At 41.1% G+C, this 288,358-nt stretch overlaps 1 long non-coding RNA gene and 1 pseudogene across 1 annotated transcript; one reads left to right on the top strand and one right to left on the bottom strand.

The window, feature by feature from the left end:
* Window positions 1–62,150: 62,150 nt before the first annotated feature.
* Window positions 62,151–193,874, bottom strand: LOC128095111 (uncharacterized). Its single transcript, XR_008213159.1, has 5 exons — window positions 193,685–193,874; window positions 183,222–183,329; window positions 182,146–182,324; window positions 78,540–78,779; window positions 62,151–64,537 (listed from the first exon to the last, which is right to left on the bottom strand). It is a non-coding gene; the product is annotated as an uncharacterized LOC128095111 (long non-coding RNA).
* Window positions 193,875–249,659: 55,785 nt separating this feature from the next.
* Window positions 249,660–250,643, top strand: LOC128123748 (prohibitin 1-like; annotated as a pseudogene).
* The last annotated feature ends 37,715 nt before the right edge of the window (window positions 250,644–288,358 follow it).

The following is a 288,358-nucleotide window of genomic DNA, read 5'->3' as shown; positions in this document are numbered from 1 at the left end:
GTAAAGGGGATCCTTCAAGTCTTGGGCCCACCTAGAAATCTCCCTTGGGGGTGACCTTTGCCCCCATAGTCAGAGCCACTCTGCATGTGTGGAGGGGAAAGGTTCCCAGTTGGAAGAGACTACCACTCCCTCTGCCTTCCCTGAATGGTGGCTAGGGAAACTATTTCCCATTCCCCAAGTACACCTAGAGGACTCACTGGGGCATACAGAGGGGGAACATTAACTTCTTCCAGTGGAGCTGAGAGATCAGGCAGAGGTTTGGGTTTCTCTGGGTAACCTGGCCAAACCAAAAGGCAAACGTCTCAGGGTGCACACCCTTTAGCAACTGTTCATCTTCCCATGTCATCGCCCAAGACAGGATCCATGACTTCCAGTGTCCTAGTGTCTTAGTCTCTGGGGATCTCTCTGGTTGCTTGGTACACCTACCAGAGACCACCACAAAAGACATTCTTAAAGCCAAAAAGAAAGTCTTTATTTCTGGCTGGTGGATACATGGGGAACTTGCCAATATCATGCAGTACCAAGCCTTCCAGTCCTTTGTCTTTTAAGCATTAAATAAATAAATAAATAAATAAATAAATAAATAAATAAATAAATCCCACATCCTAATTGTCATACTTCGGTTAGCAAGAATCAAAACTACAAAGCTAAGAAAGCAAGGTTAGTAGATACAGGGACTTTCCTGGAACTCTGGACTAGGTCTATGATGGATTAGGTCTTTGTACCCATTTTGGCAGGTGTTTGGTGCCTATATGCTGGGTTTTAAGGTAGAATGCAGCCTCTTACATGGCATTAGCTGTACTAAGGTCTGGGGACCTGTTACACTTTCTTTTTCTAGGCACTTGAATTTTCCCTAGTTGAAAAGTAAAGAAACAGTTTTTGTAAATCCTTACTTAAAGCAATTTAACCATGAGTATAAGTACTTAATAGGCAGGTCTTTATCTGCAGTGACAGAACCTAATGTAAAATAACTAAGGAAATTGGGAAGCAATTTATTCTTTCTTGTAAGTAAAATACATGTGATCTCATCTGTTTCCAGATAGATACACCAAGGGTTTTCTGCCTCGTCCCTTGGCTTCTACTCCTAAGGTAAGACTAAATAGCACACATGAACTATTCAAAGTCTCTTTTGCACAACTCTCCTGCTCAAAAACTCTGGCAAAAAGGAAGTGCCTCTTCCCAATAGTCCGAGCGGAAGTCTTCAGGTAAGCTTCAATCTTTGACCTAATCTCTGCATAAACCATAAGTGGGTCAGTTCTAAGACATGTGTCTATCCTTGGAATCATGGTGGGAACAAACTATACTGATCAGAATGATGAAAGGTTGTTAACTAAAGGTCACTAGAAAGAAAATCTGCTATTGTCACCAAAAACAGGGGGAGAAGTAGGAGGTATATAGTAAAAGGAAGCATGTAAAATAACCAATCATAGACTTCTTTCTTCACTGGGGGTATGTAGTACAGAGACCTGGTCTCCACAGGATTTGGAAGTAGATATTAACATCACTTATGAGAAAGGAACAGGGAAAGGAAGCCTGCAATTAGATATTATTTTATCAAATAGGAAAATGTTAACCATAAAACATTAATTTCTGAGGGGAAAGGATATGTGACTGAAGGAGTTAATATAGCAGGAGTGTCTCAGGCATCCACATGTGAAATGTTCTGTCCTTTACTCTACCACTGCTCCATCCAGAATCATCTGATTGTCAAGGATACATACACTCCACACACTTATTTCTGGTACACAACTGACAGCACTTTTGGGAACACCCCTCATGTGGTCCATGCAGAACATTCACACATCACTGGTACCTGAAGGTGCCATGTAAAGCCAGGAAGCAACAATCTCTGTTCAGTTACACATGCAGCTTGCTAACCAAAGTCCTTAGCATTTACATTTTTCATTCAGGGGTCACATGTCAGTTCCTTATGTCCTTTCAACCTCAGGATTAACAATTCAAAAATTCTCTTATTTGATGTAAAGGGAAATGCCATAGCAGTGAGAAATAAAATGTTTTCTACAGAGAACTCTCCTTTCTTTTTACTTTAAAACCTTATTTTAAATTTCCACTTATTTTAATAGCCGAAATTAGTAAAATCAATAGGATATTCCTTTTTACTATTTCCATGGTACAATTCATAGTAACCAATTATGAGAGTGGACTTTCTAAGAAACACTGAAGGAAATGGTAGATGACATTTCAAACATATATTTGGTCTTTATTTAATCATTTAAAAGACAAACATAGATGACTATTGATTCCTATTAAAATATTTTATTTTTTTACAGTTCTACTTGTTTCCTTACAATACAACTTTCACATCATAGTCATTTCATGTAAATTCAGTTTAGACATATTAATTTAATTAGACTATGTCTGTTTAGCCTTCTGTGTTATTTCATGTTCCACAATTTGCACAGACACCACAGCTGGGGAAACGGATTCATTAGGCACAGGTTGCTCCCACAGCTTTCCCCTCCAAGCATTGATTCCTTAACTAAGTCATGTGGAAGTGCAGGCTGAGTATTCCATAACACAGATCTCCTGGCTGGAGACACCACTCAGAGAAAGAAAGCAGAAGGTTCTTAAAGGGAACCTAGCTTGGAATGGCACATGAGCTAGTCCTCTATCCTGTGAAGGTTCTGGCCTCTTGTGAGAAGAAGAAGTACTGATTTGAACACAGAGATTCTCCAGCTCTTATCCTAGTTTGCCAAAGACAATTCTGAGGTGGATCTTGGCAGGGTGCACATAAAGCCTGCTCTTCTTTGGAATATTTTAATTTCCCATTTGGAAATCATTTTTATTAAAGAGAGGGTGTTTAGACTGACCAGTTCCCAAGTTTCCCCTCTGGTTTTCTTTGAAAAGGGACAAATGTTAGGGTGTTTAGGAAATTCTGGAAATCTGGTTGGAAAATGATGACAGTTTCTTTCCTTGTGCCTGAGTGTTCAATCCAAAGACTAGAAAAATGCATAGTTGGCATGTCAAAATATGAGTTTACATTTTTGTGAGCACAACCTTGCAACAGAGGCTGAGGTGGACCAGCACAAGTGTCTTGGAGGCAATGCAGGGCTTATTCAAAGAGCAAACATTAAGCCCTCTTGCTTTCCATTGCCAATGAGAACATTATTCCAGCCAAAGTGCTTGGGTACACACCTTGGGGTCCACCAGTAAATCCACCTCCTATCCTTTAGGTGTTCCATGAACCAACATGTAGCTTAGTCTATGCCTTGAGAGGATGCTATTTCAAATGAGTGGATGTCACCACAGGTTTCTCAGATAGGAGGGAGACAGTGACAGATACAGAAGGACACCAACCTTCTCCTAATGTTGTTTCCTTTGCAGGTTCCTAAGAAACTTTTAGAGAAGAACATTCATTAGATTATCTTCTTGCTGAGAGGCAAATGCCTTTGGGGATTCTTCTATTCATGACTCTATTCCTTCCTCTGAAATTAAGACCACCTCAGGTTTGGTAACAGAGTACTCTACTGATAATGCTCTGTCCATACAGGCCAGCCAGCTTGGTATCCTAGGAGACAACAGGCACCTGAGCTGAGGATCACCTGGCAAGCCTGGCCCAGGTATAGTCCCTGAACACACTGAAGCTGCATTTCCTAATAAAATCCTGCTGGTCTATCCCCTGGCATAATGGAGAAAACCTCTGAAGCTCTGAGCATGGATGCACCTCTGCAATGAAGCCCCATTGCAACTCCTTCTCTATGCAAAAAGGAATGTGGGGTGACAGTTTATATAACTGGATGCCTTTATAACACCTTCACAATCAAACATAGGTGATCTAGCGTCCACTACCTTTCTTTGGAATGACAGATTATTATCCACCTCTTGCTTTTTCTTGTGTCTCCCATCAATATTGTGAATATTGTGATACACAGGAATATCATGTTAACATCCTATTGAACTGACTGGGTCCTACTAAATCTTATCCTCCAAAATTTTATTATGGGGAATTGATAATCTTTCCAATAAAACATGGAGGTTTGAAGAGATGTTACTTGCTCTTGCAGAGAATGGAATTCAGTTCCCAGCATCCGAATGCGGCAGCTCGTTGATCATCAGCTGTCACTCCATCTCCAGGTGATCAAAGACCCTCTTCTGGACTCCATGGAGTACTTGCATATACATACACAGACACACACTCATATATAAAGATAAAAGTTCTTAGATAAATATTTGTATGAAGTTATGATTTTAAAGATGAAAGACTTTTGAGAAGCAAATTGTTGTGTATCATAAAGCAGAATTTGTATTTTCAGCCAGGATAGCAACTGACTTCAAATTGTTGGGGATAATAACAAGAAGGCATTATTGTCTCAGATCTAGAAATTTTTAAATGTGACTTTAAAAAAAATACCAAGCCATTAAATTCTAAGCTTCTAACCTTCCCTTTGCTCTTTCTAACCACCATATCTCCAGTGTCTGGCATGTAGCCCAAGGTCTATAAATACTTATTGATTGGCTTCACTACAGACCAGTTACTTCATTATAAAAGAGTTTGCTCTCCAAGGATTCATTAATGCCAGTATCCTTGCATATGTGACTGCACAGTTAAACATGGACAATGCATTCTATATCTTTTTACTCCTGTTCTTGGAATGCTACTACTGTGCAGTGTATTTTTCAAGAGTTAAAATTTAAGAGAATTTTTGCATAAATGTCATTTAAATCCACAATCCAATTAGTGCATTAAAAGCTGACAGAGTTTTGCTAAAAATCACCATTTGTCATGTATTCTGTGCCCTAGTATTATCCCTACAGATATATAAGGCTAAAAAAGGCCACCTATTACTGTAGAGATGTATCTAGAAAATCTCTCAGGCTGCCTGTAATCATCTCCATTATGTATAATGACCATTTTGATAATAGTCTTTAGAAGAGGTAATGGCCCAGCTGAACGGTTATTACCTGTCTGTTCATGCTGGAAGCAAGATGCAGAAGCCAGAGGGGACAGTCAAATGGTCCTTGTGGTGTATTCTGAGGAAATAAGAAATATTTAACAGAACGCAAGACACAGACAAGCGAGTGTCTTTTGCGGCAGAACCGGCCAGCTCTGCCACAAGGCTCTGTGAATTTCATAATTTAAAGCAAATGCTCCAATAACAGATCTGCTCTCAGCCTCAGACCAATTTCATCCAGAGCATCACCACCTTGTCTATTAAGAGGAAAGGGAAAAGACAACTGAACGTTATCATATTCCTTCCCATGCTATTGTTAAGGGATAAGCTGATGGCAACGGGGTCTCCAAGGTTGCATAGTTGACTGCTACTAACCAGCCTTCAAAAGGGAGTACGGCCAGTTTCTCAGGCCATAGTGAGGAGAGGTCATGGCTCCAGCATCCCAGTCATACCTGTACTCAGAAAACGTGTACTACCTCCAGAACAGATAATTTCTTCACAGATGCTGTAAGTGTCGTGCTCATGAGGAAAATGTCATGATCTATCTCTTTGGAGCAAATCACATTTTACAGAGCTTAGAGAAGGCTCCCTTTATCCCTACTTAAGTCATCTTGATGCTTCCTCTGAAATGCAGGAGGAAATAAGTCTTACTGAAGCTATAACATAATCTTTTAACATGAAGAATTATTGAAGCAGACTTTCAAAGTTGAGAATTTGGTCACAAGTTGTCCACAGATACTGGGAAGCTGAGTCCATGAGCAAATACGATCAGAAAATTCTGAGTAAACTCATTATAAGCAAATGTGATGTGCTTGCTCATTATAAGCAAATGTGATGTGCTTGTTTGATGGTAGGGTCTTTTAGTGCCTTAAACATGTCTTTGCACACTGTGAATCTCCAACATGGGGTGGGTAACACACTGCAGGATACCACACTTTTTCCCTGAAGCATTTATCCAAGGATATTTGACCTATTTACAAAACATATCTGAGGAAGTTCTGTCAGTGAAAATATCTACATTAAGCATAATATCCACAAGCTACTCATGCCAAAGGCCATTTAAATTATCTTAAATTGAATTAAAAGTCCAGGTCCTCAAGTGAATTAAGCACCTGAGAGTGTGCATTTGGGTACAGTGGCTAGTGACTACTCTCTAGAGTGCTACAGATTTAGAAATTTATATCATTGCAGGAACTTTATTGGGCAGAACCACTCTCAAAAATAGCATGCTGTATTTAATTTTAAAGTATAAACTTTTATCTAACAATTAGCAGTTGTTTAAAAATGCACACTCATTCTCACAATGAGTTTTCTTGCACAGAAAAGAAACTAGGAAATGTAGCAGAGCCCTAATGCCCACATCCCCCCAAAATCACACAGTGATACACAGGAACAAAATCTAAGTGATTCGGAATATTGAGGTACCTTGGGAGAGTCTGAGATTGAAGAGACACCAAGAACAACGGCAGAGAATGGATCAATGGTAAGAACAAAGCAAAATTGATAATCAAAAAATGTTAAGAAGTGTCTGGGTCACAAATATTAAAATCCACATAGATCTGTTCCAACCAATAGGTGACCCACAGCTGAAATGTTCTTTGTGTGAATATTGCTTTTTTTGTATAGTTTAGGAAATATTCATATTGATCTTTGCTGGTCCAAGGAGAGAGAATTGATTTTAATTGCAAAATACTCAGCATAGTGTTTGGCACACAGCAAAATAGTTAAGTAAGATGAGAAGGAAAAATTCAATGCAAAAAAAAAAAAACATTTTTAATCATGTCAAAAGCTATATGCTCTTCAAGAAACTAATACAAAGAATCATGAGATTTAGCCTCTATGCTAAAAAGTTCAGTTATTCAAACATAAAAATTATTTGTCAATAATACAAGACCATACATCATAAAGTATGTAGATATTCAAATGAGATTAAAATCCCTTCAGAGAAGATGGGGAACAGATTCACTTTTAAAATGAATCTTCAGTGATTACTGGGGATGAAGGAGCAAAGGTATGTATGTTTCAGGAAGACTCTTCAACAGTTGCTCTAGTAAAACTTAAGCTTCAACCCTGTGGCGCCTGTACTAACTACCCTTGTTTTCACAGATCTAACGATAATTAAGACTCAGGTTAGTTACCCACTGGTCAGAAACTAACTGTGTCTGTGGTTTCTAAGATGAGACCAGAATCTGGACACATAAAATCTATATTTTTCTTTTGAGAAATAGGCACAGGATCTACCAAATAACAGTGGCTATAAATCGCTAGCTATGCGAGATGGAATTTTGATCTACAGACATTTTCTCTTTACCGAGACTGACACTTTACTGCATAAAATCTAGAGTTTGTAAGATTCTACACTCATCTGTTCACTGTAGTATAAAGAATACATCACTGCTAGTTAAACCACAGGAAAAAATGATGATTTGGGTATTAACTTATATACTGTTCACAAACCTAAATGAAGAATCTAGAAATGCCACAGAATAAGTGAACTTTAACCAAATAAGATATGTTATAAATTTCCTATCTATAGACTTTTTTTTGAGGTAAATCTGCCATGAGAGACTTCCACTAGAACCTGAATTTAGACCAAGTCAAGATTTCTAGAAACCAAACCTCACACAAAACAATTCTTTTTCAGGATCAAATACAGATCAAACAAGAAAATCCATTCTTATGATGTAAAATGTGTTCAGATATAATAAAAGACAAAGGATAGAGGAACTAAGACATAGTTTGACTTTATCATGGAACTGGTCAATGTTAGACTGAAAATATTAGCATAGAAAAAAATTAATATTTAGACAGTAAGTATCATGTGCAAACCAGTATCTTTATACAGATTCTCTAAACAAATGAGCATGATGTAACAACTAAATTATACTTTTTTTGAGAGGTATAATTCTATAGTTAAGAAAAAGTAAGAGAAAGTTAACAGACAGCTGAGAAGAGGTACAAGATGATACATTCTTATGTTGGTCATGTGTCACCATAGGCCATAAGGCACATAGCCTGCTATGCAAATGAATTTAGCCCAGGCTGGCAGCATTTCTTCAGACATGACATGCAGAGAAACTTTACTGAGGAATAGCCTGTTCACGAGAGGGAGAAATGGAGGAGTAAAATTTATCTTCCATGTTTTTCTCATCTTCCATAGCCCATTGGTCAATACATGATGCCATGAGTCCTCTTGCACACTTCCGGTTGACAGCCGACACTCTGCTCCCTCTTCTGTAATATGGAAATGCAGGCTATTCCATCTGGCTGCTTAGGGATAACCAAGGAGAATTGCACTTGTTCAAATGAGTTATTGGCCCACCCTAGCAGGCTGAAGGAGTAAAGAGTCCTTGGCCACCATAACTGGAGCTGAATCCACTGCTGAGGGCTAAGATCCAATAGCACCTGGAGACTTGGGGAAAACCTATAACATATGCATGATATCAGCCTCCATACTAGGTAACTTATGCAGTGTCATAAGATAGGTTTTATTATTGCTGCTTTATACACAGTGCATTCAGGTTCAATTCAATGGAGAGTTCCCAACCTAAAGTCATAGCATCAAAGAAACAGAAGTTATTCTTAGCCCAAAGTCCATCAGAACACTGAAGTATCACTTCTCTTTCCTCTTTCATTTCTGTTGGACCTCAGATACTGAACCTGGGTTTACTTACATGCAAGCATGATTTCTAATTTATGCATCCTGTTATGTTAGCAATTTATATATGTCTAAAATACCATACTAAGAGAAAACAAACTTTTTGTTTCAAGTTTCACACTAAATTAATTATATGCATATGATGCATAATATATGTTATATAATATTTATTATATGATTTTTTAATGTAATATATATATATAATTCAAATATGATTCAGTGTGAAACTTGGACCCAAAAGTTTATTTTTATTTTATAAATATATTTAAGCAATATATACATATTTGTTCAAAAGTATTCTCTGTGTATTCGTTTTCTATTGCTGTAACAAATTAGCAAAGAACTTCATAAAGAAGAGAGGTTTATTTAACTCACAGTGTGGGAGGCTGACAGTCCACTGTTGGGTGACTCCATCTCTTTGCCAATGTTACAGACATGCTGGCTGCATCACAACATCATAGAAGAGACATGGGGAAAACACATGCAGAAACAAAGAACTGCATCATGCTCACTGTGCTAGTTGCTCTTCAGTTGCCATCATGAAACACTATAACCAAGGCAACTTACAAAAGAAAGATTATTTTTTGGCTTATGGTTTCAGAGAATATGAATTCATCATTGTGGCAAAGCGTGGCAGCAGATAGCAGGTGTGGTAACATGAACTGGGTGATGAGAGCTCACAATCTCAACAGAGCTTAAAAGTCTAAGGTCTCTTCTGAGATTCAAGGCAATCTCTTAATTGTAACCGCTATAAACAAAAAGAAAAAGAGAATTACATATCTCCAACATACAGTGGCACAGAATGCATATTGTAATTCTAAAATGGAGGAACGGGGCAACAGTGACAAAAGCAAGTGACCAAAGCAAGGCAAGACTGAAGCCCTACAGGACAAACACCAAATCTTGTGATTGCACGCCCAGTGTCTAGCGCTTATATGACTTTGTCTTTCCAGCTTTGCTTCTTACAACATGCCCCCCATCTTTCTCTTTCTCTCCCCACCCTTGGCTGAGACTGGTTGCATTTCCTATACTCTACTGGCTTCTCCAACATCTTACACTCTCCAATTCAATCCAAGCTTCACATTCATAAACCTGCACACTGGTCCTCAGGGCCTTCATGCCAGGACTCCCTCACCATACACCCTCTAGCTTCAGCAGCTCTCTGACACTGTGGAGGAAGAAGCAATGCCCCTTCCTTTTGCATGCTTCATGCTTCTAAACCCAGCACCATGGGGACACCACCACAAAATCCGGCCTGAATGGGCTCTAAGCCCCTATAACCACTTTAGCAGCAGCTTTTATCTCAGCTACTGTCTCAGAGCAGAAAGTTCCCTTTAAACTTTTACTTTGACAAGATGGGAGCTAGATGGGGTCTTCCTCTGAGGGGCACCCATCCCTTTACTCTAGTACAGACCAGGAGGCTTCCCCTTGATGGTGCTAATCTTACCTCCTTCAGAGGTAGCCTCAGCTGCAAGAGTAAATTTAATGGTGCTCTTTTGTGCTTTAGGTTGTACATTTTGTATTTCTTTCTGTTCCACCTACTCTTTTCATCGTAGACCTATATACAAAATATTAATAATAGCTATGACACAGATGCAGTATTATGCTGTATTGAAATTTTCCTCACCAAAGAAATCAGTTCATTACTTTTTAACTTAGCTTCAGTCAAGTTATTAGGACCAGAGCAGACCATAGGCACATTATTTGCCAAAATGTCACAGGAATAGCTCCTAGCCTGGTCCTAATATTGTTCTCCTCTGAAGCCTCTTGATCTGGACAAGTCCTCATTGCTCCTAGAACTGCTGCCTTCCAAGCTCATATTAGGACCTAGGACAGCCTGCTAAGCTCTGCTTACAGCCTTCAGACACCTTTCTAGCCCAGGGTTCTAAAGTCTTCCACATTCAAAAACAACAACAACAAAAAAAAAACAACCTAAGATTTTTTACAGCAACAGTGTAGTGGGTAGCTGTTCCAGCTTTGACCTTGAAGCACTGCCCCTAGTGAGGCAGCAGGTAACTGCCACACCTACCTATGACCTGTCCCTGGGGTGTGGGTGAGAGGACACCCCTGAAGACCTGAGATGCGTACGTGCCAGCTCTCTTGGCTCCTTATGATCCTGGATGCTGGATTGCAGACCAAGTCAGAGTTTTCCAGAGAACCACACTAGACTGCACCTTACCTCTCCTGGATCCTGTAACTGACCCTTTATTGGTTGTAAGTTACCCTGAAATAAACCTCTTTTAATTACCAGATAAACTATGTGGAATTGCCTCATTAATTGCTGCTACACAACAGTCCATTGCTAGAGGAAGTATAACATTGACCAAGGGGTAGGGCAGATCTTTGAAAGTAAAATTCCTCTCCTTCTTCCACTTCCCTCTGTTGACTTCATGCTTATGGTAAAGGATGTGAGCTCTGAGCTTCCTGTTCCTGTTGCCATGCCTACCATTTGCTGCCACCCCTCTGCTCCACGATCATACACCTGTATCCCTCAGAAACTGTTAAGCCAAAATAAACTCTTCTTTAATTGCCTTTAGTCAAGGTGTTTTATCACAGCAACAGAAAAATAACAAATGAACTCACTCACACTGAGCATCAGTTAGTCCTTCAAGGACAACAGAAACCTCTGAAAGCTCCACCTCTTAAAGGGGTCCACTATACCCCCAACAGACCCCATGAGAGATCAAGTTCTAGCACATGAACCTTTGGGGAACAAACAAATTTAAGTAACTATCAAGTCAGAAATAGCATTAGACCTAGAATAAGGTCTCCAATCCTGATGTAAGACATAAGGGTAATTCAAGTTGAAATAACACCTATGTATAAAAGGTAGACTTTTCTTCAGCTTTTCCCTCTCAAGATCAAGATCTAGAGAAAATTGAATACAAGAAATTAATTAGGAACTGAAAGGGAGAACAAGGAAAGAGATACCATGATAAATGAAGACCCCATGGGAATAGGAAGACGCAGAGTGCTAGAGAGGTCCCAAGGAATCCACAAAGATGACTCCACTATAGACTACTGGCAATGGTCAAGAGGGTGCCTGAGCTGACCCACTCTGGTGATCAAATGGCTGAACACCCTAACTGTCATGATATAACCCTCATCCAGTGACTGATGGAAGCAGATGCAGAGATCCATGGCTAAGCCCCAGGCAGAGCTCCTGGAGCCCAATCTATGAGAGAGAGGAGGGGATGATATGAGCAAGAGATATCCAGACCATGATTGAAAAAAGTACAGAGACAACTAGCCAAACTAGTGGAAACACATGAACTGTGATCCAATAGCTGAGGAGCCCCCATGGAGCTGGACTAGGCCCTCCGGATAAGTGAGACAGTTGTTTAGCTTGACCTGTTTAGGGGGCCCCCAGGCAGTGAGACTGGGACCTGTCCTCAGTGCATGAGCTGGCTTTTTGGAACCTAGTGCCTAGGCTGAGACACTTTGCTCAGCCTTGGTGCAGGGAGGAGGGGATTGGACCTGCCTCAACTGAATGTACCAAGCTCTGCTGACTACCCAGGGGAGACCTTGCCTTGGAGGAGTTGGAAATAGGGGTTGAGTTTGGGGGGAAAGTTGGGGGGTTGGAGGAGGGAGGACAGGGGAATCCATGGTTGATATGTAAAACATATAGAAAATCTCTTAATAAAAAGAAAAGAAAAAAAGATAACAGTGCAAAATAAATAAGAAATTAATTAAATTTGAAACATGCAAGTGTTTATCACAATCACAACATCATTAAAATTTGAAGCTCACGTATACTTCTTATACCATATCCAGAAGTGAAATTATTGTTGAAATGTTTGAAGTGAAAAAATAACAAATATAATAACTACTTACCAAATTATTTATGGTTCTATTGCTTTGTTTTTGATGTAGCATATTTTCAAAGGCATAAAGAATTCTTCTTTTAAAAAGTTCTCATGGGCTCATTAATTTAAAATATTGCAGTTTGGGCATTTCAATTCTTTAGTTCAAGATTTCAATTTCTGACTGCTATACCAAGGCTGTGGTAACCTGCAGAAGATCGTGGCCTGGGGTCAAAGGAAGGAAATAAGCAGAGCTGCCTGACTGACAGCCAGATCTCTATCAATGGTAATGAAACTGTTAGGTTTCCTCATGAGGATGTAGGATTTCATGAAATTCTCCTTTCTGCCCCAAATGTGTAGTCCTGCCCAAGCTGTGCATGGTCGTAAGGATGCTAGACAAAGAGATAAAGGCTAACTTTGAGGCTACGACCTTTAGGTGGCACAGTTTTTCTGAAGTTGCCCATCCAGGGAAGTAGAACATTTCGTTGATGCAACTGTTCAAAAGTCAGCCATATCCTGACACCAGTAAACTCTTAGAGGGAACTTTTTCTTTGGTCTGGCAGTGCCCCTCTATCTGAGTTAGATAGGCATTTCTTTACATCTTTGGAAGAAAAATTACACCACCAGTAAAACACAAATATCTCAAAAAAGCTAAAAGTTTGATACGGTTTCCAGGTTTTACATATTAAGATATTATAAGGATAAAATCCAATTGTCAGGAACAGATTTGGCAAGAGGACTTGAGGCAGAGGACTTAATGGACACCTAGATTCTCCACAACAAACATCATTTGCTTTACACCTTTCCCTAGAGCCAGTGTGACATCTGTCACCATTAGAAAGAGATGTGTCTGCTAAGATCTCATGATAAGGAGAAGCCATTTATAGGATGCATTCCTTCTTAGCATCCAATCACATCTGTAATTGACAGCTGAGATACACCTGTTCTCTCTAGGCAATCTAGGCTGCACTGTCATTTCCCACATCAGAAATCCTCAGTCTTGCTTTCTGAAATTTCAGAGTCTTCAACAGCTCCATTCTATCATCATAGCTGATCTTGCTATAATGGCCGGTCCAGCTCTACGTATGTCATAAATTTACATGTACACAGAAAAACACACCGACAGACCCACTGCTAAATTGTACTGCATGCCTGCTGCCCACTCTCTGAGTTACACTTTGTGACTCTCGAACCACTTTTGGTTTTTTGAAGATAGTAGTAAAAACCAGAATGATGGAAACAAACAAAAATAAAAAATGCTCCCTGAATCTAAGAAATCACAAAATCTATCATAATCTGAGTAATATAGAAATCATGTTTCTTTCCATTGTCTTCCCTGTACTCTATATTTAAAAAAAAAAATCCTACCTACCCCTCGTTGCTAAACCCACAGTTCCATAGCTGACTAGAAAAGCACAGGAAGTGTGTAGAGCAGAGACTTGCATGCACCGTGGACACACACAGCGTGTGACGGTTGAGATCAGGCTCTGTCCTACTCTTCCTCCTCATTGCATAAAATTTTGAGTTTTTTTCAGGCAGCACCTTTTTCTCCATTATGAAAGCAACTTTCTATTCCACCTTGAGGGAAAGGCACAATTGCAAACCCTGGGTGGACCCAGGAATTGCATGGTCTGGCAGGCCTCAACCATTTAACACAGACTGATAAGTGACTTGCTCCTGGGAATTAAATGGGAGTCATCCTATAATTTTACTGGAGAAAATCAAAACTGTAGGTGTTCATGGGCATATTAAAATAAAATCAGGGAAACCAGGCCCAAGAACTTATTGGAAACATCAAATCAAAGAAAGGGTGTAATTCCCTCACCTGGACCCCATAAAGTGATGGAAACCTAACACTAAGAGGGCATGACCCACACCAAACTATCATCTGATACCTGGTATGTACATCAAGGACCAAGGACTCCCTGACTCAGCTCAGTCCCCCACTGCTGTTACAGTCTACTTGATTGTCTGCCCATCCACCTGTCCATTCATCTGGATCAGGACCTGACCCCCATTTCCTGCTCCTGATCTGCTTTCAGCTTCTGACCCTGTTTGCCCTTCCATCTTGCATCTTGCAGATGAATTGTGCAGCTTAGCTCTCAAACTTGACTCCAGCAGCCCCCTCCTGGCACTGCTCTATAGCCTCATGTTCATCTATATAGACTCTTTTCTGAATCCATTCTGAAACTATGCTGCACTCTTTAACCTGTATTCATCTGTCACACACACACACACACACACACACACACACACACACACACACACACGCACACACACACACACACTCACACAGCTGGGTGATTACTGAAAGCTATGTCATATGAGAGTTAATATTAACAATTCAGATTGGAATAAGAACCTGCCTTTGTGTTGGCCAAACTACCAAGGTAGGCAGATTTTATGGCACACTGCTGCCATTGAAACCACTAAACCTTTGAAACCTTGTTTATTTATTGCTATTCAATAAATAAATTCTGATTGTGGAATAGCATACTCAGGACATGTACACGCGCGCGCGCGCACACACACACACACACACACACACACACACACACACACACCATTAGCTAAGAAGGCAGCAGCTTCTATTTTTTATCACAAATTTCAGTTGCACCAATCCTCAGCTTTGCACTCACTGGGTCATGTCCCTGTCAGTGATCTGTGGCTCATTTTTAAATCTATTTTCGGCTGAATGCTCATTTTGTGGGAATTTGGGGTTGAATATATGCCTGTTACTTCTGAGACACCTGTGTTGAAATGTTGCTGCTGCGTTAGAACAGAAGTGAAACTATCTGAATACAGACAAGTTCTCTCTCTTCAGCTTGCATTTTCCCTCCAGTGAAAGAAACTTTCAAGCTTTTCCATTTTTCCTGCACAATAGTCCCTCCTTACATCCAGTTATCATTTCACAATCCCCACATCAAGCCTGCCTGAAATTACAGGCATCTGGTCTCTCTCACGTTTTTCTGTAATATTGACAATAATGTTAATTGGTAAAGTGGGCACAATAAATAGGACAAAATAATTTTAACAAGATATAAAGTATTTAAGACCCCTCGGTTGCTTATTTCTTAATATTAATTACCTTAATATTAAAAAACTTAATATTTTTAGACTACAGTTGATCAACAGTAACAGAATGTGTAGAAAGTTAAACTGTGGATAAGCGAGAACTATTGTCTAATTACTATAAATAGGGACTAAGAAAATATTTTATCTACACACCAAACACTACTAAAACTACTGTGGGATGGTCTGTATGTCAAATGTGTTGCTGATTGGTCAATAAATAAATCACTGATTGGCCATTGGCTAGGCAGGAAGTATAGGCGGGACAAGGAGGAGAATAGAGCTGGGAAGTGGAAGGCTGAGGGGGAGACACTGCCAGCCGCCATCAGGACAAGGAAGATGTGAAGTACCGGTAAGCCACAAGCCACGTGGCAAGGTATAGATTAATAGAAATGGATTAATTTAAGCTGTAAGAACAGTTAGCAAGAAGCCTGCCACGGCCATACAGTTTGTAACCAATATAAGTCTCTGTGTTTACTTGATCGGGTTTGAGCGGCTTGGGACTGGCGGGTGAGAGAGATTTGTCCTGACTGTGGGCCAGGCAGGAAAACTCCAGCTACAAATGGCGTCCAACGTGGTGGCAAGAGTTTCCACCTAAAACCTGAGAAAAAAGATTCTAAAACGGAGCTAAAAACAGTTCCTAATTGTCTCTCTCAAATGAGCGGCAGCTGCCGGTTTGAGCTACTGGCGGGTTGCTGGCGTGCGCGCTCGACCTGCAGTATGGCGGGAATGAAGTCTCTGCAAATGGCACATTAAGCTGCATTGTGGATTTAGCCTTTGCTAGTACAAAACAAAAAAAGAGGTTTCTGAGCTACATGCTGCTTGGATAAAAGCATAGACCCACGATAGCTCCCAGAGCTGGCGGTAAGCATACGGCCGCCATGTTGGGAAGCTGAGGTGGGCGGAGCCAGCAGCCACAGCTGCTACAGCTTAAAGCAACAGATTCATAATAAGACAGATTCAGATGTAATAGTTTAAAATGTGTGTAAAATATACATAGGCTTAAAAGAGACAAAAAAAAGGTGATATATACAGTATAGAAACAAATACATGGTTTTAAAAAAAATAAAGTCTTTAAAGAGACAGTAAAATTAATATAAAAAATAAGCCACGTAGAGATGACTATTACACAGAGAGTCTGGATTGTGTTGTCTTTGGGATTCTTAACTACAGAGAGATATTTGATTGTAAAGGAAGCTGAGTTAAACCAGTATGTATATTTTAAAGATACTTTGACTTCAAAATTTGGATGTAAGGATATGTTGCTTTGGAAAAGAGTCTCTTTTGTTTCCACAGAAAGCAAGAGGCTATGGATTTGTTCCAGAGTAAGATACATCAGGTTTGACCAGCCAAGACCCCCTGAAAGGTCTCCGATGACACCATGGCCCAGATGATCCAACATCCAGAACCGTTTCAAGACAACTGGCTCAGATGATACAGCCTCACGGACTACTCCATGATCCTAAAATTTTCTTTGTTTCCCCAGAAGATACAGCGCCCCCCTCCAGCAGGAAGTAGTAAGAGAAGCTACGCCCAAATTCCCAAATATACCAAGCTGACTTTGGAAATGTGTAAAGGTTAAAACCTTCCTTTTTAAGAAAAGAAAAGGGGAAGTACTGTGGGATGGTCTGTATGTCAAATGTGTTGCTGATTGGTCAATAAATAAATCACTGATTGGCCATTGGCTAGGCAGGAAGTATAGGCGGGACAAGGAGGAGAATAGAGCTGGGAAGTGGAAGGCTGAGGGGGAGACACTGCCAGCCGCCATCAGGACAAGGAAGATGTGAAGTACCGGTAAGCCACAAGCCACGTGGCAAGGTATAGATTAATAGAAATGGATTAATTTAAGCTGTAAGAACAGTTAGCAAGAAGCCTGCCACGGCCATACAGTTTGTAACCAATATAAGTCTCTGTGTTTACTTGATCGGGTTTGAGCGGCTTGGGACTGGCGGGTGAGAGAGATTTGTCCTGACTGTGGGCCAGGCAGGAAAACTCCAGCTACAAAAACACTAATAAAATGTAGTGGAAAATGCGATAATACAAGAGTCAAAAAGCAAGATTTAATGTTGAAATAGTGTTTAAATAATACATTCAAGTGGAATTAAAATTTTAACATCTGGGGCTATATTTGAAAGCCATAAATCTGCTTTAAATATCAGCAGGAATAATGGATTCATCTTTTCACAAAGCTTTTTATAGCATAAATAATGAAATCCGTAGATATAGCATATTCCCAACACACTGAACAAATGATTAAATCATTAAGTGTGATGTGAAGGTACATAGAAGAACAAAAACAATGTGCTTTTACACGTAAACAGTTGAACTAGACATTGCTGTCTAACCCCTGTGTGTCTGTGATACTAGTTCAAACTGAAAGCAAGTTGCAGTTGGAATTTTGTCTCATAGCTATACAAAAAAGGACCCATAACAGAAAGTCAAGAGTGATAGGTTCCTCTTTCCTCAGGACAAGGCATATAGAAAAGACAAGACTCTTGCCCCTTCAAAATCCTGAGAGGTTATTCCACTACTTGGTTTTCAAAAACTCCCATGAATGAGGAACACAGACTTGAAAATAAAAAGGGGAAAGAGAATTCAGACATGTATGATTCTTTTTACAGACAACACCAATGTAATGAGAATCACTAAAAGCTGAAAGCCAGAGTCTTTCTTTAAACTACAGATAATTCAAATTAGGGGAGAGAGGGAGAGAGGGAGAGAGAGAGAGAGAGAGAGAGAGAGAGAGAGAGAGAGAGAGAGAGAGAAGAAGGAGGAGGAGGAGAAGGAGGAGGAGGGAGAGGGAGAGAGAGAGAGAGAGAGAGAGAGAGAGAGAGAGAGAGAGAGAGAGAGAGAGAGAGAGAGGTGTACAGAAACTTTCCTATAGACTAAACTGTGTTTGGTTTTATTTTCAGAATTGCAAACTAAAGTATGGTAGTGTCTTGGTTACTTGTCTGTTGCTGTGATAAAACATTATGACTGAGGTAATTTATAGAAGGAAGAGTTTCTTTTAAGCTTACAGTTCCCAAGGGTTAGAATCCATCATGAAGAAGCAGAGGCAGCAGGTAGTGCAGCCAACAGGAAGTGGGAACAGCAGTTGAAAGCTTGTTAGAGCTGGGGGAGGGGGGCAGCTCCATTACTGTCTGATTAAAGCAAGCTATGTTTAGAACTGGCCAACTGGCTGCTTCTCCCAACTTTGGGATTTCAGAGAGCAGCCCCTCACTGGATTTTGGGGTCCCTTTTATGAGGAAAAGTTAGGGCTGGCAGAAAACAGCTCTTGAGATATTTGACTGTTAGCACCTGGACAGAATAGTGGAGGACTCTGGACTCAAGGCTGCCTGTGGGGTAGATAAGTGCAAGAATCTATCATGTGGAAGGGAAATCATCGAGGTATCTAGGAAGACACATTTTCATAAGGCAAAAGGGGCAATCATATATCACAGGTGCAGGAATTTAGCATGGCAAAGGGGTGGGCATACATTATGGGGTCACAAGTTCAGTGTAGGTAGAAAAACATGGTTTGCAGGATACATTATGTTGGTAAACCAGGGACCACTCACATTCTAGAACCAGGCCCACCTTTAGCCACTCTACATCAGCCGCCATATGCAATACATTTCCGCTGTTGCCACAAGTTATAGATTCTTCCTATGCACATGCGCTGCACGCCTTTATAAAGCCCGTTCCTTCACATCCTGCTGTCTCTCTCCTCCATCCTCTCTCAGAGGCAGCCTTTGCATACCCACCCCCAATAAGTCTCTCGGGTGAGGTCTGTTGCATGGTGTGACTTTGTGGCATTCCTTGGCCCTCTCATTGCGGGGCGGGGGGAAACCCTAACATTGGTGCTGAGACTCCGACTCTGTAGGACATCCTGGTGCCTGTGCACTCCTCCTCACAGGTCTAAGCTGCACTAGGATCCTATCCCTTATCTCTAGTCCACCTGCAACAGACTCACCTTCTGACTCACTGACTGCTGGCCACCCCATCCAACAGTAGCAATTGGTAAGTTTTCCCTTTGGTTAGTATAAACTCTTCCCTGGATCTGAGGGAGTGATTATTGAGTGACCGGCACCCCTCTAGTATCCTTGGAGGCAGAGGTACTCCCAGCCACAGTCTTTAAGGCTACAGTTTGTAAATACTTTACATTGGATTGGATCGTTTTATATTGTATATAAATTGATATTATTAGAAAATGCTATATGTATATTTCTAATTGTACTTATACCATTCATTTAACAATGTAATGCAATTTTCTGATCCTTGAAATAGTTATTACCAACTATTAGGATATAAAGAAATGAAGGTTAGTAGTTAGACATTATAATAGAACTTGTAGTCATATTAGGTATGTTTTCAAGATTGAATAGATATATTTTAGATAGACAGGTTATCTTCAAACCCTTCAGAGATCTACAGAATATGGCATTTAAAATGTTTTAATAACTTAGAAAATTTTTCTTTTTTGTTATAACTATGAGACATGTTGGCTCCTGGCAGTACCAATCTACTTCAGAGAAAATATGGGCAATGAAAAAACTGCGATTGGAGTTAACTTTCATTGTGGCAAAAGTTAGCCACTGGACAACAAAGTACCCTTGAATCAACTTCTGACAAACAGGACAGACAGGACATGAAACAAAGGACTACTGATTCTTGTCAAAACAAGTGTGGTTATGACTTTATCAAAAGGCATCTTCTAAGGCCAGGACAATATGGCACCATCCCTGAAGTGGCCTTCACAATCCGGAAAAGGTACAGTGCCCTTTTCTTGGAAGGCTGCTGAACAGGCAGTGGGCCGATGGCTTCTGATGTGCAATGGAACAGCAGCTGAAACAGTTATTCTTGAAGAGTAACTAAGCTCATGCCTCTCAATAGTAGAATGGCATTTAATAGAGAGATGTGGAGAAGAACGGGATGCTGAGATGAAGCCACATATACCCATAGCCAAGAAGAATGGACAGCTGAATTCAAAAAACATCAACAATTTCCACAATTTAAAATCCTGAATCATGACATGACACTAGTGGAATTCAGGTGTTTCTGGTATATAGACTGCTCTCACCCAATGTGAGGTTGAACTGTTGACCTTGTGTACATCCTACTTCACAAATGAGTCTGTCAGTTATGCTAAGTCTATAGGCTGAAGATGATGCCCCAACACTGCGGAGAAACCTCAGATGACTGTCCAAGCAGCTGGCTGTTTCTGTCAACTCATAATTTTTTGGAAGTTGCTTGCATGTACTTCCTGTTTTTATTTTTGTTAGCTAATATTATTTCCTTCTTGGGTCTCTGAGGGAGTTGAAGATTAGTTAGTTATAGTTGAAGATTAATTAGGATAGAAAGTGAATTAGATACAATAGGATAGATAATGGAATTATTTTCTCTGAATTTGTCAAATACAAATGAACTAGGCATTGTTTAGGTATTTATTACTTGTATATATTGTATATAGTTATTGTACTTTTGTATATAGTTTTTCTTATGTTAGTTAGTTATAAACTTTTTCCTTTTTTCTTTTTATTAAAATAGAAAAGGGGAAATATGGTGATATTTTATTTGTATTAAAATGTTATTTGTATGTTAATAAATAAAGTTGCCCAGGGTCAGAGCTATTAGCAAGCCATAGGAAAGCAGGGCAGTGGTGGTGTACACTTGTAATCCCAGCACTTGGTAGGCAGAGCTAGGTAAATCTCTGTGTGTTCAGGGATATAGCCAGTATTGGATACACATGCCTTTAATCTCAATACCAATCATAGAAAACCTGGAGGCCTATACAGACAGGCCGTGATGAGGAGGTCATGTGGTTGGGTTTACAACCAATGAGAAGGCAGAACAGAAACTCTATATAAAGACTTTAACACAGAAAGTAGCTCTGGTTCGGAGAGGTAGGACCACCGCAGGAGGAAGGGTAAGGTTTTAGCTCTTAGCTCTGACCTCTTGGTTTTCTTCTTTGCATTGGTTCTGTGTTTCTCATTTAAAAAGATGCTTACATCTACAACAGTTGACCTATTCACCAGCTCCACCTCTGACCCTTTTCCTTCAGTGAAGCTTCATTTTCGAGTTCAGTCTTTACCTTTTGGTTCCGAAAACCTTGGTACTAGATGTCAAGTCTCCTTGGGCTTTTAGGCCTTGATCCCTGTTCAGGTGGTGACATCCACTGAATGGCTGTGTCTTCCAGTTTGGTCCTCCTGGGTCTGGGGAACACCTTGAACTTCAGGCCTAGGACCTTCCCCTCTTCCTTACCCATGGGAACAGCATCATCCATACCTTCTGGTTCCCCTTTTGGATGCCTCTTGGAAAAACTCCAACCCCTCCACTACAGCGAAACTTATGGGTCTCTAAACTTATCTGCCTTTGCAGTCAAATATGGCCTCAATGCCCCTTAGATAATCAACCAAAATGTCTACCCAGCAGCACCCTAGATCCCAATATTATCTGAGACCTTTACAACTACTAACAGCAATTGGGGAAATGGAGAGAGGTTCCCTATGTCCAAGCTTTCTCATACCTTCTCTCCAAGCCTTTCTTCTCTCTGTTCTTCCTGTTCCCTCACTCAGCTCCTTCAAGCTATAAAGTCTGAACAAGATGATTCCTTCGCTACTCTTGATCCTGCTAATGAGCCAACCCACAGCTCTTTCTCTCCTCCAACCCCTTTGCTCTCCTTTTCTCCCTCTTCATCAACAGGCTGCACTAAGCTCCCTGGCACCCACTTTCACCCCACTAGTAGCCCTCAGGACCCCTGCTACTGGTTCCCACTCTACCATGGGACCCCCTCTACCACTCTCTAACCTGGCTCTGGTTCTCCCTCTGCTGGTGGTTGCTAGGGTGGACAGCCTGGTCAAGGTACATGTCCCTTTTTCATTAAGAGAATTCTCTCAAACAGAAAAAAAAAAATGTTTTATACCTCTAACTCCTCTACATTCATTAAAGAATTCCAATGTATTATCCAATCCTATAGTCTCACCTTCCACAACATGTATATGATTCTAACAACCTCCTTCTCGAAGAGCACAGGTGAGTTTGGTAGCAGGCTGTAGCACACGCCAATGAAATCCACCAAATGTTATGGCTAAGGTAGTCAATGACTTGGATCCCCAATGGAACTACAACACCCCAGGTGGAATTCTAGCTAGAGATCAGTTGACAACTTGCCTCCTGGAAGGTCTCCATAAGGCTGCCCTTAAGCCAGTGAACTGTGAGAAAATCCAATAGGTCATCCAGGACAAACATGAAAACCCATCTCAATTCCTAGAACACCTCACAAAGGCCCTCTTACAGTATACCAATCTAGACCCCAAAAAGGCAGAGGGGAAACAACTCCTCATGATCTATTTCTTTCCCCAGAGTTTCCCCGACATAAGTGCCAAGCTTAAGCACTTAGAGAGAGGACCCCTAACTCCACCTTGGCACTGGCCTTTAAGGTGTACCATGGGAGAGATGAAAAGCGTGTAAACAGAAATATCAAATGATGGCCAAGGCCATTCAATCAGCTCCAGTAACTGCTCAGGCTCCCTTGTCTCCAAGACTTGAGGACCACCAGGTCTCTGCTTCAAATGTGGTCAGGAGGGTCACTGGGCCCAGGCCTGCTCTAAGCCCCTGAAGGCCACCTCAGCCATGTTCAAAGTGCCATCAAGAGGGACTTTGGACTTTTGAATGCCCCCCCCCCCCATGTACTTTACAGCATGGGGACATCAGACCTAGATCACCCTCCAGCTGACCTCATAGGTCTGGCCATAGATAACTAAAAGGGCTCAGGCTACCTTGACCCGACCACTGTCATCTCCTACAGAGAACTTGGGGTAGTAGTCATTATGTTATCAGGGTAACCCATCTCCTTCCTCCTGGACACTGAGGTCATTTACTTGGTCCTGACAGAGTTTGAAGACCCATCTCTCCTTCCCATTTGCCTATTGTCCTATTGCCTGGATAAGGAGACAATCTTTCCAACTTTGCCAAACCCCACCACTCAATTGCATTTTCAAGGATATTCCTCTCACTCATTCTTTCCTGGGATTTCTATTTCCTTTGCTCCTCCCATTTGTCTGACCTCAAGCTTTCCAGTAGCCCCTTTCCTTCTTCTAGCCACTCAACCTACTGGTCCCAACATGCCATTTCCTTTGCCAGTCTCCCAGGTTGACCCCCAAGTCTGGGATTCCAAAACCCCTCTGTTGCCAAACACCATTCCCCCAGTCAACATCCAATTACAAGATACTACCCAGTTATCACCCAAGCCTAGTACCCACTCTCACTCTAGAACCTCGGGGGACTTAAGCCTATCATCTCTGACTTCCTAAGAAAAAAACTACTTCACCCCACATCTACCCCCTTTAACACCCCTATACTTGCAGTTTAAAAAGCCCAATGGGACCTACTGACTGGCTCAAGATCTTCAGCTCATCAATCTGCAGTGGTCCCCCTCCATCCTGTCTACAGCTAACCTTTACACACTCCTTTCCATTATTCCCTCAGGGACCTCCCATGTCTCAGTTCTGACCTCAAGAATACCTTTTTCTATGTCCCCCTCAACACTCAGTCACAAAACATCTTTGCCTTCACCTGGACTGACCCTGCCACCCACCCCTCTCCTCAATTCACCTGGACTGTCCTACCCCAGGGGTTCCAAGACAGCCCACACCTATTTAGCCATGCCCTGGCCTCTGATCTACTCTCTTTGTCTCTCCCCAAGTCTAAACTTATACAAAATGTAGATGACCTTCTCTTCTGAAGTCCAGCCCTACAAATTGGCCAAACTAACACTTCTGTTCTTCTAAATTTCTTATCCAGCTGGGGCTATAAAGTATCACTTTCCAAGACACACCTGTCTACTCCTCAAGTCACCTATGTGGGACTAACCATTACTCCAACCCACAAAGCTATTACTTTGGATAGAAAACACCTAATCCAGTCCCTTGTGATCCCCTCTATGAGATTTTATCATTCCTAGGAATAGCTGGCCTCTTATGCTCTTAGATCCCCCTCCTTTTCCCTCCTTGCCCAACCTCTATACAAGGCAGCCATGGCCCCTCACAAAAACCCCTTCTCACATCCATTACCAAGCCCTTTCAGAAGCTCCAAAGGGCCATTCTTCAGGCCTGGCCCTATACCTTCCAGACCTAACTCATCCTTTCTCCCTCTATGTAACAGGAAAAGAGGGATAGGCCCCCAGGGTCCTAGGTCACCAACTGTGATCTTCCTTTACACCCATGGTATACATGTCCAAAAAAAATTAGACCTCACCAGGGATGGGTACCCTGCATTCATGCTTTAGCAGCTGCCAAGTTTCTCATTCATTAATCTAAAAAACCAACTTTTTGGTCACCTACCACTATCTTCCCCTCCCACAACCTGTCCAACCTCCTAATATATAAAGGCTTACAAACTCTCCCTCTCTCCCAGGTTCCCTTTCTCCAGGTGGCACAAGTAGATGCCACACTTACTTCCTATTTATGCCCACCCCTCAAAGTAGTAAGATTTTTTTTATACTGTGTAAAGATATGTCACTGTGATTGCTTTAATATAAGCTAAATGGCCAATAGCAAGGCAGGAAGAGGTATAGCAGGAACTTCTGAACAGAGAGAGCTCAGGGAAGAGGAAAGGCAGAGTCACCAGATGTGGAGAAAGTAGGATGGATAAAATGGAGATGAGGTAATGAGTGTATGGAAGAACTTAGATTAAAAATATGGGTTAATTTAAGTTATAAGAGCTAGTTAGAAACAAGCCTAAGCTAAGGCCAAGCTTTCATAATTAATAATTCTCCATGTTGTTTTTGTGAGCTGATGGCCCAAAGAAAACTCTGTCTACATATGGCAACCAGTGTCTGGCCACATATATCCACATAAGGCCTGAGAAAGCTTTAAGAAAGTTCAGGTCATGGAGTCAAATGCAGCTTCCTGGTGACCTCAGTCTCTCAGGTAGACTGGGTGGCATAGAGACGTGGCTGCCTGAGAGCTGGAGCCAGTCACCAGTGCCATGCACCGTGCACTAAGCTGAGCTATACAACAGGTGACATTGCAGTTTAAGATTTGCCTCACTCAGTCAGAGAACACTGTAGGTGCTCAATAAAGATAGATCCAGACAGAAAAAAAATCTAAACTGATTACAGTGTGTTTAAAAAATGTGCATAGGCTTAAAAAAGAAAAGAAAGTGAATATAGACAGTCATAGAAAAAATAGTTTATAAATAATAAGATAGAGAATAATAAATAATAAAAAGAGAGAATGAAATAATATAAAAAGGATAAGCCTCATAAAGATGGAAAATACACCGAGAGTCTGGATCCTACATGGGGTTTTGTTGACTTTGAATTTTTTGATTGCTGATGAGCAAACAATAACTACTGAGAGACATTGGATTATGGCAATGGCTAAATTAAACCAAACTATATATTTTTAAATGTCATAACTTACTGTGGGATGGTCTTTATGTCAAATGTGTTGCTGATTGGTCAATAAATAAATCACTGATTGGTCCGTGGCCAGGCAGGAAGTATAGGCGGGACAAGGAGGAGAATAGAGCTGGGAAGTGGAAGGCTGAGGGAAGAGACACTGCCAGCCGCCATCAGGATAAGGAAGATGTAAAGTACCGGTAAGCCACAAGCCACGTGGCAAGGTATAGATTAATAGAAATGGATTAATTTAAGCTGTAAGAACAGTTAACAAGAAGCCTGCCATGGCCATACAGTTTGTAACCAATATAAGTCTCTGTGTTTACTTGATCGGGTTTGAGCGGCTTGGGACTGGCGGGTGAGAGATTTGTCCAGACTGTGGGCCAGGCAGGAAAACTCTAGCAACAATAACTTCAAAATGGAAGTAAAAAAATACGTTGCATTGGGAAAAAGGTTATTCTTTTGTTTCCACAGAAAATGAAAGGCTGTGGATTCATTCAAGGTTGACAGAAATCAGATTTGATCAGGTAGACCCCCTGAAAATCCTTTCTACAGACATAAAGAAATAAACCTAGAAAAACTACAGGACAGGTAATGTATATTTTACCTGCTCATACATAAAACAAAAAAATCATCTTCGGCTGCCTTGTGTACAATGCATAGTTCATATTTGTGTTAATGCAGATATGTGTGTTACCCTTGAAAGTTAGTGTGTTTTCAGAACAAGCGAACCAGATACCAATGAAAACAAGTGTCCCAAGTGATTTAGCCTCTCAGAGTGCCTCTGTTGCAGTTACCCCAGGGTTCTGCATCCAGAGCAGCTTCAAGGCTAATGACTGAGATGGTCCAGCCTCACAGACTATTCTAGCCAGGACTTCAGATAAGTCTTGCACTTCCCCCCATTACACAGAGACTGAGCAACAAATGTTATGGCTAGTTTCTCCAGGACTTGACCATTATCTCAATTTTCTAGAGTTCCATAAAGATACCATCACCCACAGACAACAGGAAGCAGTCTAAGAGAACATGACACCCGCTATCCCAAGAGGTGGGGTGGGTGGGGTTTGGTCACTCAGTGGGTTATGGGTTTTGTCATCATTTAGAGGAGTTTGTTACAAGTTGTTATTGGCAATGGTCGGGGAAAAAAGCTGAACAAAGGAGATTAGACTCAGGGATCCCATTCTGAAGAGAAAAAGGGGGTATATAAAAATGATAGGATAAAAGGGCAGATTAATCTTTCAAACTTAAAAAGCAACTAGTAGTCTTAAATATCTTACATTGGTATGGATTTTGTATATTAATAAAAATTTAAGGTTATTTTTGTTATACTGTACATATGTTTCTACCCATGTTTAAGGTATTTTTGTATATTGAGACAAATTCAAAGTTATTTTTTTTAGAATGCACTGTACATGTGTTTTTACTCTTGTTTAAGAAACTGTACCTATGTAGCTCACTTAAAAAAGTAATGTAAATTTCTAGTCTTTGAAAGTAATTATTACAAATTATTTAGAATAATAAAGAAATGCAGGTTAGTAGCTAGTCACCTATTACAATCAAACTTTATTCATGTTAGGTATGTTTTCAAGGTCAAACAGAAATATATTTTAGATAGACAAGTAGTCTTCAAACACTTCAGAGATCTACAGAATATGGCATTTCAGATATTTTAATAAAATAAGTCATTTCATGACAATGAGACACATCTGCTTTGGCAGCACCAATATACTTCAGAGAAGATGATGGGCATTGAAGAACCTCCATATGGAGTTTGCTTTCTTTGTGGCAAAAGTTAGTCACTGGGCAAGAAATTGCCCTTGCCTCAACTGCTGACAGTATGCTGTCCAAACTGGACAAGCAGAACACAAAAGAAAGTGACTGCCAAACTTTGCAAAGACAAGGCAGGTGAGTTCTTTAAATATCCTGCTTCACAGGAAAGCCTGTCAGATATTCTAGGCCTATAGGCCAGAGATAGATGTCCCAACACTGCAGAGGAACCTTGGGGTAACTGTTCAGGCAGCCAGATGTCTCTGTCATTTCTTAGTTTCAGAAGTTGCTTGTTCTGCACTTGCTATTTACTCAGGTAATATTATATCCTTTTAGGGTCTTTGATGGAGTTGAAGACTATATAGTTATAGTTTTCCTTAGTTATGATAGAAGGTAAAGTATGTACAAAACTTTGGGCTCACCATGATAGGATAGATATTAGAATATTTTCTCTGAATTTGCCAAATGCAAATGGACTGAACATTGTGAATGTAATTCTTACCTGATAATTGTTCTTATTATTTATAATTTTACTATGTTAGAGTTAAAACCTTCCTTTTTATTTAGACAAAAAGAGGGAAATGATGTGAGATATTTGATTATACTGTGTAAAGATATGTCACTGTGATTGGTTTAATAAAATGCTAAATGGCCAATAGCTAGGCAGGAGGTATAGCAGGGGCTTCTGGACAGAGAGAACTCTAGGAAGAGGAAAGATAGAATAGCCAGCCAGATGCAGAGGAAGCAGGATGGGCAAAATGGAGACAAGGTAATAGGTACATGGAAAAATATAAATTAAAAATATGGGTTAATTTGTTATAAGAGCTAGTTAAAAACAAGCCTAAATGTGGTGATATTTTATTTGTGCATTCATAAATAAAGCTTGCCTGGAGATCAGGTGGGAAAGGCCAGCCATTTTAAGTAAACAAAGAAGTCAGGCAGCACATGCCTTTAATCCATTAGCAGGCAGGATCTCTGTGTGTTCAAGGCCACATTTGGGAACAGAGCCAAGTGTGGAGACACACACTTTTAATCCCAGCACCAACCATAGAGACCTGAAGGTCTGTACAGACAGACAGACAGTGACAGAGCTGTGTAGGAAGACGAAATGAGATAGTTGGGCTAAGAGCCAATGAGAGGGCAAAAAAGCAAGCAATATAAGCCTGGGTAAACAGGAAGTCATTCTCCTTGGAAGCTGTGGAGTTGGTGAGGTAAGGTTAGCTTGTGGCTCCATGTTTTTTATTTAATAAGACCTTTTAAGACTTGTGTTACATTTGGTGCCCAACATGGAGCAGGAATTCACCAAAAAGCCACTTGCAGGCCCCAGCTCCACCAGGGCTGCACTCTGCATGCAGCCCGAGCTGCATACTGATGGAGTTACATTTGGCACTGTGATTGGTTTAATAAAAAGCTAATGGTCAATAGCTAGGCAGGAGGTACTTCTGGACAGAGAGAGCTCTAGGAAGAGAAAAGGCAGAGTAGCCAGCCAGGTGCAGAGGAAGCATGATGGGCAAAATGGAGATGAGATAATGGGTGCACGAAAGAACATAGATTAAAAATATGGGTTAATTTGTTATAAGAGCTAGTTAAAAACAAGCCATCTCCTCATGGCTTTACTGGTCCCAGCAGATCAACAATTCCAATATTTCCAGTTCCAAAGGGAAATAATCAAGCCACCTGGGCAGCTAGAGCTACTGGCTCTTGGAGGCCTGGATCCATCTCACCCACCACAGGACATCCTTACATTACATTCCACATCCCATTATCACCTTCTGACACTCGACAAATTCTGTCCTATCTACACCAGCTCTTTCATCCTAATATCCAAGCCTTGTCTCACTTTATTAAGGCCCACCTGCAGTCCAAACTCGAGGATTTGCCTTTCTTAAGGGCTGTTACTGCCTTTTATAAAATCTGTCAAATATCAGACCCCAACTCAGCAGGCCAGAGGCTCTCTCCCTGGAACTGACTGACAACTTGACTTTCTCCACATGCCCACAGTCAAATGCATTAGGTACCTACTAGTCTTAATGGGCACCTTGTCAAGATGAGTGGAGGCATTCCTACCACCAACAAAATGGCTCAGACAGTCTCCAACCACCTTCTCTGGGAGATCATTCTCTAATTTGGAGTCCCTGCCTCCCTCCAGTTATACAGTGGTCCTGAATTCACCTCCCAGATTTCCCAAACCCTATCCAAAGCCCTCAACATGCCTTGGCATTTCCATGTCCCATACTATCTCCAGTTCTCAGGAAAGATAGAACAAACTAAGCGCTTAAAAAAAAAACACACACACACAACCACTCTTGTCAAACTCACAAAACTTCACCTTGACTGGTCAAGCTCCTACCACTGGCTCTCCTCAGGCTAACAGCTCTCCCCAAGACATCTCTTTCCATCTTGCTATTTGAGCTCATTTATGGATGACCACCAGTCTTTTACCCAAACCCCCACCTATCCTGATCACCTACTCGCCCCCATACTCTGTCATCTCCACTCCCTCCTATGGAACTTTACTGACCACTATCTACCTGAGTCATATGCCAATTCCTGTCCATCGCCAATCAGCACTAGGGATCAGGTGCTGTGAGATGTTCTGTATGGCAAATGTGTTGCTCTGATTGGTCAATAAATAAAACACTGATTGGCCATTGGCTAGGCAGGAAGTATAGGCAGGACAAGGAGGAGAATATAGCTGGGAAGTGGAAGGCTGAGTCAGAGACACTGCCAGCAGCCATGATGAAAAACAGCATGTGAAGATGCCGGTAAGCCATGAGCCACGTGGCAAGGTATAGATTAATGGAGATGGATTAATTTAAGCTGTAAGAACAGTTAGCAAAAAGTCTGCCACGGCCACAGTTTGTAACCAATATAAGTGTCTGTGTTTACTTGGTCGGGTCTGAGCGGCTGTGGGACTGGCAAGTGAGAGAGTTTGTCCTGACTGTGGGCCAGGCAGGAAAACTTAAGCTACAAATGACGTCCAACGTGGTGGCAAGAGTTTCCACCTAAAACCTGAGAAAAAAGATTCTAAAATGGAGCTAAAAACAGTTCCTAATTGTCTCTCTCAAATGAGCGGCAGCTGCCAGTTTGAGCTACTGGTGGGTTCCTAGTGTGCGCGCTCAACCTGCTGTATGGCGGGAATGAGGCCTCTGCAAGTGGCACATTAAGCTGTGTGGTGGATTTAGACTTTGCTAGTACAAAACAAAAAAAAGGTTTCTGGACTACACACTGCTTGGCTAAAAGCATAGACCCACGATAGCTCCCAGAGCTGGTGGAAAAGGTAACACCGCCATGTTGGGAAGCTGAGGTGGGTGGAGCCAGCAGCCACAGCTGCTGCAGTTTAAGGCAATAGATTCACAATAAGACAGATTCAGATGTAATAGTTTACAATGTGTGTAAAAGATACGTAGGCTTGAAAGAGACAAAAAAGATGATATATAGAGTTATAGAAACAAATACATAGTTTTAAAAAATAGAGTCTTTAAAGAGACAGTAAAGGTAGTATAAAAAATAAGCCACGTAAAAATGGATATTACACAGAGAATCTGCACTGTGTTGTCTTTGGGACTTTTAACTGCAGAAAAACATTTGATTGTAAAAGCTGTTGAGTTATGCCAAAATGTATATTTTAAAGGTACCTTGACTTCAAAATTTGAATATAAGGATATGTTGCTTTGGAAAGGAGACTCTGCTTTTGTTCCCACAGAAAGCCAGAGGCTATGGATTGGTTCCAGATTAAGATACATCAGGTTTGACCAGCCAAGACCCCCTGAAAGGTCTCCGATGACACCATGGCCCAGATGATCCAACATCCAGAATGGTTTGAAAGCATCTGGCTCAGACGATACAGACTCATGGACTATTCCATAATTCTAAAATTTTTTTTGTTTCCCCATAAGATACAGCGCCCCCTCCAGCAGGAAGTAGTAAGAGAAGCTACGCCCAAATTCCCAAATTATATGTAATTTTACTTTGTTAAGGTTAAAACCTTCCTTTTTGAAAAAAAAAAGGGGGGGAAGTGCTGTGGGATGTTCTGTGTGGCAAATGTGTTGCTCTGATTGGTCAATAAATAAAACACTGATTGGCCATTGGCTAGGCAGGAAGTATAGGCAGGACAAGGAGGAGAATATAGCTGGGAAGTGGAAGGCTGAGTCAGAGAGACACTGCCAGCCACCACGATGAAAAACAGCATGTGAAGATACCGGTAAGCCACGAGCCATGTGGCAAGGTATAGATTAATGGAGATGGATTAATTTAAGCTGTAAGAACAGTTAGCAAAAAGCCTGCCACGGCCATACAGTTTGTAACCAATATAAGTGTCTGTGTTTACTTGGTCGGGTCTGAGCGGCTGTGGGACTGGCAGGTGAGAGAGTTTGTCCTGACTGTGGGCCAGGCAGGAAAACTTAAACTACAATCAGGTCCTTCTCTCTCCTCCAGACCAATGTCCCTCAACACTTTCCCCTAAATGCCAGGGCCCCTTCAAGGTAATACTTGTAACCCCCATAGCTAAGCTTGAGGGTATCCCTCTTTGGGCTCACCTATCACACCTCAAGCCCTTTACTCGTCTGCCTTAAGATAGCTTCCCTTCCTGCATATCAACCCCAATAGGACGCTGATCCCTTCAGTTTCAGAGAACACTGAGATCAACCACCTTGTCCCCAGTTCCGGAAGAATGAGGCTTTACCCTGGCAGCTGTACTCAACTCTACTGGATTAGACTTTCCCTCCTTTCACTCCTGTCCACTTCTGTCCAGGGCAACTCTCACATATGGAGATTTGAGGTTCAAGAAACCCTACTTCTAACAAACACTCCTTCCAAACAGGGTTGGGAAATTGTTCCATAGTAGGCTGTTGGTAGTCAATTACAGCTCCCATCACTCCTGTATCTCCCCCTCCTCCTTCAATCCATGACCTTTTCACCTGCATCTTGTATGACCAGACAGAAGCTATTATAAAGAATGGCCATACATATAAAGGCTACACATACAAGCCTTGCCAATACCATGTATCCTTTGCACATCCTCACCCCAAGTCCCTCCTCTGTGGATAAAATGGGGCCCTTCATCTCTATATAAGGGACCCATGGGCTCCCAGGTGGGAAAGAGGTGTTACTGGTAATCTCTACCATTTCTTCAGCCCCTGGCACCAGGTGAGCATGATCCAGAGAAAATATATCCTGATTACTCAACCCCTGGAGATAGGAGAAATAGAGGAGATGACTCATCATTCCTCCAAGGTTGTAACCTCTTTAATGTCCTCTCCCTTGAATAATACAAACCTGTCATTTCATCTCCTGCTTCAGACTCTTACCTCAGCCTTCCAGTTCCTAATGTCACCTAACCTGGCCACTTTGGGGATTGCTGGCCATGTGTTCCTCCTGGGGCAAACTCAAAACTGCTGCTTATAGCTTCTTCTATAGCCTGTCAAATAACCTTACCTCACCACTTACCAACTCCCCCAAGTCCCTACCTTTTTCATATCACCCTCTTTGGCATGGCAAACTGCTTTAAGGCATTTGGGACACATTTTACATGGGAATTAAATTTCTTAGACTATAACAAAACCCTTACCCTCAATACCCTACCTTAGACCCAGTGCCCTACCATCCACAACACCTTCATTTTTTGTGGTACTCAAGTCTACCATACTCATCTTCCATTGCCTATCTGCCAGTTGGTCAGGAGTTTACACACTAGTATTTTTCTTCCCCAAGTTGAGGGTGATGCATGGAGAAGAGCCCCTACTGACTCCACTTGTGGACTTAATATCTGCCCGACATAAAAAAAGGACAGTTCAAATCCTGCCCCTGCTGGATGTCACAGGAATAACTGTGGGTGTCACCACCAGGACAGAAGGACTGACAACCTCTCTGACCTTGTATCACCAGTTTTCTTCCCAATTCGTTCAGGACCTCCAACAGGTGGCTCAAACCATATTCACCCTTCAAAGACAAATTAACTCTTGGCAGTGGTGGTACTCCAAAATCGACAGGGACTAGATCTTCTTACAGCTAAAAAAGATGGCCTTTGCCTCTTCCTCCAAGAGGAATGCTGCTTATATGTCAATAGGGTATAGTAAAAAACAAAGTCCAAAAACTTCAAACAGACCTCCAAAAAACATAATGAACACCTTGATGCCTCCAGCCCCTGGGCCTTTGAAAATCCCATATGGAAGAGGATACTGCCCTTCCTGACTCCTTCCTTCTCATTTTCCTGCTTTTACTAATTGCATCCTGCTTTATCAATTTCTTCTCTATACTTCTCCAATGATAAATTCAAAAAATTTCTAACCAAACAATCAATCAGGTATTGTCACAGGAGGACTACTAACGGCTAGCCACAGACCCAAAGATGCATGAATATGGAATATGTCCTGAAGGTGAGAATCAACATTGCCCCAAAGGTATCAATGGCCCCAGACAACAGGAAGCAGTCTAAAGAGCATGGCACCCCCATTCCTGCCTCACCAATCATGCCTAAATATTTCCTTATAATAAATAAGAGGGAGAAATATTGGTAAACTGAGGACAAACCACATTCTAGAACCATATGTGCCCCAGAATGCCTTCAGCAACTCTGCACCAGCAGTTATATCATCACTAGCCATCAAATACAACACATTTCTACTGTTGCCACCAGTTGTATATTCTGGAGGCTGGAGGCAAGTTGTTTCTTATGTTTTTGGAGATTTGTTTGAAGTTTTGAATTTTTTTTCTTTTACTATACCTGATTGATTGACATAGAAGCAGCATTCCTCTTGGAGGAAGAGGCAAAAGTCACCTTTGTCAGTTTTAAGAATATCTAGTCCCCATCAGTTTTTGAGTACCACCACTGCCAAGGAGTCAATATACACATAGCAAGCACTATACCCCTTTATAAAACCCATGCCTTCACAGCCTGCTCTCTTTCTCCCCCATCCTTGCTCAGAGGCAGCCTTTGTATACGCCCCCTCCCCCACAATAAATGTCTGGGGTGAGATTTGTTGAATGGTGTTTCTTTGTGGCATTCCTTGGCCTTCCAATTGCCATTGCAGCAAAAATCACTAGTACATTAGGCTTAGGAAACAGAATGGTTCAGGGACTCAATAACAATGTGTAACAGTGTGACTCCTGTTTTGGTTTCATAAGCTCAAATCTCAAATCACAAACAGGAGGCAGAAAGAGCTAACTGGATAGGTCACATGGCTTTTGAGACTTTAAAGCCCAATCCCAGGTGATGGACTTTCTCCAGCAAGAACACAGCTTCCAAGCCTCCCTAAGAAGCAGTAACAATGGGGACCAAGTATCCAAATTAGACTTATGGAAGACATCTCATTCAAACTACCGCATTCTACTCCCTAGCCCTCACAGTCCCATGGCCACATCATAATGTAAAATCTATTTAGTCCAACTACAAAAGTCCCTACAGTCTAAACACTGTTTAAAAAGTACAAAGTCCTCTGAGACTCTAAGCAATCTCTTAATTATAACCACATGTAAAACCAAGATGCAAATTATGTATTTCAAACATACAATAGCACAAAATATAAATTATCAGTTGAAGGAAAGAATGGGGCATATGAGGAAATACTGGACCAAAGCAAGACCAAAACCTAGTAGAGCAAACATCAAATCCTGTAACTCCATGTCTGATGTCAAATAGGTAAGATGGCTCTGTTCTTCCAGGTATGCTGCTTGTAAGATCTCTCTCTCTCTCTCTCTCTCTCTCTCTCTCTCTCTCTCTCTCTCTCTCTCTCTCTCTCTCTCTCTCTCTCTCTCTCACACACACACACACACACACACACACTGTTTCCATTCCTTGTGTTTTCTCTCCTTGGCAGATACACCATGGCTCTGTAATGTCCAACATTTTGGGGACCTACAGTGTAATTCAGGCTTCACTTTCACAGTTTCACACAGCAACCTCTCAGAGACTTTTGCCCTCTAGGGTCTTTCATTCAGGTACTGCCCCAACCCACCCATTGCCTGGTCTCAGCAGCTCCCCTTAACTGTAGGGGAAGATTCCACAATCTCTTTACTTGTTTCTCTTTCATGACTCTAAAGAGAGAACCACATGGACGACACTGCCAAGTTGGGCTAACTGCTTTGGATAAAACTTCACCCTCTTCCCACCTCACTTAAATTATATTTGCAGCAACTTTTGATAATTTTTTAGGGCTTTTCCTTTAACAAGTTGGAATCCTAGTGAGATGGGGCATCCTTCCTTTTATTCCAGTGCAGACTTGGCCCCTCCTTAATGGTGCTACTCTCCCTAAGAATTGCAGCCTGTCTTCCAGTGAAAGCCATAGCTGTAACATTAACTTTAGGGGTGTCCTTTTACTCCCTAAACTATGTATTTGTATTTCTTTATCCTCCACTTTCTCTTTTTCATTGTAGAACTGTATAATAATGATTACTAATAACCATGCAACAGAGTCTATACTAGGCTGTCTTAAATCTCTTCTGCCAAAGAAATTAGTTCATTACTTTTTAATTTAGCCTCAGACAAGCTCTTAGGACAAGGACAGAACACAACCACATTCTTTAACAAGCGCTCAGCAGGCAGAAGGACAAGGATTACAACTTGAGGCCAGCCTGGTCTATCTATTGACACTCTGTTCCAAACAAACAAAAGATTGCAAAGCAAAAGCAAAATCTGGGCTCTGGAACCAACACTAGATGGTATTTTTCTCTACAGTTACACATGGTGGTGACACATAAGGAGCGCATTATTAGGTGATTCCCTCTGCATGAGAGCTTCGGTGAGTTCATGCATGATCTCATCAGTCACTGGACCTGACCTCAGCATGAACCATAGGCACAGGAAACACAGATTTGTGAGGCCTCATCATACAGCACATTGTTTTAAACTAAATTTTAGAAGCAATGTTTTATAGAATAATGATAAGGAATACAGTGAATATGTGAACTAGTAACATAATTGTGCATTATTAAGTCTTACATACTGAATGTAAGTGTGTTATTCTTTTATGTGGCTGTTAGCTTATAGGTTTATTCACACTAGTACCACCTCAAACACAAAGAATTACAAGGCAAAACTGCTAGAACAGTTTTCTTTACTTGCATTATAACCTTCTGTGTTCATCCAATATGAAGTCCATCACTGACAAAAACATCATTACACAGCACATGACCACACATTATAAGGTGCATAAACCAACTTTTCTATAACCACATGGTTTATTCCAGCACAGAAACAGCATTAATATCAAGACACAATTTCAGATTAGCACTCTTCTGTGATGTGAGTTTTCCCCATGATGCAGGTTCAGGTGTGCAAATCCAGAACGTTTTGTTACTGAAAAAGAAGTAATCTTAATATGACTCACAGTTTCAGAGTTCAGTACTTTTAAAAGCATCTAGTAGGACTCAGGTCTAATCATTTAATTCCCTTTAAGAGCCAGTGGTTTCTCCACATAAAAGGAAGAAGAAAACAGAAGCATCCTTCTAAACTGTCTATATAACAAAGAATACATATTGACTAAACAAAAAAGTGAGATGATTCTCCATCACCTTGTCTGTACGTGCACTTTGCGAGCTTTACAAGGAGAAGAGAAAATACACATTAGGTTGGGAGCAACCAAAGCATGCAGAACTGACACACTGTTCTGAATGCACAGTGACATTCTAGCGTGGGTCAAGTAAATAAGCAAGTACCTCATATATTCTAAATGTCAAACAGCATGCTGCTGAGGGAGTTAATGGAGACTCTCACCACTTGACCAAAGGGATTCCTTGTGAGCAGCTACTCAAGTCAGTGTAGCATCAGTAACTCTTAGGTTCCTGTCTCCAGCCTTGGTCTCACCATTGAGCTCCACACTCATGAATACAACTCCATACTTTACACCTTCACTTGAAGACCAGCAAGCACTTCAGGCTGATGTGGAAAAAACAGAATTCTTCATTCTCTATCCAATTAATTTCCCATATCCTCAAAATGTCACATTTGGCTAAGCACAAAAGCAAATCCTCATTATTGATTCATTTTTCTCACCTCTACACCCAATTCATCAGCAAGTCCTATAGGTCCCACCTCTAGAATTCATCAAATTCTGTCACTGCTGCCATTGCTAATGTAAAGTTTACATAAAAAATAAATAAATAAATTTGGACATATACAAGCCCCTCTAATTTCACTCCATTTTATTTCCCTCTATGATTAGTCATGATGATTTCTTTACAATATATCCTCATAGCAATGCCTTGGAGGCTGGTGGTTCCATTCTTCTACCTTTGTGACCTCCTCTGGTATAGTCCTCCTTCTTACTGATTGCATTCATGCCACACACATCCACTTCCCTATAAAATAATTCATGGCTCCTCCCTCTTGTATAAAGACATTTGCCTCTGTCATCTCAATTCAGAGCTCATCCCCACAGAGACTCCTTCTGCAATCACCTTACCTAACATTCTCACCCAGATTCAAGTCATAGCCAGTCACATTCCCCTGTCTTGTTCAGTTCACTGCACTTAAGCACATCAAATTACTTTGTTTAATGTTTTCTGTAGACTTTGGAGAACCCTTTTACTCATGACTTTCTCTCCACCATCCAGAACAGGACTAACACAGCAAGTATTTAATAAATATTTAATGAATTAGTATATAATACTAGCATATATTAGATTCATCAAGGCAAAACCGTCTGCTCTGTACTGTATGTAGCAATGGCCAGGATATAGAGATGCCAGATGCTCAGAGTAAGTAAACCAAGGATAATATGTATACACACACACACACACACACACACACACACACACACTATATATATATATATATATATATATATATATATATATATATATATATATATATATGATTTCACACTCCTTAAAAGAAACTCTGCTACAAAATAGTCTTAGTGTCAGTCAAGGTCAGAAACTCCTTCTTCCTTCCAGGCAGGAAACTTGCCCTTGACCAAATCTACTCCCCACATCACCAGTAGTATGATGTTTCTGAAACATAAATCAGAGAAGGTTGCTCTGCTGCCTATGAGACTTTGATATCCACTCACACCCCTAGTGACTTCAAGTAGAATCTAAATTCCCTGCTATATGAGCGTCTATAATCAAGACTTCCTTTTTAAATGCATTTTCTGGTATTCCTCCTCACTCTCCCTACGACTTTTATTCTTTTTAGTACATTGTTTTTCCTTTCTGCTACTAAGAAGACCCTTCTGCTGTGTGCCTCTGACCATGTATGTGCAGCTTCCTCAACATGAAGAAGTAGCATTTCTTTTTTTCTCTCTTAAATTCACAAGAATAAAAATTTCTCTCTTTAATTCATAAGACACAATGATGCTGAATCATTTTTACACTGGCCTCTATTTTTAGAAAAATCTTGCTTCGATAATTTAAAATTATAGCAAATATCAATGATAAAAATTCTCAGTTAGGCATGGTGGCTCACATCTGTAAAACCCAGTACTTCAAGGGCTGAGATAGGAGGATTACCAGCAGTTTAAGGCCATCATGGGCTATGCAGTGAATTCCAGGATAGCTTGGGATATATAGAGAGAACCTGTATCAAAAACACAAACTAAGGAGGCTGGAGAGAAGGCTCAGAAGCTACCAACTATCTGTAACTCTAGTTCCAGGGTATCCAACACCCTCTCCTGACTTCCTTGGTCACCAGGCACTCACATGATGTATAGGCATCCATGCAGATAAAACACCTATACACATAAAATAAATAATAAATTTAATAATAAATAAATAAAAATTAAAATACAAAAAGTAAAATAGTCTTTAGTGCAAAGTGACTTTCCCTCTAGCCCCTATCCAGTTCCCAGCTTCAATGTCAAGACATCCATATGTTTGTGTCCTTTCAGAAACAGTCAATGCATCAAACAGAAATTCAGACATTTTCCTTTTCATGGACTCTCCTAGTGTTCTGCTAGTATCTTCTAGTTCTGTACTTTTATTTTGACATTACTCTGTGACTCATATTCTTTTTCTTGGATGGCACTGACTGGATGGAATCACTCCTATCACCTGGGTCATTCTCACTTCCCTTTTGCAAAGTTCCAGGTGGTATGTATAGTTTCTGAGTGCTTTGAAACAGTCTATTTAATCCAAATGAACAAGATACTTGAATGCTTAAATACCAGGCTCTTACAAAAATGGAATAAGGGTGAGGCAGAGAGTGTAACATTAATTACTATCCTATTTCCCCATTGCAGGTCAATAAAAGAAGGACTTCTCATAGAATGTGCCCCTTTTCCCTCTAGAGAGTTACTACCTTGAAGTAGGGGCAAGTTAGAAAAAGCATGTTGGATGTCAGTGAATTTTTCAAGCATGATGGATAAGAAACCTGAGGATAGACCTGCTGATGACTGTGTCTCATACTTCTTCTGGAAATGCCTTTTCCAGTCCTGATCCTGTACATTAGAGAAGGTCATATCCCACCAGAACTCTGTGACCAAGATTGTTATACTGCATGTGGAAGTTAACTTTCTGCAGCTCCTTCACTCCTCCGATGAACTCAGTGGCATTCAGCAACTGCTGATGCATCTGCTTTCTACAGTAGTAATCAAATCCTAGGAATCACGTGAACATATGGGAGTGCTTAGTACTAAGTTATCATGAAAATCTATATACTTAAAATATACATTTGACATTTAAAAAATTACTGATTTTACTTCTCACTCAAAGTTGAATTGGAGCATGTAATGTGTTGTAGAACTTACTATATCTTGCAGCAAAGTATGTGCATGCAGTACTTGTGATAAAATTCTCCACTATGGCAAGAATCCAATTTTAAGATATCTACAGTGCAACTCCTGCACTTAAGACTCAGGATCATAGCTGAGGAGGGGACAGAAAGATTGTAAAAGCCAGTGGGACAGTAAGTTTCTATGAGATTTCACCTCCTACAAATGTCAGAGAAGCTACACCCATGAAGTCTTTTCACCATGGCTGCCTAAACAAGACATGAGCAACACCAAAAGACATGCTCGCATAGAAAAGGGAATTGTCATGAGGCCCCAGTTCTGGACAAAGAAGTCCAAGAACCTAAATAATGTTGGAAATGGGAGAAATCTGCTTCCTCAGGGGAAAAAACCTACAAACTGGTTATCTAGCATCAATTAACCTGGATTCTTGTACTTACAGGTAAGTACAAGACAGAAAATGTTGTATTTATTATTTAGTACTATATATACATATCCGTGTATGTGTGCACGTGTATGCATGAACATATACATACAACAACAGTTTAAAAAATAAAGATCATGAGTTTGAAAGAGGGCAATGGGGTGCATGGGAAGGGTTGGAGGGAGGAAGGGGAAGGGGAAAATCAACGTATTTATACTTTAATTTCAAAATATAAAAATAATTTTTAAAAAATGCTTCATCTTACTAATAATTTATCTCTAAATTCTAAAATCCCCTCCTTCTGCATTTAGAATTCTTTAGTCCATTCACACTTCTAGAAAGAAGTTTCCATGTTTCTAATATTTCCAATCACACATAATTTCTGATGTATATCAGGCTATAGGCTAATAAGTACTCACATTGTTCCTCCCACTTGATCAGAATTAGGTCCAGAGTAGCAATTCCATTGTTAGTTTTGTAGTGAGATCATTTTAATGAGTGAAATAAATAAAAAACAACCCAATGGTTTTGGCTGAGTGAGACTTCCAAGTATTTTCTTCCCATCATTGTCCCTATCACCATTATAACTAGGCTCTGTAGTAGTTTTGTGATTAAATCTTAAATATTAACAGAAGAACCTATAGTATGCCAATAGAAATATCATTTCCATTCCTTCCTCATTTTATCATCACTCAGGACTCTACAATGAGGCTCAATCCTTAAATTTATGGGCTACCACCCAAATGTAAATTTGCCTTCTGTTAGCTACCTTCCCACACATTAGGATAGCATCCACTATCTACTTCATCAGACTCTTAGAACATACACAGTTGAACTTCCTGATATTTAGAAGCTCAAAATCATTTCTCTATTAAGAGGCAGATGAGTTATAATTACTCCATTTAATTAATTCTCCATCTTTTTCCCCTGTACCTAACAGAAATACTCCTTATAATACTTTTATTTTTACACATTAAATCAACCTCCCTGTTGTTTGTCTGGATGACTCCATCATGATATTTGTCTGGATGATGCCATCATGATATTTGTCTGGATGATGCCATCATGATATTTTGGTTTTGGTTTATTTTTAATTTGGTTTTGTTATTGTTGTTTTGTTTTGTCTTATTGATTTTTTGTCTTATTTTGTTTTACTTTTAGTTTTTGTTGTTTTTTTGTTTTGGGGTTCTTTTTGTTGTTTTTGTTGTTGTTTTGAGAGAGGGATAGCATGAAGTTGGGTAATTACAGAGGTAGATGGGATCTGGGAGGAGTTTGGTGGGGGGGGGAAACATGGTCAAAATATATTGCATAAAATTTTATTAAAATAAAATAAATTAAAAATAGAAATGTTTAAATGTCATACTTAAAAATAGAAGAAAAAAACAAAACTGCTTCCCAAACAAAAATTTTTTGGAATATACAATGTATATCACTTCCTTTTCAACCTGAAACAACTGGGTTTCCTCAGTCAGCTAGTACTATAAGGGCTTTGAATAAGTGCTTATTGGTGGGAACAGAAGAGGGAAGTTCCGCTCATGCAATAACTTCTAGAGAAATAAAAGTGTTAGGGGCCCAAAGGCAGTAGAAAGTTTGGGAGGAGAAGAGTATCAGGGTTGAAAACACACTGAAAGAGATCACCAAAGGCACACAGTGGCTCTTTGCACTTTGGCTTTGGAGAAATCGTGGACACATTGTTCAGGAAGTACCTGTCTCAGGGCTGTCGAGCAGGCTCAGTGGTTAAGTGCTTGCCACCTAAGCCCAAGACCTGAGTTCAGTCCCCCCAAGCCATGGAGAGATGGAAGGAGAGAATCGACAACACAAGTTGTCCTCTGACCTCAACAGTTATGCACAATACACACACACACACACACACACACACACACACACACACACACACACACACGTACACACCCATACACTAAAGATTATCAATTAATAATTGAAGTTAAAAATTAATTAATTAAAATAATTAAGGATAATACCTACATAAGAGTTCTGTGGGATATTGCACTCAGTCCCTTCACCAACACTATAAGAATTTCTAATGAGTTTATTTTTCTGTATCCTAGATATAATTTTTCATTTGCTCAGATTTTTGACAATGTAAATTTCTACATTACAAAATTTCCACATTATGAAGAATCTGGTCTCTATGTATTCTGTAAGACAACACCTTCAGAATAATAACCCAAAGAGGCTTGTCTTCTGGTAGAAAGGGAGCAAATTCATTCAACATCTTGCAGCATGCTGTTCACATTTTAATTAAAAATAGAAAAATAATCTATTGCACTCAGGAGAGCACTGTCCACCAGCTTCAGTGTTTGGTGACTTGGGATACAGCAGTATCATGACTGTGAAGTTATCTTGCTCATCTGGAGCTCATGACAAATTTGGTTTATGAAATCAAATCAGAGGACTTTTAGAGATGCTCTTCCTGGGTTATATTTTACATTTTTAAAGGAGAAAATAATTTTAAGTCTTACACCAAAAGCTTGGCAAAGGATTGCTATGTTATTGAGATATCTGTCAAGAGTTCACTTAGCAGAAGCCAAGGTATGGAATGTATCCTCAGGGAACTGTCAAGCCAATGGCACTAATGCAGTAATATTACAAACCAGGGAACAAAATGGGCAACAGTAATATAAAAGCTACAGAAAACAACCCATTATCAGCAACAGAGTAAGACCTGAAAGCTCCAGACCTCATGGGTCTTCCAGGGATGACTCGTGATTCCTGGCACAAGCCCATGAGCCATGAGCTAGGAAAAAATAGAAATGAAGAGGCAGGAAGACAAAGACAGTTGCTTTTCAGCCACTGAAGAGAATGTTCCATTCATTTGAAAGGCAATCGATGGCTATGTGAGCATGGCTGCTTTCATGTCAACCTCATTCCAGCTCTCAGCAGGGCCGGAAGAGCCATGCCCTAACCTTGCTACTTCCAGCCTGTTGTTTCTCACTGTGGCACAAGCCTTTCATGGCAACAGAAACAGAGACACAATCCCAAAAATGTATCAAGAGAAGTACTATGACATTTGAGAGGGCCAAAGCATTCCAACCCCTAACAGTCCTTCCATTTGCCCTCCATCTATCTAATGGCATACATTTGGCTTTCCCGGTCCGGGCCACGCCTGGTAGCAGAGGCCATGCATCTGAAAAAGACTTTGGCCCAGTGCTTCCTCATATTTTCACGTCCACTTCCACCACTGCTCCTTAGCTTGAAATGAGTACAAATTGACAAAATGGAATCGTTTCTGCTTGGCATAGACTTTGGCAACCAGAGAACACTGGCAAAGCCAGGTCCACATTTACTCTTCCCCATGTTCATCGGCATGCAAAGTTCCAAGATGGAAATTTGTTTCCCCTGCAGTTTTATGACACTTCTACTGCCTGATTATCCCACTTTATGGCAATTTGCATCATTATGGGCCTGCGGCAAATGAAACAAATTGCCATAAAATGTTGGGAATATCCTAAACCACGGCTCTATCTGGCCTGCTGAATGATGCCACTGGGGTTGAATTCAGATGGCTTGGTTCAGTTTGCCACAAAGAGTCACCCTGGCTTTAATGGATGCCACTGGCTCGTGTGTCAGGCTGCTTGGTGACTACTAAATGAGGCAAACTAATAGAATTTTTTTTCCAATGCACTAAGCAAGTCTTCAGCAAAGAAAAACACATTGATTCCAAAGTTGTTTGCTACCAACCAAATAGAACCCCTATAGCTTTTCCCATGCAGTCCACATTAGAGCTAAATTAACAGTCCTCATATGTATCCATTCTACTAGGAACAGACATAAGTGCTTACACCATTGGAGATGGAAGTTGCCTCCATCTAAATCATGATACAGAAGGGTATCTTCCTGGGTTAACCAGCTATCAAATGCTGCAATATCATGCATAGACAATGCCTTGAGGAAAAAATAATGTACTGGGAGCTCATAAATTATTCGTGTGTTTTAACTCAGTGGTGAAGCGCTAGCTTTAAAATAAAGGGTCATCATGGTTAGGCTTGCAAAAATGAGATTCTGGAAGGATGACGACATTGATAAGTCCTGAGATCCTGTTATCACATCTGTGGCTCTGCTTTTACCAACCTCTGTCATGAATCCATTTATGAAAGTAGATTCTTTATAGTGAGGAACCCTGTTAGTTCATAATACATAAGATTTTTTTAGACAATGAAACTAAAATAAAAGTAGCTGAACTTTATTGGTAATAACCTGGTTTTTACATACTAACTTCCAGATCATTGTCTACGCCCTTACTCAAGACACTCTCAGTGGGTATTTAGATTCTGATATATGGAGACAACATTAGGACAGTATCTTTCCCATCTTCATTACAGAGCTTTTTAGTGACACGTGAAAGAAATGTATGCAGGAGTCCCAGATACAAAGTGATCTGATGGAGACTCAGCTAGAGTCCTGGACATAAGACTCAAATCATGATGCACAAACCACATCTGAACTTATTCTCCAGGCAACAGAAAATATTCCAGAAGAGAGGGAGCCTTTGTAAAGACTGGCTTTATATTATCTTAACAAACATATTTTTAGCTAACACTTGTTTAAAAGAAAGAGCAATTAAAAATTGTCATTGATGGAGCATTCATTTATTGTGTGCCAAGGAAGACCAAACCATTGGTTGAATTGGTCCATCCCCTTCCTTTAGCCACTTGCAGATGAGCAAATTAATTAACAGGGGATGAACCATTTGGATAGGAACTAATATGCATAGCTAGAATGTGAACAAAGACCCGATCTTCCCATAAATTGCATGTCTTCCTCTATGCCACACAGTCACACTATAAAAATCAACTCCTCTGCTAAATTAACATTATTATTGGTTCTATAATGAACCACAAATATAAAAGGCTCTAGAATAATTTCAACAATGTCACATGTATGGATTCTCCTGGGTGATTCTCATGACTCATTTGTATATTACAGAGTTTTCTTCTAACTGCACAGCCTTTCTTATTCCACTGACATTTTCTAAACAAAGTGTCATATTCACGGCTTTAGTTTTCTTTTCTGTTGCTGTGATAAATACACTGGCAACAGCGACCTCGGGAAGAGAGGCGATTTTTCAGTTCACAGTTTTAGGTTACAGTCCATCATGGCAACAGGAGCTTGAAGCCACTGGCCACATCTGCTTTACATCCCCAGTTAGGGGAAGAGAGCAATGAGTGAACTTGTTCCAGAGCTCGGCTCACTTCCTCCACTCTCTCACAGTCCAGGATGCCTTGCCTCAGGAACGGTGTCATCACAGTGGGCAGGAGCTGTCACCTTCTCCAGTTAGCAATCATGATAATGCCCTACAGGCATACCCAGAGACCCATCTCCTATATGACTATAGATTCTGTTAAGATGAAAATTAACATTTTATTCTTTATTATTTTTTGCAGAACTTCATACATGAGTATTGTTTTTATATAATTTCCCCCCAACTCCTCCACCTTCCAATTCCTTCCATGTCCCCTCTCAATTACATAATGTCTTCTTCTTCAATTAATGATTAATATCTCTCTCTCTATCTTTATCTCTATCTCTATCTCTCTCTCTCTCTCTCTCTCTCTCTCTCTCACACACACACACACACACACATACACACACACTTTACATTAACCATAATAGTCACTCAATTTGGGATGAAATTATTCTGGCCTCACTTTTACTCTTGAATGTACTCATGCCTAAGGTCAGAAACCTGACACTGATTTGTGGCACTAACACCTTACTAATATTTTATGAAAAGCAATCCAAATTCTATGAATTCTATTATGGTTTAAATACCTTTATTAAAGTAAAGATTTAAAACAAAAGGTTGGGGAGATGGCTTAACTATGAGGATCTGAGTTTAGATCCCCAGTATACATATTTTAAAAGACTAAGTGCAGTACTACACACTTGTAATATCATTGGGAAGGTATTGACAGGGAAATGTTTGCAGGTTACTAGCCAAATGGGTGAGCTTCAAGTGCAGTGAGAGATACCACCTCGAAAAAATAAGGTGGAGAGCAATTGAGAAAGATGACTGACATAGATCTCTGGCCTCCTTATCCACATACACACACCCATGGTCACTCACACACAAATACATACATTCATATATGACACATGCATGCATATATACACACATGAAGAATCAAGATGTAGATTCATTAAGCTTGGTTTCTGGTTTGAGGCAACATCAGTCAATCAACTTGCAGAAACAAATAATTACATAATGAAGAGAGGCTGCCAATAATCATTTCAATTTTTTTCCTAAGGGTTTGACTCATTGCTTTGATGGGGGAATGTCTTTCTGTATGCTGTGAATACGTGTTGCTCTAATTGGTTGATAAATAAAGCTGTTTGGCCTATGGCAAGGCAGCTTAGAGGCAGGCAGGAAATCCAAACAGAGAGACAGGAAGAAGGCAGAGAGAGATGCTGCTAGCTGCCACCAGGAGAAGCAAGATGTAAAGTACTGGTAAGCCACAAGCCACATGGCAAGGTATAGAAATGGGTTAATTTAAGATATAAGAGCTAGCAAGCAAGAAGCCTGTCACAGCCATAATTTAACAATAATATAAGCCTCTGTGTGTTTATTTGGGTCTGAGTGGCCATGGGACCAGGCAGCACATAGGAAAACTTCCAACTACATTACTTATTATAAGATGGTAGGCAAGCTCTCACAAATAAAATGTGGATAGAAATTACAAGTATTTCTTCCAAGCAAGGTCTTCAAAGAACCAGTATGCCCTCTCTCCAAATTCAATTGGCTGGGAGCAAAAGATGGCAATGTCCTGTTCCCATGTAATATAAAGAACTGATCACGAGGCCCTTTGAGAAGGCCACCTTGCATTAGGAGTGCCCATTAACTAAGACAAGATTATTTACTTGCAGCTGGAGAGATGGTTCAGTGGTTAAAAACACTGGCTGCTTTTGCATAGGACATGAGTTCAGTTCCTGGCACTCTCGTGGTGACTATCAACTGTCTATCACTCCAGTTTCAGAGAATCTGTATTCTTCTTCTGGCTTCCTCAGGCACTGCACACACATGGTGCATACACATATGCAGACAAGAGATTCACACGTAAAATAAGAATAAATATATCTTAAGGAAAAATATTGAGAAGCCACTAGAACTTAAGGCTGTACTCTATACAGCCCTAATTCACTATGCAAATGCTTACTTAAAACTTGTCACAGAACAATAATCCAAATGCTGGCTTCAGGTTTAGGGTTTCCTATTTACCAATTGTTTCAAATACTTATACATTCTATGGCTCAACCATTCTCACTAAATAGTCATTGAGTACCTAGTCTATTCTAGGCATAGCTCTGAGTTTTGATTGTAACAGTAGTGACCAAGGCAATCTCCTTCCTACATTCATGGAGCTTTTATTGTAATCTGGCAAGACAAAAAAGACAAAAACATAAATAATATGAATGAATAAATAAGGTAATTCTAAACAGAATGGCTTATAGCAATGGTTATCAACCCATGGATCACGAGCCCTTAGGGGGTCAATTGACCCTTTCACAGAGGTCATATATCAAATATCTTGTATCAGACATTTACATTACAATTTATAACAACAGAAAACTTAGAGTTATGAAGTAGTAATGAAAATAATTTTATGGTAGGGGATCACCACAACATGAGGAACTACATTAAAAGGTTGAAACATTAGGAAGGTTGAGAACCACTGGCTTACAGTGACAGGGGTGACTTTAAATAGGATTTTTAGACACCTTTTTCTGAAGAGGAATAGAAAGTGTTAGTTAACTTAGTTCACATATTCATACTCTGTGAAGTTAAATAAATCGGAATGTATGTTTTCCAGAATTACTTTCCCTTCCTTGAATAAGGACATGGGCACACATGGAACACGCACACATTTTCATACCCACCCACCCCTCTTTGTCATAATGATTCAAAAGATGAAGGTAAGCCAGACTTTGAGTCATGAGCCATGTGTCCTTTGGCTCTGAAATGAAAATGGCAGCTTCTCCTGCAAGACATCTGTATGGTTGCAGTGGGAGGTTTGGGAGCAGTGAAAGACTGGCAGATTCCACCTCATCTTTGTGTGTTCACTTTTGCCCTTACCATCTCCCACTTCATGCTCATCTTTCCTTCCTTATGGCCCCTCACAGATGGCTTCAAATACAGAAATGTCAGCCTTCCTGAAACTCTTTTTTCTTCTCACTGCTCAGAGTTCAATTTCCTGAGTATTATGCACATTTTGCTTAGTTTCTATGGAAAATGCACACTGCAGAGGGGTTTGTTAGATGGTCTCACTTGGCCCTTATGAAGTCAAGTCTATTAGCATCCCACCACAGTGAAGAGACTATGTTCATCAATGCCAACGGAGTGATGAAGTTGGAACTCAAACGCTGGGAACATAATAAGTGAATCCTAACAAATGTCTCCTCTATTATGCTCTATGGGTCTGTTCTGTAAGGTTTAGGGATTTACCAAGTGCCGCTTTCACCAGAGATTTACTTCCCATTTGTGAGCACATAGCTGAAAAATGCAGTAGATCAAAGACTATAATTTGAGAGATGGGAAGTATTTAAAAATCATTCACCCCAATTGCATAGGGAAGAAAGCAAATTGCACAGAAGAGATCACACAAGTTGAGTAAAGTCCCTTGTGAGGAACCTCTGCCTGAGGGCTGTAGCTGTATGCCATGTCACACTCCAGACCTCAGTGTGCTTCAGTTTAACTGCATAAGGCAATGATGCAGGGGTCTGGGACAATGCATGATGCTTCTCAGGAGCCAGAACTGCAAACTAAGACTTGTTTGTATGTATGACTACCTCTCTGGTGTCCTCTGGCCCAAGGTAAAATAATTCTATTTTTTATCCGCATGATATAAGGGCCCTTTCTGGCATTAATTTAAGTCTCTTCTGACACTTGAACTGGAAGCACTATTAGAAATATCCCTTCCAATAATTCTGCTAATAGTTTCTGGCAAACGTGAACCTGGAGTGGCATTTGAATGAACGTATCTGTAGTGGGCTCCACAGGAATCAATATGTCATTCTGATTCATTCTCGGCTTCTAGAGGGAAAGTATTTATTTTCTAAGGATAAAATGGGAATCATTGCATGAGGTGGAACAGAGCAGCCCTACAAGATGACCTCTTCTCCTTATTACTCCTGGAGAATTAAGCCACAGGAACTTTAGAATGAAAGCTGTGGGCCTCTTCTTGAGATCTTTCCAATATCCTATAGGAGCATCAAATATCCCTATGGGAGTTTAATAATTTCACCATTTTGACATTAGGATTTTATCTGGAAAAACACTTTGAAGGCCAGCAGGCTGTAAATGAGGGCAGGCTTCATCTGCCAGTATATAAGCACATGAGAATGTGTCTAGAAAGAAAATTGATTTTTGTTTCCTCCAGTGAAGATAAAAAAGTCTTACCATCTTAAGAGAAATGAAGAAAGTTATTGGCCACTATTGATTTCTCAATAATGAGAAGCTCTTAACAATAGCAAGAGTCTAAGGCTTCATAATAATATAACTTCTACCCCAATAAAAGTAAGAATTCTTCTTATGGAAGCAAAATTAAGAACAAACCCCCAAAGCTTTAAGTTGCCTAAGAGACAAAGTCCATCTGTCCTTTCCTTGTTGTATTAATAAGCTTTCTATTGATGATGTAAACATTCAAGACAACCACCTTGTAAAGAAGAAAGGCTTAGTTGGGATCAAAGGTTCCAGTTGTCCCTATTGCTTCAGACTGTGGCTAGGCAGCAGATCACGTGGTGGGGGCAAAGTTGCTCCATCCTTGGTGGCTAAGAAGAAAAAGGAGAAAGGGATGGGGTGGCAATATCTCCTTTGGGTGCCCTCAATAGCATAACTTTCTCAAACTAGATTTTGATGGTTTCAGTGCCACCCAATATCACCATGGGCTTTCAACACTTCTGGACTTTGAAGGGCATTTCAAATTCAAGCTATAGAGCATGTAGAAACCACACTGCAAGTAGAAGACATGACCATTAAAACTTCAGAGATAACTTCAGAGCATCATGAGGAATTTTTTGATGCACCTGGAAATTAACTCTCATAGAACTAAAACGACATTTAATTTTATTTCCTTTCACCAGAAATTATAAGACATGAGAGACCAGAGGCTCTTAGGAGTTAATTATAAAACCCATCCGTCTGACTGTCCTTAGGACTAGACCACTTTGAAGTCAAGTTCAGTCTCAACTGTTTGGGAAAGGCAAGCATAACAATGTGATCCATAAAGCCCAAAGCCGTGTCTTAGCATGGCCCAAAGGACTGCATGGACTGAGCAGAGTCAGGTCTATGACACTAAGGGAAAGAATCAACATACAAGATCCTGCTAGCTGTAGTCTCCCTAGGGAAGTACAGAATAAATAAATGATTTATTTTAGGATGATTTCTGAAATGCTGATGGGGGAGATTAGGAAAGAATCAGTGGCACTTGAGAGGTATTGAACACAGGAAGATTCTGTGTAAGTAAGGACAGCTGTGACAGCAATGTGCACCACTGCAAGTTCACCACAAACACAACAGACTAAAGACAGCAGCACCTAGTCCATGCCGGGGTCTTTTGTTAGGGTGCAGTTTATTCACCATAGAGATGCTTTGTGTTCAGACTTAACTATGACAGGGATTTTCCCCATTGCTGTAACTGCCTCTCTGATGTTACTGCCAGTGGATCTGAAAAGTCCAAATTCCTTCAAACAAGAGCATGGTCAGGTCTTTCACAGCAATACCCCAGTCCCTGGTACCAACTTCTGTCTTAGGGTTTCTATTGCTGTAAAGAGACACCATGACCACGGCAACTCTTATAAAGGAAAAACAGTTAATTGGGTGGCTTACGTTTTCAGAAGTTTAGTCCATTATCATCATGGTGTGCAAGCAGACATGGTGCTGGAGAAGTAGCCAAGTGTCCTACATCTTGACTTGCAGGCAACAAAATGTGGTCTGTCTCACTGGGCATGAATTGAGGATATATGAGATGTCAAAGCCTGCCTCCACAGTGACACATGTCCTCCAGCAAGACCACACCTACTCCAACAAGGCCACAACTCCTAATGTTGTCACTCCTTTTGAGGGCCTGTGGTGATACTTTGTTGTACCCTAATAAAATTTGCCTGAAGATCAGAGAACAAACAAGCCACTAGATTAAACATAGAGGCCAGGCAGTGGTTGCACACACTTTTAACCCTAGTACTCAGGAGGCAGAGATCCATCTGGATCTCTGTGAGTTCAAAGCCACCCTGGACTACATGAGATTGACTCAGTCTAGGAGAGAAAAAGAGCTAGGCAGTAGTGGCACACACCTTTAATTCAAGTACTTGAGAATCACAATTTTAATCCCAGCACTAGGAAGGAAGTAATATGGCAAGGTGGAGAAAGGTATATAAGGCATGAGGAGACAGGAATTAAGCCTTTCCAGCTAGAGCCTATGGTTATATATTGTGTGCCCTAATAAAATTTGCCTGAAGATCAGAGAGACAAAGGAACAAACCATTGCAGTGTCTCTCCTCACCAACTCTGTGAATCCTCTGCATAATGAATCGGTGCATAACACAAAGACTTTAGTTAATAGTCAAGCATTGTTACTGGATTTAGGTAACAGCCTTTGACCCAACAAGTTAGTGTTGGCCACTATCCTCCAAAAGTCAATTAAATTAATAGTGCAAAGCAATAAAAGGAGATTTATTCAATATGATCACATTGGGAAGAAGGACAATGAGACCCAATGACCACTTCTAACCCCCAAGTCCATCTTAGGAATCTTAAAGTGAGACTGAGATTCAAGTTTGGGGCAGAGTTATACATGCCTAAGCAGTCATGGTCAAGGCATGTTCCTGCCCACCATTGACCTATCATTGTTTCTTCTGTGAAGTGGTCTAAGAAATTGTAAATCTTTCTAGGAGAAATGTTTACGTATAAGATGGCCCAAGATTTATGCTTTCTCTTCTCCCAGCATGAAATTCCTGAGGGAATTCCAATTTCTTGGGGTCCATGGCTTCCCATAGTCTGACAGTCAAAGTGAAGAACACATGTGTCTCTTTAGACTATGTTCATTTATGCCAGGCTGGTTATCATATTGTATTGTTAAAAACTGCTAAGAGTAGAGCATATAAGCTAAAATGTTATATTTAACCAAACTACAATATGTACATATTTTGTAATATTGGGTTGTATAAAAAATTATATAGTTTTGGAAATTAAGAATAAATTTGTATATAAACATTGAATTGATGTATTTTATAATAATTAACTTATACAAACGACATTCTATGCCAGGAATTTTCAACCTTGGCTCTGTGGACATTTGAGGGTTTTCACTGGGCTTTTATTTCTGCTCCAATATATTGCCACAGATTTACTATCTTGAAACTACAAACATGTATAACATGGTAATATTGGAGCAACTTTAAGAACTATAGAGCCTTTCTCAGTTGTTGGTCACAAGCCACCCTGAGCTTTCAGGATCCTGTCTTGTGAACTGGAAGAATGAAATTCATGGATCACAAAGGGTAAGTTTTATGGAGAATTTACTATAGATCCATAGGTCACATCATAAGAGGGAGAAAGACAGGCAAGCTCCTGTATAGCATGATGGGGTCTCAGCTAATAGGGTATCATTGAGCTGCTTAATTGGTGACATTTAAAAAAGATTTTGGCTAAAACTGGGGTAAGGTATAGAAGAGTAGATAAGCTGGCCAGTTCAGTTGAGCAAACCAGCTGTCCAGATGTTTCCCCTCTGTGTCTGTCAAGTAGGCACCTATAGCCTTCAGACAGAGGTACTCCTTTAGGAGACATCAAAGAAACAAGGACCAGGCACACTTCTGGGGTTGCTGGCCTCTAGCAAGGACACTCAAAATGCATGCAGTCTTGGGTCCCTGCCCCATTTGGCCAATTTCTATCAACTCTCATCACTTGCACTCTTACAGTTCCAGAAATCACGTGTTTGCCAGGAGGAAAGACAGACATTAAAGTGTGTGCCAGATTTGCTGTTCACTCTAAAGTCAGCAAGGACAAAAGACAAAGAAATGAGTGGCTTGATGATAGACAAGACTTTGTTTAGGAAAAAAAAAAAAAAAAAAAAAAGACCTGAGGCAAGGGTTCCTACTGTAAGAACCAAAGCCTGTCATCCACTTTCAGAATTGTTTGTCACAGGGCAGAAAGTGGAAAAATGGAAAGGAAAGGAAATTTTTCTTTTGTGGTCAGTCATTGTTAACAGTAGCTAGGGAGGCAGCATATAGTGTGGGTGTGGTGGTTTGAATAGCCCCCACAGGTTCATATATTTGAATACTTAGTTCCCAGTTAGTGTACTGTTTAGGAAGAATTAGATGTGGCCATATGGGAGGTGTGTCACTGGGGAGTAGGGTTTGTGGTTTTTGCTCTCTCCGTCTCCTGCCTGTGGAGCAGGATGTAAACTCTCAGATACTGTTCCAGTGACATGCCTACCTGCCACCACATTCGCTGTCATGATGATCATGAACTAAACATCTGAAACTGCAAGCAAACACTTCTTCTGAGTTGCCTTGGTCATGGTGTTTTGTCATGGCAAAAAACAGTAACTAAGATGGTGATTTAAAATGGCAGGTACTTCTTTAGCCTTTACTGGGGTTGATGAAGCAGAGAGGACAAGAATCTAGAAGAAAAAGGTAGTTTCATTTCAGGAATTGTCATTGTTTAGCCAAAGTGGAGGAGCTTTACAAAATGGTGGGACTGTGGTTAACACTGAGAAGACCTAGGAAAGAATACATGTGAAACCCCTGTGGTTTCTAGATGCAGCCCATGTGCCTTGGCTTGTGGCTTCTCAGCATATGATCTTACTCTCTGTTGCATCCTCTTGTCCTCTTCCTTCCTTGACCCTCTCATTTCCTTCCTAAAAAGACCCCATAATCACACTTTCCATGGCCCACAAGATCAGAACACTGTCTCCATCTCAAAGTCCTTCACTTACTTAGATCTGCAAAGTTCCTTTGGCTACAGAAAACTTTAGGCAAAATATGCAACGGAGTCTAAGCAAAGTGAAGTTGTCCTTAGACCAGCTGCAGCAGGCCTTCACCTTATTTGGGCATGATGTCATGAGTCTGCTACCCCTGGTTGGCCAGATATTCATTAAAAAAAATTTTAAGCCAAGTCTTTCTTGGTTTTATTTTCAGTGCTAGATATGAAATGCAGGGCTTCTGTGCAGCTTGTTACGTCAAACTCAACAGAGATGGACTCCTGGTAATGACCTCTTGCTTATTTAATAGAAAGTAGCATTGATAGATTCTATAAATTAGGATAGATACATCTCTAAAGGGCCATTATCAACTTTACCCCCAAGCCAAACTTGTAAACGTCTGTGTTATACATTCTAGAATGTATAGCTGCATCCCTGGCTTTTAAATGTCAATAGCAACATCTACCAATTTTTGACAACCAGAAATTCCTCCACCATGTGGCCAATGTCTCCTGCCTGGAAAACCTCCCAGTAAAGAACCATTGACCTTTACCATTGCATTCACAATATTAAGGCCTAGTTCATTTAAGTACCAATTAGTAGTTTATGTTCCCAATATTTTTGTTAAAACATGCCATGGCTCTTCTCTTATCTACCATATCCATTTCAAGATCAGCTTCAATTATAGGGGGAAGAAATCTATGATGGTAGTATAACTTGTACATAGAAACTGGTAATTTAAAGTAACTTACTGATTTACATGGTGTGTTGGCTAGTTTTTAAGTTAACTTGACTCAAGATAGAATCATCTGAGAGAAGGGAAACACAGTTCAGAAAATGAATCCATAAGATTTGGCTGTAGGCAAACCTGAGGGGCATTTCTTAATTAACAACAGATATGGGAGAATCTAGTCAATTGTAGATAGGTCCACCTCTGGGCTGGTGGTCCTGGGTTCGATAAAAAAGTAGGCTGAGCAAGCCATGAGGAGCAAACCAATTAAGCAGCACCCCTCCGTGGCCTCTATATCAGCTCCTACCTCCAGGTTTCTGCCTAGACTTCCCTGGACGATTACAAGTTCAAAATGAAATACACCTCTTCCTCACCAAGTTGCTTTTGACTCTGGTGTTTATCACAGAAGTAGAAACCTTACCTAAGACATTTGATAATGTCAGTTCTTCCATCCAATAACATGATACATCTGCCCATTCATTTAGGTCTTCTTATATGTTCTTCAATGACGTTATGAAGCTTGTCATGTCTTTTCCTTCTTTGAATATTTATTCCTAAACATGCATCAAAGGGATGTGCTGTTCATGAGATTTTAAACATCTTATGTTTATTCCTTCCATACAGAAACACTGCTTATGTGTATAGGTAGACATTCTATTCAGCAGTCTTCCTGAGTTCCCTGGCCAGTTCAAAACAATGTTAGATTCCTATGTTTCCATGTTGACTATGTTATTATCTGTAAATAATTGATCTTTCTTCCTTTCCTGTCCTTAAATTTTATCTTATCCTGGTAGTGTAGGCAGACTTTCCTTTCCAACCTTCCAGTTCCCAAATAAGCGACTCAATATTAATTATAAATGCTTGGCTGATAGCTCAGGCTTATTACTAAGTAGCTCTTACAGCTTAAATTAACCCATATTTCTTATCTAAGTTCTACCACATAGCTCATGACTTGTTACCTCATTTCATACATATCCTGCTTCCTCTGTGTCTGGCTGATGACTCCCGAGACTCCTCCCCTTTTCTTCCCAGCATCCTCCTAGTCTGACTCTCTCACCCAATCTCTTTCTGCCCAGCTATAGGCCAGTCACCTCTTTATTAGCCAATGAGAGTAATACATATTTACAGTGTACAAAGATTGTTCCACAGCATGGTAACAAGAACCTCCTGAACTCTGCTGAGGAGAACTTGGAGGGATGGGGTCTTTATTTTCATTGACTTTGAAAATAAATTATTTTGTCATGTCCCTATTGAATTATTGAATTATTTTTGCTTTTTAAATTATCACTTACCAGGTTAAGAAAGTTTTCTAAGAGATGCTATCATGGGTAAATACTGAATTGAATTAAATGCCTTGCATTCATTAATTCAGTCTTTTCTTTCTTCCTTTTCAAAGTTGTTGATAAGGCAAATTACACTGGCTTTTGTTTCCAGACAAAGTCTATTTCTATTGAAATTACAGATGAGCACATCCTAAAGAGTCCAATTGCTCTGTTTGTGGTGAAACACAGCAGGCTTCTCTCCACTATTTGCTCCTCCACTAAGACAATCATTTCTATTTTAAGTCATTTTTCAGGGCTTGTTTCTGTATTTCTGAATAACAAACTTGCTTTGCTACTCATTACTATTTTAGTTTCAGTCTTATACAATCCACTGTGTGAGCACCTTTGAGTCCAGGGCCCCACTGTGCCATTATTTTCTGCCTTCCATCAATAATTGCCTAAAAGTTACACACACATATGTTTTACATAAATACCCTTCTTGTATACTACAGCTATGGAAACACTACACACATCTGAACCATACAGTGAACTATGAGTACTTTCCCTTGGCTGGCTTTCTTTTTTTTTTTTTTTTCAGTGTGCTCTGCCTTTTTTATTTGCTACCTTTTATATGAGATTGAGATGTATTCCAAACTCAGCTCTTCAGCATCTAAAAATTAATTTGAAGATGTTCAGGTGTTCCATAGACTTGACCTTCCCAACACCTCTCTTACCCTTGCCATGCTCCAGTCTCCATTTGCCGTGGCTGCATGGTGCACAGCTAACAGCAGGATCTGTCCTCACAACCACACCAGATTCTCCTTACCTCCGTACCATGATGGCAGTCCATGGCCTGTATCCTTTGCCCTCATCTCTTGACTTAGTCTTTGCTTGGTAAATTATTTCTCCCAGCAGATTCTAGAAGCAGTATGTGAATGACAATTGGCTGAGAAAAAAATGTTATTTTTTAAAGAATTTTTGAACATTATAAGAAGCTTCTACCTTCTGAGTTGAGGCAGAGAAATAAGAAGCTTTTTTCTTACAGAACACTGATGTTTATCAGTCTGTTCTTCCTCTACCTCCTAAGGGCTGGGATTAGATTTTTATGCCTCTCTGCCAAGTTGATGTGCTTCTGGGGATCAAACTCTGAGCTTTGTGACCTCTGAGCAGTCACTTTACCAACTGAGCCCCACCGCCAGTTCCTAACTTCTGGTTAATACTTAGCTTTATTACGTGCTCTGAGAATGAAATTCTGTATGTGTCTGTGTGACTGATCTTGTAATTACCTTGCTCTATCCTTTCTCACTAATTTCTGTGAGCTTAATCTATCAACTACTGAGACAGAACTTTTATGAGATTCTGTCCATGTATATGTTATATACTGAGGTTGTGTTTTGAAGTATTTACATGAACTAAATTGTTATGGCTTCCAGGTGAATTATTACATTATGCATTGATCATCACACAGTAATGAGATACACATAGCTTTAGCAGTTTTCTTCTACTCAACATTACATGAATATATTACTCCCCCCCACTCTCATACCTCAGTCTCTTTGTTTTATTTACATATATTAATTTTATGTAGTGGGGTACACTATATTTCAAAATATGAATGCAGCATGCATTGATCATATCCATTCACTTTTCTTCCACCACCTCCAGTCTCTTGTAGGTACTAGTCTGTTTTCAAGAAGGCTTCTTAAGTGTACATGTATAAAGAACAATATACAACACTTTCTTTGATACATATGGTTTTTTCACTTAACACAGTGTCCTCTGGCTCCTTCCATTTTGTTATAAATTATAGGACTCATTCTTTCTAGCTATATAAATATGCACATGTATACACACACATGCATACACCACTTTTTAAATTAAATGTTTATGAGCATGTAGACTGATTCTATATACTTTGTTTTTTGTTGTTTGTTTTTAAGACAGGGTTTCTCTTTGTAGCCCTGATTGTTCTGGAACTCACTCTGTAGATCAGGCTGGTCTTGAATTCAAAAATCTGCCTGCCTCTGACTCCCCAGGGCTGTGACCAAACTTGTGTGCCACTATGCTCAACTCGATTCTATATCTTAAGCATCCACCAAAATTCCAAAATAAAAATGGATGTGTAGATCTATTCTTTGAATTAATGATTCATATTCTCTTATACTAGCTGTATCTAAGTAGTTCTATTTTTTATTTTAAGAAAATTCCATACTGTTTTCCATAGTGACTGTACCATTTACATTCTCAACAATGGGTTATAAGGCTTCCTTTTTTCCCCACAACCTCACCAGCATTTGATTCTTGTTGTTGTTGTTGTTGTTTGTAATAGCCATTCCAACTGGGATCACATATCATGGTTTTGATTTTCATTTCCCTGATGGCTATGTGTATATACATATATATATATATATATATATATATATATATATATATATATATATATACAATCGTATTTTTTCTTTCATATCATTGGCCCATCTACAAACTCTGTTAGGGTGAGATTTCTGAGGTCATTGCAAGTTCTGGATATTAAGCGTCTGTCAGACGGACAGCCATGAAGTCTTTTCTCCTGCAGCTGTCTCTTTGCTCCCTTGATTTACTAGCTTTTGATCTTCTCAACTTTAGTCTAACTTTAACTGCTAAGACTCATACCTTTTCATGGTGTTACTCTAGGTGTGTTTAAATTCTCTTGTGGTTGTTTGCACGTTTTGTTCTTCCATGACTTCTGTTGCATTCACTATTATCCAGTGAAATAGTTGGTGTCAGAAGGGTTACTAGAAAGCAAGCCCTTAATGAATGGATTATGAACTGGCTGAGATGAGCTTTCCTAGTCATGGGGAGGCTAGATTGCCTTCCCACACCAGGTTAGTGGAATCTATATGCGTGGTTTAAATGGTGCTCTAGGAAGCATCTTGCAATCATATGCTCAAAAGAACAGCAATGAAAAAGAATTTTAAGTCTGCTCTACTGGGATACTGACGCTTTAGCAATGAAATTTTAATTAAACCAGTAGTTTGTTTTTTAAAATCTCCTGGGATGGGGCACAGTAGGGGAAGTTTAGGAGACACTGGAGGGATGAGGGAGGGGCAGAGATGATCAAAATATTTTGATGTATGTATGAAATTCTCAAATAAATAAAAGTATATCCAGATTCTCCTCCAATCTATCTAACATTTTCTCAAGCTCATCTAAGAATATTTAGCAGGAAAAATTCAGTTCTTATTTCTTTCTATTCTCTCATCTCATTATGCTGAAGATTTGGCATTTTCTTGTATGTATCTTCTAGTCAGGAATTTTTCTCTTCATCTGTATCTAAACAGATATGTTTACACTAAGTTTTAATTTCCTGATTTTTTTCTCTTTTGATTTACCTTGCACAGTGCTTAACATTGTCAACATGACAGGATCTAGAATCACCTAAGAGAGAAAGCACTGGGTACACCAGTGAAAGAGACTGGGTTCATCAAGATGGGAAGACCCACTATGAATGAAGATAGCACTATTCCTTGGGCTGGGGTCTTTCTGCTTCTTACAGCTGCCCCACACACCCACCATCATGATTTCCATACTATGATGAACTAGATATTCATATTGGGAGCTAAAATAAACCCTTTTGTATAGCAGTTTCTTCTGAGTCAAAGGATTTCCTGGGCAGGGGAGGGTGTCATGAAGCTTGGAGGTAAACCAAAGGTCACACATCTGGAAGAACAGAAACTTAGAAGATTGTTGAGGGACCCTCGCCAGCAGTATAAAATAGAGTAAACAGCTGGTGGGGAAAGAGACCCTGAGCAGCCCAACTTCAGAAAGAAGAGGTCCTCAGACAGTTGAGCTCCTTGCCAGGTGTGTGGAGAGCTCTAAGGTTGTAGCTGTCATGAGTGGGCACCCATTTGGGTGATACAGCTGCTTTTGACTCATCCCTGTTCCCTGTAAGTAACCCTTCACCCAGTCTCCTGTTAGTAATCCCAGTGAAAACTCACTAGGTCACCAAGTTGGACATTGGTACAGTTGTTACTTGGATTTGTCACGAGCTCCCCATCTGTAGTGAGAGGATGTGTGCGTTGCATTTTCCCAAGAAAAGCCTGTCACATCACAAATCCACACTTCCTTAAGTCGCATTTGTCAGATAATTTGTCACAGTGCTATGAAGATTAACTAGTGCAGCTTGGCATCATTTTCCATGTTTTCTTCTTCTATGCCCTGAACATGCCTGTGTTGTTCTTCTCCCCCAACACTGACCGTGTGTGTGTGTGTGTGTGTGTGTGTGTGTGTGTGTGTGTGTGTGTAACCATGTAAAAGATTCTATAACTTGTAATTACTGTTTTTACCACATGGTTTATCAAGCTAATTTCCCCACCATTTTAATGATGCATTGCTCTTACTGCTCTTAAATAATTTAAAGTATTAGTAAAGTATTACTTTAAGTGGATTGGCAGGGGGAGGGGAGGTGCTGTGACCTAGACTGTGGAAAAGATCCTCCAAAAGCATTTGCATTCCTTTCTTTCTGTGCTCTAGGACCATGGTCAGAACTTTTACACTATGTCATATTCAGCTTTAGTATAGGAAGTTTCAGGTTCCCCAATGTGGAATGTTTGGAGGTTAATGGGCTTCTCTTTTACCATTAAATACAATGTGGTTTACATTTGGATGTGGGCCAGTCCTACACTAGAGCTTCATTTTTTTACTGTCTGTTTTGGGAGTCTTTACCAAATGCCAGAGTAAAGTCCATGCTTCATGTAGTAGGAAGAGAACAAACAAAAACATAAACAATATAAAATGCCAATGTTACCACAGAAGCATTTTCAGATGGCTCTTTTACCAGAATTGATGTGGAGGCCATATGTTTAGAAAAAGCTAGAAAAACTATTTCAGTGACACAAAGGATGCAAGCCTAGACTCTTCTGGAAACAGAAAAGAGTTCAAGAAAGCTATAAGACAATGCTGTGATCTACACAAGAGGATGTAAGGATAGAGTGGAAAGGTCGGAGGCAGTGAGACCATGAAAGCCTCTTAGAACCTTTGGGAATTATATACCTTCCTTCCTTAAAATATTGACTTCTACAGTGGGAATATGCATTTGCTATATGTTAAATGATGCTTTCTGACTGATGATTTCAAACATTGGGGGAATGTGTAGTTAATAGGCATTCATTATAAGAAAAGCTGATGATTTCTGGTTTAATGCTTCTTTTGGTTCTTGAGTGAAAAGTAACACCTTTAAAAAGGTGTTTCCAATTCATCAAGAAGAGTGAGTGTCTATATCCATTTGCATAAATAGACAACTAGACACAGAAGTAGACAGGTACTACAGAAAAGAGGTTCCACATCACAGATGACAGCACAGTCATAGTCACAGTACAAGATGATGTGAGGCTAGAGTATTTCCTGCAGCAGCATCGACAAGCATTTAAGACAACTCAGTATTGCCAAGAGAGCGACTCTGACAATCTGGTGTGGCCATTAGAAATGAGGCTGATAGATCCTGAGATACAGAAGAATGTAGCAATTTGTGCATCGCTGTATGGTGTACATATACTTTTATTATAAGCCCTTTTACACCTTGCATTTTCTATTTTATTAATACATTACTCATAAGCTTAGAGATATGATCATATCATTTCTGTCCTTATCTATGCAGTTGAGGAATGTGAGGAGAACAGTATTATAATATTGGTGTTAGGTTAATCAGATTATGGAGTCTTATTTTAAATATTATCTTTAATGTTTTATTATTTACTATGAAAATGGAGGAAATCAACACTTAAAAATACATTATTGCTTATGATAGAAAAGTTGTAAATTTCTAAAAGGTAGAGAAAATTTCTGAAAATTTAAATGACCAAGTCTTCCAATACACTGTCACCACTTTGACATTTTTCTGTTTCTTTATGCATCATGTTCTTGTGAATTTACACATGCTCTACTTAAAAATAAACAGATTCACATTTACATATGTTTTAGAAAAGAAAGTCATTTCCAGACTATATGTATTTTCATGCATACGAAGAATTTAAATGGTAAAATTCACACTAAAACATAGCACGCAATTAAAATTAATCAATAGGTGAGTACATTTCTCAACTCTCATTAGAAAAACTATTTGAAGTAGATGATGATTGCTGTAGAGACCCACACCTGGCCAAGAATAAAAGAATAAGAGACTTCAGAATGTTTGTCCCTAAAGCAAACACACACACACATCATCATCATCATCATCATCATCATCATCATCATCATCACTTCTTCCTCCAAAGTCTCAGGGATCATTACAGAAGATGGGGCATAAAAAAATATAAGTGACAGAGGCGATGGATGACTAAAAGGAAACAGTGTCTTCTGGACTTGTAGCTGCATATATAAACTCACAATCGTGACAGTATGCACAAGACCTGTCAAGCCCAAGTCAGACTAAATCCCAGCATAGAGAAGAATGTTGAGCATGAAGTCTTACCCTTAGCCAAGGAACTATTGTCAATTGTTAGCCACTAGGAGGGAGGACTGACTCTCTCTCTCTCTCTCTCTCTATCTATCTCTCTCTCTCTCTCTCTCTCTCTCTCTGTGTGTGTGTGTGTGTGTGTGTGTGTGTGTGTGTGTGTGTGTGTGTGTGTGTGTGTGTTAGGGACTAGGAGAGGCAATTGTGTATCCTGCTCTATCACTCTCCCTTATTCCCTTCAGTTAGGGTCTCTCACTGAATCCAGAGCTTGGTTGGATGACAGCAAGTCCAAGAGATTCTTTTCTCTCTGCCTCCCACAGTGCTGAGATTATAGACATGCCCAACTTTTTTAATGTAAGTGCTGGAGAATTGAACTCAGGTCCTCATACTTATAGAGTAAGCACTCTTAACTACTGATCCATCTGCCCAACCTCTGAAATGCCTTTTATAATCCTTCATTCTTGATGTATTTTTCAAATGTAGAACTTTATATATCTGTAAATCCACACATCATAAGCACACTGTTCAACAAATATAACAAGATAGTCCCACTTGTGTAATCACTACCTTGTTCAATACATAAGACAGTAACAGCACTAATGACAGCTTATTATACTGGTATGGATGTGGAGTAAGGGGAACACTCCTCCATTGTTGGTGGGAGTGCAAACTTGTACAGCTACTTTGGAAATCAGTATGGCAGTTTCTCAGAAAATTGGGAATTGATCTACCTCAAGATCCAGCTATACTATTCTTGGGCATATACTCAAAGGATGCTCAATCATTCCACAAGGACACTTGCTCAGCTATGTTCATAGCAGCATTATTCATAATAGCCAGAATCTGGAAACAACCTAGATGCCCCTGAACCAAAGAATGGATAAAGAAAATGTGGTACATTTATACAATGGAATGTTACTCAGCTGCTAAAAACAATGACATCAAGAAATTTGAAGGCAAATAGATGGAACTAGAAAAAAACATATTGAGTAAGGTGTCCCAGATCCAGAAAGACTAACATGGAATGTACTCACTCATAAGTGGATATTAGTTATAAAGTAAAGGATAAACATGCTACTATCCACAGCCCCAGAGAGGCTAGTTAACAAGTAGGGTTCAGAGGGGGGATAAAGATGCATGGATTTCCCTGGGAAGGGGAAATAGAAGAGATCTTCTGGGTAGACTGGGAGCCGGCAGGGATGGGAACATGAGTGATTGGGTTAGGGAGTGGGTGGAGGCGAAGAGTAATTAAAGAGACATCTTGATGGGGGCATATTTTGGGGTCAGGCAGAAACCTACTTCAAGGCAAACTCCCACTAATCTACAAGGGTGACCCCAGCTAAGACTCCTAGCAATAGTAGATATATATCCTGAACTGGCCTTCTCCTGTAATCAAATTGGTAATTTCCCCATTTGTCATCAGAGAGACTTCTTCCAGTGACTGATGGAAACAGGTACAGAGATCCACAGCCAAGAACTGGGCCAACCTCAGGGAATCCTGTTGAAGAGAGGGAGGAGGGATTGTATGAGCCATGGCAGACAAGGTCATCACAAGAGAACTCACAGAAACAACTAACCTGGACTCATAGAAGTTCATGGACTCTGGACCAATAGCTAGGTAGCCTGCATGGGACTGACTTAGGCCCTCTACATATGTGAGACAGTTCTGTAGCTTGATCTACTTGTGGGACTCCTAGTGGTGGAAGCAGGGTCTGTCCGTAATGCTTTGACTGGCTTCCAGAAACCTATTCCTCATATTGGGTTTTCTTGCTCAGTCTTAATACAAGTAGAGGAACTTATTTCCTACCTCAACTTGATATGCCATGCTTTGCTGATACCCATGGGAGGCCTACCCCTTTCTGAACAGAAAGAGAAGAGTGGGTTGAGGAGGGAAGTGGGAGAGAGAATGGAAGGAGAAGAGGAGGAACAGACATGCAGGAGGAGAGGTAAAAATCACAAGTCACCTGACAGCATGCAGATGAATAGAAATGGGTTAATTTAAGTTGTAAGAGCTAGTGGTACAATCCTAAGTTATTGCCAAGCTTTCATAATTAAAAATAGGTCTCCATGGTCATGATTTGGGAGCTGGCTGGTGGAACAGATAAAGGCTCACTACAATCTTAATTGTTATAAATTAGCTTTGCCTGGTTTGTTTTTTAAAGTTTATATACCTGAAATACTGCATGAATTTTAAAACATGGCTTATTTTGTCAAAATTATCTTCTTGTGGTTCATGGGGCTGTTACCTACACCAGTATTTTGTTCATTTCCATGTAATACAAATATCCTGAGTCTCTTACGCTTGTGTTGCATACAAATAAGCTCACTTTAAGTAAAAAGTAACCTAGGTTGAAATGCTTTAATTTACCTAAGCTATTGATTGCCACCATTTAAGAACACAGATGCTGATGCATCAGTTGTTTGATCTTAATTGTGAGGCTGACTATGAATTATGATTGACCAATACTGCCGGGCATCATGAGCAAACATCATACACTGTCATTAGCCAAGAAACAACCCAAATTCAAAGCACTTCCTACTGAACGTGAATTGCTTTTCTGCTATCATAAATTCAAAAAAAAATGTAAGTCACAGCACTGTAAATCAGAGACCATCTATATGTCACTGTGCTGTGGGATGCTCTGCATGGCAAATGTGTTGCTCTGATTGGTCAATAAATAAATCACTGATTGGCCAGTGGCTAGGCAGGAAGTATAGGCGGAACAAGGAGGAGAATAAAGCTGGGAAGTGGAAGGCTGAGTCAGAGAGACACTGCCAGCCGCCACGATGACAAACAGCATGTGAAGATGCCGGTAAGCCACGAGCCATGTGGCAAGGTATAGATTTATAGAAATGGATTAATTTAAGCTATGAGAACAGTTAGCAAGAAGCCTGCCACGGCCATACAGTTTGTAACCAACATAAGTCTCTGTGTTTACTTGGTTGCATCTGAGCAGCTGTGGGACTGGCAGGTGAGAGAGATTTGTCCTGACTGTGGGCCAGGCAGGAAAACTCTAACTACAAATGGCGCCCAAAGTGGTGGCAAGAGTTTCCACCTAAAACCTGAGAAAAAAAAAGATTCTAAAACGGAGCTAAAAACAGTTCCTAGTTGTCTCTTTCAAGTTAGCGGCAGCCTGCGTGTTTGAGCTACTATGGCGGGTTCCTGGTGTGCACGCTCAACCTGCAGTATGGTGGGAATGAGGCCTCTACAGGTGGCACATTAAGCTGGGCCTCTGCAAGATCCACGCTAGGCCCCAGGTGGAGCTCTGGGAGTCCAACTAGTGAGAAAGAGGAGGATTTATATGAACGAGAATTGTTGAGACCAAGGTTGGATAAAGCATAGGGACAAATAGCCAAATGAATGGAAACACATGAACTATGAACCAATGGCTGAGGGGTCACCAACTAGATCAGGCCCTCTGAATGGGTGAGACAGTTGATTGGCTTGATTTGTTTGGGAGGCATCCAGGCAGTGGGACCGGGTCCTGTGCTCATTGCATGAGTCGGCTGTTTGAAACCTGGGGCCTATGCAGGGTCACTTGGCTCAGCCTGGGAGGAGGGGACTGGACCTGCCTGGACTGAGTCTACCAGGTTGATCTCAGTCTGTGGGGGAGGCTTTGCCCTGGAGGAGGTGGGAATGGGGGGTGGGCTGGGGGGAAGGTGAGGGAGGCGGGAGGGGGGGGAAGGGAATCAGTGGCTGATATGTGGAACTGAATTGTATTGCAAAATAAAAAAAAAAGAAAGAAAGAAAGGAAAAAAAAAGCTGGGCCTCTGCAAGTGGCACATTAAGCTGCATGGTGGATTTAGCCTTTGCTAGTACAAAACAAAACAAAAAAAGGTTTCTGGGCTACACGCTGCTTGGATAAAAGCATAGACCCACTATTTCTAAGAGTTGATGGCTCCCAGAGCTGGCGGAAAATGTACCACTGCCATGTTGGGAAGCTGAAGTGGGCAGAGCCAGCAGCCACAGCCCCGTTTCAGTCTTGGAATGCTGCAGTTTAAAGCAATAGGCTCAAGGTAATATAAAAAATAAGCCACATAAAGATGGCTACCACACAGAGAATCTGGATTATGTTCTCTTTGATATTTGTAACTGAAGAAAAACATTTGATTGTAAAAGCTGTTGAGTTATGCCAAAATGTATATTTTAAAGGTACCTTGACTTCAAAATCTGGATGTAAGGATATGTTGCCTTGGAAAGGAGGCTCTGCTTTTGTTCCCACAGAAAGCCAGAGGCTATGGATTTGTTCCAGATTAAGATACATCAGGTTTGACCAGCCAAGACCCCCTGAAAGGTCTCCGATGACACCAATACCCAGATGATCCAACATCCAGAATGGTTTGATGGCAACTGGCTCAGACAATACAGCCTCATGGACTATTTCATGATCCTAAAATTTTCTTTGTATCCCCATAAGATACAGCGCCCCCCTACAGCAGGAAGTAGTAAGGGAAGCTACGCCCAAATTCCCAAATTATATGTAATTTTACTTTGTTAAGGTTAAAACTTTCCTTTTTGAAAAAAAAAGGGGGGGAGTTGAAGTGCTGTGGGATGTTCTGTATGTCAAGTGTGTTGCTGATTGGTCAATAAATAAATCACTGATTGGCCAGTGGCTAGGCAGGAAGTATAGGCAGGACAAGGAGGAGAACAAAGCTGGGAAGTGGAAGGCTGAGTCACAGAGACACTGCCAGCCACCGCCATGACAAACAGCATGTGAAGATGCCGGTAAGCCACGAGCCACGTGGCAAGGTATAGATTTATAGAAATGGATTAATTTAAGCTGTAAGAACAGTTAGCAAGAAGCCTGTCACGTCTATACAGTTTGTAACCAATATAAGTCTCTATGTTTACTTGGTTGGGTCTGAGCGGCTGTGGGACTGGCAGGTGAGAGAGATTTGTCCTGACTGTGGGCCAGGCAGGAAAACTCTAGCTACATCACTGTGTGAATGCCACATCTAAAATTAAATGCACCTCACTGTGGATGGCCATTTAGATCATCTTCACTTGGGAGAAGCTACTAATAATGCTCCTACAAATGTTTTGGTTTATCATTTGATACACATATGCATGCACTACTTTTGGACAAATGCCTAAATGGAAACGCTGGATTATAATACAGGTATATATCTATAATGAGACCTGGGCTTGCCTGGTTGTCTAGGCTGACTGGTCAATGGGCCCAGCATCTACTTATCTCTGCCTTCCCAGGGCTGAAATTACAAATGTCCACCAGTGGACCCAGCTGTTCTACATGGGTTCTGAGAACTGAACTCTGGTCATCATGCTTGGTAAGCAAGCACTTGACTAACTAAGCTACCTGTCCAGCCCTGCCTTTTAATTTTTGTACTAGGGGTTTTATTGATTACTCATTGCCAATACTGGAGCATTTTGGATTTGACCATATACTTAATTGTATTGGTAAACTTTATATTCTTATGTTTGCATGTTAAATTATTACATTGACAAGTCTTTCCTTGATTTTAGAACTAACTCCCTTTAGAATATCTTGTAAAGCAAGCCTAGTGATGTTGTATCTCTCAGTTTTTTTTTTCTTTTTTTACCTGAGAAAGTCTTTATCACACTTCACATTTTAAAAGACAAAGTTCCTGGGTATAGTATTCTTGTTTGACAATTTTTCCCTTTCAGCGTGTTGAAGATATCATGGCAATCCTTAGTTGCATGCAAGGCTTCTACTGAAAAATCTATTAAGTTTAGGTTGCTTTGTATGTGGGAATTAATTTCCCCTTGTTTTCAAAACTCTCTAACCATTAACTATTTGATGATGATGATGATGCTGAGTGTGTGTCCTTGCAGGTTCCTCTTATTTGATGCCATTTGAAATTTTTGAGTCTGGAATTCTATTTACTCCCTCAAGATTAGGAAGTTTTCTGCCATATTTCTTCAAATGCATTCTTTCTCCTCCTCCTGGTTACCCTATCCTATTTCTGTAACATTAATAATTAGCATGTTATATTTGGTAGTATACCATAAGGCCCCCCCAAACTACCCTGTGTTTTCTTTTCACTCTTCAAAGTGCATTATTTATGGTGGCCTACCTATAAGTTCACTTGCCATTTTGTCTGTCTGATGTAGTCTACTATTAAACTCCTCTGTTGACAACTGAACCATACTAGTGGGAACTTGTGAACTTTAGACCAACAGCTGTGGATCCTGCATAGGACCAGACTAGGCCCTCTGCATGAGGGGGACAGTTGTGTGACTTGGTATGTTGAGGGGCCCCTGGCAGTGGGATCAAGATCTACCCTTGGTGCATGAGCTGGCTTTTTGGAGCCCAATCCCTATGGTGGGATGCCTTGTTCAGGCTTGATGCAGTAGGGAGGGGTTTGGTCCTGCCTCAACTGAATGTATCAGGCTTTGCTGATTCCTCATGGGAAGCCTTACTTTTTTGTAGGAAGGGGTGGGCGGTGGAAGCAAGGTTGGGGTGGGACGTGGGAGGAGGGATGAGAGGTATCTATGGTTGATATATAAAATGAATTTTTAAAAATCTTGAATAAAATAAATAAATAAAACCCCTCTGTTGACTTTCTTCAGTTCAATTATGGTAGTCTCATATATGACTAACCTCTTTTGAGAAAGAATAAGTAACTAGTTCTACAATGGAGTGAACTAGAAGGAAGTTCATGAAGTGTTGAACTCTGGCTCAGGTAGCAAGAAGGCTGCTTGTTTGCACCAATAGAATCCAGGAGTAAAGTTCCTTAGACCGTGCCCATTGTGAGCTACTGCGGATCTTTGCATTTCATCTCTTTGTTTTGTGATCCAAGAAGAGTCAGGTATGTGTAATACCCTCTGACTTAAGAACCAATTGATTTATGATGTAGTCCCTGAATAATTCTATTCACAGGGATGGTCTTCACTAGGGAAGACAGACAGGTGGTGTTTGAGAAATTCCAATCTCTTTCTTAGGCTGGTGGTGGGTTATCATCTGTCTGTACATCCTTTTGTTCCTCAACACAACTTAGTTAGAAGCCAGGGTATCAAGCAGCCACTGCGAACAGAAGTCATAAATTATTCACCAGGATGAAGGAGTCTGTGTTTCCTAAACCTCTTCTATGCAGTTTCTGCAGGTTGCCTACATAAAACCCCAACATCTTTTTTTCCTAAGGTTCAGTTCTATTGCATGTATATAACACCCTGCACTCTCAAAGCTGGTGAATTAAGCACGAAACTGTGAAGTTCTGTACCATTAGGACACAGTATTCGACATCTAAACCCTCATCTGCAAAAGAATTTGGGTGTCTAGAAAGCCTTCCTCTGATTTTATTATGCAGTGCCTGGGACAGGGTCCATGCTCATGTGTGACTTAGTTTTTCCTCCTGGCTGGATGTGGATGTTCTCTCTCTGCCCTGCAGAAGGAAGAGTCTCACCTGTGTTTCACTTTCTTTCACAGAGAAATGGTCTTCCATGGATAGTAGAACAGCCTGGAAACTGCTTGCCAGCCTCCTCTTTAAGTTGTACAGAAAACCCTTTTGACAAATAATATACTTCAAGTCCCTTAAACATAATAGTAGAATCTTCAACACTAAGTTCTTATTTAAATTCAATGTAATGTAATAATGCACCACCAGCAGGAACAATATGCACTTTAATCACCTACCCCTTGTCTTAAACCAATCTTACAAAACAAGTGTGATAAACAATTGAGGGGTGCTTCATTTTCAGTCATCAAGAGGATAAGAAGAATTCACTTAGAAGTATTACATTAATTTTTTTCTCATTTCCTCATCACATTTTGGAAGAGAAATTTTTAAAAAATGTTATTGGTGTGCTTTATAATGTCATGGAGAAGAAATTATAATACCCTGTCTACAAGGACCTACTGTGCACAACACCTTAGCTTTCATCCCCATGCTCACAACAAAATGAAGAACAAATAATTTTTCCCCATTTTGAAAATCTGTCAACAAATAATGTTGCAAAACTGTGATCACGCTAAGTACATACTTATGTAAAGTTTATAGACAATGAGTCTATAGCACATCTTAACTTGTAAAGCTTTTGAAAGTTCCCAATGTTAGTTATTCTTATTCAGCCTTTCTTGATATTTACCATTTTGTTTTTATTTTTTACATCTTCTAAGCATTTAAAAATCTGATTTTAAAATTAATATCTTTTAAATATCCTCACTTGTATCCTCTTTCATGATGCCAAAGCAGTTTTGCCTTCTGAACTGAAAAACACTTGAGATTAGGGATATTATGCCTCATGATGTTTTTATATCTACCCATAATACCTACTTCATCGATCTGCACACAGTAGGCACTTAATGAATATACTTAGTGATTGGCTCAAGGGCCCTCCAGATGCTTGAGTTGGTAGCAGACATGTGGATTACCCCATGATAGACTTTAATATCTCCTTGCTCTTTGTAGGGAGAAGGAAATGGTTGTTAAAGAGGCAGAGCTAAGTGTTCAATCTCCTTTATCATAATTCCTCTTAACAACTGTGTTCCTGCTCTAAAATTATTTGATTCTTGCCAAGAACTTATTTAGAGAAGCTGTAAAATTCAATATCATTTCATCAAAGCATATTGTCCTTTTTCCCATGATTTCTATTTTCTCTTATACCAAAGAAGAACTGGGTTCTTCAAGGGAAGCTAAGTGTTCTGTCCTAAACTAAACCTCAGTGGCTGAACAAATATCTATTTATCCCTCAGGTTTGTCCACACGGGCTGTGGGGAAAGGCTGGCTTTGCTTCACAGGGTCACTTGAAATGTAGACAAAGGGATGCTTCACTATCCCAACATGATGCCTGGAAGAGGGAGCTTAAAAGTCACATGCCACAACTTCAGTGGCTCAGACCAGAAGCAAACAGGTCTCTTGCACTTAGCTAAGAGTCAGAACTTAGTCAAGGTCCCACCTATGGAAGAGGAATTGAGAAGGAGTAGCACCTGACTATTAAGCGAACGACAGGCAGTGCCCTCATAGGAACGAGGACCCCATCCATCCGAATTCCATATGGTGAGGCTGTTAAAGACTCGTGACTGCGATGTGTGCTGTTTACCATTGCAATAAGGAGTCACACATTTTTAAATTCCAAATTAACTGTTTTACGTAAGTTTGCCCAGTAAAGCAAACTTCTACTCACAAATTAACCAGTTTGTTTTCTTGTTATTAAAAGGACTCTTTCCAGCTGAAGCATGGCAAACACGGCTCTGGCAGGCCTTGCCCTTCTCCCCCATCCCCTCTACCTTGCTAAAGGCCTTTAGATTACATTCCTAAAGCTAGCCACCAAGGTCTACTCCTTTATTTGGCCTCTTCCTCCTCCTCAGACTGACTACCAAAACCCAGCTATCCAAGTATTGAAGTCCACAATCAAAAGCCCTCTTTGGTTCACCTAATTAACATGCCCAATTAAAATTAAACACCTTATCCTAACATGAGGTTTCCTCTTGTACCATTATAAACTACCAATTTCCTATGTGCCACATCTGTCTCCTCTCTATCCAAAGGCAGTCCTTTGGCCTCTGGGACAAATATCCCTGCCCCCTATCCCTTCCCCTTCTTCCTTGTCCTCTATCCTTTGTCTTTGTCTCTTATTCCCTGCCCTTTGTCCCTCAGGGGAAATAAATCTCCTTTGTGCTGAGAACTTGGTCATGGGGGCCCTGAGCTGAAACTTTTCCTTTCAGTTATGCTTTGTGTCTTACTGACAATAAATTTGCCTTGTTCCTTCTTCCTCTTCCTGCCAGTAACACTGCCTGCCTTCTTTCCTACTCTATTCATTTGTTACTTCCCAGGATCTTTTTAGAAGCATCACAATCACAGCACACTCAGAGAAGAAATGCTCCTCACACTTGTCAGGATGTTGGCCCTGATTGGGACTGTCTTAGTCTTCTCCTTTCTCTTATTTTAATAGCAGAATCTGACACTGCTTAGGAGGTCCCATCATCCCTTTGTTCTTTCCTGATCATCTTCCATCCAGTACATTAGCTCTTGATTGATGATGTGCATTAGAATAGCCTTGCCAGCTTCTAAAGTGGACTGAATCCAGGTTCTGGGTAGAGAGGAGGGCCTTCAGATGTCTTCCTGAAAACCTTAGGAGAGATGTAGAAAAGATTTTTAAAGGAGGGGGCCCTGGAGAAGGATCTCAAAGATGAGAGCTGGGGACCAGATAAATATGGACAGTATTGCAGGTACTGTGGCTCTCATATGACCTATCTCCTCCAGTGGGTGCTGAGAGCTCAGATCTGCTTATGGAAAATGACTTCCCAGGAACTTGCAGGGGGTGGGCACCAAATAGAGAGGAAAAGACTGCAGGTTTAGACAGCAGAGAGGGCTTTGATGAGCTTGGAAAGAGGTTAGCACATCCCTACTCACTCAATCTTGCTAATTGCTTGTGTGTGCACATATGTATTCAATGACAGATTAGAAATGTGCACAGCTCCAAAGAGGAAAATAACCTAACTTATTGTGACTTAAATGCAGGTTAGTCAGGCATGGGAGCACATGCCTGAAATCCCACCCTCAGGAGGCTCAGGTGGGTGGAGAATTGCTGTGAGTTCCATTCCAGCCTTAGCTACATAGGGAAACTCTATCTAAAATAAAATGAAATAAAAATAAAAAAGAGGGTATATTTATCATACACAGAGATATACAGGTTTTTAATTTTTTGATATTATAATTCGTCATTTCCTCCTTCCCATTCCACCCTGAAAACCTTCCCATATATCTCACTTTGTTCTCATGACCTTTCCTCATTCATTGTTGTTACACGTGTGTATGTATGTGTATTCCTAAATACATAAATATAACCTACTCAGTCTTCATAATGTTATTCATATGCATGGCTTTCAGGGCTGACCACTTGGTATTAGATAACCAATTGGCATGCTCTTCTCTTCTCATACCTGGTGTTGAGGTTTTTGTTAGGGAATAGTAGATGTATAGTTTTAATGTTTGGGCTTTACCCAAGCTGATTAGGATTTTTGAGGACTGCTTGCAACAACAACTATCTGCTAACTAATGTGCCCCTGATTTTGTTTATCCTATCCTATGTCTCATTTCCCCACGGTCTCTGTCTGTTCTGTGTTGTAATAAATAATAATGATGATAATAATAATAATACATAAGGATGGGTAGTTTCTAAGGAAAGCAGGTTTATTTAGCTCACAATTTGTATGGCTAAAGTGTCCAAACCAGCATGATGCCTGCATGCTAATAAGGCCCCCCTGGCTCTGTTATAAAATAACATAGAGTTAAAGGTGACCAGCACTATGCTGAAGGAGACATGTAAGCAAGGAGGCAGGAGAGTGGAAGAGGACAGATGTGCTGTTTTATGATATCCTTGTGGGAGCCCACAGAGGCTTCCTAGTGAGAACTTACTCAGGGTCAGAGAATCTGAGCTTGCTTTACCCAGCAGGGCTGCATAAGGAGATAATTTGGGCACGGGCGTGTTTACCAGGTGTTTTGAAGGGTCTACACTTAGCTGTATAGTGTGCTTTGATCTTGCAAGGGGGAGGTCTTTTGTTGCTTACTTTCACATATTATAAAAAGTCCTTTTCAATAAACAAAGAGGCTGTTGGTTATTGACCTAGGGCCTCCTGGAGCTATTCTGTGTTTCTGTCTTTCTTCTTGTTGTCTAGGTCTCTCTATCTGATATTTTCTTACCCCTCTCTTCTCCACCTAAGAACCCTTTGATAGCTGAACTCCCACAGACTCTCACATATCCTGCTCTTGTAGGAACTGGTGCACTGCTAAAAGACCCAAGTCACCCCAGAACAGTATTCCTTCATTCAAGATGGATTTCTACTAGTAAACCCTAGGGAACAAGTCAAAATAGAATACCTGCCTTTGAGCTTTGTTCCTAGTAAAAGAAGACAAATGTCTTCATTGTAAACAAAAGTTAATAATCTTGTTTGTGAGAGTCCCAAGAATTATACTGGGAAGGATTAAAGCTATGCTCAAGGTCATATATTGCCAAGACTTAAATATGGCTTATTGTTGTTTCAACTGTGTGAGTTTGTCTTAGTTAAGGTTTCTATTGCTGTGAAGAGACACCATGACCACAGCAACTCTTATAAAGGAAAAGATTTAACTGGAGTGGCTCTCTTACAGTTCAGAGGTTTAGTCCATTATCATTATTGTGGAACATGGTGGCATGCAGATAGACATGGTGCTGGAGAAGTAGCTAAGAGTCTTACATCTTTCAGGCAACAGAAAATGGTCTCCGACATTGAGCATATATGACACCTCAAAGATCAACTCCACAGTGACACACTTCCTTCCTCCAACAAGGCTATACCCACTCCAACAAAGCCACACACACCTCCTAATAGTGCCACACCCTTTGGGGATTATTTCTTTCAAACCACCAGTGTGTGTGTGTGTGTGTGTGTGTGTGTGTGTGTGTGTGTGTGTGTGTGTGTGTGTGCGTGTGTGTGTGTGTGTGTGTGTGTGTGTAGGCCAGGGGTTCAGAGGTCAATGTTAGATGTCTTCCTCAGTTCATCTCCATCATAATTTTTGAGACAGAGTCTCTCACTGAACCTAGAGCTCACTTATTAGCTAGCCTGGCTAACCATTTGGGCTCCAGACATCCTCCTGTCTCTATACCCCAACATTGTGATTACAGACATGTGCTATCAGCATAGCCTCCTTTTAAATAGATGATAGGAATCTGAACTAAGTTCCTCGTGCTTATGTGGCAAGCACATTATCAAGTGATGTAGCTAGAGTTTTTCTGGTCCTGCCTGGCCCACGGTCAGGACAAATCTCTCTCACCTGCCAGTCCCGCAGCCGCTCAGACCCAAGGGAGTAAACACACAGAGACTTATATTGCTTACAAACTGTATGGCCACAGCAGGCTTCTTGTTATCTAGTTCTTCTATCTTAAATCAACACATTTCTATTAATCTATAAGTTGCCACGTGGCTCATGGTATCTTAACATCTTCTCATGGTGGTAGCTGGCAGTGTCTCTCTGCCTCAGCCTTCCACTTCTCAGAATTCTCTTCTCTGCTTGTCCCGCCTATACTTCTTGCCGGGCTACTGGCCAATCAGCACTTTATTTACACAGAGCGATATCCACAGCAAAGTGAACAATCTCTTTAGCCCTATTTTAATGTTGTTTGAAAATATCTCTATGTAAAAGAAATACTGCCTCTATGTTGAGAGCTTTCACAGAAAACATTGTTAATTGTATCAGAATTCTTAATTCTCAGCTACAAAGAGGCTCCCACCAGACTCTGGAATGAAACCAGACTCTGAATGAAGGGTTCCTTTCTCTTCCCACATCCCCATAATTTTTCTATCTTTCTGCCCTGTCTCATACCCATCACTGAAGGAAGGAGGCCACATGGAGAGCAAGAAACCACAAATAGCATCAAGGATACAGACCTCATCCTAACAGCCAGAGGGAACTGACTTGGACAATAATTTCAATAAACTCATTCTGAAAGTGTCCAGAAAGTTTAGCAACCCTGCCAATACCTTATGGGTGAGGGAAACTGAGATAGTCAACAAGGGTTGTTCTGACTTGCTAAGTCTGTGAACTGTATTACAGCAGTAATGGTAGACTGTACTATCTGGTAGTACAAAAAAAGGGTGAGCTGTGTCTAGGAGATAAAGAACTAGATGCCTATGCTTGAGGATAACAAGGAAACCTAAAGGACCCTGTGTCGAGTCTACAGTGCTGGCTGAAGTCCTTACCCAGCAGCACAAGTGTTTCTGAAAACCAGGAAGGAAGACTGTTCCCGTCTATCTATGCATCCTCCCTATGAGAGGATGTCGTCATGGAGAGTTAGAATAAGGTGATCATTTTGAAGTGATTTGCAAAACACAAATGTATCAAGACACCCAACAAGGAGCTTTCTGCCTAGTTGGCAGTTGCTAACTAGAAAAAAAATTACTCTAATTAATGCCACACTAAATGTGAAATGCTACAGTGAGGAGAGGAACAATTCTTCCCTGTGGATCAAGCTATCTCCTGATAAGAAGCATGTGGACGTACAAAAAATGCAAATATGTGTACATACATGTACGTGTATATGTGTGTGTGTGTGTGTGTGTGTATTTCTGAAGGAATCTTCTTCAAATTGCAATGTATTTTCCTTTAAGATATATCTTTAAATAATGTAACCCAGAAGCTGATGAGATAGATTAGCAGTTAAGAACAGTTGCTGCTCTTCAAAGGACCAGAGTTCAACTCCCAGCACCTGTAATGGATGTCTCAAAACCACCTATAACTTCAGTTCCAAAGGATCTGATACCCTTTTCTGGGCTCCCCAGGTACCTCCATACATATGACATACACATAAATAAAAATAAAAAATAGTGTAGTCTCTTAAATGGTGTCTTTTCTTCCCAAAAGGCCATATTTAAAGCAAGATTAGTTTCCTAAATGGAGCAGTGTGGCATAATATACCTTTAAAAGGTGGTATGAGGTTCTGCTCTACTCAGCTAACATGGCAACTCACTACTGACTAGGTGACCTGAGCAACAGAAATGTGTTTTCTCACATATCTGGAGTCTCAAAGTCCAAGATTAGGACATTGACTGTTTTGGTTTCTCCTGAGACTACTCTGGATGGACATCTAATTTGGCCCCAAATGCATTTTTCTCCATGCACACACATTCCTCATCTGTCTCACTTTTTAATGAGGACTTCAGTCATAAAAGATTAGTGGCCCACACTTATAACTTAACTTCCATTGCCTCTCTGATACAGTCTTCCTAGGGTTAACTCTTCAATATATGGACATGGTGGGACCCAAACCTGTAGACAGCAGATTGATGTCATATACTGGTTACTTTAGTGAGGAAAAGCAGAGGTACAATGGAATTGAATTCTGTTTTCCATGACACATGGTTCCCTCTGGTCTCCTGGAATGCTGAATTGCTTCCTAGACAACCAAGGGCCAGTGAGAACATTTCATCAAAACTCAGACATGGTGAGAAAGAATAATAAGCTATGGAATTTGCATGAAAGGAAATTGATATGGGTAGCAGGACAAGGGGTTAGACAAGAGAAAAAAAAGCAATTTTGTGGAAGCAAAATGTTTACCTTATAATTTCAGCCATATATCTTGAAAATTAGTATATGACCATATATAATTTTAAATTACATTGACCTTGTTTCTTTCTTAATATCTAATATCTAGAAGATATATTGAAGCTTGTTCTTAATACATTTTATTTTTATATCAGCTAAATACTTTATATGACTCTATGATGGTGTCTCTGTGGCACATGAGAATGTTCTAAACATTGTGCTCATCTCTCACTGAGTGTGTCACACTTCTTCTCTCAGTGATGTCTTTTCTTTTTTTATTTATTTTTTATTCATTTTACATACCAACCACAGTTCCCCCTCCCATCCCTCTTCCTGATCCTCCCACCTCCCCCCACCCCAGCTCACCTGCTATCCACTCCTCCAAAAGAGTAAGGCCTCCCATAGAGAGTCAACAAAAGCCTGGTACATTCAGTTGAGGCAGGACCAAGCCCCCACCCCACCCCATCCCTGCATCAAGGCTGAGCAAGGCATCTCACCATAGGGAATGGGCTCCAAAAAGCCAGCTCATGCACCAGGGATAGATTCTGGTCCCACTGCCAGGGGGCTTCTCAAACAGACCAAGCTACACAACTGTCTCCCATATGCGGAGGGCCTAGTTCGATCCCATGCAGGCTCCACAGCTGTTGGTCTAGAGTTTGTGAGTTCCCAAAAGCTTGGTTCAGTTGTCTCTGTAGATTTCCCCATTGTGATGTCTTTTTTGAAATCTGGTATTAATGCTTTGGATAAAGAAGAAAAACACACATGATTTTCAATATCAAAACATTAAGAAAATCACACACTATAATTCCAGAACTCAGACGACTGAAACATGAGCATGGTGAGATCAAGGCTAGCCTAGGCTACTGCTGAAACCTCATCTCAAACACTCTCTCTGTCTCTGTCTCTTTCTGTCTCTGTCTGTCTCTCTCTGTCTCTGTCTCTGTCTCTGTCTCTCTCTCTCTCTCTCTCTCTCTCACACACACACACACACACATACACACACACATACACACACACACCAATAAACAAGCAATTAAAGTGCATTAAGAGTAAAAGCATTATTTGACAGTGACTTAGCTGGGGAAGGCCTCTTGAAAATGGAGTCATGAAAACGAGTACCACCCAAAAGCAAAGCCTTAAACTTAACCTGGCATAAGAATGGTGAGGAGCGGGTACTTTGGGAGCCAGAATCAACATTCTTCACATGGTGATTTCCTTTGCTCTCTCATTCCCCACTAATGGCATCTTAGTTTTTACTAAAGGAGAACATCAGTAAACCTATTTGTTTTTATTTATAACAAGTTGACACTGAGATTAAAGACAGCACCAGCTGGTCCATTGTGGCCATATATTTCAGCATGAAACCCAGTGTCTGAGCCCAACCATTCTGGACTCTTACTCACTGATAACTGAGCAGGACTGGACACTTGGCTCTTTTCACATGTTCAAAGCTACACTGCTCACTTTAAACACGAAGCTTCACACAAACCAGGTGTCTTGCATTTGGTCACCAGTTCCAGGCCTTTGTTCACACCACTTCCCCTTGCCTACAATGCCCTCCTCCCACCTTTCTCAAAAGCCTACTGTTCTCTCAAGCGCCACCCCAAGGCTGCCTGCAGAGACAGTCACAGTACCTTTCCAGATTTCTGTCTTTACAACCCAGAGAAAACAACTTGTCTCTCCTGCATTTGTGATAAAGAATGACTGTCCATTAGCATGTTGGAGAAGCGGGTGTCTCTTCAGGAAGTGAGATTGAGTTTTCCCTACATGCTCACACTGAAAAAGACCACCCAGATTCTCTGCTTAGCTTGGAAGCCACCTAGCCTTCTAGTTGAGTATCTAGACATGGGTAATTTACACAGACCTAACAACATTTCTGTCCATCAAGGGGAGATAATATTATCTCATTATACAACACCTTCATATGACAATCACTGTGGTCCCTCAGTTAGGAAAACTGAGCCACTAAAAACAAAAGAAAAAATTATGTCATTTTTTTCAGAAAGATGGATAGAGCCTGTGTTAAGCAGAATAAGCCAGATTTTGAAAGACATGTTTTCTCCCCTATGTTGAATTTAAGAGGGAAATACATTAAAGCAAAAGATACACTGTAGATGTAATGGGGAAAGGGGAGAAGAGAAAGGAGATAAGAGAGTAAAAGAGAGTGTGGATATGGGATGGGGAGATGGCTAGTAGAAAAGGACTTGGTGTACATGCATGAAGGCTGGGGTTCAGGTCTCTAGAATCCCCCCAAAAAGCCAGATGGGCATGGAAGTCTTTCTGCGGTGACAGCACTGGGGGATGGATGGTTCCCTGGAGTGAGCTGGCTTGCCAGACTAACTGAAATGGTAAACTCTGTGTTCAGCCAGAGACCTCACCTCAACAGGTGAGGTAGAGAGCAACTGAGAAAGTCACCCAGTGTAAACTTTGGACTTGTACATGCACAGGCACTCATATGAATCTGCACACAGATGTGCAGCAACACACGTGCAAATCATATGTGCACAAAGAGTGTGACTGTGATTTATATGAAAAATGTCAAAATGGAGCCCATTACTTTATACAATTAACATATGCTAACAAAAAGAAAATTTAAAAAAGCTTTTAAAGAACTAATGATCTATTATTAATTTATAAAATAAAAGGCTGAGTCACGTGCTATATAACATTGAATATATGTCACAGGACTGAAGAATCTCATAACTGTTAACTCTTTTAAATTAGCATACAAGGCATCAGGTAGTCTTGAACATCTTCAAACGAAGTGTGTTTTGGTAGATTTCTCCTTCTAGCTCATCTCCCCATGCTTGCTATCACTGCCCCCCCCAGTCCCACTCTTTCATGCCCCATATGTCCTTTTCCTACCTTCATCTTTCTTCATAATCTAATTTACCCTCTCTTGGTCTCCTTTCTAGTATTAGCTTTTATGCCTCCTCCAGTAGCTTAGCAGGCACTCAGCTGACAGCAGGAATCAAGGCTCCTTTCACTTTGTAACCAAGACTACCTGATGGTTAGCATATAGTGTTGGCTTAAGAAATATCTGTTGAAGCCAGGCATGGTGCAGCACACCTTTAATCCCAGCACTCAGGAGGCAGAGGCAGGCAGATCTCTGTGAGTTCACAGCCAGCCTGGTCTACAAAATGAGTTCCAGGATAGCAAGGGCTATTTATTACACAGAGAAACCCCGTCTTGGGAAAAATTTGTTGAAAGAATCAACAAATAGCAAAAATAAGTTTTATCTGGTCACAAATACCACAATATTATGGTCCATGCATGAAAATACATAAGACTGTCACATTTGAATTTTCAAATGACAGGAAGGTTAAATGATAGAATACTTCAATTACATATAGAATGCAGTGTTTAATATTTTAATTGCATTAAATATTTTAAAGGGGCATTGGCCTTTCAGGATGAATATAGTGTTGTGCCCATATCTATAAGGAAACTGCTTGAAAAGCCTGCAAAAGAGAAGCATGTGTGGAACCTAAGAGATGCCTTAACACATCTAGAGGACCATCAGTGGAGGTGAGAGGCTATATGTGCCGAGCTCTAGAGAAGGCAAGGCTAGGATGATGGTGCTTCTAGAATTACACCTGCTTCCCTAAGCTAGACTCCTCCACAAACCACCTCTATAGAGCAGAGTGAGGGTTGCTCAGTGACATGGTAAGTACTCTATCTCAGGACCCATCAAAGCAAACCCTTTCTGGATAAAAGTTAATAAGCATGAGGTAGAATTGTAGATAGCTGTCGTCTCCACTTTCTAAGACGTTGAAATCTAAATAAATGACTATCATTCCTTTTCAGAGCAGACCACTGAGACAATAAAGACAAGGGGGAAAAAAGAAAGGTCCTGGTGCCAGGTATCCTATAGATTATCAGTGAAAATGCACCTTCCACTCATACATTTATCCCATCAGTCAGTATTGAGCACCTGCACCTGTCCTGTACCTAGGGATACAGTGGTGAGTAAAGGGATACAGTCGCTGTGTTCTTGAGCTTAGTGCCCAGCACAGGCAGTAATCTGCACACATATAAATAAAATTACCACTTTAGTGATTGCTAGGAGGAAAATCACAGAATACAGGAGGAAGCTGAGCTACTTGGAGGGTTCAGAGACGGCTAAGACCCAGGGCAAGCTATTTAACCCCTCCATCCATCCACAGTGATTGCTGTTAAATGGAGCAGAAAATTCTTGCCACACAATGACTTTGAAGAATATAGAGTTTGTAGCAGGGGTACTTTTTGTCTTTGTAACTTTGAGGAAGGTCATCTGACCTCTGTAAGCCTCAGTTTCCTCACTCCCAAACGGGTAAGCACCCTAAGTACCTTTGTCATCATGCTGTGCGGTCATGTAGTAATTGGCATCCATGTAGAAAACACCCTGAATATTTAGAAAGAAAAATTCCACATGCATTATAGCTCATGCCTACTCATTCAAAACCCCCAGGCAGTTTGAAGAAACCGACACACAGACATAGAGAAGTTTTTGTGTTTATCTCCATCCTATTTGAGGTTACCAAGAGTCCTGGGCTATGCATCCATGACAGGATCAAAGTGTCCTTCCTCCTTTCTTTCCTGGTCACCTCCTTTTCTCAGGAGAAACTGAAGGTTACAAAGGACATTCAAGAAGACACAAGACCATCTCTGTCTCTGCCCAAGCAGTCACCAAATGGAAATCACAGCAGTGGCTCACCAGGGTTCCAGAGGGGACCAGCTCAATATGAATGCAAATAATCCACGTTTCAAGCAGGATTATGGATATAAATGAAAGACGAAAAGCACATCAGGGTACCAATTCGTCACACATTTCCACACCACGCTCAGCCCTATTTCTCTCCTCATCTTTGGCTCACCCTGCTTCCCACTGCACTTTGTAGATGAATGTGTACAATGCTGAGAAAGATAAAGGATGACAGAGAAACAGACAAGCAGGCAGACAGACTGGCGACCTGAGCTGGTCATCATCTCATCTTTTCCCCTCAGCACTCTCTGGGTCTACCTGAACTTCTGGGGTCAAATGACCTCCGCCACAGCTTGACTGCCACCATAGTGAGTGGAGTCACCCAGCACCCAGCAACAGTCTGGCTGAAGCCAGCCCCCTCCCAGGTCTCCTATTATCTCCCATTTGTCCTGATCACTAATGCAGCTCCTATGCTATCTCCCATTAGGTCAGGGCAATGAAAGCCAATGCCATTTTCTTGATGGCTTATGCAGAATTGCAGTAATTTGAAGCAAGCCTCTCTGGCCCAGCTTTTCCCTGTCTCCATGGCCCACCCTGCCACCTCTTTCCCTTGCTGCCCTCCCCTTCCCAGCCCCTCCCTCCCCTAGCCCCTGTCTCTGTCTGTCCTCTTTTCAAACTGAATATATTGGGGCCCTGGCGGGCTGCCATTCTAACTGCACATTAGAAATGGTAGAGTTTTCCTCTATCTGATTCTATAAAATGAGTTCACCAGAAGGTGCAGACCCAGCACATTCGTGGTTTTTCCTATAAATTACTTTAACACTGTGTCCAATCATATATATAATTTCAGATTTTCAATTTCAACTCACTGCTGTGTCAGCACAGACTCCACTGATATGTCTAACATATTTAGCTTAAAATGAAACGGATGGCATTTCATTACCAGGAAGATAATATTTTTGAATATGTTTCCTGCATGGTGGGATCCATCATTACTCTGCCACTTTATGTTCAGTGTGTGTAATAGCTTTTTAATGCTTTAGCGTATTTTATTTATACGTGTAATATTTTCCTAACACTATAGGACAGTTTAACTCATTGGACACATTAGAAAATCTTAATTGAATACTTTTAAATATTAGCAAAGGGGGAAAGACTGAACAAATCGCCAATATTTTTGTTTAAGAGTTCATAAAGAGTAACAAAAATGGCGCAAAAAATTACTCAGCCCTGTTTCTTCTTCTTCTTTTTTTAATCGCTGCTCTTCAACCTCCTCTAGGTAGCCCCCACTCAGCAGTTTCCTCATAAATAAATATGTGTGCGATTTATAAATATATATGTATGTATGTATGTATGTGTATATATGTATATATATAACTTGGAGAGGAAATAAAAAGATAAAGAAAAATTCCCTGGTCCCCTGAGACTCAGAAACTGTCAGAGTGAAAGCAAAGAACACAAGAAATATTGAGCAAGTGGCAGAGTGCATGACGAGGACACTCTGATTGGCTGGGGCTTCTGACAGTGCCAAAATCTCTAGTAGCAGGTCCCCTACTCTTTGACCAAAGTCATGGAATGTTTAAAAGGAGACTTTTCTCAAGAGCTGTCATTGCAAAGAATGTGATTCACCTCAAAAACTTGTTGGTAGCCAACTTCTGCAGGCATTTCAAATTAACAGAGAGGTTCCAGAGAAAGCACTTCACTGTCCTGGTTCTATCAGTGTACACCTTACACCTAGGGAAACACCTGGAATCCAGGTTCATGCTTCCCACTGTGAGTCACGGCAGCTCAGGGGGCTCCTGGCCGCAGCACCCAGCCACAAGCACCTGGTGTGGGGTCACTCTACAGGGAAGCCCTGCGAAATCACTTTGCCTCTGAGTTGAAGCTCTGCTTTTCCTGTATTTAATGCACAGCCCTTATCTCTAACTGCTGCCCTCCTGGGAAGGCAGAAACAGACATGAATTCTAATTCTAGGCCACTTCTTAGCACCAAGGGGACCCTGGGAGAGTTGCTGCAGTCCTCCGGAGCACTGAGCATTTATCTGTAAAACTGAGATAATAGCTCTTGTTTCCCAGGTTGCTGCAAGAATAAGACATCATCCCCCTTGTAGGTCCCCCCAGCCCGACCTGCCCAACCCACACTTATGTTACAGTTACACCACTGCTGTTACTGGGGCAATTAACAAATTCCACGGACATTAAACAGCCTAGATTTTCTCTCTCTTCTGTCTCCTCCAAATTCCTCCAACTAAAGCTGAAGACTGGAGTGTACATGCTGATAAAATCATCTCTCTTCAGAAAAGTTGTCACAGTTACAGGATGCCATTTACTCAAACAAAGTTCTTCTAACAGTAAAAATGCTCCAGATCTAGTCTGGGCATATTTTCTTGAGTTTTCCAGATAATTGGCTTACTTCTTATGATTTACCTCATTCTTCAAAGTTCCAAAAGGGAGCTGCCACCAGTGATCCCTGGGATTAAGCTTGTGTATTCAAAAGTTCTTGTCACTTCTCTCTCTCAGAGCTGAGGAAATGGTGCTCTCAGACAGACCATTGTAAGCTTTTTCCTAAGGGCCAGATAGTAAATACTTTCTGCTTTGCCATCTAGGTTCAAAAGCAACTATAGAAAACATGGAATGAACAAGCAGGGCTATTCTCCAACCAAACTTAATTCACAAAGACCAACTCCTGCCCCAGCATGGTATTATATCTCCCCCTACACATCCCTTGGAGAAAGGTAAAAATAAACTGAGACTTCCAGAGAATACGATTCCAAAGTCAAATGTGTAGAAAAGAAAATGCCAATGATATTGCCTTATATTTCAGGCCAAAGGACTTTAGGTTTCACATTGTTCGCTTCCCTATCTTCCATTTTTACAGCTAACTGGTTTGATAATTAGAAATTTCTAGAAAATTTTCAAGAAGTTTCCAACTTGTATCCAAGGCCACTGTCTTGGCTAGGGCTTCTATTGCTCCAGTGAAGCACCGTGGCCAAAAGCCAAGTTGAAAAAGAAAGGGTTTATCTGGCTTATGCTTCCATTGTAGTCCATCATTGAAGGAAGTCTGAACAGGCACTCACACAGGGCAGGAACCTGGAGGAAGGCGCTGATACAGAGGCCATGGAGGGATGCTGCTTACTGACTTGCTCATTGTGGATTGTTCAGTCTGCTTTCTTATAGAAACCAGGACCACCAGCCCAGGAGGAGCACCACTCAATAACAACCTGGGCCCTCCTCATAAATCATTAAATAATAAAGTGCCCTACAGGCTTGCCTACAGCTGGATCTTCTGGAGGCATTTTCCCTTTTGGAGCTCCGTCTTCTCTGGTGACTCCAGCTTGTGTCAAATTGACATAAAACTATCCAGCACAGCCTATGTTACAGATGCTTTAAGGCTAACCTAATTTACTGATGGCCACTAAGCAATTTTGGTGGACACACACACAAAAAAAATCATAAACAATGCATTCTCCAAGGATCTGCTATAGTCAGCCATAGCTGAAAGGCAGAGGATGAAACAGATGAAGTCTACATCACTATACATTTACACTGTAGTAGCATGGAGCAAACAACATGTAATTAAGGTAGTAAATTACAAGATATATGGATTTCCTAATAAATACTAATGACAAACAAAAAGATTGGTGTGGCGGAAAGGAACAGCCTGGCGGAAAGGAATCATAAGAAACTGGCCACTGAAGAAAAGGAAATGAACTGATACTCGGAAGAAAACAGTACATGCCCACTCCTTTAAAAAGCTAAAAATGACAACACAAAAGTCAAAAGCAAAACAGAGTTCAGAAAGTAGAAGAAACTGAACAGAAGCCAGTAGAACTGAAGCATTTGGAGATGGTGGCCACTTGGAGAGGCAGATTAGTATAAACACCAGAACTAGACTTTATTCTCACCAATAGAAAAGTGTTTGCACTGGTTAATTCCAAGTTATGTTATTAGTTGACAACTGTGAAGACTGCATCTCCAAGTGACCCCATGAGCCAACTACAGAAGAAATATAAGAAATTCCTAATCACCCTAGACCAGGCTTCCTCTGAAGCCCCAAGTTCCTGCCATATTGAGGGGAGATGGAAGTGCTTGGCTAGGCATGGGCAGATCGACATTGCCTGCCTTGAAGCTGCTCTTCAGGGAAACAAAGCAGAAGCTACTTAATAATATTCCTCTTCAAAGTTATATGGTGCTTTTCATCTAAGAATATCAGAGCACTTCGATGCAATTAAATCATTAATCCTCATGACAACTCCATCAAGAACGTACCTGCTTTATTATCAGCAAGAACACTCGGCATTTCAGAGCTCACCTTGAGCACGCTCTTCAAGCACATGCAGGTAATTAATGCACAGTAGCACATTCAGGAGACAGGTCAGCATGCTGCTCCCCGGTTACAGATTCAGAAACTGAGGTCACAAAATGGCCAGGCATTTCCAACCAAGTTATCCAAATGATTGTACAATCAAAGATTACTTACTGCCTTAATCTTGATTAAGAGTCATTTTCACATATTGCCCTCTTGAATACTTAAGTGCCTATTGCTGCCTAACTGTTTAGAAAAGTCATTAACTAGACTGGCATCAAACTAAGGGTAAAAACATAGCTCCCCTTAGAGAAATGTGAATTTGACATATTTCTACATATGCTTTTCTTTCTACTTTACTAGGCTGAAAGTTGGCTGCATTAAGAGGCAAATTGATTCTCCTTCCTTTTCCATTTCCTCCCAGAGTGCCCTTCTACTTTCAAAAGAAAAATATTGTTTTTCAGTTTCTTTCCTATTTGTGGAAAGCACTCAGCTCCTGAAGCACACCAACACCACACATATTTTCATATCTTCTCTATTATGATTGCATGATAATGAGGTCACATTTCTGTGAGTGATGACATGGAATGTCGAAAAGAATTCAAGGCTGGCCCATCATTATGTAGCTAGTAAAGAAGGTAGACTTGAAATTAGGAGTTTTGACTTTTAAGTACAGCGTTCTTTTCTTCTGTATGGTGTTCCTTGTCCAACTTCTAGATCCATTTTTTTATTAGATGGATTACCCTTGACCTCTGTTACAATTTGAATATGAAAAGTCCTCCATGGGTTTGATTTCTTGAACTGATCCCTAGGCGATGGTACCATTTGGGAAAGTTGTAGAACTGTAGGAGGTAGGGCCTTACTGGAGATAGGGGTGGGGCTGAGAATGTACAGCCTGGGTCCCCTTTTTGTTTGGTGTCTGCTTCCTGAGTACAGACACAATGTGACCATCCAGCCTTCTGCTCCTGCCACTCTGCCATAATGTCTTCCCTTCCATCTGCCATGTTCTCCCATGTATCACTCTAAAATGTAAGCCAAAATAAACCCCCTCTTTCTCTCTTCCTCTCTTGCTCTTACCTCTCCCCTCCCTCCCTCACTTCAAGACAGGGTCTCACTCTGTGGCCCTGATTGGCCTGGCACCTGCTCTGTAGACCAGGCTGGCCTTGGACTTACATCTACCTGCTTCTGTCTCCCTAGTGCTGGGATTAAATGTGCCACTGTACCTGGTCAACCCTTCTCTTGAGTTGATATTGTCTGAGTATTATATAGTACTAAGTAATAAGACAGTAACTATGATGTACTGTGAAGCAGAGTCATTGCTGTGGTAAATCTGACCACATAGTCCTTATGCCTTTGGAACAGGTTTGTGGGAAGAAAATGGAAAAGTTTGAAACTGTAGGCTAGAAAAGCCCTCAGATAAGCAGAATGCCATGAGCTCTTAAGATAGGAACTTAAAAGAACAGAGGGCAGAGAAAATCGTGGGTGCTCATAAAGTTTTAGAGAGTAACAAGGACTCTATGTGGAGTGAGGGTGGAGGCCATTCAGGCTGGATCTTGTCTAAGAGTCTGCCTGTATTCAGCCTGTGTCTCAAAAAGTTGAGTGAAGCTCAAGTCAGAAATAATGGATTAACTTGTTGTTTTGGGGTTTTTTTTTTTTTTTTGGAGGAAAAAATCTTTCAAAAATGTATTTTTATTAATTTTTGAGAATTTCATATGAATAAAGTGAATTTTAATCATATGCATTCCTACTCCTTCCCTTACCTACTCCAAGATCTAGCCCAATCCCCTCCAAATTTCATATCCTCTATTTTTTAATGCTCTACCTAGTCCAATTTGTGGGGCCATACTCTGGAGCATGGTCAACCTACCAGCTGCTACAGCCAAGAAAGAAAAAAGGAAAGAAAGAAAGAAAGAAAGAAAGAAAGAAAGAAAGAAAGAAAGAAAGAAAGAAAGAAAGAAAGAAAAAGGAAGGAAGGAAGGGAGGGAGGGAGGGAGGAAGGAAGGAAGGAAGAAAGAAAAGAAGAAGAGAGAGGGGAGCGGTGAGGGAGGGAGGGAAGGAGGAAGGAAAGAAAGAAAGAAAAGAAGGAAGAAAGGAAGGAAGAAAGGAAGAGACTCTTCCTCTCCTAGAAGATATCAACTGTCAATAGCTCTCCAGCTAGAGCTAGAGGTGGGGTGTTCATGAGTCTTTCCTTGCTGGACAAGAAGCTTTCAAGTCATGACAACATTGAGGCTGTGCTCTGGTGTTTGCACACTGTTCTCATTCTGATCTACAGTGAGAAAGAGCAACATAACAAGCCAAAAATGTGAAGTTTACTGAGGAAAGGTATTTGAGTAAGCTTGAAGTTGTAAAGAGAAGGATGTAGATCTCAAAGCGTTTGTAAATCTTATTAAAGAGAACCTTCCGTTGTGTGCTGGGACAAGAAGAAAGGTGCCCTGAGAGCTAGACCCCACCCATCAAAGGCTCCAACTGGTGAGCATGAAAATTCATTTCAAAGGAGAGTGTCTAGGTGTAGAATGCCAAACTAGTTTCTTGCTCCTGGAAAGCAACTCAAGAAGTGTTTCCCCAGGGTCAATACACAGAAACAGAGGCAACCGGGTCCCAAGGGGGTCAGGCTACATCTTGAGCTGGCCAACAGAACTTAACAATGCTGTCCACAAGGTATTTGATGTGAAGGCATAAAAGATACAAGCTTGAAGGTGGCATAGAATCTTCTACCACCATTTCAAGAGCTGCTGATGCTAAGCAATGAGTGACAGGGGTTGGAGTCCCTCCAAAGAGGCCCTGGGAGGCCACTGCATGAAATAGTGAAGGTGGAACCTCCTTTACCATCAAGATCCTGGAGTGTTCAACAGGACAAAACTATGGGGTTTTAATTAAGAAAACTGCATAAACAGGGTAGAAGCAGCCTAAGAGAGAGCTTATGTGATCTATAGGTGCCAGAGATGTAGAAGGACTCTCTAAGCCCTTTGTATCTGAAATGATTCCATCACAAATCCCAAATGTCAGACATGGAATTACAGTATTTCATGTCTGCCCTGCTGGGTTTCAGTCTTGTTTTGTTTCATGCTTCTTTTTTGGAATGTTTTACTCTGTCCTGTTATGTATTGGAAATACATAACTTACTTTATTTTTTTTATAAGAACTCACAGTTAAGTGGCTGCCTTAGCTCTAAGAAATGACTTTAGACTTTGGACTCTTGAACACTATAAGGAATGTTGAAAGCAATGGACATGAATACATTATGCAACAGGAGATGACCAGGAGCCTATGGAGGCCAGAGGTTTGAATTTGTGATGTGATTATGAAAGGTACCCCATAGACTCACTTGTTTAAACACTTGCTGCCCAGATTAGCGCTGCTTAAGAAGGTTGTAGAACCTTTAGGATGCAGAACCTCACTGAAGGAGAGTCACTGGGGCAAGCCCCGTGGGTTTAGAGTCCTGCCCTACTTCCTATTTGCTGTTTGCCTCCTGAGTATATAGGTCATATGACCAGCAAGTTTTCTGTTCTTTCTACCATGTCTACCCTGCATGCTGCCATGCATATCCTACCATGATGGACTGTATCCTCAGCAGTTGTAAGGCAAAATAAATCTTTCATCTCCTAAGTTGCTTCTGTCAGAGTATTTCATCTCAAAAGTGAAGAAGTTACTAAAACCAGTTCATCCAAGGCATTTTGTTTCCTGATACACATGAAAGATTTATCTAAAAGGTGTCCTTTGCTTGATAATAAAACTTGTCATAAACAAAAGGAAAATAAAATACATTATTTCTGCTGTTATCACCATGCTCTGTTTTAATATAATCAGTTGAGGCAATGGAACCCATTATGATAGTGTTTCTCAACCTGTGGATTGTGACCCCACCTAAGACCACCAGAAAACACAGATATTTACATTACAACTCATAACAATAGCAAAATTACAGTTATGAAGTAGCAACAAAAATAATTTTGTGGTCAACATGGAGGTCACCACAACATGAGGAACTGTATTAAAGGATCCCTACATTAGGAAGATGGAGAACTACTGCATTATAAGTGTTGCAAACAGGGGAGATTTAATTTGGGATATTGATGTTAAAAGATGATGAAAAGCTGACAAAACAGAATAGTGAGATCAAGAGGCTACTGGTATTTAGTTGAATGACTCTTGTGAAGACAAACTGCTATGAGATAATCCCTCTGTATGCTATGAATATGTTTTATTACCATTGGATAATAAAGAAGCTGTTTTGGCCTATAGCAAGGCAGGATAGAGCCAGGCAGGAAATCCAAGCAGAGATACAGGGAGAAGAAGGGTGGAGTCAGGAACAGATGCTAGCTAGCTGCCAGAGAAGCAAGATGTATTTGAACACATGTAAAGCCGCAAATCATGTGGCAAAACAGATTAATAAAAATGGGTTGATTTGGATGTAAGAGCTAGCTGGTAATGAGTCTGAGCCATTGGCCAAGCATTTGTGATTAATAAAAGCCTCTGAGTGATTATTTAAAAGAGGATGCAGGATGGGACAGGACAGTGAAAAGCCTCTGGTTACAACAAGCTGCTGCCACAAGGTTGGACATACACTTCAGTTAACTGTTCAAGTGTAGAAAAGACATCCCTTTAGCTAAGAATGAGAACACTGAACTAGTCTAGTTTTTCCTAAAGTCAAGAATCAGCACACTCAGCAACCCTAAAACCACAAGCATACTTCTTCCCATCTGTTGATTCCTTGCTAGTTTCTCTTAATACCACACACCAAAAGCAAACCAGATTCCAAGTAACCTGGGAAATAAAGTCTGTAAACTCCAAGCCCTAGCCAGATACAGTATGGGAGAATATGTTAGAGTCTCGAAGACATTAGGAAAACAAGTGATATTTTCTCCACTGTCTTGATGACAGACTAAGGAAAAAAATGTGAAGGCTACTCACACAGCTCTCTAAAAGCTTGAAAATAAAACATACTCCCTAGGAAAGCAAGATGTACTAAACAGTAAGATCTAGGTTCTTTAAAGTTCATACAGGGAGGAGAAAGAATTCATCCTTAATTTACATACAGCTTAATTTATAAAAAAAAAAGTCATGTGACTAGAAAGATCTCTACCATGTAGGGCGATAGTGGTAAATTTGGAAGAGATAGAAAAGAAATAATAAAACAAGACACATGTGAGATTGGCCAAGAGTGGTAAGAGGAAGGTGGGTAGGAGAACAGAGGACAGAGATGCAGAGCTAATATAAACCCTAGTGATTTTCAGAGTCCAAGAAATGACGCGAAGTTTTCAGAAAGCATTGATTGACAAGGATGGAGAGTAGAGGAAAAGAGACCAAAATGGGCTACAAATCCTGGACACAGACATGCTGACACTCAGCCAGAACTTAAAAGCAAACTTCAGGAATAATGTTGACAAAAGTCTTCTACGTTTTAATAGACAATGCTCAGGACAATGACAACCAAATTTAATATGCTACGTTGGTTTTCTAGAGATGGACAACCTCCAAGACTCTAAGATCATGGAAGCAAGCACAAATCTAATTTATGGCCACTGCTGTACCCATATTCCTGGCTGACATAGTTACTATCTTATCACTGTGATATAATACAGTGGAGAAGGGCCTTACCAATATCTAGTTGTCCTAATTAACTTTCCACAGTGGTGATAGTTAAAGTATGCAGGTTAAGTAGGTAAGCGTATTTAGTTAGTTTTCTCTTAGCTGTGAACAAATACCAGACAATAAGCAGCTAACATGAGGAAGGGTTTCTCTAGCTTACAGTTCAAGAAGATCACTACATCATGGCAGGGAAGGTATGGAAGGAAGGAAGTCCAATGGCAGGTGTAAGAGACTGGCTAGTCCCATTGCAACTGCAGTCAGGAAGCCCAGAGTGATGGATATTGTTGCTCAGCTCACTTTCTTGAAAGGATCCTACCCCATGGAATTGTGACACCCAAATTTAGGGTGAACTTTTCCATTCAAATAACAATCTAAACACACTTGCATGGGCATGCCTAGGCTTGTCTCCTAGATTATGATAGACCCTGTCAAATTGACAAACAGTAGTACCATCACATGGGACATAGTATAGATTTCTCAGAACTCTTTACTGGATAATTTTCTAAAACCAAAGTATGTGTACTTAAAGCTGTCTAAATTCTTCCATTTAGTGGCTTAAAATATTTTTCCTCAGCCTTAATCCAAGTCCACTAAAATTAACTAACTGAATTCCTCCAAGTCTTTCTTCAACTTACTTTCCCCTCATTATCTAAAGTTTTGGGCACAAATAAAGGTTATAGAGTTGGACACAAGTTTTCTCTCACATGCTGGATTCAAGCCACAAATACTCCTGTGTGGCTATGAAATCAATCCAGAAATGCTCAGAGGGTAGATGTAAATACAGCTGAGGAAACCCACAATTCCTCTTGAGGAGCAGCTTTTTCCTGTACTCAGGATAGATTTAGACTTCTTTACTTGAAGCTTGCGACCTGTGCAAGTTGATGGTAATAAAATGGCTGAATAATTGCAAATATTGTGAAAAATCTCACTCACCTTGTGATTTCTGCACACCACCTATATGGGATCTCCGACTGTTTTCAACATTTTGAACTGTGGTGTGCTTTCTTTATTTCATAGCAGATGAGCATTCATGTTCCTTCACATCCTGACAGGTTCAGTGTTTAGTTTCATGACCCATCACCTCTATACACATAACAAGCTACATGCACTTCAGTCACCATTTCTGCACCAGCTTTCCCTATGTGCACTCCCCATACACAGCTGCTCTCCTCTCCCCCACCTCCTCATTCTCCACCTGGAAATACTCCTTCATGACTCAGGGTCTCAGTCTGCTATAGAGATTGGTGATCCTCCAGCCCCACTCATGTATTAAAGCCCAAATCCTCAATATGAACAAATATATTTGGAGATAGGCATTTTAGGAGGGCATAAGGTTAGATGAGGGCATAAGGATGGGATCATCATACCCTCTTAATAAGAGGAAGAGAGAATATCCCGTTGAGGGAGCAATGAACTAAGGCAAAGGCAAACGAAGACACCTGGAGAAGGCAGCTGTCTGGAAGTTAGGAAGACAGCCCTCACCTCACCACAAACTAAACAGCCTGCACTCTGATCTTAGATTTCCCATCCTTCAGAACTATGAGAGATACGTTTCTGTTGTTTAAGTCAGCCTATGATATTTTGCTATTAAGGAAACCAAAGTTTCACTGAAGCCCTCTGCTTCTGTGAATGTTTCCACTGTGTTCTACCAGGAATGATCATTCATTCCCTACTCTATTTTCCAACGACCCTTTGGACAAATCCCCACATAATTTTAGCTTCCATCCCTAATAAGCATCTTCCTTCTATTGATAAACTAAACTTCTTAAGCATGTAAACACCCCGATAGAGCTCACGTGGTTGATCCCAACCTATGAAGCTCAGGGTTAAATCAATCTTGCTGAGCCCTGGCTACTAGTGATGATGTAGATATGGTCATATTATCATATCCTAGACAAAAGCATGAGAGGGGAGGCCTGCTCTTCACTTTTAAAGGAGGAAAATGTTTCCCTACTTCTCTTGAGCTGCTATGAGAAGGAAAAGAAGAATGGAGCTTTCATCAACATGAAATGTCCTGCCATAATTTTCATAACCCTAGCTTTTACTGTTGGGTTTAATTGAATTGAGGTAGAAGGCCATTCCACTTGCCATGTGGAAATTCTAAAATAAGATGATAGCCTCAAGTTTCATCACTTCTCTGTCTAGTCCAACTCAGTTCTTCTTCCAGCCCTGTTTCCCAAGATATTGACATCTCCCTCCACCCTAGACCACCAAACTCATGCTTCCACTACAGCCCAATCTATTCTACATCTTCAAAAGGTAGGTGTGTACACATACACACACACACACACACACACACACACACACACACACACACACACACACACACTTTTTCTATATCTAACATCTTTTCCCAATCATTCTCAGAATCATTTTGGATGAATGAATAATATTCTTCAAAATTGGCCACCTGACTTAGGTCTAGCCTCCATTCTCTTTCTTTATTCAATTTGCAGCCATAGTAGGGATCTGCCATGGAAATATGGATACAAAACTCCCATGATCCCATTTTGGCTTTCCATTGTTCTTCAGTCAAAATACAAATTCTTAACTATTTCTAGCCCTGGAAGATCTAGCCCCTGATTCATTTTTGTAACCCTCAGCTTTCTATATTGTACCTTTACTTCATTTTACAATAACTCTAGACTAAGGTGGTAAGTTTTCACCTTGAGACATTTAAATAAATAGCTATATCAAAACCACTCTTTTAAACTTTTGTAAATTTATTATGCATATGGGGGATATGCATGTAGAGACCAAAGGCAGCTTTCAGGAGTCAGTTCTCTCTTCCCACATGTGGGTCCCAGGGATTCACCTCAACTTGGCAGACCTGCACCCAGTACTTTTACCCATGGAACAATCTTCCCAGTCCTGAAGCACTCTTCCTGCACTTCTTCATCTATGTAAGCTCCTCATGCCCTTTGAGGACTCCACTTTGCTATCCCTCAAAAAGGTCTATTTCTCCTCTTCCACCCAATCTCTTACCACTCCTTTCTCTGTTACACCAAAATAAGCCAAAAATATCTTTTTGTGGTATTTACCCTAGCTTGCATTATCCTCATTCAGCTGTTTATATGTGTCTCCATCAGGTTTTCATCCACCTTCCCACAGCCAGCTGCAGGCAGGAGCTGCATCCTGTTCACCATTAAATCCCCAGGGCATACTTTGTTCACAATATGTACTCACAAAACTCTTCTGAAATCAATGAGTCAATGAAGAAAGAGAACACTGGAGAGTCAAAAGTCCCAGCTTCCAGCACTTTTTACTCATTTCATGATATACCAACAATGCATTCTGTCCCAAGTTATGACATGGTTTCTCTGTGTAGCCCTAGCTGTCCTGAAACTCATTCTTGAGACCAGGCTGGTCTTGAACTCAGAGATATGTCTGCTTCTGCCTCCCGGGTACTGGGATTAAAGGTATGTACCACCACCGCCCAACTCCAAGTTATATTCTAAAACAAACCCATTTGTTCAGGGGTCTACAAGGTAATCTCCCTGAAGCCAATAGAAATCATTATCAAAGGGCACTTTTGTTACTCAACTGTACTCCTCACTTCTATACTTACATCTTTCTATTCTGTTGGTCTGCATGTATTTAAAGGTGAGGTTTTAAGTTAGACAGCTGACCAGTCATTGGTAGCAGGGGGAACATATATTGAATATGTACAAAAGAAGATTCCTAAGACAATAAGTACAAAAGAAGATTCCTAAAACAAACATAGGAGGAAGAAGCCAGTAAAGCATTCCAAATGCCCATCACTCCTAAGAGCACAACACAGTGCACACCATCACAAGGCCAAGTAGATGCCTGTAAGTCTCCACAGAACCTGGGGAAACAACACACTCCTGCACAGCCAACAGCAGCATCTCAAACCTCAGACTTCCCTGGAGGAGTGGCCATGGATGGCTGTCACCAGCTGAGCAGGACCTGGCCTCCATCTAGGGCAGCCCAGTATTCAGGAGCCGAGTTATACAGGCAAAAGTAACATAACCCAGAGAAACCTAGTTGATTTCTTTAAAATATCCCTGGTCAGGATAAATCTCTCACCCACCAGTTCTGCAGCTGCTTGGACCCAAGTAAACACACAGAGGCTTATATTAATTAAAACTGTATGGCCTAATGGCTCAGGCTTCTTGTTAGTTAGATCTCATATCTTAACTTAACCCATTTCTATAAATCTATACCTTGACACATGGCTCATGGCTTACCGATATCTTTACATCTTGCTTCTCCTGGCGGTGGCTGGCAGCATCTCCTGACTCAGCTTTCCTGTTTCCAGAATTCTCCTCTCTGCTTGTCCCGCCTATACTATACTTCCTGCCTGGCTACTAGCCAATCAGCGTTTTATTTATCAACCAGATCAGAGCAACACATTCACAGCATACAGAGCGATATCCATAGCAATTACACTCGGGAGTCAAGGATTGCTGGGGTAAAATACTAGGCTGGATCCAAGCTAAAATTGTTTCAGGAGAACAATTAATATCCTTAGCATTTCCATGTAAAATGTGAATATTTTAGTATAAATATGACCCTTGCAATATTTGAGGCATAGTTGTATCAAAAAATTATTCACTATTTACTGGAAATTTGGATTTTATGGAGAGACCCATATTTTTAATTCTTAAAGTCACTAGCTCCATGCTGCATGGAAATTCAAACTGTTTCCCCTCATTAGCCTACTGCAGTCTGCTGACTTCACCGGAGTACACAGTCTAAGCAACTACAGGAAATAGGTTTGGGTAGGAAGAAATCATCCCAGTGGGGTTCATCCTAGAGAACTCACTAATGCCGTGACTCAGTGAGGACACAGAGTACAGATTTATTTTGTGTTTGTTGGTTTGATTGCTTCAGCGGAAGACTCTGAGTCATACTGGGTCTTTTGTTCCCTCTTTCACCTGGTAAGTTCCAACTCAAATGACTTGCTTTCTCCAAGGGACAAATAGTCAAACCCTCAGCAGCCTATGAGACAGCCACTCTTCTCTAAGCATCATTAAAAGCTGACCTTGTTCTTGGAGAGTTCACTCTGTTTTCCTGATCCCTCTGAATCCAGAGATGGATGAGGAACTGCAGAAGCGAGAAAGCAAACGACTGGGCTCTGTGACCAAATGACGCTGGGAAAACTCTTCTGGGACCCCTCAGAAAACAATGAACTCGGCCTTCTGCTTTAGTTAGCTTCACTCATTTGCCATTCCTGGTGAAGAATCTGAATGAAGCAGCCTAAACAGTGACATTGGCTTTGGTTCATTCTTGGTGGTAAAATCTCCCTTGTAGTAACTGACCCCATGCTCCAAACCATGAACAGCAAGATCATCCCCCATCTGCCTGCTGGAGCATCTCCAAGCTCCTGGGTGAGGTGTGATTCTTGGTCTTCCATATAGACCAATGTCATTTGCTTCCATTTTCTTAAAATACAAAAGCACGGTCTAAATCCCAAGCTCCTTTGCGAGTCATAAGGGAAGATTCTTTAGGTCTCTTTTCTAAAGCAGGGCCATGCTCTGCTGTCTTGCTGATGTGTCATCAGCAGCTTTAAAATCAATCCCCTTGTGTCTGTCACCGTGACTCAGAAAACTAGGACAGTGATGACTCTGTCATTCTGTGGTTCTGTGGTATATGTGCCCTACCGTCTTTCATTTCTATGCTTCAAAGTACTAAGTGGGCCACACTGAGACATCTTTTTATCACAAACACTCCATGAAATAGTTTTGGTACTGGGTAGAGAATGGGAAAGATAGGAGAAGTGGTTTCTGCATAATTGTTGTTTATTTCTGTGGCAAGTTCATAGCTGGGAAAAACATGTATTTGAGGGACATTTAAAGTCTGGCATTTCAAGTCTCGATTTTGGTTTAAAACTGCAATTTGCATGGTGACATTTGAAACTTGACCACCCCAGCCCATGTGGTTGCCAGACAGCAGCCACTTTGGCAAGAAGTAGCCTCAGAGGGATGACAAGAGTGGTCTTCAAAAAGGAATGAATAAATGTCTGTCTGGGCCCCTGTATCAACCCAAACAAGCAGCTGTGCTCAAAACATTTCTCCTATCTGGGGGAGCCAGAAAAGGTGAGCCATTCCAGAGAAAAAATGGACTACAATACACGTGGGGCAAAGCACTTGTTGTGTTTAAAAGGAGTATCAGAAAAGCTCAATTGTGGGATGAGAAGGACACTTTCATTCCTCCACCGGTCTACCTGCTTTCTATGCTCCTGAGGACAGGGCACACACAGACTCTGCCCAGACAACAGCCGTTCTGAAGGACTGGTGCACGTAAAAGCCCTGCTTAATCTGAACCATTATTTTTTTCCTCATTTGCCATCTCCCCTATTCTCTCTAGATTGATATAAAAAGAGAAGCTAATGGAAACTATTTACCCGAGTTTCTTCCTGATTTTTGATCTCTCCCTCATCCATCTGTTTCCCTTTCTTATCTCTGGGGGAGGAAGTGGGGAGTCATTTAAAGAGACACAAGATAGAGTCGAGGAGCAGAGATGGGACAGGAAAAGCTAAGAGTCTCTCAAGGGCTTGAAACACATGTTTTCAATCCCAAAGAAACGAGACAGAATTGAAACACTTTAGAGACACAGAGATAGAATTTGCCCTTCTCCTCTAACAACTAAAAATAAGAAAAGAATATTCAGCCCTCCATATTCACAGGTTCCAAGTCTTTAGAATCAATCAGCCATTAATCAATATGTTCTGGGGTGTGAGGAGCAAATTCCAGAAAATTCCAAATAGCAGACAGTCCAGCCCTCCTCATCTTTGGGTTCTATAACTCTAGAATCAATTCACCATAGATTAAAACATTTGGGAAACAATTTCTAGAAAGTTGCAAAAAGCAAAATGTGAATTTCCACATAGTGAATATTGCGGTGTTGAATCCACATAAATGAAGCCATGAGAGCATTACCCTACGTAGTTTCCACCATTTCATGGACTCTTCTCTCTAATATTCCTTATTTGGACATTGTTACATTACATGTCCTCTGGGTTTTGTAAAGTTAGTTCTACAAGGTTACCACCTATATTGAACATGTACAGTCTATTTTTCTTGCCATAAGTCCCTTAAAATTCAGTTTATACAACTATTATTTGTATAGCATTTATCTTGCATTAAGTGATATAAGTGACTTAGAAATGATTTAAAGACTATAGAAGGATAAGCAGAGATTATATTCAGATACTATGCCTTTTTGTACGAGAAATTTGAACACCCATGGATTTTGAAGCTTGGCCCTGAGCCAATCCTCTGCAGATTCACAAGAATAACTATAATAGCAAACAGCAATGCAAAGTTTACCCTGTTCTAAACACATCACATACCACATAAAGTAAACACTGATAGTATCCATTCTAGCAGGCCAAGTCATAAGTCCAGAGAAGATAAATAGCTTACCAGCATCATCCAACATATATTACAAAAGGTCCTGAAAGCCATTCCAACCCTGTAGTCTCACTCTGCTATCCTGAGGCTGTTTCCTATGGACTGAAATGTTCATTTATGCCCATATTATACTCTCACTTCATGTTGACTGTAACAACAGAAGACAGCAACTGTGTTGATGTCAATCCACACATCAAGGTCACACCCCAATGTGCTTGTGTCAGTTGGTTTGATCAGAACAGCAGCAGAAGGTATGAACAAGTATGACCTGTGACTGACAGAAGCAGGTTGGGTTGAGTAGGGAAAAGTGTGTCATAGTAATTTGACTCAGTCAACTCTGCATACTGGTTAAACCCACTCTGTAAAGCTGTTGTCCTCTGAATTAGCCCTGAAGTCTGAAAGTCAAATTAGTAAGAGGTCAGAAACTTCAGAATTTTCTGAAGGCAGAGAAGATTGGAATCCCTCAAGGATGGTATAAGCATTTGAAAGCTCTTTTTCACTCTGACCTTAACCTTGAAGGCTAGGGAGGGGTGAATAGGGTTTCTCACTGAGTGAAACCCACATGCACGCATGCATGCAAGCATGCGCACATGCACACACACACACACACACACACACACACACACACACACACACACACACAGAAGTTCGCAAGATGAAGGAAGATCTAGGGAAGAGTGTAGCAATTCAATCCCACTATGGACAAAGTGAGTTGGCAGAAATTGATTTCACCTGTGAGCTTTAGTGTGTGACTGATACTCCACTTCCACACTCCCAAATCTTCACAAGAGTGTTTGTTTCTCATGACTTTGATGTACACAGTGAAGCTGATTCCAGAATGTGTGGTTCACTCTAGCGAGATATATCCATCCCAAAACTACCAGACAGCCTGACACCAGTCCATACAACAGCGCTGGTTCTAAGAGCATCATTATCTAAGCAAAACTGCCACTTACCAAATAGGGGAGACAGGATTTCATATGTTCTGGAGTCAAAAAGCTGTGTTCAAATCCCAACCCTTTTGGTTATTTGTCTTGAAACTTCTGTAGACTTAGTGTCTGTATTAGTAAAATAAAGATAACAAAAATAATGTCTTCATTGAATATAGTAAAGTTCAAATGATATAACTATAAAACACTAGATTCGATAGCAGGTTCTTAGTAAATATCCATTAATATATAAACTTAGTGTAAAATAATATATATAACATATATAATTATAAATACAGAGTCAGAGCTAAAGATATAGCTCGGTGGTGGCATGTTGGCATCATAGGAGCAAGGCCCTAGATTTTAGCCTTAGCATTGAAAAGAAAAATAAGACGGTGAGTGAGTGTGTGTGTGTGTGTGTGTGTGTGTGTGTGTATGCATGTGTATGTTTGGTGGTGCTTTATAATTCTGAAATAAATCTATATGACTAAGTTTACTGGAAGTACATTTTCTCAGCCAAGTAGAGTTCTATTACATAAGCAACAGTGAAGCATAAGGTTTCCTAATTTAGTATCCTCATACATTTTAGTTTTCATACAGGATATACTAAAATTAAAATCAAAACCAAACCTTACTATGATTACAGAATCGTATGAGTGACCTTTGTTGGGGGTCTTTTATCTAAATGTACTCATTCTAAGCCAAGAGAAATCAGTAACAGAAAGACAATGGGAAAGAAAGAAATACCTACTAGATCTAACCAACAAAGCTCATGACTTGCAGGTGTTGTTTGATCTGTGTGTGCAGGATCCTGTAAATTCAAAATTGGCATGAGCCACAGAAACAGTTTAATCCAAGCCTAGTCTGATGCACCAATCTCCTCTCTACCACTCTTGATTAGTTTGGGAGTTGGAAGTGTCAAGTGATGAGAAACTCTCTTCACCTGAAGGCAGACCAAGCCATATGGAGGCAACTCCAATTCTTAAAACATTATTCCTTAACTGGATTTTTTTCTTCTTGCAATTCAGAACTATTGGTTAGTGGTCTGACACCTTTAGCCACACCTTTAGTATATAGCACTTTGGCCTTTGAATTTCTGGTTAATTCTACAAACCAGTCCCTGGTTAATTCTACAAACCAGTCCTTCTAAAAGTGTGATTGCTCTCACATGCACAAACTCTACATTTAAGTTCGGTCAGTTCATCCTTTACTCTGCTAGCCAAACTCCCGCATGACTTCTTTCCCTTTATCCAAAAAGTATCTCACATTTTTCCTGAGTGCAGAGATGGATCAAGTGGTTCTTGGCATGACTTAACATCACTCTCTGTCACATGTTTTCATGAATCTGTTCTTGCTGCTGTTCTTAACAGACTGCACTGAAAACTGAATACACCAAGGCCCTAAGATCAAGCCAGAAAGTTCAGAGTATGATACCATCATTACCTCCTGTGCTGATCCTGTGTGGACTCATAACAGCCCAAGGGTCCACAACCTTTTTTGGACAAACCTCACTGGGGTGGCTTGATTAATATTAAGCGGGGCCTTGGTTTCACATTTGGAAGGATCTGATGGTTGGATGATTAGACCTTATTAGCCAACTCTAAACTCTAAGATTTACTAAAAATAACTCCCTGGGGATGAATAACTCCCTGGGGATGAATAACTCCCTGGGGATGAAACATCTCTCTCTCTCTCTCTCTCTCTCTCTCTCTCTCTCTCTCTCTCTCTCTCTCTCTCTCTCTCTCTCTCTCTCACACACACACACACACACACACACACACACACACACCATTTCTAATGCTTTATCCTTGTTTAAGGGAGACATGGGAGAAGATAATGGCAGGCAAACTGGCTAAGTTATGGTTCTGAGGCTCCTGCCGTGGCTGTAAGTATAAAATGGAAGATTTGCACTATTTACTAAGATTCTAAATTAAGAGGGAAAAAGCTTTGCCCATATTACCTTTGAAGATCATCTTCTGGCTAATAAAGAGCTTTCATAAACATTAATTCAAACTATCTTGCTTAGAAACTAGTAATTCGGAAGCTTTATTGCACTGCTTTAATTAATGTTTCAGCAAAGAAACCCTGTACTAGCTTATCAGTCTCCCAGCAATGAGGCTCCCGGTCATTACCAAGCTCATCAGTTAGCATTTATGCATGCATAGGAAGCATATGAATTTGTATTCTCCAGTTCAGCCAGTGTTCTACAGCTGAACTCCACTAATTTAAAGGACTTGAGACCAGATGTGTCGTAAAGTGGCGATCTGTCTAGATTAGTCATCGCACATTGATAGCCACCATCCTTTTTGCAAAATGTACAGCACATTCCAGTCTGAAGAAGCCTCAGCATTATGAATTCCTTTCACTTGGTTGACTGTTTCATTTGCCTGCTAATATAAAATTCATTGAGGCAGCAGGCAGCAATCGGAGCTGTTGGGAGTTCTAGTTCAGTGCCCCACAATCCCATTGCAGTAAGACTAATGGCAAAAAAGGGCACCCAGAACAACCCACTTACCTGTCTGGCATAGCAGAAGGCTTTTTGCATATGTGAAGCACTTGCACGGGTTTTACGATGGTTTGGGATAAATTTGCAAATCTGACTACCAGAGACCAGGACTATTTCTACTGTGCTTCCGCGGCTACTTAGCAAAAATGCTTCAGAGTGCTCAGCGGGGAAAGAAAATGTGATAATTATTGGAAGATTGGACATTAGATTAGAGTGAGCTCTTTGGCACAAAAGAATAGTGTCTGTGAGATGCTTGTTTCAGGTCACATACCACTGAGTTTCCAGCACAGTGCTTTGAAGATAGAAAAAGAGGGGACAACAGGCAAAAATGCTTACATCTGAACAACCAACTAAACACCTCAAGATTCTGCATCAAGGAAGCAGAAGGTATAGACGGGCAAGAGAGGGCTCACGGTCACCCTACGGACTATAGAATTTTAGCTGCCATTTGCAGACAAAGCATGTCATTTTGACTTATCAAGGCAAGATGAGGCATGTATATTTTTTAAGGGCTTTTATCATCTAGATTCATGAGAGATTAGTATGGGTGAGAAAGACAGTAGAATATTTTTCAGTGAGAACTAAAAAAGCCGTTCTAAGAAATTAAAATGAGATGAGGTATTTGTCTCTGTGAATATGTTGCCATGGGTCAGCAGGGCTTTCTAATCTACTGCCCCTTCTTTCTAATGTGAATGAAGAAAAATAGTCAGAACTTATAATTTCCTGCTTGCCTTCAACTAACCCCTAAAGTCCTAGTCAGCAGCTGGCAGAAGTGAAGCTCCAAGCAGTCCTGTGAGGCTATAAAATGTCTGTTCCATTCATCCCCACCCTTCCTTCCTAGGTAGTTGAATTTTTAAGAACGTTGTTGAATAAATATCTTTCTATCAATGATTCATTCTACAATAGTCAGGATAGACACGGCTAAGCTGCAGTAACAAACAGTACCTTCTTGCTAGCTTCACATAATCTATATGGGTCATGCAATTCTTCCAGAAAGCTCTTCTCCAAGTATTAACCAAGGAACCCACACAGCTCCTACTCTGTAACTAAACCATAGAATCTCTGGCTTCCAAGTTCCCAACCTTACCAAATCCAAGTGGAGAACATCCCATTGATGATTAGGTCACATGTGCCTTGCTCTGAGGCAGAAAAAGGCAGCCAGAAATCACTCAGCTTTTTTGATGGCAACCATAATTCTTCTCAGCATAGTGGGGAAGTCTTCCCCCAACCCCAATGCAAAGGAGGATTGGAAGTTAGGCATATAACAATATTAACACGTGTTCATTGTATCTATAATGTACAACCCCAGATACTGGAAACTATGTATGACACAACATAGGTAATAAATGTCTGCATTCATTCACCTGAAGGAAAATGATATTCTAATAGAGTTTAAGCTACAGAATCAGCTCTGGTTTTAATGATCAAATAGAGAGGTTGCACAGTGTTTTCTATTCAACTACACAGCCTCAAATTCCAACTAAATGGGAACAACTAAACTTCCTCACATATTTGGGAATGGAAAGCACACTCCAAGGAGAGAGATCATTCCATTATAAAATTCAGGGGCAATATTTCCTCTCCTGAACATGTTTTCTTTAACCATTTTTTCAACATTAGTAAATCTTACCTTTCACATCTAGAAATTTGAATATGTGCCTACAGTTCTTGAGCACTCGGGTAGTATTTCTCTCTTTTTATTATGCTGGCTCGTTTTTTTAGTGCCTAACAGAAACAGTGGTTTTGCCTGTCACAGGTTTCTCCTGGGTTCATTCTTACTGACTTCAGTCTCAGTGTTAGAACCTCCTGTGTAGTAAGTCACATTCACTTCTCCGGGGTCTAAGTGGCTGTCTGGGGAATTTGGTGAGCAATTGTTGCTGTTATTTTAATAGATGATAATCCACAGGTATATATTACTCCAAAGTAAAGTGTGTGTGTGTGTGTGTGTGTGTGTGTGTGTGTGTGTGTGTGTGTGTGTGTGTAAACAGTGGCCCATCCAAAAGTCTCAAGTCACTGTTATTATTAAAATAAGATTTTTACACAGTGTACTAGCCCCAGAGGACATGTGAATGACTCTGAAGCTCAACACTTCCAGCATTTGAAGCCAGACAGTCCTCTGTCATTGTGGTATTGTCCTGTGCACTGCAGCATATGTCCCTTGTCCCCACCCACCAAAAGCCAGCAGCATCTTCTCTCCAGTGGTAGCTACTTAATATAAGTGCAGGCATTGCCAAATGTTGCTTAGTGGTTGAGGGGACATGAAAAATCACTTCCATCTCCCCTGTCCAAAATAGAGAATCACTTTTTACCTATGAGCCGAATCCTTTGATTCTCTTTGTGAGAACTACTAGTTTTGCCCTCCAAATGGAGTTACCTATCTTGCCTATGATAATGAAGAGCTAGTTTTAAGTTCCAAACTTTCCGGGATGATTGGTAACTCTAGGCAACACTTCTTAAACTTCTATTCCTCATTACCTCAGAGATTATTTTCTTCAGGGCATGTGCAAGTTTCGACTCACAAGTAAACATAAGTAGTGTTAGCTATTTAAATAAAGATGATTTGGTTTCTAGTCATACTCTCAAGTTGATTCAGTAATTCAACATAGATTCTGTTCTCAAATTATAGCATAAATCATTTACTATATAGTAGGTGGTTTAATGATTTCACAGAAAATGTAAAATCAATTTCGATGCAAATGCAACTTCAATAGAAATCGCCACTTCCCCCATTTACCAACCCTATGACTTTAGAGATATCATCAAACCTCTCTGAGGCTCTCTTCTCATGAAAAGCTGAAATAACTATGTCTGTCTCCAAATGGTGGTTGTTTTGAGTAAGACGATAAGCCTATGTTACCCACTCAAACAAATTCTGTTACTTGGTAGAATCAAAAAACATGGCATTTATAAAATCATGTGTGGCTGGCTCGCAGAACCCAAGAATAGAAGTTATCACAGGGCCTCATGAGAGGTTGAATGAGGGGACCAGATCAGAAACTAAACTCAATCTCTGTGAGTGCAATCTCTTCTCCCTGTGTCTCTGTCTCTACGTGACACCTTCTCAATCTGTAGAATGGCCATGCCTGCCTCTGCAGAATGGAAGATGCACAGAAGGGAACATCCATGCCCAAGCTTTGCACATCTTATATTCAAATATCAAGCTATGTGTTGTAAAACCTTTTTGGTCAGTCAAAGTCTGCCATCTGTCAATCTTGGCATCCTATGGGTCAGTCCTCTTGGCCCACCGCCCATGCTTTTCTTACCACGTACATCTCTAAGAAGAGGGGAGCGATGACAATGTCTAGTGTAGTCAACAAAAAGAAAATGTGTGATGTCATTGCTGTACTACCCTGCACTTTATTAAAGGGAACAGTGGACTCCTGGATCCCTGAAGAGTCCTGTCTCCAGGTTCAAAGGAGCTAATGAGTTTTCCAGGACAGCCTCTGCCAAGCACAGTTTCTGTGGAGGCTGCTGAGAGTATCCCTAGTTCCTCTCCTTGCTATTATATATTCAGGCCTCTCTCTCCATTACAACTATGTGTGTATTTCAGTTTGGCATCTCCGTTGGTGGTGAGGCAGACGTGGTCATATTTCAGGGGCCTGGTTCTTGCTTGCAGAGTTGCCTCTGTGTTATAATTGCTTTCCGCCATGCAGCTGCCACACAGGAGCTCATCTACATGCTGGATTGCTTCGTTTACAGCAAGCCAGCCACACACTGAGTTTAGAAAGAGGCAGGCTCTGCGGGCAAACCTTGCCTCCTGAGGCATGTCATTTCCTTGGATGATTTGCGGCCCGATAATGACCATGTCATGATTGTACAGTGATAGTTCCAAATGCCCCAGCACACTTGATGGATCTTAGCATAAATTGGCCATTTGTCAACATGTAGGACCTTTAGAATTTCCATATTTGAGTTGTTATGCCATAACACTGATTAATTGTTCAAGGCCCAATGTACCCTCCATATCCTGTGTTACGGGGAGGTTACAGCTCCCTACATGTACTCATTAGATCTGCCTTCAAGCAGAGAAGTCCTAAATTCTCCTCAGTACCCAGCAATGACCTCTTGGTTTCTCAGAGAACACACAGATTTCCTCTGTCCTTTACCTGCAGTCCTGCGGAAAGCACAAAGCCCCTTAAGATAGTAAGATGATCCAACTTGCACACTAACACATCTCAAAGGAAGAGCTCCCAATGTATTGAAAGTATGCCTTTTTTTTTCTTTTTTTACAAATGGATGGACCAAATTTTATTATCCGAGCTGTTTATCATGATTTCCAATCTAGTTATTTCTTGTGTATGTTATTATTAGACTATTTTAATTGAGCCAATAAATGTATATTTAGTACCAACTGTCAGTTATATACTGGTTCAGGAGACAAAGCAGTGAAAACGCTAGCAATATACTTCATGAAGCTATTCTTTAATTGCACTTTAAGATTTATTTGGGGAGTATGCCACAGTGAGTGTGGGTACGTCAGAGGACACCTTGGAGGAGTGCTGCTCTCCTTCCACTGATTCCTCCTTCCACTGTGTGGATCCCCGGGATCCAGCTTGGGTTATCGGTCTTGGCAGTAAGCACCTCTACCCACTGTGTCTCATGAAGCTATCTTAATTTACACTAACATTTTCCCCGAAAATATTTTGACCCATCTCTCTATAGTCCTGAACTTGGCCCCCAGAGAGCAGGCCCCTACCCTGACAAAACAAAAAACAGACCCTATTCCATTCAATAGTAGATGCATTTCAAATCTGAGCCTTAAAGTTTTGACTAAAACAGAAGTCAGAGTGAGCAGCATAAGAAAACATAATGATTTCACATAGGTACACAGACTTAAGAATTGGGAGTGTACAATTCTTCTCTTAGGATTTATTTTTAATTTTACATGTATGTGTGTGTGCCTGTTTGTCTCTATGTGAATGGTGTACGTGCAGTTTCTGTGAAGGCCAAAGATGAGTGTCAGATCCTCTGAAACTAGAGGTACAGGCAGTCCTGAGCCATCCGTTACAGGTGCTGGGAACCAAACCTGGGTCCTCTGGAGGAATAGCAAGTGCTCTTAACCACTGAGCCATCTCTCCATCCTAGGACTGTGAAATTCCTGAAGGGAGTGTCCTATGAAGTAGAAGGTCCTCATAGCTAGCAATATTATACAGAGTCACAAAAAGCAGTTTTCAAGGACACTGTGACATGAGTCTTGGCATTTGTTACAATGAGATCAATCACTACAGCCCCTTATAATTCTGTGATTCCCTTTCTTCTAAACCTATCTAGTAACATTCTCCACTTTCCCAAGCAAACAAAAAGAAAAACACTTAGAGCTATCTCACATACCTCTGGGCTCACCTGAATAATCTGGATGAACCTCTGTGCTTTACCATCCTTACAGCTACAATGTCCCTTTTGTGGTGAAGCATGACGTAGTCACCAATCCAGGAATCAGGATACAGACTCTTGGAGAGGCATTTACTCTGCCGACCACAGACACCTGAGGCTATGTAGTGAAGAAATTCCTCCTCCACTTTGCAGGAAAGGAAGAGGGGCTAAGACACAGAGAACCAAAGCTTACCAAGCAGAATGCAGCACTCAGCATTCTACACTGTCATCCTCAGTAGAGCTGTCAGTAAAAATTCTAGCTAAGAGGATAATTATTAAAGCAACTGTCTTCCTAAGATAAAGTTTTTCTCAAAATTCTGTAAGTTCTAGAACCTAACAATTGCCTGTTGGCCAAGTATGCACAAAGCAATTCCCCAGAAGCCTAAAAATTGCACTCAGTTTGCAGGAAGAATTCTCACTTAACACCATAAAAGAGGTTGGAGGCCAGGTTCGATTACTTCATGAAAGAATACTCCAATCAAATCAGTTGCTTCATTCTACTTCACTTGTGAACCCTATTTATGGTCTAGGGGATGTTTACACCCCTCTTTCGTTTTACATTTTTTGGTTTTCAGGTTTGTTGCTCATGTTATTATTGTTTGGAAGGGTATTTCTTGCCTTTTTAAATAGAGTTTTCCTAATTTTTTTCCCTTTAGGATTGGGGTGAGACAGAATTTCATGTAGCATAGACTGACTTTGAACTCAATCTGTAGCCAAGGCTGGCCTTAAAATTCTTATCTTCTGCTTCTACCTCCTGGAGGTCGGAATTATGTAGGCAGAGTTTCTCTATGTCCCAGCAGGCTCCCAAATATAACCACACAGACACTTAATATTAACTATAAATGCTCAGCCCATAGCTTAGGCTTGTATTTAGCTAGTTCTTAACAATTAAACCACTTTTATTAATCTATACGTTGCCCCTAGGCTCATTTGCCTCATCTATGAACTTCCCACGTTGCTTTTACCATCTGGCTAGAGACTCTTCAGACTCTGCCCTTCTTCTCAGCATTCTCTCTGCCCTGAAAATCCTGCCTAGCTATCGGCCAGTTGGCTTTTTACTAACAATGAAAGCAATACATTTTCACAGTGTACAGAGGATTATTCCACAGCAGAATTATGTGTGTGTGCCTCAATAACCAGCTAGAGTTTACTTTTTAGAGCAGTTTTAGGATCATAGCAAGATGGGAGTGAAGTGGCAGAGGGTTCCCTTACGCTTTTGCCCGACCATGGCAATACGGCATCCCCCACATAGTGAGTGCATTTGTTACAGCAGACGGCCTCGGTTGATGCATCTTCACCGCTGAGCTCAAAGTGCATTAGAGCTCACTTCTGCTGTTCTATATTTTACAACTCCCTTTGTTTTCATAGGTAGCCAATCCATCCTGTGAACTGTAAATGAGTGACATGAAGCTTCCTTAATAATGGATGATATCCCGTGGCTGTTTAGTGAGTCGAAGATGAACCAAGAAACGACCCCCATCAGAACTGCCCTTGAGACCAGAGCTCCTCTTTCCCTACAATAGAAAATGGCAGCAGTCCCTTCCATTGTCTCTTCCGTGGAAGAGACCAGCGCTATCACGTCTTACAACCGCCCTTTGTTTCCTAAAGAACTTCAGCATTTTATTCTGGCACCCGTATCTTCACGATGCAAGCCCTTCCTCCTGTCACCAGCTGCCAAGCAAACTTCGTAAGGGAGACTTCCAACACTCTCCCTCAGGAGCTGCGCAGACCAGGGAGGGTCCGAAGCTGGGACTGACAGCCCTCCCACAGAGCAGTACTTAGGAATGATTTCACAATATCTTGCCTCTCAGCCCTTTGACAGCAAAACAATACCTAGAAGGCCCGGTTCATGGTGCAACTTAAAGTTAGCAGAATAGGAAGGAGCCCGGGCTGGCAAGGAGAAGGGAGGAAAATTAAAGAAGTCAATCATGAGGCTAATTTTAGGTACCAAGGGTTGACACTCAGCACCAGGACCACAGAAATGGAAGGCATTCCCAGCTGGAGTAGGAGCAGAAATGTAAAGCAGATAAAGCAGGAGGCTGGTACCTCATCAGCCAAGGCTGAGCCACTCTGCCTTGCCAGGAAGGGGGGAAGCAAAGCCTCCCCATCGCCCAAGGCTCCTCTGCTCACATCTGGGCTGCAGGGACCCAGGCATCCTTCTGTGCATCAGACATGGGCTTCTCTCAGAGGCCAGCTCTGCAGGGCCCATACTTGGCCCCTCACAGCCTGCTGCCAATCTGCAGCTTGTCTCTCATTGTTGCACGAACAAGCACTTTCTTTTTCCCTGATGATTTTGGCACCCTCGCAGGGCTCTGCCCAAAAAGGCCCTGAACAATGGGATCTGATTGTTTTGAAATGCGCCCAATGGGAAGCCTGGGCTGCACTAGGAGGACTGATGGAGTTCAGCTGCGGTTACAGTCCATCAGCAACCAAAGGCTACCCGACTGCCCAGCCTCCCTTTGCAACTGCTGAGGGGAAATACAGGAAAAGAGAAAGGGGCCAGGCCAGAGGCAGCCCCCAACACGCACGTCTCAGCCCTGGAGGGAAGAACCGCCCCACCAGCTCCGGAGGCTCCAAGATGGCTTCCGGCCTGGCACCCTCCCCATGCCTTTATAATCGGCGTTCAAAGTGGTGAAAGGCCTAATTGCCCGGAGCAGTGTGGTCAATCTTCCTGGAGATTTAGCTGCCTGCTTTCATCTGACAGCCTGGGAGGGAACTCAGCATTTCCCTTCAGGCAATCTATATGGTCGAGCAGTTCACTGCGGAAAGTGGCGCCTTATCGATTTCTGCCATAGCTTCCATGGCTGACTCGAGGATCAGAGGCTCTGACAATGACTAACAAGTTTAAACCATTAGTCCCATTTGTAACTACTCAGCAAAAGGCTTGTCAGTCACCGCGTACCATATACTGCAGCTTTTAGCAGATTTCTAATCCCATTCATTTTGCCACAATGACCCCTGTAGTTAATGGGGGTTATCGGAAAACTATTTTTCCCCTTCAAAAGCTGGGCCTTTTTTCTTCTTCCTCCTCCTCTTCTTTTAGCAACATAAAAGCCATTTCAGTTGTGATGTTTCAAAACAGTGATGCAGGCGATGATTGATTCCTCTCTTAGGAGGAAGCCTGCATCCTAGTGCACAGGACATCGTGTGTGCTCCTGGAGACTCCCAGTCAGGTGACAGGGAACAATGCCTCATCAACAGAGTTCCTGCCCTACTCTCACAGTAGCTTGTCTGAACACCCCTCCTCCTCCCTCTCTGAAAACTATGAGAGATCTGTGTCACTGTCATAAATTTCTCTTTCCACGTTGAAACCATGCTGAAGAATGCCTGGCTAAAAGCCCTGCCCCTCAAAGTGTGGTCCCTGGGGGTTAGCACCCCCCAAGAGCTTGTTAGAAAGGCGTCGAAGTCCACTTTGGACCGACTGAACTAGATGCTATTTGAGCCAAATCCTTGGATAATCCCTGAAAGTGTGAGAATCACTGGTCAAAAACACCAGTGCCTTTTAATATTGTTTAGACCAAATATCGAAAAGTTTAACGTTTCCACTTTGGGGGCTACGATATTTTGGAGAAAAAGATGAATTTTTCTGCATAATAGTTCCATAGTTATCTGACAAGTTTTTGAAATGTTTTTCATCCTCAAACTCATATTACCTGGCCTCTATTAAGTATATAAATGAATAGCAGTTAAACAGATAAATTTGCAAGAATGAGCAAGGGAATGAGAATTCAGAACGAAAGGTGATCCATTTGCCCATGATGTATGGAGCCAGGATACGAAAACAAAAATGCAGAGTAAGTCCTTCCACTCATTTTTTAATTGCCTTAGCTAAATGACACAGCCTGAAGGAGCATTCACGGGCAAAACAGTCCATTATGTGGGCCTTCTCCTACAACAAGCTTCACGCTGCCAACTGTAGGTAGCTCCTCCCCCCTCCTCCCCATTTCCACTGCTGATTTCCTCTCTGCTCACCACCATTCAGATTCTCCTGTTTGGCTCCACTGATCATCAGGCTCCAGCTCCTGAAAGCCTCTGCTCAGACCACTGAGACCAAAGATCACAGAAGCAACTTGCACTAAAATGAAAGGGACTGCTAAGGACTTAATATGCCAAAGACTATTTCTTCACATCCCAGACACATCCTGCCTAAGGGCCAAATCAGCTCTGTTGTTGCCAAATTAATTTGAGAAAAGGGCAAAGTTACCTTCCTATAAGATGTTCCTGAGGGGTTTAACACACCTGCTTCCTGTCTGATTTTGGCCCTGCCACTTCCCAGAAAAAATTTTAATAACAGGCCACCCTGCCTTACACTCAGCCATAGGTTAGATTAGACATTGGTCACAAAAGAAGTAAAGAGAATCCTTACTTCCATCTCATGTCAAAAAACTACAAGGTCTAAATTTAAATTTAGGGCAAATTTGATAGGAAAGCAAGAGACTGCAGCATTTCCAATCTTTCTTTCATGGATTTCTTTTTCTAACCACAGACAGGGACTAGAGCAATAAATAACATTACCCTGATCTGGTGATTGCCTTTGCACACAGTTACTTCTGGAAGCTTTCTCTCTGGACTGCCATGTTGTGACTATTTAATTGCTACTGAAACACAGATATCTGATGGCTTGTTTGCATTGTACAGCAATCTTTTGACATTTTGTATATTACAGAAACAGGTTGTTGTGTGTGTTGCTAGTGGGGGTCGGCAGGAAATTACTTGGTTCAGAGCAGATGGTACTGATGACTATATGTAAAAGACTGTGCTACTGGCAAGGCCGGTGTGGACATGTAGACACAGCAACCCAGAAACTGGGAATGCAATAATTTTATGGCATCTGAATTCTCAGCCTGGGTTTGTGAAAACCTAAAGAAATTATTCATCAATTTTCCTCACATGGGCTGTAAAGAGTCGGGGTCTCCTCTCCTCCAACCCATCCACCATGAGTTTTAATATATAATTGGAGAGCGTGTAAAATAAATGGAAATGTCATTCTGCTGGTAACAAAAGACCTAACTCATAACGGATTGAGCGACATCTTGTGGGCAAAGTTTAGTATGGCACTCATAGACAGTTTGCTTGGCTTGCTGGTATGCCCTTGCCAAATGTGTTCCTGCCAGCTCACATCTGGCTTTTGGTAATGTTAATAAGGGGCTGTGCAAGGGTATCAATTCAGACATCAGTATACCATCTTAAAATATTTTGTGAATGCACATATCAATTTATAATTAATCATTATATGTTAATGTAAATGTATCCATGAAGGCAAATTTAATCAGTATTCCTTCATAATATTTTTAATAGCAGATTACAAAAGGAAATATATAAGATACAAAACTATATGAGCAATTTTTATATTCTAAGTCATCTCAGCACATTTTGGAAATCTGTGCTTCCCCGCAAGAGGAAATATGAAATACTTACTGATTCCCTATAAATGAAATCCATTTTCTCTGTATTATACAAACCCATAAGGAAAGGAAGACAGACCTCTTTCCCAGCACTGGCCTCCTTCTGTGTCCCACAGTCATGTGGGTTTTGATCAATACCTAAAATGATAAGCTAAGAGAACTTCATCAGCAGAGCTCGGGCACAGCAGCCGTGTACCTGGTACCAGGTTTTTGTTTTTTTTTTAAGAATGTCAATTTGACTTTCAGAAAATCAATCCACTATTTTAAAACTATACATTTTTTCCTACCAAATTTCCAATTCTAGATATCATCTAGTCACCATGGCGCCATAAGAAAAAAAACTAATGAAAATCTAATCAAAGGCAGCACATGAATTATCAAATCAAAACTCAGACCTGAAAGATGTGCTGGATGGCTTCAGTAAGTCTGGTGAATTTTCTCTCTCATCTCGTTCAGAATATTAACGTGCTTCTCGCAGATCCTGGTATCACATGGGTTTCCTTTCAACAACATACTACAGACACTTCCACAAGCACTTCGCCTTTGGGGCTCTGTAATTGGGCTCTGTGATTCTGGAATAAAGAAAGGGACTTCTGTCTCTATAATATGTAGCTTTATCATTGTAAATGTGTAAGGTCTAATATGGAAAATGCTACAAGAAAAAGACTTAAGTTCAAATAATTTTTCTATGTGTGTCAGACCAGATCCAAACAATAAAAAGGAAACCATCCAAGTGCTTCTTTTAACTGTTCATTACATTTGTGTATGGATGGAGCATGAATGTGTCATGAGGGGTGTATGTGTGTGTGTGTGTGTGTGTGTGTTTAGATAACAGGACAAATTCTGGGAGTTAGTTCTCTATTTCTACCATGTAGATCCTGAAGATGGAACTCAATTTTTCAGCCTTGGTGGCAGGCACCTTTATCTTCACTGACTGAGAGATCTCACTGGCCCCCATTCTAGTACTGAAGGCTTTTTTTTTTAATGAAGAGAATTAGCTACAGGAAGTAAGCAACTCAATAGTATATGGCAAAGCAGTGATGTTACTCAATGATTAGCAAGAAACTGGCACCATCCATCAAAGGGACCCCAAAGGTGAATGAAACACTGTGACTCCTTTGCCCACCTTCTAAACTCCTTCTGGGTCTCCCATTAGCCAAACACCAAACAGCTGGAGAGTAAGTTAACAAATGACAGGAAGGATGGAAGGAGAGGGGAGGGAGGTAGGGAAGAGAGGGAAGGAGGGAGGAAAGGAAAGGAAAGGAAAGGAAAGGAAAGGAAAGGAAAGGAAAGGAAAGGAAAGGAAAGGAAAGGAAAGGAAAACTGATTTTAACATTTGCCAATTTCCATGTGGTTGATTGCTACCACTTAAATCAGTGTGAAAACAAGAAGAGATGTCCACCATTATCTAGTCCAGTGGTTCTTAACCTATTGGCCGTGACCCCTTTGGGGGTCAAACAACCCTTTCAGGGGAGTTGCCTAAGACCATTGGAAAGCACAGATATTTATATTACAATTCATAAAAGTAGCAAAATTATAGTCATAAAGTAGTAACAAAATAATTTTAGGGTTTGGGGGTCACCACAAACATGAGGAACTGTATTAAAGGGTCACAGCATTAGGAAGGTTGAGAACCACTGCTCTAGTGTTTTGGGTTTTTTTTGTTGTTGTTGGTTTTTTTTGCATATAAATAATCCGAAGACCAAATAACCTACAAAGTAAATACCTAGAAAATAAGCTTTAGATGTATATTATGTTTGCTTTTTAATATAATTGCTCTAACTACAAGGTTTAAGAATTATTGGTGATGGTGGTAACTGGTATCCACAGCCAGTTTGCAACATTCTCAACATTTGATGATGGCTTTTCCACACTGAGGGGAGCTAGGTCCAGCAAACTCTGCCCAGCAGACAAGAACCCAATTGTCACGAGTATCCTTTTTCTTTTACAGACCTTGCTTCCTTCATTCTGTTTCCTCATTTTTTAAAATGGAAATAAGTTTTATTAAATAATTTAAGTAATTTCTGGAAACTATGTTCTTTGAATTTTTTTCTTATGTTGCATGGTTTCAGGTTGAACATTATCTTCTATTTCTTTCATTTTTTTTTCTCTCATTTACCTTCCCATGAAATCTGACATAGATCACTCTCTTTGATCAAAAACACATGCCAAGACAGAAATAGAGAAAGCAGTAAAAAGATGAATGAGCAGTTCCCTGTGACAGTCGGGATTCCTTTCTAAATGGCCACATCTTAAGAAAGCCTGATCTAGCTTATTTCCTCGGAGCCAATGTCTGAGGAGATGAGCTGCTGATGGGCCACAGAGGCAAGGACCATTAACGCTTGATTGTCACTAATTCTGAGTCAATGTCCCATTTCAAAGTCATTAGTAGTATTAAAAACTGCAATAATGCATACAGACAAAGGAAAAGAAGAAAGGAAGCCAGCCTAAGGGCATGCTGAACATACTACTGGTGATTTAAAGAAGGAATGTCCATGAAAAGCCTTACCTGAGTTTATATTTGGATTTCTTTGTACGCAGTGAGATAGAAAAATAGAAAAAACAACTTCTTCCATCAACAAGTTTAGCATCTACACAATATTATATTCATGTAGATTTTTACCTGGCACTGACGATCTTGTAAAACCTCTAATTTCATTTTTTATTTTATGTTTAAATTAATTTTCATTTATATGTGTGTGTATGTGAATGTGTGCCATGTGAGTACAGGTGCCCACACATGCCAGTAGAAGGAGTTGGATTCCCTGGCACTGGAGTTACAGTATGTTGTTAGATGCCTAGTGTGGGTGCAGGGAAAAAAACTCAGACCTTCTGAGAGAACAGGGAGAGTTTTAACCACTGAGCTATATCTTCAATCCCAATTTCAATTTTTTCAGTGATGTAACACAAACCAATGAGTTTCAAAGGTCTGCCAGTCAGTGAATCCTTTCATTTAACTGCTGTGTTTCTTTATTCTTTCTGTCCTATATTGATGTTTATGGACTAGTCAACATATTGACAACACTAACCACGTAGTAGTTTTACAAACAAATAAGGATCCCATTAAGAACTATATGTTAGGACTCTGCTGCTCCTCCAGCTATATGACCGTACATGCACAGTTCAGTAACTAAGCAAGGGGTCTTACGTCTTACATCATCAGTGTACTATGTGATCACACAAATGCACACAGCGCAGTCACGCAATCAGCATGTGCATGGCATAGCTCCATAAGCCCACCTGCACATGTGCATAGGAATCCTTAAAAAGCCAGACGCAGACTGCTCTTCTCCCTTCTCTGTTTCCCCTCCTTCCCCACCCCCACCCCGGCCCTGCTCTCTGCATGTGCTTCTTCCCCAGGCCTGGTTCTTTTCTCTCCCCCTCCCCCCCTAAAGCTCTGATACTGGGTTTTGTCGTGGCTTGTGCCTCATGACCTTTCCACATGGTAACCAGCACTGTTATTATTTTTAAAACAACACTATATAGAAGAGAAGGGAATATGAGAATCACACAAGTGAATGGAAAGGCTTCCCAGTTCAAAACTGAGGGGTTGGGACTTGCAAAGATAGTATCGTTCAGGAAGTTTCAGGCAGTCTTTTGTTACTGGAAATTTGGGGACATCACCACATGCTGCCAGGGAAACTGGGTTCCCCTCTGAGGAATTAAGAAACAACTCAGAAGAAAGCTCCAGGACTCTTTTATTGGTTTAAAAGAAAATCTCCAAAGCAGGCAAGCTGTAAATCTTGGCAGCTGCCTGGAAGAGGAAGATGGAGAAGAGACAGAAAGTCATGCTGTTCTGAGTTAGGCATGGAGGTTCAGCAAAGAGGCAGCCACATGAAAAAAAGTTGTGGGGAGGGGGACTTTAGATAAACAGTGAGGAAGTCCAAAGTGTCCAGGAAAGCATGCTTAGAAAAGAAATAGAAAAAGGAAAAGGAAAAGTTGCCTTTTCTCTAACTGATCCAGAAAAGCAGAAGAGCTGCAGGGCTATGTCTCTGGAAGCCTCTGTAGAGGGGTCAGGAATTCTGGGAAGGAAAAGTATATTACCTCATTAAAGGGATAACTATTCCTCCCATGTCTTTCATATGCCCTTAGGTGAACTCATCTTCCAGAGTTTCTTAACTAGGTGATTGACCAGCCCAACTGGAATACTAGATCTCCAACCAGGCCAGAGACCCCATTCTCTTGACCAGAAGGAAAAAACTGTCCTTTAATGGTCCTTGAATGCTGCTGTAACATTTTGTCTCTTTATGAGCATTGCCTTCTCATTTTCCTTGGCAGAGCATGATCCACAGTAACTAGGGGAAACTCCTTTATTTTTGAGGTTAACCCTCTGAACATTCAATTTGAGTCAAGCTAGGATCCACACTGTGTAGAATTCTGTAAGATTGTCCTGTGAGTAGGGAACCTTGAAAAGGCATTGGTCCTTACATCTTGGATTCTTGGAGCAGTCCTCATCTCTGTCTCTCCCACGTACTTAATTTTCATGTGTTTATTTAGAGACAGGTTGTCACATAGCCCTTAAAATACCTCACACTACCTATATAGAACCAAGGATGCCCTTGAATTTCTGATCCTCCTAACTCCACCTCCCCAACAGTCGATTTCAAACGTGTGCCATCATACCTGCTATGTATGGTTCTGAGGATCAAACCCCAGGCTTTGTGCATGATAGGCAAGAATTCTGCCAACTGAACTACATCCCCAGCCACCCCCTCCCCACACCCAGTTCAGAATATTCCCCCTTTTCTTTGCTTCTTCACACTATCTTGTGTTTGTCCTAGCAGTTCCTTCTTTGTTGAAGAGGCAGATTCAGCTTGCCTTGCTTCTGCATACTATTCTGAGGTACCAATCTCCATCAGCTCAAGCTATAGGGTGGTGGTTAAGTGCACAACATTTAATGAATAAGCCTGCTCACACTGCTTTCTTAGCAAAGCATGTAAAGGGGTCGTGAGCAGTCTTCTGTATGGGCCCCATCTACTAAACTTCAGATTCTATTTTATAATAAAGCAAAAGGGATGAGCAGGGCCGGCACATTCTGTGCTTCTCATCACTCATCTTTCCAGACGGTACAATTATCATTAGGTCTTTCACCAAGCCCTCTCCACATAAACTATTTCATAAACTTGAGGAATTATGAGTTCACTTGTCGTAAGAGCCATCAAGATTGTTCACAAATTCCAATTTCAACAAAAAAAAACTAACAGCTTGATAAGGATGCTATGAATTTCACTCAGAATTCCTATTCAAAATTTTTGAATTTCCAACTGTAATTGTCCCTCAAGATCCCTGCTAATTAATATTGAGCCTACTCATTTTCATTTAGTCTTTAGAGACTCAATATTTAAGTTATAATGCCTAGTGAATGGTTAGCACTTTGATATGAGTGGTTACTAAGAGTCTTTAAATATACAGACCATTTATATTATTAATACAAAGGCTAATATAATTTCATAAAAAAAACAGAATAAAACCACTAGATACAAAATCTCCACACAGTGACCATATTGTTTTACTTTAAATTAATATAAGAAAAAACTCATTATAGCTTTTAGGTTTTAACACTCTGATCTCTTATGGGATGGTTTTCTATCAAGCTGGAAAAAAAGCTTAAAATATAAATTCTAGAATGGATCAAGGAAGCAAATTCTCAATATGCAGCAATTGGCAGAGTTACTGGATCAAATCTGACTGTGTGAAATTAGTAAAACCACAAAGAATAGGCTAGAAAGATTACTTCCCAATCAGCATCCACCACAGGGAGATCTTAGCTCTACCCAGTGGTTCCAGTTCATCTTATAATTATATAAAGTGAGTATTTCAGTGTTTCAAATAAGGAAATCAACCACATCCTGCAGTGCACCAGCTGGGTTCTTCCTGGGGATATTTCCTTTAGCCCTGAAGAGTAAGATGGTGCTGACAAGCTGAACTCTTTGTAGACAAGGTTTATGTGGCAGTCCTTTCTTGTCTAAAAGTTTCATTCCCCAATGTCTTAGTCACATTCCAAAGATAGGAAGTAGGAATTTGAGAGACAAATTGGAGTACCAATCTATCATCATGAATTCTTATACCATACCACTTTGGTCCAGCTGGGACATGGATCAGCCTTCTGTCCAATGTATCTATGTCATACACAGTCATGTTTGTCTCAATTAACAAGTAATATAAGAAATAAAACCCTTTTAAAATAAATACTTACATGACTAATTAATTCTTACAGAATACTTGATTTTGGCCTAATTCATAACTGTAGCCAGCCTATATTTGCAATTAATGAGCTAGCATGAATGTTGGCTGATATCTTTATTATAACAATAAAGATAAAAATGAAATGACAAGATGTCAGAACAGTTTTGAATATTTTTGTTGAATGAAATAAGTGTCCCTAATTTCTGTGGGATTTTAGATCTATTTTACTTTTAATGAAGTGTATGTGTGTCTGTGCATGGGTATGTGCACATGAGTGCTGGTGCTATTGGATATGAGAAGTGTTTAATTTCCCTGGAGATGAAATTACAGGTAGTTTTAAGCCACCCAACATGGATGCTGAGACCCAAATAGGTCCTCTGCAGGAGTAGTGCACACCTTTAACCACTGAGCCATCTCCCAAGCCCCCAATTTTGTGTTTTGTCCAGTGTAATACCTACATATGCAACACATTTTAAAATTCGATCTGCATTATTAACATTTTCTCCATCACTTTCTTCAGTCTAGAAAGTCAGCAAAAACTAAAACTCAGCCCCCAGTCTATAATACTGTGATTTATCGATGTGAGAACTCTCACGTTCCAATGCTGACTTCGGCATGGCATTCCTCATGTAAAATTGAGAAGAGATTCATAGATGCTGTGGCTTTGTGTTTCTTGCCACATAGATACAATAAATGGATCTCAAGGGCATAAACAATTACAAAATGTGGTAAAATAATTATGGATAGTTTATGTAGATGAATTGGCTTTGTTTTTACTAGAATTAATTTCGTCTTAGCTGGTAGCACACAGCTATGGCCTCATTTACTTGGGAGGCTAAGGCAGGAGGATCAAAGTTCAAGTCCTTTCTGACCTACAGGTATGAAGCCAGCGTAAGCAACTTAGTGAGTCCCTACTTAAAATTCAAATATTCAAAAAGGGCTAGAGACATAGCTCAGTAATAGAGCATTTGCCTAGTATATATAGTACATGGCTTGGGTTCAATCCTGGTACCACAAAACAGTGTTTACTTTTGTTCATATAATTTAATGTTTAGCTATGGCTGTGTGTAACAAACCATTCCTTATATTCATGAGCATTTACCAGCCAGCCTTTGCTACCTAGCATGAGCTGGCCCCAAATCGCCATCCATGTTACCATAAAAACCCTTGATCTCTAAGAAAGCCTTCAAGAAATACTTAAGCCACACTCTCTAAGCCTCTATATCTTTCGCACCTAGCATTAAGAAAAAACTACACCTGTAACTCCAAGATATGCACACATAATTTTTAAATAAATTCTTTTCACGATCATATAGAACTCTGTTAAATGCAGCTGCTGACTACAGGAATCCCCTTCACAGTTCCAAATACCTGTTGAATTGCTCATATTACACTTCAGCTGATGTATGCTATGAAGAGCCACCTTCAAATAAAATGTTTGGAAAATAGCCAAAATGAAAAAGAGCTTACCAGCCCCATATGCAAATCATATTTACAAACATATGCACTCTAAGGACGTCTGAGAGTTTTGACTTAAACTGGATCTAGAGGGCCAACTGGGTCCAAGGAAGCTGTTCCCAGAGTAACACCAGTAGAAATCACTACAGTAACAGGGGTGGCTTCAACCGATCATGAAAGAACGTCATTCAACATTCTCTCTGTAATGAGGCAAAAATCGCCTTGAGTTTCTTGCTGGGAGTTCTGGTGTTCGATAATTGGTTCATTTGAAGATTATATCAAGCCTGTTGGCAATTCATTTCTAAATTTAGATAAATGGAAGAAGGAGAAATCTGGTTAATAGAGAATAATTCCAAGGAGAACTTCTCTGACTAATCATCTGTCCTTGCTGCAGCTAGGCAATCAGCCAGTTGGTGAGGGGATTCAAAGCAAAGCTCTTTCTGTGAACAATTTCCTTGGACCCACTGGCACTCGAGACCTACACCAGAGTGGGCAGTCAGCGACCATATCTTGGAAACAAAGGTGAAAGTCTAAATGGTAGTGAGGGAAGGCTTCCAGCAGAAGACAGAATTAGTCACCCATGAGAGACCACCAGCCAAATACTGGCTGCAAAGGACTCCTTTTGGAAGGCCACTGATGATAGAACAACAGCTTTTGTGTCCTTTTCAAATTCATGGCATCTTTCATCATCAACTCATCCTCTTCTGGGTATTTAGATTTTTCTTTTGCTGTCATTTTTCAAAAGAAATTTGTTCATGCTCACATACAATTGATTGCACCCAAATTTTCAAAAGGCCACTGTAGACCCCAAATTTTTTTACAGCTCTTTCAAGGCTGGCACTAGTTAGCACTATCTAGCCCTTCATACTCTTTTTTAATGAGGCTCAGCTTGTCAAGGCTCTTATGTCTTTCTTCCATTTGTGCTGCACGTTTTCCAGCAAGCTTATTTCCCCTTGTTAAATCGCGCCCGCTGTTTAACTGACAAACAGCTTTGAATGAGAATACGAGAGCTGCTGGAAAGTATGATGATTCTGCACTTCTCACCACCTGGAAGACCACTAGTGTATCTTTAGGTCAGCCCAGAAGCTTGATCTGTGCTGCTACAGCAGAACACCTGAGAATGTGACATGTATAGTGAGCAGAAATGTATTGTCTCACAATTCACAAAATGGGGGAGCCTGATATCACAGTGCCTGTATTAGGTGAAAGGCTTCTTGTGTCACCATCTAGCAAAAGGCAAGAGGATACAGAACACAGGGAAGAAGAAAGAAGGAGAGGTAGAGAGAAGAGTGGAGGGAGAGTGGGCAAGGGAGAAAGAGAAGGAGAGAGAGAGAGAGAGAGAGAGAGAGAGAGAGAGAGAGAGAGAGAGAGAGAGAGAGAGAGAGTGTAAAACTCCATATTATACTACAGCAACAATCCCATCCATGTGGGTGGGGCACTCATGGCATAACCACCTCTTAAAGGTATTGTTCACTACTTTTTAAATTTATACTTTCATGATTCCATCCACGCATAATGTACTTTAATCATATCACTCCTCTTATCCTTCCTATCCCCTTCCCTCCCACGAGATCCCTCCTTCCCCACAAGTCTCCCTCTTACCTTCATAGTGTGTTTGTGTGTGTGTGTATGTGTGAGAGTGTGTGTGTGAGAGAGAGAGAATGAGTGTGAGAGAGAGTGTAAGCGAGTGTGTGTGTGTGCATATGTGTGTATGTGTGTGTGAGAGAGAATGAGAGTGGGTATGTGAAAATGTGAGAGACTGTGTATGTGTATGCGTATATGTGTGTATGTGTGTGTGAGAGTGAGAGTGAGTATGTGAGTGTGTGTGAGTTGCGTGTGTGTATATGAGAGAGAGAGACAGAGAGGAGAGGAGAGAGTTTCATTACATTTAATTATGACTGTTTGCATGAGGATAAGTGGGGATTTTTTACTTGAGCACGGGCAATTTACTGGGTAACCATTTCTTTTTGTTGTTGTTTTGGTTTTTTTTTTGTTTTTTTGACACGGTTTCTCTGTGTAACAGCTCCGGGTGTCCTGGAACTCGTTTTGTAGACCAGGCTGGCCTCAAACTCCTGCCTCTGCCTCCTGAGTGCTGGGATTAAAGGCATGCACCAACACCACCCAGTGCCATTACTTAATACTGGGGAAGTGCAACATGGGTCTTAGAAGAGATAACTTTCAAACTATAGCACCTACCAAAGGCATGGGTTTCTCAAACACCATCCCTAAATGAAGCATTTCACCTTGTGTTGATGCTCCTGGTCTGCTGTCTCCCAGGCCTCATCAGAAAACCAAGGGTACTTATTACTACAGTCATTAAAGCAGAGCATTTTCTGAAGAGCCCAGCTCCGCAACTAACAGCCGGAATAAAGTGAGGAAGGGGTGCCCAGTGAGAAAAGCATGGATGCAGAAGAATTCATGTGCTCACTCAGCTACCAAGTATGCCTAATTGTCTCTCCTTGTGAAATTAATACTTACATATATATTTCCTTAGAGTATTCAAATCAGAAATGTATAGATGACTAATTTTAAGAAATTGGATGCATCTATTGAGCTATCATTCAAGTCAAAAATAGGGTTTCAGAGGGCCAGCCTGATGGCCCAGTGGATAAATGTACTTGCTTCCAAGTCTGGCAACCTGAGTTTGATCCCCAGGACCCACAAGGTATAAAGAAAGAACCAACTTCTACAAGCTGTCCTCTGACCTCCACACAGAACAGTATTGTCTTTGTTTACCTTATTGAATCCAGTTCCACTAAACAAAATACATCAAATATATTTATCCCACCTTTGGGGAATAGCTTGGGTCTCTCAATTTTTCACTACCAAAAATAAATGTTACTATGAAATAAATATATATATATATATATATATATATATATATATATGTATAAATTTACCATATGTGTATACATTCTTGTTGCATATATTTCTAGAAGTGAAATGATGGGTTCAGAAAGTGGGTATGTACAGTAGATACTGCCAACATTCCCAGAGTGTCTGACAACTTGCCACCCAACTGTTCTCAGGAAAGCAGAGGATGGACTATTTTGAAGAAGGGTTGTGGAGTAGAAATAAGGCTAGGAGGATAAACAAGAACAAACTATAATGACATATATGTATGAAAACGAAATCTATTATATTTTATACTAACAAAAGTTTTAAAAAGAAAAATTCTGGTCATTCCACATCCTCAGCAACTTTTCTTACCATTACCATCTAAATGTAGCCTTCCTCATGGTCTGTGATTCAGCTTTAAATTGAGTTATGTTTGGATTAACAATGGAGACTTGCTGTGGGATGGTCTGTATGTCAAATGTGTTGCTGATTGGTCAATGAATAAATCACTGATTGGCAGTGGCCAGGCAGGAAGTATAGGCGGGACTAACAGAGAGGAATACTGAGAAAACAGAAAGCTGGGGAGGGAGACACTGCCAGCCGCCATCAGGAGAAGAAAGATGTAAAGTACCAGTAAGCCACAAGCCACGTGGCAAGGTATAGATTAATAAAAATGGATTAATTTAAGCTGTAAGAACAGTTAGCAAGAAGCCTGCCATGGCCATACAGTTTGTAACCAAAATAAGTCTCTGTGTTTACTTGATCGGGTTTGAGCGGCTTGGGACTGGCGGGTGAGAGAGATTTGCCCTGACTGTGGGCCAGGCAAAAAAACTCTACCAACAGAGACTGAGTCTGAGAAAGATGTTGTTAGGCAGTTTCCTTCCTCATCATTCAAGCTTCATAGGGAGTCCATCACACACTGAGGCAGCTGTGGTATCATCACTAGGTTGTGCTATTAGGTAGGACCATCATCACACATGGGGTCCATAGTAGACATAATATCACTGTGGAGTTCCCAGCTGTATTGTGGTTTATAAATTACCTTTTCTTTTAAGACCATATTCCCTGAAACTTGGTTGGCACATACATTGGCCTTGATTCTGGTTAGTGATATAACAAAAGCCTTTGGGCTAGTATAAAAGTGGAGACTTGCCTTTTCCTAAGTATTGATGAGATTTAGAAACTCTTAGACTCTTGGTTACCCTTTAAATGTCACCTTTTGGGAAGAACTGATACAGAAACCTCACTTTTCCATATTGATTTGTAGGAATTTATTTTGCAAGCCCTTCTATTACCTGTGGTCCAAATACTTTCCCCAAACACTTGTTTCTTAGTCAATAGGTAAGGTGTTTTTCATAAAAGGAAACTCTCATAATTGATAAGGTCAGATTCAGCAACATTTCCCAGTGAGTCATCAACAATCTGAAGTCAGAAGTTATTATCCTAAATTATCTTCTAGAAATTTTCATTGTTTTCCTAGTCATCTGCTATTGACATGGGTGAATTTTGTATTGATAATGAGGTAAGTTGGATTTCTATTATTGTGTGGATATAAAATCAACACGGCACCAATTACTAAAAATAATATTGTTCTTTCCCTACAGACTTTAAATGAAAGTTTTGCAATAAATCCAATACTTACTCATGGGTCTGATTCTATAGATTGGTATATTCATGTGTCTGTGCACCAATAACACACTACATTCACTATTGTCTTTATAAGATGGCTCATACAAGCTAAAATCATCCAAATCTACTTAATAATATCTCTGCTCTCCTAGAATTTGGGCATCTCCATAAAACCTTAGAGTCAGATTGTTATTCTTCATATTAGCATCATGAACGCAAAAGCATGTTGGGTGTACACAGCTCTAGTCCTGAGTGCCTGGCCCAGTTTGGAGAGACAGGAACTTCCTGAGTCTCCTTACCCTAGAACACAACACCGTTCTCCATTTACTTGGCTCTTTCAAATTCTATCAACATTTTTTTAAACGAAAGACTGCACATAATTTTCTCCTTCCTCTGGTATCTGTTTCACTGTGTTCTCAATACACTTTCCCATTACAATGAAAACTTCAAATTTACTGAATTAACTTGCAGGATGATGCATCATTTTTTTTTATTCTGGATTGTCCTGTTTTGGATTTGAAGTTGTTGTTGTTGTTGTTGTTTGTTTATTTTTGAGAGTTGTAAAACTTGACAGAGGTTTATGAATTTCCTCGGTCTCCTCAGAAAAGGTAGTCTTATGATCCCTCTGTTCACTAATTTCCTCTTTCCTTTATTTCTGAGTTTCTCTTTATGGTTTTCTCCTCTCAATAACTTTTAGTTTAGTTTGCCACGCTTTAGCTGATTTCTTAGTAGAATATTCTTAATTTGTCTTTTCCTATTCTTCATTCCTACTACAAGCTTTTAAGTCTACATGTTCTCTTTGCATGTGGCTTTGCCAGCATTCCACAAGCCATGAACTGACATTTCCATTATCATTTATGAAAATATTTTCCTCTTTGACCCACGAATAATTCAAAACCACTTAACACTTGAGAATCTTCTAGTAATTTTGTCATTAATTTCTAGGTTAATTATAAGTGTTTTAAGTCCTTTGATAGTTGTTAAGAACTGATTTACAGCCCTGTATCGATCCATCTCCACACAAATACGATGTGTGACCTGGCATTTTTAAGTTAACAATTCTATAAATAATTCAGTCATGTTTGTTATATAGGTTGCACAAATCTATATCATTACTGACTTTTTTACCTTTTCAATTTTACTCTTTTAGTTACTGAGGTATACAAAAATCGCCTACTCTGTCTGAGGATTTGTTATAGATGATGATAATAATGATGGTGATGATGATGATAATGATGATGATGATAGAGAGATCAACTGTTAATTCATTTAGTGAACACATTGATTGTCTCTATAGGCTACAAACTGCCTTACGTTCTTAACGTAGCACTAAACCTAACTGAAACATGGTGCCTACACTCAAAGTTATTTTTTAAACATTTAACATGAATGAATTTTAGTTCATTTGAGAAAATACCTGATACCTTATGGTCCAAATCTCTCTAAGAATTCCATAGGCTCTTTCTTGTAAGAAGGATGCTTTGCTTTTGTACTGTTGCTCTGTCTTCTTATTATCACTAACTGAAATCTCAAGACACATTATAAACCAGTGGTAAGATTCATCCAGAACTGTAGGGAATAAAAAATTTGTCTTTTGAGCTGGGACTTTAGTTCAGTGGTAAAGCTCTTGCCTACAAAGCCCTAGGTTCAATCCCTAGGAAAGAAGGAAGGAAGGAAGGAAGGGAGGGAGGGAGGGAGGGAGGGAGGGAGGGAGGGAGGGAGGGAGGGAGGGAGGAAGGGAAAGTCAGTTTATTTCTCAATAGTCCTTTCTTTGACTTTTTACTTTTCTGATTAAATTGTCTTGTCTTTTACTCTATATATTGTCAATGCTACTATTTTGTTGACTGATACTTCGCTATCAGATGCATACTTTAATGTACTGTGTACCTGTGAATAAGTGTCTGAGCAACAAACAGAGAATTTTTAAAGGAAATTGATTCCAAAAGTACCGGGAGAATTAAAGGGGGGAAAGGTAGCACTGGTCACAGAAAGAATGACTTCCACAAAGTTGGAATCCAAAAGAGGAAATGGGGGGAAAGTAGACATGAACCAGGGCTATCCTGGGTACCAGAGCCCATGGAACAGGGCTCACACTCAAGGAACGGGTGCTGCCTGGTACTGCTGCACTGGGTTTCATGGTGTGGGAAGAAGCTGGGAATGAGACCAACTGCTACTGGAACCAGTTGGGGTGGCAAAGGCATAAACGGAAGACAGATGAAGGAACATGCTCATAGTTCCTCCTCCTACATTCCAGGTTGACAGAACTTAACAGGGAGCCAAAGGACAGAGCAGGAACGTGGCTACTGTTGTTTTAACCCCTGTGACACATGCAAAGCGAGGAATGAAGCACAAAACGATAGCAACACTGGGTGGAGTCCTTGCGGGAATAGTTTCAATCATTTCTTCATGTGGGTGAGGTTAGTAATTCCTAAATTAGGTGATATAATTCACATTGTCACATAGCTAAGCTCTATGGATTATATTATGTCACAGTGTGTTAGAAAGTGAGCGATGCCAATAAACAGCACAGCACACATCTGTGTTGAAACTCCTGCTTAACATACATCACAGGTGACCATGCGAGATGATTGGCGCAAGTACAAAATGTTTGGAGTTTATTCTTAATATAAGCTAAAAAGCTAATGTTTTCTTTCTGTACTGATGGAGTGGTCTTTGAAAAATGGCCCCCACTCTTTGTGGAGACCATTGGTATAGACCAGGGACTGCAAAAGGAGTGGCTGTGAGCCAGATCTGTCTTTTGTCTATTTAGCTTTTTTTAATAAAGTTTTATTGGGAAACAACCATGCTTATTTACTTTCATTTCATCTGGGATTGCCTTCACCCTGCAACAGCACAGTTGAGTACTTACAACAGAGTCCATATATCCTGCAAACTCCAACATTTGGCTCTTTGACCTTCATAGAAAAGTTTGCTTGCCCCTGCTCTAGACATTATTGTCCAATACAGTTTTCTACAATGATGAAAATGTTTCATCTCTGTGGTCTCCATAATAGTAGACACTGGTCACACTTGGCTATTGAGGTCTTGAAATGTAACAAGTACAGCTGAAAAACTAAGGATTTCATTTTAAAGGATACATCTGGTTGGTTCCAACTGTAATAATACAAGAAGAACAAGCAGCAGCAGAAATGGCCACTGTGAAGCCATCTAGAATTTGGAGTTGGAGATGATATACTGAAGGATCCACATTTCCATGCCCCTGAGAAGACATTACTCACACATGCCATCTCTCAGGCCTTTGAAATCACACTGGCCACATGACTTGTCCTGCATGATCAAATGACAGCAGGAGTAATGTACAGCCCCACAAGGCCAAAGCAATTGTATAGCTGTGCTCAACTCTACAGCATCAGTCCCTGTGCTGAGAAGCCAGTGCTGTAAGAGAATGGTGTGAGAGCTCACCATCTGATCCCTGCCTGCATGTGCAGCAAGGTACAGCTGCAGCCCACTGGATATATGTGAATCCAAGCCAACGGGTTTTGTCTTAAGGAACTGATGTCTGGATGCTATTTTTCAGTTCAACATAACCTTCTTGAGGTTAAAGGCTTCCCTAACACAACATTCAAATGACCTCGGCATAGTTTGCCACCTTCCTTGCCTTGCATGCAGCAAAGGAGTAAGAGGAACATGACTAGAGCCAGCACAAGGCTGCAGAATCAACAATCTTTGAGTTTCCTGAGAATCAGTGAGTTTCTAGAGCTCTTTGTCATGGGGCTTTGGGGTTGGTTTGTTACCTAATACAATAGCTGGTTTTTAAAGGTCACTTCTTCTTCTAGGCCCTTGCTTCCTGCTACACTGCTTTTGAGACAGGTTCATGAAAATGTGAAGTCCTGACTCTGCCATTCAGTGAATTCATGACTCTGAGTGAGTTGGCTTCTTTCGGTCTCTGTTTCCTCTTATTTGAAGTATATACAATTGTAGCATAATGAGTGTCAGCAATAATGTTATAACATCAGCTATGATTGATAATAGCTGTTGATGTCCCCCTCAGCCCAGAAAACATGTCTCCCTAAGACTCATGTGCTGAAGGCTTGGCCAGTAGGACAGTGTTATTGGTAGAACCCTCAAAAGATGAAGCCTAGAGAAGGCTCTTCAACTCATTGGAAGGGTATCCTCAAAGGATATGGTGAGAGCCTGGCTGCTTCCTTTTCTTGTCTGCAACTTTCTGGCCATGAGGCAGGTGGTTTACTCAATCACAAACTTGAACCACAATGGGCTGCCTCACCACAGTGCCAATTGATAGTGGACCAGAAGATCCCAAACTGTCCACCAGTATAAACCTTTTCTCTATATAAACTAATGGATGTCAGTTATTTCACCATACTGAGAAAATCTGACTAATAAAATGTATCTTTGTCTCTGCTCTTTTTTTTTTGGGGGGGGGTGGAATATTCACATTGTGCTCATTCCTTAAACTTAAGTGTTTTTTTCATTAGCAACACATTTCTGAATGCATCATCACTTGGCCATGCCTCCCTCCTCTGAACTCTACCAAAAAAAAAAAAAAAAAAAAAAAAAAAAAACCCTACTCTTACATCAAAATCCAGCTCACATGTCTCCTTCTCAGAGAAAACTCCCCTACTCAAGACAAAATTTATCCTCTCCTTTACCATTCTTCTTTGGCACTCCCTCAGTACCCAGAATGGTTTCTATCCTCACATTCATTACAACCACACCACTGTTTTATTAGTCTTCTAAATGACACCTTAATGGCCATGTATGGTCTTCTCATCTTTGTATAAATCCAATTTAATATATTAGAATTTCTGTCACATAATAGACCATCAATAATCACAGAAAAATCATAGAAAGAAGAAAAAATAAAGGAAGAGAAAATTTCAATTTGAAGATATAACTCAGTAGTAGTGAATTTGTCTAGTATGTGTGAGGCCATAGTTCAATCTCCAACATAGAAAAGAAAGAAAAGAGGGAGGGAAGAGAGTCAAGAGAAGAGAAGAGGGGAGGGGAGGGAAGGGCAGGGGGTGCAGCTCTGGTGCCCATAAAACAGAAAATACCCAGAAATATAGTTGTCCTTTCTGAGAAAAAACGTGTCTTCCTTTTAAAGAAGTGCAAACTCTTTCTGAGTCATGCAGCATTCTAAATGAATTTTTAGTTGACAGGCGATCTATAAAAGGAAAGAGTTCATTGCAGATTGATGAAATTGAGGCAGGTTCTTTTCTTCCTCTTAGTGCTTAGGCCCACAGTTTCATAATTATTTCTATTTCATTAATCGGTTAACTATAAAAGGCAATTCAAGGGATGAGAGGGAATATATTTGGTAACCATGTTACAAATACCACAGAGGAAATTGGCAGCACTCTAATAGTAAGGCCCAGCCCTTGTGGAGAAGAGCCTTCATAAAAAACATGTCAGACCTTTATTGAAATCATGCTTCTCTTAGGGGGAGAAATGGCCCCAGTAACGCAATGTAATAAAGCATTAAAATTTTTTAAAATAGGAAAAACCAAACCCTGTGACATATGGCATAAAAATGGAAGGGGACTCTAATAAGTACTTTGGAGGGCCATATAAGGTTGTAGCCACTGAGGTTATCATCAATTTCTCTTTGCTGTTGCTCCAAATATGCTACTGCCCAAGTCGATGACAGTGTGAAAGGAAGGTTATTCCTCCCAGTAAAGGACAAGGGAGCAGCAGCCAAGGAAGAAAAGGAAACCAATATTGCTTACGAAACTCAAAGAAAGCGATGCTGAATTATTTATATTTAAGTTTGAGTGTTCACTGCTGTGAGCTCTTAGGGAGTCTAAAAAGAAAAGTAATAGAGTCCCCTCCCTCTGACCAAGCTTCTTTGAAATTGGGGGCCCTCAGAGATGAAGCCCTAGAAGTCCTTGGGGTTCAGCACAGACCTCAGAGTTAGTTGAGGCAGAAGTTTAGATGAGCAGCATTTCCAGATGTGCACAGAAGTCAGCACTTTCAAATTGCTCTGGGACAAGAGTAGCCAACAGAAGATTATCTGTCATCCTGAGCAGTCCTTCCATGATTTTCAGAGGCCATGTGTCTCTCAATTTGTAAGGCGGCCAGCAATTGTGTGCAGTCAACCACACTGTCTTCATTCGAAATAATGAAAGGAACCAAAGTTCAAGATACAGGGGTCAAACTGAACCCATTCAGCATCGAGGGAAGATTGCTACTTCTTTATTAAGTGAATTGCACAGGTTGGGTATCAGCCTAACCAAGAGACATTTTCCTGAACTGTGGAAGGTCATCATGTGCTGATGGCTTGGGTTCAGCATTCTCGGGGAAGTGAGAAAGGAGCCAAATCTTTGTGACCATACTGCATTGCTCTCAGGGATGGAAGGGAGAGAGTTCACAACCTCATTCATCAATGAAGAACTAGAAGGATAATCAGAGAGAAAGTACTGAAGGTGCCCACTGCCACAGAAATCAGCTGCTGCAATTTTTGGAATGTAAAGAATATTACTTCAGAAAATCTGAGTACAAGCCCTATGCCTATTGAAGTGAGACCCCCAAACCCCACCAGGTATGCATGTCATGGAAAGACTTACCTCAATTTCCAATCGTCTTCATTAGGAGAGTAAATTCCTTAGTGGAAGTAAAATCAAGTGAGAAGATCCAGAGGATAGAGGGGAAACAATTTTTACTACTTGCCAATTTAAAAAGTAAAGCATTTTTTTTCAGGGCTGAAGAGGTGGCTCCATGGAGTGTTTACTATATGTGATGGTTAAAATTGATTGCCAACTCGACAGGATCTAGAATCCCCTTGGAGACTAGTCTCTGAGCACATATGGGAAAGGAATTTTCTAGATCAGGTTGTTGATGGTGAGAATACAAGCCTGAATGTAGGCAGCACCATCCCATGGGCTGGGATCCCAGGGTGCATGAAAGAGAGGAAAGGAGATGAACACAAACATGCATAGCATTATGCTTCTTTGCTACAAACACAGCCTGGCCAGCAAGCTTCCTACTCCTCTGGTCATGACTTCTTTGCCATAACAGACTGTATCCTCTCAAACCGTAAGCCAAAATTAAACCTTCCTCCACTGAATTACTTTTATCAATTATTTCATCACAGCAATGGGAAAAATAGCTAATACATCCTGCAAATATGAGAGACCAGGACAAGAAGATCCCTGGGACTTGTTGGCCAGCCAGTATGGCTGACTTGGTAAACTCCCCTGTCTCAAAATTCAGATGGAGATCAATTAATATGACACCTGAAGTGGGTGGAGAGACAACTAATAGGCTAAGGGCACTGGCTGCTCTCTCAGAGGATCATAGCTTGGTTCTCAGTGCCAACATGGCTACTCACAACCATTCATAACTCCATTTTCAGGAGATCTGGCATCCTCTTCTGACCCCCATGGGTACCAGGCACTCACATATTAGTGCGTGTGTGTGTGTGTGTGTGTGTGTGTGTGTGTGTGTGTGTGTGCGTGCGTGCATGCACACGCACATATATACATTATACATACACACATGCAGGTGAAACATTGAAATATATACAATAAAAATAAAAATATCTAAAAAACGAAAAGCTTATATCAATCTCTGGCCTACACATACACACACACACAAACAAACATGTACACACATTTATATACATTAAACACATTAAAAATATTTTTGTTTTAAAAAAAAAGGAAAATTTCACAGTAGAAAAAAATATACCACTAGCTATTTATTGTTTTAGGTGAATGATATTGTAAACTTGGCTCTCATCTTTCAAAGTACAATAAGTGAGAAAGTTACAATCTGATGACTTTAGTTATCTTCCAAAGACTAATGTCAACCCAAGCTCTATACTGTGGCCCTGTATTCAGGGAAACAGACATCCAAACTCCCCTCAGATGGAAGTAGATTCTGTCCCTTATACTATCATAATAGCAGTTATCTCTTCTCTAAACTAATCCCAGTTTAAATAAATTCACAGTCATGTTATCTAGACAAGGTTCTTCCTAAATTTACATACTCTGTTGCTTTTTATTTGAAAATTGAATTTCTTTCCAAATAGGAAATACCTAAAATAATATAGTTTGATTATCCCTAATCTGAAAATCTGAAATCCAAAACACTCCAAAAGTCCAATCTTATTGAGTACCGTAATGCCACAGTGCCAGAAGAAATTCTGTTTCATGAAAAAAAAATTGTGCTAAAATATTGTATAAAATTACCTTTAGGCAATGCACAATACATATATATATCATGAATGAATTTATACTCAGACTTAGATCCTCTCCCTAAGATAGCTCATATGCATACACAATTATAGTTCGCCCTTTAACAACACCCTTTGAACTACTAGGGTCACTTGTATGGAGATTTTGATTTGAGAGATTTGCAACAATTTGAAAAACAAACCACATAGCTTCAAAATATCAAAGAACTAAGAAAAATATAGCTTAAGACCAAAAGTCTATTTTATTTTTAATATCCCGTAAATATTCATGATCTTCTATGAAAATTTAAAATTTATAAAAATATATGTACACAAGCTCATATCACACATGGCACCATCCACAGTTGAGGGAAACACACAAATATAAAGATGCTTTAACATCTTAACTGCACTGAATTAAGTATAGTCAAGTTAGAAACTGCAATAATTGTGTAGCTACCTCCTATTGCTACTGCAATGGACTCAAGTTTGGCAAGTATCCTCTTCAAGCATCATGTGACTCTGTCCTGTATAAACAGCCATGTCTCTGGTCCTCTGTGTGTGTTATAGTGCAAAGGGCTTCCTCACTGCTCTCATATACTTCACACGGTGTTGTACACAGACCATAGGAAATTACTAATCACTAATTACATCACTTCCGACAGCAGGCTATTTGTAGTTACATTGGGGGAATCGTAAGTTAGGGTCAAATTTTAAACAGCCATAACTCCAGCATTGTTGGAGACTCAGTTGCATTCTAATTCCTATACCTCCCACCATCTCCTTAAAAACTCCCACCCACTCTGGCCAACAAGTGTTTAGGTAAAGGAAACTAAACCTCCACATATTATGCAAAAGCATGAGTATGTGAGCCTCACATCTACACAGCCTAGCAATGGGTTACAAAATGGTAAGCTTAAGCTAATACATTTATTCTTGGTGTTTTGAGAATTCTCCCACTAGCTCTCTTGGGTCATATGACTTTCAATTTCCATAGCTGAGTGATTCTGTATCACCAAGTTATCATAGGAAGGAGATGCCACTGACCAAGCTCACAGCTGCCGTGGTAATGACATGGGTTGTTTGCTTCTCCACTTAAGGCTCCCTTCAAACATCTTCAACATTTCAAGTTATGCTTCAAAATTACTCAAGGCAGCTGGGCCTGATGTCTGATTCTCCTTAATTGATTCTCATATTTAAGCCTCCACTGTTCTTACCATTTCTTCTTTGGCATTCATCATTATAACAATATTTGTTTATCTCTCTAAATAAGTTAAATGTGAACATTCTGAAGTGATCTTCTGAGGGAATGAGAATACCAGAAAATCACCACACACAGGATGAGAGTCTTGTGACAGGGTCAAAGGATAAGAGAGTACACCAAAAGGCACACTCAATGCCAAGTGTCATAGAGGGCATGGAATCGAGAATGATAGGTCACAGATTGTAGTACCTTTTCAGCCTATGTGACTTTTCCAGCCAAAGTATACAGGGAGCCTCCTACCTTCAGGGTAGCCTGAGGAAGGAAAAAGTGGGCATGCCCTGACATCTCTATTAGCAATCCACAAGACCAATGAGATTCCACAATCCCTCTCTTGGGTGACAGGACATGCTTTAGAAACAGCCAAACCCACAGAAGAGCCTCATCCCTCGGAGTCTGAGAGGCTACATGAATGAGTCTTCCAATTTCTCCAACCCATCATTATGGCATCTTGTTCAGCCATAAGCACAGGTGGTCCTCTTCCAAAGGACTCCCTTTCAACTACTCACAGACAAGAAGGGTTGCAAGATCAAAGCGGCACTCTACTCACTAGAAGATAGAAAATTCTGGCAAATGAAAGACTTGTCACCCATGCTTTTAATGCCAAAGAAGTGTCATCCTCACTGAGCTGACCTTTTCCTTGAGTAAGACACTCTTTAGTTAGGAGAAGAGAAACAGGAAATAATCCACTAAAATGACATGCACCAACATAGAGGCCAATCTATGGATTAAAAAAAAAGGGGAAAAATAACTTACCATGCAAACCTTGCATGGTGTCCCATCACTACGCTTTACTTAAACCCAAGAAGAAGGTAATTTTTACCTGCACTACTGAGGGCGCAGTCACACTGCATGGCTGATGTGCACGAACATTGTAAATATCAAATTATGTGTCAATTTTTAATATGGTCTTAGTGTGTTTCTATTATGGAAAAGAAGACTCAGGAGACAAAGGAAATGTCATCACTCATGCCAAATTCATTTTTCAAATTTCTATAGACACTCACAATTTTTACTTGCTAAAATTATATACATGTGATTCTTACACAGCACTGAAATCATTATCAAAACAAGCCATTTCTCTCAGATAATTTTTTCTTTTCTAATAACTTTCATAAATATGAATCCATTTTGGTGTGTACGAGCACACGCGTGCGTGTGTGTGTGTGCATGTGTGTGTGTGTGTGTGTGTGTGTGTGTGTGTGTGTGTGTGTGTGTGTGTTTCATGTAGGGAGATGTACATGTGGATTCCTGCATGTGGGAGCCAGGAGTCAACTTTTGATGCCATTACTCACACACCATCCACCCTTGTTTATTTGAAACAAGTTATGCCACTTGGTCTGAAATTTACCAATTAGGCTAGTCTGACTAACTAGTAAGCCCAGAGATCCATCTGCCTTCACCACCACCACCCCAGTGCTGGTATTATAAGCATGAGCAATCTTGCCCAGCATTTTTACCAGGGTTCTAGGGATGGACTCAAGTCCTCATGCCTGTAGAGCAAGCACTTTATTGACTAAGATCTCTCTTCGACTTCCCTCTGCCTAATTAATCTTCTAACAACTCCGTGACATAGGTACCTTCTCTTTATACTTGGACAAAATGGAGCCAAAGGACTATCTTCAGATCATTCCAAATTGGATTCCTAAATCTAGCTCTTACCACTGTAACAAGTTTAGTAGCCAGGGGTGGTTATTCCATCAGAAGAGGCACAATCAATGTGGAAAACGCCCCCAAAAGCCAATAAGCTTACAATTCAATTTGACTTAAATAAGTATCCAATGAGCACCTGCTACTTGGTGGCCATTGTGCTATATGGTAAGATAAACCAGATTACCCAAGAAGCACCTAGGAGGAAGACCTGGCCAGACAACCTTGCTACAGACATCTTCCTAGGAACTAATGTGTTAAAAATGGTTTTTCAGCAATTAATGCCACTATATCAGCTATGATACACTTACCTCCTTGAATTTAACAAAATTGATATATAGGAAAGGTGCGGCTCAGAATTTGGGGCTGATGTGCAACTAATGGCAGCACTATGGAAATCTGCTGGATGTGTGAACACCACTGGCCAGATGTCCCCACCACCACATCTCATCCTTTTGGGTGGCTCCAGAGAGATTTTTTCCCCCTCTAAGCCCCTAAGGCAAGTTTTCTAGATATCCATCAACTCCATCATTTCCAGGATAGAATGCCTGTCACTTAACCTTCATCCTCCTTGAATTTTCATCCTGATAGGTTTGGATTAAACCACAGACTGATAAATGAGCACAGCTTTGGGGACACAAAAGAGCAGTCATTAAGGAAGCCCTCTCCAAAGGTATGAATCAAAAGCACGGGTCTTTTGTTTTTTTCTCCTGTTCACAGATCACTTGCAGTAATAGTTTCATTAGTTTTATTTATTTCTTTTTCCCCTTTAGTTTCCAAATGGTTTCCATCATCGTTTCCTGTTTGTCTTTCCAAAAGAATAAAAGCATGTCCTGGCAGCAGGCAGATCTGTGCTTACTGCACTAATGTGGCTAGCAAAGGCATTTTATCAATTTGGGATTTAATCCAGGATTAGGCAGCAGGGAGAATAAAGGGGGATAAAGGTTCGGTAACAGGCCTCCTGATGTGAGTCATATGTTTCACTCATAAAGACTTAGAATAATTAGAGAGGGGATCCGGTTCATTCCTTCTACCCCAAGGCAACCATTTTGATAAGACAGAGCTTGTAATGTGCCATTCCTTCTATACAGTTAGCGTCTATCTTGCCTGCTCTGAAAACTACCATCTACTTACACATGGTGTTTATTTTACGTATGGCTCTGGGAGTCACCAGCCAATGAACACTGGCTTAGCTAATGTCTGAATTCTTTTCCATCTCCATCAGACTGGAAGAAATCAATGAGAAGACAGAAGAGGGAGGGTGCACAACTCAGGCTTTCCAAAGACAGTGGTTGCACCAGACACAGCAAGAGCACTGGGTGATTTTCATGGGCTTCAAGAGATAGCCATAGTGTTTGTGTTGAGTCACACCAGGGATGCTTGGTTGCTCAGCCTCTCTACCCATTTCTAAAAGAAAATGCCTTTGGAGTCAAAGTAATGCTTTATTCTCTGACCCACATTAGTTGTGACCCAAATGTCAGCTTCTGAATTTGCTTGAACTTGTAGATGTCACCTCATTCTTTCAGACTTTAGCAATATTGCTTGCAATCCTCATTTGTGTATGAGCAGCTATCCCTGGGCAGCCTGAGATTCTGGGGATAGAAAAGAGACTTAGAATTCTGTTCAGCTCTCCATTCCCCTTCTACAGAATTCAACCCTCTCCACATACAGCAGCTAATCCCTGTGGCCCTTTTGTTGTGTCATATTTCCCAGCCAGCACTCATCCCCAAAGTCTTATTGACACAAGGCTACATGCAGCAGGCCTTTTCCAATTTTTAAGAACTTATGGCCTAGTGAGAATGCAAAGGTTCAGTGCTAGCATGGGAAAGTCAGCTTCCTGGGGCTTAGGAAGAGCCCTCATCACTGGACATGTTTGTGTGTCTTCACTGCTCCATGCCCAAGTTGGCCACAGTAATGATTCCCAAGATCCTAACTACATCTTATAACTAGGAAGGCAAAGGAGGACACATTTATCAGATCCTTCTAAGTCTACGTACTATTAAACTATGCTTGTCTGATATACTTATATGTAAATAATACACAAGCCCCATAGGCCAAGAAGGTCAAGTATTAAAGAATGAATCAACTAATGAAATCAACACTGCACAGAATACGCACATGGCCTGATGACATTCTCCTAGTCTTTAGTTTAGGACTGGTGACAACCTTAATTCTACCTTAGAGCTCCAATCTCAAACTAACAATGCCAAGCTACATCAAGACCTGTGCCAAAAGGTTGGTGTTGGGGATGGGAAAGGGGAAATTCTCTCCACACCAAACAGCACTGTGAACAGGCCACAGCATAGAGGGGAACAAACTTTGAGAGAAAACAGAGAAGGATAGTGCCCTCAGCTAGAGCACCCCACACTCCATAAGGAGGCCACAGCACTTCAGGCTATAGCAGCTCCCCTGACATAGTACACCCACATTCTTTAACACCAGCAAGAAATGGGTCAAGGAATTCACCCTGCTCAACACACCTGTTATTACCAATGACCCAATTACATGTAGCCTTCTCTGAGCTCCAAGTCCACCCCCTACAGTCCACAAAGAGCTAGCTGCTCCTACTAGCACCTGGGGCCATTCTTGGACTAGGACAACCTGAGAGAAGTCACGAGCCTTCAACAAAGAAGCAAAAAGAGGGCCAGAAACTATATGCCAGGTAAAAGGTCATTACCTATTCCTGAAACAAACACCTCCCAGGACTGACAAACAGTAAGTCATCTGAGTATAAAAGAGCCTGGGAGAAAACAAAACCATGCTCTATACCAAAGATCAGCTCCAGGGCTGATGATCTCAAGACTCCATCTATAGGGAAAGGCTTAGACCCAAGATGCAGAGTCACAGGCAAAGCTATCAGCGGGGGACTGAAATGCTCGTGGAGTCCAAGTCTGGAGGGAGAGAGCGGAACAGTGACAAATGAGTGAATATAGCAAAACACAGAGTCAACATGAGCACACAGGATACTTGTAGGTATCAGCAAACTTCCTAGCTCTGACAGAAACTGAGCCCAAACTCTAGTCCCATTACTTTCTGTGCAACCTTGAGTGGGTTACTTAGCCTCCTCATCTGGAAGATAAACATAAGAATGTGTTCCTCTGTCTTGTAAGAGTCAAGTGATATTAAGATCCAACTTTGGGCAAGTATTCAAAATGTTGAAAAACTAAAGTCTCAAGATCCTGTTCTAGTTAACATAACTGTACAAGTATTAGACGTGTTTTAAAGGCAGGACACTTTGAACCCATTTAACAACTCTCCTTTCAGGGAACCAGTTATCTGAAGCAGAGAGTGCTGGTAGCTGAAAGAACTTCTATCCCAAGATCAATCAGGATCCCCAGAAGAAATAGAGAAAGCCAATGGAATACTACAGTGCCCATGGGGGTTAGCAACAGCAGGCACCCCTGAGCCTGAAAAAGTAAGGACAGCTAATAGCTACCAGCCTAGGGAATACTCAGAAAGCTACCTTCCTGTCACCATTTAGGAAGAGAGCTCAGACAAACAGCCCAACCTGTTCTCATTCTCTCGCTTCTCTTAGTTCATTCACTGTTGGCAGAGCCAGTGAGCCCATGGATGTCTTACCTGCCAGCCTCCTGGTGTAGGAATCAAGGCTGGCAGGGGAGCAGAGAGACTAGAAACGCTGCCTTCTTGTTTGCACTGTTTCTCTTTGTGGCTTCTAAGAGGTAGCATTTGACAGTCTTGGTTTATGAGATATCAGCAGAAATGTCTCTTAGATCTTGGAGAAAGGCTTTTATTTCCTTAGCGAATGAGCCAAGCTGGTCATCCCTGGCATCTCCTCTTCACCTTGAAGAGAGATGTGATTCCTGGATCTATAACTGCCATGTTGAAACACTGAGGGAGTGTCCCAAAAGAATCACAGAAATGCAAGCATCCATGTCCCTGAGGCATTGAACTCACAGCTTTCTACCACTAGACTTGCTATATATAAGAAAAACCTTAACTTATTTAAGCTACCATTGACAGTGTTTTGTATTACAGTCCAGTAACACACAGCAATACTTTGATCAAAGACAGGCTATGCATACACTGAAAAACCATACATTCTAAGCACAGTTAGTGAAGTCATAGTCCTCTTTGGCTGTAAAGTGCACTTGATATCACATAATAATAGGACTGCCTAGTAATATACTTCTCAGGATACCATCTCTTTCTTATGCAATGCATGCCATATATGGAAAATATTTATATTTGTTTCTTCATAGCAAATCCAAATGGAGCTAATTGAAGAGGTGCTGTTCTTCTTCTTAGAATGTGAGTCAGGGCAGGGCACCTACTTTTTGCTTGTGAAATAAGCATGTCAATATGCCAAGCACTGCAGGATTGCATGTAGGATCCAATGCCATCTTGGTGCTTCTTCCAAACTCTATCCTTTCCTTGCCTTACTTTATCCCAAGGAAGGGCCTCTTGCACGCCTTGTTCTGGGTACCTTCTTGTCATCCCTTTGCCCTTATATGTCCACTGTGCATCAACCAGACTTGCATGGCACCAATTGTCTGCGTTCTGTTTCATACTCACTTTTAAAAATGATTCTTGCTCTAAAAGAGATGGGCTGATTAATGTACTCAAGATATCTTGCACCACACAGCCAATTCTTTTATCCTTGTTCCATTCATAATGTATAGCCCTTCTCTCTTCCAATGTGCATAAAAGAGCCCATTCCCCACCCGCATTATTTGTAACCACAGGCTTGAGGTGGTACTAGATGTCAAAAATGAAAAATTGCTAAGTTCAGAATTGCTTCTTCCTTTGTTTTAAAGGTGACCTGCAAGTAGGTTTTTTTTTTTTTAATGAATTAATTGCGTGGTTATATGCTGAATGCTCCAAATGCAGAGAGTGAGAGAAGAACACTCAGCACATACCTGCAACAAATGCCTGGCACTGGATTCTGAGCCTTTGCAAACCAGACTGCTGAGCCCACATTCCCTACAGCCCCAGCCAGAAGACAGAATCCGGCACACTCTGCTTCTGCAGTGGGAGGATGGGTGTGCGGGAGGATGACAAGCTGGCCTGGAAAGGAGGAGGCACCATTTGCCAACTTGCAGAATGACCTTGGGCAAGCTGTCTTAGGAGCACACAGCTCAGCCTCCCCACCTCTGCCAAAAGAGAGCTGTCTCCTCCTCATTCCCTCCCACTGAAGAACTGATGGCTATGACTTCATGTTCAACACATGCCTGCCATAAAAAGAGGTTGTCAGAGCTACAAATTATTTTCAAGACTCATTAGGCCCACACACATTTTGTTTGACGGGGAAAATTCTGGAAAGCAGGCAGCAGTGAACCTGCTTGTGCTTCCATCGTGGTAATCTGCTCCCTACAGTTGCAACACTGCCAGGGACCAGGCTAGGATTTCTCAACAAGTGTCCTGCGCTTAAGTTGTGAGACACTGGCCCAGAGCAATTTGGGTACTTCAAGGATCGATCATCTTTCAGACCATCTGTGGTTTCGTCCAGGAGGGAAAAATGATGCCAAAAGGCATGGAAAGTATCCAGGTATTGGGGTAGAGGTAGAAGCAGCCCCACTTTCCCCAAAACGGTGTCTTGTGAACAACTTAAACTTCCATTTAAATATGACTTTTTTTAAACAGGGCTTGCTCAGGCTGAGGTGAAACTTCCAGCAATCCTCCTGTCTCACTCTTTTGAATACTAGGATTTAATCATCAGTGTTGCTAAAATTCTATCCCAGGGAAAACCATTAGCAACATCTGCTCTTTCTCCTAAGGTCCCAAAGACAAACCGAGATATGATACCAACAAAGTTCACTCTGGGGAACTAATGAGTTTATTAGGCTTTTTTATAGCACATAAGTAAGGGTCACTTACAGGGATATGAGTGTCCTCCCTTCATAGGCCAAATACGCCAGCTTTAAGGATTAAGGCTGTCCCATAACCCCCTATCACCTCCCTATGTACTCTAGCCCATCCCTGAGAACACATGCAATTAAGTCAGAGTTGCATACAACAGGGGTTAAAGAGTGTTTATGTACTTAGATGAGGGCCTTTTGAGCCTCCCCATCCCTCCATGGAGGGTATAAGCAGTCAGTAAGCCCAGCTGGAATGCTCCATTTGCAAAAGGGCACAGATGAACTCCCCAAGATGGTGGTTCCCTGGCTCAGAAAAGTCGCTCACAACAATGAACCACCACACGGGCCCTGAATCCATTATTACTGTCTCCAGTTGCCTGTCACTTGTTACAATGTACATAACCCTTTGAGGCTAGCACATTAAATTATTCATTACCTGATATTACACCTCAGAAAGGATGAGTAGTTCAGATTACATTACAGTGAGCTTGCTACTTCTACAGCCAGGGATCAGTGTGTAAGAAAATTTTGCTTCTGAAACGAAAGATGGAAGAGAAGCAAAGTGAGTTGTATCACAAAAAGGGTGCGCCAAAATGAGGACCTCACAACCCACATCATGATCCTTTCATCCATCCATTGAATACAAAATATTCACTCTGCCCTGGGAGCAGTACCAAGAATGGATGAAGCTGCATGATTAAAGTTTCCAAGCACAAAGAGACAACTAAGTACACTGCAGACCAGCCTGGCCTACTTCACAATATCCTTTTGAACTACTGCTTCTTAAACATTCCTTGGGAAGCTGGAGCATCCCGGTTCCCATGCCTGGAATATAGAATGCCCAGGCTGGCCTCCCAGGAATCAGGCAGCATGCTGACCATCTGAACATGGCTCCTGTCCTTGGCCCTATCTAGAAGTTTCCACAAGACCACTGAGTTTGTATTCCTCTGTCTACTGACTTAGCAGCAGCATGGGCTGGCCAACACACCCAACAGAGACACTGCTCATTAGGAGCAGTATGAGGGCTGGGCTTTTATCAACCCTCCACATGCAAAAAAAAAAAAAAAATCAAATATGTCCTGAGGAGATCTTGCTAAACTGGTCTTGCAGAAAGACGTGTTGCTCTTCTGAATTCTCTCTGAGCACCTGAGACTTGGAACTCTGGGGCTCTGACACACCCACCCACAGTTCTGAAGACGGGGTGGGGGTCCTTCACACCTCATTCTGTTCCCGGTGTGTTTGTTGTTTTCACATCAAAGTACTAGGAAGACGTTAGAAATAAGAGCCCAGGAGGTTCAGGCCTCTAATGAAGCTACTTGGGTCTTGCCAGGTGCACACAGGGAGGCCAGCCACCCCCAGATGTTAAGGCATCAGCAAGTTGTGCCTCCAGATTTGAAAGTGCCATGCAGGTACTTTCAGGTCAAATGGAAATGCGTCCCTGAACTCTGCCTTGTGAGCTTAAGACTGATTGCACTACAGCTGAAGCCATGCTTAGTCAGAATGCACCTGTAAAATGAACTACAAGAACAAGCCATCCACAATCAGGTAATTCCTATCATAAGCCTAATGAGAAAATAACTCAGGAGCCACCAATGGCTTTTGCCCAAAGAGATGAATAATGTGGAGAATCCTTGGCTACGCAAAGAACAGAGGAAATTAATTGCCAAAGCCTCTGCAGCATGTTGAAAGCCAAGAATTATCCTCTGGATCTGCACTTGTAATTTACAACAGCTGCCTCCTTCAGACAGGCCGGAGTGACTCTCAGGCAGCACAAGGCACAGCTGACAGCAGTCGTGAATCTGGAGCTGGGTCAGCACTGAGCCACCACATGACTGATGCCCGTCCTCAGGCACGTGGGCATCCCCCAGTGGCCACTGTCTGCTTATTGATGTTCCGTGGTGTTTGGGAACTGGGGCTGCCACAGATGCATCGTGAGTGAGCATCTGACACCCTTTGCGAGCTTCTTGCCAGAGGGGAGCTAGAGGGACAGAGAGAAATGGATCAAGAGGTTTCCTTGGGATCAATGCCTGTATCCAAGGCATTTATAAAAGGATGTAAGCCGGGGAGGGAAAAGAAAGAGGGCCAGTTAGAAGAAAATTAATCCAGAGGATAGGAGTCAACTGATAAGCAACTGATTTATTTAAAATGCAAGACTTAGAAGGAGACTCTCAGGCATATAGAAAAGGAATGCTTTCTTCCAGAAATAGATGCAGGCCTTGTGGAAGGGAGACCACGACCTTCATGACACAAATGTGACAACTTATTTCCTTGTTCATACCTTAATCTAATGTTTCTGTCTGAAGGGCAGAGCCTAAAGGCTTTACATAAAGTCAGCTTGCCACCAAAAGCCCCTTTACTGGTCTAATCGGTTGCCTCAAATGTGGAGAATGCTGAGAAACGGTGGAGTTGTAGAGGGCACAGCATTTAAGGGCAACCATGAATGCTGCAGTGCTGACTTGCTTTAAATACTCAGAGAGTCTCTTGACATCCATGATCCTGAGGAACTGGACTACAGATTTGGTTGTGGGGTCTCAGTGGAGAAGTAAATGGCACAGTCTCAAGCCTGATGCTTGAGTCGGGCTTTCTTGAGAAGAGATGTGTGGCCCCACAAGCCTCAAATTCCAAAATGAGTCAGGAATTCATTTCACCTCAAGATCCAGCTGCTCTGAAATTGTCATCAAATTGAGTAAGCTCCATTTCTTCAATTACTTACAACGTGCTGTCAATGCAGTGGGTCCTGAATTTGGCCAGTCCCCAAAAGGCTTATATATTGGAAACTCAGTGTCCAGAGATCAAGTGTTGTAAGGTGGTGAAATATTTCAAAGGTGGGGCAGAATTGAATGTAAACAGGTTGTGGGGATTCCACTTTAGAGGAGGGATTCATGCTAGTCTCACAGGAGTGGGCTAGCTTACATGGAGCCAGACTAGGTCTCATGAGAGCAATTTTCACAAGAGAGCCTGGTGGCTTCCCTAAACTCTTCTGTTCATGGCTCTCCTACAAACTTCCCTATGGTATGACACAGTGGGAAGCCCTCACCAATGTGGCCACCTAAGTTTAGATTGTCCATATCCAAAATGATGAACCAAAATAAAACTCTTATCTTTATAAACTCCTCTACCTACGGAATACTGTCATGGCAACAAACACAGAAAGAGAGAGAAAGAGAGAGAGAGAGAGAGAGAGAGAGAGAGAGAGAGAGAGAGAGAACCACAGAGACTAAGAGCATCCTTTTCTAAGGACAGCACTAATAGGAAGGACAGTAAGTGTGGTCAGCAGGTTTCTTGGAACAAGAACAGGACATGTATGTCATCGGGAAATAGGCTAGCCCCTCTGCACGCACAATGTTCCTCCTCAGGTTCTAGCACTAACAGAGGCTGAGTCATTTTAAAAGCTTTCTGATCGTATTTTACTGGCAACAAGCAATCAAAACCAAGGGGGTGGATGATAGCATGCTATACAAGGTGACCAACTTTCCCAGCTCTGTGAGCCTTATAATCAAGGTAAACTCCCCCCTTGCTCCCAAATCAATCACACCTCATCTCAGCTCATAGAAGACTCCAACTCAACAAAACAACAGGAGTTTAGGTCCATGTAAAAATAATAAAAAATAAAATAAAGCTACCTGTGTGGGCCCAGTGATAATTAATAGACACACTAAACTAAACCAGAGGTTAGTTCATGGCTGTTTTCACCTTTAATGTTTGTTTTGTCTAGAGCCTTCTCTATTAGGTGCCCTAACTATAAACCACACATTCTTGCCTAACCATGCCCTTCGCCCTTTATTTCTTACACCCATCCCTTCAATGTCGCTCCATAACCCATATGCTAGCAACCTACATCGCAATAGCTCTTAGTCACAGGAGTAAGAGCCTACGATCTATCAGTCACAGCAGATGGGAAAACCAGCACTGGACAGGACTCCACCCCAACAGCGACACCATGTGGTAGCAAGAAGTAACAGCAATGGCACACTGACAACGGGGGGGGGGGGGGGGGGGGGGGAGCCAAATGTCTGAAATCTCCCGAACTCTGAGCAAAAGTAAACCTTCCATTTTTAAAAACTAATCATTTTTGTAACAAAAAGCTGACTCACACATACACTAAGCTCCTCCTTCTCGCTCTACCTAACTCTCTTCTCTCACTACCATCATTATGTGCCCCATCCCAGTTAAATGACTGTCCTGGATATCTTGGTCAGTAAGAACCATCACAGACATTTTGCCACACCTACAATCCCAGCACTAAGGAGGCTGAGGCTGGCCTTAATCTCACTGTCTATGCACTGAGACCCCATCTCAATAACACCCTAATGATAATAATGACCATCACAAAACCAACTGGCATTCTTCCACATAGAGTAAAGTGCCTGTCGTGCCATATTATCATGAGCTTCTGTGAGAGCACCTGGACATTCACCAGGTCACTTCTGCTTCAACCTCTACCTGTGTGCATCCAGGTCCTTCAGCTGGATAATGAGATGGCATCATTATTCGGGAAGATGTAATTTATAAAACATCCAAACTAGGAACCTCCTAAAGAACAGGGGGAGGGGAAGATGGCATGATCTTTGTGGCAAGAAGGATATCAGAGTGCAGACACAAGCAAACTGAGCTGATGGAATAGCTCAGGGATCATATATGAGACTGAACAACATTCCAGCTACAGGCTACTAGATGACCTAAATCTCTTTGACCAACTCCCAGCACCTCAATGTAATGAACTACTTCCTTCAGAAAGCCCTGGTAATCACAATTCCATCAACGAAGTTCTCTTTATCTGCCACATGTCAAATTCCTTTGTATGATATTCTCCCAAGATGCCCAACTACAGGCTTATGCAAGTATTCTTAGAGGTAGCCTACACTAAGCTATGGTGCCCAATAAGACAGATTACTAAGTGCATGCTATAATTAGTATTTTTCAATGTATGATGGATTTATTGGTATCGAATATCATCATATAATGATTAGCATCTATAGATTAAAATATGACATATGCTAGTTAGACTAGTAATATGAGGGAGAAGAATGGGAAAGGCTAGCATCTGTCTGTCTTCATGAGATTATCTTAGAGTGTTAGATGGAGTACTTGGAAAAGACCTGTTTGAGAGTGGAACAGTCAAGGCATGATGTGGAAATCATAATGGAGTCTCACAGCTATCCATCAATAGAACTTTCAAACTGTGAGGGGTGTTGGCAACGGGCAACAAAGCAAAAGTTCTACTTGACATGGAAAACTGTTCAAAATTGTGCTATGAGAGAGGTGTCAAAACCAACGCCCTGCAAAGACTTTCAACTCAGAGAAAGGAAGCTGCTTAACATCAATTGACCCCCGACATAGCTCTGTTCCATGAAAACATTATCTCACTGTGGTCATTTGAGCCCTCAAAAATTCAACAAAACTACTCAAATAATACTAAGGAACTAAAGTCAGTAATCCTGATAATGAAATTCTTTGTTACAACGACAAAGCCAGCCCACCTTGGCTAGGTGCAGAGAGTGACAAAAACTGAGCAATTCGTTGAAGAAAACAAGATTTCTTTTATGAGTCAAAAAGCTACCTTCAATAACTGTAAATACATCAAGAAGATTTATTCTGGAATATTCTTACAGTTCAATGCAGAATTGATCAAATGACCCCAAAACATTCCAAAAGAAAGAATATATAAACTGAAACTATGAGAGCAGTCCAGTGTTCACTCGAGGAAAGACCTCCCTGCTAGAGGTGCTGGGGGTTGTTAAAGCCAGATAGTCTTACATTACAACAAGCCATCCTCCTTCAGGTTCTGAGTTCCCACAGCAGCCCATCTTCCCCAGTACTTTCCCCAGTGGTCTCTTGCTGTCTAATGTCTCCTGGCTTTGAGAGCAGTGTGGCTATAATCCTCCAACATTAAGCACAGGATACCATGATTGGCAAGTCATTTTTCATTTTCATACCATGCTCAGCTCACAGCTGTCATCATCAGTTGTTATTTAATACTGTAAAAAAATGCATCTATAACTGACCTTAGGTAGTGACTAGAGTATAGCTTTAATAACTGTGTCATGGTAGCAAGTTGCCTTCTATATATTATGTTTATCTCCACAGACAAATGCTACTCTCTACTTAAATCAGACAAGCTCCTCTTTGCAGTGAGTGGCAGTGAATACAGAGATACATGGCTGCCCAAGAATAAATAATAGTTAAGGGCTCAGATATAAACGGGACATTTAAACCACCCCCTCTAAGGCTAAGGGAACACTGTGAAGAGGTACTGAAAAGAAAGCAAGAGCTGAAAATAGGGAGAAGGATGCTATGAAATACTATTTACTGGGGATACCTCCAAGCAATACAATTAAGACTCATAGCAGCTATGGCTGCCTGCAGTGGGTCTGTACAAGAATGTCTATCATCAACCAATCATGGATCCCAGATGGGCTATGAGGCCCTATCCATTCCTGCCAAACTATTGGCTACTGACAGATTCTGGAGGAGAGGTAGTCATTGTCTTCTGTTATGTGCCCACTGATGAACCCACCATGATGCAGTGGACAGCCCAACCCCATGGTCACAAGGATGACCCAGATTAAATTCAGTGAGTCATAAGACATGAATGTGAGAACAGGAAATAGGTGTAGGAGGAGACGGAAGTGGGAAGCGTGACATTAGGATGCTCTATATATACATGTATGAAATTGTCAAAAAAAAAACTCATTAAAGTTGCAAAACCACTGTCAAAGGCAAGACATTAGCAGGGTTCAGATGGTCGCAGAGGGCCCTCCAACACATTCATTTTAATAAGTACTTCTAACGTCATCAGGAACCTTCTTAAAAACTGATAAGCAAGAAATGCAGCTACACTCATGTTAAACTACATGTCAGTCTAAACTCCCATCATAGTAACACAAATTCTTTTTCTGTAGAATTCTGATCTTGCTTGCTTTAGATGAGATTGTGATTATTACATTGCAAATGCTAGCCTTTGCTTCAGGTGACTTACCAATGATTTCATTAAGGCTTTATCTATAAAATCATCACTCCTTTATTCATTTCCTGTACACACGCACACACACACACACACACACACACACACACACACACACACACACACACACACTCATCCTTGGAAAAAGTATCTTTCCTTTTTATCCATGCTAGCTTTATCCTTTTGCCAAAACCTATTTTCATACATTGGGTTTGCAAGCAGATGGCAGCCCCATACAGAGTGGGCCCTCAATCAATGTAAAGCAACAATATCCACACACCTCTTAGGGAGTTCCCTGATATTAAAAGTTTTTCATTACTTCTCACATTCTCTCTTCCATTCAGCAGAGCCTACCCTATGGGTGTATTATTTTTCCTTCAAAATGTCTTTATGCCAGATCCTTCTCTTCTCTGACTGAAATCCATCCGTGTTTATTCCTCAAGCTCCTGCACTTATATATTTTATTACAACTCCTTCATATCCTTTCCCATTCCCAAACCTAATCCTTTTCTTCTTTACCCCGAGGGCCTCTGCCAATATAACTTCAGGTGAAGCAAATGAAAATAGTAGCTTTTGCCCCAGGCTTCAGACTTCCTCTGCCAAAATTAAAACATAAAAACATTGCATGGATATTAATATTATATTCCCTGCCCTGTAAACTTTCTATAACATTCCATGGCCTGTCAGTCAGCAATAGTTATTGAGTGTCCATGCTGAGAAGTTACTGTCCTTCTGAGGACAGAAAGGGGAAGGGCATTTTTGCCTTTCTGACTGGTAGTCAAAGTTCCATCCTGTTCTCTGGTCACCATACAAGGAATCCCTCTTCCCCAGTTCCTTTCTTCAGTGATTAGAGCAAATGCTGGAGGTATTCTGTCCATATTAGGTACCCACTCCTTTCAGTTTCCAAGAAAATTCCTGACTGTTCCTACAAATTTTCCAATCTATAATAGGCCTCACTCATCTCAAAAACAAGACCAGAAAAGACAGGCTGAAGTCCCATGTTGGCCATTGAAATGGCTGGACTATGGGAAACATTTTACAACCACTTCTTGGCATTTACTCTTCAGAGTGCTTCTGAAAAAACAATTGTTCCCATTTTACAGATCTTGGAAGGCAGAGGGGGGGGTCTATAACTTGTCTTGAAGTTAGAAAACTGAGAATGGAGAGGAAAATCAGATCCATCTGACTCTAGAAAGCTCCTGTAATAATAAATGTGGGATTTGTTTTGTTTTGTTTTGTTTGCAATTGAACCAGAGAAAATTGCAAATCCTTCTTCAAAATTCTGGTTGAGGATCAAGAAATTCAAAGCATGCTATAAGTCATCACTTTTACAACCACAGGTTCAGTGTGTGTGTGTGTGTGTGTGTGTGTGTGTGTGTGTGTGTGTGTGTGTATTATATACATGTATGTGCATATGTGTGTGCACCTGAACATGTAGAGGCCAGAGGTCAAATCCTATGTCTGGTATCTTCCTTTATCTCTTCCCTAACTGAACCTGGAGCTTTCTGATTGACTAGAATGGCTGGCATCAGAATTTTACTGTCTTCACCTCTCTCCTCTGCTATTACAGACACATGCTGCCACATTCAGCTTCTTACGTAGGTGCAAGGGATCCAAATTCCTCCTTATGCAGCAAGTCCTTTACTCGCTGGGTCATTTCCTCAGCATGTGTTTATTTAGCCACTGTAAGTGGTGCTAGCAAAGGCCATTAGGTTCAAAGGAAAGAATTTAGGTTTAGAAATGGGAAAGAACATGAACAACCCAAGATGAAATGTGAGTGTGCAAGTAATGCAGGTGGATTTGCTGAAAGAGCCAAAGATTTCTTAGGAATTATCTGGCTGAAATCCAGTCTATTACCAAGGCTGAATAATTCTAATAAAAGTATCCAGAACAGTGGCAGAGGTTGCAGCAATACTTTCTCAAGGACAGTCCTCATTCCCACCAGAGATCCCCACCCCCACCCCTGCCCCACATTACCACTTATACCAATAGTTCCAGGTCCAAAGCACCTGCCACAGCAATCATATCGTGGCTCTGTGAACAATGGAGTGCTGTAAAGAGCTATGTTTCCTATGACTTTTGAGTATTAGCCACTCTTCCTTGCCCATTCATAATCTCAGAAGGGCAGTATTGCATCATCATGCTATATGTGCCTTAATCTTTTGGGGATGCCTGAGAAAATAACATTCCATAGATGGCTAACAAACAGCAGAGATATACGTACCATGATTCTGCAAGCTTAGAAGCCCAATATCAAGGCGTCAGCAAATTGGATACCTGGTTCATACATAGTATTTTACTCTTGCTGGAAAATGCAGCTCTCTCTTATTACAGCAATAATTACTTTCACAATAGTCTACTTCATGACCCAATCACCTTCCAAAAGCCCTACCTCCTAATGCCACCATACTGGGTATAAGGATTTCACAGCATGAATTTTAACACATTCAAGCTATAATACCACCAAAGCACAGACAGTTCACCTCATAAACACCAGCAGCTGCTTTATGACATAAGGATTGTGTATGAAAATGGCCACACAACTGTGGAGATCCTCACACAACAACTCAAAAATGAAAGCCAGACTAGCTCTCACCAGCTGCCACTCACACTCTCCATGTGTACATTTGTCAAATTGGGTAGGAAGGACACAATGTTGACAGGGACCAGCAGTCATATGAGGAAAAAGTCACAGTCGCAGAAAATGGCTGAGTCTGTGGAAATGAATCCTAAATGTCTCCTCTAAGAGAGGAGATGCATTTCAGTGAGGGTACCATGTTCCCAGATCTTTTTGTCCTTCAAAGTAAATTGCAGATAGATCTTATTTTTTTAAATTTGATAACTAATAAAGCATTTGCAGGATCCAAAATTGAGACTTTGGTCTCTCCAGGTACCCCACAGGCCACCAATTGGGATCATCTCTGAAGGTGTCTTCCATTTGACATTCTGGGTCCTGCCATTGGGTTAATCTTTCATTCTCAATCCAAGGATTCCAACCACTCTGTAAAGAGAGGCAGTCCATAACCGAGCCCATAACAGCTTTCTCCTTTCCTTCTAGTGACTTTCCACTGGGTACCCAGCTGTGCTCAGCAGAGTGCCTCAAGTACATCCATCTGCTCCTTTCCCTGCTTGTGAACTGAAAGTTGCCCAATCCATTTTGTCCATACATATATCCGATTTCTGATTTCCTCCAAAGCTTGTTACGCAATTGACCTATCTATCCTTTAAGCTCTCCTAAGCCTCCCAATACAAACCCAAGGTAACTACTATCACGACCAACAACTTCTTAGGTCCCTGTGATGCTTAACACTGATTGTTAACTTGACAGGGTCTGGACTCCCCTGTGCAGCAGACCTCTGGGCATGCCCATGGGAGAGTTCCTAGCCCGGCTTGAGTGGGAAGGTCTTTGCTAACTGTGAAGCTTGGACCATGGCTTGGACCCTTGACTGAAAGGAGAAAGCAAGCCAAATAGCAGCATGCATCTCTCTTTCTGACTGTGGATACGGTATGACTGGCTGCCTCATGCTCCTGCTGCCATGAGTTCCCACCATGATAGACTGCACCCTCAAACTGCAGGCCAGAGTAAATCTTTCTTCCCTTGGCTTGCTTTTCTCGGGGATTTTGTCACAGCCAAGTGAAAAGGGAAAGCAACTAATACCACACCATTTACCAAGGAACCTAAAGGCGTATTCTATTCCAGTATCCTTCCTCCTGATAACTATAGTGAATGCCAAGATATCATCTGGGTCAGAGTACCTGGGTTTGAAGCCCAAATTCTTAGCCGGGCAGTGGTTGCACACACCTTTAATCCCAGTACTCAAGGCAGAGGCAAGCAGATCTCTGTGAGTTCAAGGCCAGCCTGGTCTACAGAGCTACTAGTTCCAGGACAGCTAGGTACACAGAAACCCTGACTTGAAAAATCAAAAAGAAAAGAAAAAAGAAAGAAACCCAAATTCTTCACTAATTAGCTATGTGACTTTGAAAAAAAATCATATAGCCTCTTCCTGACTCTGAATCCTCAGCCTTGACTTCATTGTAACAATACTTCTATCAAAGGATCATTGTGGAGGAGTAAGTTACATGTAGAGCTCTCTAAATGGTGTTTGCCATACAACCTAGGTTGTAGTTTGCTTGTGTTATAATTCAAGAGATCCACACAGCACGATCCGTGTACGCATTAGTAAAATGAGATGCTAATCAACAGAATAGGAATTTGAAGGCAAACAAGGCTCCTAAGTATCCAGTCCAGCAATCACCCTCCCTCCTTACAAAAATCAAATCACCAAAAACAAGAACTGCTAATAAATAGATACAAATGGTAGGGGCTGGGTCTCAGGGTGAGGCCACAGGTACCAGTGAGAAACTCTAAAGAAATGGACTAGAAGACTGGGTCTGCTTTCCTCTGAACTTAAACTTTACTCATAGCCTCAGTCATGGAAAGGGAGGCTTCGACATCCATTAACCTCCCCTACACCATTAAGCATGTATCTGTGTCTTTCTCTCTCTCTCTCTCTCTCTCTCTCTCTCTCTCTCTCTCTCTCTCTCTCTCTCTCTCTCTCTCTCTCCTATGTGTATGTGTGCGTGTCTCTGTGTGTATGTTTTTCTGTATGTGTGTATCTGTCTGTGTGTGTGTGTGTGTGTGTGTGTGAGAGAGAGAGAGAGAGAGAGAGAGAGAGAGAGAGAGAGAGAGAGAGAGAGACTCTGTGTGTCTCACTCCTACAGAGATAATAAGCAATAAACAGTTTCCTGGTTTCCACTACAAGTAAGGGAATTCAAGTTGTGGTGTTTGGTCTCTGAGTTGTATGACAATTTCCGGAAGCTTAGAAGAGATAAGCACTCTTGTTTCCCCAAGCATATAGAATGAAGGAGAAGGCTAATGTGTTGGCTTGATTGATAATGTCCCCATAGGCTCATATGTCTGGATACTTGGTCCCTGGTTGGTGGAACTGTTTGGGAAAGATTAGGTGTGGCTTTGTTGGAGGATGTGTGTCACTAGAGGTGAGCTTTAAGGGTTCAAAAGCCCATGCAGCTCTCAATTAGCTCTCTCCCTCTGTTTTGGGGTTCTTGTCTCCACATGTAAATTCTCAGCTACTTTCCAGTGTCATGCCTGCCTGCCTGCCTGCCTGCTGCCATGCTGCCATCATGATGGTCATGTGTAGCTAAATGTTTTCCTGCCTGGCCCACAGTCAGGACAAACTCTCTCATCCGCCAGTCCCACAGCCACTCAGACCCGACCAAGTAAACACAGAGACTTATATTGGTTACAAACTGTATGGCCGTGGCAGGCTTCTTGCTAACTGTTCTTACAGCTTAAATTAATCCATTTCTATTCATCTATACCTTGCCACGTGGCTCGTGGCTTACCGGTACTTTACATCTTCCTTGTCCTGATGGCGGCTGGCAGTGTCTCCCCCTCTCAGCCTTCCACTTCCCGGTTTTTTCTCCTCCTTGTCCCGCCTATACTTCCTGCCTGGCCACTGACCAATCAGTGATTTATTTATTGACCAATCAGCAACACATTTGACATACAGACCATCCCACAGCAGTCATGGGCTCACCCTTTGAAACTGTAAACCCAATAAATTCTTCTATAAGTTGCCTTGGTCCTGATGTAAAACATCACAACAATAAAAAAGTAACTATGACAGCTAAAGTGGGTCCTGGGTAGCACTATGGACACTTCAGTGTTTGGAATTTGAGACTGAAGACTAAGTGAGCCTGGGTCCCAAATTACCCTTAGTAGGAACAAATCAGGGAGAAAAGAGAGAGAGGACACTTGGGATCCTGCCCTGTGTAAATCTGAACAGCAACCCCAGCAGATGTTGATAACTCCAAGGACCTCAGGTCATCTTCTTTGTAAAATGAAGATTAGACTCCAAGTTCCCCCTTGCACAACACCTATGAGCTACAAGGCTATAAACTACCTCAAGCCACTGAAGCACAATGCCACACATATTGTCACAGCCTTGGCATGAAGCTACCACAAACTCAGTCATTAGATTTCATCAGCCTCATTCTACAGTTTGTTTCTAATCAAGAATTACCTTCTCCATATTTCACCCTTATGCCTGGGGACTTCTCCCCACCTGGTAGTTGTCAAGGTAGGAGTCTGGGTAAGTAGAAACCTCTTTGAAAGCCCTGGCAATCTGGCTGTTGGGTAGCAGGGCTTCACATTGGTCAAGGGTATACTGAGTTTAGGCACCTGAAACTGGGTGAAATAATTACATCTTGTTCTATGATTCTTCATGTTTGTTCTCAGCTCAAATTCCATCGAGACATTTTGGAATGAGCCAACTCCCCAGTAAAGGGGAGTGTTTGTCACTTGCCCAGACATTTTTTAGATGCCTTTTGTGATTGGATGACTCAAATCTAGCTTTGTTTTAAGCCTTCAAGCATGCTGTGATATTGATGGGAAAAGGAAGTTGACAGGAAAGGGAGACCCACCCCACTCCCAACTTAAGCTCCTGTGTGAATGGGTACAAGGAGGGGGCATTTTATTTTACCAACATAGCATGTCCTTCCTAACAAAGAGGGATGCTTAGAGCACTAAGAAAGAGAAAATATCATAAGGGACATAAGGAGAAAGGGACCAAAAATTAAAATTCTAACTGACAATCCAGTTTCCAACATAAGTGCAATTTTAGGTTATGCAAAATTTTTCTTTGCAGTGAAATCAAGAGCTGGCTGTAATTTCTGACACCATATTGCAATGCTGCTGCTTAAAAAGCTAAGCATATGTATGTGTGGTTTATCAAACAAAGATGTTGTTGTTTAACATGCAAAGCCACAGCAGTTACATTTGTTACAAACGCTGGGTTCCATCCAGCAGGATTGAACTACTTCTCCTGCCTTAGGAAGTCTTACTTCCATTAGCTCTGAATATGGCTTTTCAAGATTACAGTTTCCTTCCCTTTGGACCTCAAGAAAATATGAGGATAGAGAATTGGCTTTGGGTCTTTGCTCATTTAAGTTACATTTTAAAACACATGGAAGCATTCTGAAATAATCCCTGGGACCACTAACTTTTCCCGTCTGTGTATTATTATAACATCAGAAAAGGAAAGCTAGTGGAGTAAAATGAGATGGATGGAAGAAGGGCTGGGAGATGACTCGATGGGTAAAGTGCCTGCTGCAGAAACCTGAGACCCTGAGTTCAGTCCCAAGCACCCACGAAGGAAGCCAGGTGCAGTAGCCTTCACCTATAATGCCAGCACTGTGAAAACAGAAAGATTCCAGATACTTAGTAGTCAGACTAGCCAATCAGAGAGTTCTGTGTTCAGTGACAGACCAAGGTGGATGACATAAAGAAAGGCACATAACACTAACCTTTGACCTTCATATACGAGAGAGAGAGAGAGAGAGAGAGAGAGAGAGAGAGAGAGAGAGAGAGAGAGAGAGAGAAAGAGAGAGAGAGCGAGCGCAGAGTTGTGGGGAAGAGTATGAAGTGAAATAATTTACTGCTGCTTATAAACAACATTCCATCCAGACTAGTTCTCAATCTGGGCACATTTAAACATAGTAACTCAACCCATTCAAGAAAATTCAGAGCTCCTTTCCCATCCATAATGGGGTTTTGACTGGCTTTATCTCATGCAGGTGTTGTTCAGGTAACCACAGCTGCCATGAGTTGATGTGTGCGATGGCCATGTCCCACTCCGTTTTCTAATTGTGTGCCTACTATGGGCAATAAGAAGGTTTTGCTATATGATTTAAGTGTATTGTCCTGTTTAGTTCTCACAGCACTGTAGATTTCTGTAGCTCAATTTATAAATGAGCCAAAGATGAATCAAACATAACTAGACAAAGAGCATGCAAAAGCCAAAAAGAATTAGGATTTAAAGCCAGATTCCAAAGAGTGTAAGAAGTTGTGTATCAGGCACTTTGTGCTAGAAGCAAGGAATTCCCAGAAGACATATGGTATGGGCAGACGATGAAGAAGGACAGGTATAGTATTAAACAATCATTGCAAAAGGTTCTTATCCACACCACTAGACTCTGGGGATTTAGAATTCACCATAATGCCTTGTTCCCTTTACAGTGGCCCACGTATCGTGAGTCCCATATTAGAACATGTCCACCTTGCTTTGGGGGTGGTCTTCTGAAGTGGAACAGCAATTCTAATGAATCCAGGAGCCACCCTCGAGCATCTAGGGGCAAAGCTCAGAACACAGTACAAATTTTGACTATGCCAACATTTTACCAAAAAAAAAAAAAAAAAAAAAAAAAAAAAGCAAAAAAAAACTTAACTTGGGCTTTTTGAAATTTGAAAAGTTTTAGAAAATGAGAAAAGTGACTTAAATACAAAGAGCTCTGAGAAGGAGAGTTAAAAATGGAAAGAAATGGTGGGTAGAAAAGTCAGTGGCTTCCGGAACCCCGTTTTGTTAAGTTTCTGACTTTGGTCTTCTGGATGTAGATGCAAAGGGAAGACCTGCAGTCTGTGAGGACAGAGAACATCTCTCCTGCTGCCTTCCAGGTCTGACTCAGAGGGTGAGAAATGCACACATGTGTCCAGGTGACTGATGGTGGGGGGAAACTCCATTTTTCACAAATTATGGGCCTTTTTAAATGCTGGTAAATGCACAGAAGATTAAAGTGAAGTCTATATTTTACAAGTAGGGGACCAAATGATTTAAAACCTGTGTTATAATGACCTACTTTAGAGTGAAGAATCAATTTCTTTTACAGCAAGGATCTGTTAATTTAAGGCAAGGCAGAGGTGGAGAAGGAGCCTGTGAACTGAGCACAACAGAAAAGCAGGAAGAAGCAGAAGGGAGCCTCGCCAAGGAGACTGAGTAGGCTTTCTCTGGTGGCATTTTTAATGTGTTTAGCAACTTGCAGAAGTTGGGAGAGCAGGTGGACTTTGGATTCTGTCTTTAGCCCTATCTCAGCCCCTCAGAGGCTCCATTAGTTCCCCCATGGCTATAGCAAATTAACACAAGTTAGTACCTTATGGCGACATACATGCGTCACCTTACAGCTTCTAGGTCACAAACCAGGCATGGGACTCTGTGAACTAAAAGCAGGATGCTAGCTTCTGTGCACTCTGGTGGCTCTAAGGAAAACACAGCTTCCTTGCCAGTTCCGATGACTTGAGCCACCCACATTGCTTAACTCAAGGGCTTCTTTGCTGCCTGAAGCTGTCAATGACCAGTTGAATCCTTCTCACAGCACATTACTTTGTCAAACGTCATTCCTCTGCTTCCTGCCTCTGCTTTTAAGGACCCTTCCTACGCAAAGTGGGACCAAATCATAACCCAGGACGATCTTTCTTTAGATCAGTTTATTGGCAAACTTAATTCCATCTGTACTCTTCCTTTACCTCACAACCTAGCATACCTCCATGCTGTGAAAATTAGAGCCTAGACATCCTTGGGACATAGGTGTTCATCTGTCTTGTATGGTTGCTGTAGAAGCTTGGCAATGGACCCTCAGCTTCCTCATCTATCAAGAAGGAATAAACAAGCTTGCCTTGTAGAAGTTCTGCAACATCTAAAGGCAAAGAATGTCTAACTCATCTGTCAGAGTGGGTATTCAGTGAACAGTGCCCATCTTTCTTGGTCAGGGTTACTATTGTTGTGATGAAATACCATAGCCAAAGCAACTTCGGGAGGAAAGGGTTTTTAGCTTACTCTTCCACATCATAATTCACCATCAAAGGAAGTCGGGACAGGAACTCAAGCAGGACAGGAACCTGAAGGCAGGAGCTGATGCAGAGGCCATGGAGGAGTGCTGCCTTTTGGCTTGCTCCCTCTGGCTTGCTCAACCTGCTTTCTTATAGAACCCAGGACCACCAGCAATGGGCTGGACTCTTCCCCATCAATAACTAATTTTAAAAATGCCATACAGGCTTGCCTTCAGTCTGATCTTATGGAAGCATTTTCTCAGCTGAGGCTCCCTTCTTTCCAGTGACACTAGCTTGTGTCAAGTTGACAGACCAGTCAGCATAGCCTCCTGGTCACTGTTATGATCACTGACCCACAATCAGTGAAAAGTGATTATAGGTCCATAATGACCCGAGCACTCATGGAGCAGCATATAAATCTCTTAAGTTCTTTTCCCCTCCCTTTCTATCAGATTCTCCAAAACTCCTGGCAAGCTGCCATCAGCATCAGTGTGCCAATGCGCTCCCACAGCCCAGCAGGAAACAGCAAACTTGGTGTTCTGCATAAGCCAAGGGGGCTTTTTTCCACCTTTGCCTGGAGTCAAGGGGCCTGAGGCAAGGAAGTTAAAGTGGCAGCTCAAAGATGTGTCTTGCCCTGCCTCACAAAGCTGCAGAGTCTCCCTGGCAGGAGCCCCTTCAGAGAACAGTGGGTCCAAAGCACCTCAGCGACTTCAGCTAATGTTGAAGTCTTATGTTGAACGTTCTAAACAAAAATGACAGATTGGCAAGCAAGGATCCCTTTCTCCTTTCATTTATGCCAATGTTGTGCTGATGGTGGCCTAAAGGGGAGCAAACACCTGAGCAATCCTCTCCTGAGGTGGAGATAAGCACTGCTGGAAGTTCTTGCTGCTGCCAAATGCCCACCCATTAGCCAGATCCTTTATCTCATGCCCCCTGCTTGGCCAGTAGGAAACTCCAGGGAGCTGTTCCTAGAAGCCAGCCCCGTGTAATTGCTTGAAGATGCTGAGGGTGCTCTTGGGGGCATAAACAAGACCAGACAAAGAAGTAAGCAGTTTCTTCAAGAATCTATGAAATGGGGGGACCGTGTTCCAACAAGTGCTAACAAGCCCTTCTAGCCAGAGCATTCTACTTTCCACAAGCTTGACTAGAGGACCAGCGGCTCACACTCACAAGCCCAGAACTACATGGATCTCAGCATCCCCACAGTTTCTCACAACAGGGACAACATCGTCCCATTAGCTGCAGCCACAGAACCTGTCTGTGGCAGGGTACCTGGCTCCTGTCCAATCTGTTCACTTTTTCTTGGAACAGGATGGGTATCTCCACCAAAATCACAGGAGGGTCTGATGCAGACCTAGGGTGAACGTTACATCTTCTTATACTGTGACTTTTTTTCCCACCACACCAATATGCAAAGGAGGATGCACTGCCAAGGCATGCTCAGGCAAGTACAATATTACTACATCATGTAGAATGATATGAGTCTTAAGGATTTGATGTCATTTAACTTGAACTGAGAAAATTTAAAAAGAAAATTCTTGCCATACTTCTGTAACCCACTGATAATTTGTTCTCTTAGAGGAAAGAAACTACTCTAATCTTGTTGGTCTTTGCCCTCACTCTCTTGCTTATTCTTTAAGGCTCAGAAGCTAAAACTACTCCCATGGAGGTTATATCCAGTGTCTTGGGAATCCAAGAGCTCCCAGATGTGGCTAAGACTGTATGTAATATACGAAGACAGAATGCTCAAGCCAAATACACACAGATATTCACTCAAGCAGCTGAAGCTATACAAAAAAGGTAAGAGACAAAGAGTCAAAGGCACAGAGAAGGCCTAATGGTGAGCCTTCACTGGGGGGCAAGCATCTGTCTTCCTTGCGCATGAACGATGGAGCAGCTAGAAAACACTAAACTGTCAAAATGGCACAGCTCTATGAAATCACTGAGATAACATCCTCTCTCTCTCTCTCTCTCTCTCTCTCTCTCTCTCTCTCTCTCTCTCTCTCTCTCACACACACACACACACACACACACACACACACACACACACACACACTCAGAGACAGAGTACCATAAAATACAACTTAACGTTTCCTTATGAATTTTCATACCCCTCTGTGATCCATCACAGCAGATATTACACCCCAAACTATCATCCATCACAAAGAGCACCAGGGGCAGAGGATGAGAAGCCCCTACTCCCAGGGCTCCTCCAGCCCTCACAAGCTATAAACTGAAAGATCACTGAAGAACCAAGTACTAAGGCTGCAGTCACTTAGTAGCCCATTTCTGTAGGGATGGGCCTGACAGGGCAATGCCCAGTGTGCCAGGGAGTCCACTCGACAGTGCACACACAGGGAGTGCAACAGAGCAGCCCCCAGCAGCAGAATGAATTGTTGCATCCAAGAGGCTGGGAATGGTCCAGATTTCAGTCTTGTGGCTCCAACTTCTGCATAAATGTAATAGACAATCCTTTCCCATTACTGTTCTTTTTCAAAAACTTCTGACTTCCATCCTTTTCCATCAGGTCTTCCCTCATCCTATGAACCTTGGAACCCAGGAGAAGCAGGTGGAAAAGTAAACAAAAAAGAGACAAAATCAGAAAGAGGGAAACAAAGGAAAGAGACTGGGAGTAACTGGTTCCTCCATATACATCTTCCCGATTCATCTGCACAGCGACTATAACAAAGAGTTTTTTGGACTGTCACTTTACAAAAAGAAGAAAAAAAAGGTGATGCTTGGCTTGTCTCTGGTATGAGATTATTATATACATGTTTTAATTTTCAAAAGGTCAGCTAAAGCTGAGGACAACATTCATTGGTCACCCTGCATCCCCAAGATTAGTTAGGCCATAGCTATAGCCCTTGCTAAGTGGTGCCAATCCATTCCTCTGCTTAAACCCTGGTCCATACAAGTATAGTCCAGCTCTCTAAGAAAGAGAACAAGTTAAGAAAGTCTTCTATACAACTGGGGTTTTTACAGGCTGGGGCACTGAGGTCCAGTCTTTGACTGGAGGCTTGCCAAGTCAGAGACACTCATCAGGTCACCCAAGTGCGGTTAGATAGTAGACGACCGGGTTTGAGGATGAAGGAGAGAGCTGGAGATTTGATCCTTTTACAACTGTGGATGTGATCACTGCCTAAAGGCCAGAAATTCTGCCTCTGTGTGTGCATGTGAGTGTATGTATGTGCACATGTGGATGTGTTGGTGTACACATATGTGTTGGTGTACACATGGGAGAGATGCCTACCCACATGGAGGCCAAGGGTCAATGCTGGGTTTCTTTCTCAATTGCTGCTCCCTCCACCTCACTTTTTTGAGACAGTCTCTCACCAGACATAGACCTCATGGATCAACTGGATTTTCTGGCCAGCCACTATGATTATAGGTGCATGCTGCCAAGCCTAGCTTTTGATGTAGATGCTGGGGAGTCCAAACTTAGATCCCTACACCTGTGTGGTGATTACTCCACTGACTGAGCTGTCTCCCTGGCCCCTAAACAACTTCTTAAAGCAGTAGAGTTTCTGTTTATCCTCCCAGGACAGCCTCTAGCAGGGATGTATGGACCTCTCTCACATGCTCAGTGAAGCTGACAAGGAGATCTGCTATTTGCCTTGATTTTTTTAAGAGCCCAAAAGGGTTCTTGCTAGGCAAATAGACTCTAGGACTGAGAGACTATGGAACAAACTACCATAGGCAAAGTTTGAAAACAGACCTAAGAGATCAGCATCTGGATATTGCTTGCTTGCTACAGGTGGTATCCATGGGTTGTATGAAGGACCAGTGAGCTTTCTCACTCAGGGCTGGCCTGGCCTGGGAGCTAGTAGCGATGGAGAGAGTAGAAAACAAGTGTCCCCAAAGAGTCTTCCATTCTTTTAAATTTGTGACAATTTCATGCATGTATATGATGTTTTGTGATATTTGCCCCTTTCCTATGCCCTTCTCACTCCTGCTGACCAATCTAGTGTCCATCTTCCCCACTCCTGTGCTTTTGCACACCCATGCAAGTTTTCTGTACATAGCTACAACTGCTGTGTTCATGTAACAACCTCCATCTGAGCCCGCCCTGCTTAACCACGCTGTTGGGCTCCTGGAGGCCTCTTCCTGAAGGCCCTACCTGGGCCTGGTTTATCAAGAATTCTCATGAGTTGGATTAGCCAGAATGCCCCTGAGGTGGCATCGTCTCTTTACTGACCATCTGTGGACAAACCCAGGCTGCCTCATGAAGTCAGTTATAAGAGCAGGCACCCTTCCCACTGAGGCAGCCTGGAGAAGCTGGGTCTCCCCTTTAGCAAGTGTTACCTCACCCCACCCCACCCCCTCCCCCCAGGCTCTAAGGTGACCCCACTGACTCAGAATGTGCTGAAGGTAACAAGGACAGCTCCCTCCCCTGGTGTTGGAGGGCTTTGCCAAGCCGCTTTACTTTCTTGAATTCTCATTCTAGCTGGGTGTTTGAAATAAATCAAGAAAGGGAAAAGGTTTGGAAAACAAAACACAAATAAAGTGTTAGTAACTGGACAATCGGTATGCATGACAAAGAACAGCCCTGCATTGCTGGTGGGTGAGGAGGAAGGGAGGGATGGGGAAGGAAGTTGAGGAATGAAATGGGGTTCGCCAAGTCAGGCTTATGCACTAAAGGTTATAACTTTATAAAGTCAGAAGTGAAGAAAAAAAAAGATCTCCACATATACGATGCTTTAAAAAGTCACAGGAGGAAAAGGGAAACGATTTCAGCTCCTTGGCTTTCGAGCTGCCTTTAAAAAAAAATAGGAGAAGAAAAGAAAGAAAAAGAGGCAGATAAATGCTGCTAACAGCACTCCTTGCAATGTTTCAAAATGAATAAATAAAAGCTTCCCTGCCAACTTTTTTTATTATTATGTCTGCCTCTGACTTTTTAAATGCTTTCCCTAAAAATGTTTTCATGCTTCCTTCTCCCTGAACGTTTTACAGTCCGCCTTCCTAAATTTCACTGGAGACCTGCAAATCAAGCTGCATCTTGCTGATTTGATAGCTGCTTTTACGCAGCCCAGCGGAAAGCAGCGCCTTGGCATCATTCTTGCTGGGAAGAGAGTTTATTAGCCAGGCCTCCCCCGCTTGGCTGGCAGGAAGACGTGCTAGGAAGGCCAGAGCCGTCTTGGCCCGGCCCAGGGACCGGCAGGCAGGTGTCTGGATCAGGCCCCTCTGCGGTGGTGACCTTCTGTCTCATAGCAACAACACAGGAAATCAGCTCTCTCCCCAGACACCGTTTCAGACCCTTGCTTCCTGCCCTGGTTGGGAGAAGGAAAAGAAAGTGAGCAGAGAGAGGAGATGAGAAATTCTTGTTTTGCAATCCCATTAATTAGTCCTGGAGGATTTTTTTTTTCCAACTGCTTCGGCTGGCAGAAAGGCCTGGGAAAGGGAGTCCTCGGACTTGCTGCACCGGCCACCTTGGAGCCAGCTCCCTACTTGAAATTCAAATGAGAGCTGCTCTGACCTTTCCTGTCACATATTTTATTTCAGAGACAGTTTACAAGGCCTCTCCACCATGCAGGTCATGTTTTAGTTTAAACAGAAATCCTCTCGTAGGTGTTAGATGCAAGTTAATGATTACACCGAAATCATTCTAATTAGGCACTGTTGTTACACGCTGCCCTTTGGGGGCTGCTGCTGTTGTCACATACAGTATTTTGTAGAAAAATAATTGGCCTGAGTTTTCTTCCTCCCTTTCTCTCTCTCTCTCTCTCTCTCTCTCTCTCTCTCTCTCTCTCTCTCTCTCTCTCTCTCTCTCTCTCTCTCTCCCTTCTCTCTCTCTCCTCTCCCTCCTCCCCTTCCTTTCTCCCTCACCCTTCTCTCCCTCCTCCCCTTCCTTTCTCCCTCCCCCTCCCTTTCTCTCCCCCCTCTTCTCTCCCTCCTCCTTTGATCATTCAGCACTTCATCAGGAGGATCTTTGTCTCTGGTCTTTATGAACTTTTAAGAGGGCATCAGGGCTGTCAGCTGGAGCCAGGAGATGGAAAGGAAGCAGGGCCTCCCCAAGCAGGCTTTCTTGCCTATGGGGGTCTGAGAGATGAGACCCAGGATCCTGCCAGGAGGCTCCCCAAGCATCTTTTGTTCTCTGGGCATGCCCCAGTGAGATGGAGGGAAGTAATCAGAGCGGGTATGGTTTATTTATTATTTACCTGCAATTATGAATCTGCCCCACTCACAGAGAACATTCACAGGGTCTTCTCTGGGAAATAGACACGGACATTTTCCAGAACATCTGCAAGTAGGGGCCTCAGATGGAGCCTTTAAACAGGAGAGGTAACGGCTATGCTTAACTTAAAACTTCTAGCAAACTTAAAGTTATAGGCCAGCCATGCCTATAACTCAGGCTTGGTTAGTCCATGAGGCTGAACTGGACTTCCTAGAGTAGTAGCTTCCAATCATAAAAGCATCAGAGGAAAAGAAAAGATTCCTAAGCCAGCCTGTCTTACTCTTATGTCCTGTCTAGCATCATCAGAGAATTCAAGAGGGGAAAAAAATGAAAATCTTATAGCTAAAAGCTATTTGAGGCAGGTTAAAAAAAAAAATTCACTCATACCAGTAACAACTGCAAAGGATAAAGAATCAAAAAAGAAAAAAAAAATTACAAGAGCACAGCGGTTGTTTACCTGTCTTAGCCTTTGCTGTCTGGATTGGCTGCCTGGTCAGGGTGGGATCCACGGACCCCTGAGCCCACTTCACCCGGGAGTTTGTTGAAGATGTAGAAGCAGGCTCCAGCCTGATTGTTAAAGCCAAAATGCTCTCCCTAACAAGGAGAGCTGCCCAGGCCTTTCACATACCCAGTCTAAGAAGCCCTGTCTACAGTGTTCCTGCCTTCAACAGAATACAGCCACTGCTTCTTCCCCAGGGGCCCTGATTCCAGAACCCACACCACTTACATACCAGAAAGAGAGACATTAGCTCCAAATCCTGGCCAGCTCACTCCAAGAAGCCGGAAAGAATGAGACAGTCACATTAGCTGGCTTTTTAACAACTCAGGCACTAAAGGGAGCCTTCTGAAGAAATACGCACTGCTCTTGTGTCTTACTTTTCTTTCCTTTGGGAATAGGGTGAGGGTAGGCATGGGAGGACAGTATCCAGATGACACAAGGGAAACCAGGGTCCCCTCAGGGTTCTTAGACGCATTAATAGAAGAATTTAAGAAGGACTGAAACGGAAGCTCAAAGACAATTTTATGAGTGTTTAAAAGAGAAAACACCCCAGGGCAGGCAAGCTGTAGACTTCAGCGGCCACCCAGAGGAGGAGTATGGAGGAGAGAAGAAACAAAGACCACACCATTCAAGCTGGCATGGAGGTCAGACCGTTGACAGTCAGGGAGCCACGTGGCGAGAAGGGAGGCTTTCAGACAAAAGGAAAACCCAACATTTTGGATGCATGCTTAGAAAAGAGATACATAGAAGAAGAGAAGTTCTGTTTTCTGAATAATTCAGAAAAGTGGGTAACATGGCAGCAGCCTCAGCTAAGCGACGGCACTAGGGTGGGGATTCTAGGAAAGGTGAGCACAGTACCTCAGCAAAGGACTGATTATTCCGCTTCCCTCTTTAGCATGCTCAAGGTAAGCCCACTGTCCTAAGGGTGGTCCCTCGGCCAAGTGAACATCTACCCAGCTGGAATGCTAGGTCTCTTGACCAGGAGCAGTTGTTGTTGTTATTGTTGTTTAATTTCTTTAAACAATGTTTCTATTAACTCTTTGAGAATTTCAAATAATATATTTGATCATACTCATTCCCCTCCACCAAGTCCTTCCAGAACTTTCCCCAGTTCCCTACCCTCCCAAAAGAACTTCATGTTCTCTCTGTGTCGTCTCTGTCTCTGTCTCTCTCTGTCTCTCTTTCCTCCCACCCTTCTCTCCCTCTCTCCTTCCCTCCATCTCCTCTCTATCTAGTCCAGTGTGTGTTAGCCTACTACTCCTGGCCCATGACCAGAAATGTTTTACTCTTAGCACAGTCTCCAATCAAGGAACACAAGTCAGAAATCTTAATATTCTGGGTTCAAGGCCTCACATTCTTTGTATCTTAAGAGCTAAAGTGAGTTTCCAGACTACAAAAGTATCTGCTGTGTGAGTAAACTTTCCTCTGGTGATGCTGAGAATTCAGTTAGTGTCCTGTGACAATGGGAAGCGGGTGATTTCTTGATGCTCAAGTTTGTTGCATATAGTTAGGATTTGGTTTGAGAGTTTTGTTTTGCTTGATATGTTTTATAATTTCTTCAAGCAACATATGCATACACATGTATATACGTGTGTGTGTGTGTGTGTGTGTGTGTGTGTGTGTGTGTGTGTGTGTCTAGAGGTACACATATAAATTATATAGATGAGATGAGATAAAATAAGGACACTCGTTCTCTCTACTAAGCAACTGAGAAAGTTCATTTCATGGCCCTCATGGATGCCAGACTTCAACCTGGCAACCTCATGCCTCCCAAGACCTCCAACCGCAGTATTTGTTGATAACACCTTTGTCACTGCCTAAACAAGGCATCAATAATTAAATTCCCATTTATAAAGAGAGGAAATTATTCATGCCATCAGCACTCCCCATCAATAACAGGAGGAAACCTAACTATCTCATTACCCTATCACACTGTGTGCAAACAGAACTGCCCGTTGTTGACAATAAATATTTGATAAGTGAGGAAACAGAAAGGATAAACCAAGGATGCAGATTGGAGCAGCTCAAGACTTGCCAGGGCACAGCACCCCCGCCACATACCCCTCAGGAGTGGCAATTTACTTCCTAGGACCCCTAAGTCTGACTACAGCTGAATAGAAGACCAACAGCTGTCCACAGAACCCAGACCCTTTGTTCATGTGTCTAGAAGATACACTCACCTTTACTGTGTTTTGTTCATTGGCTTTCTTCCTAGAGAAGCTTTTCAGTGACTTGTTGAGCCATTGTGTCTGAAACATTCTACAACATCAGCCCCCTGACTGAGGTTCAGTGATAGAAGGCGATTGACCAGGTCAGAGCTGCTGGTCCAGTGAGTGCCTTTTCCATGAGGAATCCTAGGAATCCATGGAAAGCTGCCTTGCTACCTTAAACCTCAGTTTCTTCAGAATTGAGACACTCAGATTGACTGCTTCTCTCTCTCTCTCTCTCTCTCTCTCTCTCTCTCTCTCTCTCTCTTTCTCTCTCTCTCTTTCTCTCTTTGTCTCTGTGTCTCTGTCTCCCTGTCTCTGCCTCTCTCTCTCTCTCTCTCTGTTTTTCAAGACAGGGTCTCATTATGTATCTCTGGCTGCCCTGAAACTCACTATGTAGACCAGACTGCCCTCAAACTTACAATGAGATCTGCCTGCTTCTGCCTCCTGAGTGCCACGAGGGAATTAAAGTCGTGTGCCAATATATAAGGCTTCTTCTCTCTTTTAAAAGTAAAATCTTTTTTTTTTTACAGAAAAGTGTCTTTTTTAAAAAACAGAAAAATCATAAGTAACCCAAAAGTCGTCAGGCTGTATGATTTTCAATTTGCCTTTGACTTTGCCACTTGCCTGGAAGAAACAATGTCATATTGGATAAGGATGCACCCTACACTATGACCTGACTTTAATTTACACTGTAAGAATCCCATCTCCAAATAGTTATAATCTAAGGAATAGGGTTTAACACTTCAGTACATGAATTTTATACAGACATAACTCAGCTCCAATGGATTTCTTCAACAAAATAGAAGCCATACAATTTTAAGAAGGAAAACCTGGCTATATTTCTAACATAAGCTTCAAAGGAGGTCCCCTGAACCATAACCTCAACCACAGCCAGCACCATCTTGTCAACACAGTCTGTGGTACCAGATGTAAATAACAACCAAACACTGTTCACAGTGTAGACCAGGATCCATGCGCCTACCCCAGAAGAAACTGAGCAAACAAGGATCCTGCCATGGTGAAAACTACTTACCAGAAGACAGAAGCTCAGAGCTGTGTGTGGACTGGATCATCCTTCAGTGCTTCACTTTTTCTAGTTCATCGAGGAGTTGAAATAATGAAAATAAGTAGTCAGTGTAAAAGTCCCTTGCCAACTTTAAAATACTATCCCACAGAAGCAATGCAATTGTCCCAGAGTCACTTGAGTCACGTGCCATTTCTCAGCACAGCAATTTGCTGTGGGATGGTCTGTATGTCAAATGTGTTACTGATTGGTCAATGAATAAATCACTGATTGGCAGTGGCCAGGCAGGAAGTATAGGCGGGACTAACAGAGAGGAAAATTGAGAGAACAGGAAGCTGGGAGAGAGAGACACTGCCAGCCGCCATCAGGACAAGGAAGATGTAAAGTACCGGTAAGCCACAAGCCACGTGACAAGGTATAGATTTATGGAAATGGATTAATTTAAGCTGTAAGAACAGTTAACAAGAAGCCTGCCACGGCCATACAGTTTGAAACCAATATAAGTCTCTGTGTTTACTTGATCGGGTTTGAGCGGCTTGGGACTGGCGGGTGAGAGAGATTTGTCCTGACTGTGGGCCAGGCAGGAAAACTCTAACAACAAATGGCGCCCAATGTGGGGCAAGAGTTTCCACCTAAAACCTAAAAAAAAAGATTCTAAAACAGAGCTAAAAACAGCTTCCTAATTGTCTCTCTCAAATGAGCGGCAGCTGCCAGTTTGAGCTACTGGCGGGTTGCTGGCGTGCGCGCTCGACCTGCAGTATGGCGGGAATGAGGCCTCTACAAATGACACGTTAAGCTACATTGTAGATTTAGCCTTTACTAGTACAAAACAAAAAAAGAGGTTTCTGGGCTACATGCTGCTTGGATAAAAACATAGACCCACAATGGCTCCCAGAGCTGGCGGTAAGCATACTGCCGCCATGTTGGGAAGCTGAGGTGGGCGGAGCCAGCAGCCACAGCTGCTGCAGCTTAAAGCAATAGATTCACAATAAAACAGATTCAGATGTAATAGTTTAAAATGTGTGTAAAATATACGTAGGCTTAAAAGAAACAAAAAAAGGTGATATATACAGTATAAAAACAAATACATGGTTTTAAAAAATAAAGTCTTTAAAGAGACAATAAAATTAATATAAAAAATAAGCCACATAGAGATGACTATTACACAGAGAGTCTGGATTGTGTTGTCTTTGGGATTCTTAACTACAGAAAGATATTTGATTATAAAGAAAACTAAGTTAAACCAGTATGTATATTTTAAAGATACTTTGACTTCAAAATTTGGATGTAAGGATATGTTGCTTTGGAAAAGAGTCTCTTTTGTTTCCACAAAAAGCCAGAGGCTATGGATTTGCTCAAGATTAAGACACATCAGGTTTGACCAGCCAAGACCCCCTGAAAGGTCTCCAATGACACCATGGCCCAGATGATCCAACATCCAAAACCGTTTCAAGGCAACTGGCTCAGATGATACAGCCTCATGGACTACTCCATGATCCTAAAATTTTCTTTGTTTCCCCAAAAGATACAGCGCCCCCCTCCAACAGGAAGTAGTAAGAAAAACTACGCCCAAATTCCCAAATATACCAAGCTAACTTTAGAGATATGTAAAGGTTAAAACCTTCCTTTTTAAGGAAAAAAAAGGGGAGGTGCTGTGGGATGGTCTGTATGTCAAATGTGTTACTGATTGGTCAATGAATAAATCACTGATTGGCAGTGGCCAGGCAGGAAGTATAGGCGGGACTAACAGAGAGGAAAATTGAGAGAACAGGAAGCTGGGAGAGAGAGACACTGCCAGCCGCCATCAGGACAAGGAAGATGTAAAGTACCGGTAAGCCACAAGCCACGTGACAAGGTATAGATTTATGGAAATGGATTAATTTAAGCTGTAAGAACAGTTAACAAGAAGCCTGCCACGGCCATACAGTTTGAAACCAATATAAGTCTCTGTGTTTACTTGATCGGGTTTGAGCGGCTTGGGACTGGCGGGTGAGAGAGATTTGTCCTGACTGTGGGCCAGGCAGGAAAACTCTAACAACAGCAATTGTCAATTTTTGGTGTCGACTGGACAGGATTAAGGAGTATCTAGGTGTCCTATTTGGTTTTCTGTTGCTGTGACCAACACCATGACCCAAAACAACTTGGACAGGAGCTTGTTTCATCTTACAACACTCAAGTCACAATCCATCAATAAGGGAAGTCAAGAACATGAACTCAAGGCAGAAACCTGGACCCAAGAACTGAAACAGAGACCGTTTACTGGCTTTCTTTCCAAGGCTTGCTTTCTTATACAACCCTGGACCACCTGCCCAGTGGTAGAACCACCCACAGCAGACAGAGCCTTATCCACATCAATCTTAATTAAGAAAATGCCTGCAGACATGCCCACAGGCCAATCTGGGAGGTACATTTTTTTCAGCTAAGGTTCCTTATTCCCAGGTGACTGTAGTTTGTGTTAAACTGACAAAGACTAACCAACACAACTGACACCTTGTCAACTTGACATACAAATACATCACTAGTAAACCTTGCCCTTTTCTTTCTTGTTTGTTCCAAAAATCTTATGGTAGGATCAATATCACAATATAAAACACAATTCAACTTTTAAAAGCCTTACAATCTTAAAAAAATTCCACCAATTAAAAGTTCAATGTCTCGCCGGGCGGTGGTGGCGCACGCCTTTAATCCCAGCACTCGGGAGGCAGAGGCAGGCGGATCTCTGTGAGTTCGAGGCCAGCCTGGGCTACCAAGTGAGTTCCAGGAAAGGCGCAAAGCTACTCAGAGAAACCCTGTCTCGAAAAACCAAAAAAAAAAAAAAAAAAGTTCAATGTCTCACCAGGCATGGTGGTGTGAGCTTTAATTCCAGCACTTAGGAGACAGAGGCAGGCAGATCTCTGAGTTCAAAGCCAGCCTGGTCTACATAGTGAGTTCTAGGACAGCTAGAGCTATAAAAGAGAGACTATGACTCTCTCTCAAAAAATAAGAAAAAAGAAAAAGAAAGTTCAATGTCTCTTTTTAAAAAAGAGGTCTCAACTGTGGGATCCTGTAAAATCAAAACTAAATTGCATACTTTTCTATTTCAAATGTGAAGAGCCTGGGCTTCTTTGTTGTCAGATCAAAGCAAAACCAAAATCCAACCATGTACAAAGTACAGCATCTGACAGCATCCAGGACTCATTCATAATCTTCTGGACTCCAGTGGATTCAGGCAGTCTTACTTTCCTAGTTCTGCTATTCATGGCACATGCAGCTTGTCTTGTATGTTCAGGGCAACTTCACTCTATACCTGCCACTGTCCTTGGCTGACATCCCACAGCCCTGGCATCTCCCATATCCTGGAGTTTCTACTGCAGCTAAGGCTGCGCTTTCACCAGTGGTCTCTCCTGGCCTCTCACTGTACTAAGTCTCAACTGCTCTCCATAACCCCTTCAATCACGTTACTTTCATGCAGCTGAAACCAGAACCATGTTGGAAACTCTTACACATTACCAACTTTGGCTACCATCTTGAGATGTAGCTTTGGTCACCTCTGGACCAGAATTTCTGTGTGCTGAAGTATACCAGAAATACTTCCTAGAAGAGTCTGCCTTAATGATGCTGGTCTCTTACTAAACACAGCTGATTTTTTAGCTCCAGCTAATCAACACCAATTATCCCAGCAAATCAAAGTTTTTACTTCAGTAGTGCTAATCTCTTATAAATTATAGTTCATTTTTCAGTACTGCTTGACCAGAAACCACTGATTAATAATTCAAAATATCACCAGAATGACCTGATAGTCTTTGAGGAATGTTCAAACCTCCTTGTCATTCCTACGTTGTAAAAGAAAGCAAGATGAGCAAGGCACTAGAGAGCAAGCCAACAAGCAGCTTTTCTCTGCCCATGGTAGCACCACCCACAGTGGACTGAACCCTTCTATATCAATCATAAATTTAAAACACACCACACAGAAAAGATAATATGATGGGGGCAATTCTTCAACTGAGGTTCCCTCTTCCCAAGTGACTTTAGTTTGTGTCAAGTTGGCAAAGACTAATCAGCACACTGGGGAATTAACATGGCATTATTTCCTGGTGGATCTCTGAGTGTGTCCAGAAAGGAACGACAAGGAGGTTTGTAGACTGAGTAAGAAAACTCACTTTCCATGTGAGCAGCACCACTGCATTGGCTGAAAGTCTGGATATAATACAAAAGGCAGAAGAAAGGCAACAACTTCTTCTCCTTCTTCTTCTTCCTCCTCCTACTCACCACCCCCTTTCTGTCTCAAAGCTAAAATGCACTCTTCTGTCCTTCGACATCAAAAATCCAAGTTCTGCAACATTTGAACTCCAGGGTTTGCACCAGCATTCATTTCCTTTGGGTTCTCAAGCCTTTGTCCTTGGACCAATAGCTGCAGTGCTGGCTCGGGGTTCTCAGACTTTTGAACCCGTGCTAAGCCGTGCTAGCAGCATATCAGGTCACTAGCTTTTAGAAGGTCCACAACAGAACTTATTAGATTTCATTGCATGAGCCAGTTCCTCTAATAAACCCTTGCTCGTGTAGCTACTTACATCTATATTTATATCGCACTGGTTCTACCTCTCTGTTCAATACAAACACAAGAGCTTAAGATTTCAAAGACAGGAAGTCCTTTGATAGTCATATACTAGTTACATTTCCCTCACAACCCTAGCTGAGCACACAGTGGGTGTTCAACAAATATTAGTTGAATTAGCACTTCAAGAGTTAAATGTTTAGTAAGTTGTTTTTACTTCAACATGTAACACTGAGCAATGAAACTAGAAACAACTATTAACGCTGAGCTTATGAGACACTTTAACATTTTTGCCAGTATTTCTGTGCAATTCGAGCATATATTTATAATTGTATAATTCTAAATGTAATTGATGGATACATTTAGAATGCATCAGGAAAAGCATGTGTCAGTATCCATCCCTTCCAGCAGCTGTCAGATATGCTACATGATTCTTGTCTGGTGATAGGAAAGCTTATTCAGTTTATAAGTGAATGGGGCCTTTTAGTTGATATAATCCATATTTGTATCCAATAACAACTCTTTCCTCTGGTCAACCCATCATAGATTCATGCCTACTTTAAAATTTTGTTTTAATGTAAACTGAGTTTTGCATTATTTCTATATTACATTGACATTAAGTGCTGTAATCTTAATTATTCCTTAAATCTTGAATGATGGAAAGTGTCAAAAAATAAGGAAAACTACTTGGAGGTGCCAAATACCAGATAAATGGGGATTATAACTTTTTTATTTTACTCTAAAGAAATACTTCCTTGAGTTTGTGATCTTTCCCTGGTCTCAACCCCAAATCCTCAATTTCAATATCATATTAGTGGAACACTGTAATAGGTGGTCTGGTTTTTGTTTTGTTTTGTAGGTTTTTTTGCTACATTTGCTTGTTTCGAACTATGCCTGGTAGGCTTTCTTTGTTTAATCATATGGAAGGAGAAAAGTATGACTGTGGTTGAAGCACAACTGTGAAATCTGTTTCTTACTTGAGGTAAGAATGAATCTGGAGGTAGCTATTACCGGGTATAGACTTTGAGGTCATACTTCCCTGCTTTACCACTGCCTCTGCCACATCCTTAGCTGTGTGACTGTGAGCACATTTCCAACATCTCTGTGCCTCAGTTGTCTCTTTTGTAAAGCATGATCATAGTGGCATCTTTATAGCCTGATCCTGTGGGTCAAAAGAGATTGGTGTCTAGGGATGTAGTTCAGTTGGTAGAATATTTGCCTAGCATGTCCTGGACCAGAGTTCAATCCCCTGCACTGCCTAAACCAGCTATAAATTTCAGCACTCAGAGGTGAAGGCAGAATCAGGAGTTCAAGGTAATCCTTAGCTGCATAACAAACTTGAGGCCAGTAAGGTCTATATAAAACCCTGGTTTAATAAATAAATAATAAAGCTGAGTGTTTAAAGCATGAAAAATTATGTCTGAATTAATATTAGCTGTTACTGTTGTTACTGTTGCTGTTAAAAAATAATAAGAGGGTTAAAAACTAATAAAAAAGAAGTAGACTTCTTTGAGTCAGAATTTTGTCTCTAGGTAACAGTTTTCTATCTTCTTGGTACCTGACTCAAAAGTAGGAGATAATATAGCCTGGTCTTCTCATAGGGCAAAAGGGATAGTCTGCCCTTCCCAGCTCTCATATGCTAGACTCCTGTGAGGTCAACAGAGCCAACAAGATATATATATATATATATATTCTAGAATAGTAAGGCACCTGAAGGACATTATTGTCCATTTCACATATTTTGTACCCAGCCTGTAATGCTAACATCCATCCACCTCCTTATTCTATGTATTCCTTAATCTGGCAGTCTAAAAATTAGCCCCCACATACATAGCTAGCTAGCAAAGTAACCCAAAAGAATGAAACAACAGTTCCCTGGGAGAAAGAATCACTTCTCAGCATTTTCCCTTGGACACCCAGAAATTTGCCTGGCACACAGTAAGTCTTAGATAACACATTTTAAAATGTTAAGGAGCTCAGTTTCCAGTGATAAAGCCACCATTCTCCCTCCCGTGCCCTTACCATGATTACACATGTAGCATGAGGGAAATATCAGGAAAGCAGCACTCATAAAAGAAAAATCTCCAGCCCTCTATGTCTGAACTCTGATCACATCCCTTCTGTCAGAAAAAGCAGAATCTGATTCCCAGGGGGCCACATCCCCAGACTGTGACATTCCTCAAATGTCTTTCCTTCAACATCATCCCCACCTGCCCATTTTGAAACACACTTCTGCTAGCCCATCCCTGTCAATTCCAGCTTCAGTAACAGCTTTTTGTGAGTGGATGAACAGACATGATGGCGCTCAGTTCTGAACATAGAAAGTCCAAGAAAGGGCATTGCTGTGGTTCATGGATGGAAGCATCTAGCTCGGTATTCACATGAAGAAAAGGGAAAATTCTGCTTTCTTAATCCCCTAAGAAGGTCCCTATTCCCATTCATAAAAGCTTCTCCTAATGACCTAATCAATTTCTGAAGGCCCCACCTTCTAGTGTCATTATATGGGAGATTAGGTTTCAACACATAAATTGAGGGGCACTAATATTCACTCTGTATCAACACATAAAATTACCTTGTCAAATAAAAAGGTATTTTTGGCTTCCAACTAAAAGCAAACTTTGGATGGCTGCCAGACTCTATTTATCAATGTAACAAACAATATTTACCGATTGCTTCATTTGCCTAAATTGCTTTTGATCCTCAGGACATGCTGTTTGCATCCTAATTTCCCACTAATTTCTCCATTCTAGAAACTTCTCCCATGTGTTTTACCTCATTTCTGCTTCTGACAAAAGTAAATGCTGCCTTGGACAGCTCTGGCAGCTGCCTAGCACAATGGATCTGAATACTGGTGCTTTGCGCGCAGCTTTTCATTTCATTATTTAAGGATTGCACAGCTCTCCAAGGTAAATTTGATTCTTTATATTTTTGTGGTTGTTCATGGGATTTCATCAGGCAAGTGAGGTTGAAATGCTTCTCTGGCAACATGTTGGGAGATATGCCAGTCAAGGATGCTTCTAAGATGAGGGCTGAGGAAAAGGGGAGAAGACAACTGAGGAACCAATGTAGACATTAGACCTAAATCTGGACTATAGTTAATCTTCTCTGGATAATGGTTTGCCTTCCCTCCATGATCTGCAAACCCACAAGCCTAGTTCCAGACCTCAGCCCATGAACTCTCTTTGTTACCGATCAACTTCTGATGGGTAAGTCACTTCCCCTTCTCATCCCTCCTGACTCCAACACTACCCTGGGCCTGCATCCTCCCCATACCACAGGCCTAGCACCAGATCAGTGGCTTCTGAACCTGCTTCCCTTAAGAGCCACCTTTGACTGGTGTGATACTGTCCTTCTCCCATCCTTCCCTCTGCCCACTGCCATCTCTGCATCTTCAGCCTAGCTTCAAACCTATGGTATAGGAGCCATCTGCCTGGTTCAATTAAAAAATTCATCCACCAGCTTTAACCGGCCTAGCTCAGGTCATGTATCTGCTGAACTGATCCAGTCTAAGGAAGGTCAGATTACCACATCAGACACACAACCAAAGAAAGAAGTCCACATCCTTGGGCCAAATTACAAAAATAATGTGACCGGTCAAGACAGCTTGCCTTCCATCCAACCTACTAGTTCTAAAGAAGTGTTCTCTGATGAGCAGGACCTACATGAGCCCACAACACAGCATTCAAAAGAAAAATAATAAACTTACCAAAGAATTTAAGGAATTTAAACAAGACAAACACCTTACTGAACTCAAAGAGAATAATCCCAAAGGTTTTGCTGTGTTGTGTCATTTTCATTTAATTCCAGGAATATTTTGATTTTTTCTTCTTTGACCCACTCATTCTTCAGTAATGAGCTGTATAATCTCTATGAGTTTATATGCTTGTTAGAGCTTTATTTGCTACTTTAAGTTATATTGTATAATAGTCAGATAGGATGTATAGGATTATTTTAATTTTTCTGTATTTGTAAAGGTTTATTTTGTGTACTGGCATGTGATCTATTTTGGAGAACCTTCCATGGGCTGCCAAGTACAATGTATATTCTTTGCAATTTGTGTGGAATACTCTGTAGCTATCTGTTAGGTCCATTTGGTGTAAGATGTCATTTAATTCTGGGGTTTTTCTATTCTTTTTTTGTCTGAATGATGTATCTATTGGAGAAAGTGAGTTGTTGAAATTGGCTGCTATTATTAGATTTGTGTTAATCTGTGTTTTTAAATCCATTAGTATGCTTTTTATGAAATTGGCTATGCCAGAGTTTGGTGCAAATATGTTTAGTATGCAATAGTTTCCCGATTAATTGATTCCGTTATTGGAATGAAATGCCCTCTTTGTCTCTTCTGGTTAGTTTTAGCTTGAGTCTATTTTATCAGATACTAGGGTGGCAGCACCTGCTTGTTTTGATATTATTTGCCTAGAATACTTTTTCCATTTTTTATATTAAGGTGGTATCTATTTTTAAAACTAAGATAAATTTATTATAGACAGAAAATTGCATGGATTTTGTACCTTAATCCATTTAGCCAGGCTGTGCCGTTTGATTGGAGAGTTGAGGCCATTAATATTTAGAGTAATTATTGAAAGGTGTAAGGTATGTGTAGATTACAGTCTTTTTTTCTTGTTTGTGTTCTTAGTTGTGCTTTGTATGCCATAAAATTATTGTTTAAATAATAGAGTGCTAAATCAATTGTTTATTTTCTTCCTAGAGTCTCTTGACTGAACTTAGTTTTCTCCTCTTTTTTCAGTTCCAAGTATCGCTTCCAGTATTCTGTTTAGGGTTCATTGTTGTTGTTGTTGTTGTTTTAGGCTGTTTGCATTATGGAAAGTTTTTCTTTCTCCTTCAACTATGGCAGATAGTTTTGCTGGGTATAGCAGTCTTGGTTGTCAGCCATGGTCTTTTTAGAACTTGGAATGTATCACTTCAGGCTTTTCTGGCTTTCAGAGTTTCCATTGAGAAACCAGCTGTTATTCTGATTGTTTTCCTTTCTATGTGATTTGTGCTTTTTTTCTCTTGCAATTCTCAACATTTTTCATCATTCTGTATATTTGGTATCTCTTTTTCCCCTTAGACAGGCCTTCTCTATGTAGCTTTGGCTGTCCTACAAGTTGCTTGATAGACAAAGCTGGCCTTGAACTCAGAGATCTACCTGCCTCTGCCTCCTGAGTGCTGGGATTAAAGGTGTGCCCACCACCACCCAGCTCTTATACTTGGTATCTTAACTATGGTATACCATGGGGTGTTTCTTTTCTGGTCTAGTTTAGATGGACTTCTGTGTGCTTCTTGTATCTGTATGGGTATGTCTTACCATACAGTTTGGGGAAAATTTCCTCTTTGTTCTTGTTAAAGATGTGGTCTATGACACTAACTTGCAACTATTTTCCTTTAGCTATGCTGATTACTAGAAAATTTGGCCTTTTGATGGTGTCTCACATTTCCTGCATGTTCTTTTCCTGTGCTCTAAAAAAAGTTTATATTCTTTGCTTACTTTTTCTGTATCCTCTGCTTTGTCATTAGAGTCCTGATATCCTGCCTTTGACTTATTCTACATGTAAGGTTTCCCCCTTAATTTTCTAATTGGGTTTTTCAATTCCATCTTCATTTCAGCTTGTGTTCTACTCAGTGTTTCTATGTCTTTAGTGAATTCAGTTTTCAGATCCTGAATTATTTTCATCATTTCATTCAGCAATGTATTTTTATTGTTCTGTATATCACTCCAAGAGTTTATTGTTATATCTAAAGGCATTCTAAGGAGACATTTATAGCCCTAAGTGCCTACATTAAAAATCAGAAAGAGCATAAGTGACTTAATGACACAACCCAAGAGTCTGGAATAATAAGAACAAACCAAAACCAAATCTAGTACACAGCAAGAAATAATAAAGATCAAAACAGAAGTTAATGAAATAGAAACAAAGAAAATACAAATAATGAATCTAAAAGCTGGTTCTTTGAAAATATAAACAAGATGGACAGAACCCTGGCCCAACTTACCAAAAGAAAGAGAGACCCCAAATTAACAGACTCTGAAATGTGTAGCTGGAGAATTTTCCTCCAGCTCCCACCGCCAAGTCCTGCCAGTCCCGGAGCTCACTTATAAAATAAACACACAGACTCTTACATTATTTAAACTGCTTGGCCATTAGCTCAGGCCTATCATTGTCTAGCTCTCACTCTTATATTCAGCCCATTTCTATTAATCTTTACTTTGCCACGTGGCTCGTGGCTTACTGGTATTTACATCTTCCTTGTCTTGGCGATGGCTCCAGCCAGTCTCCCTTTCCTTCTTCCTTCCTCAATTCTCCTCTCTCCTTGTCCCGCCTATACTTCCTGCCTGGTCACTGGCCAATCAGTGCTTTATTTATATAAAGCGATATCCACAGCAGAAATGCATAGTGAAACATAATAGACACCACAGAATATGACCATCCTGCCAAAGCAATTCATAGATTCAGTGCAATCCCAATCAAAACACCTGCAACATTATTCACAGAAATAGAAAAAAAAATTCAAACATTCACATGGGACCAAAAAAGATCCCAGAGAGCCAGAGCAATCCTGAACAAAAATAATATTGGGGAGATTGGCATACCAGACTTAAAGATATATTATAGAGCTATGGCAATAAAACAATATGGTACTAACTTGAAAACAGACATATATGTAGACCAGTGAAATAAAGCAGAAGACACAAACATGAGTACTCATAACTACAACTATCTGATACTCAACAAAGGCCAAAAATGTGTGCTGTAAAAAGATAGTCCTTCAACAAATGGGGAAACTAGATGCCCACATGCACAGGAATGAAAGTAGACCATGACTAATGAAGTCATGGGTCTTAGAAGAGAAACTGCTATTGCTGCTTTACTGAACAGCATTTTTCTTGCAGGCTAGTGGAAGTTGGGCAGGGGCATTATAAGTCGGCCTGGATTCTTATCCCAAGGCTCAACTTCACTCGGGTTCAGCTTGCTCTTCTGCTGAGGTATCCCAGATTTCAGCTTGTTGTACTTCCATGAGAGCCTGCTTCAGAATCTACTGCACAGATCACTCAGATCCCTGTCCTTAGAAGGCTGGGGTGTGGCATACTTGAGTGTCTTGATTTTTAATAAGCTTGACATGTGACTCCAGCATTGTTGTAGTTCACCCTACCATACATAAAGCTTGGTAATGACATCTGTGTCATGGATACTGACAACCAAGGCTCCTCTTAACAGCCAGCTGGCAGTCAGACACAGACACACAGACAGACAGACAGACAGACAGACAGACAGACACACAGACACACACACACACACACACACACACACACACACACACACACACACACGGTATATACATACATTCCATACATCCCACCAACTCCTTTAAAAAATTCTAACTAATGGAAAAGGAAGTTCTTTGTTTATTGTAATAGTCTCGTTTAAATCTGTCATATTATTTATTCTATTGGAATTGTTTCTCAATTCGTTTCCTAGACATTATATTGTAGCTTTTGCCAATTTTGCCCAACAAGATCTGTTCTACAAGTCAGAGCTTCTTTTGTTTCTCAGTATCTCTCATTACAACTGGCAAGGTTTTGAACATATAATGAGAAATCAACAGATATCTGTTACTGTTTTGCTTCAATTCTGTCTCATTACATTGCAAGCTGATGTTTATCCTGTTCCTAAGATGTAACCTCCTTAATAAAGGGGGGAAAAAAGCAAAATCATTGTTGGTGGCAGCTTGATGATCAAAGGCTGTTAGACAGTAGGCTAGGGTAAAAGTCATACACCATCAGCCTTGTGGTATGTTTTGTTGTTCCTAAGATTATTTAAATTCAAAATATTTCATACAAAATCTAAACTTCAAGTTCTCCTGGGAAAGTGAAAGCTGTGTATTCTGTACTCACACTCCCACAGGTCAAGTTTACCTTGGGATAAGGAAAAGCCAGCTGCCTCATTTAGATAGGGTTTGTGTGGTCTAAAGTGTCTCTGTCACCATCCATCCAACGGTGTTCCCAACACATACAGAGCAAGTGTCAACAGTCACTGGGCATCATGCTTGACTTCTGTTGTATCTTAAGTATAGGAGTTCCTACTGGGGCTGTCACTACAAAAGAGAGAGATCAGAGGTCACATTAAAAAATGAAAAACCAGAATGTATGCCTTTGTATGGAATACGTACTTATTCTTTATATGCAGATACAGCATGTCCTTTCTCATGCCTGCCTGTCTGCTTTCATTCAGTATGGTTTCATGGGCACTGGTATTTGTATTTGTAACCCTTGACATAGACCCTAATGACTTAATGGTTGGTTCGGTGAGCTAGTGTTTTAGGTATGGCTTAACAAGTAGGCTATTATGCTTTTCAGCAAGGAAAATGCCAATAATAGCAAATTCCAATTCACCACCCTACAGGCCCACTGAGGTCAGCAGTGGCTCTGATTCAGGTCTCTGCTCTAGCAGTCAGAGCAATCATCATCTTCAATACTGCCAGTCACAATAACAAACAGAACAAAGTCTCTGGGGGATGCCGGTTTTAAACCAAGTGTCAAGGCTCATGCCTGTAATCCTAATACTGGAGATTCTGAGGCAGAAGGATTTTCACAAGTATGAGGTCATCCTGTGCCACAGAGTGAGATCCTCTCCAGATGTGTGAGGGGGGTGGAATAGAGGGGAAGAAGAGGAAATGGCAGCTGCACAAGGTAGAAGGAGACAAAGTGGAGGGGGGTGGGAATTTATTGTGACTGAGACTGAGGTTACAGTTTGGTCAATAAGTGCTCCAATCTTAAAACGGCATATCACTTTATTCAGAACTAACTGGATAAAATCACATAACCCTAATCTAACTGTAAGGAAATGCAAGATCAGCGTGTGCCAGGGCAAAGAGCTAGAATTAAATAGTAAGCAGCCTTGATGCATGTCCTACAAAGCCTACAGCACGATTTCCCTGAGAATTCTCATCTTGCTCATCGTGCTCTCGGAGCATGGAGAAAAAGCCACTTACCATCATGTTCTTCACGAGTTTCTCTGATCTTCAACTGAATGGCCAGGGGCCATCAGTGAATCCATTCAAAACCACACATACCTTTTTTCTTATATTTGAGGAAGGTTCCTAGAAAATAGAAATAAGGAATTCTGCAAAACCATGAACCACCAGTCCCTGCATATCCCAACCATTGAGCCCACACTGAGAAGAATCGACACCCCTCTACATTAAACCTCCATGCTATATGTGGACTGTGGGGCATTTACCCACCACCCCCACAGTTCCCCAGAGTTTTCTTGAGTGCGAGCAGCAGGAAATATTAGATAGAAGGATTTATTGCAGAGAATCTTGTGGAGATAAACAGATAGAAAATAAATAATAGCCTCGAGAGGGCCTGGAACCTTTTCCAATGGGCCCCGACTGTCTCTGCCCCAGGGTTTTTATAGAGACGCCAAGGGGTGGAGCAAAAGACCTCCTCCCCCAGCACAGCCAAGTGCAGACCATCTCAGACACCTGCACTCAGGCCCGTGGTCCTAATCATCCTCTATGCGGACCAGCTGGGTAAAGCCACGAGGAACCCGAGAACGGGCTCCCACAGTGGACAACAGAGGCAGTAACTGATAAGGAAAGCAAGACTTCTAAGACACTGGGGTGAGAATCTTACAAGAGGGGTATAATTTGCTCAGGGAGGAAGCAGAAGAGAGGATTGTACATGCTCACTGTGCAAAAGCCATGTATAATTCAACATTTTGTGCAGCACCTTGCACATTATTACTTGAAACTTCTAACAACTTTAATAATATCCTTGAACCTTGTTCTTCTCTGACAGGCACATCACAAAAGGCACCTTCCAAAGTGATGCTTAGAAAACTACACTTACTGCTCAGTGTTACTTCTGACAAGTATCTGTATACTGCTTGTAATCTATAAAAAGTCCCCCATTTAATTTGCCTTTTCAGTACCACAATGAGATGAATCACAATCAATGAATATGAGTTCTTCTTTGAAGCCCATTACAAGGCTGGACCATTTTAGCACATCTGTGTGAGCATCCCTGCATCTATCTTCAGACATTAGAAAACTCTCCAATGCACTCAGCAAGAACATTCTTGTTGTTGTTTTCTAGCATTGAAAGTATTCATATGCCTTTCTACCTTCACCAATGCTTCTCCCAGGGTCTTCTTGTCCAAGTCAAAGAACATTTTACTTGCAACTCAATTTGTCACAGAGAATAATGAATACTTTTTTAAAAGCACAGAGAAAGATAGCCTGACAAGCCAGGACCTTCATAAAGTGACATCTTCTAGAAGCACACACAGAGGCTGCAGCCATGACATCAGAGTGAGATAACAGCAGTTTGGGTTAATAAAATCGGTGACCAATTAGACATACATATGAAGAATCACACAAGTCTTTTTTTTGTGTATTTCCTTCTAGGCACTGATTAAAATCAGTGTTCTTTTAATATATTGTCAGCCAGCCAAGCTGAAGGATTCATGGTGGAGATCAAGACATTTAGCTTTATTCACTAGTAAGTCAAGTTGGACGATTTGGTCAGAGCAGGGCACACACAGGTCAGACACAAAAACCTGAAGCTTGCCTCAGGGTGCACGTTGCTATCACAGAAGCATAGTGAAAACCTGCTTGCTTGAATGTGTTTTTAACTGGAAGGGAAGATATGAACTCTAACACAACCTAAAAAAACAAGAGGGGTCGAAAACAAAGGGCTGTTTTAGGTTTGTATAAAACCTCTGCTTCCAGTATCTCAAAAATGACATGCAGTACCCCATCCCAAACCAGTGAAATTCCCAGGACACACTGAGATTCCAAGGAGGGATGCTTCACTCAGATGGCCTCATTCTGCCATGATAGCCACATCAGGCTTCAGAAAGCTTCAGTCTGTGAAATCCCAAACCAGCATCACAATCCCAGAAGACGCCACAGGGTGAGACAAACAGCCGTTTGTTAGCCCAGTGGTTTGGAAACATCTTGGCATGTAGAGCCCCATGAGGAGGTCTATCAGGGAGAGGGGAGGGGAGAAAGGGAGACTGTGAGGCACTGGAGTGTCCCCTGGCACAAAAAGTTGATGCCCAATTAGATTTAGAAAAAGTGACAAAGAATTGATGCCCAATTAGGTTTAGAAAAAGCTCCTCTCTGTAAACCTCAATTACCTGTGATGCCTTATGACATTCAGCATTTACAAAGTATAATTACACAATAGTGTCTGACATTTAACGTCTATGGATAATTTAAAAGACTTCTACTTCAAAAAGGCTGCTCATGAGCAACAGTAATCACTTCAATTAGCTTGGCACCATTACAATGTAACAAGACCATTTGACTGCCTATTAGAACCAGCCAAGCTCTTCAAGTGTGTTAATTTAGCAGTCATTGCTAATTTCTGGGCTTTGCTACATTTGCATAGGAAAACACAGCCCTTTAAGCAAGAGAGGAAGTTTCATTCCTAAACTGGCTTCCTATTCTTAGAAGAGCTTTTTATATTTTCACACACAAAAAAGATCAGAAACATATTTCAAACATGGGCATCTCTGAATAATATTAGATAAAAGAATATCAAATTTAAGTAAGATGTGGGGGTCCCACTTCCCCATCCTGTGCTTGTTCACATGCATATAAGTATGATACATAAGTATACATAGTACATGTATTAGCCAAAGTGTAGCACATGTGATTATGTTCATAGCATTCCATGTTACAAAACATACATCATACAGTATATGCATTGACATGGATATACAGTGAGCTAGGCAAAGCTGTGCTTGGCAAAATGCAAAGGTTCCGGCCTCTTAAAAAAAAAAAATTAATGGCAAGTTCATTCACTAAACCTGGAGCTTTGGATGTAGAGTATCTTTTACTGTTTTATTATGACTTTGTTACTATATGCAGGTTATCAAAGGTATCTTGCATAAATTAATTAGGCCTTTTAAAAATGCATAGTCTGATGTGGATATAATTTGCCCCTGAGCATAAAGAATCTCTGTTGTACAAAGGAGAAACTGCAGTTTACAAAGTGCTGTGTACATACACACTCCCAGAGATAATATGGGCCATTTGGTATAAACCTCGATAACAGTGTTTGGGACCGTATCTGTGGTTCAGCACTGACAAATACTAGATGCTTCTGAGTAGAAATGGTTTCTAAACAACTACTGAAATAGTAAGGACTCTTGATTCAGTACTCCTCATGCAGAATGCAATGATCTTCTCCTAGCTATCTCCTCACTCTAGCTTCATTGATATAAAAGTACTGATCATCACTTAGCTATTATTTAGGAACATATGTTACTAACATGCAATTTTTCCTGTTTTGAAAAGGCCCAAAGATGCCATTTTTTATATGTCATGAAATTTACAATTATAAAGTATACAATTCCAAAGTTTCTATTGATATTCACAAAGTCGTGCAATGATCGGCACTGTCTAATTCCAGAGTATGTGCCTCACCCAGGAAAGCAGTGCCATACCAATTAGGGGGCAGTCTCATTGCCTCCTTCCCAGGCTTAGCAATCACCCATCTACTTTCTGTCTCCATGGATTTTCCTGTTCTGTGCTTTCATACAAATGGAAATGCAGTCCGTGTAGTCTTTCCTACCCTACTTCTATCTCAATAGCTTGCTTTCAAGATTTACCTATGGGGTATCATGTACATGTGATTTATTCATTTATGGCTGCAAAGTATTTCATAGTGTGGTTACAGCACATTTTGTATAGCCATTAGGCTGTTGATAGACATATCAGCTGTATTCATTTTCCAGCTTAAGTAGTTCAGTAATTAAACTACATGTACAGCTTTTATGTGGATTATGTTTTAATTTTTCCTCAATATCACCTTGAAGTGGAATTGCTGGGTCACATGGTAACTTCATTTTTAAGAATTTGCCAAACTTTTCCCCAAAATGAACCATTTTACATCCTTACTAGCAAGACTCTTTGCACCTCATCCACACTTGTATTGCCCATCATATGCATTATGTAACATTATACAAAGTTATCATAATTTTACTTGAATTTTCATACTGCTAGTTGGTATATTGACCATTTCTCCATATGCTTATTGGTTATGTGTGTATCTTTTTAAAACAAGTTTTCACTTTAATTAGTTTGTGCATCTTTAACTGGGTCATTTGTCTTATGTATTGAAAGAATGGTCATTCTTGATGTCAAATCATGTAAGATATATGATATGTAACTATTTCTCCCACTTTGAGGTTTTTCCTTTTCACTTCGATATTTTTGTAATAGGGGAATTTAATTTTATTAAGTTGAATATGTTTTTAAATTGGTTGCTTCTGCTTTATGTGGTATACCTAAGAAATGATAGAGGCAGGAGAGATGGCTCAGCAGTTAAGAGCACTTGCTGTTCTTGGCAAAGGATCTAGATTTGGTTCCAACACCAACATGGTGGCTTACAACTGTCCTTAAGTCAAGTTCCAGGGGATCTGAGGCCAGATCTCTGACCTCCCTAGGTATGAAGCACATAGATGCTGCTCACACACACAGGCAAGACACTCATTCATACACATAAAAAATTAATTTAAAAAAACTTTTAAAAAAAGAAACTATTGACTAACCCAAGGTCAATGTGATTTAAACACAGGTAGAGTTCCTGTAGTTTTAACTCTTACATTTAAGACATTGATTTGCACTGAATTAATTTTTGCATATGGTGGGAAGGATAAGTCCAAGTGCATTCTTCAATATGTGGACAATCACAGTGCCAGCATCAAATGTTGACAGGATTACTTTTTTGTCCCTAGGTCTGTACTTATATCCTTGTACAAAAACAACTGTCTAAAACCATGGGAGCTGGAGCGGTGGCTCAGCCATTAGGAACACCACTGTGTTTTCAGAGTTCAGTTTCCAGCACACAGGTCATGCTCTTAACTCCAGCTCCAAGGGATCCAATATCCTCTCCTGTCCTCCATAGGGACCCACATGAATGTGTACATACTCACACACAGGCACATACCTAAATATCCTTTACCAATAAAATAAAAACTTAAAACATAAGGGTTTGTTACTAGATGCTCAATTTCATTAATCAGCACAGCTGTCTTTATTCCAGCAGCATTCTTGTATTCCTTTTTTATTAACATGCAAAGAATCAGATTTCATTAAGGCTTTCTTCAGAGGATATCACATCAAATTTTGAAGCTGCATAGTATAAATCCTACAGTCATTTTCAAGATTGTCTTGGCTGTTTTAGGCACCTTGGATTTCCAAGTGAATATCAAAATCAGCTTGTCAGTCACTGGGAGGCAAAAAGAAGCTGAGGTTTTGAAAGGGATTCTGTTCATTCTGAAGACCTACTTGGGAGCAGTTACATCCACAGTGTTCAGCAGTTCATCCGTGAGCATTGTCTTTCCCTTCATTTAGACTTTGCAAAGGTCTTCAACCCTGCTCTGCAACTTTCAGGATCCCAGTGTTGCACTTCCACTGTCCATTGTATTCCTAATTGTTTCTCTTTTTCTTATGCTATTGTAAATGGAATTGGTTTATTTGAATTCTTGGTTGTTTATTGCCAATGTGAAAAGACACGACTGGTTTAATATATTGATTTTGTACCCTGCAAACTTGCTGACCTTTTTAGTTTTCACGGGCTTTTTGGTGATTTCTTGGAATGCATTACAAATAAAAGCATGTGGTCTGCAAAGATAAGCCAAATTCTTCTTTTCCAGTATTCATGCTTTTTATTTGTTTCTTACACAATTATCTGGCTATTATCTCTAGTAAAGTGTGAGTAGAAGTAGCAAAATAAAATAAAAATCACATCTTGACTTCTTAGACTTTCCCAGAAGAGAACAATTACCATCTTCACTTTCAGTAATCTAATTTGGATTAATATCAAGTTAGTTTTAATACTATAAAAAAAAAACTTCAATTCTGTCCAGCTCTGTCTACTTCCCTCCAGGATATTTTCACACAAACTGCACCCTTATCTACTGTGTGACCATAACACACACACACACACACACACACACACACACACACACACACATATATATATATAATTTTTACCCTATGAAGTTTTACTCTATTACTCAATTATTGCTCTATGAAGTTTCCTTTAAGTCATACAGGAGAAAGTAACAAAAACTGTATTTATATAATCTTTTTTATTGCTTTAACTGATGCTGTTTTCTCATATGTATTCAAGTTCTTGTCTAATTCATGTAATGTCAGCGTGAGGGACTCTGACACTTACTTTAATTTTTAAAAATGTATTACTATTGTCTATGTTCTTGGTGCGGGGTGCTATGGCACATGGATGTTGATGACAGCTTGTGGAGTTTGTTCTTGTCTCCTACCTTTAGATGGGTTGAAGACATCAAATTAACAGACGTGTGGGGCAAGCACCTTTCCTGCTGAGTTATTGCACCAGGCCAACTCTTTAATGTTTCTTTCACAAGAGATTCACCAGAGACAAATGCCTTTCATTTTTGTGTAAGACAATATGTTAATTTATCTTTAACTTTAAAGTGATAGTTTTAGTGGACATGGAATTCTTGTTGAAAGTCTTTATTTGAGCCCCCTAAAATGTCTTCCCACTGCTTCAGCCCACCCCCACCCCCACCCTGGGAGCCTCTAATCTCAAATCAGTGATGAGTTGAATAAGAACCACAGTTGTACATGATGAGCTGCTTCCTCTTCACTGATCTCAAGACTGTCTCCTTGTCTGGCTATCAGCAGGTTGATTAGACCATTTCTAGATGAAGACCTTTTTCAGTTAATCCACACCAATGTCACCAAGCTTATCAGGTTTTCAGATTAATGTTTTTCATCAAATTTGGGAAGTCTCAAGTCATTATTTCTTTAAATATTTTTTCTGATCTTATTGCTTTTCTATTCTGGGTCTGTTATTATGGGTATTTTGATAAAGTTAATGGTATCCCAAAGTTCTCTCAGGCTCTACTTATTTTCCTTCATTCTTTTCTATGAGTTTTACTAAGTAGTCTCAGTTAACCTATCTTCAAGTTTCTGGTGATTGCTTCTGCCTTCTGAAGTCTACTTTAAAATCCCAGTAGTTATTTGAACCCTAGCCTCTCTCTCTCTCTCTCTCTCTCTCTCTCTCTCTCTCTCTCTCTCTCTCTCCCTCCCTCCCTCCCTCCCTCCCTCCCTCCCTCCCTCTGTGTGTGTGGGGGTGTGTGTGGGGGGGGGGGGGTGTATGTATCAGAGGTATTCCAAGGAACCATAAAAACAGCAGTCTCTTATTCTAATGAAACCTGAGGAGTAAGATGTCTCAGCCGGATGTTCCCATTACCATAGAGCTATCATGCCTTCCCAGACATGATGGGATAGACCCTCAAAATGTGATTCAAAATAAATCCTTCCTCCCTTAAGTTTGCATACTATGTCAGCAATCAGAAAAACAATGAATGCAGAAAACTGGTACCAAGAGTGAGGTTGTTGCCATAATAAAATTAACCGTACGGATCATAAGCCGCATAGCCATGTGGTTCAACTGGCTTACAGGAAAGGGGATAAAGATTTCAGAGTTTCACAATACAAAAGCTCTTGAATGCTGTAGGCAGAGCCTAACAGGCTGTTCCAAAAAGTGTTCAGTAGACCAGAAAAGTGATGAAAATGTGGACAGCAGGAGCCCTGTGCATAAAGCTTAAGAAAGGACAAGCGCTCCATTAGAATTAGAACCATTCATGTCACATTCTGGCAAAGCATCTGTCTACACTCTTCCCTGAGTGAGGCTAAATTCAAAAGTCAAGGACTAAGCTGTTCGGTGGAGGAAATTTCATAACAGCATGGTAACAAGTCTGTAGCATGGTTGTTTGCCATCTGCCTTCAGTGAGACTTAGAGTAAGAACTCAAAGCAAAGGCAGAGCAGAAATATGAGAAAATGTGTAGTTTAGCCAAGAGAGGAGCATGAGTACGGTTATGTTTCAGACAAGTGGACAAGACCCTTGCTGACAGAACAGCTATAATTATTAAAGTGATAGTATCAGTAAGTACAAACCTCACACTTGGCACTGAAGGAGTAGGAAAAATGCACTAAGAGAAAGACCACATCTCTCAAAAACTCCAAAGAATAATAAGTTGGACTCATTTGGGAAATTCATTTAAAAATAGAGTTCCTGAACAGAGTTTCCAGAGCGCCCTTCTTGCCTAGAGAAAAGCCTTCCCAGCTTCAACTATGAAAGAACAGGAGGACACTGTACCTATGGTCCAAAGCAGCAAAGCCATATCTCAAGCTGGTAGTAGGACTTGGTGTCATTGATCAGGTGCTAGTTTCATTGGCATGGGAAGTGCAAGAGTAAAGGACCTTTATAGGTAGGCAATGTTTAGCAAGGTTGGGTTCTGGGCATAGAGCTTCTGGATAGGCTGTTCATGCCGTTGTGAAGGTGGGGCTAAAGTTCCAGTGGAGACACCAGGATACCAGAGATGCCTGGAATATGGTGCATTTGCTCAGAAGGCTTCAGCGCTGAGTCAACCCAGAAAAAAGGCCACATGTGGTGCAGGCTACGAAGCTGAAAGGGTGGGGCTCCCCGAGCCTGTTGGAGCCCAGATAATTTTACCAAGGATCTCAGATGCCAGACATGACGCTGCAGGGTTTAATTTTTCCCAGCTTGTTTCTTTAGTCTGTTACCTTCTTGCTAGAGCCTTTATTTCTCCCTTTTGAAATGACAATGTTTAGTCTGTGCCATTATACTCTAAAATATGTAACTTGTTTGTTTTGTCATTTTATAGGAACCTACAATTAAGAGATTGCCTTGAGTCTGAAAAAAGAATTTGGACTTTTTAATAGTGTTGGAATTTTAAAGTTGGACCAAAAGCACATTTTGCATTATGAGATGTCCATACACCTTTTGGGGAACAGGGACAAAATATTATTGAGTATGAAATTTCCTCTGCAGGCTCCTGTGTTTGAACACTTGCTCCTCAACTTGTTGTCACTGTTTTTGGTGGTTGTAAAACCTTTGGAAGGTGAGGTCCCCACTGGAGGAAATTGGTTACTGGGTTAGGCCCTCAGGTTCATAGTTGGCCCCTGCTTCCTGTCTTAACTCTACTTCCTGCTTCACTGGGATGTGAAGGAGTCCCAGATGCATATACCCACTGCCATGGAGCTACCTACCTCCATTCCTTCCCCAACCATGATGGACTATACACTCAAACTATGAGCCGTAATAAATATTCCTCTAAAAAATGAGAAGAAATGTCAAACAATACATGTTTCTCTTTCCTGACACTCTCTATTCAGTGAGACATCATTCTCACTTCTTTAATTATTCATACCTTATTTTAGTTCATAGAACAAATTTTAAATTACTAAAAGTATTTGTTTAATAATCCCAAAGTCTGAGCTTCATCAAGGCCAGTTTCTGTTCATGATTTTTATTTATTTTTTAGCAGAGTTGTGGATCTAGTCATGTGTTGTGGAATATTATTTTAACTATGTAAAGATGTGTTACATTTGTTTATGTTGCATTTGTTTAACTATGTAAATATGTGTTACATTTGTTTGTGCTGCGTTTGTTTAATTATGTAAAGATGTATTGCATTTGTTTCACCTTGCCTGCCTAAGGTACCTGATTGGTCTAATAAAAAAGCTGAATGGCCAATAGCTAGGCAGGTGAGGGATAGGCAAGGCTGGTGAGCAGAGAGAATAAGTAGGTGGGGAAATACAGGCTCAAGAGAAGAGGAGGAGGAGAGAACAGGGGAGAAAGAGAGGGACATGCTGGGGCCGAAGTCAGGCAGCTGCAAGCCAGACATGGAGACAGCAGGAAAATAAGATATACGGACAGAGAGAGAGAGAGAAAGAGAGAGAGAGAGAGAGAGAGAGAGAGAGAGAGAGAGAGAGAGAGAGAGAGAGGGTACAAAGCCCTGAGTTAAAATGTAGATAAAGAGAAACAGATGAAAATAAGAGCTAAGCTGAGGCTGAGCATTCAAAACTAATAAATCTCCATGTCATGATTTGGGAGCTGGTTGGTTGCTCCAAAGAAAGTCTGCTACAGTCGTGACTTCATTTTAATTCTATAATGTGGAAATGTTCAGTCTCTGAGTCAATGCTCTCTCTGGTATTGTTGTTCTGTTTTTGGTAACTGTCTGTTTGATGGCCTCTGTGAACTAATTCTACTAGATCTATTGTTTATGTTTTAGACACTGGCCTTTTTGTTCAATGGATTTATTTATAACCTAACTACTGGACAGAGAGTTTCTAAATGCTGGGAGACAAAAACTGTTCTGATTTCAAGTGACAGATGGTACTTTGGGGCATAGCATCTACATTCAGCTGAATAAATAACAACTCATTTTATGTCTTCACAGAACCTCAAGATCAGACAAGGCTGAAAGCATGGGACCCTTGCAGATCTTTGCTGACCATGTTCAGAGCATTGGAAACATACACAGCCTGTACTTCCAGTGACTTTGTAAATCCCAAGATGATGTCAGAGATTTGCAAAGTGCCTGTGGACATCTCATTTCCTCTCCTTAAGCATTTGGCTTACCTGTTTCACCACCCCAGGCAGGCTCAGAGTTAAAGGAAGGTGTTCCAGAGAATCCTAAGGCATGTCCAATGATAGCCGTTCTCTAGCAGTGAGGCTTTGAAGGAATCCAGCCACATGTGTTTTCCTATGGCATAGTCAAGCGACTGGCTTTCATTCTGGTCATGAGTTGCTGCTTAGTGATGGTATCACAAAGCTGAAGAGAAGGAAATGAGGTTAAGGCAGGCTCACACGCCAGAAAGAACACGATCTACTGATTCATCCAATTGTCTCAACTTCGGGTTGCTTCATGCTTTTTTAACTTCCAGAGCTCTTCTGGTGGATAGCAATGCCATTTTCCCCATTGGTTTTATGGAGGAGAGTATTATTGGAGGCTCTTAGTCCACCATCTTCACTGAAACCGCTCATAGATTTCCTTCTTTGACAAAAATGTAGATTACTCAATCGGATTCAAGTCTCTCTTCACACTGTATTCCAGCCAGACTTGCTCCCATATCCTCATCTTCCCTTAATTCCATCAACTCTCTACTTCGACCAAGTTGGTTCCCTCCTGTTGCCTGAATAGATGATAGTCATCCCCACATGTGGCCCTTCGTAAGTTATTCCTCCCACTCAGAGTTCCCCCTTCCTTCCCTCTATCAAAATCCCTTCTGTCGAGTCCTTCTTAAGTCTTCCCTCAATTTCTCCAAGCACTCCTATGCATTAAGGACTCTCCTTGCGGCCTCTCTGACTCAGGGTGTCGCAGTTCCACTGTAACTTTGCGTTGTCTTACACCCTCCTCTCTTCACAAATCATGTCTTGCTGAATAAACTACTGTTTAAGTTACCTGAGAGTGAGTCCACATTTAGGTTGTGATTCCACCACAGATTATTTAGTCAAATCGACTCAGACAAAACTAAACCCCATCCCTCTGGCACTGCCTCAGCGCTGCCTTCCAACTCTTACCTCCTACTTATATTTTGCTAAAGACTTTTCCTTCTGGGAATCAATTTCATTTCATTTCATTTCTTTTCTGCACATGATGTAAGGATGACTTCAAAGGAGTCAAATTGAAATGGTTTGCTATTTCCTAGAAAGAGTTCTAGAAAATCACAGACCTAGACAGGACCTTCAACATTACCCAAGCAAGAATGCGCTCCTCTGAATTGTCCACGCAAGCAAATGTGAGAAATGGATGGCATTGTCTTTTGTTGATTTTACCAACCTGGTTCATTCTTCCTTTTAGGTACTCGGGACATTTTTCTTCTTACTCCATTACATTCATCCAAAGATTTACTAATGGCATAGCAACTTCTTCTCGGCCTCAGCCATTCTAACCAGCAGGTTGCACATGTGTGTGCCTATTTCATAGCAATTATGTGAGAAATGAATAATCACCATCAATGGCATCAGTAATAGCAGTGAGAAGAAATTCTTACCCCTGAGATTCCTAGCCTGAATTGTCTAATCTCAGTAAGAGTTGGATGTGGAAAAGAGAAACTGCAAATTCCAAAGAAGTGGGCTCTCCTGTTGCAAAAGACAATGGAATACCACATGTAGTAATTGTTGCAAGGATGTACATTGCACAAATAATTAATTGAATATTGGTTGTCAAGGCATCAAGAAAATAGCTTCTCCTGTTGAGGAAAGAAGTGTTGTGTACATATCCGTGTATCAACACCTTATGAAATAAGAGTACTCTATAATAAACGTATTCGAGTTGCTCTTCCCAAGATGCTACAAGAACAATTCTCTCGAGTTCCTTTTTGTCATATTTTTGAAATATCAAGTAGTTCAGATGAAATAAGGATGTCAGTGATCTCCATCTTTCAAGTCTGTACTTTGCTAAGATGAGTGATGATTCAGATGAATCTTGTTCTTACCCTGAATTATCAAATAACTCAGGAGAGTATGTTTTCCTCTGTGAAGCAGAAGGACTCTTCATTTCAGCCGGCATTAACTTCTTCAAGCCTGACCTAGGTTCTCCCTGTTCCGCCGTTCTCCCCGACTCTAAGGCCAAATCTGTCAGCTCCCTCCTGCTGCCACAGGGTCTTTGCATTAGTGCTAACTCTGTAGCCAAATTTGTAAGCAGTCTTATTAAATAAAAAACACGGAGCCTAATATATAGATGTGAAAGCCTTAGAGATCAGAGAAATAGTGAGAGCCACCAACCACCTTACCTCACCAGCTCTGTAGATTCCAAAATGCCACGACTTCCTGTCTACCCAGGCTTTTATTGGCTATCTTATCCCAGCTACCTCACTTCCTTGTCACTGCCTGTCTGTATAGACCTTCAGATCTCTATGGTTGGTACGGGGATTAAAGACGTGTGTCACCACACTTGGCTGTTCCCTAGTGTGTCCTTGAACACACAGAGACCATGCTTGCTAAGTGATAGGATTAAGGGCGTGTGCTACCACGGCCTGACTTTTGTGTTTACCTTAAAATGGCTTGCTATTTCCTCTGATCCTCAGGCAAACTTTATTTATTAACATACAAATAAAATATCACCACATTTCAGCACAAATAAAATATCACCGCATAACTCTGCCTCAAAGTTTCCCCTGCCAAGTCCCTGCAAAGCATGCTTGTCCCCCACTAAGTCTCCATCCAGTGTTTCACCATCTGTAAGACAACCCTGACAGCCTGTGGGGCGTTTACCCACCAACCCCACAGCTCCCCAGAGTTTTCTTGAGTGCGAGCAGCAGGAAATGTTAGATAGAAGGATTTATATTACGGAGATAAACAGATAGAAAATAAAGGATAGCCTCGAGAGGGCCTGGAACCTTTTCCAACGGGCCTGACTGTCTCTGCCCCAGGGTATTTATAGAGATACCAAGGGGTGGAGCAAAAGACCTCCCCCCAGCACAGCCAAGTGCAGACTATCTCAGATACCTACACTCAGGCCCGTGGTCCTAATCATCCTCTCTGTGTGGACCTGCTGGGTAAAGCCACGAGGAATCTGAAAACGGGCTCCCACAACAGCCTATTTAAAATAGCCGCCATGCCACTGTCAGCATTCCCTACCCCATTCCCTGAGTGACTTGTTTCTTTCGTAGTCATCACTGACCGAGACACAATGCATCTTAAATGGGATACATTTGTCTTTTTGTTCCCTGTAACTATGATATAAGCTATACAGAATTAGGTGCTTGGTACCTTTTGTCTACTGTTTTACCTCAGACGTTATACAGAACCTTCCAGAGGTGCTCAAAAGATAGAGAAATGAATGAACAAACCACATATTACACAAATGCTTGTGAACATAATATAGGCAGGTTTATACTTGGTATACTCAGGATGGTGGGTTCAAATGCTTTCAGAGGCTGGTCAGGTGAAGTATAAGTAAGAATAAAGCAAGAAGGGATGGAAAAGCTAGTGATGGCATGCCAGGAAAACTGCCATGAAAAACTCAGCACTGTGGCCTTTTATGCATCATATCTTATACATAAACAACATATACAAAAAGTCAGAACAGGGAGGCAGAACCATAGTCATCTACAAAGCTATAGTACATGATGTGAGCCCTCACACAAACAGCCAGGGCTTTTCTTAAGGTTATTCCCAAGGACAGGATCCACTGGATTTGGGTGCATTTTAACCAGAGCTGGGAACAGCCACCTTTGAAATGCTATGAGTCTTAAAAGGCTGTTGCTCCATCTACCAGGTTAGAATTTAAAATAGATAGATAGATAGATAGATAGATAGATAGATAGATAGATAGATAGATAGATAGATAGATAGGTAGATAGATAGATAGATAGATAAATACTCCTTCAACTGGTCTAGCCCTGAGGGAAAGTAACTGGGTAGTCAAAAGTGCAAACTGACCATTGGTAAACACCAGAGTAGAACAAACTGTGGTGGTATTGTGTTCCCCAAAATATTATGTACCTTAATAAGCTTATCTGGGGTCAGAGAACTGAAAAGCCACAAGATACTTAGGCTAGAAAATGTTAGCACACGCCTTTAATCCTAGCATTCCAGAGACAGAAATCCCTCTGGATCTCTGTGAGTTCAAGGCTGCATTGGAAACAACCAGGCATGGTGACTCATGCCTTTAATCCCAGAAAGCAGCCTTTAATCCCAGGGAGTGGTGGTAGAAAGCAGAAAGGTTTATAAAGTGTGAGGACCAGAAACTAGAAGCATTTGGCTGGTTAAGCATTTGGCTGGTTAAGCTTTCAGGCTTCTAGCAACAGTTCAGCTGAGAGCCATTTGGATGAGGACTCAGAGGCCTCCAGTCTGAGGAAACAAGACCAGCTGAGGATCCGGCGAGGTGAGATAGCTGTGGCTTGTTCTGTCTCTCTGATCTACCAGCATTGACCCCAATAACTGGCCTCGGGTTTGATTTTATTAAAAAGAACTTTTAAGATTCATGCTACACAAACCTACTTGGATGCAAAAATATAAGAGTTTCCTATTCATGTATATTTCCTGTGAGAAATATAAAAAGTGTTTATGAGCAAGAAGAAAATGTTAACTAAGTCGGGGGGAGAGGGCAACTTGAGATGCAGCAGCCAGCAGAGACATCAGAAAAGATATCAGAAATAGCACTACCTACAGAAAAAAAAAATAGCATTAGTTGATCTAGGGTTTCTTTTCAATAAAGTGAAACTAAAATAGCTATAAATAATATCAAAGAATGCAGACAAAATGTTGGAATTAAAGCATTTTAAAGCCCTAGGGGGGTTGAGGGAAGAATAAAAATCCTGATTCATTTTAAGGCATTGTTAAGTCAAATATGTGCAAGAATCTTTTCATCAAAATAATAGAAATCTCACTGTAACCAAAACCTCAACCTAAGCTTGATAAATAGACAGGAGAAAAAATTAAAAGAAATAGGAAAAAAAGGCACTGTCAATACATGACACACAAAATAAAAGGGTAAAATAAATACAAATAAAAAATAAAAAGTGAACAGAATGAACTAACCAGCTCAGAGGAAAAGATGAGGAAATCAGTTGCTTGTTGCTAATCCTGCTGTATTAAATTAAAGTGGCTACCTTGGGGCACAGGGGGCTTGTAAACAGGAGAGGATACGTGGGAGCCTTCTGAGTGATTAAAAAGAAAAACAACTTTCTGTGCTCATCTGAGTGGTGATAGAGAGAGAGAGAGAGCATGCCAATTCAGAGAGCTTCAAGGCCACAATTTGCATGTTCCTAACACATAAAAATTTTAAACAAGACTGTGTATCTCTGTGTTTATTGTAAAAACACCACATATACATGTGGACACATAAATGCCCCTGATATTCTGCATGTGCAAATATATATGCTTTTTATATTCTTATCAAGTCTAAAAGGGATTAAAGCAATATAAGTGTTCCTTGTATGGTCTGTTTCCTGAAAACCACATACTTAAAGTATCTTAAACTGCTAAATAAAATATTAAGCACATTCTTGAGATTAATTAAATATATATATTAATTCCAGCATAGCTGATTTTTCTGCATATTTTTAGAACTAATGCATTGTTCTTGATCTGCTCTGTAGAAATGGTTCACCCCTACACCCCCAACAGCAGCCAGCGTGGCAGTGGTGCAAAGGGGTAAGTGGGATCAAGAGCAAGGGAAGGAGGCACTCCCTTTCAGAAAGAAGCTAGTAGACAAGCTTTAGAATGAAGCTGTGCTTGGGGGCTGGAACACAGACAGTCCGAGGGGCGGCTAGAGTGAAGGATTGTCCAGAAGAGGGCTTTGTGTGAGCAGAAGTGCAGGAGAAAATGGTAAGAGGAAATTGGGACCTGGAACCCACACTGGCATTCTAAAAGTAGGGCACCGTAACAAAAGCAAAGGATACACCTGTTAGAACAGCCAGGAAGACAGAGGAGAAGGGGGAGGCTGTCATGTCAAATCCCTGCTCTGGACCCCAGACCAAGACCAGAGAGCAGAGGTGGCAGCAAGTAGAGCCATCACACAAGCCTACTACTTAGCTGAAAATAAAAAAACATAGTTCAGGTGCTCAGGCTTATACACGCATTCTTATGAACATGGTTGAGGACATGTATTAGTAGGAAAAACACTATTGAGGCCAGAGACAAAGCAAGACCATGCATTTATCCAGCAAGAAGCACAAATCAGATCTCTATCTCAAGGGTCACATTGGCCTGGATGTCAGACCCCAGCTTCAGGGGTTAGAACTTTATTTTGCCTACAGAGGCATAAAGTCAGGAGACTGAGACCGTGGGTGAGATCTCACACTATTGCAAGGTCACAAGAATCAAAAACAGAAGCTAAAGTGTACTCATGCTGGTTAATTTCATACTACCTGGACAAAATAAGAAGAAAAAGGATTTACTTTGTCTCACAGTTTCAATTCATGCTCATGTGGCTCCATAGCTGTGGACTTGTGATGAGGCTAAACATCAAGGGAAGACATGGTGGAATAGGGATGCTTACTTCGTGGCAGCTAAACAGAAGAAAAACAGAATGGGGCTGGTACCCAACTATGCATTCAAAAAAACATATCCCCATCAAATTTAACTAGGATCCACTCTCTAGAGTTCTTCCACCTCCCAACAGGTCATTCAAATTTTGAATCCATCAGTAGATTGTTTAATCTGATTGGGTCAGAGTCTTTATGGTCTAATCCTCTCTGTAAATGCTCACAGATGCACAGAGGTGTGATTTACTGATTTTCTCAGCATCTCTTAATCCAATCAAGTTGAGAAAATTTAAACATGGCATGAACCCAAGATAAGAGTCCCTCCAGGTCTGTGGCCAAAGCATCCATCAATCAATCCCCAAATAATTCCCTCTGTGTTCTTACAGACCTGAGCTCACGATGAAGTCCACAAAAAATGTAAAGGTAAAAATGTATTGTGAACAAGAATCCATGCAATACAACCAGCAGAAGCAACTCCCGAAAAACTTCTAATACTGAAATTATCACATATGGAATATGTCAAATATTTGATATCTTCAAAGAAATAAAATGAAGAATTAAAAACATGATATAGGGGTAGGGCAGAGGAAAGGATGGTGGGAGAGTACCTAACATTGAGGCTGTTGGAAAGGATATATGGAAACTACTATTTTATATGCTTCCGATTGATTTGTTGATGTCAAATGGTTTCATTGGCATTCTCCTGCACAGAGAATAATAATGCTATTCCCAGAAGCCACAGGTTACTAAATAAAAAACCCAGTACAGGTCATGGCACACCTCCCCTCAAGCTGTTGCTCAGTGGTGTCAGAGACCACAAACAATACAGGTTACTTCCAATGCTCTTGGTTGCCCACCATATTTGATGGTAAGACCCTATTGCTAAAGACAACGCACATTTTGCTCATAGGACATGTAGAAATCAAGTTGGTGCTGAACAGAAAGCTTCTCCCAGCTGCCTAGCTTTGTAGTTCCAGAAGGCGCTATGGAAACTGCTGAAGAAGAAGGTCAACACCAGTCTTTCCCAGCTGTGAACCGTATGAAGGACAAGAGCACTGGAATGGCAAGCTATGCCAGTGCATGTAAGAATGGCATGAACGCTATGGGGTACAAAAGCTGATGCTTGATTGGATTTAAGACCCACTCCAGTCTTAGGAAGGAGGTGATCTCCCAAGGGAGGGAAATAGAATATAGTGTTATGGAGAGATAAAAGGGGAACTGGAATAGTAGGATTAAATAGTGAAGGGGATGGGACAGAAGAGTAAAGGAGGAAATATGGGGAGGGAAATTTAATACTAAAGGCCATTTTAAAAAAACACACATGAGAGACTACTGCTGTAGAAGCTTCCTAAAATATACACATTTATGAAAGAAATCTAAATGGAGTCACCAAATAATAGAAGAGACAATGCCCCACCTAGATATCTTATGCCAAGTAAGACTTCCAGTGCTAGTAATGTGTTACAACTTGTTGAGTCATTGGCCAGAGGATTTTCCCCAAACATCACAAGCTATTTCTGAAGCTATTGGTTGCTCTCCACAATCTGATAGAAAGACCTGATTTCTCAAGATAATACTTATTTATGTCATCAAACACAGAGAAGTTAAGCTGGTGCCCAACTCGAAGCTTTACTCATACTGACTAGTATTCATGGTGCTGGAAGGTACTCCCCATGCTCCCAGAGGATATAGGTAATCATCAATATCACCCAGCTACAAACCTTGAGAACTATAACAGCAACCTGCCTACAAGGTATACTGGTACAATAGTGGCACAAAGGTTATGGAAGTAACCAACCACAGTTTTATTGAATTTAAGGCCAATTCCATGAAATGAAACCCATACCTGATACTGCTAGTGACCAAGAATGTGAAACCAGATAGGTCACGGGCTTAGGGAAAAACCTAGTATTATTCTCCTAAATGAACATAGCAATAAAAGGATTCCTAATGGTATACTGCTATATCATAGATCAAAGCCTTTCAGCCCACATCAGAGAAGCTTCTTCTTGCAGTAGATGGGAATTAACACAGAAACTCTCAATTGGACAATGTGCAGAGAGTGAGAGACCTTGGAGCACTCAGTCCTAAATGGGGTATCTTTATCTAACCCCTCCCTTCAAAATTCAAGGATCTTTTCAGATGATGATGTGGAAAGATTATAAGAGCCAGACATGATGGATGACTCCAAGTAAACATGTCTTTGCTCCAAGTAAAAAATGTCTTCTAGACACAACAGGAATGATGTATATATGAACTTAGAGACTGTGACAGCATACATAAGGCCATCACAGGATGAAGTCAGATAGGATCTCCAAATTGAGAAGAAGTAGACATGGGGTCGGATCCCAACCAAGAAGCATTTGTAATTGATACCTGCTGGCAAAGGGAATTGGTTTTCTCCAATGGAGTGTCACTGTGTATATTTACCACACACTAGGGTAGGCTCTGTGTCTAGTAGTAGCTGGCCAACACAAAATAAATGTCATGATTTTTTGTGGGCTTTTAGTTTCATTTTGCTTTGTTTTTTGTTTGTTTGTTTTTGAGGGGTTTTTGTTTGTTTTCACTTTCGTGTGTGTGTGTGTGTGTGTGTGTGTGTGTGTGTGTGTGTGTGTGTGTACTATGTGTGTAGCTAGGAAGGACCTGGGATGAGTTGGGGGAGGAGAAAAACATAATCAAAATATGTTATATGAAATTTTAAGAGATAAAGATGGGGGATACTCATATTCACATAGAGTATCAACCTCATATGAACCAGCAGGAAACTTCCCCTCAGGTGGTTAGCTTTCATAATGCCAGAAGGTTCTATTCAGGCTACTGTGGAGGATAGATATCCATGGTCTTACCCAGCATTGAAACCTGCATGCTACAATATCAGCCTGCCAGACAAATGAGCCCACAGGCAGCAATAGCGGCATGGCTGTCATGGGGTAACTAACCACTTTCTGAGTAGACTTGAGGCCTGCCTCACTGAAGGGATTTTCAGACCTGGTATTGTAATCTTGGTCAAAAACCCATAGCTGGAATGGTCAAAGTCCTGAGAGTAAAAGACTGTGAGTGCTCAGTCCTTAATGGAACATATTGGTCACCTCATTCTCCACCAAAGTTCAGGGAAATCCTACAAGAGAAGACAAAAGAATTTGAGAGCTGGAGTATGGGGAATATTGTGAAATGTTGTCATCTAGACATGACGTAACTATTGTACTCATGAACTCACAGAAGCTATAGTTGCCTGCACAAGACCTGTAGAAGATTAATCCAGTCGCCATTCCAACCTAGATGGGGAAGGTCCTTGCCAGACCCTACCTTTTATGGAGGCTCTATCAGCAGTGAATAGTTGCTGAGGGAGGGAGAACTATTCTCATTTTTTGGACATAGGTTTACCATGCTCCAATGGATAAACCCACTTTCATGCACATGTGGGTAGCATTAATTAGACTTTGTTAGTGATCAAAAAAAAAAAAGAGGAAAAAAGCATGACTTTAGGAGGACATGTTGGGGGAGTTGGACAGGGATGGAGAAATGGGGGAAGGGATATGATCACATTTTAATGTATATATGGATAAAATTTTCAAATAAAATTATAATAAAAATGTCCGTATACATGACAACATTCCCTATTGAAATTAAAACTCTTAGCACCACTTTCTGTCCAAAAGACAGAAACACTGAACTTTATTATCTCTCTCTTCTTACAAAGAAACAGCTAAAGTAGAACTTCCAGGGAAGCTGACAGACTAGCAACTTCCTCCATGTGATGCACTAGAGAAAGAAGAAATACCAGGATAAGGAAACAGGGCCAGAGAGATTTCTTACTGACTGCAGGCGCTGAGTTCAGTTCAGATGACCCAAGTTTAGTTCCCAGCACACATGTGCTTACAACCTCTTGTAACTCCAGGTCCAGGGGATCAGATATCCTTTTCCGGCCTCTTCAGACACCTGCTCTAATGGGCACATACCCACACAGAGACACATAATTAAAGATAATAAAATAAATCTTTTAAAAAGAAAAATGGATTTCATTCCAAAGAAAGAGAAAAAGAGCTCCATAAACCTACAAGTGAAGGGTAGGGACAGCCAAAAATTACAGTGAAAATGAAGGAAGGTACATCAAACAGCTCCACCTCCCGCCAGGGTGGAGCCAGGGAAGGGAATAGGAACCTCACCCCAAAGGTGAGCCAGGCAGCCCTACTCAAATGACTAGCAACCTAACTCACAAGACAAGCTCATGGTTCCCACAAGCCTCAGTCTGGTCATAGGCCTTGCTGAGACAGTGACCCCTCCAACAGAAGTGGGCCAACAATTCCCCCAGCTCAGGATGTGTGGCTAGGCACTGTACTGTGACTACTGTTTAAAGCCGTGCTATCCTAGAGGCCAAACAGAGGGCAGCATTCACAAAGCCAGGGAGCTAGAATTCAACATGCCAGAGCTCCAGAATGAGAGACAGCCTGGGAGATAGCTGTAGAGAGCAGGATGACTGGGTACCAACAAACCAGTGGTCTACATAGCAGAAGGCCTGACCCAGACAAGGAAGTATATAGGGAAAGGCAGCCCCACCTTCGGTGACTGGGAACAGCCTCATAAAACAGGATAACTCTGGTTTTGATAGCCTGGGTGTGTCAGTAGGTACATCAGCCTCCAAAACCAGCATCTGCTGTGAGACTCACTATAGAGGCCAGAAACTCTGAAGCTTCAGGGGACTACTGAATACCTCAGCCATATTGCTCTAACAGGATTACTGGGTGTTTTCAAAGTACTAAGACAGGTTTGCCTGTATAGATCTCAGTGTTATCCCATTCTCAATGCACTTGGAAGATACTCTTCTGCTAAAACACTAGCCATTCTAGAGGGTACCAGCCGGGGTATTATCTCTCAATGAACCTGGAGTTCGCTGACTTAGCTAGACTGGCTAACGAGCCAGCTCCACTATCCATGTGTCTCTATCCTCCAGAAGCGTGCAGATGTACCTGACTCAAACCACAATAGGATACATGATAGGCAGTGATGCTGGCAGCAAAAGACTTTAAAGCAGAATAAAGGGTTTTGCTGAGGTCAGTAGAAACCACCAGACGGCTTACAGTCTCCCTTCCCCACATTCCAGGACCACAGAACAGCCTGAGGGAAGAACTACAGTAGATCCCGGAGCCATCAGGGCCAGAACCCCAGACATCTCTGAGGGCAGAAAGCAAAGGACTAAGGTGTGACACTGAGGATGTGGTAGGACCCCTCCTGGGGTGGTCACTGATATGAGCAAGAGCCCTCAGTAAAGAATTCCATCTTGTACTCCTGCACAGTGATACCAAATAGCCCAAAGGAAGAGCTGCAGCAGATCTTAGCCTCAGGAGGCCAAAAGTCCCTGAACAGCTATGTGGACACAAAGCAAGGTGGCTAAGGTGTGGCTCTCTTAGATTATGGCTGACTCCTCTCAAGGCTGTCACTGAGGTCAGAGACAATGCATGTCAAAGGCTCCCATGATGCCTTACTACACTGCACATGTACACACACACACACACACACACACACACACACACACACACACACACACACACACATTGCCTAATCAAGAAGGGAACTAGGAACTATACTGTCCAACTCAGAAGCTCAGTCCCAAAGGTAACTGGCCCAAACCCCACTGGAACAATACACACCCCAACCTAGCTCAACAGCTTTGAACTAAAATTGCAAACTGCACTTTTCCCAAGAGCACAGTTTACTATATGAAATATCACCAGGAACTCAAAATCCATCCCACCAGGAAAGAAATACTGACTGGTGTGATTTTTTTTTAAACTAATGTATTGTTATTACACTTTGACTTTTTGTTGTTATTGTTGGTTTTTATTATTTTTAAATTTTTAATGTTTTTTTTCTTTTTTTAATCTTCACTTTGGTAGAACTACCTTACAACAATATTGCTTTAGCGCACATATTGCTCAGTTATATTGTTTGATTGTTGTGTAAACACCTCTGCTCACCTACTACAGTGTACCTTTACTGTTCTCCCTACACACACTTCTGCATTTTTCTCTCCTTCCAACTGTTATTCTTTTTTTCTTCCCCAAACCCTCCTCATTTTACTTTTCAGCTATAAACTTTCAAAACTTTAATAACCTCGAAACTCCGTGGTTCCTAACAGCTTCCCAAATCCTACCAGATATTTTTCCCACCACAATTTTTTTTCTCAATTAATCCAATACTAACCTGTAACCTTACCCAGTCTACATTCCCTGTGCTGCTAATCTTACTGATTAGTAATCTAGTATTCACAATACTGTGCTGACATTGGACCTTTACTTGTTCCTGAAGTTAAATAACCCAGTGTTTGTAACTGGCTAGTGTTACATTGGCATAGGAGCCATGCAGTAATTGTGGTTGCTTCTGCAGCTAACATTCCACTCCTTGAGCACAGGGACTGAGGTATTAACTTCTGAACCACTCACCTCAGCTCTCCCACAACTTAGCCCCCGCTTGAATTTTGAAATATTTGAAATGATAGCAGAACTGATTAAAAACTCCAACCAACAAAACAAGCACAGGTCCGTAAATGTCAACTCAGTAATGTAAGAAACATGAAACATGAAGCAAGTGCAAACCCTCCAACAAAAACACCAGTTCCACAGTAATGGCTCCCAGTGAGAGTGAATCAGATAAAATCCCACCAAGACATAGAGTTGAAAAGAGTGATTATAAGAATGTTTAATAAAATCAAGATGCAAATAAACTCCTAAATGAACCCAAAGAAAATTTAAACAAAGAGCTCAATGAAATAAGAAAGTCAATACATATGAAGCAAATTCAATAAAGATAAGTAGTAGGGAAAAAAAGCAAAATTTAGAAACTTTAGACATGAAAAATTCATAAATCAAATAAAAACGGCTCAAAAGAAAGCTTCACCAATAAAATGCATCAAGCAAAAGAGAAAATATCTAGAGTGAAAGACAAGATAAATGAATTAGAATACTCAGACATCAATAAAGACAGAAAATATAAAGAGAATGTGTGAGTTCTTTGGAACACCATTCAAACACAAAACTTTTGAATCACAGGGGGAGAAGAAGAACTTCAGTGTGAAAGCACAAAGAACATATTCAACAGGGGCCTGGCAAGTGGCTTGACAGGTAAAGGCATTTGCCATGCAAGCTTGGTGGCAAGAACTCAGTCCACAGAACCCACTTAAAGGTAGGAAAGAATGGGTTCTACAAGATGGTCCATTTACTTCCACACACACCATGGCATGTGAATGTTCCCACTATCACATATCACACACACACAGAGAGAGAGAGAGAGAGAGAGAGAGACAGACAGACAGACAGACAGACAGACAGACAGACACAGAGACAGAAAGAAAGAGGAAAAGGAGGAGGAGGAAGAAGATGAAGATGAAGAAGAAGAAATAAATGTAATTTTTTTACAAAGAATTTTACATAATAAAAAAATAAGCTGTTGGAATGTATGACCAGTAAGCCTTCACTGCAGAAGAGAATTGAATGAATCCTCAGACTGAAGAGAAAATTGAGCACATCCAGGAGATTTCTGGAACTAATGAACCATACCAGAAAACTAGCTAAGGCATAGGAAGGTAACAAAACTACAAAATGACAGGAATTAATACACACTTTTCATTTGTAACTTTGAATATTAATGGACTAAACTCCTCAATCAAAAGAAAGAGACTAGCATATTGAATTGCAAAACAAGATTCATCTATTTTTTTTAACCTTCAAGAAATGTATTTTACCATCACAGTCAAAAAAAGTTTTGGGGGTGAAAGAATGGGAAAAGATATTCCAGGCAAAGGGAACAAGAAAGAGATCATGAATCGCCATTCCAGTATCAGACAAAATATACTTCAAACTAAAACTGGTCAGGATAGATAAAGAGGTTAAAGGTTCTCTCCATACTGATTAAGGTAACAACTCATCCAAAGGAAATTACAAATTCAAATACATGTGCACTAAACACTGTTGTGCCTAATTTCATAAAACAAACACTACTGGATATAAAGACACAGCAACCAACACAATAGTAATAGGTGGCTTCAATACTCCACTCTCACAAATACACAGGTCATCATTTCAAAAACTCATAAGAGAAACATCAGAATTAAAGGGCATCACAGATCAAATGATCCCAATAGACACCTATGTAACACTCTATACAAACACAACAGAATACACGTTCTTCTCGGCAGTCCATGGAACTTTCTCTAAAGTAGATGATGAAATAAGATAAAAAGCAAGTTTTCAATGCAGGAAAATTGAAATAATTTTTTCATGTTTTTACCCTTTACAGTTTCATACATGCATGTTTAGTTATTCCCATCGCATTACCTTCTTTCATACCCCTCCAACTCCTGCTGAGATGGTTATCCCACGAAGACCCCCTCCACCCTTCATGTCTCCTTTTTGTATGTGGCCCACTGACTTTAACTAGAGTTGCTTCTGTGAGCATGGGTGAAAGGTTATTTATTGGATAGACAACTTACCGGTGGTTACACCACTGAAAAACTGATACCTTCCTCCCCACAGAAATAATTTCAGGTATTCTATGTGACTATGATGAAGTACAGCTAGGAATCAATAGCAAGAGAAACTGCAGAAAATATACAAACTCATGAAGATTTAAAAAACATAAAAATAGTGAAAGGTCAGCAAAAAATTGAAAAGAAAAATTTTAATTCCTAGAATTGAACCAAACTGAAAACACAGACCAGAAAAATAGCTCAGCAGTTAAGGTGCTTGCTGCTAAGCCTGAATTCAATCCCCAGAGCCCACATGGTGGAATGAGAGAACTAACTCCTGAAAATTGTTCTCTGACCTCCATACATGGGCCATGACAAGCGCATGCATGTACACACACATGTAGCCAACTGGATTGCAGAACAATATCCATCTATTTTTTGCTACCAAGAAAACAGATTTTACCATCAAAGTCAAATCAACCTTAGGGCAAAAGGATGAAAAAAAAGATACTCCAAGCAAATGGAACAAGAAAGCGAGCATGGATCGCCATTCTAGTATCAGACAAAATAAACGCCAACTAAAATTAGTCAGGAGAGATAAACACATATTCACCAAACACTGCTGTACCTAATTTCATAAAACAGATACCACTGAATATAAAGACACACATACACATGTATGCACACATACACCAAAATATACATATATAATTTAATTAAACTTTTTTAAATAAAAGAAGAAGATTGAACATACTAAAACTTATGGGATACAATAAAAGCAGCCTTAAGAAAGAAATTCATGACTACTATTTCTTAAAAAATAAAATGCCTACTTTAAAAAAATCAGAGAAGATGGCTAGAGAGAAGACTCAGCAGTTAAGAGTATTTCTGCTCTCATAGATGACCCAGGTTCTGTTCTCAGTACCCACATGGTGACTCACAACCATCTGTAATTCCAGTTCCAGAGGATCCAATCACCTTTTCTAACCTATGTGGGCACCAGGAACACAAGTGGTACACATACATAAATTCAGACAAAATACTTATATGCACAAAAATATCTAAAATAAATAAACCAGAGAGCTCTCTAAATTTTTAATAATCAATCTTAGGCTCTTGGGGGGGATTAAAAAAAAAGCAAGAACAAGCTCAACTCAGAAGCAGAAGGAAAGAAATAAAGATCAGGGCAGAAATTCCTGAAATAGATATTTGTACTTCTTTAAAAACTTATTAATGAAATGAAGTGTTGCTTCTTTGAAAAGATAAACAAGCTGAAAACCCTTAGTCAAACTAGCAAAGAAAGAAAAAGAAGATCCAAATGAACAAAATCAGAGATGAAATTACAATGGACACCGATGAAACTCAAAATTTCATTAGGTCATACCTTAAAACTCATATTCTACCAAATTGAAAAATCTTTCTTTTAAAAATGGAATCATTTCTATATTCATTAGACTTGCAAACAAAAAATGGCATAAACAAACAGATCTATAACAAGCAACAAGATTGAAACAGAATTAACAGATCTCCCAACTAGAAAGAGCTCAGGTCCACACGGATCTACTGTTGAACACTGTCAACTACTTTTATTATTGGAAGAATACTTTGTTTCTATCATCAAGCTGATGTTGGTAAGACCTTATGTATTTTAGTACATTGCATTACCCCCTAGACAAGTGGGAAAAAATAATTTTAACCTTTCTAGAGAAACATGACTGTTAATTTCTGTACAATGTTAACTCAAAACAAAATACTCCATATCAACAACTCAAAACACTGAGAAACTTTTTGCCAAAGGTGATGGCACAGCTAAAATTTCCAAAAATTCAAATTTTACGTATATAGTAATAGCAGTAGAAGAATGCCAATGATTTTCAAAACATCCTGTAAGACAGAAAGTGGGATAAATACTACCAAATTTCTTCTAAAAGTCAGTGTTACCCTGATGCTGAGACCAGATAAATAGATAACTGTGAAAATAAAACTGGCCAATCTCGGTGGAGGACACAGATGCAAACATTGCCAATAAAAAACCTGCAAACTGAATTCAAGAATATATCAAAACATCATTGACTGTGCTCAAGTCAGCTCCATCCCAAAGATGCAGGGATGGTTCAACACACACAATAAATATAGCACATTAGAATAGAATCACAGACAGAAATCACAGTTACTATCTCAATAGTGAAGAAAAAGCTTTTGACGAAAACCAACTTTTCTTCCATACTAAAATCCCTGAAGAAACTAAGATAAAATGAATATACTTCAAAATAATAAAGACTAAATGCAACAAACACACAACCAATATGTACTCAATGAGGGAAAACTGAAGACATTTCCACTAAAATCAGGATTAGAACATTCTCCACTCTCATTCAACAGACTGCTCAGAGTCTTGCTAGAGCAACAGAAAAACAGAAAAATGGAAGAGGTACAAATAGGAAAGGAAGAAACTATTATCCTTATTAGCAGATGATATAATTTCATACATCTATAGTATAGTATTTTTAAATATTAGCATACTAAAAAATTAGTAGCTTTACTATATATCAATAACCAAAAAAATGCTAAGCAAGAAAGCAGAAAATGATGCATTCATGATTATTTCTAAAAAGAAAATAAAATACCTGATAAGCTTTGTCAAGGATGTGAAAGGCTTCTATGGTGAAAACATTGAAGCATTGAGGGAACAAACTGAAAAAAAAAATACTAAAAGGCAGGAAGAACTCCCATGCTCATAGACTGGAAGAGTTAATATTGTAGCAACAGTTTGCTACCAAAGCAACCTACAGATTCAATGCACTCTCCATCAAAATTTCAATTTTGTTTCTCACAGAAATAGAAAAAAAATTCTAAAATATGTATGCAAGCACAGAAGACTCCAGAATGTTAAAGCAATCCTGAGCAAAAAAAATCCAAGTGGAAAGTTTTGCCGGACAAGATTCCAAGTTACACAGTAGACAAGCACAGCATGGTTATTGGTACAAAATCAGAAATATGGGCTAGTGGGAGAGAACAGAGGACCCAAAAGTAAACCCAACCAGCTACAGAAACCTGACTGTTGGTAAAGATACCAAAAATATATATTGATAAAAGATAGCCTCTTCAAGCAGTGGTATAGCAAAACTGAATAGCCACATATGGAAGAATGAAACTATGTTTCTCTCACACACACACTGCATGTAAACCAATTCCATATGTGTCAAAAAGCCTTAATATAATACCTAAAACACTAACACTCATAACAAAAAAGTAAGGGAAACTATCCAAGACGTAGTGAGAGGCAAAAACTCTTTGAACAGAACCCCAGCTGCTCAGGAAATAATACCAACAATTAGCAAATAGGATTTCATGAAACTAAAAGCTTCTACAAGCAAAAGAAGCATTTAATGGAATTAAGAGGCAGCCTACAAAATGGAAGAAAATAATTTCTAGCTACATGTGGTGATCTGAATGAAAATGCCCCCCACAGGGAGTGGCATTATTGGAGGTGTAGCCTTGTTGGGGTAGGTGTGGCCTTGTTGAAGGAAGTGTAGGGGTTTGAGGGTCAGGCTTTGAGGTTTCAGAAGCTAAGGCCAGGCCCAATGTCACTCTCTTCCTGTTGCTTATGAATCAAAATGTAGAACTCTTGGCTACCTCTCCAGCACCATTGTCTACCTGCTTCCCACTATGACAATAATGGACTAAACCTCTGAACTGTAAGCCAGCCCCAATTAAATGTTTTCCCATAAAAGAGTTGCCGTGATCATGATGTCTCATCACAGCAATAGAAACCTAACTAAGACACTGCATATCTGGCAGAGGATCAATAACTACAAAGAACAAAAAAAAACAATAAACAAATGGATTAATAAAATTGACAGACTGATCTCAAAATAGGAAACATAAGGCAAAAAATATATGAAAATGTTCAACATCATTAGCTATAAGAGAAATGCAAACTTTTTGTTTGTTTGTTTCAAGACAGGGTTTCTCTTGGTGCCTGTCCTGGAATTTGCTCTGTAGACCAGGCTGGGCTCAAACTCGTAGAGATTCGCCTGGCTCTGCCTACCGAGTGTTGGGATTAAAGGCATGAGCCACTGCTGCCCAGCGAAAAATACAAATTTATTACCCTGAGATTCCATACATCCCAGTGAGACTAGCAGTCATTAAGACAGTCATTAACAACAACAAATGCGAACATGGGTATGAACGAAAGGGAAACCTTTTCACACAGCTGGTAAGAATGTAAACTAGTCCACTCACTATGGCAATCAGTATGGAGAATTCTTAAAATGCAAAAATGCGTGTGTATGTATATATATATATATATATATATATGAATGTATATATGTATAAATAAGAATGAAGCTATGTCAATTATTCAAAAATGAATACAACTAGAGACAATTCTGTTAAGCAAATTCAGTCTCAGAGACACAAATATTGCATGTTTGTTTTCTCTGATTTGTGGGTCCTAAACTTTATGGATACATACAATCATGTATGCACAGACAGCATGAAAGTAGGAACAGAACTTTAGGGAACAAAAAGGACTTATGAAAGGAAAAAGAGTGAAGATGGATGATGATAATATGAACACCGGGGAAAATTAAAATCACTTTCACTACAATCAGAGGAGACCAGGCATAAGGTTCACTACATCCTTGAAGGAAAAATAGCCCTACACAATCCTGTATGACAAACTTTTAATTAAATATGAAAAAGATGCAGAAAAGATGAAAACTAAGAAGAATGCATCAAAAGTTTGCTATAAATAAATGATAAAAAAAAGAAGCAGCTGAACAAGGTAAGGAGATGAATACATGACCTGGAAAGCAGATCAGTAAACACAGAGGAGAAAGCGACTAAGATGAATGGGAAAATCAGCAGTGTGGATGGAAAAGTCAGCAACAGAGAAGAGAGATTTTGCAAGAAAACTGAAATTTAAAATGTATAAAGCCAGGTGTGGTGGTGAGCACCTTTAAACTCAGCATGCAGGAGGGTCTCTGAGTTTGAGGGCAGCCTAGTCTACAGAGTGAATTCCTATACAGTTAGGGCTGTTACACAGAGAAACCCTGTCTTAAAAAACCAGTGTGTGTGTGTGTGTGTGTGTGTTTGTGTGTGTGTGTGTGTAAATATGGGAATGAAAGGCTCAATGAATCCAATAAAATCACAAAGGAAAGTATCACCAATGGCCTTGACCAAGCAGAAGGAAGAGTATCAAGGATGGAAGCCAAGGTCAAGGAAATAGTATACCCAAACATCCTTAAAGGAAAAACAAGAAAGAACACAATCTCCAAGAACTCCAGGGTAAGACAAAAAGCCTAAGCACACCAGAATCCATAGTAGATGGAGTTAAGGTAAACACACACACAAACACACACACACACACACACACACACACACACACACACACACACACACACACACTGTAGCATGAATCTTAAGAGGTCTTATGAATAAAAACAAACCCAGGGCCAGGTATTGAGATGAATACTGGAAGATCAGAAAGACAGAACACAAACCACAGCTGACCTCACCTCGCCAACTTCTCAGCCGATCCTGTATCCTCAAACTGGAAGCCTCTGAGTCCTCACCCAAATGAATCTCAGCTGAACTGCTGATAAAAGCCTAAAAGCTAAACAAGGCTCTAGTTCCTGATCCTCACACCTTATGTACCTTTCTGCTTCCTGCCATCACTTCCTGGGATTAAAGGCATGTGTCACCATGCCTGGCTATTTCCAGTGTGACTTTGAACTCACAGAGATCCATCTGGATCTCTGCCTCCAGAATGCTAGGATTAAAGGTGTGTGTGCCACCATTTTCTGGCCTCTATGTCTATCTAGTGGCTGTTTTGTTCTCTGACCCCAGATAAGTTTATTAAGGTGCACAATATTTGGGGGAACACAATATCACCACATACATACATACATACATACATACATACACACACACACACACACACACACACACACACACACACCATCTATTTAATGAATATTTCAAAAACCTAGAGAAATATGACATTCAAATACAAGATTATTTAGTGCCCCAAACAGGTATGACCAGAAAACAACTTCTTCATGACCTGTGATAGCCTAGATGTCAAAAATACAAAGCAAGGGAACTATAAAGTAGAAAGGAAAAACACCGCCGGGCGGTGGTGGCGCACGCCTTTAATCCCAGCACTCGGGAGGCAGAGCCAGGCGGATCTCTGTGAGTTTGAGGCCAGCCTGGGCTACCAAGTGAGTCCCAGGAAAGGCGCAAAGCTACACAGAGAAACCCTGTCTCAAAAAACCAAAAAAAAAAAAAAAGAAAGGAAAAACACCAACTCACCTACAAAGTCAAACACGTAAGAATAACATTCAGTTTCTGATAAGCACCCTTTAAGTCCAGGAAAGCATAGAATGAAATAGTTCAGTTCCTGAAGTAAATACCCACCAACCAAGATTGCTATACCCAGCAGAGTTACTTTTAAGAAGCGTTGGAAGAATAAGGGCATTGCAAGACAAGGACAGCCGTGGCACTCTATTACCACTAAGCCACCACTGTAGCAGGTACTTAGAGGAATACTACACATACAGAGGAAGAGAGATGGTTTCATTTATGAGAACACAAGAAAAAAATGAGTTTCATGAGAGGAAGTATTGAACAACAGGCAGGAAGGAATCCATCATGTCTGACATAGTAAACCAGAAAACCTTTTATACCTATAAGGGAGAAAGCAAAGAATAAATAATAATCCAACCAACTAGAAAAGTAATCAACAAAATTATAGCAGTGACTACACCTGACTCAATAATAACCTTAAATATAAATGGCCTCTACTCATCAGAAAAAGGCCCAGGTTATCTTCCTCAATTAATGAACAAGATTCAACCATCTGTTGTCTCCAAAAAACACATCTCATTGCTACCTTACCTTGACTGGGACTCAAGGGTCAAAGTCAACTGAATGAAAGGCAGGAAAGCCAAAAAGAAGTTGGTATAGCTATTCTAGTATCTAATAAAGTCACCGTCACACAAAAATTAGAAGAGATAAAGACGGCCACAATATATTTATAAAAGCAACAAGTCATCAAGATATTACAACTGTAAATATATAAGATATATATAGATATGTGTGTGTGTGTGTGTGTGTGAGAGAGAGAGAGAGAGAGAGAGAGAGAGAGAGAGAGAGAGAGAGAGAGAGAGAGAGAGAGAGAGATTATATATAGAGTGTTGGGGCTAGCAGTTCCATAAAACAAACACCAGTGGGCAAAAAAGGTCAGCTAGGTCTTGTTATAACAATGCTGGGTGACTTCAATATTGCACTTTCATCCTTAGTTATACCACCTAAAATCAATGAACAAACTACAGTTTAACTACATCCAGATGAAATGTACACACACACACATCATCATCATCATCATCATCATCATCATCATCATCATCCAACAGATTGTTTCTCAGCAAGCTGTAGAACTGTATCTAAAAACACATCACATTCTCAACCTATTTCTTACTGCATATTATTGATAAAATTATTCACCATATTAGATCTTCACCTCCCTAACCTAAATAATTACAGTGCCCACTTCATGAGTAGGATGTGCGGAAAAATAAGAAAGTATAGCATTGTCACTGCCATGACCGGCGTGGAGAAATCATTCAGTAAAGGTTAGTTTGCCTTCTGCACCGAAGATACCACCAAGCCCAACACCCACCCCCACTGACAGGGAAGGAGTGGCAGCTCTATATGTCTGGTGGATACCTCAGAGCCCCCTGCAGGAAACTGCAGGCCTCCAGATGTCCACAAGGCTCCTGGGAGAGACCAGGCTACTCTTAGAACAATAGCCCCATTCAGTCTCCTGCCAAAGATTGCTGGGGCTCCACACAGAACCGCTCGCCCCAGTCGCAGTAAGCCAAGCCTAAATTCAATTACTGTGAAATTAACTACACGTTAAACAAAAAACTCCCAACCTGGTAGTTGTCACCGCTAATTGACTGGTAACCACTCACTGCTGCTGGCTTTCAGCGGCCAACATGCTGACAAGGAGAGCTGTCAAGACTTCCCTGCAGGGTGGGCCAGAGCTGCTGAGACCTGATTTGAACTGACAAAGCGGCGGAGGCGCAGCAAGCGGATATCAGAGCCTGCCTTGGGTGAGCCACATGACACGGGGGAGGACTCACAGGATGAGCAAGGCAGCAGAGACAAGCACTGGAGGAGACACAGGACAGGGACACGTTAACGCAAGAGGAGTGGGTCAAGAAGGAGGGGAACAGCCCTGGAAAAGATGGCATTCGGCCATGGATGGCTGGGTTGTGAGCAGGCTGCTATTCAGCATTATCATGGTAACAGCATGATAAATTTACGGTTTTTCTAACAAGGGTTCAGTGAATCTTGGTTGGATAGATGAACGGATTTCATAAAATAGGAGGGAGCATCTTCCCATGCATTTGTCTCATTTTTAAGGAGCTTCTGAAATTCTACCTCCTCCTATTCTCTATGAAGAAATTAATTTGCTGAAATCCTTATGATGAAGACGTTTTTACCAAACAGGTCCCCTTCCTGCCTCCTTGTCCCATACAAGGACCATATTGACTGTCGTACCTGAAAAGATGTATGAGGCTCTGTCTCTGCTGGTCAAGAACAGCGGAGCACTGGCCACATCTCCCCACTTGCTAAGTACGAGTGCTTACAGCAGAGAACACAAACAACCAAAGAGGCCTGGTTCACAGAGTTCATGGGAAAGGAAGGCAACTGCATTTATCATCTAGACCTCTCCTGCCCTGATAATCACCCAGAACTATAACCACGGGTTTCCAGTTTGGACTTCCTGAGGGCAGAACAAAGGACTCAGGAAGAGTTTAACTGAAACTAAAGTGGGTGGTTCATTGGGCTTGTTAAGTAGTTAAATTAGAGACTCTATATACAGCCATGGAATAAGGAAACCACAGTGAGAATCAGGTGTTAAGTAGGAAACCTTGAAAGAACCGTAGCCACGAAACTGTTCTTTTTGGCCTCATGCCGTAGTGATAAAAAGGGTGGTTATGGGTGAGTTTCAAAGATTCCTACATAGGCTCATGTTTTGAATGCTCAATCCCCATCTTACAGCACTATTTTGAAGGCTGTGGAGCCTTTAGGAGGTAGGATCTAGTCTTGCTGTCAGAAGTTAGTCATTGGTGGGAGAAGAGAGGACTGAAGTTTCTCTCTCTCTCTCTCTCTCTCTCTCTCTCTCTCCCCTACCTGACTGCACCATGTGAACAGCCATCATGGATTCCTCTGCCCCCACCGGCATGCCTTCCCAGCTATGGTGAGCTGTAACCTTCTGAAACTGTGACCCCCCACACACACCCCCTAAACCCCCAAAAAACCCTTTGTTGTTTTCTACTAGCTATTTTGTAGGAAAATTGCCAAATGGTCTCATTAATAAAAAAACAAACCCAGAACCAGATATTGGTGTAAATTCTGAAAGATCAGAGAGACAGAACAAGCTCCATCCAACCTCACCTCGCCGACTTCTCAGCTGATCCTGTTTCCTCAGACTGGAAGCTTCTGTGTCCTCACCTGAATGGATCTCACCTGAACTGCTGCTAAAAGCCTAAAAGCTTAACAGCCTCTAGTTCTTAGTCCTCAGCCTCCAGAGCGAGCTACTTCCTGTATACCCACACCTATATGCCCTTCTGTTCTGCAATCTCACTTCTTCCCTCTGCCCAGCTACATCATTTCCTCTTTCTGCCCAGCTCTGTCACTTCTTGTCTGTCTGTACAGACCTCCAGACCTCTATGGTTAACTAACATTGCAATTAAAGTGTGTGCCACGATGCCTGGCTCTGTTCCCAATGTGGCCTTGAACTCACACAGATCCCGATGGATCTCTGCCTCCCAAATGCTAGGATTAAAGGCATGTGCTACCATTGCCTGACTTCTGTGTTTACTATAGTGGCTAGTTTCTTCCTCTGATCCTCAGATAAGCTTTATTAAGGTACATAGATCAAGTATTACCACATTATTTTGTCAGAAAGAGAAGTAACTAAGACAAAGATTCTGTAAATTTCCCAGACCCATGACACAGAGAACAAATTTCAGACTTTTACTTCTAGATCTTGTCTCCAACCACATGCCATATTGATAAGAACAAACAATGTTGTAGCCTGTGCTGTTCCACAGAACCTCCCTAAGGCCATTGGTCATAACTAACTCCTTCATGTCCTCCTCTTTAGGAAGAAGACAGGTTGAATATGAACTCTGTAGCCAGGTGGTGATGCTACCAAGTCATCATCACAGAGACTGTGAATCGCTTCACCTTGTTATGTCCCTTTTACTGTTTGTCTCCCCTCCCCAGTCAAAGGTCAAACGTTTACTAATTGCTAATGATTAAAAGTATTGTGCTAGGCCGGGCGGTGGTGGCGCACGCCTTTAATCCCAGCACTCGGGAGGCAGAGCCAGGCGGATCGCTGTGAGTTCGAGGCCAGCCTGGGCTACCAAGTGAGTTCCAGGAAAGGCGCAAAGCTACACAGAGAAACCCTGTCTCGAAAAACCAAAAAAAAAAAAAAAAAAAAAAAAAAAAAAAAAAAAAAAGTATTGTGCTAACTGATGCTAACTGCCGTGACATTTCTGTAATTAGTTTCAGAGTCTAAAGTGATGTTCAGGATAGCCAAAGAGGCTACAGAGCATAGCAGGGCTGTATCTGAAGGTTGTAATAAAGCCCATTTTCTAAAATTGGCTGAAGCAGCAGCCACGAAATATCCATGGTAATAAGGGTTCCATGTGTGTGTAGTTCTGTTGACTTTGGAAGTGAGGAGCTGAGGCCTTCCACACTCTGAGCTGCCCTGCTATCCAGCTCTCCAGTGCTTCACAAGTCCATGCCAGTCTCTAAAAGAGGTCCTCAGTGTCACCGTCCTCTAGCAGATGAGAGGCAATGAATGGCTCCTCGATTTCCCAAACCTGAGCTGACAACTGACAAAAGCTGGCCCAAGCCATCTGAAAACTGGCATTAAAAATATTATCAGTCTTCTCAAAGTGTAGCCAGTGTGATGATACATATCTATAATCCCTGTACATGGGAGACAGAAGCAAGAGTATTTTGAGTTCAAGGGAAATGCAGGCAAAATAGTGAGTTCAAGGTCAATCTATGCTACATAGTGAGACCAGATCCTGACTCAAAACAATTAAATGAAATAAATGCTGAATAAATACTAGATTCTTCCCAGGAGATGGGCCTGGGTCTTTATACACTGGTTTGGGGTTTTGTTGTTGTTGTTGTTGTTGTTGTTTATTTTTTATGTGCTTGTTGTTGCTATTTTGGGAGATAGTTTTATTTTCAGTTTTGCCTCTTTGTGCAACAAGGAAAATGTATGTATGAGTTAAGTTTGAAAACCAGTGCCCGACATCAGTTCACAACATTTCAGGCCCTCTTTTCTCCTTCTGTGGCCTTGAATTCCCTCTCTTTCCTTACTGCTATTCATTTTTCTCTGGTGATTTCAGCACTGGATATCGTCACTGAATAAATTGTTACCATGAATGAGGCTCTACCTAAAGCTGCCTCCCTATGCATCTGAAGTTTAGACTAACGGTTTCCCCCACCGATCATAAACTGTAACCTAACCTGATTGCATAACTCTAACCTAAACAGGCTATGACTTACTTCTGTAACAAGTAGCCAAGTTTCGGTCAATCAGAGCAGCCATGCTCATTCAACTTTGCACAGCTGATAACATAAGCCAGGATGGAATAAGGCAAACCCAAGCCAACCAACCCAGGGAGATGTTTCTGTACCTTCCCTCCACTGTAGACACTTCCTTTTCTCTAATTATAAGTATAAATGCAGTGGGACCGAGCATTCTGAACTATCTTTGGTCAATTTGAGTATCACATAGCAAATTAAGATTAAAAAGACACGAACAAAATAAAAATGGACCAGCAACATGGCTCAGCAGGTAAAAGAGTCTGCTGCCAATCCTCACAACCTGAGTCGGATGCCTGGAACCCATGCAGAGGGAGAAAGGAAGAAAACCGACTGCAGCAAGTTGTTCTCTCTTCTCTCTCTATCTCTATCTGTCTCTGTCTGTCTCTGTCTCTGTCTCTGTCTCTCTCTGTTTCTCTCTCTCCTCTCTCACACACACACACACACATACACAAAATAAATGTAATTTACTTTTTTAATGAATAAAATTAAATCATAACAAGACCCACCAAGCTACATTTGCTGTAATTTTCTGCACTAACCTGTGCAGACAAGGGAGTACATACTCAAACAGGCCAGGGCTCAAGTAGGCCAGGTAAATGTGTGAAATCAGTAAGTCTAAGATAACAGTGAGAGGTCAGAGCTACGGCCACCTTGAACCGGCCAAAGCTAAAGTCATTTGCACATGACTGTAAAAGAAATCTTGGACAAATTAGTCTGCTGCTAAACTGAGCCAGCTGGTCTCCATCCAGAGTCTACACCAGTTAATTGCCAAGCTTTGGATTTGTGGATTCTAATTAGTACAGTATATTTAATTCAGCTCCACTATACAAACTTCTATGGTAAATTCATTCATCCGAACATTCTAGAAACAAATACAAGAACACAAAGTAGCACAGACACTCCAATGTACCAATTACCTTTCAGGACTCAGACATTCCCCCAGCTGCTGAGGAGAGACTCCTAGCCCTGATCACCCTAGGGACCGCCTGCATTTAACAAGTGGGTGACTCTGAATATAAAGGGCTGTTTTCACTACTAGCAACTTAGAATTCTGAAAAGCTAGTCAAAATCAGAGTTCTTTGCAGATGTCTGCTATGACTAACCACAGCCCTAAATCTCCCCCTCCTTCTCTCCAATCTTTCCTCTACAATTTCACCCCAGTTTTATTTTCTCATTTGGTAAGGATCCATGCCCTGATAAACCTTTTCACTAGCAAGCTCCATCTCAAAGTCTGCTTCCTAGAACTAGACCTAATAATCCTAAATCCAGATGTTTTCTTCTCCTTGCACAGGGGATGGTCCTACCAACCCTGTGGATTATTCTCATCCTACTTTGGAAACAATAGTCTAAACTTGTGCTGCCCAGAAGATCCTAGAATGATGAAAACATCCAAAATGGCTGCTGAGCATTTGATTATGCTTAGTTTAACTGAGAAAGTAAGCATTTGAAATTAATTCATTTTAATTCAATTTGAATAATAACATATAACCAGCAACAACTATCGTGAGTCTAAGCTATTTGTATCCTAGCTGGGCAGAGTGAAAAGTAGAGAGAGGGTTGTTGTCAGTCAGCTTATTCACAGTGAGAAATGGAATGCACAGCATTGGATGAAATATGTATGCCAGGGAATCATTTAATTTCATTACCTTAAGTTGTAAAAAAAAAAATGTTTTAAAAAACTTCCTCATGTCTTATGAAATATTCAAGAGTTGAGCTGGAGACATCAACTGTCTCTGTGAGTTAGTCAGGGCAAGTGCTTAAGGAGCAGAGACCAGGCCTGCCATCTGCTTCGGTTTGATCAGTTCAATTCTGTCGTCAGTGAACAATCCCTGATCAAACAACGAGTTTCGTCCTGCAAATACTAAGCCTTGATTTAAGAGATCTGACTAAGGATCCACAGCTCCCACCCTGGAAAAAAAAAAAAAGCTGCAGCTAAACCCAGCAATTTTCTCAGCAGCTGCCTAGTAATTCAGTGGGCTCCTGGGGACATATCTGGGGCCAGAGAGAGACCCCTAGGACCTCTAGGACCCAGATGCAGTTGCCTTGTGATTGTGAAGGACTGAGTGCAAGAGAAAATGAAAGAAAACCTTTCCCTGTCTGAGAGGTTTGTCCTCCTCCTCCTCTTAGCTCTGCCTCTGTTTGAAATTACTTCCTGCTATGTGATTGTCAGAAGCAAATGGGAGATACACTCGGGTCTGGGAAGCAACAGACACCACAGTGGCCTGCGGACAGTGGAGTGATCTGAGGTGTTAATGCACTGTCTAGTCCTCTAGAGAAAGGTTAAAGCTCGGGCTTGAATCACGTGTAAAAATGAAGCAGTGAGGTGATATGTTGTGTACCCTAATAAAATTTGCCTGAAGATCAGAAAACAGAACAAGCCACTAGATTAAACACAGAGGCCAGGCAGTGGTGGCACACACCTTTAATCCTAGCACTCAAGAGGCAGATATCTGTCTGGATCTCTGTGAGTTAAAAAACAACCTGGACTACATGAGATTGACTCAGTCTAGGAGAGAAACATAGCCAGGCAGTGATGGCACATACTTTTAATCCCAGTACTTGGGAATCACACACTCCTGTAGTGACTGGGCAGAGAAAGGTATATAAGGCATGAGGAGACAGGAACTAAGGCTTTTTCAACTGAAGCCCTTACAGCTGGAGCTGTTTCAGGCTGAGGAGTTGGTGAGGTGAGAGGTGGTGGCTGTGGCCACTCTGCTTCTTTGATCTTTCAGCTTTCACCCCAATATCAGGCTCCAGATTTTTTTATTAAATGACTGTTTAGAATTCGTGTTACAAATCAGGGGCCTGATTGTTGCCCCTTGTGGACATTTCTCCACCATGGAGCAGCCTGGCCCAGCTGGTGATCTCAGTTCATCAAAGCTACAACAAGAGAACACGGAGTGCTTTAAAATAACGCACTTCCTCACTTTCCCTAAAAATGGTCATTAAACTATGTGTGAGAACAAACTCCTTAAAGGCAGGAAGTGGATGACAGGCTTTCCAGTTTCTTATCTCAAAAATGGGCTGCCTCTGAGCATGCTAACCCTTAGTCCATAGTGCCCTCCTTCCCTTCTGCCCTGGGAGAATTTTAATTCGACTTCTGTGGTGCCTCCATTCAACTAGCAGGACTTATGTGGCTTCTGAGTGCCAAGCCATGCTACCCTTCAAAAAGTATGCCCTGTCCATGGCCATAGAGAAGACAGGCATCTGAAAACTATTCTTTCAGAACAAATAAATTCTACAAAAAAAAAAAAAAAAGAGTAGAATTCCATGAGTAAGATAGGAAGGATTCCTGAGTGAGTCCAGGAATTCTAGGAGTCTTTGGGGGTAAAACAATTGCCAAGGCAATGCTCAGTGAGTTATGGTTCGATTGTAAATGCCCAAACAGGAGGCTCCATTCATGCTAGCATTTATCAGTGCCCTGTGCAAACCTGCATTTGAGCACTTAGCACTACCCCATATCTCTGAGTGCTAATGGCATATCCATTCTCTGCACTGTACTTGTCTGCTTCCAGTGTGGTTCCATAGCCTGTTCGTGAACATTCCATTTTTCCTTTTATCGTTCTACTTTCTACACTTCCTGAAGTGTTATCTTTTAAAAGTCGGAGTGCAACCGGCATGTCTTTTTTTTTCTTGGTCACGTGATAGGGATCACATGAGGAGATGAAACTTTTAAAGGCATGATTCCTAATTAACTAAAAAGAAGAGGACCCCTACTCTCCTTTGATGTGAAATACAAACTTGAAGTAAATTTTTGTAGTATTAAGTCACTGGGATTTGGGAGGGCTGTTTCTTCCTGCCCCATGGTCTCATCTAGCTCTGTTACAATGTATTAGGATCCCCATGAGATTGTGAGAGCCCTTAAAACAGGAGTTGCTCATATGCTTTGCATTTCTGAGACTATCATATAATACATAGTGAGCAAATAAATATTTGTTGAATTAATATATAAGTGTGACTAGCCTTTTTTTTCTAAGTAGCTTGGTGATAATTTAATCTTAATGTAACATTTCTTAAAAGGTAAAAATTGCTGATAAAATTGAGCTCTACTGATAGTTAAGATGGAAAATGATCATTGGAGAATCAATGGAAGCAGCATCCTTGAATGTAATGTCAATCATGTGCATAAGATATAATAATGCACAATAATGTTTTTGAAATGGCCCAGATATTTGCTTTGAATGCTTACTTGCATTGAATACAAAAGCAAGAAAGGAAAAGAAAAAGTTTAATGCCATGTGGGATCACATCCTTTGTTTTTGTAATTGCATCTCTAACTGACACTGGGGGAAATGAGCATCACACTCACAAACCAAGGAGAAAGATCAGTAATTAGGGAAAGAATCAATTCCTTAAAGGCTTTAAATTTGGAATCAACTCAATTACTTCCCCCTTGAAAAACCATATCCATTATTTGAAAGCACTTCTCAAGCTTCTTAGTCATCCTATTTATGCTTTATCTTCAATTACTTTTCTCATTGTATTTTACATAGATTGCATTTCCAATTTCCTGCTTAATTCCCTATCTACACCCCTGGGTATCTGAGGCTAGTCATCTCAGAGTGGAACATATGTAAGTCATAATGCAAGGCACTCTCCTACATATTTCAGGGACAAATATTTGTTCCTCATTACTCCTTGTAGTACTCATTTACTTGGAACCAGATCTTTGCTGAGAGGAGAAAGGAGAACCTGTCATAAATTGAGAAAGGGTGTCCTTTTCCAGCAGATCTCTGTGAAAAGAAGGCTTTAATGATGTTAGCCTTTTAGTACAGCTTCAATTTACATTTCATTGAGGAAAATGAATCACTGTGAATTCCAATTAAAAGGTTATTACTCAAGTCAGTGTTAGGAAAGGCTAATTGCTATAATAAATAGACCTAAACTGTGAGGTTCAAAACAATAGGAAGGTATTTCTTGCTGATTGCAGGACAGTGTTCAGGCACATTCAGAAGCAGCCACCTCTTCTAACAGGTCAATCTCAGGCTCACTTCACCATCCATTGACTTTTGACTACTCAGTCAGTGGCAAGAAAGCTTGAGCATTATATAATACTGTGGTTGGTGGTTTTATTTTTTTCTTTTTACTCTTTATTCTTTGGAGGGCCTGCCACCCAGTTCCCAAATAAATACACACAGAGTTTTATTCTTTCTTATGAATGCCCAGCCTTAGCTTGGTTTATTTCTAGCCAGCTTTTCTTAACTTAAATTATCCTATATATCCTTTGCCTCTGGGGTTTTATCTTTCTCTATTCTATATATCTTTCCTTACTTCTTACTCCACGATTGGCTGTGTGGCTGAGCAGCCGGCCCCTCGAGTCCTCCTCTCCTTCTCCTTTTCTTGCTCCTCAAACTCCTCGCAGATTTCTCCTCCTATTTATTCTCTCTGCCTGCCAGCCCCACCTATCCTTTCTCCTGCCTTGCTATTGGTCATTCAGCTCTTTATTAGACCATCAGGTGTTTTGGGCAGGCAAAGTAACACAGCTTCTTAGAGTTAAACAAATGTAACATAAAAGAATGCTATGCATCTTTGCATCATTAAACAAATATTCCACAACATAAACAAATGTGACACATATTTAACTAATATTCTACAACAAATGCAGCCTGGCAATGACATAGTTGACAGTCTGGCAGTGATATCTAATTAAAAGAGGCTATCTAGGAAAATGGACAGATTTGGGGTATATCTGGCAATCCTTATCACAACATTGTGTTGATGCACCAGTGGAATTTGAAAGACCAATGGGAAATGAAGATATGAATGAACTAAATTTGACAACTCATGTGATTGGTATATTCTAATGACAACATCAGTCATGCACAATTAAGTCAAATTTGAGTCCATTTGATCATTTGCCCTTTTCTCTTCCAAGATCATCACTTGGTAACATAAAGTAATTCTTATGATTTGTTCTTAAAGAATGGTCTGTGCACTGGGATGCCCCTGAATCCCTATCAGGCAGTCTAAAAGGATCAAAAAAACAATGCTCAGGGATCGTTGCAGAAGAGGTGGCAGGAAAATTTTAAGAGCTGGAGAACAGGGAGTTTGCTATGAGACTATGTCTCCCTGAAATGTCACAAGCTACAATCATTAAGTCTCACCAACATGACTGCTTAAACATAGGCTGGACAAGAATGGCACCAAGAGACATGTGGATAGCGTAAGGCTCACAATGCCTAAACTCTACATAAAGAATTAAGGACTACTGAGAGGTGGAGAAATACTCTTTCCAGGGTAGAGCTCACCAACTGATTATTCAATACCAAATGGTCAGGCCTGCCTGAAAATATACATACAAGAAACATTATATGACTGAGCAGGTTGTATTTATGTATTTAAGAATACACACACACTGCCAGGTGGTGGTGGCACACACCTTTAATCCCAGCACTCAGGAGGCAGAGTCAGGTGGATCTCTGTGAATTTGAGGCCAGCCTGGTCTACAGAGCAAGATCCAGGACAGGCACCAAAACTACACGGAGAAACCCTTCCTCGAAAAAAAATAAAAAAGAATACACATACATACATACATACATACATACACACACACACACACACACACACACACACACACACACACACACACACACAACAATGAAAATAGAGGGCATGGATTTGAAAGAGAGCGAGGAGGGATTTGTGGGAGAACTTGAGGGGAAGAAATTATTTAATTATAATATTTAAAAAAATAATTTTAAAAGCATTTTTATAAAAATTCTAAGATGTTGATTGTCTTCTTCATTGTCATTTGCATTAGTGATGCAGAATCAATGGCGATAAAACCTGCTGGAGTTTTAGCACATATCAATTCATGTGCCCACAGGTTTGATTTTGTTTTGTTTTTTTAAGTAGGGAGGATATAAGAAAAAGTGGATTTGCCTCAAAATCCTAGATGAAGCAGTAAAAATTAGTTATTAAATATAATCTCTTGAAGATACATCTTCCCAATGTTTTATGTATCAAAATGAAAGCTATGCATAAAGTCCTTTTGCTGCATGTCCAAAAGTGACACTTGTCTCACAGAAAGTCACATAAGCAGCTGTTTGAATTGTAATCTCTACCAGTCACTTCTGTCATGAAACATTTAACTTGAAAGAATGACTGACAGTCACACTACAGTTATTCAGACCTGAGGACTGAGATATTTTAGTGAATCTGTCACTCCCCCAGAAAATAAATGGCAGTGTTTATTACCAATAAGAACTTTTTAGATTTCAACTGGAAATTCAGTTTTTGAAAAATTTAGACTCTACCACTAACTTTAATACTTCCAAATACTTAAAGATTTCTGGGAAAAAAATCAATGATATTAGCCAGACTTGACGACACGAGTTTATAATCCTAGCACTTGGGAGGCTGAGGCAGGATAATCTCAACTTTAGGGTCAGCCTAGGCTACATAAAAAGACCTGTTTTCCAAAGAAAGACTCAGTGGTATTAGTGACTATTTAGAAGATGGCTGAATGCCAGTATTTAGAGAATCCACATAACTCACTAAAACAGTATTTTCTAAAGATTCTAAGAGCGCATATGACAAGCCTGCCCCGCCTGTTTAGTTTTGTTTGATTGTTGTGGTGGGTTTTGTTGTTTTGTTTTCTGACTTGACACAAGTTACAATCATCTAAGAAGAAGGAACCTCAATTGAGAAAATGTCTCCATCAGACTGGTATATAGGCAAGCCTGTAGGGCATTTTCCTGATTGATGACTGATATGGGAGAGTCCAGCCTAGTGTGGTTGGTGCCCTCCCTTGGCAGATGATCCTGAGTTGTATAAGAAAGCAAATCAGGGATCAGACCTTAAGAGCACTGGCTGCTCTTCCAGAGGTCCTGAGTTCAATTCCCAGCAACCACATGGCGGCTCACAACCATCTATAATGAGATCTGGTGCCCTCTTCTGGTGGGCAGGCATACCTTCAGGCAGAACACTGTATACATAATAAATAAATAAATCTTTAAAAAGAAAAGAAAGGGCCTAGTCATGGATCTCTGAGGGAGGGAGGGAGAGGGAAAGAAAATCAAGCAATCCAGGGGGAACAAGTCAGCAAGCAGTGTTCCTCCACGGTCTCTGTATCAGTTTCTATCTCCAGGTTCCTGCTTTGAATTTCTGCCCTGACTTCCCTTAATAATGGACTACCACATGGAAGCACAAGCCAAATAAACCCTTTCCCTGTAAGTTGCTTTTGAATGGTATTCTATCACAGCAGTAGAAAGTAACTGAAACAAAAACACACAGCTATAATCACAGCACTCACAAGGCTGGGGCAGGATTCAAAGTATAAGAATGCCCTTGGCTATGTGGTGATGTCCTATCTCTAAAAGGAAAAAGGTGAAAGGCACACTAAAATGGAGTTAGCGCAACAAGTAGTTACAGCTCATTAATACAACTTCAAGTACCACAGAGCAGCTTATTTTAAAGAATCTGCCATTTTTTCAAGTTCTAATATAACATCCTACCATAACAACCACAATAATCAGAAAAGTGCTATTAAAATAGTTCTCTTTTTCAGCATATGTGATGCTTAAGTGTGTGAGTGTGTGTGTGTGTGTGTGTGTGTGTGTGTGTGTGTGTGTGCGCAATAGAATTTTATTCGCTCATAATTCTTGGTTCTGGGAAGTCTGAGAACCTGACATCAACACTCAGTAATGGCCCCTATGCTAAATCATAATATGGATGCCTACTTTTCTTCATGTATTTCCATAGAACAATAGATTAAATCAAAAATCAGATGTGAAATTATAGCTATCTTCCACTAGCAGACAAAATATTTTTTAAAAATGTAAAATAATGCCATTCTTAGTTTATTTTTATTTATAAAATACAATTATAGTTCACAAATTTTGCTACATATTAACATGTGATAAATGTTATTTTTTCAATAAAGTAAATATTCTTTTTAATTTTTCAGTTTTATTTTCTAGCATGGGAAATCCAAAACACCAAAATTTCAATGCTCTCATTTTATTGACAATGACATAAAGGTTTACTAATTCAGCAAGTCTTACTAATAAGCATGATTACTGACCTCAAAATTATGCAAATTAAGTGGATGAATTCAACCTAGGACCTGGAGAGAAGAGCCAACAACATGGAGAAGAAAGTTTGTTAAATATGAGAAAATCTATAACATGGAAGAATTCCCCCAAGGAAATTGAGATTTTTTAAGAAAAAAGCAAATAGTAATGTTGGAAATGTAGGAACTCAGTGAATCACATAAAAACTAGGGGGAAACATCACTAACAGACTGGACCAAGCAGAAGAAAGGTGCAGGACAAGGTTGACAAAATACTGCATTCTACTATTGGATTATTTGCTTTCGGCTGCTGTGTAAAGACTCCCTGACCAAAAGAAAGTTGAGAGGAAAAGGAGGGTTTCTTTTGGCCTACAGTTCCAGAGGGATAAGAGCCCGCCATGGCAGAGCAATGGAATTGCAACAAGCCGCAGGCATGGCAACAGGAACAGGAAGCTAAGTGCTCACATCTTAGACTTCAAGCATGGAGCAGAGAGAGCAAACTAGAAATGGGATGAGGGCTAAACCTCTCAATGCCCGCCCCCAAGTGACGTACTTCCTCCAGCAAGACCATATCTCCTAAAGTTCCCCAAATAGCACCACCAAGTGGGACCAAGTGTTCAAATTCCTGAGACCAAGGGGAACATTTCTCATTCAAACCACCACATCTATAAATAAGGAAAAGTGGAATACAATCTAGAGGTCAAACCTGAGAATCCATGAGATAAAAGAAGGAGCTAAAATAGACACTAAGGAATAGACAATCTATTCAGTGATGTTATAGAAGAAATTTCTCAAAATACAAAGAAATAGACATTAAACTACAAGAGACAATTAGATATGACCAGAGAAGAACCTCTTGATAACATATTATAGTCAAGATGTCAAGAAAAAAGGTAAAAATGACAAGTCCCTTATAAAGGCATAAATATAAGGATAACATCAGATTTCTTACCAACCAGTCTTAGTCATTGTTCTACGGCTCCTATAAAAGGAAGCATTTAACTGGGGGCTTGCCTATAGTTCCATAGGGTTAGTCCATTACTGTCATGGCAGAAAGCAGGTAGGCATGGCACTGGAGCAGTAGCTGAGAGCTTTACATCCTGATCCATAGGCAGCATGCGTAGACAGAGCTTTTGAAACATCAAAGCCCACTCCAATAACACAACTCATCCAACAAGGACACATCTGCTCCAACAAGATCACACCTCCTAATCTTTTCAAACACTTCACCAACTGAGGAATAAGCATGCAAATATATGAGCTTCTGGGGGTAGGGATGGGGTAGATCTCATTCAAATCACCACAAATGCTAAAAACCAGTTAAGCACATAATGATATACTTTCATCCCTGAACATGGATGTCAACTAGGAGGGCTGTATTCAGCAAAGATATCTTTTTAAATCAGTAGAAGAATAAGGACAAGCACAAACTAAAACAGTTCAGGACCACCAAGCCAGCACTGCAGAAGAGTTCTAGTTACAGAGGACAAAGAGGCACAGTCTTCATCCTGAAAACATAGCAAAGAATACGTTTCAGCAGATGAATGAGTGGAAAAAGGAGATGTAGGAAGGATTCTGTCACAGAAAACAAGCAAACCCCTAACACTAAAAAGGGAGAAAGTTAAGAACAAACACTAATCCAACCAATGAAAAAAAAAAATAACGCACAAAATTACAGAAATTAGTAAACATTTCTCAGAATAACCATACATAATTAGCCTCAATTCACCAGTAAAGAGATGCAGACTACTTGAATGGATTAAGAAATAGATAACAACTTTCTTTTGTCTCCAAGAAACACCTCACTAGTGAAGATACCCTGCGATAATCAAAGAATGGAAACAATCTACCAACTAAAGGAAACTGACAGATTGTGTGTCTGTTGTGGTTTGATAAAGTAGACTGCAAACAAAAACTAGTCAAGAGAAATAAAGTCACTGTGTCTTATCAAAGAGAACAATTCATCAAAAAGATATAACAATTGCAAATGTTCATGTGCCAAATACTGGGGCTCTCAATCTTACAAAAGAAACACTAATGGACACAAAAAGTCAGGTAGATCCCAATACAATAATAGTGGCTGATTTCAATACCACATTCTCATATCTACATTGGTGAACCAAACTAAAAGTCAACAAAGGAACCCTAGAGTTAAGCTTTACCACAGATCATATACAAATATTTACAGAATATGCCATGGACAAGAAACATATCTTTTCAATAGCTAATGAAACCTCCTTTAAAATAGATCACATTTTAGGCCATAAATCAAGTCTTAATAACTACACAAATTCATAATAATTTATCTACTTAGATCAATAATATTAAAACTAAATATCAATAACAAGAAAAATACAAAATATGCATGAAGAGTGACTAGTGGGTCACAAAAAATCAATGAGGAAATTAAAATTTTCCTACTATCAAATGAGAATGAAAGCAGAAATATTTGGGGCACAGCCAAAGCAATTCTAAGAGGAAAATTTATAGCTGTGAGTGTTTACATTGAAAAATCAGAATGATCATAAATAGATAATCTAATGATATACATCAAGGTCCCAAAAGAAGAAGAATGAAAACCCCAAGGAAGTTAGATGGCAAGAAACAGCAAAAATCAGGGCAAATACTTATGAAATAAAGACTGAAAAAAAAAAACTTAGAACCAATGAAGCAAGGAGTGAGTGAAAAAATAAAATTGAAAAATCTGTAGCTAAACTAGCCATAGGACAATTAACACAAGTTAATAAAATTAGAGATGAAAAAGGGAAGGTTGTTACAGATTCCAATGAAGTGCGGAGAATTATTAGAGAGTACTTTGAAAATATATTTTCCAAACTGCAAAATCTAGAAGAAAAAATTCCTAGGAAAATATGATCTTACAAAATTAAATTGAGAGGTAAAAAAACAACTTTAAAAAGATCAATAACAATCATCAAAAGTGACACAGTAGCAAAAAGCCTCCCATGACCAGAACAAAATGGATTCACTGCCAAATTCTACCAAACTTTTAAAGCAAACACCAGGTCTCCTCAAATTGTTCCACAATATACAAAGGGAAACAGTATTACTCAATTCACTGTATGAAGTTGGCATTAGCCTGATACCAAAGCCAGACAAGTACACAACACAAAAAGAAAGCTATGGACCAATCTCCCTTATTAACACACATCCAAATGCTCTCCATCAAATTCATGCAAATCAAATTCAAGAGTATGTTAAGAAGATCATATATATAAGCCTGACCTGGTAGTTCATGTCTTTAATACTTGCACTCAGGAAGCAAAAGCAAGCTAACCTCTGTGAGTTCCAGGCTAGGCTGGTCTACATAGTAGGTTGCAGGCCAGCCAGGACTACATAGTGAGATCTGTTTCAGGAGGAAGAGAAGGAGAAAATAATAATAATAATAATAATAATAATAATAATAATAATAATAATAATAATAACAAATACAATAGAGGATGAAGAAATAACAACAATAATAATAATGGCAAATTTTACTTCATTCCATGAGTACAAGTTATATACAAATCTATACATATAAATTCCTTTTGTTTTTATGATTTTCGAGACAGGGTTTCTCTGTGTAACTTTGCACCTTTCCTGGAACTCACTCTGTAGCCCAGGCTGGCCTCGAACTCACGGAGATTCGCCTGGCTCTGCCTCCTGAGTGCTGGGATTAAAGGCATGCACCACCACCACCTGACTGTATATAAATAAATTTAAGACAGAAACCAAATAATGATCTCAATGCAGAAAAGTCACTAAGCAAAATTCAACATTTCTTCATGATAAAATTTTTGAAGAAATCATGAATAGAAGTAGCATAATTCAACATAATAAAGACTGTATATAGCAAACTTATATCTGACATAATAAATAAAGAAAAACTGATATTTCCTCTAAAATCTGGAATAAGAGAGGAACTACCATATAACCCAGTTATACCAACCGTTGTGTGTAACACAAATGGCTAAATGGTCTTATTAATAAAAAACCCAGAGCCAGATATTAGGGTGAAAGCTGAAAGATCGGAGGAGTGGAAGAAGCCAACCACAAGTTCTTACTGTTAGGAAATCTTCAACCCAAGAGAGCTACTTCCTGTATACTCATGCCTTATATACCTTTCCGTGTCCTGCCATCTTACTTCCACTCTCCATCCAGCTCTATCACTTCCTATCTGTCTGTACAGACCTACAGACCTCTATGGTTAACTAGTGCTGAGATTAAAGGTGTGTGCCACCATGCCTGGCTCTTTTCCCAGTGTGGCCTTGAATTCATAGAGATCTGGATGAGTCTCTGCCTCCCAAATGCTAGGATTAAAGGTGTGTGCTACCACTGCCTGACCTCTATGTTTAATACAGTGGCTGGCTTTGTCCTCTGATACCCAGGGAAGCTTTATTTGTTAGAGCACAAATAAAATATCACAATTGTGCTTACATACTTAAGTACAAGGTGGGGGCTGGATAAAAGGCTCCATGGTTCAGAGCACTTGTTGCTCTTACAGAGAACTAGGGTTGTATTCCAAGCACCCACATGGAGGATCACAAACATCCATAATAACTCCAGTTCAAGGGGACCTGACACTTTCTTCAGGCATCCTTGCACACCAAGGCACATACATACACGGAGATAAAACAATCATACATATAAAATAAATAAATCTTTTCAAAAGGATTACTTAAACATCTGTGTTTATTTCTTCACCAATCACAATAGCCAAGAAATGGGACCAACCTAAATGTCCATCAACAGGTGACTAGACAAAGAAAATGTAGCATTTATACACAATGGAATTTTATTGTAGCTGTAACATTTATGGAAAGATAGATACAAATGGAAACCATTCTGTTAAGCACAATAACGTAGACATACAAAGACAAGTACCATATTTTCACTCATATGAAGAACCTAAATTTGAACAGGCGTGTGTGTGTGTGTGTGTGTGTGTGTGTGTGTGTGTGTGTGTGTGTGTGTGTATGTGCTTTTATTTGTAGGTCATGAATATGGATATAGGAGCCTGATAGGTAAGAAAAAGATCACAGGGGAGATGGAATGTAGGATGTTATAGAGTACGTGTAGTAGGAAGATAGCAAAGGAGGCTAATTGGAAAGACAGGAGTCATCTGCAGAGGCTGAGGTACAGGGGAGGGCAACAGGTAAAGGGAGTGATTGAGAACAAAGCATAGTGGCATATGTATGGAAGTGCCATGATGAAATCTGTTTATTTTATTCTAACCTAAAAAGATTATGAAGGAAAAAATAAGTAAAATGCCTCCCTTCTGTGTGTGACACTTTGCTAAAGAATGGAGAGTGAGATAAACACAGTTCTCTTGTGTAGGTGGCAGAGATACAGAGGCATGGACAACTACGATATCAGGGAAACAACTGAGAGAGCTGGATGACAGCTATCACAAGAGGCAAGTGACAGAAAATCTCCACTTTTAATAGCAAAATAAAGTGGAACACTATGGGGAGCAGAACAGGAGAAAAAGACCCAAATCTATCCCAGAGGAATTATCTATGAGGAGTGAGAGGGATTGCAAGTGCAAGCCACAGAGCCTTAGGAAACCTGCATTGTGATTTCAGTGAAAAAAGAATTTTTAAGAGCAGCAAAAGAGAAATAGAAACAAAATCTGCACATAGCACTTGTACCATATATGTGCCATATATATGCTATATATAAAATATCACACACCTATATTACCCACATATATATTACACAAACACATACACACACACACACATACACATGACTTCTTGTCACTGTTCTAGTAGAGATTTCCTGATGTCTCCTGATGTACATGTAATATGATATATTACATATTGCACATATATTTATATATTTTGTGTTGTATATAATTATATATTATATTACATATACTATACATTTATACATTATATGTATGTGTAATATTTTATATATTATATACTACGTATATTATGTATATAACATATATATAACATATATATATATATATATATATATATATATTTGTTCATGGGTTTGAAAGCCCTAGGGGAAAAAGGTCCTCATTAAACCACACACTCTCAGAACCCCAAGCAAAATCACAGAACTATACTCTAAAACTTGATCTGTAGAATATCAGTAGACAGTGAAGGAATTTTTTAGTCAGACCTGTACAATAGTGAGAAGGGTAGAAGTCTTGTCTGAGTTTGTCTGTCTGGGCAGAATATAGACATGTTATCTGACATTGAAAATGGATATTATGTGATATTTTGATCAAGAATCTAGCTTCATTCTGCCAGTGTCCCTATAAGCTGAGTGAAGTTGATTCAAAAGTGACTAATTTGTTTGGCAGAGGAAATCTAAAAACAGGGTATCATTCAGGTTAATGCTGAGAAAGCAGCCATAGTTATTAAAGTTATCATTAACACCTCTAAAGAGAAAACTCTTGTGATATGCTGGGACAATAGGAAAGATATCATGAAAGAAAAGCCCAAACCATTGGAGGATACCTCTAGCAAAAATCCAAATTTGTTTAAAGAAAACAAAAAAAAATCTAAGCTCAGAGGGTTCCCTACTTCTCAAAAGCAACTACATTAAAAAAAAGAAAGGAAGAAAGAAAGGAAAGAAAGAAAAAGAAAGAAAGAAAGAAAGAAAGAAAGAAAGAAAGAAAGAAAGAAAGAAAGAAAGAAAGAAAGAAAGAAAGAAGGAAAGAAGGAAAGAAAGAAAGAAAATATTTTCTTAGGGTCAGAACATAGATGTAATGAAGCTGTGGTCCAGGGTAGGCAAGCTCCATTCCAAACTGACAGCGGAGCTTGGCGATATCATGCAGGTCCTGGTTTTGTGAGTATGAAATATGCCAGGTTGAAGGGGGTCAATAATAGAAGGTGACACCAGAGAAAGTGAGGTAGGATCAGATTCCCTGTAAGGAGACCCTAAGACACTGTTGTGCGGAACTATGGAGGTGAGACCTATGATGTGTTGGAGACCTCAGGACATTAAAATCACCAGGACTATGGCACATCCACCAAGAAGAGCTACAGGTAAGGAGTAAAGCCAGTCCAAGAGACAATCTATGTGTGCTGGGGACAGAAATAGGGACTGGCAGGGCTGTGAATACAAGCAAAGCATCATCATACACTGAAAAAAAAAAAACAAAAACAAAAGCCTTCCACATGAAACCCCTCACTGAGTGCATTAAAAAAAAAAAAAAAGATAAACATGGTTCTCTTCCATTCTTATCTGAGATTCTGGACAAACAAATAGATTAAAATATAATGATTTGTGATGATAGACAAATGTGGTGTGGGTCAGAAAGCCACATTAGAAGCAGTCAATCAGGCTGATAGGCAAATATAGTCATCCCAGGAGATTTTCTAGACTAAAGCCTTCAGACAAGGCCAGGAGATGTGGGTATCGGCCAGGCCACAAGATGGGGCTCAAAACAGAAGGTTGGATGTCTCAGCAACTACCAGATTCTCAGCCTCTGTAATGGGAAACAGTCATTGTTTGACTACCAGGAACATATCCTGAAATCCATCCTAATAAATCTCCATGAAAAAAAAAATATGTGTGTGTGTGTGTGTGTGTGTGTGTGTGTGTGTGTGTGTGTGTGTGTGTGTGTATGTGTGTGTGTGTGTGTGTGTGTGTGTGTGTGCGCACATGCTGTTTTTTATTACTTTAGAGCTCTCTGACCAATACAATGTCGTTATTATATATTTCATTCATATCTTCCCTTACCCTCCTTTGTCTTCCAGCCCTCCTTTAGATGTCGTATGTGAGAGGATGTAGTTGCATTGGTTTGATAATGAAGTAACAAGACTAGATTCTCATCACCTTGGCTTTTATAGAGAGAATGCATAGGAAGAGACCACTCTAGAAACAAAAGACCTTGATCATTCAATAGCATAGGAAACAGTCAACAATGCAGCAGGAAAAATGGAGGACATACAGTTAAAATTCAGAAGATATGGCATTCTCAATAGACTATCCCTTTTCTTCCAGATGGGTCCACACTCAAGCATCAATTTCAAAACCTTATACTATGTGGATCTTGGTCCCAGAGACTTAAATCTACTGAAAGTGGCCAAGTTCTCTCCTCTAATTTTATATTTCCTCTCCACTGTGTAGGTCTCTGTAGAGCATGATCCCAGGCAGAGAACACAGAGCAGCATGCAAGCTCAATGCAATGTGTTGACCTCACACCATCTGTCCCAACCACTGTGGTAAGCACAGCTTGTAAATGTCCTTCTAATTTTTAAATTGATTATAACACTTCTCAAATGTCTGGCCTCCATCTTGATAGTATTCTTAGGGGTTCATGATATCACATTCCTATGTTTTATTGCAAATATTAATCATTTTTCATTCTCCTGATTAAGTTCCACTCTTCATCTGCTCACAACTTTTTTTCTCATGCTACATCTCATCAGCAAAGATCCTTCATGCAGATTTCACCCACTTAGCATCTGCTTGTGATAGACATCTCCAAGGTATTGCAGATAAAATGACCAACAAGACATGGCTCTTAACCTTGGTCACAGTATATTGAAAAAGGCAAAAATACAAGGGGCCATATTCACATATTGTCCAATAAATACACCAAAAGTATTCAGAAATATATTTTCAAAGCTCAGATCTCCTCCTGGGGGAGGTAGGGAATCCTTCATTTGAGAGGGGGCTTTTCTTCTAAGTGTTAAAGGATACTCAAGTTTTGACCTGCAAAGAACATAACAAAGGCCTGGCCATTAGAGAACAGCACATATAATTCATTAAATTTTATTTAACATGACTGCCAGACTTTCTAGAAAATCAGCCCAGCATTTGTGTTGCTTTTCTTAGCTGCTTCCTAGTCGTACTGTGAACTTCTTTTAGGACATCTCTCTTTGTATCAGAAACTGAGGGCTTCTTTAAGAACACAGCGCAAAAATACTCTTTAATGAGACCAACAGCTCGTCAGCCCCTGTCTCCAGGGAAACCCACAAATATGCATCTAACCAATAATCATTCTCATTAGCTATGGAGAGAAAAACAAGAACCAAGAGCAGGGAAGGGTCAAGAGCAGTTTTCTGTCTCTACCATGAAGAGACAGGTTTTCTTTAAGCTAAAAATGGTCTCTGCTGAAATAGCTGTTCCCAGATTACAGCTAACAGGACCCATAGCACCACCCATCTGACAGAAAATTGCCAAGCCTTTTCCATAGGTTCCTGGAACCCCATGCTGCCTGTCAACTCTGCCACAGAGTAGAGCAGCTGGGTGGCTACAGACACTGCCAGAGAGCACCCTCTCCAGAGGCCCTGTATTATTGCTGCTTGCCCTTCGGCTGGCATAGAATTAACTTGTTCTGACTGTGTGACAGTTCTGACGACTACACAGTTTTCAGCAAGGAGCCAGGTCACATGCTGCTACATGCTTGGGCTGTCACTAACTGTGCCACTAGAACCAGACAAAACCTTGTCAGGGGAGATCAACTCCTCTGGAGACAGAGGCGAGTGACTCAACCCATGGCCTGCTTGTGAGGATTTTGTTCAGTTCAAGGACAGAACCAGATGACAAGGGGACTTTATGCTTCAGGGAGACACAATAGATGCCAGCAATGAAAGAAGGCGGAGAGACAGAAAAAACATCCACACACATTTGGGAGTGCTGAAGGCAACAGTCTAATGGGAGGTGGCAAAAAGATAATGGCCTCATTTTTGAGAATCTGTGATATAAACTTTCAAACCAGACCTATTTCACATTCACAAAACCTCTACCAGGAAACTAAAGCAGTCAACCTTGGTTTTATGAGTGCAGAATCTGCTCTGTGTTTGACACTATATCATAAAGGCCATACACACAAAAAAAAATGTAATGCCTGTTAGCATCCTTATGATTTAGTCTTAGATAAGACTCACACTCATAGAAACATGGGATGGGCAAACAGCCATCTTTCTGCAGACCTGTATTGACAGTGGACTTGAACTTTGCATGGAACTTCAGAAAGGATAAGGACTCAAAGGGGTGTGACACCCCCAGGAGAAACAGCATGAGCTTGTTCCATAGCTCCTTAAAGACGTGGCCTTGGATAATCCTAAGGGTGCGATAGTGGCCCTTCTAAGCATGACCAGTAACCAACTGCTGCCTAACTGGACTGCAAGCCCACTCAGTATGAGGGAATTCATGTCTGATAGTGTCAACCAAGCTGACTACCCATGGCTGGTGAGGTCATGAAACCTAGAGGAGAACCTATTACTGCCACTTTGCCAAACCAGTATAATCTCTAAGTGCATTCTAAACATGTATCCCTAGACGCACAGTAAGTGCAGCTCTTACCCCTTATCTAAGAAGCTTCCTTTTGCAGCAGATAGAGAGCATTACAGAAAGCCACAGCTGACCAAAATGCAGGGAACAACTGACCTTGGGGTGCCCAGCCCGTATCAATACATCTATAACAAAACCCTAAGGCTCGGGAAACATTGCAGAAGCAAGGGTGGAAAGTTTGTAACAGCCAGAGAATCAGCACATCTGTTGTGATTGTATCTTCTACATAAAACAGAGAAGCTACAGCCATGAAATTTCAACATTATGGTTGCCTAAACAACACCTGGACAATGATACCACTAGATAGCATGCTATGGAATGGGAAAGTTCACAAGGCCCCAACCCTAGATGAAGAGTTACAGACAATTAATACCTACTGAGAGAGGGATAGCCAGTCCTTCCTAGAGATGAACCCCATAACTGATTATTCAATACCAAGTGGTCAGATCTAAAACCATACACATACCGGCAACACAAAATTGGACTCAGCAGGTTGGATTTACACACACACACACACACACACACACACACACACACACACACACTCACATATTGGGGCAGGGGGGGAGCTGAGGACCAAACCCAGGGCCTTGTGCTTGCTAGGCAAGTGCTCTACCACTGAGCTAAACCCCCAACCCCAGGTTTATAGATATATTCATTATAATATAGGTAATAATAATTAAAAAGACGATTCCTTTCATTTGAGAGAGAGCTGCAGGGATGTGGAAGGGGCAAGAAGAAGGACGAAATGATATAAATATGGTACACATATATTAAAGTAAAAAACAAATTTAAAATAAGAAAAGAAACAGCCTTGAGGTTCAGGGGCCATCTTGGAAAAGGAGGAGATTATAAAGGCCACCGTTTTGGGAATAGTGGGACAGAACAGTATCTTCCTGACATGGCTGGACAGCTGCGCTCATGAACAGCCAGCAGCTGTGGCTGCCTGCACAAGATTAAGCCAGTCAACATTCCAGAAAGGAGAGCTCACTCAAGGGCCCCACCCCCCAACAGAGAAGCAATTGGCAGCAAGTGATAGCTTCTGGGGAAGGAAGGTTCAGTTTTCTATAAGGCCATGGCCCTTGGTAGGTTGACCTTGCTCCAGTGCGTACTCTAACACCTGTGAGTTTATGGGCAGCACAGATTAAATTACGTAGGTTAAAAAAAAAAATAGGACGTGAAGTTTGTGGAGGTGAAACCAAGGGGGAGGCATCGGGGATGAATTGTGATCAAAAGACACTATGTGTATATATAAAATTGAAAAAATATAAAAACAGTATTTTTACAAATGAAATTTGCAAAGAAATGGCCTTAGTCATCCATCCTTGGGCTGCTGCAGGAAGTCAGGACACAAGCTGTTGTTTTCTCCCTTTTCAGCCACACCTGATGATAGTCCCTTCAGACAAAAGGCTAACTCTTTTTCACACTGCACCAGGAGCCTGCCTCACCTTAGCTTCCTTCTGAAAGCACTCACAACCACGGATCCTAACAACTCAGTTTAACTCCATGTTTCCTTCTCTGTCCCTCCATTCTCCATCAACCAAAAGCTTAGCAAGGAAAGAGATGGGAACAACCTGAGCATCCATCCCAAGGTCGCCGTTCTACAGAGCTGGGCTTGAGCTCCATCATGCTGGCTATGTAAATTTGGTCCATTTATATGCCCATTCTGAGTTTCCTTTTTTAATAAAAACTTCAAGAATTAATGTAAAAAGGAAAGAAATTATGGACAAGTGTGTACTGTGATGTATGTCATTGGGTAGACGGTTGACAAATGCTTACTTCCTTCTGCTTCGATCCTCTAACCCAGTGGTTCTCAGCCTTCCTAATGCTGCAACCCTCTAATACAGTTCCTCGTGTTGTGGTAACCCCCAACCACAAAATTATTTTGTTGCTACTTCATAACTGTGATTTTGCTACTGTTATGAACTATAATGTGAATATTTTGGAGATAGAGGTTTGCCAAAGGGGTCTCGATCCACAGGTTCAGAACCGCTGCTCTAACAGAACACAGAACACACAATCAGGTACACGCTTGAATGCACAGTCTCTAAGCCATTAATTACTACAGTTGGCTTCACTTGCAGAGTCCATACATTCCCACTTGCCATAACTTATGTGTCACCCCCAAATCAGTATTTGTGGAAACACATCTCCCAGCTATTTGCAGATAGGCAGAATAACAAAAACTTTGAATCCCAATAAGCGCATTTCTGTGCTGAACAAGGCTTTCACATTTTAGCTTACATACAGTATGAATCTCTTTCAGAGTTTGTTTGGTTTTTTTTTATTTTTTATTTCCATCCTTTGTGCTACTAGTTTTGCCATTTAAAATGGATGCTGAAGTGCTGTTGTTCCTAAGTAAATGCTTTCTAGCATAGTTTATGTCTACGCTAGCAAGTATAAGCACGTAAATGTCACAGACTGTAGAGTCCAAATCCTTGATGCCCAAGAGGAAGACATAGAGCATCGTCTGTCTGTCCCTGTTGAAGTTGCCCTAGAAAGAAATCTAACAGAGTCTAATCCCCTTTATTTTAAAAATTTATTGTGACTCTTCACAGCCCTGTTGTTAAATAGTCGTTAACATTTTAGATTTTTCTCTCTTTGCCCCAAGTAAAACTTTTTCACAGTTTACACCATGATATAATACAATTTCACATCAAGCCTCAACCAAAACCCCTTTCCAAGGTTTTTCATAGAACTATCCATTATAATTGTGGAATCCTCTATATGTTTTTTTTTATTGTTATGTCACACTTTTGGAAAATGATAGCCCTGATTTGAGTATCTAGTTTCTCTCCATTTTACTATTAATATAAGAAAATTTTCTTCAGCTCTTTAAAAAGAAGAAGAAGTAGAAGCTGGGAGTCAGGGAGAAAGACAAGGGAGGAAGGGGAGAAGGGTGAGAGAGGAAGCAGTAAGGGGCGGGGGAGGAAGGACGTATAATTACCAGGATAAATTGAGGCTCTTACTTCTGTTCTGACATTTGCTTCATGTAAATGATGGAAATACCATGCCAATTCATTTAAATACATGTCAAGTCTCTCCATGAATTATAATAAATGTCAGCATCATTCTAATATTTAAAAACAAAAGCTATCTATAAGTCAGACATGACCCTTTCCCTATTGCGTGCTTCCTCGTGTAAAATAGCCATTGTCTGGCCTTTAAGGCCTTGCCTACTCCAGCACATACAGCCAAACCAATTTTTCTCCTGGCAAAAACCTCATCACTAGCCAGCCCTACTACTAGGAAACAAACACAAAAAGGTTGCGTGTCTGATGATGGAGTAGTTAGAGCAGTATAAACTTCCCATACTGAGAATTAAACCACATTTAAAAAACTAAAATTTTTAAGATAAAAGATATTTGGAGGCATGGGAGAATAACTGGGTGAAAAAAGAGAGCTGAAGCAGGGAGGCTCGGGTTTGTAGCTTTTGTCTAAGGAAAGTCCCAAGTCTGAGAGATGCTCTACAGCTAGGCTTCCCGGAGCACTAAGACAGGCAAGTGAGGGAATAGTTTAGTGATGTGGGACTCCTCTTGGTATGGGCTACACACAGCCCTCATCTAATAATGTAGCTTCCCTGCCAGCTCCTTTACCTGAATGTACCACATACACACGCCTGTTTCCGAAAAAAAAAATGCACCTAGTAACCTCAGCCCTCCTGTCTGCATCATGTTACTGTACACTCACTTCTGAGGATGGAATGGGTTCCTCCTCCCCTTGAAAACTACCACACTTTGATAGATTTTATTCAATCACATTCTCATTATGTCCAAGCACAAGACCAAAAAGGCCACTCTGGCCTAAACTAGGTTTGGGTGCCTTCACAGTGAGGGCAACTGTGTCCTCAAAGTAAACTTGTGGGAAAATTCCCTATTCACTACCTCATGCCAATGCATAATTGGGCATGCATGATTAAAATCAGATTCACAATGGGAATCAGCATATGCTGTAGAAAATTACATAATCCAATCACTTAAAATAGAGATCCACCCAAGCTGTGCCCCCTTACCTTTCATAACCAGCCCCCCTTCCTTGTAGCACCATAAAAGAAGCCCCAGACATTGACCTGGAGCCTTTGAGTATCTTTACCGTGTGGCTACTTTCTTGTAGTGTATTCCAGCCTGTTCCGTCACTCTGTGTTGGTTTCCTGGCTACTACACAATCTGTCCAGGCTTTAACTTCATCCTTTAATAAGAGGCCAAGAACCTGGAAACACCAGCCTAGAGATCCTGGCAACTGTGACAGCACTGTCACCTTTCTGTTCTTGTTGTTCTGAGAATGTCCAGTAGTTCAAACCGACCTGGAACTCACAATCCCCCTGCCTCTGCTACTGCATGCACCATGCTGTCCTGCATTGAACTGCACTCTCAATAGCTCAAGTGCATGGGAAAGGAATTCAAGGCCCTCAAAATGGCGGGGCATTAAGAAAGGAGATCTAGAGACTAGGACTGTGTCTCATTCTACAGCATGTGCCTAGTTGGAGGAAGGCCCTGGGTTCCATCTTACCACTGGGAGAAAGAAAAGACGGGAAGTCTAAAGGAGAAGCTGTAGGAAGAAGCCCCCAGTGTACATGGAAACTCCTCTCACATCTTTAATTTAGCTTATATATTGTGTTTTCAAAAGAAGGCTTCAAAGAACCCAGTAGAAGGCCCCCCAAACAAAACCCAAACCAATGAACAATAGCAACAACAAAGCCAAGTAGAAACATCTAGGGTACTCCAGCTGCAGGAGACAATGCTGTGACACTCACCATCTTCATGTTTAAGGGCTTTGATAAATCAGGTTTTCACTGACACTCCAGATGTGGATATTTCAGGGTTAAGTGTGTCTCTGAATTAAAGACACTCTAGCAATTCTGAGGGCAAAACCAACAGACACACCTTAATAAAACATCAGGCCACCCTGAGTTCAAGCAGGTCAGCCAATAACTGAACTACATTGAAAAACAAACCTAATGCTCTTCCTCAGAAGATAAAGATATTTTGTGATGTCTTATCCAAAATGTCTAGTGTATAACAAAGAAATAGGAAATATTCAAGGAAACAGAAAAATGTCACATTAGATACAGAAAAAAATTATCCTGAGAAGATTGGAATTAGGAAACATGATTCTGAAAGAGCTGTTTCAAACATTTCCAAGGACTTCAAGAGAACATGTCAGAATGGCTACACAGATAAGGAATACCAGCAGAGAAATGGAATATGGGGGGCAGGAACAGAAGGGAACTTCGAAGAGTGAGGTTGGGGAGGAGAAAAGATCGACGGGTACAAGTGACTCTTAGAGCAGTGCAAGCTTCACTCCAGGAAAGACCCGTGGAGCAGAGATCTCTAGTTCAAGAACCCAAAAATCTCAATGTCCACTCACAGGCTGGGACAGTGACAGGGAAAGCGTGAGAAGGGGAATTGGAAAGTTTCCCTTTCGGCCTCCTATTGGTGTTGCCAGGAGTAACCAGACAGTGCTGAGTCAGAGCATGCCAGGTGGATAGGTGCAGGAGGGCAAGGTCTGGAGAAACAAGTCATTTTAGTGCTGGAGACCAAATTACATTAATGCTGGAAATCGTCTTGTTCAACCAAAATGAGGGGGCTAACAAACAATATTAATCAAATCAGCGTTTGGAATGAAGAACAGAAAGAAATAAGACAAAAAAATAATATTAAGTGTTCCTCAGTGGCTTGAAAGACACTAGCAACTGCCTGTGCATGTCTTTGGAGGCCCAAAAGGAAAAATGAAAAAAATAAAGAAAAAATTATTTTTTAAATTCCCAAATAGAGTAAAAATAATAATGAAAATTACTTTCTTCTTTAGAAGTTTGTTGAATCCTGGGGCTGGAGAGATGGTTCAGGGGTTAAGGTCACTGACTGCTTTCCCAGTGGACCTGGGTTCAATTCCCAGCACCCACATGGCAGCTCACAACTGCCTGTAACTCCAGCTCCAGGGGATCTGATACCCTCACAGACATGTGTGCAGGCAAAACACCAATGCACATAAGACAAAAATAAATAAGTCAAAAAAGAAAAAAAAAAGAAGTTTGTTGAATCCCAAGAAGAACAAATGAATAGAAAATCAACCATGCCGGGCGGTGGTGGCGCACGCCTTTAATCCCAGCACTCGGGAGGCAGAGCCAGGCGGATCTCTGTGAGTTCAAGGCCAGCCTAGTCTACAGAGCGAGATCCAGGACAGGCACCAAAACTACACAGAGAAACCCTGTCTCAAAAACTCAAAAAAAAAAAAAAGAAAAGGAAAAAAAGAAAAGAAAAAAAACAACCATATCTAGAAAATTTATAAACTGTTTTAAACCAAAGGTTAAAAAAAATCTTAAAGCAGGCATAGTGAAAGATGCCTGAAATCCCCGCACCTGGAAGAGAGAGGAAGGAACATCTGACATTCAAGATCATCCTTACCTACTCCATAGTGTTCTAGGCCACCTAGGCTACATGAAATTTGGGGGGGGGGGGGGGGGAGTGAGAGAGAACTTAACAGTATTCAGAGGGAAAGAAGATGTGACAAACAATGGAAATGACCCAAAAGGCCTGAACTACGTGACATTAAGTCCATCATTCCTCTGTACAGTGGGACACTGAGTCACTGAAACTTTTTCTGCCTCGCCCTCCCTTTTGCTTGGAAGTGTTTCTTCATCTAAGAGTGTCCTTTCCTCCGTAGCTATCCATGTCTCTGTCCAGTGCCTTGTTCTGGGACATAAGAACTCAAAACCCCTCTGTCCTTCTGGAGATGCCCACCAAACCCAATGTCCACCAACATCAGACATCACCACACCTATTCTCATGATGGGGGAAAAAAGTAAAACCAACGACTCTCCTTAGACGTGAGAACTAAGGTCGTGAACAACCTGCTGCCAGAATACCTAGGGTGGGGAGTGTGTAGGAAGAACCACAGCAGAGACTTACAGCATGTGCTGCTAACTCGGGGGGCACTCTATAGTGGACAGATCACTGGAGGCTCAAGGCTAACACACTTGAGAATTAACTCACACGAATTTTACTCCAAGAAGGCTACCAGGGTCTCACTGTAGACTCTGAAGGAAATCCCCTGTGTCTCTGCCAGGGGAGGGAAAAATCATCATTCTGAAATGACACCAAGAGCTCCAGTATTCTATAGCAAGGCTTGCCCTGGGGAGAATCTACTTTCTCAGAATCTAACCAGCTGAGGCATTATCCAGCCTTATCTGGGCTGTGGAAGGGAAATAACCCCATTAGTCTTCAATGCGTAAGATAAAAAAAAATCTAAGCCTGGCTCACTAAAAAATTAAAACTGAAAGGATCATAAATTACTTCCCATCCCATACCTACTGTTTACTGGTGGTCAGGTCTGGTTGAGTGTTTCCAGGTTCATGGCCTTGTATTAAAGGAAGTAGAATAAGTCTCACACAGACTTACAAAAGCTCCAAGGAAACTACTTAAAAGTAGAGCAATGAAAGAGGTCAGAACATGTTGGAAGAGCTGGGCAGGCATGCCTTTAATCCCAGCAGAGGCAGGTGGATCACTGTGAATTCAAGGCCAGCCTGGTCTGCAGAGCTAGTTCCAGGAGAGCTAGAGCTGTTACACAGAGCAACTTTGTCTCTGAAAAAAAAAAAAACAAGCAGGAAGAGCAGCAGGCTATGAAAGTGAAGACACTCAAGAGCCCTGATTACTGTTCAGGGCTTCTTCTCGTTATACAAGAGGAGTTGGCTACCAGGGGGCATAGCAAGGGTGATTCCCTGTTTTGATTGATAGATTAGGTCAGTACAGTCATTAACGTATTGCATTTGTCTGCTTCCACAATACATATTACTTTAGTCATATATACACCCAATTATGCATATGCATAAGATGGAAATAGGGGATTTTTGACAACACAATTTTACCTTCTTGTACATGCACCCAAAAGCAGTTCAGGTTGGATTGGCCTTCTCATTCCTGCAAATTTCATGCCTTATTAAGAGCTCTGGAGAGGGGGCTGGAAAATGGCTCCGTAGTTAAGAGTGCATGCTGCTCTTAAAGATCCGAGTTTGTTTCCCAGCACCCATGTTGAGTGGCTCATAACCACTTGTAATTCCAACTCTGGAGAAACTGACACTCTCTTCTGGCCTCCACAGGCACCTGCACACACACACACACACACACACACACACACACACACAATTTTAAAGTAAAAATAAAGTTTCTAAAAAGTCTATGTGTGTAGACATAAAAAAACAGAGATGCAAATAAGCCTACTTGGATAATTTTTAGACCCAAATATTACAGCAGCAACAATAAAGATGTCTGCTCAACTAGAAAAACAAAAACCCTACTGGAAGCCTGTATTGCTCAGTTCTTACTACCCAGTACCCGAGGTCCAGTTTTCAACTAAAAATTACAAAGCTTACTAAAAGGCAAAACCAGTCTAGAAAGGCCAAGGCAACATCGGAACCAGCAGCAGAGCTGGCAGAGCTCTAATAACCGTCTGGATGGGGGTTTTAAATGACTGTGAGTATGATTCTAAAGCTCTAAAGGGAAAAGTAAGCATCGAGAACAGATGGGTAATGCAGACAGAGCACAGCCATACTCACTAGAAGAATCCGAAGGAAATGCTAGCAATCAAAGTGAGTTCATGAAATGGTTAAATGGGAAAACTTACACCAGATTTCTAAAAACTTAGATTCATGTGATATAGAACCTGACACCATTTTATTACAAAGAAAATACAAAGAGTATAACAGAATTATTTTATTGTTGTCAGCTTTCAAGTCCTCATTCTTTGCCCTCTTTCCAGCCTACATTTATAAGCAAGCTGTTAAGAAAGCCCCAGACTCCTTCTTGGAGCTGGGGAGAGGGTTTAGTAATTAACCTACTTGTTCCACAAACATGAGAAACCAGAACTCATAAAAGCCTTGTAACCCCAGTGCTGGGAGACAAAGTCAGGCAGATCCCTGGAGCTTGCTGGTCAGTCAGTGTAGATTAATCAGCAAGTTCCACACCAGTGAGAGATTATTTCAAAAATCAAAGTGGACAGGATACTGAGGAAGAACATCTGAGGTTGACCTTGGGTCATAAAAACACGATTGCCACTAGAGGAAAGTTCAGACCAAATGAGACTCAGTTTTTAGAGCAGTATTCAAGTCATACACAAAAAAAGACATTTTCTCAATCACTCAGGCTCCCCAACCCCACCTCTCTCTCTCTCTCTCTCTCTCTCTCTCTCTCTCTCTCTCTCTCTCTCTCTCTCTCTCTCTGTGTGTGTGTGTGTGTGTGTGTGTGTATGTGTGTGTGTGTTTTGCTTATTCTCAAGCCATTTTTCCACCAGCTTGGGTTCAGCCACCATTCCTCTCCTATGGAAGCCTTATTATATAAGGAATGAGCCCTTTCATACCTTCTTGGTACATGTGTGATATTGTCAGTTTCAACATCCAAACTTAACAATATGGGGTAAAGTCTACCCCATACATGTTGGGTAGCCATAAAAATCTTCGTTCTGTCTACAAAAGACATACTGTAAAGACAACACTCAGCCAGGAATATTACAAGAGAAATAGTGGTATTTTACAATAAGGGGAAATCCTAAGTGTGCACATACATAATAGCAGAAAAATAAGAGAAATATTACTGGTAGGAGTCATGAAGAGGAAGACAGCACTAAGTCATACCACAGCATGGAGGAATCACCAAAGCACCACGTTAATTGAAAAAAAGCCAGATGCAAATGGTCATATTGTGTGTGAACCAGTTCTTGTCAAATATCTAGAACAGGTCAAATTCATGGGCACATAAAACAGAGCAGTGGTTGCCAGTAGCCACAGAAGGGAAGAAATAATAGCTATTTCATGACATAGGGTCTTATTTAGTGATAAAATGCTTTGGATCTAGATAGAGGTGATACCTGCCAACATTTGAGAGCAGTCTAAACACTTAATTGTGCATTTTTTTTCCTCCTACAATGCTGACGTGAATCTTAGAGTCTTACACATGCTAAGCAAGTGCTCTCCCATGGGACTTCTGTTTTATTTGTCTACCTTGAGATCGGGTCTAATTAAGGGCACTGAACTCATTGGATAGCCTATGCAGACCTCCTGCCTCAGTTTTCAGCATAGCTGCGATTAGCAGACCCAAGTAAACTGTACCCTCTTAAACTGATGGTTTTATGCCATGTGAAATTTGTGTTATTAAACAACCAAAAGAGTTAAAGAAGAGGGAATTCAGGTGGAGGTCAGAGTGGAAGCAGGTGTGAATGGGTGCAAGAGAAGGAATCATGGCTGCCAAAGTGTTTGAGTCCATCGTAAAGTTCGACCTAACTTTAGCAGTTGCAGGAGAACTCTGCCTTACATAATGTGGATGCTGGATACAGAGGTGTCATCTTTGGCCAATTCCTTGGAGTACAGGACATTGTGGTAGGGGAAGGGACTCGCTTTCTCATCCCTTAAGTACAGAAATCAATTATCTTTGACTGCCGCTCACGACCACGGAACGTACCAGTCATCACCGGTAGCAAATATTTGCAGAACGTCGTCAACATCACGCTACACATCCTCTTCCGGCCAGTAGCCAGCCAGCTTCCTCGTATCTACACCAGCATCGGTGAGGACTATGATGAGCGGGTGCTGCTGTCTATCACCACAGAGATCCTCAAGTCAGTAGTGGCTTGCTTTGATGCTGGAGAATTGATCACCCAGCGAGAGCTGGTCTTGAGGCAGGTGAGCAATGACCTCACAGAGAGAGCAGCAACTTTTGGGCTCATCCTGCATGACATATCCCTAACATGTCTGACCTTCAGGAAGGAGTTCACAGAAGCTGTGGAAGCCAAACTGGTGGCTCAGCAGGAAGCGGAGAGGGCCAGAATTGTGGTGGAAAAGGCTGAGCAGCAGCAGAAGGCAGCCATCATCTCTGCTGAGGGTGACTCCAAGGCAGCCGAGCTGATTGCCAACTCCCTGGCCACCGCAGGTGATGGCCTGATTGAGCTGCGCAAGCTGGAAGCTGCTAAGGACATTGCTTACCAGCTCCCAGCTCTCGGAATATCACCTACCTGCCAGTGGAGCCGCTGCTGCTCCTCCAGCTTCCCCAGAGAGGCCTCCTCCTCCTTGCTCCTTCTCAGGCCAACCAGGCCATGGCCTTGATGATTCTGAATACACTTTCCTTCTGCCTCACCCCAGAAATCACTGTGAAATTTCATGATCAGCTTAACTTGAAGGAAATAAAAGCAAAATCACTTCAGATCTCTAATTTAAAAAAAAATTAAAGAAGAAACAGATAAATTCCTAACAATAGTTGAAAACAGTTTTTTCAGTATTTAAGATAATTTTATTTTTAAAATAATAAATTAAAAAGCAAGCCCAATGTGGTGGTACATAGCTATAATCTTCACACTAGGAAGGATGGAGCAGGTTTAAGCCCAGCCCGTCTCAAAAGAAAAATGGGAGCTGGAAAGATGACCCAATGGTTAAGAGCACATAACACTCTTACAGAGGACCTGAGTTGGCTTCTAAGCATCCACATTGGGCAGCTCACAACAGCCTGTAAATCCAGTCCCAGGGAATCCAGTGCCTCTAGTCTCCACAGGCCCCTGCACTCACAGGCACATACCCACACACAGACACATACCTACACACATGCACACACCCACACACATGCACATACCTACACACAGGCACATATCCACACACAGACACATACCTACACACATGCACATACCCACACACAGGCACATATCCACACACAGGCACATACCCACACACAGACACATACCTACACACATGCACACACCCACACACATGCACATACCTAAACACAGGCACATATCCACACACAGACACATACCTACACACATGCACACACCCACACACATGCACATACCTACACACAGGCACATATCCACACACAGACACATACCCACACACAGGCACATACCCACACATAGACACATATCCACACACAGGCACATACCCACACACAGGCACATACCCACACACAGACACATATCCACACACAGGCACATACCCACACACATGCACATACCCACACACAGACACACACATACCCACACACAGACACATATCCACACACAGGCACACACCCACACACAGACACACACCCACACACAGGCACACACCCACACACAGACATACACCCACACACATGCACATACCCACACACAGACACACACATACCCACACACAGGCATATACCCACACACAGGCACATACCCACACATAGACACACACCCACACACAGACACATACCCACACACAGACACATACCCACACACAGACACATACCTACACACAGACACATACCCACACACAGACACATACCCACACACACCCACACACGGACACACACAGGCACATACCCACACACATGCACATACCCACACACAGACACACACCCACACACATGCACATATACACACACAGGCACACACCCACACACAGACACATATAAACACACAGGCACACACCCACACACAGACACACACCCACACACATGCACATACCCACACACAGACACACACATACCCACACACAGGCACATACCCACACAAGGCACACACCCACACACAGACACACACCCACACACAGACACACACCCATACACACCCACACATAAGCACACACATATCCACACAGAGACACACACATACCCACACACTGATACATACCCACACACAGACACACACCCATACACACCCACACATAAGCACACACATATCCACACAGAGACACACACATACCCACACACAGATACATACCCACACACAGACACACACCCACACACACCCACACACAGGCACACACCCACACACAGGCACACACCCACACACAGATACACACCCACACACAGACACACACAGGCACATACCCACACAATGCACATACCCACACACACGAACATAGCCACACACAGACGCACACCCACACACAGACACACACAGGCACATACCCACATACAGACTCATATCCACACACAGGCACACACCCACACACAGACACATACCCACACACAGACACATAATCAAAACTAACTCTTTAATAAAAATTTACAAAATTATAAAATCCAATAAGCAAATAAATAAGCAATCATGTTATCAAGAAAATACAGATTAAAATTAAAGTGACTGCCCTAAACTAAAATAGCTATTTAAACAGAATGATGCCACCAGATATCAGCCAAAATATCAGCAAGTCCATCTTCCACACTTGCTGTTAAGAATATTAATTTGTGTGACCAAGCTGTGGCAGTTTCTCATTAAGCTAAACATCCGCCCTATCTATAAGCCAGCAATTCCATATCTAGGAAGATACCTAAAACTGAGAAAATTCATGGTTCCTGAGATGCTTGGTACATGTGCTTATTATTCTTAATTCATAAAAGCTACAAACTAGAAGAAATGCAAAAGTGAACTGATGAAAATGTACACAAAGACTGCACATTAACAGCACTGCTCAACAGGAGACGAGCAAGCAAGCTCCGGACACTGACAGCATAGAAACATCACAGCAGAGAAACCCAGACTCAAAAGAACACGGTGTTACCCCTTCCTGTCAGGTTTCAGGAAACAATGCTGTGTAATACTGTTTATATTATATGTATAGCCATTTATAACAAGAAAATCTCATCATGGAAACAAATCAAAAGACTGAGAGTCACGGGAGTCAGAAAATCTGGAGGCAGGTAAGAGAGGACATTATGAGTAGTGATGCTTTTCTTTATAACAGTCATACGACACGAGTACTTACATTTACCAAACCCACCTAACTGTGCTCTGAACCTGGGCAGTTCGCTATATATTTCTATTTTACTGTGCATGAATTTTGCTACACTCAGAAAACATACCCTCACCAGGTGGTGGTGATATAGTTCTTTAATCCCAGCAGAGGCAGGCAGATCTCTGAGTTCAAGACCAGCCTGGTCTACAGAGTGAATTCCAGGACATCCAGGGCTACAGAGAGAGACCGTCTCAGGGGTGGCAGTGGGGGAGACCTACACACTCACTTGAGACTCTCACCGACATTCTCCGTTTTCTAGAAACACTCCACCTCCAACACCTTCCACAAAACAATCTGCTGACTTTCAGGGCACTCTCTCCTCCCTGAATGCTGTATGTTAGCTTCCTTTCCCCAAAGAGAAGGCAATAGCACGGAGATCAACAATTAATAAATGGAACCTCATGAAACTGGTAAGTTTCTGTAAGCCAAAAGACAATGTCCAGAGGACAAAAAAAAGTGGTAGCCTACAGAATGGGAAAAGTTCTTCACCAACCCCACATCTAACAGAGGACTGATTTCAAAAATATTTAAAGAACTCAAGAAATTGGACATCAACAAACCAAATAATCTAATTTGAAAATGGGGTACAGATCTAAAGAAAGAATTCTCAACAGAGGAATCTCAAATGGCCAAGAATCACTTAGAGAAATGTTCAACATCCTTAGCTATCAGGGAAACACAAATCCAAACGCCTCTGAGATCCCCTCTTACACCATCAGAATGGCTAAGATCAAAAGCACAAGAGACAGCTCATTCTGGAGACGGTATGGAGCAAAGGGAACACTCTTCCCTTGCTTGTGAGAGTGTGAATTTGTTTAGCCACTTTGGAAATCAATATGGTGGTTTCTCAGAAAACTGGAAATCAATCTAACACAAGACCCAGCTATACTATTCTTGGGCACCAAAGGATGCTCAGTCTTACCAAAATGACACTTGCCCAACTATGTTCATAATAAGCAACTTTATTCACAAAAGCCAGAACCTGAAAACAACCTAGATGCGCCTCTACTGAAGAATGGATAAAGAAAATGTGGTACATTTACACAGTGGAGTATTACTCAGCGCTTAAAAACAGTGACATCGGGAAATCTGAAGGCAAATGGATGGAACTTCTAGAAAAAAAATCATCCTGAGTGAGGTTTTCTAGAAAAAAAAATCATCCAGACCCAGAAAGACAAACATAGTATGTACTCACTTGTAAGTGAATATTAGCTGTAAAGTAAAGGATAATGCTATAATCCACAGTCCCACAAAAGCTAGGTAACAAGGAGGGTCCAAGGTTGGATACATATATTTCCCTGGAAAGAGGAAATAGAAGAGATCTCCTGGGCGGACTGGGGTCAGGTGGGGATGGGAACTTGAAAGATCAGGTTGGGGTGTGGGTGGATGTGGAGAGTACTGAAATAGATGACTGGAAAGGGGTTGTGTTTCGGAGTCAGGTAAAAACCTGATGCAAGGGAAACTCCCAAAAATCTACAAGGATGACCCCCGCTATAGTGGGGTCCTCCTAGCAATAGTGGATATGTAGACTGAGCTGGCCATCTCCTGTGACCAGATTAGTGACCACCCCAATTATCATCAGAAAGCCTTCATCCAGTAACTGATGAAAACAGATGCAGAGACCCACAGCCAGACATCAGGCCGAGCTTGGGGAATCCTGCTGAAGAGAGGGAGGAAGAATTACAGGAGTCAGAAGAGTCAAGGACATCACAAGAAAACCCACAGAAACAACTAACCTGGCTCATAGGAGCTCTCAGAAACTGAACCAACAACCAGGGAGCCTGCATGGGACTGACCCAGGCCCTCTACATATGTGTGACAGTTGTGTATCTCGGTTTACTTGTAGGATTCCTAACAATGGGAGCAGTAGCTGTCCCTAACGCTTTGGCTGGCTCTTGGGAACCTATTCCTCATACTGCATTGCCTTGCCCAGCCTTAATACAAGGAGAGATGCTTAGTCTTACCGAAACTTGATAGCCAAGCTTTGTTGATACCCATGGTAGGCCTGCCCCTTTCTGAACAGAAACAGAAAAGAAGTGGATTGGAGGACAGGGCAGAGGGAAGGAGGAGGGAATGGGAGGAGAGGAGGGAAAAGAAAGTGCAGTTGGGATATAAAATAAATAAGGTAATTAAATTTTTAAAAATCAGCCCGATCATTTATAAGCCCTCGACTTAGGTTTAGATAAATCAAAGTGTTTCAAAATTCTTTACTCTAGGCATGATATGGCTGTTGCCATTTTGAAATCAGAGCAGCTGTGATTACACACAGGTGACCATCCCTAGCACCAGGTTTCTCCCTAACCCTATACTGGCTCACTCTGTCAAGACATTTCTTTCATTGCTCTTCCTCTCCATCCCTCCCCCAACTCAGCCATCTCAATTCCTCATGTTCCCACCCACCCCCCATTTCCTCCCCTCTACTCTCCCATCCCAGTTTACCCAGGAGATCTTAAAATCCTTTCCTCTTCCTGTAGCAATCCATACATGTCCCTCTTAGGGTCCTCCTCTTTACCTAGCTTCTCTGGGGTTGTGGATTGTAGCCTGGTTATCCTTTGCTTTGCATCTAATATCCACTTATGAGTGAGTACTTACTGTGTTTGTCCTTCTGGGTCTAGGTTACCTCACTCAGGATGATTTTTTTCTAGTTCCATCCATTTGCCTACAAATTTCCTAATGCCATTGTTTTTTTTTTTTTTACCGCTGAGTAATACTCCATTGTGTTTTACTCCACATTTTCTTTATCCATTCTTCGGTTGAGGAGCATCTAGGTTGTTTCCAGGTTCTGGCTATTACGAATAATGCTGCTATGAACATAGTTGAGCAAGTGTCCTTGTGGTGTGGTTGAGCATCTTTTAGGCATATGCCCACTCAACATCCTTAGCCATCAGGGAAATGCAAATCAAAACAACTCTGAGATACAATCATCTTATGCCTGGCAAAATGGCTAAGATCAAAAACACTGATGATAGCTTGTGTTGGAGAAGATGTGGAGAAAGGAGAACACTCCTCCACTGCTGGTGGGAGTGCAATCTTGTACAGTCACTCTGGAAATCATTATGGCAGTATCTCAGAAGATTGGGAATCAACCTACCTCAAGAGAATTATATTTTTAAAAATGAATTTTAAAAGCAAATCCAGCATGGTATCTCATAACTTGCTCTCACTCCATCACCCTCCCTCCCTCCCTGCTTCCCTCTCTCCCTTCTTTACCTCTCTCCCTCCCTCTCCCCTTCCTTTTCCCTTTCCCCTCCCCACTGAATTCAACTCCACTACCAAGGGTTATGGAAGCTTTGGAGAAAGCACTCTCTAACACAGATAATACAACAATAGACAAACATTTCCCTCCAAGCTGAACAATTGATTTCAATAGAGAGACAGAAAAAGAGAAAGGGGGAGGGGTACTCTCAAGTCCACCCATCCAAACTATGGTAATAATTGACAACTGATGCTCACTAAAAGTTTAATTATCTGCACATAATATACAATGCCGAAGTTGAAGGGTATACTTTACTGAATGCTTAGACCAATCTAATCCCCTTCTCTATTTAGACACCAATTTGCAAAAATAATTATACTTTTTTCAAATTCAAAGCTTCAGGTACTATTGTTGACTGAAGCCCTTGAAATGTGCACTGATTACAGGGCCAATGCAATGTACATTAGCAGAGAGCTCAAGTATTATACAATAACCTTAAATCAGAGAGAGTTATAAGAGGCTAATAACGAAGACGAAGTAATGCTGAAAGTACTAGCCTTTTATTCTGAACTCAAGAAATGCATTTGAAAATATATTTTAAGAATAGGTCATAGAGGATATAAATGCAAAGTAGAAGAAAGGGGGAGAAACTCCAGCAGGCTGGGGGAAGAGAGAGTGAGTGGGAGAGAGGCCGCACCTTAAAAGGATATGCATAATTTAGAGACTGGAGATTGAAGAGAGCCCAGGACAAAAGTCCCATCCATTTAGATACAGTGGCAATGGCTTCAACAATGAGAGGCAGAGCCTGCCTGCAGTCTGTGAGAAGTAGCATTTGAATTTGAGAGCACATTTATATGAAAATCCTCACAATTGCATCTTACACATGCTCTAAAAGGCCAACACACCCTTTTCTACCAATGTTTCATTTCCAACAGCCCATAGCAGCTTGCAAAAAGCTTATAATTTAATATTTTTAAATAAAGAGAAAATATGAGAAATAAACAGATCATAAAATTATTAGGAAGAAAATGGAGTAAAAATAATACATGGGATAATATTAATGTCTTACAAGCTCAGGGAAATGCTGGAAAGGTGGTCTGTAAGTTGGGCACAGTATTCCTGGCTTCCAAAAACAAAGAGGGAGTACATGAGAGGTTATAACAATGGTTCTCAAACTCCAGGTCTTGAGACCTATTCATACTTTTAAGTTTATTGTAAGTCTCTAAAAGCTTTTATGAGAAGGGTTATATTTGCCAATATTTATCTTATTAACAGTTAAAAGTGAGATGTTGAGTGTTTTGCAATTTACCTTAACATAATAATGAACCCATTGCTTGTTAACACGAAAAAAAAATCTTATAGGAATCACTATACCTCCTCCAAGAAATTACAAGGTCGACATTGCTTTCCACTTTTATGAATTTTGCTATAATCTGGATTATCATATCTGCTTCTACAAATACGTCACAACACAACATCCTGCAGCCTCCAGAAAACTCTACCACATACTTGTAAGATGATGGGAATAGAAAAGTCACACCGCTGTGATCTCCAGAACTTCTAAATCAATCTTTACCTGTGGATCCCTGGAAGGCACCTCAAGAATCGCAAAGGTGCAAGAATATGGCTCTTGTACCTCAAAAACAAGACACATATGATGGAAATGGAAAACATTGTCCCCTACTCCTCAAGAGAATGCTATAGGGGTTTATCCTCAACTATGCCTCCATGATGGATCAGTTAGCCACTGAGAAGAACATACATTCGATCCTGCCCATAATTTACAACTCCGTACAAGATGTGAGTTAATGAAATCAACACTTCCTGTAATTGATGTCAAGTGCATTTTGTAATTATGTTTTGTGGTCTGTGACTTTTATGAGCTTGCTCCATAAAACAATTAACAACTCCATAAAAATAATACTTTTACACTGTTATTTTCACTGAAAGGCTCCTGTTAGATCCATGCTCTGGGGGCAGGGAGTGGCATCACTAAACTTTGTGATTTTTCGATACTCAAAAAATACATTATTTATCCTATCCCCAGACAGTTCCAATATGCTTTTAAATGACAAATCCTTCACAGACAAAAGTGCCTGGTGGTTAAGAGGATGAATATGGAGCCAAGTTCATATGGTGTCCAATCTATAGACCCAACTCTACCCTGTACTAGTTTTATAATCTTAGTTACTTTATTTGAGCTCCTTGAGCCTCAATGACCCCATGTGCTGAAGAGAAGAGTAAAAGCAGTCACCTCACTAGGGCCCTAGGAGGGTTACAGGGAACTCAGTTTTAAGATACACACACTAAATATTGTCAGCATTCTTGGTGTATTACAAGTACTGGGAAACATTAGGTACCGTTGACCATAGCATTATTGAACCTTTCTCTGGCAGCATTTCCCTCCCAGGGTCACTGCTTTGGTTATATAGTAAAGTGCACACAATGAACCCCAAAGGGAGGTAGAAGTGAGAGAGAAACAAGGGCCAAGAGAAGGAATAGCCACAGGAGATGCAGAGATTGAGTTAGGGATCAGAAACAGGGAACAGATCAGTGAAGGCTTGACTAGGGATCAAACAGACCATGAGGAGCCCATGCCTGAAATTTTCTGATCCTTCCGTGGGACAGGTAATAAAACGAGGTGACAAGGAGCTTCTTTGTGTACCTGTTCCTTTGGAGTCCCTATGATGAGTAACAAATTTTATTGGTTGACTCTTCAGGCCTAGTGTGTGACTACTAGGTTCTCTACTAGCCAAGCTGCTTGACTCCCAATTATTCTGTTGATTACTCTAAGCCATACCTAGTAACTTCTTTCTCCCATTTTTGATGATCAGTTTAGAATTTTGTGTTTGCACTAATTCTAGCTGAGGTCCCCTGAGACAAAGCCAGCTTGGGGAACAAGGGGTTTAGCTGACAGATTATTAGGTATTTGCTACCTCCCTTCTTTTTCCTCTGTACCCTTCTGTGTTGAGCTTGGCTATGAACCTTCCTTTGGCTGCTGGAATATTAACAGATGGGCAACTGCAGGGCTTAAATGCACTACATGGAAAGCTTGGCTCTTGCTTTCTATTGACGCACCATCAGAAGAGATGTTCTCAGTGGTTGCTACTTCAACTCTGCCTCAGAACGAACACATAGAAGCAATTAGAACCCAACTTGCAGGCTGAAGCCAGTGCCAGCAGACTGTTGACTGAGGGGAGCGAGCGCCTTAGTCTTCCGTGGCCAGATGCAATCAACTCAATCTACAAGCCTGAGAGGCATCAAGTCTGTGATAATTTGTCGTTTCATTATTGTGGCAGTAGGTGACTATTTGGCTAGACAGAGAAGCTAGAAAAATTTGCCATCTCCTAAAAAGAGGTATATCAAAAGGGAAATCTGAATGAGACACGTGGACCTGCTGCACACATCTTATAACCATGAAGAAGTCGCACTGATACTGAGAAGACCCTGTCTCTTGTGTTCTTAACAGCATTAAACCCACTGATCATGGAAGATCTATACCCTCCCCCCACTTGTGAAGCCTTCCTGTATAATACTGCTTATGCCTTGAAGCCAGTGTTCCTTTTACTCCAAGAATATTAAAACAAACAGAAGCTACAAAAGCCAGCAAGATGGCTTGGTGGGTTATGGTGCTTGCTGCCAAGCCTGAGTTCATTTCCTGGGATTCACAAGATGGAAGCAGAGAACCAACTCCCTCTGATCTCCACATTCATTCTCTGGATGTGCATGCGCTCTTGAGCACACACACACACACACACACACACACACACACACACACACACACACATTCACATTCTCTCTGTCTCTTTCTCACACACACACATTCACATTCTCTCTCTTTCTCTCTCTCTCACACACACACATACACACACAAATAAGCAAATGAATACATAAATAATTTTAAAAACAGTACTACTATGCCAAGGCAGTGTATAAACAGTAAGAGATCAGGAGACAGCCATTTTCTACTACAGTAAGACCCCAGGACTCCATGAGGCATGTTGAACAGCTTTCCAGGCAAGCTTTTCCCTCAAGGCATTTGTATTTTCAATACAAATAAGAAGATTCTATAATATTCCAATTCTTAAGATCAAGGAGTAGAATAGCAGTTGCCAAGGGCTAGGTTTGGAAAGGGAATGGGACGTTGCTAACTCAATATGGGTAAAGCCTGGGTTATGCAAGGTAAGTCTAGAGATCTGCCACATAGCACTGTGGGAAGATTGACCACACTGCCATGTACACTTCGGATTTTCTTAAGAGGGTAGATATCATAATAAATGTTCCTGCATGAGAGAACAAAAAGAAAAACAAGATCCTAACTGAAGCAGTTCTCTTTTACTGTCCACTGCTACCTACCACTTACAGTATGCTAAACATACCTTTCTAAAGACATAAAGTAGAGACAGAACAAAGGAATGTACTCCTGAGCATCCTAAGAGACTTTTTCTTGTGCAATTTTTCTCAGTGCAATGGTCACTCAGAGCAACACATCTGATGAACTCGTGCTGTCAAGGGTCTGGCCCCTAGGCTCACACCAAAGCTGCACACCCTAATGCTTACTGGACACCCTGTCCACTACTACTCTTTCAGTTTTTCCTGGATCTGTCACCCTGCCTGTGCCACACTGAGCTCTCTCAGAATCAGGCCTCTGGGGCCGCCTGCACTTCCACATCCAGTCCTGCCCTCATCAAGCCAATTCAACACAACTTCCATGCTGCTCCTTGCAGGCTTCTGACGCCTTCGTCTTCCTGTTTCCAGATTTTCTGGGACCCTTCTTTGCACTCAGCTCTGACTCCCTCTTAGAGTCCTCAGATCTCTCCCTGACCTTCAGGGACATTGGCACTTTCCTAGAGCTCTGAGAGCTGAATGAGCAGGCATAGAACTCTTCTTGCTCCAGGAGTCCATCTGACCCCAGGGATACATGGCCTGTACAGATGGCAGGAGATTGCATGACAAATTTTAGAAGCCTCTACAAATGTCTGAAATCAACATTCAATTCTCTGCCTTAGAGTAATGTAGGCGATACAGACATTCAACCAAGGGAACTTGGAATATCAAGTTATAAAACTACTACACCTGTCACATGGAGGAGAAAGTGGTTTTGTCACTAAGTTTGGCCTAGAGAAGAGAAAGAAAGATTCCCTGGATTTACTACTGACTATACTCTTCTCTAGCTAGAACACCCCAAATGTTATAGTCCCATAACTCAGAGGTCCAGGCATTCATGATCCCCCATTTCACTTTCTCCAATCCTGACTCCTCAGCAGCTTCCCAGTACAGTACAGAGGAACATGATTAAGAGATCAAGATCCCATCACCATCAAGTACTGCAAGCCCCACTGTGAGAGTAAAGACTCCCAGGTGCCTTTAGACTGAGGGTTCTCAACATGTGGGTCATGACCTCCCCCCCCTGGTTGCATATCAGATATTCATGATTCACAACAATAGCAAAATTACAGTTATGAAATAGCAATTAAATAATATTATGGGTGGGGGTCACCCCAACATGAAGAACTGTATTAAAGGGTTGAGGCACTAGGAAGGTTGAGAGCCACTGCTTTTGGTAGACATTACTGCTGGAAGCTTCCCAAATTTATGCCCCCAGGTACCTTTTTACTGAGCCACCCACAAACACATACATTTCCATGAATCAAAGGAGCTATAACTATCAGACCAGGACCAATGACATTTGAGGAGTTCATGGCTTTTTACAAACCTTCTGGTCCTAGTTCTTATCCTTTGTTGTCTTTTAGGAAGCCTCTGTCCTTGGTGAACAGTCCTAACTTTACCCATCCAGAATGTGTACCAAATACCCACCACGAGTGAGGCACCATGCTTATTATTAGCTCCTCACAGGGCCCTTCAATTAGCTACCACCACATGTGCATAGTTGCCCCTCCACCCTGACAGAGTCCTAAGCAAATGTTTAAATGCACAGACTTCCTGACACTCTGGAAGCCCATTATTAGATCATGGCAAGCATTATACTGTGGGGGATGTCTTTCTGTACACTGTGAATATATTTTGTTCCCATTGGTTAATAAATAAGCTGCTTTGGTCTATGGCAAGGCAGCTTCGAGGCAAGCAGGAAATCCAAGGAGAGAGACAGGAAAGAGAAAGGTGGAGTAAGAGAGATATCAGCCACTGCCAAAGGAGAAGCAAGATGCCAGCAGACCGGTAACGCCACAGCCACATGGCAAAACATAGATTAATAGAAATGTGTTAATTTAAGATGAAAGAGCTAGCTAGCAAGAGGACTGCCATAGGTTATACAGCTGATAATTAATATCAAGCTTCTGAATGATTATTTTATAAGCAGCTGAGGGACCGTGGGGCTGGGCGGGACTGGAGGAACACGGACCGCAGGGTCAGGCGGAACCAGAGAAACCTCCCAACGATACTATACAGAAACTTAAGCTGTGAAATTGTACTTCTGCACCTAGTCACCCACTGTCTAGAATAGCCAGCTTCTCCCAAAGACATTCCTAACAATCCTTTAAAAATGAAAAACACTGTCTATACTCTAAATTAGGTTTTTTGCCTTAAACTTCTAAGTGACTGAAGATCCACCTTGCCATCCTGAAACAAAGAGTGTCCCACTCACCAGTCACCAGTTGCCCCTGTTTCATCAATCACATGCTGACAGATCTCCCACACAGTGTTGGACCCCAAAGTTTAGGGTCTCAAGTGGGCGCCCCAAGAACCCAGACTCCAGTCCAGTTGATGCAACAGCACGAGGAATTTATTGGCTTCTGTACAGAAGGGCAAACTCTACTCCTAAGAGCAAGAGCCGCATCTTACTGCAGCCCCATGAGGGCTTTTAAAAAAAAATCCACAAAAGCCATAAGATTACAATTCCCATACAATTTTGTTTCACAAGAACATGGTCTGATCACAGAATGGGTACAGTCATGTCAGCATGTACATTCTTCCTGAAACCTCAAGGCGGGTATCAGGGCAGGAGTGGAGTTTACAAAGGTCACAGTGGTCCTTCCTGGAACACTTGCAACTATCCCAGTCACAGTTGAGCACATCTCTTAACAGAAATCTTTTTACATTGTTATATTGTTAAAGGGGCTGAGTCAGGTGGCCCTTGGAACTAGATTTTTAGTTTCTCATTTCCTGGTGCTTGAAGTTTCTCTCTTTCTGAGGCTTGGGGGTGTAAGCCTGAAGGGCTAGGGTCTTTCAACAGCAGCCACCATGATCTCTGAAAACTGAGTTTGAAGGCATCGTTCTTCTTACTCAGGAAAGCCATATTTGTTACTTCATTATTGGGCCTTCGTCCTTTCTCAAACCACACTATCACACCATCGGCCACCATTTACCATCATCTGAAGTTCTTTTACCAAGTGCTTTAGCTGACTCTTTTAGAATGTGTGAGCCTAGGGGGAGCCATCCTTGCTGTCATTTATTCAGGGTCTAACTGAACACCTGACTCTTAGCAGGCATTCAGAATACGTAAGGAGTTAGCTCATTCATGGCAGAATGGCACTGGGCTCTCCTTTGTACTTTATAAACACTACTGGGAAGGAGGGCAGCATGTTCTAGTACAAGAATTTTTATTCTTCCCATTGGAAATCAACAACAGTGTCAGTCAGTCTCCTGTGACTGGCCCTATGTACATTTACCACTTTCATACTTTCATAAACTAATGAGCACCTTGAATGCACATGTCTCCAAGGAACTTTGCGAACCATCACAGCCTTGTGGTTACACCTGACCCAAGCTGCGGTTGCTGAGATAGTTTTGGCATGCAGAGTGATTTTTTTTTTTTTAACCTTCAAAGATATAAGATCCCCCACCTAAACACGAAGCCAAGCATTCACCTTCCTTCTCTCAATTAGCCACAAATCCTGCCACTGAACTTGTGGGAAGTTTTTCTGTTTGGGTTTTATTTTCATTTACATGTATGTGTATGCCTGGATGAGTTTTGTGTATCACATACGCACAGGTACCCAAGGAGATCAGAGGGTATCAGATCTCCTGGAGCTACAGTCACTGGCAATGGTGAGCCACCTGAACTGCATGCTAGCAACTAATCCCAGGTCCATCTCTCTAATCTAGCTGTTTTCAACTGTATATGAGGTTTTTCCCATTGTCACAACACAATATATAACTAATAACTTGAAACTCTTTAAAATGTTGTTTTAAATCTATAGGTGTATTAAGTATTAAATTTAGTCATGGTTTAGTTGTCTGAGTCAAAAGAACTTATTGTGGGCATGGGGACAAAAGCTTATAATCAATCCCAGCACTTGGCAGGATGGAAGCAAGAAAAACAGAGCTGTGTGGTTGCCATCAGCTTCATATGGGGTCGAGGTCAGCCTGGGCTACATGAGACCCAATCTTTTTAAACACACACAGAGAGAGAGAGAGAGAGAGAGAGAGAGAGAGAGAGAGAGAGAGAGAGAGAGAGAGAGAGAACTTATTTTTCTGAAGCAGCTGATCATTATAGTACTCCGGTGGTTTGAATGACAACTGCCCCCATTGGCTCATATGCTTGACTGCTTGGTCCTCACTTGAACTGTTTGGGAAGGACTAAGAGGTGTGGCCTTGTTTCCAAAGCCCACACCATCCCTAGTGCCTCTGCCCCACCCCTAACTTGAGGATAAGATGTAAGCTTTCAGCTACTATTCCAGCACCATTTATTCCTGCCTACCGATGCTCCCCACCATGATGGTCATGGACTTACTCTCTGAAACTGTAAGCAAGCCTCCAGTTAAATGTTTTTTTTTATAAGTTGCCTTGGTCATGGTGTCTCCTCACAGCAATAGAATAGTAACTGAGACAAGTGCCCAGAAGGTTTGCCTTGCCTTACAGGTGGAATCAGAGGTGGCACAGATGAAGTGGATTAAGGAATCCAGCAAGCCTCACTGCCGGCCCCGGGCTGCCCCACTGCCTGTGGAAGCAGCTCAGGATCCCATGATTCCGTGGACACAAAAGGCAGAGTCAGCAAATGCATGTGCTGGGCAGACCTGTAGGCATCAATTACCCACACGTCCGCTGTACAATTGACACAAGAAAAGCACACTCCAAGGAGAGGCATTCTGAACCTGCTCTATGATGGGACATGTTCATCTCTGTCACTGCATAGACTAAGAGTTAAGACCAGAGGGTTTGCTGGCCCAGGAAGATGCATCTAATCTTGTTCCTTTCCCTAATAGACATGATGAGGTCGAAAGCCAGTGAGGAAATAGATGCAGAAACTTAGCTTTTTCCCAGGAATGAGATGGCAAGGGTGTGAAAAGAACCCTGGAATCTGTCAGAGGAGGGAGAAAGCTCATGTGCCTGCTGGCCCACATCTGTTCCCTTCTTATTAATGCCCCAGATGTTCGGTTTACTCACACTGGGTAGAGAGAGACAAAGAGAAAGAGAGATAGCTTGTGCTCGGAGAAGGGATGGGCAGTGAGGGATCCACTCCTTTTCATAAACTTGGGTGAAATCTTTTCAGAAGACTGTGTTGCCATGTTCCTAAGGAGGTGTACATCAGCAGAGGCAGCAGCAAAAGGCCATGTTCCCGTGGGATTCCACCCTCCTTCCTGTGTGCTGCCTAAAGCAGGCACATTTATTCCCATCTTACTCCTTTTCCTTCAGCTGCTACCAAGAACCCCAAAATGCTCACTCTGAAGCTAATGAACTTTTACAGCCTAGGAATATTTTTCTCTCACTGAGGAGAAAGCAGAGAGGAGGGAGAAAAGAAGCCATTTAAGGTGCCCTATTGTTGGGAGTGGAAAGAGTAATTCTTGCTTCTATCAGCAGTTTGCTGAACCCCAGCCCCACTCCTACCCCCTTTACTTTATTTATCTCTTTACAGCCTATCTGATAATGCTATAACCATTTCCTGTTGTATACTGGCTGAGGAAGCGTTCTCCAGGCCCAAGAGCAAATCAATAAAAGGAAGCCATAGTGATTCATAAAAATAAAATTGTCATCATTATTGTTCAATTATTGCTGTGTCTGTGGAAAGAATCTCAAGAAGTGAAGGGTTCTTGGCTAATATTTATAATCTGCATTGATGGTACTAATGAATGAGTGGGTGTGCAGTAGGGTGAAATGTGCTGGTGTTTGATTTATACCAAGTCCAGGTCTGATTGCTAATGTTAAATCCATTAAAGTGTCTCTTAGAGCTGCCTTAATGTACTCCCCTGCACATAATAGAGCCTAAACAGACCCGTTTACTTAGCTTTTCATTATTGGTTGAATATTTGTCTTTATTACATTATCCCCATGATAAATCTGACTTATGATAGTTTAAAAAACAGCACTTCAAGAAAGCTTAGCTTTTAAAAAGCTCCAGAAGTAACTCCATATTTCCCAGTCTCCCCACAGACCAGAGAGACCATTCCCTGCATAGTTATTATTTTCAAAAGTTCGAGCTGCCAAACCTAAGCATGCCTCAGATCACAAAACCCAGATGTTCAGAGGAAGAAGAAATTTCCTCCTGGAAGGAAAATCACAAACCGAGGGTGGGAAGCTGTCTGCCTAAGATGCCACCTTTGGGTGTCTCTGGGGCACAAAGCTTTTTTTAGCCCTTTTAAAAACGCCTTTCCCAAAAGGAATCTACAAAGTCAAGTGCAAATAGGAACAGCAAGTTGAAGAGACTCGGGCACATCACTGAGTCCCTCTAAGGTCAACCACTTCAGGACCACTGTGAAGGTCAGTGGATAAGCAGCACACCCCCTGTCTGCTGTCCCCTTCTTTGATCTACAAGAGTTTTCCATTCACAGCCAGAGTCCCAGGTGACAGCCCAAGCTGTAGGAGGCATAGTCCTGCCACTTCCTTTCTGGGAAGGTTGGCTTTCCTGAGTCCACATTTGCTGACATACAACTGAATCCAGATAAAGAACATATTTCTGACACTGTCACTTCTCTGACAGTGTCCTCTCACCTCGATGAGGACAGTCCTTTTCCTGAAAGCCAAGATGGAGACAAGAGAAACAGCACAGAAAACAAACCCAGAGGATCTAGATACAAGAAAATGAGACAAACAAATAGGCCAATCCCTAATAAAGCACCAAAACATACATGGTGTGTAACAGAGAGGTCGCCATGGTTTGTTCTTCAAATGCTCATGTGTTAGAAGCTTGGTTCCAAGTGCACTGAGGTTCAAAGATGGGGCTGAGTTTAAAGTAACTAGGTCATAGAGTGCGCTGACCTCAGAAGGGATTAGTGTGGTTCTGGTGGGCCTCTAGTTAGTTCTCAACAAGCAAGATTAGGCCCTGCCTGTCTCACATGCTCTGGCCAGGATGTCCCACCAGGATGCTATCTGACATCATGTGATACAGCAGGGGAACACAGGGTATGACAGAGAAGAACCATGCAATTTGGGTTTTCAGATTCCAAATGCCAAAACTAAATGGCCTTTCTTTTCTTTATAAAGTACCTGATTTCAAATAATACATTATAGCAACGTAAAATAGACTAACACAGAAGTAACTTGCTAACTGTATGGTTATTTACTTGTTACCCAATATGTAGGCAAAATTACTCCAGCCAACAGTTATTTTATACCCTCATGCTGGTTAGTGTGGGAACTATAACAAATAGGCCACATTACCCTTTTGCTCAGAAAGTTTATGACTCTCTTTTGCTAAAGTAAATAAGAAAAATATTCAAAAATCCAATTATGATACAATGGTCAGAGATGGGGCAGATGCAGGCTGGTCCCGGATGCAGGCATTTTTAGAGAACAAGACTGTATCTTGTGAAGGATATGAAGGAATGTGTTTGTGAGAGAGGCATAGGTTGAGCTACAGCAGAAGAGAGATGTGCATAACAACAGCAGACTATAGCATATATTTTGTATGAATTTAGTAAGTCCGTATTTTAAGTTGAATGGAGATGGAGAGAGGCCTCAGCGTTTAAGAGCACATGTTAGCCGGGCGGTGGTGGCGCACGCCTTTAATCCCAGCACTCGGGAGGCAGAGCCAGGCAGATCTCTGTGAGTTCGAGGCCAGCCTGGACTACCAAGTGAGTTCCAGGAAAGGCGCAAAGCTACACAGAGAAACCCTGTCTCGAAAAAAAACCAAAAAAAAAAAAAAAAAAAAAAAAAAAAGAGCACAGGTTCCATTCTGAGCATTCCCCTGGTGGCTCAGAACCATCTGTAACTACAAGAGGATCCAACACACTCTTTTGGCCTCCAGTGGCACCAGGCACACATGTGATGTACATATATGCATACAAAACACTCATGCACATGAAATAAAAATAAATATTTTTTTACAATTAGGCATGGTGGTACATAGTTATAGATCCAGCACTGAGGAAACTGAGATATGAAGGTGGCTGAGGCTTGCTGGCTGGTCAGTCTAGCCATGTCAGTACATATACCAACAAGGTAGATCTTTGAGTGTAGAACTGTTGTACACAGTGCCCCATCATTCCCTTCAATCTCTGAGATCTTTACGTTTCTATGCTTCTTAGGATAAGAAAGGACATGGAGTCTTGATAATATAAAGAAAACAGAGGGTATATAGATGAGGACTAGCAATTCCATAAGCACCTACTGTTTGCCAAAGAAAATAGTAAATACTCTATGCAATAAGCAAGTCAATATTTCTAATAGTAAAAGCTATCTCTACTTTACCAGTAGATAAACTAGAACTCAAACTACTTAATAAACTCATAGGTCACGATTGTTGGCTTGGAAAATATGGATTTTATCCTAAGTAAATGGTTAGTTATCTGCTCCTGAGTATCTAGATGGACAAAGGCCTCATATGAATGGGGTACCCCAAAGCTCTCAAATCTTTGAAACGATTGAAACCATTGACACTGTTGAGGCTGAGCCTGTGATGTGCAGCCCCTCAAATTTCTAAGATACCATCAAAGGATCATTTTTACTGTCCCAATGAAAAGTAGTTGGGTTTTTTGTTGTTGTTTGTTTATTTGTTTGTTTTTAGAACTAGTCTTGCCAGGCAGTGGTGTCATGCAACAAGTATTCTTGTCAGACTATCTTTGGACCACCAGCTTAAAAATAATGAAAATAACAACCTGGAGACTTATTATTAATTATTAAAGCTTGACCTTAGCTTAGGCTTTTTTCCCAACTAGCTCTTATAACTTAATTAACCCATATTTTTAATCTACATTCTGTCACTCGGCACAGTTACTTCTTCTCAGTACTGCACATCTGACTTGCTCTGAGTCCTCTGGAGAAATTGCACACCTAGATTCCTCCTCCCAGTTTCTCTTTCTCTGCCCAGAAGTCCCACCTGTTCTCTCCTGACTATGTATTGGCCATTTAGCTCTTTATTAAACCAATCAGAAGGTGTGTTAGACATAGACACATCTTTACAGTGTAAACAAATATTCCACAGCAGTGTTACATGCCTTTAATCCCAGCACTTGAGAGGCAGAAACAGGCAGATCTCTGTGAGTTTGAGGCCAGCCTGGTCTACAAAGTGAGTTCCAGGACAAACAGGACTGTTACACAGAGAAACTCTGTCTCAAAAAACATATTTAAAAAAAAAAAGAAGAAGAACTAGTCTCTTTACCAGACACACTTTCCTTGGCCCTAACTTTACACAGACTTGTTTGCTGGGCAATTGCAAGTTTCCCCAATATTTTGTCTTTTTTTTTTTTAATCACTTTAAATCTGGTCAAAAGCAGCTATCGGTAACCATGATATAGCCCAGATCCTGGGCTGCCTTTAAATTTCTTCTGTCAAGTTAAATTATTCTATCACCTTTAAACTCAGCTTCATGCACAGTCTCAAGAGAAGTTATTGGCCAGAGATTAACATACAAGGCTCTCCATTTCAGTTCCTGATAGAGCTCTTCCCACCTGGCGCCTAACAAGCATAGTCAGGTCCACACTCTTAGCAGCATAGGATCCCCCAAGAATCACCTGTAGACTCTGCTACAACATTTAGGGATTCTCTAGCCTATTTCTCCAAACTCTTCTAAAGTCCTCCCACAATTAGTTCCAAGGGTTTGTGACACACATGGCAACTACCCTACTTGTCTGGTACCAACTTTCCACGTTAGTCAGTTGCTCATCACTGCGACAAAAGAGATGAGAAAACTTAAGGGAAGAAGGATTGATTTTGGCTTATAATTCTGGAGGCTTCAGAAAATGGTCACTTAGCTCCATTTTTATGGACTTGGAATGAGGCAGACAGACAAGGCATAAGGGCATGGTGGGACAGAGATGTCCATGTCATAGTGGAAACAGAGAGAGAGAATGCCTGTGCTAGTTTGCTTTGTCCTTGCATTAGCTAATGTTGCATCACTGTGATGAAAACACCTGGCACAAACATCTTGAATGAGGAGATGGTTTAATTTATTCACAGTTTCAGAGCTCAGCTCATTATCAGTTGTCCCCACGGCCTTGGACAGAACATTACCCAACAGGAGCATGTGGTCAAAGAAAACTGTTCAACTGGTAGCAGACAGGAAGTAAAGGAAAAGACAAGAAGGGGTCAGACATGGGCTCCTATCATAGACTCACCTCCAGTGGTCTACTTCCTCCAGATAGACTCCACTTCCTGAAGTTCCCAGAACCACCCAACATATCACCATCAGGACCTAGACTTTAATGTATGGACTTGCTAAACCTCACTTAAACCCTAACAGTCCCTATCTCCTTTATCCCCTCTGACACCCAGACTATGAGACAGTGTCACACACACACACACACACACACACACACACACACACACACACACACACACGCTTAGCTAATCCTTTCTGGAAACACTCTCCTTGCCATGATAGAATGAAACATCTGACACCGTGAACCAGTATAAATCTCTCCTTCCCAGAGTTTGGATTGGGCATTTTGTCACAGCAACAATAGGCTAACCCAGCAAGTGCAACCAGGAGTGTCATCAACACGTATGGTATGGATACTGGTGGAGCAGGCAGAAGTAGAAGCCAGTAACAACAGAGGCTCAATGTCAACTAGCACAATAATGCTTGCAGAATCAACAGAGCTTTAATTTAGGGCTCAGGCTCATCCTATTGAGCATCAAAGACGGGTTTGAATTTGGTATTCCAACCCTTGCTTTGTCTCTGAGCTAATGTTAAACTGGATAATTAATAATTAAAATAATAACAATAATTTGATAATTACAACATTTTATCCAGGCATCCATTAACCTGTTTAAAGGCCCTGTAGCATTTTACCTACACAGCAACCCTCAGGGCATGCTTCAGTTATCACCAGCAAGTACACAAACGATCCTTCTTCTTCCCCAATACCAGTGCAGAATTAATATGAAATGGCACCGAAAGTACAGTTAAAGTACAGAGTCTACAACTTGCAAAAGTAATATCCAATTTTTTAGCCATAAGGTGAAACCAAAACAAACACAGTAAGTTGCTTTAAGGGTGTTTCTGTTGAACATGATTTGGTGAATATTCATTATAGTATGAAAAATAGTCTATAATAAAGAACTGGCATTGTCCAAGTCGTCATTCACATGCAATATCAATAGATAATAGCCTTTTAGAAGGCATTTTAAAGATTTTTTATGTATATGTATGGGTGTTCCTTCATGAGTTTACATGTACCATGTGTGTGCAATGCCAGTGGATACTAGAGGATGTCAGATCCCCTGGAGTTGAAATTACATCAGGTTGTAAGTCACCTGATGTTGGTGCTGAGAACCAAGCCCAGGTCCTCTACAAGAGCAGTAAGTACTTTTAACCATTTAGCTATCTCTCCCACCCTAAAGGTTTGTCGTGAAGTACCCAACATGGGTGCTGGGAACTGAACTTCGGTCCTCTGAAAGAACAAGTACTCTTAACCATTAAATCAGTTCTCCAGCTCCAAGATATTTTGTTTTCATCTAATTATATCAAGCTAAAACCCACCCCCAACCCCCCAATAAGGTATAGAGAGTCCTTTTATTCTACTGTGTAACTCCATGTAGCCCTTGACAATGAGGTGGAGGCATGGTGCCTAAGAATGGTTATTGGCCATTATGAGAAATTCAGTTTCTTCTTTGGAGCAACAAACTTTAGGACATAAATGCATTTAAAAATGAAATGAGAAACTGGTAGAGACAGACAAAACTTTTTTTTCTGTGAATTATGATATGTCTGTGTTCTTTAGAAAACATGATAAATAGATATGCCTTTTAGGTGCTGGAAAAATGGCTCAGCAGTTAAGAACATATACTGCTCTTGCAGACTACCTGAGTTGGGTTCCCAGCAACCACACTGTATGGCTCACAACCACCTCTAACTCCAGTTCCAAGCAATCTTCTTCTTGACTCTATAAGTACCTGCCTTCATGTGTACATAACTACAGAGATATACATGGATACAATGCCTTAGAGTTAGGGTTTCTGTTACTCTAATAAAACACCATAACCAAAAGCAATGTTGGGAGGAAAGCATTTATTTTATCTTATACTTCAAGATAAACACAGTCCGTTACTGATGAAGGTAAGGACAGGAACTCAAGGCAGGAACCTGGAGATAGGAACTAAAGCAGAAGTCATGGAAGAACACTGCTTACTGGCGTGTTCTCCATGGCTTGTTCTTTTACAACCCAGGATCCCCTTTCCAGAGGTGGAACTGCCCACAATGAGCTGGGCCCTCCCACATCAATTAAGATATTGTCCCACAGGCTTGCCTATAGGTCAATCTTATGGAGGCATTTTCTCAGTTGTGGTTCCCTCTTCTCAAATAACTCTATCTTCTGTCAAAGTGATTTTTTTAAAGGTATAATCTTTAAATAATAAAAATAAATATTTTAAAGATATAGTCTTTAAAATCAAATATCCTATATTTGCACTGAAGACAGAACTCAGCTGTGGAATGCCTACTATGCAAAATTGTGATTCTATCCCTAGCACCTCAAAAAAACCAAAATCATTTTATTTGTCACATGTGCACTATTCTCAACACAATGCCTGCCCTTTACATATGTTATTTCAGATAACCCTCCTAACTTACTGTGATGTAAACAAAGGATCTATTTTATAGATCACAGCAGACAGAGACTCTAAGACAATGGTTCTCAACCTGTGGGTCATGACCACTTTGGGGGTCATATATCAGATATTTTCATTATAATTCATAACATTATAAATAAAAATTACAGCTATGAAGGAGCAACAAAGTAATTTCATAGTTGGGGGTCACCACAACATGAGGATCTGTATTAAAAGAGAGGTGGTATGAGGAAGGCTGAGGACCACTGCTCTAAGAAGAGATTTGCACATCGATCCATATCTGATACCTCAGATGTCTATTCAGATTCATCACTATAAACCTGAGTACAGATGAATAAAATAGAAACAAAGCATCAAATGACTGAACACAGAACACTGCGCCCTTCTATACAAGTACAACAGGGTGTTCAAGGCCATCTTCATGGTGGTAACAAATCATCAAGCACAGCTGGACATGGACACAAAAGGTTTAGTTCTACTATAAAAATGATACTATTGACTCAAGAAAAATATTTTTATTTAATAGTTGTCAGATATCTAAATTCATTTGAAATTAAAATTATACCTTACCCTATACAGTACATCCTTCACATGTTTATAGAATATGTGTTATTTGTTAAGCATCATGAGAGGTATTGGGAATATAAATGTGAATAAAATATAATCTCTAACCTGAATGAATATATATTGTTTTAATATGTTTAGCTATTGTTGAAAAACTAATATGTTAAGTTTTATATTCTGAATTTGCTTTGGGAGTATGATTTGTAATTAAAATAGGTTTTAGCTATAAAACTGAAGAATCAGGTATCTTGAAAATGCGAATAGTAGATTTTGGCTGAAAACCCATCATGTTTTTAGTACTGAGTAACTTAACTGAGCTTATGAAAGCATCTTAGGAGAAATTCAGATTATGAGCTTTCCATCATGTGCCCTTCCAGGGAGCCAGCCACTGAAATATTGGCAGAACTAAACACCCTTGAGCCAACATTCAGAGTGAACAGCATGATTGGCTGTTTGATGTCATTGCCAACCAGTTCCCCCTGTGACAAAGTTTCTTGTCCCTCAGAGCTTCCTTCTTCCATCCCCTTTCATAAGCCTCAGCATCTCCTGGCTTTCCACTATCATCTGACTTGACTCAACCACCTCTCCTACATCATAAACCATTCCATCATCCTGCCATACCCCTTCTCTTCCATGATTTGTTTCTTCCTTCCTAGCCACTCTCCTGACATACTCCACTGTATGGCATCTGGATTATATTCCTGTCTCAGCCTGTCTCCTGACATTCTCATAGTCAAGTTAGCATAAGGTTCCAGATACCTCCACACTGTGTACAAGTCATACCTGGCCTGGATCTGCCTTCTTACTTTCCTTTCTCTTACATAATCCCTGAGCTTGTCCTATTTTATGGCCTCAATTATTAGTTCTGATGTAGCCTTAGTGCTGTCTGTATCCCCTAACAGTTCCCAGAACCCTGGACTTCTACCTGCTTGATGGGTATACTAATAGATAATTTTCATGTCCAAATTTATTTCATCACCTTTATTCATCAACCTCTCCAGCCACCAAGATCTACTCCCATATCTGTCTTACAGCTCCAGCAACCTCTCCTCTCCAGGGCCTCCAAAGGCTGACACTACTTCACAGCTTGTGGCATGTCACTTCCAATGTTTCCAAAGCCTGGAAGTTTCCCCCACCAATTTTATACCTTATTTCCTGCTGTCGTGGGTGTTGCTGATACACTGTTGGCTTCTTAACATCTTTCCATTTGCCTCATTACCTAGACAATTATAGATGATTAGTAAGTAGCTATTCAACTTCATTCTGTAAAAAGCTTTCTCAACAAGTTTGGGTCCTGGGGTTTCCCAGTAAGTTATGGTTTGCATTTTATTTTTGTCTTTTAATACACAATTAGGTAATACACAAATTGAGAGTATCTGCACAGTGTTCTAAAGTTCAATCAGTTTCGCAGGACACACCATATTGTATAGCACTCTTTTCTTTCTACACTGAGGATTGGGCCAGAACCTTGTGTGTGTTCACCAAGCACTCTCCCACTAAGCTACATGTCTAGCCCTACAAACACATCTTCTGATTCAGGTGTTAACTATACCCTTTAACATTAAATTTTTCAATAGAAATGACACACTATGCTATCAGTGACATTTTAGAATTGAAACTTCCATTATTTCTTACAATAACATCCTAAAGCTCCTTGCATATAACTGTGACTAACCTTCCAAGTCCATAGCTTCTATCCTCCCTCCAAATCTCACTATGCCCTCCCTGACGCCTACGGGACTGGGGACAGGCCTCAGTCTTCTGTTATTCAAAGCCTTTATTCGAAACTAGAAAGATGGTGCTGTCAATTGTAACTGTATTTCCCACATTCTGTTATCAGCTCTTTTCCCCATTCCTTCCTCCCTCTAGCAAGTCCAATAAATGGTGGTTATTTCTTCAGCCAAAGTGACAAACATATAAAAAGTACTTACCAATGCCTCCTGACCCACCACCTAAATGGAAGAACCCTTGGACAGAACAGAGAAGATTTGGGAAGGATTCAAAAGATAAATTTGAAGACAGAACCCTTTCTCTAGCTTTGAGGAAAGAAGGAGATAAAGAGTCAGGTCCTAGGAGAAGATCTGGTTCCTGTTTTCCACATCATGGTAGGTTGAACCATGTGGTGGTGACCTTGCTGAGATGCCAATGCATCATTGAGATGGGAATGGACCATGTGCTCTAAAAGAGCAGCCTGTGTAGATGGGCAGTACTTACTAAGACAGGACCTGGAGTATCTTGACAACTACCAAGTCTTGGGACTTATCAAAGTTCTAGGTAAAAGAGGGAGATGCTTGGAACTGAAACAATATTTCATGTCAGAGTAATATTAATTAAGTTGAACTTCAGAAAAAAATGGGAACTATACTTCTTGCACGCTTATTCCTGTACTGAGATCCAAGTCTGAAAACTTACATAGACCTAAGATCGCACAGAGAAGCCTGTCTCATCTCAGCATCAATTCGGGTCACTTCAGAGCTCCACAGGCGCTCCCAAGCCCACCCCATGCCTGACCACACAGGACACTTTCTTTTTAAGCATCTATGTCTGCAAACAAGGTCTTGGTTGGACTTCCTTCTCAGAGGACACATAAATCAAAGCAGCTTAGCCATGGGGTGGGGCGGGGAGTGGGGAGAGACTCTTCTTTCCAAAGTTTAGGGATTTTATGGGTCTTTTCCCCTTAACCCATAAATCTAAAGACCAGAAAAAAACTAATCAGCAAATAATTTTACTAAGGAAATAACAGCCCATGTAGGTCCAACGTCAGTGATAGATATGCTTACCTCTGCCAGATAACCACCAATAAATAATCCTTGTGGTAATGCATGAAAACGATTGCCTTGTATAAATGTCATCCTCCTAGACTGTACAGGACAAAAGGGGAGATTCATTAATAAGGGAAAATTGGACACAAAGGACAACCCTACAGAAAGAGATAAATGAGGCACGAACACCAGCCAATCTACTGTGCACGGGTTATGAAGAAGAACAAGGGCTTGGCTCTGAGATTACTGCCATTTCCTTGCTTTTTTATATTTTGTAACATGCAGCAAAGCACACTTCAGCTGTCACCCCATGTCACTAATAGAAGAGGAGCATAGCAAAGTGAGGATAATACTGCCGGACTTCGCTTTTATCTTCATGCCTTTCATCCCAGGATCTTCCCATCCTTAGATAATAATTGATTAAATCTCACAACATCCCTACTGAAGGTGTCTTCTGAGGGCCAAGATAGAAGCAGAGGGAAGTGGAGAGGAATGTATCACCCAGGTTTACACCTCGGGGCTCTCACAGAGCCGGACAGAGACCAAGAAGCATCACTTCCCATTACCGGCCTTTAGTCACCTAAAGTAGGTTGGCCCTGTGGGGTGATAGCCGGGCAATCTTCATTCTTGAAGTTAAGTATATTTTCCATTTAATTATTTTCAGAGTGACTGCCTTTGATAGCTGTTCTTCTTAAAGCAGCACTGGAGAATTGTCAAAAGGCTCGCCCTATGGCCTCAGAGTTATCTCTGCAGAGAACCTGCAGGTAGCACAGATCAAGTGCAGTTCAGTAGTGGGGGGAGGTTGCCACAGAAGTACATTAATACTGACTAATTAATCTCTCCTAATTAGCACTCAGATGTAACAAGTGTAGCATTTAAGGACCATCGCAAGGGAAATAAAATCTGCTCTTCAGAATCTGTCTCAGAGTTTGCCTTTTTTCTTTTCCTTTTTCCTTTTTTTTTTTTAGATAAATAATGGCACCCAGGCATAGATGTTAAAGAGGAGAGTTCCCTTCATATGCCTATTCTAAACACTGCCAAAAATTCTAGTACCGAAGAATACTTAAGATCATTGTAATGCCTTTAAGATGTTATTAAAATTCAGAGTTCTAAACTCGCTAGACCTAGAAAACACTTCAGAATCATCCAGCTCACAGGGCTACAGAGATGGCTGCACAATTAGAGGACTTGAGTTCAAATCCACAGCACCCAGGTAGATGGTGGCTGGTGATGTTTACTTGCCTTCAGCCTGGCCCCAGGCTCCAAGAGATAGAGGGTAAAACAGAATGCTAGGATACCTGATGGCCTCTGCATGCACACACAGCATCTATGCATCCGTGCCCACACCCAGGTATACAGGCATCACTCACATACAGCAAAAAAGAATGAATGAATGAAAGAGAGAGAGGGAGGGAGGAGGAGAGAGAGAGAGAGAGAGAGAGAGAGAGAGAGAGAGAGAGAGAGAGAGAGAGAGAGAGAGAGAGATCATCTAGTCCATCTTTTTCTTCATACAGATAAAGAATAGGGACCCAGAGAGAGAGTCCAGGGTCCCACAGATAGTTGGGGCAAAGCAGTAACTAGGAAAATGGGCCATCTACCTTCATGCTATTTTCTGCTGTGCACAGGGTTTAGACCATGCCTAGCCACAGAGCATCCTCAGAAACTCCCTTGAGAGGCAGCATCAGTCAATAGCGGGGGCCAAAGCATCTATGGCACCTTCCCTCTTCTGGATTGTGATCGGGCTCTGTCTTGTGTCCACAATCTACAGGGCACTTCCCACACTGGTGTGGTATAAGCTCTGCAGATAGATAGTCAGAAGGCACAGGCAGCCAGGGGTGAGGGAAGTAGAAAATCCTGAGTCTAAGTGAATTTATTCATGAGAGGAACAAAGCTATGCTGGGGGCAGAGAAAAGGGGAAAGGAAATTAAGAGGAAGAGTGAGACCTTGAATACCACTGAGACTAGATGGAGATATAAATCTCTCTATTAATCTCAAAACAAGGGACCGCAACTGTGGCCATGTCAGTGTCGTTTATAGATTCAACTCTGTCCTTTCCTTTGTCCATGTATCTGGCCTCAGTCTGGATCCTCTTCCATATCTGAGTCAGGTTTTGTGGTGCACACCTGTAATCCCAGCTTTCTGAAAGCTAAGGTAAAAGGATACAGAGTTCAAAGCCAGCCTGAACACTTTCAAAAGGGAGACAGCAGGGAGAGAGGGAGGAATATGATAAAAAAAAGAAAAGAAAAGGAAAAAAGAAATACCCATTACGTCCGCGCCCCCCCCCAAAAAAAATGGAAATGTCAACAGGTAGGAGGTAGGAAAAAATTAGAGTTCTGAGCAACTGCTCTTGGGGAGCCTTGCCTGGACCTGGTACTGAGTGAAGAAAGGTAGGGCAGAGGCCAAGCAGCTCAGTCTCAGCAGCGATCTTCACTGTCCACATGTATAAAAATGCAACCCCTCCCAAGGCGGGGTCGGGCAGTTAGTCTACACTGTGCTGTGCTTTGCTATGAGTAGAAGGTAGAGCAGGAAGTGAACTTTCCAGAGCTGTCCCTGGTTCTCTTCCCTCAATGGCCAGCTCTGTAGAAGGCAGTCCCAACCTCTGAGACATATGATGCACTGTCTGAAGTCCTCAAGAGGGACAAAAGGAGATGTGTAATGTAAACAGCTCCTAATTTCTGTATACCTTGGGCTTAGATGAGATGTTTCCCAAGTTTCTTTCTGACCTAAAATTACAGCCCTACATTTTGTGTTGGTTTGTTTTGCTCTGCTGTATGTATGTGTTTAAGTGTGTGGTATATGTGGGAATAGCATATGTACATATGTGTGGGTGGGGGTGTCAGCTCATGCACATGCACCTGAAAGCCAGAGGAGGATGTTTGGTGTCTTCCTCTATCACTGTCCACTTTATTCCCTTGAAACAGTGTCTCTCTCTGAACCAGAAGGTCACATTTTCAGCCATTCTGGTTGAACAATTCCTAGGATTGATGTGTTCCTGTCCCCCCTCCCCAATTCTGGGGTTATAAGGCACTCACAGTCACACTTAACTCAACTCCATATTTTTAGCACACATTTGTTCAATGTCTGCTCGTGTAAGTCACCATCCAAATTGTAAGAAGTAGAGAGGTTAGTTCAGCCCTAGTTCCCACTCTCCAGGAGCTCATGTAAATAAAACGGTCACGTGATTTAAGAAATACAATGGCAGAGTATCTGAAGAGCTGTAGGTAACTGCAGTGAGGTCATAGGCAAGAATAGGGAGAAACCATGGAAATTTTCACAAAAATGATGATTACACTGAGCATAAAAGACGTGCTTGAGTTTCCAGACAGACAAGGCCTTTGGAACAGGAGCTGGAGTGTTGGTTGTCTAAGTCTGCTCTCTTGGCCTTAACAGAGTAGCATATACTTGGTATTTTGTAGAAGTAAAACGTTGCTTGTTTTACAGTTCTAGAGACTAGGAACTCCAGGACCATGATGCTTGCACCTGCTGAGGGACTTCTTTCTTTATCACGGTGAGTGCATCGGCTTGCAAGAGACAGCATGCTCAGGTTGCTCTCATGAAGTCATTAATCCTACTATGGGTACCCCACCCTGTGACTTCATCTAAACTGAGTAACCTCCCCAAGGCTCCACCCCACATGCCATCAGCGTGTGACTAGAGTAATAAGGTCCAACAGAGGGTCATCAGGAGACACAATCAAATTAGGCGAGTACAGTCCAGATAGAAAAGCCACCATGAAGAGAGGCCTGCTACAAACACTCTAGACTTAGGGAATGTGAGACAGCGTGGTGAGACGTCAGGTAAAGCATGACAATCAGAAAGGCAACATCAAGGAGCCCAGGCTTCGGGTGCACCATGTTACTGTGGAGAGCTACTGTGTCTGCAGCAGCCTGTATGTGCTCTGTTGGTGAAGCAGTGTGTGGCGCTGCTTCGGAAAGCCTGAGAAACTCTTTAACATCTTCTGGCATTATTTTGAAATGATTTTTTCCCCCTTTTCCAGGGAAAACAGAAGGCTGACACTCAGCCTATTATCTCTAAGCCAAGTTCTGGCAAGATCTCTGAAATAATTTCCCAGAAGATGAGCTGCATGTAAAAATAATGGGGGAACATGTAATGACTGCAACTTCTCTAGTTAAAAATCCCTCTTCTGCTAAGGGTCATGCTTCTCTGCTTTCTCATTCTATTAGGGAAAAAACAGTGAAGCCTTGATAGTCCTTCAAAGGGAGAGAGCAGGAATCCTATCGATCATCTGCCCTTTGTCTCAGTCCAATTTCCTGCTTCTTGAACAGAATATCATAGCCTGGGTAACTTCTAATCAACACAAGTTCGTTTGTTCAGTTCCACAGTCTGGAAATCCAAGATAAAGGGGCCTCCAAGTAAGGGCCTCCCTACCAATAACAACATGGTGGAAAAACAAATAGGAAGGAGAGATCAAACCACATCCTTCAGCCCCTTTTCCCTTTTAGTGAGTCTGGAATCAAATGAATGCTAAGCAAGCACTCAACCCACTGAGCATACCCCCTCCCCACCCCCATCATCCCCACCACCACACCACCCCCACCCCTGCTTCAAGCTCTTTTCTGATTGACAACGATCTACTCATGAGGGTGGAGCCATTACCTCCCAACACTATTGCACTGGTAAGTTGCCAACATACACATCTGGAGAATACATACAAGCGTGGCGTCTTCTAGCTATTTCCCCTACACACCCACAGAGTGTGGTTGTGGCTTATAGACAATCCCCTTTGACCTACCTCTGTGATCTTTAAAGATGGCAACCTGGGAGTTCTACACTGCTTAGATATATAAAAGAAACTCCCCCTTTGGCTGAAGGCTGTACACAATATAGATATTATCTGAACGTTGAGTTTATTTTAAAAAAAATTGTCATTTTCTTAAGCTCCTAGGATTGGATACCACCCTCGGAACTATCTTACTATTTCCACAGAAAGATACAGGCAGAGTCCAGCCAGGAAGAGAAGCAACATCCCTGGACACGAGGCAGAGTCATAAAAATGTCTACCATATTATGTCATAAAAGCCGAAAGAATAAAAAAAAAGTAATTGTTCAATGCTATCCATGGTCAATCCCCACTCAGAAGTCTAGCAGCCATTAGAAGCACCCTTAAGACCATTTTGACTATTCCCAAAAGCACTTCGCACTTGTATGAGGAGTAAATGTCAGGTCGGACTAACTAACTCCATTAATTTAGATTTACAACATGGTTCCAGGCAAGGAGGAGGCTCATTTCTGGAAAGGATACAATGGTAAATATTTTGGGCTCTGTGAGACATGTTACTCCACTGTTGTGGCCAGAAAGCTGTCAGACACGTACACAGCCAATGAGCGTGGTGGGCCAGTAAACGTTGATGGCCCCTAGCAGGCACATCCGGACCAGGTCTGCAGGCAGTGGGCTTAATTAGACGAGGGCACAGACCTGTCAGCATTTATACTCAGTCTAAAACAGAAGAGAGTTTCCTATGCTTATGAAGATCCAGACCTGAGCAGAACGGAAACGCCTGGACAGTTACAGAATGGCACAAGACAGCAGCCAGCACTTAGGATGCTGGGCACAGGCGCGCACTATCCCAGGCAGCAGAGCGGCACTAGGGTGGGGTTGGTGAAGATGGTGTACCTGCCTCCTTCGAGGACGCAGGCTTCTTGTGCTCTTAATTAAGGCCATTTCACGAATGGCTTGGGGAACACTGGAGAGTGAACAGTTTGTCAAACCTGTGAAACAGAAGAGCTGTCAGCCCTGGTCCCACCCCCACCCCACTGCCACCAGCAACTCACCAGCCCTCAGCAGTGAACACACTAGAAAAGGAAGCCTGTACGCACGTGTTTTCAATGATTAATCTCCCTGTTTCACTTTGAAACCTAAAAGGGAAAAAAAAAATGGAAGCATTCCTATTTCCCATTGAAAGTAATCCTGGCTTTATATCCTGGGTGTTTACATAAAGAGAGCTGTTTATTTAGAATCCTTGCTGATAAGGACACCACAGGCTCATAACTTATTATATATTCTCTTTCCATTTTGCCTTTTTTTTCTTGTTGGGGGAGGGAGAATTATGTATATTTTATGATAACCCAAAATGACTTATACATAAAAAATACAGACTTTAAAGATAAAAAGGATTAGTCGCAGGTAATGCATTTTCCATGAGTGGCTATAGGGCTCTCGGTTCCAAGAGGCACTGGCTGCATACAAATGAATTGATAAAAGTCTGACGCTGTGGATGGGTAGCAGGGCTCATGCTTTGCTGGAGATGATTCTTAAAGTTACAATAAATCAGACAGACAGTGTCGGCCTTTGAGGATAAACCTGTGATGGCTTGTTGTGCCTCTCTGAATCGCCTCAGAGGCCCAGGGACTAAAAAGTGCCTAGATGTCACATTAAATCTACCGGGAGGGTGGAGCACTTCAAAGGGGAACGCAATCAGATCTGATGGAAAATACATTTTCTGAAAGCTACTGACAAAAAAGTAATCTTTGATGTGGATGTTGAATAACAATTGATATTGTCTTTCCTGACATTTTTCATTATTGCTGTCTTATACAGCCTACTTCATGTATTAAAGCAATATTAACTGTTTGACAGGGACAAATCCTCCAACTATCACATAAGCAATTGTTTCTGAATTGTCCTAGCCCAGTGCCTGTAAAACCCATCCCAGTAACAGCTTTTAAATACGACGGTAGACTGTCTTCTCTGACTAGCTAGACAGTGTCTGAGCTGGAGCATAGTTCAGTGGAGTCTGGGGAATATTAAAAATGGTTAGGTGGTTACGAGGCATCATTTGATTATAAGAAAGGAGCAGAAGTGGTTTCTGAAGGTGAGTTTTAATGAGAGAGGTCTATAAAAGTTAGTCCTTATTATTCCTCCTTCTTTGGTACACATTTATGTCAGGTATATGTGCACAAACCTCAGATCTGCCACCATTCTTGCAGCTCAAAGGGGGGAATAGAGGAATGTACAAAAGATCTTGGTTATTTATGCAATGAAATAAAGTGATCTCTGGCTGTGCAAGCACCTATAAAATACACTAGAATTAAGTCCCCCGGGTATGCTGCTGGGGAAAAATTCATGCAGCCCTGGGAGGCACGCGTCACTTTCAGAGCCCAGCATGCCTTCTGAGGTTTGATGTTTTAACCTTCCACTGTAAATACCTGTGCTTTCATTGTAGGTATTTGTGAAGCTTAAAATCTCTAATTTTCGGATGACCTTGAGCTTCCCGAGGAACCAGGAGGAAGTACTACAAAAGAAGAGCTGAGATTTTCTTTTCCCATGAAATGGGGCTAATTGCACCCCAGAGTAAAAGACAGCAAACTAATAACCCACAATTCAAAAATCACAAAACCATGACAACCCTGTGTTGTAGACTCTCAACAGTTATCATTTGCACGGACGATGCCTGGGGATGTGATGTATATTCTTCACTTACATTATTATTATTCCCATATTCCCCAGGGCTTCTGGCTTTCTCTTGCCTTGACAATATTATGCCTCACCTTTATTTTTTATGGTGTAGAGATTGTACTCAATGTCTACTTCTCCACTGGGATCTACAGTTGGTCATATATATAAATATAACTTGAAATGAGACATATGAGGATAAGCAAAAAGAAAAAAACACCAAAAAAATGAAAAATTAGAACAAAGCATTAACTCTTGAGACTGAGTTTAAGCAACACACACACACACACACACACACACACACACATGCACACACACACACACACACACACACACACACACATGCACACACACACACACACACACACACACACACACACACACACACATGCACATTTTGACCTGTGCTGCATGGCTCCATCTTTGAGTCTGTGGTGAAGCAGAACATCTTTTTAGAGTAGGATGCGGAACAAAGCTACTCACCTCCAGGCAGCTGGAAGCGGAGAGAAAGCAAGAATGGGGTAGTTCCAGAAATGCTAAATGGCACCACCCAATGGCGGAGCTTCCTCTTACTAGGCCCTATCTATGTCCTACCTCCCAATACTGCCACAGTCTGGACACCCAGCCTTTAGGACATGAGTCTTTGGGGACGGGGGACATTTAGGATCTAAACTATGCCTGTGTGCTTGAATTGTTTAAAAGGGGGAGCTTCTCAGTACACACAAAACTTGTCCTCAGCTTGGCCTTTCTTGGATTCCGGAATATAATTTACAATAAAAGTATAAGGTCAATAAGTATATATGGCTTGTCAGCTTACAGATAGAATTTGGGAGTTCTTGTAGTGGAGAGGGTCATTAAAATGTCATAGAATCACATTAGTCAGAGCTAATGAAGCTATGCTACAATAACAGGTGACATAATAACAGATTTTATTATGGCTTTTTTTATTAAAGGAAAAGAATGCTGTTTTTGTTCCATGCTGCTCTGGTACCTTGAGCCATCAAAAAACTTTATCCTGTGTAATCAGGGCCCCGGCCCAGCAGAAACACAATTCTGGCATAGGGCTTCTTAATCCTGCATGCAAAGAAGAGTTACGGAAAAGGACAAATGGTTTAAAATGGTACCCAGCACACCTCTACACACACACCCAGCCATCCAAGCAAACCCACCACAACACAGTAAGGAAGTGGGCTTTACTGTTAGTTCCTGTATTCTCATCTGGGGACAAGAGTCTAGTTTCTTAGTAGAAAGAATTAAGGTTGTGGCTTTTGACACCTAACTTTATTGAAAACCAAACTGAGAAGGCATCCTTCAGGAAAGAGTATGAAAGTCCTTGAAAAGAGGCTCACAAACGTAAGTCTACATTGGCATGCATTCTCTATGCCGGGGCCAAGGGCCTCAGAATACCCTGGCTGCTCTAGTGTGGTGCCGAGGGCCTCAGAACGCCATAGCTGTTCTAATGTGTTCTAATGCAGGGTGGCATGCTTTGAGCTCAGCTGCCTTGTGCGAGCACCAGCCGAACAAAGCTGCAGTCCGGCTGGCACTGAGACCTGGATGGCTCATGGGCAAGGCCATAGCTGGCTAAGACTGTCCAATTTCCAGAAGATATATGCCACTATGGGACCAAGACTCCATCAGATTCTCAGCAGCAATGTGTCTATTTGCTGAGGATGAGGACATGGGACCGATGGGACTGAGTCTCTAGTATTCTTACATGGCTGGGGCAGGTCTCAAATATCAAATATTAGATGAAAGGAGAAAACACAGGGTTGGAAGGTCAGCTGCAGGGAGATGAAACCATCTATTCTTGTCTGTGAGATTCTACAGTGTGAGGTGGCCTTAAGACACCCCTGGTTTCTGCTGAATTGGTGATCTCAGACTTCTACCCAGCCCTAAGTGAGACTTTTTTAAGTGTCTAGACAAGGCAAAACTTTACTTTTGATCAAGAGAGTGCACTGGTCACAAAAGCAGAGGACCTAGCATACCAGGGCAAGAAATGCACTCCGTCTTTATCCTGAAGCAGATAATTCCTTTTCCCCATTGGCTGGAGGCTGATCTCACAGTCTTTCACTATTGGCTAGTTTTCAAAGGTTTGATGCAAGGAGAATGAAGGGGAAAGGAGCCAGCAGCCACTTTAATCCAAGCATGTAACAGGGCCTTGTGTATGCAAAGGTTTAACTTAGGTAGGAGGTGGGGGTAAAGCATTTACATACAAGGTTGGAGAGATAAAAAGATTTGAATTCCTTACTCTAGAAACAAGTTTTATACTATGTGATAGAAAAGACCTATTTAATGTTTCTTACAAACCCCTCCTCTTATCTTTACACATTGTTGTCCTCAAACTTTTTAAGATATTGACTCCCTCTTTCTGTCATATTTCAGGGTGAAAGAATGCTGTAGACATGGGGAGTCTGTTTAGTAATAGCTAAGTCAATAAGCCTCTGACTTTGGCCCCTAGTACAAGGAATTAAATTATTCCATCTATTTCATTAGCATGGTTTAAGGTGAACCTACTGCCTTCCTAGAGGTGGTCCCTTAGCCAGAGATTGATCTGACCCCATTAGAATGTGAGGTTACCTCTGGTTAGACTGGCTAGAGTCACAGTGTGAGGTCCCTCCCAGATGGCTTCCCAAGAATTGTGGTGATGCATGCCAATTGAGGTCACCTGACTCTGGTGTTGATCTCTTCTCAACCACTAGGCACAAGCTATTACTAGCAAGAACTCCATGAAGGAAAGGAAGCAGGGGTAATGGGGGAGTGTACCCACTGATGCCCATCAGTAGGCCTTACTCTAGAAGCACATGGGGAAGCTGGAAAAGGGGATATAATATGACCTCGGTTCCATGTTATCCCACTCAAGCATGGCATGAGTTGAGATCAGATGGCTCTGGGACTGTTTCATCTGGAATTTAAGACCCTTTGGTGTATGTAAAGAGTTTTCCTGCTTGCTTTGCTATTTCCTTGGGCTGGCCATCCCAGTGTTGCCTATCACTTCCATTCCCCAGTTATTTTGCCAAGCTGGAATGTCAGAGACTTAGAGGCCAAGGGCCACCAAAAACAAAAACAAAAACCTAAAGAGTTGTGTCTCCCCTATGAGAGAATCTAAAGTACCTCCTCAAGTGGGCTACATTCTCAGATGAACCCCTAAACTGTTAGAATTAAGTTTAGGGTTATAAAGAAACAGACCACTGCTCCAACTGACTTGCCTTGACAAGGCTGAGCTTGACTCTTGTTCAAGAGTGTGCACAGCTCACACAAGCAGAGAAGCAGGACTTTAAAGAAATGTGTCATTTGTTAGAAGAGGTAAACTTCTCCCTTGAAGCCCTAAATTCACAGATAAAGGCTCTGGGAAGAAGGGAGAACTGGGTTTCCAATGTTCCTAAGCAACCAAAAAAGGTGGTTTTTCCTGTACATCAATTCAAATCTTTCCAGTCACTGAAAGTCATCATTCATAGCCTTGGGCTCCATATGCCAGTCACCTGTCCCTGACTCCAGCTCACTTCCCAAGTTCCAATCACAATTGGACAAAAGCCCATCCCAAAGACAGGGAATGTCTCTTTCCTCCCTGCAACTCTGCTTTCCTTTCTTTCCAATACCACGTCTGTCTTCCCTGGTTCACTTTCAGGTCCAACCACCAGCCAGGCTACATTGCCTACAGCAGGTAGCTGACACTGAGCAGATAGGAGGAGGGGAGGCTGGACACAGCCTCTGCACAAGCTGTGTAGCCTTGGGAAAACAGTTATATCTTGTGAGCCTCAGTTTTCACATCTGTGGAAAGGGGATGATGTTTACCTCATAGGCTACAGTGAAGGTTGATGCAAATCCATAGCACTGAAGAGAGTTGCTAGGCCATCACTATCCTTTGCATCTAAGAATACTTCCATGTCAACAGTACTCACTGTACCCCCATCATCTAGTGTAGCTAAAAGTTTTCCTGTGCCAACCCAGCTCCCACGTCCTCATGGTCCCACAGACACTCAGACCCAAATGAACACACAGAGGCTTATATTGATTACAAATTGTATGGCCTATTGGCTCAGGCTTCTTGATAGCTAGATCTTACATCTTAAATTAACCCATTTCTATGAATCTATACTTTGCCACGTGGCTCGTGGCTTACCAGTATCTTTATATCTTGCTTCTCATGGCGGAGACTGGCAGTGTCCTCTCTGTTCTGCCTTTCAACTTCCTCCTCTCTAGTTAGAATGTCCCGCCTAACCCTATTCTGCCTCACCATTGGCCCAACAGTTTTATTTATCAACCAATCAGAGCAACATATTTTCACAGCATACAAAAAGACATTCCCCCATCAATCTAGCTTTTGTGAATCTAGAAGAGTGAAATTAT

The sequence above is a fragment of the Peromyscus californicus genome, unplaced genomic scaffold (genome assembly GCF_007827085.1).
Source record: "Peromyscus californicus insignis strain IS unplaced genomic scaffold, ASM782708v3 Scaffold_4__1_contigs__length_199733344, whole genome shotgun sequence".
Classification (NCBI taxonomy): domain Eukaryota; kingdom Metazoa; phylum Chordata; class Mammalia; order Rodentia; family Cricetidae; genus Peromyscus; species Peromyscus californicus.
This window is presented reverse-complemented; position numbering and strand designations above follow the sequence as displayed.